The sequence below is a fragment of the Coloeus monedula genome (genome assembly GCF_965178545.1).
Source record: "Coloeus monedula genome assembly, chromosome: 24".
NCBI classification, from domain to species: Eukaryota; Metazoa; Chordata; class Aves; order Passeriformes; family Corvidae; genus Coloeus; species Coloeus monedula.
The window spans coordinates 6280905-6538715 of NC_138804.1; the positions used below are offsets into that span (position 1 = coordinate 6280905).

Consider the following 257811-nt stretch of genomic DNA (forward strand, 5'->3'; position numbering starts at 1 on the left):
ACGAGCTCCAGGGGAAGGGGCGGGATGGACGCCTTGGTCCAGGTGCCATCAGCAGGGAGAAGAGCTCGGCCAGAGCCAGGAATTTGGGAATTCCTGGGGGGAGCAGCGTCCCCGTGCAGGGATGGGGAGCAGGGACCCCGTCCCCCACGGGGGTCCCTCCCAAAAGCACAGCCCGCTCCCCCAGCCCTGGGCACAGCCCCTGCAGGACCAGGAGGGACAGTTTGGAGCCTCTCACCAGCCCCACACGGTTTCCCGGTTGCGGGGGCGCCGATGGAAGCCTTGGGAGGTGGTTACTGCTCCTGTGTGGAATTCCAGGCGATTCTAATTCCCCCTCTGCCTCCCCAGCTCGCTGCCCTGACCCAGCTCAGGGTGGGGGTGGGAACCCCCATCTCACACCCTCGGCGTTGGCCGTGTCCCCCCCTGAAGGTGACACCGGTGCCAGGCCAGGAGCAGCCGGTGGCATCCGCTCCGCGCCCGGGCTGTGCCCGGTGTCCTCCGGCGGGGACAGTCCCCGTGCAGGGCACAGCGCGGGGCTGTGCCGCGATCCGCTGGATTCGCCAGCCGCGTTCAGGGTCTCCCAGCCCCCCGCCCCCTCCCCCATCCACCACATCCCACGCAGGTGCAGCCACAGATTTTTTAATTCTCTTTTCCCCCCCCCCCCCAAAGATTTGGAGCCCGACATTGGTTTTGGCTGCACTAAATGGAGCTGTGCGGGCTGGGGGCAAATTGTCCTGGTGGGCGAGCAGAGCCCCCTCAGCCCACCCCCCCTGGGGGCCCGTGGGGCTCCTGCAGCCGGGGAGCGGAATCCAGAGGAAATTTGAGGGAAAATTCCCCATTTCCCCGAGCAGGGCTGGTGGCCACGCCGAGCCGGGAGCCCCCGCCCGGGCTGGGGGGTCCAAGCGGGGCAGAGTCACACAGAGCCGGGGGGAGATGGGACCGGGGGGACGTCGCAGCCCCCTCCTTGTGTCAGCGCGGGGGGAAGCGGGGACACAGAAGCCCGGGGGGGACCGAGGGGCGGCCCCTGCGGCGGGGGGAGCGGGGGGGCGGCGGGCGGGGCCGGCGCTGGGTCCCCCCCGCGCCGAGCGGGGGCCGGGCCGGGCGGGAGCGGCGGCGCTGGGCGGGCGGCGGCGGCGGCGGCTCGGCCCCGGGTGCCCCAGGGCCGCCTGGAGCCGGAGGCTTCCCCGCGGCTCCTGCCGAGCGCGGAGCATCCTTCCCTCCCCCGGCAGCCGGGCTGGGACCGGCACCGGCACCGGCAACACCATCGGCATCGGCACTGACAACGGAATCAGCATCGGCACCGGCATCACCCCCGGCACCGACATCTCCATCACCCCCGGCACCGACATCCCCACCACCCCCGGCACCGGCAGCAACGCCGGCATCGGCATCGGCTTCACCTTCGGTGTCACCATCACCACCGGCCTCGGCACCGGCACCGGGATCGCCGCTGGCACCAGGTGAGCGGCTGGCGGCTGCTGGGTGCGGGTGACGTGGTGGCACCGAGGCCCTGGGCCACCGCGGAGGGTGCCCTGCGCTCACCGGGGCGGGGGACCAGGTGCCCATCCCGCGGACTGGGTGCCCTGGGCACCTCCCTGGGAAGGCGGAGAGGCCGAGGGTCGGGGGCTGGCGGTGGCCTCGGGGGCAGATGGGGGGATGAAAGTTGGCAGCAGCTGCCGTGGGGTCTCTCTTGAGGGCTTGGGGTGTCTGTGCCCACCCCCCCAGGAGCAGGGGGCTGCGGGGAGGATTTGGGGGAGCAGCGCTCAGGCACCGAGCGAGGCTCGTCTGTCTCAGGGTGGGCACTTCAGATCAACCCCCGTGGTGGCACCTCTGTCACACCCCGGCACCCACCCCCTGCCTGTCCCGGGTCACCAGTGCCCCCTCCACCTTTCCCCCTGCCCTGTCCTCCTCTCAGCTACCACGACACTTCTCCCCCACCCCCAGCTCCAGCCCTCAGCTTCCCGGATTGGAGCTTCCCGGATGATTTGGGCCCGGGGAGCTGCGGGGGTCTCCAGGCACGGAGAGCCCGCCAGGGCTGAGCACCCCCCGGGCAGGGGACACTCCTCTGGTGCTCCCTCCCGGGACGAAAGGGCTTCCCCCAGGGACAGCCCCTCCTCCCCGCCTTCAGGGCATCATTTTGGCAGGTTGCCCCTGCAGATGCTTGGATCGGGTCCCTTTGGTCCCCGGAGCTGGCTGCTGTCCCCTGGCTGGGTGGCAGTGCCACCGAGGAGGTGGCAGAGGCAGGACGGCCCGTGCTCACCCCGAATGCTCCCAGCCCATGACCTTGGGGTGTCCACCAAGGGACACCTCAGTCCTCGCTGTCACAGACGGGCACGGCCCTGCCGCTGTCCCCCTGTCCCCACCCTTCACCTGCTCAGCGCCATCTCCCCCCAAAAAGCGGGAGGTCGGGAAGGGGGAAGGTGGTGGCACAGCCAGATTCTCACTTCTTTCAATTGAGGGAATCCCAGCATTTCTGCCCGGACTGGGATGCTGGGAGGCAGAGTGGGGGTGCTCTGGGGGTGCTCTGAGGGTTTGGCTGTAGGAGGAGTCCTTGGGGTTCAGCTCCTTGGGCAGCTGAGGAGCTCTGACACCCATTCCTGACCTGGCCAGGGTGCTCTGGGCCCTGGGGAGACCTGGCACCATGAACAGGATGGGGACCCAGCCCTGCTCTGCCCTTGGCCCCTGGGCCAGGCAATTCCAGCCTCTGGCTCAGCCCTGGGCTGTTGGATCTGCTTCTGCTCCATCACGGATTTCCAGCCGTGCCTCTGATCCCAGGGTGCCTGCCCAGATTTCTTCCCTCCTTGGCTTTTGGTCCCTTCCCTGCCAGCTTCCCCGGGGCCGGGGGTTTTGTCACAGGGAGGTGGTGACAGCCACCACGCTGGACAATCCTGCTGGTGCTCCCATCCTTGGTGCAGGGACGGAGGAAAACATCTGTATCACCTCCGTGCAAGGCCTCGCCGCAGGGTGGGGGGGTTCTGCCTCAGAGCTGGGTGTCCTGGAAGTTTTCCACCTCCCTCCTTGGCTGAGCTGAGTGGGAAGGAGGGGAGCCGCCGGCACCCAGGGGCCCGGGGGAGCACATTCCCAGGGCTCCCCGGGGAGCTGCCTCTGCTCCCTGGAATTCTAGGTGCCTGCACTCATCCCAGTGCTCTGGCAGGGCTGGCAGCCTCCTCCATTCCCAGCTGGACCAGGGTCCTCTCCAGGTGCCACCAGTGGCTGGTGGAGGAGAAGGACGCTGTGCTGGGAGGTGAGGGTCCCGCGGCGCACGAGCTGCGGTGTCCCCCAGCCCGTGGCATCCCGGCGTGGCACAGCCTGGGAAGGGCTTGGTGGCACCCAGCTGGCACCCTGTGACAGCCCACAGCCCTCACCGCGGCTCCCTGGGTTTCCCCTGGCACCAATCCCTGTGCCACCCACGGCTCCACAGCCGGGAGAACCGAGGGTGTCCCCGGCCCCATCCCCGGCTGGTGCCCGCCGGCTCCACCCGGGATGCTCCGGCTGGAGCAGAGGATGAAAACCCTTTGGGGAGGAGGGAGCCTGAACCTGGCGAGGAATGGAAGCGCTGTGGGTGTGGGTGACACGTTTATTATGCAAAATTACCCGGTTTTATTATGCGAAATTACAGTTTGTGGTGTGTCGGAGCGGGGAACTGAGGGTTCTGCTGGGAGCTCCATTACCCGGGGCTCGATCACCCTAATTACCCTCATTAGATCCCCTCCTTCCCCACGGAGACGTGGAGCTCCTGTTGCCTCCGCTGGCTCCCGGAGCAGGGCTGGGTTCTCCTGGTCCCTCTCCGAGGGTTGCGGGCGGTTTCCATCCCCCTCATCCCAAAGCGGCCGCTGCGTTTCCCCCTTGGATTCCAAAAGCACCCGGATACAGCCAATGGGATTGAGGAGCGTGGGGAAGTGGGGCTCACCCAGCACCTTTGTAGAGTCCCTGATGGGCACCCAAACCCCCCCAGGAGAAATTCCTGTGCTCCTCCCACCACAACTGATTGCCTTTAATTGGTTAATTAAAGGGAATGAACTGATGGGGGTGGGGGCTGGAATAGGAATAGCTCTGGAATAGGTCACAGCCCACAGGCTGGCAAAGGCCTGGGAGTGGCTGGAGCAGCTTCCAGCGCTTCCTGGGATGTGGTGGGGTCCATCCGTCCGTCCGTCCGTCCATCCATCCTTCCTTCCTTCCTTCCTTCCTTCCTTCCTTCCTTCCTTCCTTCCTTCCTTCCTTCCTTCCTTCCTTCCTTCCTTCCTTCCCTTCCTTCCTTCCCTTCCTTCCTTCCTTCCTTCCGTCCTTCCTTCCTTCCTTCCTTCCTTCCTTCCTCCCTTCCTCTCTTCCTTCCTCCCTTCCTCTCCTCCTTCCTTCCTCTCTTCCTTCCCCCTGCTGGTGCTGAGCTGGGTCCCGGGGCTGTCCCCTCCCCTGGCACTGGGAAGAACAGAGCTGCCACCTCTGCCAACCCTTGGGATTTGCCATGTTCCCACAGGGAATAGCCATGGCTGGAATACTGCTGGTGGTTTCTGGGTGCTTTTCATGTCCCTGGTGCTGCAGAGGGGCCCTTCCTGATGTCCCGGAGCTGCTCCCACTCCCGTGCTTTGCCCAGCCAGGGAACTGTTCCCTTCCCCAGGGATGCCCTCCTGCCAAGCAGCTCCACCCCTGCCAGCAGCAGCATTCCCAGAGCCCCGAGTGCCTCCTGTCAGAGGGATCTCTCCCCTCCCAGCCTCCAGGGAGCAGGAATCCTGCTCCACGCGATGGGAAAAGCCAGAAACCCTTGTTATGAGCACAAAGTGATGGAAACATTCCCCAGGGGAGAACTGGGATCCCAGGGGAGAGCAGGAGGGATGGGAAGCAGTGACATGTGCTGGGCTGGGAGCCCCAGAGGATGGGGAAGAGGAGCTGGCATTTGGCCCTTCCCTCTCTGGGCACCACGGGCGGCACAGCTGAGGTTATCCAGGTTTTCCGTGCCCTCTCCTGGAGGTTTGGGATGCAGGACGAAGCCCTGCAGTGTCAGCCCATGTCCTTGTGCCTCTGCCCGCTGAGCCTTTGGGGCTTTGCTCTCTAATTAGAGCAGCTCAGGCTTGTCCAGGGCTGGAATCCGGGTGGCCCAGAGGGAATCGCATCCCGATTTGCCCGGTGCTCCCGGCATCTTTCCAGGATGCCCCGTGTGCTGCTCCCAGAGGAAAAACGCCTCCGTTTTATCCCGGTGTGGACTCGGAGGAGATGCTGAGCTCAGCAGGGCTGTGCCAGGATTAAACTGCTGAGTCCTCGGGAGCGCTTTTTCCTGGCCCAATCCAGGCCTGTGGGATCCAGAGGGGATTTTCTCTGGGGTCACCACCCTTTGGGGGAGCCAAGTCCTGGTGTGGGATGTGGTGTGAGCAGCTGCAGGGCTGGAAGCACCTGGATTTGCGTTGGCAGAATTTGGGTTTGCTCAGGAAAATTTAGGATTGGGATGTCAGGGAGCACAAGAGCCGGATTCACTCCCAGCCCAGAGCAGGACTCGCTCTGGTTTGTGTTCCCAGCGTTAGAAACCAAAGGGCCAGTTCGTACGAACAGCCTGAAATGCCTTCTGGAGAGACTCAGGTTGGATTTCAGGATTTTTCCTGGGTTTTGTGGGATATCAAACACGGCTGAACTCTGCCATCATCCCCCCGACTGCCGGAGAAATACCAGAGCCTCTGCTTCTCCCGGCGGCTCCATTCCGTGGATGTCAGCAGCAAACCCCTCCTCCCGCGCTTGTCTCCCAGCTGGAAGCCGGGAATTACAGGGAATGGAGATTACCAGTGTCCCATTTCAGAGCCCTTCCTTCTCCTGGCCTTGAACAGAAATTTAGGTCCCTGTATCCCACAAGCCCAGCTGAGCCCGTGAAGGGAAGGGTTTGTGCTCCGCCTAGGCCGGTCTTAGCTGGGACACAGCTCAGGTTTTGTGTGGGAAAAAAAATCCAAGTCCTACAGCTGGAGGAAAAAAAAATCCTAAAAAAAAACCCCAAGTCATAAAATTCCAGACTGGTTTGGGTTGGAAAGGACCTTAAATCCCACCCAGCTCCACCCCTGCCATGGCAGGGACACCTCCCACTGTGCCAGGCTGCTCCAGCCCCAATGTCCAGCCTGGCCTTGGGCACTGCCAGGGATCCAGGGGCAGCCACGGCTGCTCCAGGCAGTGAGACCCTGAAGTGTGTGAGAGGAAGCAGAGGATGAAGGCTGATCTTTAAAAGGATCCCTGGAATCCAGGGAGAGGTCTGGGTGGGATAATTCAGGATCGGGGTACGAGCAGGGGTGGGACTGAGCCTAAAGCTGGTCCTGCCCATGTGAAGGGCAGCGATGGGGACCAGGCAGGGAGAAGGGAAAGGGGTGGGAGGATGGTGGAGGGGATGAAGAGACACTTCAGCATTCCCCAAATCCATGGATGAGGCAATCCAGGCACAAGCGGGAGCAGTGGAGAAGAGGGAACGTTGGTCTGGCTGTGAGGATGAGTGTGCAGGAGCAGGAGGAAGTCAGAGCTCAAGGCAGGACACAACGGGAAGGGGCTCAGAGAGCGACGGGAATTCCTCTGGAAGTGCGTTATCCTAACGAGGAGCATCTGCTGCTCCACGGAGAGGGAAGGAGTGGGAGCCACGTGTCCGATGCCTTTGGGATATGGGGTTTGCTGGGAAGGGAATCACAAGGAAGAGCCAATCCTGCAGCTCCCGGGGTGTGCTGGAGCTTCTCAGGCTGGGCCCGAGCTTTGGGGAGCTGCCAGTGCCACCTCAGCTTCGAAATCCCACCAGGACAATTCCTCAGAGTTTTGGGAAAGAGCTGAGGCCACGCAGGAGGAGGAGCCAGGGGAAAATTGGGGAAAAACCAGTGCGAGACTTTGCTGGTGCTCCCAGAAGGATCCAGGATCCCTGCACCGCTTCACTCCACACCATCACTCCAAAGGTGCCCGGCAGGATCCGAGCCGGCCCGAATTCCTGCCTGGCCCACCTGGAATCCTGGGGATTTAGGGATAAAAGTGCCAGGCCATGGTTGGAGAGGTTCTGCTGCTGAGGGCAGGCAAGGGGAAGTGCTGGAATCCCACGGGAATGGGTTCTGGAATCTGCATCCCTGCCAGGAGGGATCATCCTCTCCAGACACCTCCTCGTGCGCAGCAAAACCTGTTCCCAAAGTCATTCTGCACTTCCACGTTCAATATTCCTGCACCAGCCACACCCCTGCGGCCTTCTCCCCCTTTCCCAGGCAGCGATGAGTTCGGGATAATGTTTATCCCCATCCTTCCCTCTCACCGGGATCCTGGAGCCGTCCCGGGGCAGGTGGCAGAGCCCATCCCCACCCGGCTCAGCATTCCCAGGGCTCCAGCACGGGAGTGCTGCTGCCTGCAGCCGCTTCCCTGGAGAGGAACCTGCCGGGACCGAACCTGCCGGGATCGAACCTGCCGGGACCGAACCTGCCGGGATCAAACCTCCTGGGACCGAACCTGCCGGGATCAAACCTGCCGGGACCGAACCTGCCGGGATCGAACCTGCCGGGACCGAACCTGCTGCCTCCCCGGAGAGCTCCCCGCTCTCCGGATTCCATCCTGTGTTTAATTATTGCCATCTGCCGTTCCCGGCTCCAGGGGCTGCTCGGGCTGTCTGGTGGCTGTCGGGCTCTGGTTAACCCAGCCCCGCTGGATTTCGCTCCCCTGTGGGGTCCTGGCTCATTTTCCGGGATGATGCTCCCGTTCCCTTCTGATCTGGGGCAGCTCTTTCCTTCCCATTTCACTCAATTTTACAGTTTCATCTCGCTAAGTCCTTCCCGTTTTTCAGCGTGTTCATCAGCGTTGAGGGGTTGCTGGGGGATTTTCAGGGCGTTTGTTGCGGGCTGCAGCATTCCCAGCACAGATCCCATAAAATGTTGAATTAAACAAGCAGGAGGAACCCCCAAAATGGAGAAAGCCAAGAGCATCAAATGCCCCAAAACCCCTTTGAGAGGAGCTCGTGACCACCAACCACTCAGAAGCTGAAGAATGTGGTTAAATGGGATCCTCAGCATCCCTGTAAACACCACCTGGGTCCTGAATTCCTGCAGCATTCCTGGTTTGTTGGCCCTGGCAGGGGGAATGTGTTTGGCAAAGCTGTGGTGTGGCCGTGGTGGTCCCCAGGCTCCAGGTGCTCTTTGGGGTCCCTGCCACCCCCAGCACCCCAAAGAGTTGTGCTAGAGGGGCCATCCCAGTGCTGAGGGGATTCATGGATGTGCCCACGGATGTGTTTGACCCTGAGCTGGGTTTCTTGGACTGCTTCATGCCCAGGGTGGGTCACACCCCCTGTTCACACCTTCCTTCCCTCCTTCAGGGCTCTGCTGCTCCCGGGGAGCCTGACCAAGGAGCACATCCCTGTCCATCTCCTCCCTCCGCCTCTCCCAGCACCTTCCCTGCCGCCCATCTCCAGCAGGATTAAGGTTTATTTCTGCCCTTCCCTCCTCTATCCCATTAGGGGCATTAAGGCAGGAGCCAGGGGCCCTGAGGACCTTCCATGTGACTCCAGGAGCTTTTTTAGGCTGCGACCAGGTTAAGCCACAGAAACTGTCCCTGCTTACAGGGGGAAATCCCCGCTCACCGCGTTTATCCAGCGGGATTTGTCCCGTTCGGGTTGGATTTGCCTGTGGGACCGGGAGGACGTGGCACGGAGCAGGTGTTGGTGGCTTGGCCATTGTCCCCGGGGCGCAGGGACAGCCCGATGGGCTCCTGGGACAGCGACGGGACAGCTCAGGGTGCTGACAACCCCCAGGTTTGGGTCCCCAGCCAGCAGCAGGGTCCTGATCCCTGATGTGGCAGGATCCAAGCCCATCCCCGCATCCCTGGGAGCGTTTTGCTGTGGGAAGGACACGGGCAGGATCCAGCAGGTCCTGGAGGATGATTTTTCCTGGTTCTCCAGCGCTGGAGGCAGCGGGAGCCGCTGGGGCTGTCAGGAAGGAGCTTTGATCCGGCCTGCGGGGCTCTGGCTCCGCTGGGATGTGCAGGGAATCTGTGTGTGAGTGTGTGTGTGTGTGAGCGTGGGATCAGGGATCCACAGGGATCCACAGGGATCCACAGAATCCTTTCGCTTGGAAAAACCATCCGAGATCAGAGCCCAACCATTCCCTCAGCCACCAACCCACGTCCCCAAGCGCCACATCCCCATGGCTGTGAAATCCCCCAGGACTGGTGGCTCCGAGGGCTGGAGAGCCCTTTCCATGCGGGATTTCTGCCTGAAATCCGCGGAACCCCCTGGCACGCGTGTGCTCACAGCATCACACACAGGTGCGTGTTCCCGAGCAGCCCCGGGGACGCGGTGGGACACCCAGAGGGTGCCACGCGTGTCCCTGTGCCAGGCTCGGGGCTCCCCCGGGTGCTGCCGTGGCACAGGCGGTGCCAGGTGAGGGACGGGACCGTGAGCGGAGTGAGGACAAACTCTGGGACAAGGAGGTGACACGGCCGCGGCAGCGGGAGTCGGGAAGAGCCACTGGTGCAGACACGGTGCCAGGGGGTGTCACACGGTGCCAGGGGGTGTCACACGGTGCCAGGGGGTGTCACACGGTGACAGGGGGTGTCACACAGGTGTGTCAGGGAATGTCACACGTGCACACACGCAGAGACGGGGGTGTCACACAGGCACACAGGTGTGGCAGGGAGTGTCACAAATGCACGCACATGTGGCACTCAGGGAGTGTCACACACCCACACCTGTACAGTCAAGTGGAACGGCCCAACCAGAGGTGACACACACAAACACACACGTGACAATGCACACGTGTGACAATGACAGTGCACACACACCCGTGTGACAGTGACAATGCACACACAGATGTGACAATGCACACCCGTGTGACAGTGACAATGCACACACACAGATGTGACAATGCACACCCGTGTGACAGTGACAATGCACACACAGATGTGACAATGCACACCCGTGTGACAGTGACAATGCACACACACAGATGTGACAGTGACAATGCACACACACACAGATGTGACAGTGACAATGCACACACGTCTGACAGTGACAATGCACACACCCGTGTGACAGTGACAATGCACACACACCCGTGTGACAGTGACAATGCACACACACACCTGTGACAATGACAATGCACACACACAGATGTCAGTGACAATGAACACACACCCGTGTGACAGTGACAATGCACACACAGAAGTGACAATGCACACACATGTGACAGTGACAATGCACACCCGTGTGACAGTGACAATGCACACACACAGATGTGACAGTGACAATGCACACACCCGTGTGACAGTGACAATGCACACCCGTGTGACAGTGACAATGCACACACACAGATGTGACAGTGACAATGCACACACCCGTGTGACAGTGACAATGCACACACACAGATGTGACAGTGACAATGCACACACCCGTGTGACAGTGACAATGCACACCCGTGTGACAGTGACAATGCACACACACAGATGTGACAGTGACAATGCACACACCCGTGTGACAGTGACAATGCACACCCGTGTGACAGTGACAATGCACACACACAGATGTGACAGTGACAATGCACACACCCGTGTGACAGTGACAATGCACACACCCGTGTGACAGTGACAATGCACACACACAGATGTGACAGTGACAATGCACACCCGTGTGACAGTGACAATGCACACACACCTGTGCCGGAGCAGTGCCGGCGGCTCCAGAGGGCCGCGGCCGTGCAGGTGTGCAGGGAACCTTTGTCACCGTCCCCGCCCTTGTCACCCCCGGCCCCGCCCATGCCTCAGTTTCCCCCCGAGCAGCCCCCGGGTCCTGCCCCTCACGGCACAGCCACCCCAGCACTGATCACTAATTAACTAATCACTGATCACCTCCCGGTTAATCATTTATTTCTCCCCCTCCCCGCAGCCGCGGTCACCCCTCCCATGCACACGGCACCTGCGCCCAAGGACCTTGGCTCGTCCTCCCTGCAGTGATTCCCAGCAGGAATTCCCAGTGACTGCCAGCAGCCATTCCCAGCAGGGATTCCCAGTGGGACACCGGTGAGTTCACACCCCCACTGTCACCAGCTTGGGACACTGGTCCCAGCACTGCCACCGGCATCTGGCCTGGAGGGGACGGGGCTGCTGGGGTGGTGCTGTGGGGTCCCTGCGCCCTGTGAGGGGGTGGAGGGCATTTGGGAGGGTGGAGGGCACCTCTGTCCCTGGCAGGTCCTGTGCCACCCCTGTGCCACCCCTGTGCCACTCCCACCTCCCACGGCAAAAGCCTGAAGTGTTTCCAGAGCTGAGCAAACACCTCGGGAAGGTCCCAGCAGCGCCAGCACCAGGATGGCCCCGCGCCGGTGGGATTTTCCTGATTCCAGAGCTTTCCCAGAAGAGCCCCCACACCCACCCAGGGCACCCCAGCATTGCTGCTGCGTGCCTGGCACAGCAAGAGCCAAGGGACACGGCGATGTCCCCCGGCTGGGCACTCCACGCCCTTGTTCTCTGGCACTGCTGGCTAAGGCTCCCTCCCTGTCACCTCTGCACCCCATCCCTGCTCTCCATCCATCCATCCATCCATCCATCCATCCATCCATCCACTGTCCATCCATCCATCCATCCATCCCTCCACTGTCCATCCATCCATCCATCCACTGTCCATCCATCCCTCCCTCCTCCCCTCCATCCATCCGTCCATCCCTCCATCCATCCATCCCTCCATCCATCCATCCCTCCCTCCCTCCATCCATCCCTCCATCCATCCCTCCCTCCATCCATCCATCCCTCCCTCCCTCCATCCATCCATCCCTCCATCCATCCATCCCTCCCTCCATCCATCCATCCCTCCATCCATCCCTCCCTCCATCCATCCATCCCTCCCTCCATCCATCCATCCATCCATCCATCCATCCATCCCTCCATCCATCCCTCCCTCCCTCCATCCATCCATCCCTCCCTCCATCCATCCATCCATCCCTCCATCCATCCATCCCTCCATCCATCCATCCATCCATCCATCCATCCATCCCTCCATCCATCCATCCGTCCATCCATCCATCCATCCATCCCTCCATCCCTCCCTCCATCCATCCATCCATCCATCCCTCCATCCATCCCTCCCTCCATCATCCATCCCTCCATCCATCCATCCCTCCCTCCCTCCATCCATCCCTCCCTCCATCCATCCATCCCTCCCTCCATCCATCCATCCATCCCTCCATCCATCCATCCCTCCATCCATCCATCCATCCGTCCATCCATCCATCCCTCCATCCATCCATCCATCCATCCATCCATCCCTCCATCCATCCCTCCCTCCATCATCCCTCCCTCCATCCATCCATCCCTCCATCCATCCCTCCATCCATCCCTCCATCCATCCCTCCATCCATCCATCCATCCATCCATCCATCCATCCATCCCTCCATCCGTCCATCCACTGTCCATCCCTCCATCCATCCATCCATCCATCCATCCATCCATCCATCCATCCATCCATCCCTGCTCCCCCTCCTGCATCCCACCAGGAACGAGGGATCCCCGCCTGTCCCAGCCCGGCTCAGAGCAGCCCCCAGGGTGGGGGTGCTGTGGGTGCTCCCATGGGGACACAGCTCTGTCCCCCGCTCCCAGACTCGTTCCCTGCTCCCTTTTCCCCTCCTTGCCCCCTGCCCCACTGGTGACCCCCTGCTCTGCTTCCCTCAGGTCAGAGCCAGAGGGGACCCAGCCGGGACTGATCCCTGTCCCCCGTGGTGCCCACCCGGGCACGGGGCAGACGCGGTGCCAGGCCAGGCTGGAGGGTGCCCGGTAAGGCTGCCCGGGGTGGGGGTGCTGGTGGGACCCCCGGGGACCCCCTTCCTCCACGCTGCAGTGACCGACGGAGATCAGAGCACCCAAAGGTGCCAGGGTGGGGGTGGCGAGTGAGCAGGGTGGCCTCGCCTTTGCCCCCGAGGGAGCAGAGGGGGTGCGGGGGGGAGCAGAGGGCACCAGAGCGCCCAGCCCAGAGCAGAGCCGGGTCCCGTCCGCTCCCTGTGCCCCGGGGCTGACAGAGGGGACATCTCTCCCCAGGGTTAGCATGACCGAGGTGGAACCCGTGCTGGACTTCGCATCCTCGGGCAGGACGGGCCGGCGCAATGCCCTGCCCGACATCCTGGGCTCGCCCGCCGGCGTCAGCCCCGCGGACCTGCCCCTCAAACTGGCCGAGATGTCCCTGAGCGCAGGTGGGTGACCAGGAGGAGGAGGAGGATGTGGGGTGGGCAGGGACGGCGATTCCCGTGTTCATCCCATGCTTTGGGCCCCTCAGGATGAGAAGGACATGGAGAGGCTGGAGCAAGTCCAGGGAAGGGAACGGAGCTGGGAAGGGGCTGGAGAATTCCTGAGGGAGCTGGGAAAGGGGCTCAGGCTGGAGCAAAGGAGGCTCAGGGGGGCCCTTGTGGCTCTGCACAAGTCCCTGACAGGAGGGGGCAGCCGGGGGGGTCGGGCTCTGCTGGCAGGGAACAGGGACAGGAGGAGAGGGAACGGCCTCAGGCTGGGCCAGGGGAGGGGCAGGATGGATATTGGGGAACAGTTCTCCATGGAAAGGGTGCTCAGGGATTGGAATTGCCCAGGGAGGTTTGGAGTGCCCAGCCCTGGAGGTGTCCAAGGGAGGCCTGGACGTGGCACTCAGGGCTCTGGGCTGGGGACAACGCGGACATCGGGCACAGGTTGGCCGCAATGCTCTCGGAGCTCTTTTCCAACCTCAACGATTCCGTGATTCCATGCTCTGACCCCATCCCATGACCCTCTCCCCTCTCTCTCCCGGCAGGCAGTGCCCAGGACATGCAGTCGCCCTCAGCGGAGGTGCCCCCTCCGCAGCCCCCCAGCCCCGAGCTGAAGGACACGTCCTAACCCCGCCCGGGGGGGACATTTGTGACCGGCGGAGGAAGGGGGAGGCTGTGGAGCACCAGCCCAGCTTTCCTGGCCCAGCCGGAGTCCGCTGGGATTTCCTCGGTGCTGCCGCAGCGAGACCCTGGAGCGTCCCCCCGGCCATGGGGGAGCAGCGCGTGGCGGGGACGTGGCGGGGACATGGAGGGGACCTGCCGTGACCCAGGGGCGATTCCCACCCACGCCCTGGGCCAGGACTCGGGGGGGGTGGGAATATTTTTGCCTCCCCGGGGGGAGGAATATTTTTCTTCTGGGGCATTTGGCGGAGCCGAGCGCGGGGGGGGCCCGGGGGGACCCTCCTGGCCGCAGGAGCAGCCACGGGTGTTTCTTGCTGAGTGTGGTGTTCACTGTGATGTTTTTGGGTACCACCTCGTCTCCTGGCCTTTCTTCTGCGCGACGCAGGAGCCATTCCCAAGTTTTGGGGCGGTGGGGAAACACAATCCGAGAGCCTCCCAGCCCTTAAGCAAAGTCCCCGGGTTGCCAGGGGATCCCACTGAGGAGCAGAGCACCCCAGGGTGGTCCCCGCTCCGGGAGATGGGGGATGCTGGTGGTTTTGGGGAGTGGTGTGCGATGCTGTTCGGGGCACCCCCAGCCCCCGAGCCAGGTCACCCTTGTCCCCACGCCGGATCCTCTCCCGCGGCCCCGGGGTCTGGGGTAGCAACGGGGCCAGCCGGGTCCTGCGGCGCTTGGGGACGCGGGCGGCACGGAGTGGGGCTTTCCCAGGCTCTGGCCGTGCTCCCCAAATCCTCCGCTTCTGCCAGAGGGCGGGATGGGACCCTCCCGGCCGGGCACTGAGGGGCTGAGGGAGGACTCGTCTGCCCGCTCTGGGGGTCGCTGGCCGGAGCCGGGCAGGGTGGTTGGACGTGGAGCTGGAGCCACCCCATCCCTCCATCCATCCCATCCCGGATGGTCACCTATAGCCGTCGCTGCGGGACCAGCAAAGGAATCCCGCAGGCCAGCTCCCCTCTGGCCACCGCCCGCGGACCGCGAGAGCCGTGCGGGGCCACAAGCGGGGCCACCGTGGCCAGCAGCCCCCGCCCCCAGCACCCCAGGCTACCGTGGCCGCCCTCGGGCTCCCAGGCACCGCGTCCGTCCCTTGGCGTGGAGGTCAGTCCTGGATGGAAGGGAGGGTTGCGTGTGAGTGGGCGTGCGCAGGGCCATCCGTGCGCGTGGGTATCGGCGGGCGTGGGCATCCCTGGGCGTGGGCACACCTTTACACGGGCATTCGTGGGCATGGGAATCCCTGGGCGTGTGCACCCGTGTGCAGGGGCGCGCATTTCCACGGGCACCCGTGTGCACGCGCGCACCCGCGTGTAGGGTCGCGGGCACCCACGTGCGTGGGAATTCGCGTGTGTGGGCACCTCTGTGGTCGTGGGCACTCATTTATATGGGCGTCCGTGGGCATGGAGTCGCGTGTGCACGCACATCCGTGTGTGTGCGGGCATCTGTGTGCACGGGCACCCACGTGCGTGGTTATCCATGGCCATGGGCATCTGTGCGTTTGGACATCCCTATGTGTGGGCACGGACATCCGAATGTGTGGGCATCCGTGTGCGTGGGCATCTGTGCGCGTGGGCAGGGGCATCTGTGTTTGTGTGCACGTGTTCATGGGCACCCATGCGCATCCGTGCGTGTGGCAGGGGCACCCACGATCATCCACGGGCATCCGTGTGCGTGGGTGTCTGCGTGGGCACGGGCACTGGTGCCCATGTGCGTCCATCCACGTGTGTGGGCATCCAGGGGCACGGGCGCCCATTTCATGGGCACTCGAGGGCACGGACACGTGTGTGCGTTTGTGTAGCCACGCGTATCCCTGTGTGTGCACCCGTGGGCACGTGAATCCAGGGGTGTGGGCACAGCCATCCATGGGTGTGGGCATCCAGGGGTTTCTGTGTGCACGGAGCACCCACACGTCTGCGGGTGTCTGTGGGTGTCCGTGTGAGTGGGTGCTCCTGAGGGTGGGTGTGCAGGGGCAGCCGTGTGGGTGTCCCTGTGGGTGGGTGACCCTGTGGATTGGTGTCCCTGTGGGTGTCCCTGCCCGCAGGTGCTCCCTGTGGATTGCTGTCCCTGTGGATTGCTGTCCCTGTGCCTGGGCAGCTGCTCCTGTCAATGTCCCCATCTCACGGTCCTGTTGGTGCAGGAGCACCCATGGGGGCACGGCTGTGCAGGTTTGGGACACTGACACCCGGGAGAGGGGACAGAGGACAGTCCTCGCCCTCTGTGTCTCCCCCCAGGCCATGGGGGCTCTGTGTCTCTGGGGAGTAAATTGTCCTTGTGACCCTGGGGAGCTGAGCCGTGCCCGGTGTCCCAGCTGGGACAGGGGACACCCATCCCACAGGGACGGGTCCTGTCCACCCAGGGCACGAGGTGAGGGGTCCTGCTCGGTGGCAGTGCCAGCAGGAGGAAGCTGAACACGAGCTCCGGCTATTTTTGGGTGTCTGCGATGTCACGCAGGGGCCAGAGACAGGGAGAAAATGTCCTCAAGTCCCTCATGGGGTCCCTTTGACGCCGAGGTCCCCAAGACAAGGGGACGCGCTGCAGCCACGGGGCTCAGGGACACCCGATCCCCCAGCTGGGCCCGTCCACGAGCCGGGGGTGGGGGCAGGAGTGGGCACCGCCCCCTGGGGTCCGGGCGGCACCGAATCCCACGGCCAGGGGTCACCCCACCCACGCTGGGAAGGGGCCGGGATTGCGCTGGCCCCAAAGCAAGGGGAGATGGGGCACCGGCTGTGGGTCCCAGAGCCCCGTGCCTGTCCCTGTCCCCAGCGTCCCCCCGGCACCCAGAGCATCCCTGGTGGCACGCACGCGCTGGGCGGGGACAGGGTCACACAGGCACAGCGAGCAGGGCAGCGTCACGCGTCCCCCCACACGGGGAGGCGGGGGATGTCACACACGTCCCCACCCTCCCCTGGAGTCCCCCCATGGGTCCCCGCACCCCCCGGCGCTCGCTGCTCCCCGTGCCTCAGCTCCCCCGCCCCCGAAGGGCATCGCCACTGTCGCCGTCCCCCCGCCCTGACGGCGCCCACGGGCAGCCCCCACGTTCCCATGGGACCACCTGGGCTGGGCACACAGCCCCCGTGCCCACCTCAGCGCGCCCTTACCCCGCACCCGCCGCCCCGCAGAGCCCGGGCACGGCTCAGGACACGAGTGCCCCTCCGCGCTGTCCCCGTCCCTGCCCAGCCCGGGGGTCGGGGCGGGGGGCGGGGGCCGGGGGCGGGTGGCCGGGCCGGGCTGGCCGCTGGCAGCGCTGCCGGGGAGTATTTCTGGAGCGCGCCGCGCTCTTTCCAATCATGTGATGAGGACATTATTTAAGGCGGCTGCGGGGCCGGAGCAGCTGCAGGCGGTGCCACGCTCGCAGCCGGCCGGACCCCCGCGCCCCCCCGCGCCCTCTCGCCATGGTCGACGCCTTCGTGGGCACCTGGAAGCTGGTGGACACCAACAATTTCGATGAGTACATGAAAGCTTTGGGTGAGTGGGCGCGGCTCAGAGCGGGCTTGGAGTAGCATCACTCCCTTTTTTTTTTTTTACTACGCCCCCCCAATTTTCTTGGTGAACCCCCGCTCCCCCCCACGGGGTCTGGCTGGGGGGGTGCAGGCGGTGGGGGGGTCGCTGCTGCCTGCGTGGGTGGCTTAGGGCGGCTCTGGGGTTTTGTGCACGTGGGGTTGGGCTGGGTGAGGGGGTCTCGGGCTGGGTGAGGGGGTCTCGGGCTGGGTGAGAGGGTCTCGTTCTTGCCATGCGCCCCCCCCGAGCAGCCTCTGCAGACGGTGGAGGGATGAGATGCCCACTCTGGTTGCTGGGGGCCGCCCAGGACCCCCCCCCCCGCCTTCCCTAGCCCCCCACAGCCAGCCCCAGCACGGCCAGAGGGAGCCCCCACCCCAGAGCAGTGTGGGGAGGGGGGTCAGACACCAGTGCCCCCCCTCACCCAGCTTAGGGGCTGGTGGGTGCTGGTCCCGGATCCATCCCTCAGCAAGGACAGCATTCCCTGGCCCCCCTTCTCTGTTCCTGCCCCGGGGGCGCACGGAACCCCCCAGGACCATGAGCGGGGAGCAGTTTTGGGGTTGCGGGGAGCAGTTTTGGGGCTCACCCTCCACCAGCACGGGGAGGAAGAACTCGGGGGTGATGCCGGGGCTGCGTGGCTGCATCGTGCCCCTCCTCGCCCCCCCAGGCGTGGGCTTCGCCACGCGGCAGGTGGCCGGCTTCACCAAGCCCACCACCATCATCGAGCTGGATGGCGACAAGGTCACCGTGAAGACCCAGAGCACCTTCAAGAACACCGAGATCACCTTCAAGCTGGGTGAGGAGTTCGACGAGACCACGGCTGACGACAGGCACGTCAAGGTGAGCCCCCAACCCTGCCCCGCCCCGGGGCACCCCCGACGGGCTCTGCGGGCTCCGGGGGATCGCTCCATCCACCCGCGGCTCCAGGGCTCCAGCCCGGCTGCCCGTGGGAGGGGAACACCTCTCTGCCCGCCGGGGCTGCTGCTCAAGCCTGGTCCCGTCCGGGCGGCCCCTCCCGAGCCCGTTTCGCCGCCGGGTTCCCCTGGGAGCAGGACGGAGCTGCCGGGAAGGTTGTGCAAGAGCCAGGCTGGCGAGTGCCAGCTTGCTCAAGAGGAGGCCGCCGTGGGGTGGGGAAGAGGGGCACCAAACCTCTTTGTTGAGCCCCCTCTGTGGCTGCAGGCAGGGACAGGGATGGAGCACCGGGACCAATCCCGGCTGGTCGGTGCCTCTCCCCAGGGCTGGGGGGGTACCTGGGGAGCTCAGAACTTCCCAGGCCAGGCTGCTCCTCCCTTTAAGAGCAAGGGAAAAAACCACCTGAGCGAGAGCAGTGTCGTTCCCGGCCTCTCGCACCCTGCAGGGACATTTTCCCTTGAAGGAGCGGCCCAGCTCCTGATTTTTCCTAGATTTCCGCTGCTGCTGCCATGCCCCACTAAACACTCCATGCACGGAGCAGCTAGCAGCTCTGTGCCCCACACCCAGCCCGGGGGCACTTCAGGAGGGATCCGGGGGCTCTTTGGGCACAAAACCCTTTCCTGGCCCCAGAGCAGGAAGCACAAAGGGCTGGGCTCGGAGTGAGGTTGGGGGAAGGGGCTGAGTGCGAGGTCCGTCGCTGCCGGGCTCCCTCCCAGCCCGGCTCCTGGAAGCCGTTCCAGCAGCAGGGACGTGTGACCGGCGCGGAGCCGCTGCCACAGCCCGGGACGTGCCCTTGGGGTGCCCCTCGGCCGGGGGCCAGAGGGCACATGATGGGTCAGCGGGGCCAGGACGGCTGACCGGGGCACGGGGCTGGACAGGACAGGGCAGGGGGGGTCAGCCATGGGGTGCAGGGAGTTGTGGGGCACCCAGCATTGCGTGGAATGATTTGGGTTGGAGGGATCTTAAATCCCATCCCACCTCTGCCCTGGCAGGGACACCTCCCACTGTGCCAGGCTGCTCCAGCCCCAATGTCCAGCCTGGCCTTGGGCACTGCCAGGGATCCAGGGGCAGCCCCAGCTGCTCTGGCAATTCCATGCCAGCCCCTGCCCACCCTGCCAGGGAACAATTCCTTCCCCAGATCCCATCCAGCCCTGCCCTCTGGCACTGGGTTCCAGGCCAGTGGGGCACCCAAACCCTGCGGGTACCCAAACTTTTGGACACTTGAGCCGTGGGGGGACCCAGCTCTGGGGATCTGAGGGAGGACACAGAGCCTTGTGGGGACCTGAGGCTGGGGGACACCTGAGCTCTGGACAGCCCCAAGCCAGGGGGGCACCCGAGGGGCAGCCCCCGGCTCTGGAGGGGCTGGGTGGGAGCACAGGGCCGGATGGGGACAGGCGGGCGGTGCCAGTGCTGGTGCCAGTGCCTGTCCCGGCACAGCCCTGGCCTGGCGCTGTCACAGCAGCCTTGGCACGGGCCGGGCTCTCGGGGCTGAGTCAGCAGCGGCGCTGTGCAAACAGCAGCGCGGCGAGCAGGGGCGTGTTGGCTGCACCAGCCCCTCCAAAAACCCTCGCCGGGCCCTGCAGGGCAGGGAAGGGTCGGTTCCAAGCCCCGATCCCTGCCCCGCCTCTCTGGTCCCCGCCGGAGCCGGCGAGCCGCGCTTGGGAGCGGCCGGGACAGGTCCCGGTGGCCCCGGAGCGGGACGTGGCCCCGGGCAGCGCTCCCTGTGCTGGCCCCGGGCACGGAGGGCAGGGTGACCGTGCCGGTGGCACTGCGGGGTCACGGGGGGGCAGCCGAGGCCGTGACCCAGCGCAGGATCCGGGCTGGGCTGAGCAGCACTGACCGAGCCAGGCGGGGATGGTGCCAGGTGGGCATCCCCGCAGTGGCACCCGCAGGCTGATCCCGAGCCCTGCCGGACTCCAGGGTCTCCTCTGAGGGATAAACTCCCCCCAGAGCCCAGAAAGCCCGGGGAGGAGGGTAACCGTGGGTCTCAATGCCTCCCTGCAGTCCGTGGTCACGCTGGACGGAGGCAAACTCGTCCACGTGCAGAAGTGGGACGGGAAGGAGACATCGCTGGTTCGGGAGCTGAAGGATGGGAAGTTAATCCTGGTAAGGAAATGGTTTTGTTCTGAGGTTCCCACCTCAGGAATGGTTTGAAGTGGGAAGAGCTGAGCTCGAGACAGGGCTGGGGGCCGGGCAAGGCAGCACTAACCCCCCCCACCCCTCTGTCCCCAGACTCTCACCATGGGCAACGTCGTCTGCACCCGCACCTACGAGAAGGCGACATAGACGCTGTCCCAGGTCCCCTGCCTGTCACCCGGTGCCACATCGTCCCCACCTCCTGGCCCCGTGCCAGGCGCGGCTTCCCGTGGGCTCCGAGCCTCTGCCCTGCCAGGGCCACTCGTGCCCCTGTCCGGCGCCTGCAGGGGCTCGAGGGACTCGGGTGGTGGTCTCGTGGTTTGTTGTTGGGTTCTTTTTTAATTAACAGTGGGAAAAGTCACATGGAAAAACAATAAAGGTGTTGTTACAGCTCCGTGCGCGGTTTGCTTGGGAAAAGGCGCTTTTGGCACGGGCCCACCCACAGGGCTGAGCCAGGCCGGGCTCTGCCGAGCTGCACCCGCGTTCAGCCAGCCCGGGCGCGTTGGCAGGGATGGGGTTAATGGCCAGTGATCCCAGATCCCATCTCAGCCTCTTCTCCAGGCTGTGGGAATCGGTTCTGGTTAGAAATGAGCTCTCCCGCCCAGCTCAGGATGCGGGGATGCCCCTCCCATGCCAGAGGCCGATCCAGCAGGGAGCCGCAGCCTCAGCCAGAGGTGCAGGCTCAGCTGGAGTAAAGGTTCCCAGCACTTGGATTTGGGACGGGAAATGGTCCCAAAGGGCGCTGCAGCCGTGGGGAGCTGCGGTGGGAAGTCCAGGGAAGGAAAAGGGATAAGGGGGAGGCTCCACCAGCAACCCCAACTCCTCCTGTGAGGCCAGGTTGCCAACTGCACTCAGCCGCAGCTCCCTGCAGAGCCACAGGCCACAGCGGCGACTCCTTCCCCGCGCTCACATCTGTCCCGGCAGGGCCGAGCTGCTCCTGGCACTCTGCCCCTGCCATCCCCGCCCGACCTTCAGCTCCAGTTACAACATTTATGCTCCTTCCAGCAGCCTTCTCCTATGGGTTACCTCACCACACACCCCCTTCCCACCCACGGGAGCCTCGAGAAGCAGCCAGAACTTCCCAAAAAATCCCTTTCCCGTCCCCTCCACGCGGCCAACGCTGTTCTCCCCCTGCCCAAGATGAAGTGTGGAGGGTACAGAAGAAAGGAGCCAGTCCAAAGTCCAGCTGGAGAGGGCAGAGAATTCTTTTCCATCCCTGTCCAAGGCAGCAAACACTCCACAGTTCATGTTTACTCCCCCTATCTCCGCTCCCCCATTTGCTCCTTGCTCCTGCACTCCCAGTGTTTGCAGAAACACCGAGGGAGCTGGGGCAGGTTTGCAGCCCCGAGCTCTGTGCCAGGGGCTTGTGGTCCCATCACAGGGCCCAGCACCATCAAACCCTGTCCCCAGCACGGCGTGGGCCTGGCTGTGCCACCCCAGCCCCATGGGCAGCGCTGGTGTCACCCGGAGCTGGCAGCAGCTCTGGCAGAGCACGAGGCTGTGGGACAGCAGAGCTGCCCTGCAGGGCGTCACGAGCCCGGGCTGGCAGCAGCTGTGGCAGAAAGGGGCAGCCGTGCCTAAGGTGGCAGAGGACAGCTCGTAGCAAGGTCGGCACCTGCACCACCACGGGCCCGCGTGACTTCCAGAGGGAAACTCCGTGTCCCCGGAGCAGGAGAGGTGCTGAGCCCTGCTGGCTGCTCGAGCTGTGCACCAGGGAGCCCGGCCTGCCCTGCTCAGCCCAGGGCTACTTCCTGTGCTTCTTGTGCTTCTTCTTCTTGGGAGCCTTGCTGGGCTTCCCGCAGTGCTTGGGCCTCTTGCTGCAGGGCTCAGCTCCGTCGCTGTCCGAGGCCGAGCTCTCCGAGTCCGACTCTGAGGACTGCTTGGCCTTGTGCTTCTTCTTCTTCTTCTTCTTCTCCTAGGAAAACACAGGAAAAGCCCGGGAATGTGGGAACGCTGTCCCTGGTGCTCAGCAGGGCAGCAAGAGCCTCTCTGGGCCTGTTCCTGCATGGAAAGGGCGCTGTGCCCGGGGGCCAGGAGATACCAGCACTGCCAGCCCCCAGCTGCAGGGGCAGGGCACAGGGCATGGCAGAAACCAGAGCACAGGGGCAGCACCATGGAAATCCAAGGCTGGAAGATGTTGGATTTTCCATGGAACGAGAGTCCTTGCCCTCACTCCATTATTTCATTGTTCTTTATTAACACAAGTTGGAAGGATGAAGTTTTTTTTTGCCCCCCCACAAAATGTGTTTCTAAAATAGCCATGAGCAGCATCCCTGCAGCCCCAGCCCACCAGCAGCCCCCAGCCTGCCAGGACGAGAGCCCTGGAGCATCCAAACACTCCCTGCTCCTGCAGGAGAGCCCAGTGGAGCTTCCTGCACCAGGACGAGGTCAGTGCTCTTCTGCAAGATGTGGTTCTTTGCACAACCTCACAAAGATTTCACCACGTGCCATCCTGTTTCCCAACTTCCTCTGCACTCCCTCCACTGCCCGACCTCCCACTGCACCCCAATTTCCCCTGCACCCCTTCCAGCTCCCCAACTTCCCACTGCACCCCTTCCAGCTCCCCAATTTCCCCTGCACCCCTTCCTGCTCCCCAACCTCCCTCGCACCCCCTCCTGCTCCCTCCCCCTTCAGAGCCCCCCATCCCGTGCTCCAGACCCGACCTTTGGATGCAGCACGAGAGCGGGTGGTGCTGGAATGAAGCTCGGAAGGAACTTTGAAACGGCTCTGAAGGCTCCAGTTTGAGGCGTGTGATGAAGCAGCGAGCAGAGACTGCCCTGAAACCAGGCCTGGGGGCACTGGGATCACCCCGAGGCAGAGGAGCACTATTTAATGGTGCAGGATGGCAATTTGGGGATGTTCAATCAGATCACGGGCCTGGGGAGGGGATCTGATGGATCCCGTGCTGCTGCATCCCCTTCCAGCAGGGAGCAGGAGCAGGAATGCTGCCAGCAGCGCCCGAGGGCCTGGCAAAGCCCATCCTGCAAAAGCTCAGGTGCTCCCTCGAACCCCCCCAGCTCTGGGAAGTGAAGGCACAGCGGGGAATGGGCCTCCAAAACCACTGCAGCACCTCGCACACGGGGAATGCAGAGCTCCAGCTCTGCCCAAGCACAGCAGCACCGGCCCTCAACGAGGATCCACCAATTCCATCCCTGGACACATCCACACCTGAGAGACTTTCCTGGCAAAAGGCTCTCAGAGGACCAGGGAATGGATTGGGCTGGAAGGGACCTTAAATCCCACCCAGTGCCACCCCAGGGACACCTCCCACTGTGCCAGGCTGCTCCAGCCCCAATGCCCAGCCTGGCCTTGGGCACTGCCAGGGATCCAGGGGCAGCCCCAGCTGCTCTGGCAATTCCATGCCAGCCCCTGCCCACCCTGCCAGGGAACAATTCCTGCCCAAGATCCCATCCAACCCTGCCCTCTGGCACTGGGAAGCCATTCCCTGGCTCCTGGCCCTGAATCCCTTGTCCCCAGTCCCTCTGCAGCTCTCCTGGAGCCCCTTTAGGCCCTGCCAGGGGCTCGCAGCTCTCCCTGGAGCCTTCTCCTCTCCAGCTGAGCACCCCCAGCTCTCCCAGCCTGGCTCCAGAGGGGCTGACCAGGAATTTTTGCTCTATTTGAGGACACAAGGAAAGAAGCCAAGGAAGGTTTCAGGGAGCAGAGATGTCCAGTGAGGCAACCAAAGCCCTGGAACAGGCTTGGACAGCCCCAGTGAGGAATGTGGCCCAGCAAGCTCAGCTCAGGGCTCTGACTAACCCAGCTTTTAAGCTCCTGTGCCCAAACTGGATTGGGTGTCCAAGCACCAGGCCCAGGCTGTCAGCTGGGGAAGAAGGAAAGGAGCTGGCAGCTTATTTTTAATCAAACAGAACAATTCCAGGGAGCTGCAAGAGCCAAGACAACACCTGGAGCTGAGAATCAGAGTCCTCTGGGATCCCAGGGAAGGGAGCAGCGGATGGAGTCGCACCCACCACACCCCTGGCACTTTTTAGCTCCACAACAGCGCTGCAAACACCCAAAAGGGGGTCTGTTCTCCTGTGGGGTAACAACAGCCTCACCATGAAGGCCCTGACCCACAGAGGAGAGGCAGAAGCAAATCCTCCCGGTCCTGAGAAGAGGATGGGAAGGAGTTAAATCTTCCCGAGAAGGGGATGCAGCAAGGAGAATTTTCTCAAGCTTTTCCAGCCCGTGCACATGGTGAGAAAGTCTGACAAGACCTTCACAAGCAACAGAGTTTCATTCCAGAGCTTGGGAAACTTTCTCAGGATGTGAGGGCTGCAGGCAGGACAGGATGTCACACACGCTCCTGGGGATGGAACAGGGGACATGAAAGCACACGAGGGCATTGTGCTGGCTGGAAAAAATCAACAAACCCTCTCTCTCCCCTTTTTGGGGGCTTCTAACAGCCAAGATCACTCCAAGAGAGACAAATTCCAGTTCTGGCACACAGTGGGGTTCTTGGGGTGTCCTGTGCAGGGCCAGGAGCTGGACTCAGAGATCCCTGTGCCTCTTCCAACCCTGGATGGTCCATGATTCTCTGATTCTCTCCGTGCAGCAGTGCAGGCACCTCAGCAAGCGAGCACAGCCTGGGCTGGAAATGCCGCGGGAAGCAAGGAGAGCTGAGCATTCCCAGAGCAGCTGGGGCTGCCCCTGGATCCCTGGCAGTGCCCAAGGCCAGGCTGGACATTGGGGCTGGAGCAGCCTGGCACAGTGGGAGGTGTCCCTGGGGTGGCACTGGGTGGGTTTAAGGTGCTTCCACCCCAAAGCATTCCACGTTTTTTTTCGGTAGCAGGAGGCGGCGCTGCTCCAAAATCCTCCTGCAGAAGCAGCATCCTGCTGCCAGAGCACAGCTCTCGCTGGATGCAGCATCCCAGCCCGGGCAGATCAGCACTCTGCAGGTCACCAGGGCACTCAGTGCACAGGGGGAGCGTTTCCAGCTCAGGCACTGCCCAGCAGAGCCCAGGTTTGTGCCTGCAGGGACACAGCCCAGCCCTGACACAACCCTGAGCTGCCAAGTGCCCTCCAGCAGTGCTGGCTGGGGCTCAGCTCAGCTCTGGGCACACCCAGCACTCCAAACACGGCATTTTGGGGGAATATTTGGAGAGGATTTGGCTCAAGCAGCTCTCAGCGCCGAGAGGGCTCACAGCACACAGAGCTGCGCTTTACAGTTCCCTGCACATCCTGCCCCACCTAGGCAGCAAACACACCAGAACCCAACAAAAGTGCCCCAAAATCTCTCTCCCAAGCCCCTGCCAGAGCTGCCAGCAGGACAGCAACAGGCTCCAGTGCCGATTTTCATGGAATTCCTTCCCTACTGCTCCAAAACCTGCTTCAAGAGGGGCCCCCCCAGCACTCCAGGCTCCCTCCTGCCCTTGGTGAGGAAACTGCTCCAGGCTGGGCTCTGAGAATGCTACAACAGCTCATTCCTCCTAAAGGGATTCGGGCTTGAGAAAAGAGGGGAGTGCCCAGAACTCTCCAAGAAGCTGAAATATCTTTCACCAGACCCTTCTGAGGAGTTACGATCCCATTCCCAAAGATTTTGTGTCTGTCCTTGTGGAAAGCCAGAATGGAGTTCTAATGTGTGTCTGCATCTCCAAGGGTGTGCCAAGAATCCTTCCAGGCTTCTTAATTTTATTCTTTATCCTTATTCCACCACCCAATTTCATCCCAAACCAGATGCATTACATAAATCTAGAGGTATTTTTGCATCCTTTGTTGGAGGAGCAGGCAGGATGAAGCTGAGGAGAAGCACCCAGCCTGTAGCCAGTAAATAAAGACAGCCAGATTCGGAAAAATTCGGATGAAGACAATGTGTGAAGGGCTGCGCCCTCTTAATGCCACGGAAGAACCAGTAAAACCAGTAAAAGTGAGGATGGACCAAGGCTGGATGAGCCACAGGTCACAGAACAAACACCCTTAGGCGTGGTTTGCACATGAAGATCTGCAGGAAGATCTGGAAATCTCCCACAAGGTGGGGAAAAGAGCAGCAAAGCCTTAAAAAAAGCCCCAATCCCAAAGGCCACCCAAAACCACCTCAGGGATGAGCTGTTCCACGTGGAATAAAGCCTGCAAGGAACTTAGAAATGGATCTAACCCCTCAAATTGGAGGTTGTGTGAGCAGAAGATGGGATAAACTTGGAGAATTTCACTCCCAGGGGTTACCCCTCGGTCAGCACTGCAGGTTTTTTCTTGGAAGGCAAAGACAGCAGGATGAGAAGGGCTCAGCCATTCCCAGCCTGCTGCCTCCCACACAAGCCCAGCAGGGACACGGCTGTTCCCACAGGAGCTCCCTCACCCCGTGGCCCCAGGAGGGAAAGGGACACAGAGCCTGTGCCTGCCCAGCTGTCCCAGACAGGCTCCGGGGCTCACGGCTGCCACGGAGCTGTGGAATTGCTCAGGTCGGAAAAGCCCTCCAAGATCAGCCAGTCCAAGCCAGCCCGGCCCCAAGTGCCACATCCACGTGGTTTAGGAGCACTCCCAGGGATGGGGACTCCACCCCTGCCCTGGACAGGTTTAGCAATTCTTTCCGTGAAGGATTTTTCCCGATATCCAGTCTAAACCTCTCTCAGCACAATTTGAGGCCGTTCCCTCTCCTCCTGTCCCTGTTCCCTGCCAGCAGAGCCCGACCCCCCCGGCTGCCCCCTCCTGTCAGGGACTTGTGCAGAGCCACAAGGGCCCCCCTGAGCCTCCTTTGCTCCAGGCTGAGCCCCTTTCCCAGCTCCCTCAGGAATTCTCCAGCCCCTTCCCAGCTCCCTCAGGATTCCCCAGCCCCATTCCCTTCCCTGGACTCGCTCCAGCATCTCCTCCTCCCTCCCAAGTCCCCCATTTTCTCAGGGATTCCAGGAGGCAGGAGAGGCCTCACACACCCAGTGCTGCCAGGGAGATCTGCCACCCCAGAGATGGGCACTGACACACCAGTGCCACCCCCGTGCAAGGACCTGAATCCAGCTCCACCCTGTAAATGCTGTGGGGCTCAGGCAAGAGGGAAAAGAGAAGCTGGGAACCACTGGGAAGGCAAGGTGAGAAAAAAAGGGGTGAGGACCCCGGAGTACCTCAGGAGAGGAATCTCTGGGAAGAGGAAAAAAACCCCAGAAACTGCAAGGAAACATCAGATCCAGGAAAGCACAAAATGCTGATCCTGAACAAGCACAAATGTCATTCTCATTGCTGTGACACTCAGTGGAAACGGGATCCCTTGGGGGCTGGCAGCTCCCTCCCCTCATTTCAAAATCCCAGCCCCACAGTGGTGTCACACAGATGGGATGGGACAGGTCACAAGGAGGCTGGCACTGAGGACACGGAGCCACTTCCACGTGCTGTAAATCCCCGAGCTCCAGGGAAGCACATGGCAGCTCCCAGACAAGATCCCCGCAGGCACTCGAGACTACAAGGGAACTATTCATCTCCAGGATCCCACATCCTGCCTCCAAAAAAGCTCCCAGTTTTATTATTCCAGCTCTGGAAAACATCTGAAAACTTTTGATGTCATCCCTGAGAAGGGAAGGAGATCAAAGGGACAAGGGAGATTTCAAGGAAAGCTGTTAATCCAGCAACCCCCCAAAAAAATCAGGGACAAATTCAGGACAGTGACCCACATTTCCTGCAGTGTCAGCAGGGCAAAACCCCACTGGGAATCCCCATCCTGGTGGATGGGCAGGGGTAGGATAACGAGCTCTCTGTGCACCTCTAAGTGCAATTTCTCCCCACAACATTGAAATAATTTGAGCCTTTTCTGCCTGGTGCCACTCTCCAGGGATACAGAGAGGCCACAGAGCTGGAAAGAGGGGGGGGAAAAAAAAGGAAAAGGGCTTTGGAAGTGTAATTAAAAGTGGGACTGTGAAGGGGCTGATGGAAGAGTTGATTTATTGAAGCCTTGAACTGGATTGTGGCTGCCCCTGGATGTGTCCCAGGCCAGGCTGGATGGGGCTTGGAGCAACCTGGGATAGGGGAAGGTGTCCCTGCCCATGGCAGGGCTGGGATGGGATTTAAGGGCCTCTCCACCCCAAACCACTCTGGGATTCTGTGAATACTCATCACTGAATAAACCTGACCACCAAAAGCTCCTGGTTTGGGTTCAGGCCTCCTCTGTGTTTTATTTTAACCCATCCTGCTCTGAGGCAGAGGGCAAACACTGCCTGGAAAATGTCTCTTATCTGGTGCCACTTTCCCAGGGACAGGAATTGCTCTGGAGCCTGGGAATGCTCCCTGTGCAAACACAGCCAGGGGTTTTCCCCCAGAGCGTGCAGATAAAGCCCATTCCCACAGCTCTGGCTGGGTCAGGATACCCCTGGAGCCAGCAGGGCACTGAGTTCAGATCAAAGAAAGGTGTGAGGGCAGGAAAAGGGAGGAAAACAGGTCATTGGCAGCAATCACAGAAATTCAGGGCACTGAAGCAATTCCTGTAGAGCCTCCCAAAAACCAGGAAAAACAGTAATCATCTTCTCACTGCCAGAAATCTCTTCTGAGAGCTGGGTGCTGTAGCACAAAACCAGCTTAAAGACAGCTTGACAAGGATAAAAGGAGAAAAGCTAAGAATTAGTAAGAAATCTGCAGAGGACGTTCCTGTTTTGCTACAGAATCTGCCCAAAACTGAGGCAGCTCCTCAGGCCAGACCTGGCTACTCACACCCACGCTGCTGTAGTAACTCAGTTGTAACCACAGAGCAAATCCCCATCCCCCTCGTCCTTTTCCAGGCCAGCCTGAGCCCACCTTGTACCTTCTTCCTCTTTTTTGAAGACTCCTCAGCCTTGCTGATCTTTTTATCTCCTTCACGTCCTGCTGCTGCCACCTCCTCCTCCTCCTCCTCTGGAATGAGGCTGTATTTGGTACCTCCAGGCTGCATGAAACACTCCTTGGCAAAGTGACCTGGAAAAAAGGTGTTTGAAGGAACAACCCATCCCCTTTTCCTTTAGTTTTATTCTCTTTTTAACAATTCACACACCCCGAAGTGCTGCCAAGGCTCTTTTTGATTATTTTTAGTGACAAGGAGACAATCTCCACCGGACCATTTTTGATCCTGAAATTTCAGCTGGTTGAACATGCCCTGATTAAACAGGACAGGGAACAAACATAACCCAGGTCAGCCTGGAGGCGAAGAAGAAAATAAGTCTTGTCTCAACAAGCAAAAATGTGTCTCTGCAGGGGCTTAATCAGCCCAGAAGAGAGTGGGGCAAAGGTAAATTGGTGTGATTGGCACCCGGAAAATGAGCTAAAGCCACAAAGGAAGAGAAATTCAGCTCATCTGGTTCTTCCCTTTCTCCTCTGGAGACATCAAAGTTGACCTACTAAGAGCTGCAGTGGAAATTTGGAGAGCTGGCACCTGCTGTTAGGAGGAGACACCATCATTAAAAAGCAGGTTGGAAATAGGCATAATCCTGGGTTTTGGGGTTCTTTCAAATACTGTTTTATATAGAACAGTCCTTCAAATAGCAATAATTCTTTAAAATAGTATTTTAAGGATACTTATGTACCACTACAGAGCCCACACTGATCATTAACCTCCTCCAGAATAGCAGGAGCTCCGTTAACCATTCACTCCACATAACACAAGTAGGGCCACAGCAAAAACTCCTGCACAAAAAAAAAACTACTTTATGCCTCAGCAACTTGAATAAACCTGCTGGAAGGCACCTCAAAATCCATCTTCACGCTGCTGAACCAGGCAGGACGCCCTTTCAGCAGGTCACAGACTTGGTTTTAGCTCTAAGACACAGCTCCAGCATCCCAGCAGCTGAGCTGGAATTCTCAGTGGTGGTTGTTGGCAGTGAGGTGATCGGCTCAAGGCTGGTTTGCTTCTCAAAAACCAAAATCAGAATAAGATCTCAGCTACGAGACACAGGAAGCAAAGAGGGCAGGAAGGGAACTTGTCCTGAGCTGTGCCCAGCTGGAGGCACAGAAGGGCTGGGGTTGAAGGGAGCCCTGGAGATCACCTGGAGCAGGTGACAACACAGGGACAGCTCCAGGGCGGTTTGGGATGTCCCCACAGAGGGAGGCTCCAACCCTCCCTGGGCAGCAGCTCCAGAGCTCTGCCACCCTCATGGCCAGGAGTTCTTCCTCAGGGTGACGTGGAGCTCGCTGGGTTTTGTTTCTGGCCATCACCCCAGGTGCTGTCCCTGAGCAGAGCCTGGCACCATCCCCGGGCACCCCTGGGGGTATTTGTGTGGGTGATGGGATTCCCCCTCCGTGTTTTCTTCTCCACAACAACCAAGCCCAGCTCCCTCAGTCTCTCCTCATCTCTCCAGGCCTTCATCATCTTTGTGGCCCCTCACCAGGAGCCCAAGGGGGTGTGATTTTAAGGAATAAACTCTTTTTTTTTTTTTTTTTAAAGGACTCGAACTAAGTCTTCTGTTTTTGCAGCAAGTGATAAAAAAATGCCTCCTCTAAAGGAGAAACATGGCACAAAAATTCATTCCCTTTGCACAACCATGTGTAACCATGTCAGCAGGCTGCCCAGAGCAGCTGGGGCTGCCCCTGGATCCCTGGCAGTGTCCAAGGCCAGGCTGGACATTGGGGCTGGGAGCAGCCTGGGATGGCAGAAGGTGTCCCTGGGGACTGGAATCTGATGAGGTTTGAGGTCCCTTCCAACCCAAACCATTTTGGGATTCTAACCATGATACAAGCCCACCAAGGGTCACTGCCTGCCTGGGACAGGGCAATGAGGAAGCAGCAGAACCCACCTTTGCAGCCACATTTCTTGCACACCGTGTTCAGGACGGCCTCCAGGGTGATCTTCTGGCTCGTGTAGTCCCTGAAGGTGCGTTTCTTCCTCTCATCCTGGCTGGGAGGAGAAGGACAGCGCCTTTTTCAATCCATTCTCATCTTTAACCTTTCGTTTTTACACCAACACAACCTGAGCACAAGGTTTAAAGGCTGCTCTCAAAGTAAAATGTTGTAAAAGCAAAGAGCAGAGCTGATCTGGCCTTGGGCACTGCCAGGGATGCAGGGGCAGCCCCAGCTGCTCTGGCAATTCCATGCCAGCCCCTGCCCACCCTGCCAGGGAACAATTCCTGCCCCAGATCCCATCCAGCCCTGCCCTCTGGCACTGGGAAGCCATTGCCTGGCTCCTGGCCCTGAATCCCTTGTCCCCAGTCCCTCTGCAGCTCTCCTGGAGCCCCTTTAGGCCCTGCCAGGGGCTCGCAGCTCTCCCTGGAGCCTTCTCCTCTCCAGCTGAGCACCCCCAGCTCTCCCAGCCCGGCTCCAGAGGGGCTCCAGGTGAAGCCATTCCCCTGGAGCTGCTCTGCTCAGCACATTCACCTACTCAAGGCAAACATTGTTGGGATCCAGGTCTTTCCCTGTGCCTTGGTGAACGACCTTCATGGACAGGGAGAGCTTCAGTTTGTCCTCCTTCATCTGCAAAGCAGGCAATTAGCAGAGAGTAAACGAGCACGGGGTTAATGAACAGGCAGGAGATGCTCCTGGAGCTGAGGTTACCTCTTTGCCAATGAGCTTCACCCAGACCTTGTCCCCAACATCCACAATCTCCGAGGGCTTGTCCACACGGCAGGAGGACATGTGAGTCCTGTGCACGAGGCCTGCAGTGGGTTTGGGAGAGAAGAGAGAGAAGAAAATCCTCAGCAGTTCCTGAAGTGGATGCAGATAATCCCTCGGGCTGTGGAAAGAATGTACCCTTCTACCATAATAAATTCAATTTTAAAATTAACAGCGTTTATTTCATCCTTAGCTCGTCCTTTTTTTCACTTCTATCCAGACAATTCTCCACTGAACCTCGGATTTGTAGCTTCCAAAATGGTTTGGAGCAGATAGTCCTTTGTGGTGTGAGGAAAATGTATTTTTATACCACTAACAGGTAAAATATAATAAATTAAAATATATATAATTAATTAGTAAAATATGCATTAAAATATAAAAATATTTATGTAGTAGAAATAAACTTATTTATATATCTATATAATAGGAACAAAAATAAAATAAATATTAACAATGCATTCTATATAAATATATATATAAGTAATAAAAGTAGAAACAAACAAAAACACATAATAAATAAAATATAACAAAACCTAGCCATTTAAAAACCAGCAGAGTTTATTTCATCTTCAACTCATTCTTTTTTAATTTCTATTTTTTGATTGCTGTTTATAACGTAGGTGCCACTACTAAAGCTGCTCATGGAAACAATAAACATGAACAATACACACAATTCTAAATAAATACAGCTGTCCTTTGGAGAGGGCTCTCATTTTTTTACCTCCTCAATCAGGTCCCACTGCCCCAAATGAGATTTGAATTTGGGTGCCTGACAAGTGAGCAGCAGGGGAGCAGAAATCCAGGAGCATTTTGCTGTTCCAGCTCCCATTCCAAGGGCACTTTCTGCCTCCAGGTGAGAGCCCCCAGCAGCCAAATTCCTGCCCAGGGTCCTGCAGGGAGCAGGAACCTCAGCAGGGCAGCAGAGAAGGGGCTCCTTGGGGTTTGCAGCTCTCCCTCAAACACAGACACAGCTTTCAGTTGGATTTCCCAGTGTTTTTTATTTGAGCTTCCATTCAGTCTTTTCTTTTTTTGGTTTTTTGCTAATTTACGTTGGCCACAAAAAGAAGGGAATTGGGCAAACTTGCTAATGGCAGATTTTCTATAGTTCTGCCATTATCTTCAAATGATTCTCTAAAAGAGCCTGAGGTTATCAAAACTTCCACTAAAATATCCTGAAGGTACCAAAAAAACACCCAAAATATCCTGAATTTACAAAAAACCCACCCCAAATATCCCAAAGTTACCAAAAACCCACCCAAAATATACTGAAGTTACCAAAAAACCACCCAAAATATACTGAATTTACAAAAAACCCACCCAAAATACCCCAGTTACCAAAAACCCACCCAAATATCCCAAAGTTACCAAAAACCCATCCCAAATATCCCAGTTACCAAAAAACATCCCCAAAATATCCCAAAGTTACCAAAAACACCCCAAAAATATCCCAAATTTACCAAAAACCCACCCAAAATATTCAGTTTTCCAAAAACATCCCCAAAATGTCCTGAAGTTACCAAAAACCCACCCAAAATGTCCTGAATTTTCCAAAAACCCATCTCAAAATATTCAGACTTTTCCAAAAACACCCCCAAAATGTCCTGAATTTTCCAAAAACACCCCCAAAATATCCCGAATTTAACAAAAACACCCCCAAAATATCCCGAATTTAACAAAAACCCACCCAAAATGTCCCGAATTTACAAAAAACCCACCCCAAATATCCCCAAAGTTACCAAAAACCCACCCCAAAATATCCCAAAGTTACCAAAAACCCACCCCAAAATATCCCAAAGTTACCAAAAACCCACCCCAAAATATCCCAAAGTTACCAAAAACCCATCCCAAAATACCCCAGTTACCAAAAACCCACCCAAAAATGTCCCAAATTTACCAAAAACCCACCCAAAATGTCCCAAATTTTCCAAAAACCCACCCAAAATGTCCCAAATTTTCCAAAAACCCACCCAAAACATTCAGAATTTTCCAAAAACCCACCCCAAAATATCCCAAAGTTACCAAAACCCGCCCACAATATCCTGAAGTTACTAAAAACCCATCCCAAAATACCCCAAAGTTACCAAAAACCCACCCAAAAATGTCCCAAATTTACCAAAAACCCACCCAAAATATACTGAATTTTCCAAAAACACCCCCAAAATATCCTGAATTTAACAAAAACCCACCCAAAATGTCCCGAATTTTCCAAAAACCCACCCAAAATGTCCCGAATTTTCCAAAAACCCACGCAAAATGTCCCGAATTTTCCAAAAACCCACCCAAAATGTCCCGAATTTTCCAAAAACCCACCCAAAATGTCCCGAATTTTCCAAAAACCCACCCCAAACATCCCAAAGTTACCAAAAACCCACCCCAAATATCCTGAATTTTCCAAAAGCCCCTCCGAGTCTTTTTTTTTCAAGCAGGCAATAATCCATCACCTTCTAAACACCCCTCAAGAACTCAAATTCCTTCCTCATTTCGCAAGCGTTTATTTCACCTTTAGCTCGTTCTCTCTCACTTCCTACTTTCTGCTCGCTGCTTTTCGGAGCTTTTTCCAAAACCCTCGAATTCGGAGCGGCTGCAGCAGCTTGGAGCTGCACCCGCAGCGAGCAGAGACACCAACCTTGCTTCCTGCAGCCCGGGATTGCAACAAACGCCCCGAAATCCGTCACTGCAGCGACCTGGCGAGGAAACCCACACGGGAGCTGAGGGAAAGGCCTCAGGGCACAGGGGAGAAAATGCACAACAAACCCACCGAGCTCGTCTGATATGGGGAGAATCTGGGAATGGTTGGGGTTGGAAGGGACCTTAAATCCCACCCAGTGCCACCCCCAGGGACACCTCCCACTGTGCCAGGCTGCTCCAGCCCCAATGTCCAGCCTGGCCTTGGGCACTGCCAGGGATCCAGGGGCAGCCCCAGCTGCTCTGGCAATTCCATGCCAGCCCCTGCCCACCCTGCCAGGGAACAATTCCTGCCCAAGATCCCATCCAGCCCTGCCCTCTGGCACTGGGAAGCCATTGCCTGGCTCCTGGCCCTGAATCCCTTGTCCCCAGTCCCTCTGCAGCTCTCCTGGAGCCCCTTTAGGCCCTGCCAGGGGCTCGCAGCTCTCTCTGGAGCCTTTTCCTCTCCAGCTGAGCACCCCCAGCTCTCCCAGCCCGGCTCCAGAGGGGCTCCAGCCCTGCAGCAGCTCCGTGGATTCCTCTGGACTCTCCCCAGCAGCTCCAGGTCCTGCTGATGTTGGATCCCAGCTCTGCAAGTGGGGAATCACCTGAGGGCGGAGGGGCACCATCCCCCCATCTGCTCACCCAGCTGTGCAGCTGCCACAGAGCTGCTGGTGATGCCGAGAAGATTTTTTGCCTTTTCTTTTATACCCCTGTTACACCTTTTTACAGCTCCTGTATTCTCAGTGCTTTTTGCCTCCATTCTTGGCCTTGTTTGTCAAGCTGAGAGACTCAACATTTTAGAAGCTTCGTAGCCAGGGATCAGTGTGCCCCAGAGCCCGAGGTCCTCTCCAGAACACATTCTGTAAACCAAGATAGAACCATGCAGGGGAAGGCTCCTTGGGGAGGGGGGCTCACTCGAGCCTCTCCTGGGGGAATCTTTGATAGATCTGCTAATTAGTAACACCTCTAATGATATACCCGATCCATCGGGGTGGGCATTGCGGGGGGCACTGAGGTGCATTCGACCTGGACGTGTGCACCTGAGGATCCTTAAAATAAATCCCGAGGTAAAATCCCTTTTCCCTTCTAACCGTGTTTGACTCTTGAATTTAAGACCAGGAAAAGGCATCATCAGCCCCCCCCGAGCCTCGCTGCGCTAAACCCGGACCAAACCAACAGAACGAATTCACGAAGCGCACGGGCCAGGCCCGCACCTCGCCCTGGAAGATCGAGTACAGCTCTGGCAGCGGCTCCATCGCCTCCAACGCTCCCGTGGCAGCCAGCAGGATTCAGCCCGCGCTACCGCATCTCCCCTGGGGGTGCTGCGGAAAGGAACATTTAATGAACGCCTGAAAACCCGCCCGCGGAGAACCCTCAGGGTTCAGCGGCTTGGGGATGGACCCGAGAGGAACCCGCGGTGCCCCGGTGCAGGACTGACCCGGACGGGCGCGGTGGGACAAGACAGCTCTTCCCGAAGCCCGCGGGGCGGTGAGGGCTCGTCAGTGCCCGCGACAGCAACACCAACGCGCCGCCATCGCCTCAAGCACTCCCGCCGCCCGCCGCCATGCCTCCCTCACCCTGAGAGGCCGCCCTGCGCGCCAATCACAGCGCGCAATGTTGCCGGGTGGCCACCCACAGCCAATCAGTATTACTCATGCTAGCCAGTGCCCTCTCTCTACCAATCAGAGCGAGGCGCGCCAGAAGGCGCCGCGCTCCCCGCTCAGTCCCCGGCGCGCCGGTAGCGTGTCGGGGGGCGGGACATCCAGGGCGCTCCGCCAATCAGCGCGGCGGGCGCGGCGGCGGCAGCCAATGGGGCGCGGGGGGCGGGGCCCGGCGGCCCGCCATGATCGAGCAGCAGAAGCGGAAGGTGCCGGGCCCCGGCCCCGCTCCCGGCCCCGCTCCCGGGCCCCCCCCGAGCCCCGCCGCCCCCGGCGCCGCCCCCGCGCCCGGCCCCGACCTCCCGCTCGTCCCCGTGCCTGCCAAGCGGCCCCGCCATGATCTGCCGGGGGCGCCGGGCACGGGCGGTGCAGGGGGGCAGCCTCCGGCCGGAGCTCTGCTGCAGGCGGTAATGGGGGGAACGTGAGGGATGGGGTGGGAAGAGACCTGGGATGGGATGGAAGGGTGAGGGAAGAAGCCCGGGGGTGGTTCCGGTGGGAGGGAAGCGCCACGAGGGTGTTGGGGCTGGGCACTGCTGAGGCATCTCCAGTGCTGCGTTCGGTTCTGGGCCCCTCAGAGGGACCCTGAGGGGCTGGAGCGAGTCCAGGGAAGGGAAAGGGGCTGGGGAATCCTGAGGGAGCTGGGAAAGGGGCTCAGGCTGGAGCAAAGGAGGCTCAGGGGGGCCCTTGTGGCTCTGCACAAGTCCCTGACAGGAGGGGGCAGCCGGGGGGGTCGGGCTCTGCTGGCAGGGAACAGGGACAGGAGGAGAGGGAACGGCCTCAGGCTGGGCCAGGGCAGGCTCAGGGTGGGCAGCAGCAGGAATTTCCCCATGGAAAGGGTGCTCAGGGATTGGCAGGGGCTGCCCAGGGAGGTTTGGAGTGCCCATCCATGGAGGTGTCCAGGGAATTCCTGGAGGTGGCACTGAGTGCTCTGGGCTGGGGACAAGGTGGGGATGGGGCACGGGGTGGGCTCGATGCTCTGGGAGCTCTTTTCCCACCTCGGTGATCCTGGGGTTCTTTAATTCTGGTGAGATGTGGTGTGGGAAGGCCGGGATGCCGGGCAGGGCTGGCCACGCCCTGGGCTCATCCCTCGTCCCCTCACCGTGTCCGTGTGTCCCTCAGGGCCCCCCGCGCTGCTCCTCGCTGCAGGCCCCCATCATGCTGCTGTCGGGACACGAGGGGGAGGTTTATTGCTGCAAGTTCCATCCCAATGGCAACACCCTGGCCTCGGCTGGCTTCGACAGGCTCATCTGTGAGTGTCCCTGCTGCCCCCCAGGCTGGGCTCACACGGGCTCAGGCCCTGCTGCTGAGGGGTTCAGCTCAGCCCTGGCTGGGTCCTGAGCGTGAAGGGTTTCTCCAGGAGGGTGCAGGAAGCTTTTCCCAGCTCCTCTGCAGGTCCCATCCTGATGGTGCTGGGAGCGTGTCTTGCTGGGCACAGCGCTGTGTCCCCCTCACACAGGCTGCAGAAGTGTGCAGAAATGCACTTTTTAATACTTAGAGTTGCTGAAGCAAAGATGCTCTTTTTCCTAATAAAATCACCTTAATCAAGACCCCTAAATCATCTCTGCCCTGGAGCTCACACAGTGCTTCGTTACTGCTGTTAATTAGCCCACACTGCACACAGCAGGGGGGTGTTCCCGTGTTTGTCCTGCGCTCACCCTCCCCTGCTGTCCCCCAGTGCTCTGGAACGTCTACGGGGACTGCGACAACTTCGCCACGCTGAAGGGACACAGTGGGGCCGTCATGGAGCTGCACTACAACACGGATGGCAGGTGAGGGCAGGGGCCGTCTGCTGCTCAGGGTCCCCCAGGGACTCACTGAGCCTCAGGGAATGGGGCTGGGAAAGGGCTGGAGCCCCAGGAGAGCCTGAGGGAGCTGGGAAAGGGCCTGGAGAATTCCTGAGGGAGCTGGGAAAGGGGCTGGAGAATTCCTGAGGGAGCTGGGAAAGGGGCTGGAGAATTCCTGAGGGAGCTGGGAAAGGGGCTGGAGAATTCCTGAGGGAGCTGGGAAAGGGGCTGGAGAATTCCTGAGGGAGCTGGGAAAGGCGCTCAGCCTGGAGCAAAGGGGGATCCAGAAGGGAAAAGCTCTGCAGCAGAGCCTTCCCCAAACTTCCCTCACTTTCTTTTCCCCTCACGTTTTCTCCCACTTTTTATTTTCCCCTCACAGTGAGGGAGACCCTGAGGGGCTGGAGCGAGTCCAGGGAAGGGAGCGGAGCTGGGAAGGGGCTGGAGAATTCCTGAGGGAGCTGGGAAAGGGGCTCAGCCTGGAGCAAGGGAGGCTCAGGGGGGCCCTTGTGGCTCTGCACAAGTCCCTGACAGGAGGGGGCAGCCGGGGGGGTCGGGCTCTGCTGGCAGGGAACAGGGACAGGAGGAGAGGGAACGGCCTCAGGCTGGGCCAGGGCAGGCTCAGGGTGGGCAGCAGCAGGAATTTCCCCATGGAAAGGGTGCTCAGGGATTGGCAGGGGCTGCCCAGGGAGGTTTGGAGTGCCCAGCCTTGGAGATGCCCAAGGAGTTCCTGGAGGTGGCACTGAGGTGGGGATGGGGCACAGCTCGGATTTGATGATCCTGGAGAGCTTTTCCAACCTCAGTGATCCTGGGATTGTTGCCCTTGCTCAGTCCATGGACACCCAGTCCCTGAAGTGTGGCTTTTCCAGCGTGCCCAAAGGATCTGGGGGCACCTGTGACCCACCAGTGCCATTGATGCAGTTCTGGGGAACAGAGGGAAGCTTGTGTTGGGTGTCTGGGGGATGCTGGCGAGGGAGAGAGAGAACAAGTGAGATACTGGTTAATTTAAGAGGCTGTTCCACCATTCCTGCTGAGCTTTTCTGCCTGTCTTCATCCCAGAGAACATTTGAGGAGGCAGAAAAACAACTGATAACCGGGATTAGAGGGAGTTTGTGCCGCTCCAGTGTCAGTCAGGCTCCTCTGAAACACCAAATGGGGGGAGATTCTTCCCTTGCTGGCTATTCCTGAAGGAGAGCTGGGGAGGGAACGGAGCCCTCACGGTGGCTGTTGCCTGCAGCATGCTCTTCTCAGCATCCACGGACAAAACCGTGGCTGTGTGGGACAGCGAGACCGGCGAGAGGGTGAAGAGGCTCAAGGGCCACACGTCCTTCGTCAACTCCTGTTACCCGGCCCGGAGGGGACCCCAGCTCGTCTGCACGGGCAGCGACGATGGCACCGTCAAGGTCGGTGTGTTCCCAGGGGAAAAGGCTGGGGAGGAAAGGTGGAAGAGTTTTTGGGATCTGAATTGAGCCTTTTGTTGCTCGTTCCGTTATCTCAGCGCTGCGAGTTCAAAATCAAAAATGCGACACTGAATTTCGCTGCTCCTTCTTTTTTCTGCGGTTCTCAGGGGGTTGTGAAGGTCGAGCTGCTCAGTTGGATTTTTTTTCTGCTGCTCTGGATTAGCAAAGCATGAGAAAACTATTCCTGAAATATGTGCTGGTCCCTTTTTCCTTCTCCTGAAATCTGTGCTGGCCCCTTCTTCTCTTTCCTGGACTCTCCTGTGCTGGCCCCTTCTTCCCTCCCTCCATTCCTGTGCTCCAAACACACCAGGTTTAATGTTTTTTATGAGGATCTCTAGATTGAATCTTTTTTATCATGATCTCCCGAGACCTGAAGAGGGATTTTAGGAGAGCAGTCTGAGTCTCTGCCAATATCTGCAGCTCCCTGGGATTTTGGTGTTAAATATCCATGTCCACCTCTTACAACCGCCACGTTTCTTCCCAGCTGTGGGATATCAGGAAAAAAGCTGCTGTCCAGACATTCCAGAACACCTACCAGGTCCTGGCTGTCACCTTCAATGACACCAGTGACCAGATCATCTCTGGAGGCATCGACAATGACATCAAGGTAGGACCCTGCGTGTCCCCGTGCCCCTTTCCCACTGTGCCCCCCTTTTCCATCCTGTCGCTCCCCGCGTTGCTCAAGGGCACCCATGGGAGTCACCTGCTGAATTTTACATCCCAACCCCCCCTGGACCCGCTGTGTCCATCCCTGCTGGTGGCTGAAGAGGCAGGGAGCCGCTCCAGGCTGGCACATGACAGCCTGGCATTCCCAGTGTCCCAGCTCTGCTGTCACCCAGTGAGGAATGCTGGCTGTGCTGGCAGCCTGTGACAGGGCAAATGTGAGCTCAGCTGAAGAAAATGTGGTGCCACGTCCCCTCTGTGCCCTCTGTGCCCTTTGCTCCAGTTTGCAGCTCACTCTGGCACCTGCTGGTGTGGAAAGTTCTTATTTAAGAGTGAGCTCAGCGTTTCATTCAGCTGATTTCCCTGGTGGCTGCAGGGCTCAGGCTGTGGCCCTGTGCCCTCAGCCCCTGCTCCAGCCTGTCCCCAGCGTGGCACAGCCAGGGCTCGGTGTGGCACTGCCCCCAGAGCTGTCCCCAGCCTGGCACTGCCCCCAGAGCTGTTCCCACTGCCCCTCGTTGGGAAGAACAGCCTGAAACTGTGGGAATTGGGCTGCTCTGTGCCACCCAGCAGTTGGATTTGGGGATTTTGTAGCCACTTCAGGAGTTCTGACATTGAACTCTTTGGAGGTTGAACATCTTCACTTAGAAATCTTCTAAAAGGCAAATTCTGTCTTCCTCCAACACACACAGAGTTCCAGCCTCATATTTTCATAGAATCATGCAATGGTTTGGGTGGGAAACACCTGAAAGCCCAGCTCACTCCAAACCCCTCCATGGGCAGGGACACCTCCCACTGTGCCAGGCTGCTCCAGCCCCAATGTCCAGCCTGGCCTTGGGCACTGCCAGGGATGCAGGGGCAGCCCCAGCTGCTCTGGCAATTCCATGCCAGCCCCTGCCCACCCTGCCAGGGAACAATTCCTGCCCAAGATCCCATCCAGCCCTGCCCTCTGGCACTGGGAAGCCATTCCCTGGGTCCTGCACGTGTGGGGCTGCTGCCGTGTGACTCCTTGGGGGTTGAATACGTTCAGTCAGGAATCTCCTAAGGCACAAATCCCCTTTTCCTACAACACCCCTCAAGCTCCAGCCCCCAGCAGCTAGAACCCAGAGCTGATTTGGCAGTACCTGTGTGGGATGCTCTGGGAGCTGCAGCTCCAGCGTTCCTGGCTGTGTTTGCTGTGCCAGGTGTGGGACCTGCGGCAGAACAAGCTCACCTACACCATGCGGGGCCACGCCGACTCCGTGACGGGCCTGAGCCTCAGCTCCGAGGGCTCCTACCTGCTCTCCAACGCCATGGACAACACAGGTACACCCTGCTGAGGCTTCTGGGACACCTCTGGGTGTTCATCCCGGGAAAAAAGCACCCAGAGGTGGGGTGGGCTGCAGGGAGCTCGGCTCCGGAGTTAAACCGTGGATTCACGTCCTTGGCGGGGGGAGCAGCTCCCTCAGGGGGGTTTGTGCCCGCCCCTGCAGGGCTCTGGGGACTCGAGCCATGGCACAGCTTATCTGTGACCTCAGGGCCTGGCTCATGGCAGGGTGGTTTGGCTGTGTCCCCTGAGCAGCAGTGGCAGCCCAGCTCCTGCAGGGCACTGGGATCACAGGACATGGCACAGGTTTGTCCCCTCATGGCAGTGACAGCCCAGCTCCTGCAGGGCACTGGGGACACAGGACATGGCACAGGTTTGTCCCCTCATGGCAGTGACAGCCCAGCTCCTGCAGGGCACTGGGGACACAGGACATGGCACAGGTTTGTCCCCTCATGGCAGTGACAGCCCAGCTCCTGCAGGGCACTGGGGACACAGGACATGGCACAGGTTTGTCCCCTCATGGCAGTGACAGCCCAGCTCCTGCAGGGCACTGGGATCACAGGACATGGCACAGGTTTGTCCCCTCATGGCAGTGACAGCCCAGCTGCCACCCTGCCTGTCCCATCGAGGTGCCCAGTGAGGCTGAGCCCATCAGGACCGTGCCCATGGGATGTGTCAGGATAAAGCAAATCCTCCTGTAAGGAGGTGGTGGCTGAATTCTGGGGTAGCTGGTTTGGATTTTCCCGCTCTGGGTGTAATTACACGTTGCTGCTTTTGTCCTGCCAGAGCAAAGCTTCCTGCAGGGAAAGCTGCTGGTTCCCTTTGGCTTTTGGGGACATGAAGGGGACAGGGAGCACATCCTGGGCATGGGGAAGGGTTTTCCAGGGCTGCCCTTTCCCTGGCACCCTCAGCTGCTGGCTCTGACTCTGTTGCAGTTCGGATCTGGGATGTGAGGCCCTTCGCCCCCAAGGAGAGATGTGTGAAGATTTTCCAGGGGAATGTCCATAATTTTGAGAAGGTTAGTGTGCTCCACTCCTTGTTCAATTCCCCCTGCTATTAACTTTTCTCTAAATTGTTTTTTTCACTTCAAGTTTAGGCCAGAAAGGGCCTTAATAAGAACTCAAAGAAAGATGAATACACAAAGTGGGATTCCAATTAAAGCCTCAGTAACAAGATTTCTTTGCTCAGTTCAGCTGTAATTAGCTGTAAATTAAGTATTTTCTACACTTACCATCTACTTTGTGTGAAATAACAAGGCACTGGCTGTTTGCAGCAATAAAATAAAATCTGTAATTACCACCTCCTCTTCCAAGGGAGATCATTAAAGTGGTGCTGGTTAAAGTCTCCTGGCGATTTTAATTCAAGGAGAAGGGGAAAACTGAACAGATCTGTGCATGTTCTTTTATTTTAGAACCTTCTGAGGTGCTCCTGGTCCCCAGATGGCAGCAAAATTGCAGGGGGGTCGGCTGACAGGTGAGTTGCCACTGCATCCCTCTGTCCCCATGGATTTGCAGCATTCCTGGATCCAACTCTGAAGGCTCAGGGTTGGGTGTGGGGGTGTGAGATCCCAAACAACCCTCAGGAGTTTTCCTGATTTCCTCAGGGATGCGTTTCTGTTGCTTTGGTGTCTGTGGAGGAGCTTCTGACTGTTGTAAAATCTGATTATTAGTGTTAAAAACTGGCTGGGCATCTGCTCAGGATCCCCCAGCAGGGCCAGCAGGTGACAGTGACATCTTTGCCACTGAGTTGGACCCCTGGGTGTCCTGGCAGAAGCTTGGGAGGGTCTTTGAGAGCAGGGTCTGCGTGTGGGGTTAGAGGATGAGGAGCACAAATCCCAGTTACATCCCTGCATGCTGGGATTCCAGGGATCATTAGTGATCCCTCCTTTAACTGAGGAGAAATAAAGATCAATTAGCACACGTCAGACTCGTGAATGAGAGATTCTGTAAAGACAACTGAGGAGCAAAAGGGGCAGAGGGAGAAGCAGCACGGGGGCTGAAGGTCCCTGTGAAGGACACCAACGGCCCCTGGAGCAAATCCAGGCCCAAATGCAGAGCCAGGGAGACAGGAATTCCTGCAGGCTGGGGGCCAGGGCATGGAGCAGCAGTAATCAGCAGATTAATGAGTTTCTGCTAGCAGAGAGGCAGAACTCGAGCTCTCCCTGCCCACTTTTAGTGGGGCAGCTGTCCCAGCATAAACCTGAGCCGGGACTCTGCCCCCAGCCCTGCTGGGCAGTGACAGGGAGAGGAATTCCTGCCTGGGAGAGGAATTCCTGCCTGGATCCCTGCGTCAGGGGCAGGCTGAGCCCTGCTCTGGGCAGCTGTGCCAGGAGTTTGGGTCAGTGGGTTCATTCTGCAGGTGCTGATGGAGCTCCTGGGGCAGGTCAGACCAGGCCACTCCAATCTTTCTGCTATCAGAGAGCTTTCAGTTTATTTTAATTATTATTTTATTTTCATTTTTGTTATTTTTTAATTAGTTGGTTTTTAATTATTTTTTTGTTGTTGTTGTTGTTTTTACTGTTATTTTAATTTTTTTAGGACTATTTTCAGGAAAAGCAAAGCAAGGTTAAACAAACATTTTGTTTTGAGTACAAAACAGTCCCCCAGTGATTTCTCTCTCCTTCTGCACTGTGCCTGTGTTGGAGGGACAATCACCTGAATGTTTTTTGGGGTTGAGCCCTTCAGAAGTGTTGTAGTAAAATCAGCCACTTTGCCTGCCTTGCAACACCAAATTAAAAACCACAACAGCAGAGTGCTTTGAGAAAGCAACAGGGACAATTCCTGCCTGCTGGATAAGGGCTGGGCTTGAAATCATCCTCATTCAAGGCTTGCATTGCAGGCCTGGGGGCTTCCCTCAAGAAAATAAATCACAGAATGGCACCAGCCTGAAAAGTTCCTAAGGAGGAGGAGTACCTGGTGCTGGTACCCAGTGTCCTGTCTGGGCAGCCAGCAGGGGTTACAAATCATTCAGGGCTTTTTCTGGGGGTGAAAAGCAGCATTTCAGTGAAAATCCAGGCTGATTGTACAAACAAATCATCTTTTTTTTTTGTCTGGTTTGCAAAGCCCTGCCGTGGAAAGGAAGGGGGAAACTGAGGAGCCCCAAAGAAGCCTGGAAGGGTCCAGCCTTGGTGTTGAGGGCTGAGGGAGGGGCCACCCATGCCCAGCAGGTCTGAATCCCTGCGGGAGAGCCCTGGGATGCACGGTGACCTTCCCTGGGAGCAGGGGATTGCTTTTCCAAGTGTCCAGGGGCTGTCCCCTTCCCTCAGCCTCTGGAAGCCCAGGGATGCCCTGGGGGGCGACTGAAGAGCTGCTCTTCCCACCAAACCCAACTGCTGCCCTTTCCTGCTCCAGGAATTCCGACTGAGCTGTCCATCACCTCCCCAAGCAGCGGGGTGGGAGGGCAGGGTGAGCATCACCCAGCTGCAGCTCTCCCCAGCCACTGATTTCTCTTCTGTTGTTGCAGAGCTGAGAGCCTCGTGCCAAATTCCCTTCCCTGGTGCTGGGGAGGGAGGGAGGGAGGGAGGGGTGTGGGATACCTGTGCAGGTGAGCTGCAGCACCACCTCCCCTGGGCCTGCAGGGTGTTCATCTTGTTGTGCTGCATCCAAATCTCCCTGGCCAGGCCAGGGCACGGCTCTGCTTCCCTGTGGAGCTCCCCACAGCACACCCAGGGATTTGGGGCTCTGTTTCCCTGGCTCTGAGGCCGTTTGTAGGAGCAGTGGGAAAGCTGAGCTGGGCCTGGTGCCAGCCATTCCTTCCTGAGCTCCCAGGGAAGGATCCTGGCGGGTTCTGCCCCTCAGCTCAGGTGGGGGCTCAGGCCTGAGGGAGGGTGGTGAGGGTGATCCCGTCACTCCCTAGTGACTGCTGGGAAGTGGATCATGTGGCACAGCCAGAGGAAATCCATCTCTGGAGCTGCTGGCTGTGAGGGATTGCACTGCAGCAGGGGCTGGGGGGCTCTGGGTCCCTCCTCACTGCCAGCCCAAGGTGATGCCTGGACGTGCAGAGAGTGTTTGGGGGTGTTTGTGAGGTGAGACCCCCTCCTCCCCATTCCCAGTGCTGATTTTCTCCCTGTGCCTGCACTATCAGGGATTCCTTTGGCCTCACAGCTTTCAAATCCAAATCCCCTGTGCCCTGAGGGATGAAACGCAGCGCTGGCAGTGAGGTTTTTGCCTCTTGACCTTTTGATTCCTACCTGCTCAGGCCTCTGCTCTCCTGAATCAGTCAGGGCAGCATTTTTCTCCCGAGAAGTTCCTGTTTATCCGCACTCTGAGCTGTTCCAGCCAGCTCAGAACCACCTGGGGGTGCTTTCTTTCCCCGCTTGCTGCCCTCACCGGGCCTCTGTTGCAGGTTTGTGTACGTGTGGGACACCACCTCCAGGAGGATCCTCTACAAGCTGCCCGGCCACGCCGGCTCCGTGAACGAACTGGCTTTCCACCCCGAGGAACCCATCAGTAAGTGCTCCCCTCCTCCCCAGGAGGCAGCTCCAGGGCTCACTGAACTGCTGATCCTCTGGGAAGCAGCCCCCAAAATTGCCAGAGTGGCTCAGAGCCCCATTATCAGATTTAGGGGTGGCAGGGTCTTGTTTGCTCATCTCCAGTTGGGTGGGGGCAGCCTGGGCTGAGCACAGGGACTCTGGGACTGAGGTGGGGACATCCAGAGGGCAGCAGGGTGGCTCTGGGGGTGGCTGCCACTGCCCAGGGCTCGTCCAGCCTTCCCAGGGGCCACGAGGAAAGGGTTTGGGATGTCTGGGACACAGGGATAGAACCGTGTTTGGGGATTCTGTGAGGACGTGGATCACCTGCGGTGTCCTGATTTCCCCAAAAGCTGTAGGAAGCAAATCAGAGAATCACAAAATCACAGAATCATGGAATGGGTTGGGTTGGAAGGGACCTTAAAGCCCACCCAGTGCCAGCCCTGCCATGGCAGGGACACCTCCCACTGTGCCAGGCTGCTCCAGCCCCAATGTCCAGCCTGGCCTTGGGCACTGCCAGGGATCCAGGGGCAGCCCCAGCTGCTCTGGCAATTCCATGCCAGCCCCTGCCCACCCTGCCAGGGAACAATTCCTGCCCAAGATCCCACCCAAAGGAAGCTCTTGGTGCAGTGGAGGTGTCTCACACATGGTGCCAGTCAGAGCTGGGTGATGCAGAGCTTGTGGTGGCTTTTCAGAGCCATTTTTACCACTCAGCAGGAGCTGGGACCAGGTTCCATCCCCATTTCTTGGTCCAGCATGGGCTGGGCAGGGCTGCAGGGTGCTGTGTTTCCATGGAAATGCTCACCTTGGCCAGGTCAGCAGCCAAAAATTGCCAGCAGTCCACCCCAAAGCCAAGCTAAGAGCTCAGTCATGCCAAGGGGCAGGGAGGGAGTTCTGGATTCATTCCTGGTTCTTCATGGCTCTCCTGAGGCTGGGGCCGTGCTGGGGGAACAGAGCCAGCTCCTCTCTGGGTGTGGGATCATGTGCCGAGCTCCTCTTGGGTCATCAATCACTGGGCTTCAGATAAAAATTAAAAAGCTGTTGTTAAGAACCTGTGGAGTCATGCAGCTGCTGGCTGTGAAGGCCTGGGAATGCTAATCCTGTAAACCAGTGTGGGATGCTGAGCTGCACGGGCAGCCAGGCTGTGGCAGGGTGCCACACACCGGGCTGCAGCTGGGGGTGAAGCCCCAGAGCTCTCCTAGACAGGGATTAAACCACAGCTGGTGTCAAACCCGGCTCTTCTGGGTCATTCCTGTGGCTCTGTGCCTTGAATTCCCTGAAGGGGGGAAGGGCTGGAGAGGGAATCCTGTGAGGAGAGGCTGAGGGAGCTGGGATGGGGCTGGAGAGGGAATCCTGTGAGGAGAGGCTGAGGGAGCTGGGATGGGGCTGGAGAGGGAATCCTGTGAGGAGAGGCTGAGGGAGCTGGGATGGGGCTGGAGAGGGAATCCTGTGAGGAGAGGCTGAAGGAGCTGGGAAGGGGCTGGAGCCCCAGGAGTGGCTGAGGGAGCTGGGAAAGGGGCTGGAGAATTCCTGAGGGAGCTGGGAAAGGCGCTCAGCCTGGAGCAAAGGGGGATCCAGAAGGGAAAAGCTCTGCAGCAGAGCCTTCCCCAAACTTCCCTCACTTTCTTTTCCCCTCACGTTTTCTCCCACTTTTTTATTTTCCCCTCACAGTGAGGGAGACCCTGAGGGGCTGGAGCGAGTCCAGGGAAGGGAGCAGAGCTGGAAAGGGGCTGGAGAATTCCTGAGGGAGCTGGGAAAGGGGCTGGAGAATTCCTGAGGGAGCTGGGAAGGGGCTGGGGAATCCTGAGGGAGCTGGGAAAGGGGCTGAGCCTGGAGCAAAGGAGGCTCAGGCGGGACCTTGTGGCTCTGCACAAGTCCCTGACAGGAGGGGGCAGCCGGGGGGGTCGGGCTCTGCTGGCAGGGAACAGGGACAGGAGGAGAGGGAACGGCCTCAGGCTGGGCCAGGGCAGGCTCAGGGTGGATTTTGGGAACATTTCCTCATGGAAAGGGCTGTCCAGCCCTGGTGGTGGAGTGCCCGTCCCTGGAGATGCTCCACAGACCTGTGGGTGTTGGTGGCCCTGGCGCTGGGCTCGGCGGGGCTCCCCAGCCTCACGGGTCCCGTGGCTGCGGGCAGGGCGGCTCCGGGCTGTGGGAGCCCGGGGGGTTTTCCCGGTTCCCAGGGCATGGAATGTCCTGGGGCCGCTTTCCTGGCCGGATGGGCCCTCTAGCGGCACTCGGCGCTCCCGGGGTGGAGCTCGGGAGCCTTTCCAGAGGTGTTTATCCCCCTCTCCCTCCACTTCCCGGCTCAGCCGTTCCCGCCTGCACTGTGGGACACTCGGGACAGGGGATGGCAGCGGCAGCACGGCCTGGGATCGGTGTCACTCGTTCCATGGCTTTCTTTGGGAAGCAACTGAAATTTGGCTTCCAGCAAAATGAGGAGTTCAGTGCTGTGGCCTTCGGGAGGTCTCAGACCACTGGGAGAATTGTTATGTTCTATTCTAATTGTTATGTTCTAATTTTTATATTCTAATTGTTATGTTCTATTCTAATTTTTGTTTTCTATTCTAATTGTTATGTTCTAATTTTTATATTCTAATTGTTATGTTCTATTCTCATTTTTATATTCTAATTGTTATGTCCTATTCTCATTTTTATATTCTATTCTAATTGTTATGTTCTATTCTCATTTTTATATTCTATTTATGTTCTATTCTCATTTTTATATTCTATTCTAATTGTTATGTTCTATTCTCATTTTTATATTCTATTCTGTTATGTTCTATTCTCATTTTTATATTCTATTCTCATTGTTATGTTCTATTCTCATTGTTATGTTCTATTCTAATTGCTATGTTCTATTCTCATTTTTATATTCTATTCTAATTGTTATGTTCTATTCTCATTTTTATATTCTATTTGTTCTATTCTCATTTTTATATTCTATTCTAATTGTTATGTTCTATTCTCATTTTTATATTCTATTTGTTCTATTCTCATTTTTATATTCTATTCTAATTGTTATGTTCTATTCTCATTGTTATGTTCTATTCTAATTGTTATGTTCTATTCTCATTTTTATATTCTATTTGTTATATTCTATTCTCATTTTTACATTCTATTCTAATTGCTATGTTCTATTTTCATTTTTATATTCTAATTGCTATGTTCTATTTTCATTTTTATATTCTAATTGTTATGTTCTATTCTCATTTTTATATTCCATTCCCATTTTTATGTTTACTTTGTTGTCTTCCTTTCTTCCTCCCCCCCCTCAGTTCTCTCCGCATCCAGTGACAAAAGGCTCTACATGGGGGAGATCCAGTGAGGCCCACGAGGAGCTGGTGGGATCCACGCCCTCGGGATCCCGGATCTGCGGGAGCTGGATGGATTCTCTCCAGTGGAGAAGGTCACAGCAGCTCGGTGTGGCAGCCCAGCCCACCCTGCTGCAGCCTGTCCCCTCTCCACATCTCACTGTGCAGCTTTTTCCCCCTCCCCTTTTCTTTGGGGAGGCAGGAAAATTTGGGATTGAAAGGAATTCCGTTTTGGCCGTGCCACTGACAATGAAACCCTTCTCCAGATCCCTTGAAATTGAGGAGTTTTGTTTCAGTTCCACCCGTGGCCTGTAAATTCCCTGTCCTGTTTCTCTTGGGTTTTTTTGATACAGTTAAAACTGCAATAAATGGCTTTTTACACAGCTCAGTGCCTGGCCTTTATTGCTCTGGTTCCTTTTCTGTTCTCCAATATTAAATCCAAGTCCTCACCTGTGGATAACCAGGGAAATCATCGAGGTTGAACTCAGGGAATGGTTCCCATCCCATCCCACCCCTTCCCTGGCAGGGACACCTCCCACTGTGCCAGGCTGCTCCAGCCCCAATGTCCAGCCTGGCCTTGGGCACTGCCAGGGATCCAGGGGCAGCCCCAGCTGCTCTGGCAATTCCATGCCAGCCCCTGCCCACCCTGCCAGGGAACAATTCCTGCCCCAGATCCCACCCAGCCCTGCCCTCTGGCACTGGGAAGCCATTGCCTGGCTCCCAAATCCAGGGAGCATCAGCTTCAGCAAGGTCCTGTCAGCTGCTCACATCCACCTCCCGTCATTACCGTGACTCCCAGTGGGAATGGCAGGCGGGATCCCATGGGAATGGCTGCTGCAGCCCTGGGCTTGTCCCTGGGCTTGTCCCTGCTCCCCTGGGCTGTCCCAGTGTCCCTGCCCTCAGTGGGTGAGTGACAGGAGCCCTCGGGGTGCTGCTGCTCAGGCCCGGGCAGATCCATCTCCGGATCCCGATGGATGAACGGCTCTGAGCGGACAAACCTCCCTGGAGAGGAGCAGGCAGGGCTGGAGGCACCGGAGGTTTCTTCTTAACTGCAGAGGGTTAAAGAACCCTGAAACACACGGGAAGAGGGGCTGGGACTGCCAGGAGGGACCCAGATATTCCGGAGTGAGAGCCTCGTGCCCAGGGATGAGCCCCTTCCTCCTGGCTGAGGAGGGGCTGCCACGTGGATTTAGGGCTTAATTAGAGCCTGTTGTAATCCCAAGGGTTTAGGGGTTTATTTGGATCCATACCCCAGTGTCAGAGGGGAGGGAGACCCTTGGGGCTGAGCCAGGACAGCAAGCCTGAGCTTTGCCAAGTCCTGCTTGGTTAAAGGAACAAAGAAAGGGTTTTGTTTTCCTAATTCCCATCCCAAGAACCTGCAGGGGAGGGAGGGAGGGGCGTCATTCTGCCCCTGCCCTGAGGTCTGGGGAGTCCTGGGGCTCCTGAAGCCTCTGGGTGCCCCCTCCCAGGGTGGGGCAGTGGGGGCTGGGTGGACCCAGAGCCCACCCTGGGGTCTGTGGGTGTCACCCCCTGTGCCCCCGGACACCCCTCCATGGCCTGGGCACGATGGACACGGAGCCATGACCCAGATCGGGGAAATGATCCGGATTAAGGGCAAATCCTTGGGCTGAGGGAGCAGCAGGATGGACAGAGCCAGGCCTGGATGGACAGAGCCAGGCCTGGATGGACAGAGCAGGCCCAGGATGGACAGAGCCAGGCCTGGATGGACAGAGCCAGACCCAGGATGGACAGAGCAGGCCCTGGATGGACAGAGCCAGACCCAGGATGGACAGAGCAGGCCCAGGATGGACAGAGCCAGGCCTGGATGGACAGAGCCAGACCCAGGATGGACAGAGCAGGCCCTGGATGGACAGAGCCAGACCCAGGATGGACAGAGCAGGCCCTGGATGGACAGAGCCAGGCCTGGATGGACAGAGCCAGACCCAGGATGGACAGAGCAGGCCCTGGATGGACAGAGCCAGACCCGGATGGACGGAGCCAGACCTGGATGGACAAAGCCAGACCTGGATGGACAGAGCAGGCCCTGGATGGACAAAGCCAGGCCTGGATGGACAGAGCCAGGCCTGGATGGACAGAGCCAGACCTGGATGGACAAAGCCAGACCTGGATGGACAGAGCCAGGCCTGGATGGACAGAGCCAGACCCAGGATGGACAGAGCCAGGCCTGGATGGACAGAGCAGGCCCTGGATGGACGGAGCCGAATAAACCTTTGATCCCAATGGACAGTGGGGAGGGAGACATGGATGGGGCAGCTCGAGGTTTCACTGCTCATTGCGATTAGGGCTGGGCAATGCCCACCCCTCGGACCATGTGTCCATGTCCCAGCTCCTGGGAGAGAGGGAAGTTGGTTTGGGAGAAGCTGGAACCCACCGTGGAGGGCTGGCACTGACCACCCCAGAGGTGCCAGGGCCAGCAGTGCCACCACCCCTTGGGGACAGGACAATGCCCTGTGCTGAGCAGCCGAGAATCCAGGGGGATTTGGGGTCAGTGCCTCTCATTCCCACTGGTTCCCAACATCACCCAGGGGGATTTGGGATCAGTCCCTCTCATTCCCACTGGTTCCCAGCAGCACCCAGGGGGATTTGGGGCCGGTCCCCCCTGTTCCCACTGGTTCCCAACATCACCCAGGGGGATTTGGGGTGAGTCCCTCTCATTCCCACTGGTTCCCAGCAGCATCCAGGGGTATTTGGGGTCAGTCCCTCTCATTCCTGCTGGTTCCCAAAAGCATCCAGGGGGATTTAGGGTCAGTTCCCCCCTGTTCCCACTGGTTCCCAGCAGCACCCAGGGGGATTTGGGGTCAGTCCCTCTCATTCCTACTGGTTCCCAGCAGCATCCAGGGGGATTTGGGGCCAGGCCCCCATGGTCCCCCTGGTTCCCAGCTTCCCCCAGGGCAGCCCAGGCCTCTCCTGGCTCCCATCCCACGCCGGATCTGTGCCAGCCCTGGGCCATGGCAGCAGCAAAGCGTTCACGGCTTCATCTGAGCGCAGAGAAAATTGTTTCCTTAAACAGGTTTATTCCTCCAAGGGAGGTATTTGCTTGAGAGATTTCCACTGGAAATTAAATCTTTCTTGGGATGCGGATAAACAGGCCCTGTTCCATGGAGCTGTGCTGGAGGCGGGGCTGATTCCCAGCTCCAGTGGGGACTGGGGGGCTGGAAGTGACCCCAGCATGGCCCTGGGGGGCTGTCCCCATCCCTGTCCCCATCCCCATCCCGGTCCTTGCCCCCTTTGTAATGCCAGCATCCGCAAGAGATCCCGGATGGAGGCGGAGGCAGCGCCCGGCGCTCCTGGGGTGCAGCGGGATGGATCCAGCACCCCCACGCTGGCATCGGTGGGGACATCCCGGCCCATCCCAGCTCAGCCAAAGGCAGCTCCAGCCCCTCTCAGCCCCTTCCTGTCCTTCCTGCAGCTTTGCCCTTCCTTTCCCCACCTTTTCCCACTGCTGCTCCGAGGCTCCCTCAGGAATCCGGAGGGTTCCAAGGAGCGGGTGACGATTTCTGGAAGAACGGAAAACAATTATTTACTCTGCTGGGGAATGGATGCTGTTCAGTCTGTGTTTAATGGAAAGCTAATTAAATTACATCGGTAAGTGAATAGAAATTTTTTGTTAATTGTGAATTTTGAGAGCTACAAAGGCGAAATGAGGATGGATCCTGTGATGTGCTGCCCCTCTCCCCAGCACAGAGACGATGACAACGGAGAAGGAACGGTGGGGACGCATTTTAATTCCTCCATCGATTCTCCAAGAGCCGCCCGAGCCCGATCCATTACCTGGGATCCACGGAGCTGACGGTGCCTGGCAGCTGGGGGCTCATTATGTTCAAACTGGGGAAAGGCTTGTTCAATAAATGTGTGTTTCTTCCTGGAGGTGGCTGGGGAAGTCACAGAATCATGGAATTCTGGAGTGGTTTGGTTGTAGGGATGTAAAGCTCACCCCATTCCACACCTTCCACCATCCCAGGGTGCTCCAAGCCCCAGTGTCCAGCCTGGGGCTGGGCTGAACCTGAGCCCAGGGATGGGGCAGCCCTGATCCCGGGTCTGGGACATCCCTGGAGTCAGGGCTGGAGCATCCTTGCCCCAAGGATGGAATGTCCTTGGCCCCAAGGCCGGGGTGTCCGTGACCCCATGGCTGGAGCATCCCTTACCCCAGGGCATCTGTGACCCCACAACCAGGGCGTCTGTGACCCCAGGGATGGGGCATTCCTGACCTGACCCTTGGTCTGGAACATCCCTGAACTCAGGGCTGGAGCATTTTTGACCCCAGGGCTGGCACATCCTTCATGGCAGGTGTGGAACATCCCTGGTATCCATGGCTGGAGTGCCACTGACCCCAGGGATGGAGCAGCCTTGACCCCGGGGATGGAATATCCTTGACCCCATAACCAGGGCCGCTATGACCCCAGGGATGGAGCATTCCTGATCCCAAGTCTGGGACATCCCTGGTCCCAAAGCCGGAGCACCCCTGGCCCTGGGACTGGGATGTCCCTGTCCCCAGGCTGCTCCAGCCCAGCCCAAATAGACAAAACCCAGATTTTTGGGATAAAAATATCAGTTCAATGAGAAAACCTGCTTTCCCTGTGTTCTCTTTATGCACCTGGCAGGGAGAGCTCTCTCTGGCATAAGGATACAGATGGGTTTTGGCTTCAAACACCCTGGTTCAGTGGAAGGAGAGGATTCTGGGGGAGAGATCCCATCTGGTTCCTCCTGCCCTGGGGATGGAGATCTCAGCTGGGTCGGATCCAGCCCCACTGCCGGTCCTGTGGCCCTGGGGGGACAGGGGACATCCCTGTCACCCCACCAGGGCATGTGGGGTGGCAGACAAGCGGAGTCTTGAGGAAAGGGTGGTTCCTCTCCCTTCTCCATCCCTCAAGAGATTTGGGATGACACCACCAGGGGAAACTGAGGCACAACAGGGCTGGGTGGGAGCACAGATCCTCACGGCTCCCTCCCATTTCTCATCCTCCCAATTAATTTCATGACCCTTTTTTTGATTTCCTCCTGATATTTGCTCTGTAATTTTGGCCATTGGGGGTTTTTCTCACACATAAACCCCAGGGTGGGGGGTCTGGCATGGCAGGTTCTGAGCAAAGGACAAAGGCCTGGGCTCCTTTCCCACCCTCTCCCAGATGAAGTTGTCTCCTCTCCTTCCAGGGGAGCTCCATGACGGGCTTTATTGACCTTTTTTTAATCTAAAATTGATTCTTTGCAAAACTCCACCTGGTCGGGAGCCAGGCGGGATCTCGGCGCCATTGGACGGGGATTTATGGTTTTCCATCAGAGCATTTCGCCTTTCCCTGGCGCTTAGGGCGCTGCAGGAGGCTTGAGCTGAGCAGATTTGCCCGGCCATGGCCAAGGAGATGCTGTGGGGTGCTTTGCTCCTTATCTTTTTTGGGCCTGTGGGGCGATCCCAGTCCCTCTGCTCCAGGTTTCTGCTGTGTTTGAATCCCAGAGGAGCCCACAGGCTCCATCCTGGAATTGTATCTGCACCTGGATAACCGTCACAAGGCTGGGACACCACTGGGATGAAGGTGATGGGACCTTTCTTGGGTGAAAACCTGGGGATTCCGGAGCCAGGAGAGCTGGAGGGACGGAGCCCAGCCCACAGTGGGGGTGTCCCAGCTCCACAGCTGGGATGGGATCCTCCCTGCAGAGCGAGGCGTGGGAGTGCTCAGGGCTGGTGGAGGTCACTCAGCCAGGCCAGGGCGGAATAAACACGGAGGTGTCCACGCTTCGAACACCACGTCTCAGTCTGCTCCTGCTCCCAGGAGCCCGGTTCAGAGCCCCCCTCGAGGAACCCGCTGCATCCTTGCACTGCGCGTTCCTGAATGCACAAAAGCCAAGCGTTTCCTGCAGAGCCCCGTCCTTCAGCCGCGCACGAGCCTCCCCAAATGCTCCTGGGAGCACAGAGCAGCCGCGGGAGGCAGAGAAATCCCCAGCGGGGAGGATGAAGGAGCTCCAGCCGTGGAAGGTGCTGCAGGCTGGTCCCAGCAGCGCACGGGGATGAGGATGAGCCCTGGCAAGCTTGGGTGAGCTTCGACCACACACACAAATGCAGCTTCATCCCTCGGATGCTGCGTGGGGCCGGTGCAGGAGATGCTTCCTTGTGAACATCGGCGCTGAGGATTAAGAAACCATGGAAATTAAAAGCAGCAAACTGTTTCCAAGTGTTTCTGCCAGGCGGCATTTCAGCCAGAGGTTTCTAAAGAGCTGGGAAAGCGACATCCCGGTGATTCCTCGCGCTCTGCGATGTCCCCGAAGGTGTTCAGTGAAAACAGAACAAAGGCGAGCGGGTGGGTGGCGGTGAGGGGCCGTGTCAGCCCTGTCTGCACCCACCTCCCTGCCCAGGGCACCTGCCCCCGGCCAGCGCTCGCCCCCGGCCCCAGCCGCGTGTGCCGAGCGGGGCTCTGCGGAGCGGGGCTCTGCGGGGGGACCTGGCGGCTCCCGCCGGGCTCGGCCATCTGTCCTCCCCGCAAGCCCAGCTGCTGCCCTGGCATGGCCACCCCAGGGGAGGTGGCGGGGTCCCTGTGCTGCGGGTCCAGGCGCCGCCCAAGGGCCGCAGGGCCAGGAGATGCGGGGGGATGTGGGGGGGATACGGGGGGAGCATCTAGGAGCCCTTCTCCAGGGTCTCAGCCGGCCGCACCTGGCTCCGGAGGGGAAAAAAGAATAATAATAAAAATCTGCGATTTAAAAGACAAACGCTGATGATTAAGGATGAGGATAAAGCCAGGCGGGAGCCGCGGTGCGGCGGAGGGGCCGCGCTTCCCTCGCCCCCGGAGGCCGCCAAGGGCTCGGCGCGGCGCGGCGTGCCCGGCCCCCCCCCGCCCCGCCCGGCCGCGCCGCCCGCCGCGCCCCGCCGGCTGCCGCGTCCCGCCTTGTTCCGGCCCCGCCGCCCGGCCCCGCCCGCGCCCCCCGCCCGCCCGCCCGGGGCGCGGAGCGCGGCTGTGCGGGAGACAATAGCGGAGCGGGCGGCTCCGCGCCGGGCCGGGCCGGGGATGGGCGGCCAGGGCTGCGCGGCCCCGCGGCCCCCGCGCCGCCCGAGCGGGCTGTAGCGGGGCGGGGGGCGGAGGGAGAAGGGGGCGATGCCCCGCGCCGAGCTCAGCCCGCCGCTGTGCTGAGCCGGCGGGGCTGGCCGGAGGCTGGAGAGCAGAACATGGTGCTGGAGCCCCCCCTGACGCTCCCCGGGTGGCCAAGGGGCGGCTGGTGAGGAGCCTGGAGCGCGGCGGAGAAGCGAGGCCACGGTGAGGGAGCCCCGAGGATCCGGCTGGGGAGCCATGGGGAGATGCAACGGGCGATGCACGCTGGTGGGATTCTGCTGCCTGCAGCTGGTAAGGCTCATCGGCATGCCGGGGGTGCTTTGTGCGAGATGCTGCCTGTCACCGCTCCCCACGCCGCCTCGGCGGTGACCTTGTGTTGGGACCAGCTCGGGGATGGCTCACCATCACCCAAAAAAAACCCACAGAAAAGGAAAAATGCTGATCTAAAAGATAGGCAATGCCACCCTCGTCTCCTGCCTCAAGCCAGCGCTGGCCGGGGAGATGGATGGGGACCGGTTCCCTGCGCTGTCAGTGCCCGAGGTTGTGTCTCCAGCAGGTGTGAGCTTTGTTCCCAACTGCAATCTCTTCCCTCCGAGTTCACTCCCGCCCGCGGTTTCCCATTCTGGTGACTCCACGGATGTGTCTCGGGGTGCGCTGGTCCCCTGAGTCGGGGCGAGAGGGAAACTTGGAGCCGCTGCCAGCACTTTGGAAACTCTCCCGCTCCTGAGCGGGACCCACCTGCCCGCGGCGTGGGGGACACCGGCAAGGAGAAAGGAGAGGGTTGATTTTAACGGGGTTGTCGGGTTTCGTGACGATTCGGTGCCGCGCTTGCCGCCGCCCGCGAATCAATCTTCATCAGGCTCTGCCAGAGGAGCCGGCGAAGGGAGCGCGGGGGGGATCCGGGGGGTTTCTGCTCAAACCAGCGCCGGCGAGGTTGCGATTAATTATCCCGGCAGGGTGGTGCGTTAATGGAGAATCAGCAGCCTCCAACTTGCCCCCGCTGCCGTGCCGGGCTCGTCACGGCGAGGAGAGCAGGGACGGACTGCTGAAATCTGTGGGGTCAGCTCGTGGTGTCCCCGGGGACAGGGGGTGATGGATGGATGGACGCAGCGCTGGAAACGGGCTCCAGAGCCCTCTGGAGATGATGGTGGCATCCTGCTGACAGGCACTTTCTTCCCAGCTCTTGCTCATTCTTCATCCCTCACAAGGCAGCGGGTGGGGAGGGGTCCCCACTTGTGGATGGGAGGGACACGAGGGGGGTGGGGGAGCTTTGAAGGCAGTGCTCAGCCCTGGGCAGCAGAGGCACAGTGGAATCATTCCTGGGCTGAGGTCCCTCCATTCCCGGGAGTGGCCTCTGTGTCCCCAGCTGTCCCCTGGGTTGGGGCTGTGAAGTCCCGCTTGGCGTTTTGTTCCCCTGATTCAGGATCAATCCAACGAGGTTCTCCAGGTGTGCAGGAGTTTCCTGGCTTTTGGTCACATCCCTTTTTAGCACTCAGCTCCCAGCCAGGTGTGTTGGTGATTATTCCCCGAGATATCCCAGATCCGGGAGATTTTAATCTGTTCATTTCGGGGGAACGCTGAATTGGTGCGAGCTCCCGGGCTGGGAGAGCAGCTCCTGCTCACACCTAACGAAACTTTGTGCTGCTAATCGGGGTCAGGCTGTCCCCTGCACCCTCACCCCGTGTCCTGCTTCTGTTGGCATCCCCAAAGGCTCAGCTCCAGTCCCTTAGCAGGGACCTTTCCACCCCAGGCTCATCCCCTCTCACCCTTTGGGAGGTTCTCCAAAGCTCCTTCCTGGTTTTGGAGGCAGCAGCTTCCACCCCACCAGCCGTGGGGAGATGCCCCCGACCCTCAGCTCCTCATCCCGGGGTGAGGGGTCTGGGTGCCCACCCACGGCCCTGTGCTGAGCCAGCCCCTGGAGACTGGAGGTGGCAGTGCCACCCAGGTGTCCCCTGGGGTGACCAAGGCCACCCTGAGGTGACACGGCACCTGGACCAGGCAGAGCTGAGGTTTGGGATGGATCCATAGGGAGCGGGGATGATTCCTGACCCCATCCCGGCTCCCCTCCTCTGCTTCACCCCGACATGGGGATGGCACGGGGTGCACCCAGTCACGGGGCTGGGGTTGTACTGGTGTGTGTGGGGCTGCCTGGAAGGCCGTGCCCTGCAGCTGCAGGACCAGCTCGTGCCAAGATGAGGCTGCCCAGGGGTGGCATCGGTTTGCCGAGCCCCCCTCCCGGCCAGCCTGGGCCTCGGTGTCCCTTAAACAGCAGCGTGATGACATCCAGCCCTCCCTGGGGTGATGCCACCGCCCCTCTCTGGTCCTCACTGCCCAGCCCAGGCACCTTCCCGTGGCTCCCCGTGTGTCACCATCACCCCACAGACACCTTCCCGTGGCTCCCCGTGTGTCACCGTCACCCCACAGACACCTTCCCATGGCTCCTGGTGTGTCACTGTCACCCCACAGACACCTTCCCGTGGCTCCCCATGTGTCACCATCACCCCACAGACACCTTCCCGTGGCTCCTGGTGTGTCACTGTCACCCCACAGACACCTTCCCGTGGCTCCCCGTGTGTCACTGTCACCCCACAGACACCTTCCCGTGGCTCCCTGTGTGTCACCGTCACCCCCGGTCACCTTTCACACTCCAGTTGCTTTCCCAGTATTTGTAACCTGGTCCTTTGACCCCCTGGTCCCAGGGATGCTCTGGAGGCTCCAGGTCCCGGGTGCTGCTGGCACCCACTGAGCACAAGGTCCCTGATCAGAGGGGCCCTGCAGAGCCCTGCCCGCTCCACGCCACACCTGAACCAGCTCGGCAAACTGGGTTTTGGGCCATGGCACCACGGGGAGCTGCTTTGGAGCTCCAAATCCTCCAAGCTCCTTCACCCCTGGTGAGGCCACACTGCGAGTGCTGGGTGACCCCAGTCCTGGGAACAAGCAGCACCCACTGGATTTTGCCTCCATTTATGGTTTTTCCCTGGAAAACTCCTCTTACCAAACACCCACCGGCCCTGCCCCGCCTCGGGAGGGGCCACCAGCAGATATTCATGATAACAAGGTGGGATGAAATCAAAACTCCCGGGTTTTGCTGGTTGTTCCCACCACCTGGGAGACCCAAACCTGTCCCTGTGAGCCGGTGTTGTCGGATTCACCTTTTCTTTATGGGAAGTGGGAGCTGCTGAGGGGCTTGGGTGGAACAGGGACCCGAGGTGACACTGACGGGCACGGGGGTGTGGGAGCCACAAGGCACAACATTTGTAAACTCTGCAGCCCGGTGGCGTTGGGACTGCTGTGGGACTGTGCTGCTGCCCGGGGCTGTGCCAGCCTTGGTGGCAGTGATAGGGGACATCGGGACATCGGGATATCAGGAAATCATCGGGACATGCGCTGCTGGCAGCCGGGGTCAGGCCGGATCGGCCCAGCTGCTGTCACACGTCCCGTGGCCACCCCGCTCTGTGCCCCGGGGCCGCGCTCAGGCGCTGGTGCAGGATGGTTTCCCTCGAGCTGGCTCCTTCTCCATCCGCAGCCGGCGATCCCACTGCCCCTCCCGTGGGGCGGCTGGGGACGCGAGGCCGCTCAGCCTGGCTGGGGACAGGGACGCTCCGCGCTCCCGCCTCCGCCTGGCACGGCCGGGAGCCGCTTCCAACCGGGCTCCCGTTTCCTTCTTTGTTTCTCTCGTTCTCCTTTAATTGGCTGGAGAAGCAGAGCTGGGTTGGCACCTCCCGCCTGCTGGAGCCTGCCAGGCTGGCGGGGTGCGGTGCGGGGCCGTGCGGGGCCGTGCGGGGCCGTGCGGCGCCACGCGGTGCCATTCGGTGCCACGCGGTGCCACGCGGTGCCATGCAGTGCCATTCGGTGCCACGCGGTGCCATTCGGTGCCATGCAGTGCCACGCGGTGCCATTCGGTGCCACGCGGTGCCATTCGGTGCCATGCAGTGCCACGCGGTGCCATTCGGTGCCACGCGGTGCCATGCGGTGCCATTCGGTGCCATGCGGTGCCACGCGGTGCCACTCGGTGCCATTCGGTGCCACGCGGTGCCATTCGGTGCCATGCAGTGCCATGCGGTGCCACGCGGTGCCATTCGGTGCCACGCGGTGCCACGCGGTGCTATTCGGTGCCATTCGGTGCCACGCGGTGCCATTCGGTGCCATTCGGTGCCATTCGGTGCCACGCGGTGCCATTCGGTGCCACGCGGTGCCATTCGGTGCCATGCGGTGCCACGCGGTGCCATTCGGTGCCATGCGGTGCCATTCGGTGCCATTCGGTGCCATGCGGTGCCATGCGGTGCCATTCGGTGCCACTCCAAGCCGGCAGCGGCAGCCCCACTCCCTGCAGGGCCGGGGCGCAGCAGAGCGGCCGCGGGTCCATCCCAGCTTCTCCCCGGGCCGTGGGGTCTGCACGGGGCACCGGGACCCTCTGGAATGTGACCCCCGGCTCCAGTCCTGGAGAAGGAGCTCAGGAGTTCGGCTTAAGGAGGGATGAAGGGAGGGGATGGTCCTTCATCCCCAGCCCTGTGCGACATCCCTGTGCGACAGCGCGACCCCTCGGGGCTCCGTGGCCCTCCCGTCCCCTTCTGTTCTCCCTTCCTGCTCTGATTTCCCTGGATTTGGCCACCACCGGCAGCACCGGTGGGAGCCACCCGCCTCCTCCCTGCCGGCATCTTTTGTCCTCGCACGGCTCCGGATGCTCAGCGCGGGGATGGCCCGGGGACCGCGGGGCCGGGGCTGCCCCCGGGCACATCCCCCCCCTCCGGGAGAGGGGAAAGGAGCCCGGGCTGAACTCGGGATGGAGGTTTTCAATTACACAATTAAATGCACAATTAGGTGTAATTACCAGCGCTCGGAAGGTGCGACTGTTCATAATGGGCTTGTAATCTACTGCCGCCGCTGTTTGTACTGCTCCGCTCCGCTCCCTAATGATTATGGAAAGCTTTCCCATTTGCATGGTTGCCATGGAAATGGGGGGCTGGCAGGAGCGCGGGGAGGGCGAGGGGAGCCCCTCACTGCCCTGAGCCCCCCCCGCTCCCCCACATCCCTTCCCCGTGGGGTGGGAGTGATGGGTGTGGTGGCACCTGGGGTTCTGTGGGGTCATGGAGGGATGAGGATCCTCCAGGGATGACCAGTGACGAGGATCCAGAGCCGGCCCCAAGGTGGGAGCTGCGTTTTAAAAGCCTGAAAAGCCCCACTCCACCTCATCACCTCCCCGGGCGATCCCTCCGAGAGCCCAGCAGGGACCGAGGCCGTGGGTGGCCGTGGGTGGCCGTGGGTGGCCGTGGAGAAGCATCGGCCAGCCCAGACCTCCGCGCGGATGAGCATCCTCCGGCACATCCACATTCCAGGCAGGGCTGTAAAGGTTTATTGACGCGTGTTTGGGAAGGCAGAGCCTCGCAGCTCGCAATTAAAACCGCGATTAAAGTGCCGTACGTCTAAATTTGCAGGACCAGCTAATGTGCACCCAGGAGGATTAACGAGGCCGCCTGAAGAACTCCCTAAATCATTCATGGCGGTTCTTAACAGAGCTGGGAGCGAGGGGGGCCGGAAAATAAATGTCTCAGGGGGCTGGGTTGTAGAGAAGATAAAGAGGATGAGGCTGAAACCAGGCTGGCCCGAGAGCGGAGCCGTCAGAGCCCGGGAAGCAAAGGTTGATGTGAGCAGCAAAGCCTGAAGCAGGTGGGCTCATGGAGAGCTCGGGAAATGAGTCTTGTCCAGCCAAACCTGGCTCTTGTTTCTTGCTGAGCTCACAGGGTTGGCTGCTGGAAGGGGCTGAGCTGCCCCAGCAATGTCTGGATGCTGATAAGGAATTTGATTTAATCCCAGGTGGCTTCTGCTGGGAAAAAAATTAGCGCTATAAAAAATCAATGGTGCTTGTTTCAGGACTAGGCAGAAAGAGAAGGAATGAAATCATCGCTGGAGGAAAGGTGTGAGATGAGGGGATGGTGGTGAGCAGAGCCCCCCTGGAAGTGCATCCCTGCCAGCCCATGGGGCAGGTGCGTGGCCCTTCCCAAAATCCATTGGCAAGCCATTGGGAGGGGGCTGGGAAGAGGAATCTGAGGATGGGAGATGTGGCAAAAGAGCCTCTTGAGAGGCTGATCTGAGGGAAGATCACAGAACCCTGCAATGGTTTGGGTGGGAAGGACCTTCAGATTATCCAGTGCCACCCCAGGGACACCTCCCACTGTGCCAGGCTGCTCCAGCCCCAATGTCCAGCCTGGCCTTGGGCACTGCCAGGGATCCAGGGGCAGCCCCAGCTGCTCTGGCAATTCCATGCCAGCCCCTGCCCACCCTGCCAGGGAACAATTCCTTCCCAAGATCCCATCGAATCCTTCCTCTTTTAATTTAAAGCCTTCCCCCCCCTTGAAGATGGGGAGGTGGAAGAGATTCCCGGCACCAACAGCCCTTAATGCAGGAGAAATAAGGCAAAACGAGTGAGTTTGGGGGAGGAAAGTGGCTTTTCAGCCCTGAAGGTGATTAACCACAGCCAGAAATTAACTCTGGGCGTGGTGGCCTCTCCCTGCTGCCTTTGGCCAGCGCTTCCCCCAGGCCTGGGGCCGTGTTTGGAAGCTGAGGACCTCAGGGGCATCCCCACCGCGGTGCCAGTGGCGGCGTTCAGGGGGTGCTGAGTGCCCTGGGCTGTGTATCCCGGCAAAGAGGTTGGGTTTGCTGAGGGAATTCGCTGCTGGAGGATCCGTGAACACCTCGGGAAGTCCTCATGGTGGTGTTTATCGGCAGGCTCCGAGCCTGGGGAATGCTCTCCCTGCCCGAGGCACCGACGGCTCCCAGCACTTCTTCCCTTTGCAGCGCCTCTCTTGGCTCCTCTCTCTTCGGTTCCTCCGGAGGGAAACCCCAGGGAAGGCCTGGAGGGGCTGAATAATTGAGCAGGGAGGGTTTGGGGCTCAACCAGTTCAAAACTCGCTGTGGAGGGATTCAGTTCCCAAAGGGAAACCCACATCCCTCCCTGGGACTGGGACCCGGCTTTGGGCTCCCAGCCCTGCCCCCACAGATGTTGGCACAGCTGGGGTGTGGGAGGATGCTGGGAGCGGCTTCCAGGACACCCTCCCCGGCTCGTGCCCATTCCCAGGGCTGGCAAAGGCTTTGTGTCCCACTGCCCCTCACCCTGGGAATGCGATCCTGCTGGCATCGCCTCTCCCGCCGGGCTGGGGAGCCCTCGGGGTGCTGCAGCCATCGCCTGGGGCTGTCACATGCTCAAGGAAAGGGGCAGGGATAGAAAACCCACAAATCCCTCACGTCCTGGATGTCCTAACAGCCCCTCCAGCGCCGGCTGCGGGATGCAGGTGATTGTGAATCCATCCCTGCAGCGCCTGGACGAGCCGAGTGCCGGCGGGTGGGAACATTCCCACCCCTCACCCCGCTGCTCCAGGCTCTATCCCCATCCCTCATCCTCCTGGGATGCCCCGGGATATCCCTGGAATGCCCTGGGATGTCCCTGTCCCCCTCGCAGTGTGGAACTGGGGGCAGTTTGGCTGGAACTGATGAAGCGTTGGGGTTGAGTGGGGAGGGAACACCGTTCCCAGACCCTGGGGGATGCTTGGAGCAGCTCGGGATGGTTCCCTTGGCACTGATTTTTTTCTCCCCTCCCTTCTGAAAGCAGCTGTTTATTTCAATTTCCAAAGTATGGACGTAAGGAGCTGGAAAACTGGGAAGGCAAAGCAGGCAGAGAGCGGCCCCGGCTGTGTTTAAACAGGACATAAAACCCCGAGAGGTTTTTAATAAGATTAATAAGAGCTCCCATGTGCTTGGGGGGAAATTTCCCCCTCCGTTGGCTCTCACTGCAGCAGAAGGAGATTTGGGGGGGTAAAACGATGGCCCAAGTGCTGCTTGGGAGCAGTGGGACAGGATGTGTCCCCCTCTGTCCCCACGGGGTCACATTATTTAATAGGCTTTTTTCCAGCTGGGATGGAGGTGCTGTGGGGTCCCGCCTTGGGGTGGTGGTTCCCCGTTCACCATCAGGGATCCCGCAGGGAGCAGGGGGCTCAGCACATCCCAGGAATTCCAGAGGTTCAGGAAGCAGGAACTGGGAAGGAGGGAGGGAGGGATGCAGGAGGGCACGGGATGGGTTTGGGGTATCCAGGGGGATCCCTGAGCTGGGGACTGCCTGCAGGACGTGGGGGGCTCAGGCTGGGAATCACCCAAAGGGGATTTCCCACCTTCCCACAGGGGGTGACATCCCGGTGCCACGTCCTGGCGCTGTCCTGGGGACCGGAGGGAGGTGGTGCTGACTGTCCCCGGGTACCCAGGGGCTGGCGGTGACAATGACACTGCAAAGCCACCGGCGCTGGCTGTGTCCTGTCAGCCTGGTCATCCTCACTGCCCACGCCCGGTCCCTAAGCAGGGCCTGGCCGTGCCTGGCCGGGGTCACAGCTGTGTTGTCACACTCGGGGTCACAGCTGTGCTGTCACATTTGGGGACACAGCCACACTCGGGGTCACAGCTGTGCTGTCACACTCGGGGTCACAGCCACACTCGGGGTCACAGCTGTGCTGTCACATTTGGGGTCACAGCCACATTCGGGGTCACAGCTGTGCTGTCACATTTGGGGACACAGCCACACTCGGGGTCACAGCTGTGCTGTCACACTCGGGGTCACAGCCACACTCAGGGTCACAGCTGTGCTGTCACATTTGGGGACACAGCCACACTCGGGGTCACAGCTGTGCTGTCACATTTGGGGACACAGCCACACTCGGGGTCACAGCTGTGCTGTCACACTCAGGGCTCACAGCCACACTCGGGGTCACAGCTGTGCTGTCACACTCGGGGTCACAGCCACACTCGGGGTCACAGCTGTGCTGTCACACTCGGGGTCACAGCCACACTCAGGGTCACAGCTGTGCTGTCACACTCGGGGTCACAGCCACACTCAGGGTCACAGCTGTGCTGTCACATTTGGGGACACAGCCACACTCGGGGTCACAGCTGTGCTGTCACACTCGGGGTCACAGCCACACTCGGGGTCACAGCTGTGCTGTCACACTCAGGGGACACAGCCACACTCGGGGCTGCTCTGTTGCTGGCCTCTCAGGCTAATTATCTTGATTAGGGCTAATTAGCACTCTGGGGCACTCCGGTCTCTTCCCGTGGCCGGATCGATAGCGAGGCCCTTTCCCAGGATGTGTGTCCTGGGAACACCGGGAATGCGGCACCTGGGGACGGAGAGCAGCCGGAGCAGGGCGGCTTTGCTTGCCCGGGCCTCGTGCCGGGGCAGGAAAACGTGGAACCTTTGGTGGCTGGGATTCGGGAAGCCGAAGGACTGCGGGTGGCCTCGGTGACTGCCCCAGTTCGGGAACTGGGGCTGCAGGGAGCTGTGGGAATGTCCCTGGAACGGTGCCACTCCCCCGGGCACACTCGTGCCACCCCGCAGGGACTCCCAGGTACAGACCGCGAGTGGGAAATGGCCCAGGGGGAGGAGGAAGCTCAGGGTGGGAATCGGGGATGCTCAGGGCGCTTGGGCGGGGTGCTTGAGGTGGTTGGGGTGGGAACGGAGGGTGCTCGGGGTCAGAGGGAAGGGTTCTTGGGGTGGGAAAGGAGGGTGCTCGGGGAGTGGAGGGTGCTTGAGGTGGTTGAGGGGGAGTCGGGGGCGTTCCGGCTGAGCACGGGGGATGCTCGGAGTGGGACTGGAGGGTTCTTGGGATGCTGAAACTGCCGGGAGCACCAGGGACAACCTGTCCGTGCTCTAATTCCGTGCGGGAACGGCTCGGATTAATGGTGGTGCTCAGCCACCGCCGGCAAGTGTCACGCTGGGGGTCCTTGTCCCGTCCTCCCGGGCTCTGTCCCCTCCTTTCCACCCCACTGGATCTCAGGAGAGGTGACAGCCGTGGCTGTGGCTTCCAGCCGGGTCCTCCCCGCCTTGATTTGTGTCCCCCAGCCCCGGGAAGGGTCCCGGGTCCCACCCCGTGGTTGCAGCAGCCGGGCCCGGGGTCACAGCTTTGCACAAACACTTTGCGGGCTCAGGTTTGGGTTTTCTCTGCTTTTCGCTGCCCTGTTTTGGATCAGGAACGAGCCCTGTCCCTCTCACCCACCCTGGGGACACCTGGCGTCTCCATCTGTGCCTGCGGGACCCCCTCAGCTCCTGTCCCCTGCTGTCCCCTCCTCTGCTGCCACTTCCAGCCCGTCTCCGGCCGCTTGCCAATTCCCCTCGGCAGCTGCCGGCACTCTCAGGCGAATCCGTCCTTCCCTGGCCCTTTTCCGCAGCATCTGGCACCGTTTTCCCTCGGCTCGGGGAGTGGCGACACAGCCAGAGCCCTGTGACGGGCGTGGGGTGGCACCGGGCTGGCACCGAGTCCCCGTGGCCGTGTGGGGACCGCTGGCGCGGTGGCTGCGGGGGTGGTCACGGAGCAGCTGGGGGGGGTCTGAGGTGGCACTGGGGGGTGGCACTGGGGGATGGCACCGGAGGGTGGCACCTGTGTGTGGGCGGTGGCATCCCAGGGCCATTGAGTGGGCAATGGGCAACCCCCGGGCCGTGGGTGGCACAGCCAGGCTGGGGTGGGGACAGCCTGGGGACGATGCTGCGGGGTTGGGACCAGGCGTGGGGGGGTTCCCCAGGGGCTGGGGGTCCCCGTGCCCAGCCTGGCTGGGCCTCAGTCCCCTTCAGCTCCCGGCTCTGCCGCTGCCTGTGGTCACCCTGTGCTCCTGGGGGACACCCGGGTTGTCCCCCATCCCCCCGGGAGGGACCAGGGCAGAGTCTGGAGCAATGGGAATTTCAGGATCAGTGTTTTATTCCCTGTTTTGTTCCCTCCTGGGAATTTGCCTCGTGGCTCCCCCAAGAATCCCATTCAGCAGCACAGCCTGGTGCTGCTGTGACCAATAAACACCACTGGTTATAAAAATTTTATTTCTATATTTTTAATCTCTTTTTTTCCCCCGGAGCTCCGCAGTTGTGTGCTGGTGGCCTGTGGAGGGGTTTAGGGCCCCCAGTCCCTTCCAGTGTGGGGGTGAGGACATCCCTGTCCCATTCCCAACTGCTCCTTGGGCTGCATCTCACCCGGATTTCAGCCCCTCCCAGAGCTGCTGCCCCCGAGCCCAGCCTGGGTCTGATCCTGGGTCTGATCCTGGTCCAGCACCACCGGGAGCTGAGGGTCTCCGGAGAATTTGGGGTGAATTTGGGGTGTCTGTGTGGGGCTCTTTGGTGTCAGGAGCCATATTTAGGGATACCCTCACCCATTTGGGGCTGGTTTGTGCCCCATTAGGTGCAGGTCCTCTCCATCACCCATCCAGGACACGGGTGCTGCCCCCCAGCTTTGGCACCCACAGACCCCAAACCCTGCCCTCTTTTGGGTGCACCCACAGCGGGAATGAGGATTTCCACCTCAAAATGTGGGGGGAAGTCCCAGCCCAGCAGCACCCACAGCCTGGGCACATTTGGGGGTCCCCAGCATTTTGGGGTTCTCCTGTGGGTCCTGCCATGGGAAATGGTGCTCTGGGCTCTCCCCATGTCCCCCTGCCCCATCTTCTCCTCCATGAGGGGGATGCCGACCCCACTAATGACCCCAACCTCGCTAACGACCCCATCCCCCACCTCGCAGCAGCCCCAGGCCCTAATTATTTTCAATCCAACGCCCTCCCCCGCAGAAGGAGCTGCGCGGCGGCGGGGTCGGGGTCCCGCGGGGAGGTGGCACTTCCCAGACAAAGCAAACCCGGCCCTAACAAAGGGCCTTGAATTATACATGGGCCGAGGGCTCGGGGCAATTAGCGGCGCCCTCGTTAGCGGGGTCGCGGGTGGGGTCGGTGTCCCCCACCCTGCAGGGCAGGGGAGGGAGCAGGGAACACGTGGGGAGCTCCAGAGCCCCATTTCCCATGGCTGGGGACCCCACAGAGGGACCCCAAGGAGTGGTGGGAGCATCACTGCCGTGTCCTCGGCACAGCGGGTCCCACACGGGGAGCGTCCCCAGCCCTTGGCGCTTCTGGGTTGGGTTTTCCCTAAATATTTTCGTGAGGAAAACCTCATCCCTCCCGTGGGTGCATCCGTAGGGGGGATGGGGTGGGGCAGCACCCGACACCCAGCAGGCGCAGCCTTCCCGCCTGCTTACACTGGAAAAAGCAATTTGGGGGGGGGAAATCCCAGTTTCCCCGGTGTGGGGCTGGCCCTGATGGCAGGGGGACGGGCTCACAGCCCTGCTGGATGTAGGGGATTGCTGCAGGGTTCGGGATGTCGCCTGTCGCGACACCCCGGTGTCGCATCTTGTCATTAAGGGATCCATCGGAGCGGAGCGGGAGGGCCCTGGGTGGATCCAGCCCTGGGAGCTGCTCGTCCACCGCCCCCACCCCACAAAGGGGCTGGAAACCCCCATCCCAAAAACCCCTCCTGCAGGCGGGGGGGATGAGGGGAGGGTGAAGCAATTAATAAAAGCAATTTTTACGGCTGGTTAAGGAGTCTCTAATGAGCTCCCGAGCGCGGCGGCTGCCGGGGGCTGCGGTTAATGATGCACCGGGGGGCACGGCACGCGGCCGGCATGTCCTGCCCGGGATAAACGGGAAAGGGATCGGTGGGATCTGCAGCAAAGGGATCAGTGGGATCGATAGCAGAGGGATCATTGGGATTGATAGGAGAGGGATCATTGGTATCAGCAGCAGAGGGATCATCGGGATCGATAGCAGCGGGATCATTGGGATCGATAGCAGAGGGATCATTGGGATTGATAGCAGAGGGATCAGTGGGATCCACAGCAGAGGGATCATCGGGATCGATAGCAGCGGGATCATCGGGTCGATAGCAGAGGGATCATCGGGATCGATAGCAGCGGGATCATTGGGATCGATAGCAGAGGGATCATCGGGATCGATAGCAGAGGGATCATTGGGATCGATAGCAGAGGGATCATCGGGATCGATAGCAGAGGGATCATCGGGATCGATAGCAGAGGGATCATTGGGATTGATAGGAGAGGGATCATTGGTATCAGCAGCAGAGGGATCATCGGGATCGATAGCAGAGGGATCATTGGGATCCACAGCAGCGGGATCAGTGGGATCGATAGCAGAGGGATCATTGGGATTGATAGCAGAGGGATCATCGGGATCGATAGCAGAGGGATCATCGGGTCGATAGCAGAGGGATCATTGGGATCGATAGCAGAGGGATCAGTGGGATCGATAGCAGCGGGATCATCGGGATCGATAGCAGAGGGATCATTGGGATCCACAGCAGAGGGATCAGTGGGATCGATAGCAGAGGGATCATCGGGATCGACAGCAGAGGGATCATCGGGATCGATAGCAGAGGGATCAGTGGGATCGATAGCAGAGGGATCATCGGGTCGATAGCAGAGGGATCATCGGGATCGATAGCAGAGGGATCATCGGGTCGATAGCAGAGGGATCATTGGGATCGATAGCAGAGGGATCAGTGGGATCGATAGCAGCGGGATCATCGGGATCGATAGCAGAGGGATCATTGGGATCCACAGCAGAGGGATCAGTGGGATCGATAGCAGAGGGATCATCGGGATCGACAGCAGAGGGATCATCGGGATCGATAGCAGAGGGATCATTGGGATCGATAGCAGAGGGATCATCGGGTCGATAGCAGAGGGATCATCGGGATCGATAGCAGAGGGATCATCGGGATCGACAGCAGAGGGATCATCGGGATCGATAGCAGAGGGATCATTGGGATCGATAGCAGAGGGATCATCGGGTCGATAGCAGAGGGATCATCGGGATCGATAGCAGAGGGATCATTGGGATCCACAGCAGAGGGATCATCGGGTCGATAGCAGCGGGATCATCGGGATCGACAGCAGAGGGATCATCGGGATCGATAGCAGCGGGATCATCGGGATCAGCAGCAGCGGCTCCTTCGCTGGAGGAGTCTCTCAGACATTCCGGGTTTACCGGATCCCTCCGGCGCCTCTGCAGCTCCCGCAGTCGGGCCGTGCCGGGCTGCGGGTGGATGGGTGATGGGAATCCTTGGGTGCTCTGCTCCCGCGGGATCCTGCCGGGATCGCAGCCCCATTGCCGGGGCAGAGCGGCTCCACTCGCACCCCTGGAGGCGGTGACGGGGATGGGGACGGCGGATTTTAGGGAAAAGGTTGGTGGGATTGTCATTGAATTCCTCAATGGATACTGAGCAGCACAAATGATGTCCTGGACCCCAAAATGTTGCAGCCCAAAAAGCGTCTCGAGGGCTCGGGAAGCATCCGAGCCCCTTCCGTGCCCCTCGCCGCTCCCAGCCCCCGATCCTTTAATGTTCCGCCTGGGAATTTCTATCCCTGCCTCGCACACCCTTGGATGCACCCAGCATCTTCCCCTCGCAGGCTGCTCGTCCAGCCGGGGGGAGACTCCCAAGCCCTCCAGGTTGGAGAAATAAGAACAAATCTCCAATTCTCCAAGAAATTCTCACCCTTGGGGTGTTGCTCCCAAATTTAAGCCCAAGATCCCCCCCCATTTAAGACCCAAATCCTCCAAATTTAAACCAAAGATCTCCCATATTTAAGCCCTACATCACTCAAATTTAAGCCCAAGATTTCCCAAATTTAAGCCCAAGATCCAAGATTTAGGCACAAAATCCACCAGATCCAAGACCAAGATCCCCAAATTCCAGCCCCGAACGCCCCAAGATTTAAGCACCAGGGATGGGAGCGGGCAGTGGGGGCTGGTGCCCCTCACCCGGATCCGTGGGTTCCCGTGGGTTGTGGAATTACCCCGAGGAGAGGGAAATCCACCGGGGTTATCCCACAAATCCCTTTTGTGCCGGCAGCTCCATCCTCGCGGGACGGCCGAATCCCTCAGTCCTGCGTGCTTTTATCCCGGGTTTTAACGCTTAAAAACGGGATAAATGGGAAGAAAACACCCCCACCCGCCGGGCCGGGTGGGTGCACATGGGGACCACCTCCAGACATCCCCTTCATCCCTCCAGGATGTGGGAGCGTCCCTTCCTCCTCCAAAACAATCCCAGGAAAATCAATATTTTGGGAGCCGTTTCGCCTCCCCACCGGCTGCCGCCGGCTGCTCCTTTCGCAGGGATTATTTTTGCTCCCCGGCTCATTAACGGGGTTGTTACCAGGCAGATTTCCTCACCCGAGCTTCTCCTTCCCAGCCCGCGGGCCGTGGGAGGAGGGAATGCCGGTTTCCATAGCGATGCGCTTGGCTTTAATCAGGGTTTCTTCCCTGGGAGAATTGATTACGGAAAGTGTCACTAAATAAGTCGGTAAATTGGATTTTTTTTGGTGTGTATATATATATATATATATATAATATATTCATTTTTTACCTCCCTTCTATCGGATTGTATTAACGGGGTCTTTGAGGCGTCGGTTGAGGTTTGGGGAAAAATACCTCTGGCTTCTCCCGGATGTCGGGATAAAGGAGGGAACCGGGAGAATTAGCATGGAAATTGCCTGCGGCTTAATCCTTGTGCTCCGCGGGCTGCTGGGGGCAACCCCTCCGGGATCCCTCCTGTCCCATCCTGGTGGGCTTTGGCAAATTTTTGGAGCAGGTTGTCCCATTCCTTTGCTTTTCCGCGCCCGTTCCCCTTCCATGGCCAGCCCCAGGCTTTGCCTGTGTCTCATTCCCAGGATTTGGGATTTAGGGAGTCAGGCTCCCCACATCTCTTCTGGTTTCCCACCTTGTTCCCTCTGTCTGTGCACTACCCCAAATCTAAACCCAAAATTCCCCCAAATTTAGACTCAAGATCCCCGAAATTTAAGCCCAAGATCTCCCAAATTTAAGGACAAAATCTCCCCAATTTAAGCCCAATGTCTCCCAAATTTAAGCCCCAAATCCCCCAAATTTAAAGCCAAGATCTCCCAAATTTAAGCACTGAATGCCCCCAAATCTAAGCCCCAAATCCACCAGATCTAAGACCAAGATCCCCAAATTCAAGCCCTAACCCCTCCAGATTTCAGCACAAGCTCTCCCAAATCTTAGAAGAAGATCCCAAAATTAAGCCCCAGCTCCCCCAGACCTAAGCCAACCATTCCGCAAATTTAAGCCCAAAACCTCCCAGATTTAAGGCCAAGTTTCCTCAGACCTAGGCCCAAGATATCCCAGGTTTAAGCCCACATTTCATCCCCAAACCTACAGATTAAAGCCCAAAACCCCCCAGGTTTAAGCCCTGAGCAATTCCCCATTTGCTTGTGGGGTTTTTTGGGGATCTTCATTTTAATGAAGGCTGCACCTCTCAGTGGCTTCTGCTGGGAGTCTCCAACGGGATGAGTGACTGAGGTCCTGGATGAATCCCGATTTTCCTTAGCTGGCTGTTGGTTTGGAGGCGGATCTCCCCGGGAATGACAAACACTTCCGAGGGATCCGTGTTGGAGCGGGACAGGGATTTGTTTGCTGTGGGGTGGGGTGGGATGGGATGGGATGGGATGGGATGGGATGGGGTGGGATGGGATGGGATTGGGATGGGATGGGATTGGGATGGGATGGGATGGGATGGGATTGGGATGGGATTGGATGGATTGGGAATGGATGGATGGGGTGGGATACAGTGGGACAGGATGGGTGGGATGGGATCAAGTGGGATGGGATGGGATGGGATGGGATGGGATGGGATGGGATGGATTGGATGGGATGGGATGGATGGATGGGATGGGATGGGACAGGATGGGATGGATGGATGGATGGGATGGGATGGGATGGGATGGGATGGGATGGGATGGGATGGGATGGGATGGGATGGGATGGGATGGGATGGGATGGGATGGGATGGGATGAGGTGGGATGGGATGGGATGGGGTGGGATGGGATGGGATGGGATGGGATGGGATGGGATGGGATGGGATGGGATGGGATGGGATGGATGGATGGGATGGATGGATGGGATGGGATGGGATGGGATGGATGGGATGGATGGGATGGATGGATGGATGGATGGATGGATGGATGGATGGATGGATGGATGGATGGGATGGATGGATGGGATGGATGGATGGGGTGGGATGGATGGCTCCCATAGGACAGCAGGCTCTCTGGCCACCCCAGAGGTCCTGGCCCCGCTCCCACGGGTCCGGAGCAGCTCCCAGCCCGGTGTCCTCGAGACCCGGCCTTTCCCCAGGGCTGGAGCTTCCCCCCACCCTGCCGTGCCTCAGTTTCCCTGTCAGACCTGCTCCGATGGAGCTGCTGCCCCTGGCCAGGAGAGCAGATGCTCCTGGTGCTGCATGGAGCAGGAATCAGCCCGTTTTCCAGGGAAACTGAGGCACAGCAGGGCAGCATCACCACCTCAGCCTCACTGGAATGCCGGCTCCCGCTGCGGTCACGGCCCCGTGCCTCAGTTTCCCCTCTGGGCTGTTCCCGGTGCACATTCCCCTCTCCGGGGACACTCCCGGCCCCCTCTCACCCCGTCCCACAAGTGCCACCACCCCGTGTCCCCCCAGCAGCGCATCCAAGGTCGCTGCAAGGTGACGCCGGGGGGATCTGAGCACGAGGCCGGCATTAGCGGGATCCTCCCTCCTGCTCCATCCCGAGGGGACGGAGGATTCCCCGCGGGAACATCAAGCCTGGCGGGCGGGAGGGCATCGCTGTGCCGGCCAGGCGGGGAATTGAGCTGCTTCGATCGCCTCGGCTTTCCCTCGGCGTGGAAAAGTTTCCTGGCTGGGAGGCAGGAGGGGGAAAGGGATGCCAGGGCAGCGTTTATGGGATGGTGCCAACAAGGGCTGGGGGCTGTGTCAGAGCCCGGTCAATGCAGAGTTGCATCAGAGTTGAGGGGATGTGGTGTTTGGTCAGAGATCGATCGGTTGGACTCCTGGGGAAATGGGGAATTTGTGGTGTTTTCAGGGAAAAAAATTCCTATTAAGATTCCCGGGGGTCTTTATGGGGGCGCCAGAACTGTCAGGAGCCAAATGCACCCAAACCCCACAGTCTGCGAGCTGACAGAGCTCAGGGCCTTGTTTTCGAGGTGGAAATGAGGAGGAGCTTCCTCCTGGGGTGAGAATCTTCGGGAGGTGGTGATGGAGCGTCCCCTCTCCTTGTGGGAACACCAAATTCCCTGGATTTCAGCGTGCCCAGCATGTCAGGGCACCGGGAAGGTTTGGGGGGAGTGTCTCAATGCTGTGCCTCAGTTTCCCTTCCCTGTGATGGAGCCAGAATGGGAGGGGCCAGGTTTGATCTGCTCCATTTAGGGGAAATTAAAATAGAATAGAATAGAGTAGAATAGAATAGAATAGAATAGAATAGAATAGAATAGAATAAAATAAAATAAAGTAGAATAGAATAGAATAGAATAGAATAAAATAAAAATAATAAAAATTAAATTAAATTAAATTAAATTAAAATAATAAAGTTTATTGCCATTAGCCACCTCAAGGCTGCATTTCCCAGCCCTCCCTGATGGGATGGATGGAGCCGGGAGCACGGATGTGGGATCAGGGCTTGGAGGGCACCCAAGGCTGACACCCGGGTGGGGCCGCCCCCAGGGCTGCATCCCATGGAGCAGATTTCCATCGGGATCCCGGGGTGCAGCGTCCGGATAGGCGCATCCAGCCGGGGCTGCGTTCCCATGGCAACGCCGCCGGATGCGGGGAAATTAAATAAATAAAACTGGGAAAGGGGTGGGGGGATAAAATGAGAGAGGGGAGGGAAAGCCGTGGGACGGGCGGGGGGTGCTGGGGCCGAGGGACCCCGCACACCCCAGTGCCACATCCCGGCCCCAGGGAGCTGGGATGCTCCAGCCACGCCGTGGGAGCTCCGGTCTGGGGGGGTCAAAGGGACCGTGCAGCCACCGGGAGCCCCCCAAAACCGGCGGCGTCCACAAGGGATGGCCCCAGCTGGGGAAGGACCCCATTTGTGCCTCTTTCACCCCAATTTTTGCTCCTGCCGCGGTTTTGCTCCTGCACTGGGGCCTCTTCCCAGCTTGGGGCCGCATCCTGCTCATCCCCGCGCGATGCTGGAGAGGGATTGAGGCCCCGGCGCCTTTAATTTCTCTCCGTCTGCGATTTTGTGGAGGTTTTTGCAGATGGAAGTAGGTCAGGAACTTGTTTCCAAGTCATTAAATGAAGTCCCTGGGTTCGCAGCGCTGTTTGCGCCTCCTCAGCAGCCGCGCTCTCCTCTCCTTGAAATCGCGGCCGATTCCCCTTCCCGGGCGGGGGCTGCGCGACGGAGCCGCTTCCCGCGGTTCCCGGGCCTCCCCCTGAGCAAGGGAGGGCGTTGGCAGAGCCCAAACCAGCCAAAATACCTTAAACTGCCTCAAAAAGAGAGGTTGGGGGAGGGAGGGGGCCTGCAAGGGGGTCGGGGTGGGGATGTGGGATCCTGGAGCGCCTTCGGGGTGCGGCCGTCCCTGGGGCTGGGCCGGGATGTGGCCGGAGCTCCAGGGATGCTCCATCACCCCGCGGCTTTGGAGAACATTCCTTATGGATCGGGCATCCTGCTGCCCAGCCGGACACTGCCCTGGGGGTTTTCTCCCTCAACACAAACATTTTTTTGGGGCCAAAACTCCCAGAAATGGGAGGGGGGGAGGTCAGGGACGGGGCGAGCGATGCTCTCGCAGCACCCTCGGATGCGGCCCGCGGGGAATCAAAGCGGCCAAATCTCTTCAAAACGCAGCGAAATGAGAAGTTAAATCCCCGGCGAGCCTCGGGCATATGGTGTGCGGGAGGAAATCAGCCGGCTGCAGAATAATGACCCATCGGGGGGTCAGGGAGCCCTGCCCGGAGGGGAGGGAGGGCGGGGGTGAGCTCAGAGCTCAGCCCGAGGTGCAGATGCTGCTGCGGGGATGAAGAGCAGCGGGTAGCCGGGAGCGGCATCCTGCCTGTCCCAGGATCCTGTCCGGTGCCAGCTCCAGGATCCTGACTGTCCCAGGAAGAGAGAGAAGGCTCCAGGGAGAGCTGCGAGCCCCTGGCAGGGCCTAAAGGGGCTCCAGGAGAGCTGCAGAGGGACTGGGGACAAGGGATTCAGGGCCAGGAGCCAGGCAATGGCTTCCCAGTGCCAGAGGGCAGGGCTGGATGGGATCTTGGGCAGGAATTGTTCCCTGGCAGGGTGGGCAGGGGCTGGCATGGAATTGCCAGAGCAGCTGGGGCTGCCCCTGGATCCCTGGCAGTGCCCAAGGCCAGGCTGGACATTGGGGCTGGAGCAGCCTGGCACAGTGGGAGGTGTCCCTGCCCATGGGATGGGATGGGCATCTTTAAGGTCCCTCCAACCCAAACCATCCTGGGATTCTCTGGTTCCAGGAGAAGAAGTGGGAGCTGCTGGGCAGGAAGGTTCCTGGTTTCCAATGGTGCTGGCTCTGGGATGTCCATCCAGCGCTCCCCACCTCGGCTGCAGTAGGATTTCTGACCTCAGTTTGTCCGCTGTGCTGGGGAAGGTGCTCCCCGGTGTCCGTGAGATCCTCCCGGCACAGCCAGAGTGGGATCCAGTTCTCCTCATGGGGATTAAGGACTGGGAAAACTTGGAGTGATGGGATGGGTCTGAAAGGTGAAGGTGCCATAATCAATTCAGGGACAGGAGAGCTCCTCCCCACTTGAGTTTGGTGCCAGCACCCTGGAAAAATCCCATTTTCCTCCAGCTCTGCCTTCCTGGTGCCGCCTCCCCGAGCCCGGGCTGAGCCCCCAGCTCCTGTCCCCAAAAGTGTCCCCTCCTGGCACTGTCCTCCCCTCAGCCAGCGCTGCAGCCCGGCCTCTCCTGCTTCGCTTTCCCGGGGAAAACACAATCCTGGCAGGCAGCGCGCGGGGACGAGCGGGACCCGCCCCCAGCTGATGGATGCGAACTTTCGGGCCCGATCGATGAACTCGAGAGTGCTTAATTAAGAGGGAGCCCTAAAACTCGTTGTATTGATCAGCCGCGGGTTCATCTTAATTAGCAGCGGGACGGCCTTTGCATCCCGGCTCCAGAGCCCCGGCAGCAGCGGGCGGAGCAGCCGCTGGAGCTGGGAGGGGACGGCGGGCTGGGAATGGGGCTGGGGGTGCTGTGAGCAGCGGGAATTCACATTCCAGGAGCAGGGCAGCCCGGGAAGGATGCTCTGAGCTCCACAAAACAATTTCGGGGTGTTGGATGCTGCTGGGAAGTTTCCTGGGAAGTTTTCCGTGCTCGGGGTGAGCCCCGCAGCCAGGGCCGCTGCCACCGAAGGGCCGGGGGGGGCCGCTCACTGAGCTGGAGCTCCTGAGGGTCCCTCCCAGGGATATTTTATCCCCGCAGGATCGGGGGCGATGCTCCCAGGGTTGGAGCAGCCTGAGGAGCAGCGCTGAGCTGACAGCGCTCGCTCGGCCCCGCAATTCCCTGTGCAGGATCACCAAACCTGGACCCTCCCGCTGGAGGTCGTGCCTCAGTTTCCCCCCTCGTGAAACACGCGGGGCTGGCCTTGGGATGCCCTTGGGGTGCCCTTGGCAGGCGGTGAGAGCCGGGCAGCTGCAGCCACGCTGCCTTTGTGCCGTCTCTGTTTGTCCCTTATCCATGAGGACGGGAAAACCGAGATCTGCTCTTCCCACGGAGGGAAAAAGCTGGAATAACGCACCCGCGGAGCAGTGCTGGACCTGCCGGCGGGGCTCCAGCAGAGCTCTCCGGGGTAATTAGCAGCCTCTGCTCATCCATGGGTGCTTATCCCTAATTTTGCCTCTCTTTGGGATGAAGAAGGGTTAGGGTTTGGGTTTGGTTCAAGCAGGCTCTTCCCAGCTCCTCCTTTTTCACTCTGTCCCGGCTGGACGGGCTGGAATTAAGGAGCCACCCGGATGCAATCCTATCACTCCAGCTCCACGGGATGCCCTCAGAGGCTCTCCCCAGCCCCATCCCTCAGCTTGGAGCAGCCCTGGTCCCCACAACTCCCATCCAGCTCCCGCTAAGCAGCGCTGCCGACAGCCCCCAGATGGATGGGTGGCCATAAAACCCCGAGCGCCGCGCTCCCTGTATCATTTATTATTTACATCCCTCAATTCGGGAGATTTACAGCCCGGCTGTGAGTATTTCCAGGGGCTGTTTCCTCGGAGAGTTTAAATAGCAGGGAAGTGAATTAAGTTTCGGTGCAAACTCGTCCCGGCCCCACAGATCCGGGGGCTGCTGCTCCATGGATTTGCATCTCCGTTGATTGAAATCAGGGTCCCGCTGGCACCGATCCAGCGGATCCCATCCCAGGGAGAGGGTGGGGAATGGGATATCGCAGTGGTGGGGTGGAGCTGGGCTGAAGTAGGTGTGGATTAGAGCCCTCAGGAGGGAAATTCGATGAGTATTTGGGGTTTCATGGGTGGGGAAACGGCTGGTGGGAAAAGCTCAGGCAAGGCCTTTCCCCACCTCATTAATCCCCCCCTGTAATTAGGACTCATTAAATCCGACTGGGACACTGCCTGGGACCCCCACGGGTGCTCCCCTGATTCCAGATCCCTCTGGGAGCTGCTGCTGAATGGAGGGGGGGTGCAAAGCCCATTTTTCCTGTGGTTTTCAGGATAAACTCCCCTTTTTTAGGCAGGAAACTGAGGAACGGCGCTCTGGGGAGCACTGGGGACCCTGCAGCTCTCAGGGTGAATCTGGGGCACCTCAAAGAGTGGCAGGACAGGGCTAGGTAAGGCAAATGGGAAGAAATTTGGGGTTTCCAGGCTGCTGCCAGCCTGTCCCTGCACCTTGTGGTGTCCCAGCACCCTCGAGTTCCCTAAAACTTCCTTAAAAATTCTCTAGAAAACCACGGCCTCATCCAAAATCTCAGTTTTTTTAACTTAAACCCATCACTGAAGGTTCCGGCGCTCCCACCTCGCCTTTGCTCTCCCCTTCCTTGGAGCTAATCCCGTAATTAAGAGTAATCGAGCCCGAGCCGGCAGCGAGCGGAGCCATCAATAGGTTCTGGGATCAGGGATGGATCCCATCCCTGCCGGCCCTGCCGGGGTGATTTATCCGGCCGCAGCACGGCCTCGTTTATGGATTACAAATGATAACGGCGGTCAGAGCCCGACGGATCCGCGGAGCCGGCGAGGAAGGGCAGGAAATCAAAATACCGGGAGCTGGAGGCTCTTGCCGTGGTGAATCATCCTCCGGGATGGGTTTTCAGCCGCGCCTGAGCCCCGAGTGACGGGGAAACTGAGGCACGGAGGGTGATAAGCCGACATCTCCTTGCGTTCCCCTTTTAGCTCCGAATGTCCCGAGCAGCGCCTCGCCCGCCGGCCGATGCATCCCACGGACATTCCAGCCTGTTGCAACTCATTATCCATGGAATTCCCAGGAATTTCCAGCTGCTCCTTGCCTTCAGCGCCCCGGGAGCCGCCGCGGTGCCCGGCCCTGATCGCTGCTCCCCTCCCTTGCTCTGTTCCAGGTCGCGGCGCTGGAGAGGCAGATCTTTGATTTCCTGGGGTACCAGTGGGCCCCCATCCTGGCGAACTTTTTACACATCATGGCCGTGATTTTGGGAATTTTTGGGACGATCCAGTACAGATCCAGATACCTCATGATGGTAGGTAGCGCCCTGCGGGTGCAGCAGCGTCACTGGCGGGGGTGGCTCAGCCCCAGGTCCCCTCCTGTATCCCCGGGAACAGAGCAGCCGTGGCTGCCCCTGGATCCCTGGCAGTGCCCAAGGCCAGGCTGGACATTGGGGCTGGAGCAGCCTGGCACAGTGGGAGGTGTCCCTGCCAGGGCAGGGGTGGCACTGGGTCATCTTTAAGGTCCCTTTCTCCCCAAACCATGCTGTGAGCTTGTGATTCCATGATCCAACCCCGGATCCCAGCGGGATGCAGAGGGCGGGGCGGGGCCGGAGCGGGGCCGGAGCGGGGCCGGAGCGGGGCCGGAGCGGGCTGTCCGTGCCTGACCGGTCTCCTCTCGCAGTACGCGGTGTGGTTGGTGCTGTGGGTCGGCTGGAACGCCTTCATCATCTGCTTCTACCTGGAGGTCGGGCGCTTGTCACAGGTAACGCCCCCTCCTCCCTCCTCTTCCTCCCCGCATCCTCTTCCTCCTCCATCTTTCCATCCTTCCTGTCCCGTCCTTGCCCTCCTCCTCCTTCCCTGCTCCACAGCTCTTCCCCAAAAGTGCCCCCCCAAGCCCGTGGGTGCCCCCAGCCCCGCAGCAAAGCGCCCACCCGGGTGCCGGGGGTGCCTCCTCGGAGCGCTGAATTCCCATGGGATGGGATGGGATGGACACAGGGACAGTTCAGGTCGGAGTGACAAGGGGCGGCCGTTTCCTAACCCCAAATTAATTCCCTTTATCTCCAGCGAGGGGATAAAAGAAAGGAGGAACACCGGGAACAGGGATGAGCAACGAGAGGAAAGTTTGGGGCAGAGTTTCTGGCAGGGATGGGGAGGGCTGTGGGTGGGAGGAGGAGACCCCCTGCTGCATATTCCCAATTTTCCGGGGGTTTCTGGGGCTCCCAGCCGCGGCTGGACAGCACTCCTGGCTTTGGGAAGTCACCCTGTGGCGATGGGGTGAGGGTGGGAGCGGGGCTGTGCCTCCACCACACCCTGGGCTGTTAAATTACAGCTTTTACACAAAAAAAGAGCAAAACTTCCCGCAGGGATGGGGCAGCAGCGGGTGATTTGAGCACCCTCAGCCCGGGTCAGGGTCCCTGTGCCGAGCTGTGCACCCCAGCCCCGCTCTGAGGCTGCCGGGACACCCCAGAGGGCTGGGACAGCCAGCTCCGCTCCCTGCGCTGCCCCAGGCAGGGAACAGCCCTCGGGGGAGGGGGCTCCATGGCCGGGAACACTTCCCGAGTTGCTCCAGGTCATTTGAGGCTCTCCCGAAGCGCAGCAGGATGAGGAGAGAGGGAGGATTCGCTCCCACCGCGGGTTTTTGGTGGAAATCCCCGCTCCCCGTCACGCCGCGGTGGCACAGCTCCCCCTCGTCCGCTTCCCTGCTCCTCACCCACGTCCTCCGGCTCCACAAACCCAAACCCACTCATTCCCTTTCGGGGTTTTTGCCGCCCCCAGCAGCAAAAATCTTTTAATCCCAGATTGGCGATTTCCTGCGGAGGATGCTCAGCACCGGCAGGGCCGGGGGGGCACCGAGGGGCCGGGAGGGTCCTGCGTGGGCGGGGGGCTCACCAGGGGGACCCTCCATGGGTTGGGGGCTCGCCAGGGGGACCAGGGGGGACCCTCCATGGGCTGGGGGCTCGCCAGGGGGACCAGAGGGGGTGGAAAGGGGCAGACAGGGGCTGAAGATTACCTCCTCCCCCTTCCAGGGCGCTGCAGCCAGCCCATGGCCGCCCCACAGCTGCTGCAGAGGACACAGGGAGATCCCAAAGCTTGTGAGGGGCTAACAAGGAGGGGACATGCATCAGGAGGGACCCTGCAAGGCTCCCTGGGGATGGGATGAGGGGATGGCAGCCCAAAACCCCAGGGGAAGCAGCAGGGGCTGCCCTGCATCCCTGGAACGTGGGGAGGTCCCGTGGTCCCAGCTCTGGGGTGGCTGGGTGCAGGACCAGCAGCCGCTGCTTCCCTGCCGCTCTGGTGACCCCTCTGTGCCACCCATCCTGTCACCTGGGCATCGCCTGGACGCTGCTTGACCACATGCCCACAGCACCAGCACGGGAGGAAGCCCCAGACCGCGGGGCTGCTGGCTGGGGGTCAGGGAGATGCCCTGCTCTGATCTCACGGAGCGCCCTTGGCTTGGAAAAACCCATTTTCTACCCGACCCTGCTGCAAAGAGCCTCGGATCCAAAACCTGTGCCCCCTTCCTCCTCCTCCTGCAGGACCGGGACTTCATCATGACCTTCAATACCTCACTGCACCGCTCGTGGTGGATGGAGAACGGCCCTGGCTGCCTGGTGACGCCGGTGCTCAACTCCAACCTGGCGCCCGAGGACCACCACGTCATCACGGTCAGCGGCTGCCTGCTCGACTACCAGTACATCGAGGTGGTGAGCAGCGCCACGCAGATCTTCCTGGCGGTAAGGGCCCCTCTCCTCAGCCTGCACCCCGAAGCGGGGCTGGGAGACGGGGGGTGATGGGGCTGGGGGCAGCAGAGGCGCCGCGGTCCAGCTGGAGGTGCCCCCATCATCCAGGGAGCAGCAGACAGAGCCCTGCCAGCACCCCAGGGGTGCTGCCCACCCCAAAATTTGTCAGGTTTAGGGCTGGATGCTGCAGGGATTGAGGAATCACTCCCTGGGAATGAGCCGCTGGAATGTGCTGCCCGCTGGGAGGGAGGGTCCCCCTGGCCGGTGGCTGTCCCTCCCTGTGGGGAGGTGGGAACGGGACACGCCCGGGGGCAGAGCTCCCTAAAACAGAGCTTATGGGGGAATGGGGGTCCCCAAAGGGGCTCCCGGCCCCCTCTGTGGGGTGCCAGCCTGGCCCCCTTCGGGCCCCACCACCCTCGTGCAGCTGAGTCCATCCAACCCTGCTGCACCCCAAACCAGCACCGGGATGGGCTCTGGCTGCTCCCGGCGCCCCCAGCTCACTCCCAGTGATCCCAGTTCATTGCCAGTGCGCCCCCAGCTCACTCCCAGTGCACCCCCAGCTCACTCCCAGTGCACCCCCAGCTCACTCCCAGTGCCCCCAGCTCTCTCCCAGTGCGCCCCCAGCTCACTCCCAGTGATCCCAGTTCATTCCCAGTGCGCCCCCAGCTCACTCCCAGTGATCCCAGTTCATTCCCAGTGCCCCCAGCTCACTCCCAGGCTCCCCATCACCCCATAACCAACCTCTCCCTGTTTTTCCCCAGCTCTTCGGCTTCGTCTACGCCTGCTACGTCAGCAAAGTGTTCCTGGAGGAGGAGGACAGCTGTAAGTGCCTCGGCTGGGGGTGGCAGGGGGCACAAGGTCCTCTGCTGATGCCACCCTGAGCAGGGTGGCAGCTCCCAGCAGGGTCTGGGAAAGCAATGCATGGGTCCCAGAAAGTTGAAGGAATCCCTTTAGTTGGGTTTTTTGCCCCAGTTTTCCATCCCTGGTGGGGCAGAGGTGCTGGGGTGTGATGGGGCAGCCGTCAGCTCCCTCCCCCCTTGACAGCCGCAGGGGCTTGGGGACACGGTGTCCCCCGGGCTGTGTCCCCACAGCCTCCCCACCACCAGGTTTTCACCCCAAAACCACGGGAAAATGGCATTTTAGGCAAAGCGGAGTCTAACTTTTATCCCACCTGGATTACCTTGCCTGATCCAAGCCCGATCCCTTACAAACGCCCCTCGGGAAGCGCCCCGGCCCCAATTAACCAGGTGGTCGAAGCTGTGCATTAAAAGCTCATCTGCTATTAATTAATTCCCACCAGCTGGCAGATGCTGGCAGCCCAGGCGGGCAGGGCTGTGCCACAGCCACCCGGATGCGCTCCTTCCCCGGGATCAGCACCGGGATCAGCACCGGGATCAGCATCCCACCCATGCCACGGCCCCACAGGTGGTCCCAGCCCAGCCCGGGGGTGCAGCATCCCATGTTTTCCCTCCTTTCCGATGGAAAGAAACATCTCCGTGTGGAATTGGCCGCTGCCTGCGGGAATATCTCGTTTCCAGAAGGGTTTATCCAGCGCCGGCGGCTCGGGAGCGTGTTTGCATTCCCACAAACTCCCGCATCCAACACACTTTTAATATTAATGCTACCTCCGCCCGGGATGCAAATGCATCTTTTTAATGGAATATCTTATTAGAGTTGGAAATGGATGGAAATGGCGTCAAAACCGAGAGCTGGCGGAATATTAAACCAGGAAGGGAAATATTCCGGGAGAGGGGGGCTCTCCCCTGGAGCTCTCAGCTCTCGGACACGCACGGATAACCCACCCCAGAGTGGGATCCTGTTGGGTTTGGGGACTTGGGTGGTGCTGGAGATCCTGGAAAGGGTGGATTTCCCATCTTGGCCGCACCTGGAGCCCATCCCTGTGCCGGCGGTGCCGGGGAGCGTGGTCAGCTCTGGGGAAACACGGGATGATCTGGGAGAAGTTGGGTGCCCGCAGAACCCCCAGGGCACCCCCAGGGCACCCGCAGCCACCCAGAGCTGCCCCGGCACCGCTCGGGATGAAGGGCCGGGCTCCGACACCGGGATCCTCCCGGGAATGGGCTGGGAGCGGGATGAGCCTCCAGGCTGGAAATCTCGGCAGTGAGAGCTGATCCACCGCGCCTGCAATCCCCGGCGGTGACAGCCCCAAACGAGCGCTGATTCCCCCATAATTCTCCTTAAGTGCCCGCTCCGCGAACAGCCGGAGGGAATTTCTCCCTCTCTGTCCAGCGGCAGCGCCGGGGCTGTGCTGGGAAGGAGAAGGAACCGCCGGGATCTCGGGAATTGCTCCGGCTCCTTTCCTGCCTTTCTCAGCCGTGTTTTCCCGGGATGCTGCCGCGATCCCGGCTGCTGTTCCCTGGATGCAGCCCCGGCCGGGAAGCTGCTGTGCCTCCCTGGGTGCTCCATTGGAGGCTGCCCAGAGAGGCTGCGGAGTCTCCTTCCCTGGGGGTATCCCAGAGCCGGCGGGATAGAATTCCAAGTGCGCTGGGGGACCCTGCTTGAGCGGGGGCGTTGGACTGGGTGACCACCAGTGGTCACTTCCGACCTGCTGCGGTTTGTGATTCTGATTCATTCCCCTGGGCGGTGCCACCACCCGGGATGCGCCGCTGCCCCGGGATGCTGCGGGCACTCAGGGTCACAGAATCCTGGAATGGTTTGGGTTGGAAGGGACCTTAAATCCCACCCAGTGCCACCCCCAGGGACACCTCCCACTGTGCCAGGCTGCTCCAGCCCCAATGTCCAGCCTGGCCTTGGGCACTGCCAGGGATCCAGGGGCAGCCCCAGCTGCTCTGGCAATTCCATGCCAGCCCCTGCCCACCCTGCCAGGGAACAATTCCTGCCCAAGATCCCATCCAGCCCTGCCCTCTGGCACTGGGAAGCCATTGCCTGGCTCCTGGCCCTGAATCCCTTGTCCCCAGTCCCTCTGCAGCTCTCCTGGAGCCCCTTTAGGCCCTGCCAGGGGCTTGCAGCTCTCCCAGCTCCACTCTGGGATGTTGGATTTTCCTGGGATGCTGAGTTTTGCTGTTCCCCGTCCCACGGCTGCCACGGAGTGCAAGGAATGTCCCCGCTGCCCTTCCCAGCTCACCCCACTCCTCTCCCGGCTCTTCCCAGTTGACTTCATCGGCGGCTTTGACTCCTACGGGTACCAGGCACCACAGAAGACGTCGCACCTGCAGCTACAGCCGCTCTACACGTGAGTCCCGGGGGGCTCGGGGGGTGCTCAGGGGCTGCTCAGGGGTGCGGCACCCCCTCAAGGTGCCCCACGGCGCTGTCACGGCTCAGATTCGGGGCTGTGCATCCTCACCACAAAGCCCGAGGCTCCATCCGGGCAGGGCCGGGCACCTCCTGCCCGCGGTTTGTGTTTTGCTGGGTTTTGTTTGCTGAGCTTCACCCGGGGGAGAAGCCGCTCCCCAGATAAGCGCAGCCGACTCTTCCTCCCTCTCCCTGCCCGATAAACACTCCAGCGAGATAAGGCTCGGGATCTAAAGGGATTAACCTCATGCAGGCTCTGCCCGCTGCCAAAAATTAATTACATTTTCAGCCTCGTATGCAAATTCAAGGGCAGGCGGTGCCATTAGGGAGGCAAAGAGGGGCTGGGGGGGGCACAAACCCATCGGTGACAGTGCTGGGCCCGCCCTGGGGACGCTGACAGGTCCCGTGGGTGGCGGCGAGCACCCAGGGGTGCTGTGCACAGAGCTGGGCCCGCCCCGGGACTCCCCAGCCCCGCGGTCCGGACGGGGACAGGGACGGTGGCATTGGCACTGCCGGTGCCAGCAGCCACAGCCTGGGGGCCACTGAGGTGTCCTTCCCCCCACGCCCAGCTGGGTGCCACCCTCGGGGGACCCCGGAGCGCTGTCCCACGGAGGGGACGCGGCCCCCGTGTCCCTTCAGCCCCGCCTGGGTGGGACGGGGCAAAGCCACCGTGGGCAGAGGGGCGAGGGGACCCCATCCTGACCCCCCGTGTCACCCTCCAGGGGCACAGGGGGTGCCAGGGGGTGCTGCGGGCCCGGCACTCCCCGATGGCTGCGGGACGGGTGCTGAAAGCAGCAGGATTTGGAGAAAGCAGCTGAAAACTCGATTTTAAGTGGTGGGAACAGCAAATCTGGGTACCCAGGGGACACAACAGCTGATGGCAGAGAAAGCTGGGGCTGTGTCACCAGGCTGGGGACACCTCGGGCCCTGGGCGGGTCCCTGTCCCTGATTCTGGGAGGTTGCACCCTCCCCGCACCCTCTGCCACCCCCGGTGCCCCCCGGCAGTCCCCCAGCTGCCCGGGGCGGGGACAGCAGGACACTGTCACCGCTCTGCCACCCCCGCAGCTCGGGAACGGCCCAGCGTCTAATCAGTGTCTAATTAATGCAGCTGTCACTTCCGGCCCAGGTCGGGAACTCGGGGACACCCCTGTCCCCAAAGTGGGGTCCTGTGGTGGCTCACGGGGGGCACGGGGGTCCCGCTGCCCCTGTCACCAGCGAGGGGACAAACCAGGGGCTGGCCTGGCTCTGGGGGGTGCCTGAGGTCACCCGTGCCCCCAGGGCCAGCAGGGCTGCGGCCCCGGCAATTAAAGCTCGTTCCACAGTTTCTAATTAGCCATGACTGAATTAACGGCGGCGCGGGGAGGTGCGGGAATAATTACGAGAACAATAGAAGTAGTTATAGCATCGTTATTATTATTATTATTATCATTATTATTATCATTATCAACGACAACAATAATAAGGAAAACCCGTGATATAACAACGGTTTAATAATTGAAATTAAGACAAATACAATAACAAGAATCATAGTAACAGTAGTGGGAATAGTTGTAGTAGCAGCTGTATTATTATTACTAATAATAACAATAATAACGGTAATAATAGGGGAAACCTGTGGGGTAACAACGGTTTGATGGTTGCAATGAAATAAAATAAAATAAAATAAAATAAAATAAAAAGAATAATAGTAATAGCAATCGTAGTAGTAATAGCAGTAGGAGGAGTTGTGCTGTTATTATCAATAGAAGTAATAATACCAAATAACAATACCAATAATAGGGAGAACTCGTGGGGTAACAACGGTTTATTCATTGAAATTAAAAAATATCATGACAGGAATAATAGTGGTAGTGGTAGTAATAGCAACAACTGCATTATCGCTAATAATAACAGCAACAATAAAATAATTAGTAATAATGGTAACAACGACAATAATGATAATGATGATGATGATGATAATAATAATAATAATAATAAAAATAATAGTAACAGACACAACGAGAAGAGGGAGGAATAAACCCAAGCAAACCGCGTCCCCATGTGAGGGGACACCAGCCCTGCTCCCCAGCCTGGCCCCAGCCGCTCTCTGACATTTTTGGGATTGGAAGGAGAGCGATGGCCCCGTGAGAGCCCCCCCGGCAGGTCCCTGTCCCCCCTGAGCCCCCCGGCAGGTCCCTGTCCCCCCCGAACCCCCCCGGCCGTGACTCCTCGTCCCCCCGTGGGGACCGTGCTGGGCTCGGTCCCACCCGCTCCTCTCCCGTCTTTTTCCAGCTCCGGATAACCGGGATCCAGCGGCGCCAGGACCCCCCCGGAGCCACCCCCCCGGCGCGGGGGGAGCACCACGGCGAGCCCCCCGTCCCCTCCTGCCTCCTGCAGCCCGAAACGCCCCAAAACCGGCGCCGGGAGCTGCGCAGCCACCCCCACGGAGCCCGAGCCACGCCGGATGCGGGGCTGGACGCGGGGACACGCGGGGGGGAGGCGGCCGCGCTCGCAGGACTCCGCCTCTTTCTGTGTCTCCCAGCCTGGATTGTCCCCGGAGCAGCGGGGCCCTGCCAGGAGGGGAGCGGGACTGGTTTGGAGCCGGCTGGGACTGGGACAGGGACTGGGACTGGGACTGGGACAGCCGGGCACAGAGAGCAGCGCCGCGCCCCGCGGGGCTGGGACGATTCCCCGGAACTCTGGATCTGGGGCTCAGACTGCCTCCAAAAAAACGGGGATTTGGCTCCCAGCAGGAATTTTCCAGCCCCCCACGCTTGGATGAAGCAGCGTTGGAGGGGCTCGGTCTGGGATGCTCCGAGGAGTTGGATCCGTCCATCAGCATCGCCTCGACCCCCAAATTTGGGGACATTGGGGGACCCACAGGACCCCGAAATCCCCCTGTACCCCCCCCTCCTTCCACATTTTGGGGGCCTTGCTCCGACCTGGGAATAGCGACGCTGCTTCCTGGCTGTTTGAACGGATCTGATGAATGTTTGGGGTTGCTTTGGGATTTTTTTTTTTAATCATCTCTTCGGGTTTTTATTTAATTTAAAGTGCCTGAGTAGACTCTGGCTGAGCCGGGCCCCCCCAAGGCCGACACCGTGCCTTCAGCATCGCTGGGAACCCCCCAGAGCCCCCCAAAACCTCGCCCAGGGCTGGGGGGAGCCTCCCCTGGTCCCTTCATCCGTGGGGGACTCAGTGCCAAATCAGCTCCAGCGGCACAGGGACATCGGCACGAGGGGAAGGATTTTTTGGGGGGTGCAGGGGATGTGTGGGGTGGGCTGGGCAGGGGTTCTTTGCAGAAGGAAGATCAGCTGGGAAGGAAAAGCCTTGGAAGAAACTGGAAGGAGAAAAAGGAGTTCCCTGCAGCGTCCCAGCTCGCCGCAACCTCCTCGGTCTCCTTTCTGCAGGATGTGGCTCCCCCAGGATCCCTGGATCTGGCCCAAAGCCCACCCTGCGCCCCTGGGAGCTGCGATTCCCCATGGATTTCACCTCCCAGCTGTGTCTCCTCCAGTCCCGAGGGAATTTTTTACCCTAGAAAGGATTTTTGGCCCTTCCCAATGAGGAGCTGTGGAAGCGCCACCGCCCGCAGCTGGGATGGGCTGAGCCCCCCACAGCCCCCCAACACCTGCAGCCAAGCTGTGAACTCTACAGGCAATAATTTTTCCACCTTTCCCCCCTCTTTTTTCCAAGGAAAATCCTGTTTCTCCAGGCAGTGCATCCCCCTCGTCCCCCAGAACATATCCCCATCCCCAAGCCCCAGGGCCAGCAGTATCTTTGGGGTTTATTTTCCTCTCCAGGACCAAGGATGCTCCGATGGGATGGGATGGGATGGGATGGGATGGGATGGGATGGGATGGGATGGGAAGGCAGCCACTCCCCTTTCCCCAACCTTTCCCAAACCCAGCAGGAAGAGCTCCCTGGCATTAAAACTCTCGGGAAGAGCCTCCCTCCGCAGGGCTCCACAGGAGCCGGGCACGGCGCTCCGGGACCTTGGGTGTTTCTGTTCCGTTGGCTTGGTTTTCTATGAGCCCGTCTTTGTAACGTGAACCGAGGATTTCTTTTCTATTCTGTAATTATAAAAGTCAAAGGAAAGTTTCAGCGGGTGCTGTTCTGCTTCCGGGCACTTCCCTTCCCTGCACACCTCGCGTGATTGAAAGCCTGGGGTGGGGTTTTTCTAAATTTTTTTAAATTTTGCTCTTTTTCCTGGCAAAAACTCCCTCCTTAGGGCTCTGAATTGCCCAGATTTCCCTATTTTTTATCATGGAATGGTTTGGGTGGGAAGAGGCCTTAAAGTTCATCCCATCCCACCCAGTGCCACCCCTGCCATGGGCAGGGACACCTCCCACTGTGCCAGGCTGCTCCAGCCCCAATGTCCAGCCTGGCCTTGGGCACTGCCAGGGATGCAGGGGCAGCCCCAGCTGCTCTGGCAATTCCATGCCAGCCCCTGCCCACCCTGCCAGGGAACAATTCCTGCCCAAGATCCCATCCAGCCCTGCCCTCTGGCACTGGGAAGCCATTGCCTGGCTCCTGGCCCTGAATCCCTTGTCCCCAGTCCCTCTGCAGCTCTCCTGGAGCCCCTTTAGGCCCTGCCAGGGGCTCGCAGCTCTCCCTGGAGCCTTCTCCTCTCCAGCTGAGCACCCCCAGCTCTCCCAGCCCGGCTCCAGAGGGGCTCCAGCCCTGCAGCAGCTCCGTGGATTCCTCTGGACTCTCTCCAGCAGCTCCAGGTCCTTGATTTTGGGGGCTCCAGGGCTGGGGCAGCTCTGCAGGTGGGGTCATTCCATGGCCACAGCGCTCCAGCATCCCCTGGACACCCAGCCGGGAGGGAGGAGCGAACCCGTTCTCCAGCCCACACCCCCGGATCTGCCTCTTCCCGAACATCCTCCCGCTGCCCAGCCCGGGCACGCCAGGAATTCCTGCAGCAGCAGCGGAGCCGCAGCCTTCGGCCTCGCTGTGCCCGTGCTCCGCCTCCTGTGTCCCGGGAAGGGCAGGAGGGCACCAAGCTGGAGGCTGGAATAGGCTCCCTGAAGTGGTTTCCCTTTAAAAGCTTTAATTGTGGGAGACAACTTTGGGGTTTATAACCGCTGGGTTGGTTTTACAGCCGGAATCGTCTTTTGAGAGCAGCAGGGGGAATTCTGTAAAATAAACGCGGGGCAAAAGGTGTCCCAGATGCCACCTGTGCCGTGTGATGTCCCCACCCTGCTCCCGTCTGAGCCGCGACACGGCTGCGGCATCCCAAAAGACCATCAGGGCACCCCAAATTTAAAAATCCGGTGAGTGTGGGCATTGTAATGACACGCACAGGAGGGTCTGGGGGTCTCACTCTGAGCCGATCCCTCCCCACAGCCCCTGTCCCCTCCCCACAGCCCTGTCCCCTGTCCACAGCCCTGTCCCCTCCCTGCCGGGGCTGAGCTGTAATTACCGAGTCCGAGCAGCGCCCAAGAACCCCCAGCGTGGCCGTAAACAGGAAGGGCAGGAAGAAAACCGAGCTGATTTGAAGAAAAACGAGCTGATTTTCTTCCATCCCAACCCCGGCAAAGAAACGGCGGAGGAGCAACAAAGGATGAATTTTCCCTCCCGCAGCCGCCGGAGCCCGGCGAGGCACAGATGTTAAGGAGGAAAAAAGCCGCTTTCACAGCTGCCAACAAAGGCATAGAGACGCTTTTCAGGGGCTCGGGGATGTGCGGATCCAGCTGGGGCGCTCCTAGGTGTGCTGAGTTCCAGGGAAACGGGAGCCGAGGGGAGCGAGGCCGGGGGATGCAGAGGGGGAATGGGACAGCGATGGGTCCGCCTTGGCTCCCGGTGCTCAGTCGAGTAAGGGACACGTTCGGGGTTTTGTTCTTCCCTCTTTGGCTCCATAGCAAGGAGGGATGGTTCTCCAGGGGTCCCTGCCGGGTGGGAGATGTGACAACCCCAAGGACACCCTCCTGAAAGCACATCACCCATGACACGGCGTGGGGGGGAGGCCCCGGAATCCCCAGCCCTTCGTCCCTAGAGGAATGCTCTGGGCAGGGCTCCCGTCACCTCCGGCCCCCGCTGGAAGGTGACAGCGGACGGGCGTTCACGCAGGCGAGCCCAGGAGCTGGCAGGGCGATGGCCTCAGAAACGTGACCGTTCTGGGGCTGTTGTTTTCTCTCTTAGCTGGGGACACAGCAGGAAGGTGCAGGGAGCAGATAGCTGTGCCCCGGGAAGGGCAGCTCCTTGTCACCCTCTGCAGAGTGACGAGGGCGATTTGGAGAGATTAAACACCAGTAAATAAAGTCTGGGGAAGCTGGAAGTGAAGAGTGGGGCTGGGAAGCCTTCTGGCTGTCAGACCAATACTGCAAAATTAGAGAGTCACGGAGCATCCTGAGCTGAAGGGACCCCAAGGACCATCCAGGCCATCCCCAGGCCCTGCCCAGACACCCCAAATCCCAGCCTGGGCATCCCTGGCAGCGCTATCCCAACGCTCCTGGAGCTCTGGCAGCCTCAGGGCCGTGCCCATTCCCTGGGGAGCCTGGGCAGTGCCCGGCACCCTCGTGAGCCCCCACTCACCCCTTGCTCCTGTGTGAGCTCTGCTGCCCTGTGACTCTGCTCCAGTAATGGTAAATATTTTCCAGTACACACAGATATCCCAGTAAATAGCTCTGTCTGCAGGGGAAGGATCCTCTGGTCTCGATGGCATGCTCCAGCCCAGCTTGGCTCTGGAGATGGTGATAAAAAAGAGGAAAAGCGACTTTTTGCAAGGAGAGAGTGGAAGGAAAAGGGGAAAGGTTTTAAACTAAAAGAGATTTAGATGAGATGTTAGGAGGAAATTCCTCCCTGGCAGGGTGGGCAGGGGCTGGCATGGAATTGCCAGAGCAGCTGGGGCTGCCCCTGGATCCCTGGCAGTGTCCAAGGCCAGGCTGGACATTGCTGGAGCAGCCTGGCACAGTGGGAGGTGTCCCTGCCAGGGCAGGGGTGGCACTGGGTGGGGTTTAAGTTCCCTTCCAATCCAAACCATTCCGTGACTCCATGATCCTGTTAGAGCAGCAGGAGGAAGCCGGAGCATCCCTCTCCCATCTGCAGCCCGAGGAAAGGCTGATGCAATGCAAATGAGGAGCAGGGAGCTGGCAGAAGGAAATCACTCCCCAGAAACGCAATCAGGCCGTGGGGCTGTGAGGAGAAGTCATGCGGACAGGAGGGCAGGAGGCTTCCAGAGGGCTGAGTCACGTAATTGCTGCTGAGAAAATCCAGCCCCGATGTCTTCAATGATAACAAACAAGCTGGAAAGCTTAATCAGCCTCCTGCTTCGGAGCGCTAATGACGGAATTTGGGACAAGGAACGGACCGGGGTGGGGGATGACCCCAAAGAGGGGAGTCTCACATCCCACTGAGGAGGCAGCATTTGGGGACAAGGTGGCACCGGTGGGTGGGAAGTGTCCCCAGGCAGCGTCTGCCTCCCTCACCGAGCGGGCACCAGCAGTGGAGGGGCCCCTGTGTCCCACCCACCCCTCCTGGGGCCCACAGAGCAGCTGTAGGGCTGTAGGCATCCAGCTCGGATTTTGGGGTGACCTAGCGAGGCCTCACACAGGGACAGCCCTGGCTGGGGCTGGCCTGGGGTGTTTGGAGGCACAGACGGGGCAGGTGAGCTGCCCTGAGCAGGGACAAGGCTCTGCCAGGACCTGGCCATGGGTCCTGCAGCTCCTTCCCAGCTGGATCTCCACCACGGGGACAGCGGTCACTCAGCGGGGACACCACAGCCACCTCCCCACCGGGACGAAGGTGCCACCACCTGAACCCTCCTCTGTGAAGCCACAGGAACGTTCAGATCCCAGCAGCTCCCGGCTCTGAGCTCCATCCAGCTGCTGTCCCCACAGCTCAACCCTCGCCCGTCTGCAAGGGAAGCGGCTCTCGCACCCCAGCTGCACCTTTTAACCCTTCGGGATCTCTCCCCGCTCCTGTTTTCTCTCCCCACGATCCCTGCAGGGTTTGGCAGCCGGCTCAAAGGGCTGCTGGAAGGGTAGGAATGCGAGCAGAGCTGTGACACGTCTCGGCAGCGAGGACAGGGGGAAAACCCCAGCGGTTTTCAAACCGAACATGAATTTCCTTTTTCCTGGTTTACAGCTCTGGTGGGTGTTTGTGTGGCTGCTGCTCCTGCAGGTTCCTCAGCTCCATCCTCATTTTTACTGTGGCAGAGGGGCACTCACGGATCCTTCCCAATGACACTCGACCCCCTGTGCCTGCCAAAACCAAAAATCATTTGTCTGCCAAACGTTTTCCCCCAAAAAACCCATTCCTTGCTGCCTGGGCCCTGGGGAAAACATCTTCTTGACCCCACAGAGTGAGAAGAAGTCCCGTGTGTCTCTTATCCTGGATTCAGCCTATTATGGATCCCATAAATCCATCCTGGGGTTATCTTCACTTCTCCAGGGCTGTTTCTCAGCCTCTGGCTGTCTCCTGCTGTGGCACAGGGGAGGAGGGACAGCAGAGCACATCACCGGGATCACAGAACCGGGGAAAGGTTTGGGTTGGGAGGGGCCTTAAAATCACCTGAATCCAACCCCCCTGCCATGGCAGGGACACCTCCCACTGTCCCAGGCTGCTCCAGCCTGGCCTTGGGCACTGCCAGGGATCCAGGGGCAGCCCCAGCTGCTCTGGCAATTCCATGCCAGCCCCTGCCCACCCTGCCAGGGAACAATTCCTGCCCAAGATCCCATCCAGCCCTGCCCTCTGGCACTGGGAAGCCATTCCCTGGCTCCTGGCCCTGAATCCCTTGTCCCCAGTCCCTCTGCACCTTTCTTGTAGCTCCTTCAGGTACGGGAAGGTCACAATTTGGTCACCCCAAATCTTCTCTTCCAGGCCGGACAATCCCAGCTCTCCCAGCCTTTCCCCACAGCAGAGCTGCTCCATCCCTCTGATCATCCTGGTGCCTCCTCTGGACTCTCTCCAGCAGCTCCAGGCCCACCCTGTGCTGGAAGCCCATTCCCTGGGATGCAGAGGCAGGCATTGGCACGGCTCTTTCCCAGCCATGGGATGTGGCACGGCTTTCCCAGCAGCCTCCCTGAACACGGAGAGGAAACTGGGATTTGAGCACCCTCGGGACAATCCCCCCGCGGAGCTTTGTCCTGGCACCCCATGTCGGGGACTCCACGTCCAGCTCAGCGCAGCCCTAAGCCCAACTGGTGGGTGGGAGCTGCTTAAAAACTTTCAAAATTTTTGGGAGCTGTATTTTCAGAAGCAAAAGCAGCTCTGCAGCCAAAACGCAGCTTTCAGACCCCGCTGCTGCCAGGTGGGTCCGCAGCCAGGAGTCCCTGCAGCTTCCCACAACCACAACATTTCAGCAGCCACTTTTAGACACTTGGCTGGGACTCCTGAAAAGAAAAAACTCTGCTCTGGGTGTCTCAACACAAGCATGGCAAGAAACCCTTGGGCAAAAGGTGTCAGTGGAAACCAGGGCTTTATCCGATGGCTCGGGGCTGCTGCAGAACCTGGGGACCTTCCCCGGCCGCTGCTGGCAACAGGTCCAGCTCAGGAAGCGTTTCCATGAAGGTGGCACTGGGAATGTCCCTGATTTGGGGTGTCTGGAGCAGTGGATGTGCTCAGGAGCAGCACTAGAGCTGCCCAGCTCAGGGCTGGTCATCGTTTTGCATCTCACGGCGCCGGGGTTTGACGAAACGCTGCCCCAGTGATGCAAATCAGTGATGCACTTGGCTCTTCAAGGAGTTTTTGGTCAAGCCAGCACACTCTGAAAATATTCTGCATAAAGACCTCAGCAGTTTTTTGGCTTGGTTTGGGAAAAATTGAGTCAGTCAGTGGATTTTTTAATTTTATTTTTGTTTCTGATGGCCAAGAAAATGCTGGTGCCCTACACAGAGCGGGATCCTCTTTCCTCCAATTTAGCTTTTAACTGCAGGCACTGAATTGTCATCGGAATAAAAGTGCTGGGTCCCAAGGCTGGGGACAGCCAGGGCTGCCTGGGACAGCACTGAAGCCACTTTTAGGAGACTCCCCCAATGTGTTTTCTCTCCCAGGTGAAGCCCCTGTCCCGTGCAGGTGTCTCCCTTGCGGAGCTGTGGGAAGCTCTGCTCCCAGGAGGATGAATCACGGCAGCAGAGCTGGGTTGGTTCACTCTTCAAAGAGAAGATTCCGCGGTGTTGGGCACCGTGCCACCAGGAACAGCGCCTGGGCAGAGCACGGAGGGAGGGTCTGGATTTGGGCATTGTGTCTGGAAGTGGAATTTTGATGTTCAGTGAAGAGCACCGCGGATTGGAGCCCCTTCCGTGGGGAACAGAGGGAGAAAGGCCCTTCTAGGGAGTCATTCGGAGGTGGGAGGACATCAATCGCCTTCTGGAGGTGCCTCTTTCCCTTTGCAGGTGAAGATGTATCCCAGGATAACTTCTGCCAGGACTGGCGTGGGGTCAGCCGGGGCCAGGCAGCTGGGGCAGCTCTGGGCGGCCAACGGTGCAATGAAGATCAGAAGGACCTTTCCACCCCCAGAAGGTTTTTCCTGTGGAGGTGGAAGTTATTTCACTGCCTGTTCCTCCCACACTGGCTCTGAAGTTTTTGGAGCAGCATGTTCTCCCAGTGGGAGACTTTTCCATGGATTGCAACAAGCTGGGAGCTCGGGCAAGGTCTGAGGCAGCAGAGAGGATGGCAGCGGTGGGAGGCAGGAGAGGCTGTGGGAGGGATGGAAGTGCTGGAGATGAGACCCAAACACCCCCTCAGCCTCACAGCCACAGGACTGTGTGTCCCCACACGCCATTTCTCCCTAAATCCAGCCTAAATCTCCCTAAATCCAGCAAACTTCACTGGCAAATGCGGGTTCGAACTGCTCACGCTTCATCCCCAGCAGGACTCCTTCCCTCCCCCTCTCATTACACCGGCATAAATGCAATTATCCCAGGTGTAATTAACAGAAAGCACGTTTCCAGTGTCAGCAAGCAGCCTGGGTGTGTGCCGAACCCGCCGTGGCACAGCTCTTATCTCTGCCTCGCAGCCGAGGGTCAGCGCTGCTCGGGGACCTCTGGGCCACCGCCAGCAGGACAGCTCAGGGACAGCCTGGTGGGGTGCCAGGGACCGCAGCTTGCAGGCACAGCACCCCAAAAATGGCCAGGGACAGCCCAGACCTTTGTCCCCATTGAGGACAAAGGGCTCCTGACCTCTCAGGCTTTGCAGCCCAAATCTTTGTCACCCAGGAGCCATCGCTGGTGCCTTGTATCAGCCCATGGTGCCCAGGAGATGGGTGGAACCAGAGGAGCAGGGTGTGCAGACAGATTTAGTTGGTCCAGTGCCCAGAGGACACAGCTCCACCATTCACATTTCCACCGCAGCGAGAGGCTGGCCCTGCTCGCACCGTTGGCATTTTGGGGACACGGCACGGGCCGCCACCGGATCATGGAATTACTGAGGTTGGAAAAGACCTCTAAGGTCATCCAGTCCAACCATTAACCCAGCACCGCCGTGCTCACCACTAAACCACGTCCTCAAGTGCCACATCCACACGTTTTTTGAACACTTCCAGGGGTTGTGACTTCACCACCTGTGCCAATGCCTGATATCCAAACTTTGCCTGATATCCAACTCAAACCTCCCCTGGCCCAGCCTGAGGCCGTTCCCTCTCCTCCTGTCCCTGTTCCCTGCCAGCAGAGCCCGACCCCCCCGGCTGCCCCCTCCTGTCAGGGACTTGTGCAGAGCCACAAGGGCCCCCCTGAGCCTCCTTTGCTCCAGGCTCAGCCCCTTTCCCAGCTCCCTCAGGAATTCTCCAGCCCCTTTCCAGCTCCCTCAGCCGCTCCTGGGGCTCCAGCCCCTTTCCCAGCTCCCTCAGGAATTCTCCAGCCCCTTTCCAGCTCCCTCAGCCTCTCCTGGGGCTCCAGCCCCTTTCCCAGCTCCCTCAGCCGCTCCCCACAGGATTCCCTCTCCAGCCCCTTCCCCTCTTCAGGGAATTCAAGACACGGGAGCCACAGGAATGACCCAGAATCCACATCTCGGCCACTCGTGGGGTGCTCAGAGGGGTCCACGCTGAGCGTCACAGCAGAGCTGAGCCCAGCAGAGCCGAGTTTATCCAGCAGGGCTTTGCCAGGTCACACAAGCCAGGCTGCTGCTGGCCAAAGACACCTCTGGGTGTCTGTACAAGGCTCGGCTCCAAACCCACCCTCAGCAGGGAAAACCTTTGCTCGCTGTTTATCTCGTCCGTCCCCTGTCACGCCCGGCCGGGGGCACTCAGCACCGAACCCTTCAAGCCGTACTTCCCCAGGTTTTTGGGGGTCGGGGTGAGGTCCCGCGGCCCCTCAAGGGGGTGCACGCTGGAAGAGGCAGCGTGGTGGTGGGAACGCGCATCAATCACCCCAGCAGCCCACCGAGCAGAAAATGGATGCAAGGCAGGGCTGGGTCCAGCTTCGCTCGTGTTTTAATGACCGAGAACCCGGGCTCGAAGTGACTTCTTGTACGCACATAACCCACACAAGCTGCGGCTGCAGGGACCCTTCTGGAGCGGGCTCTGTGCCCCATGGCCGGCCGGAGCCCTCGCAAACAGCTGCCGCTTCTCTCTCCGTGCAAGTGAGGGCATGTCCCGAGCTCTTCCCAGCGCCGGCGCTTCCCTCCTGTTTCCCTGCGCGCCTGGCCAGGAGGGAGGGAAAATATCCCATGGGCGCAGCAAGCGCTCAGCCTCCCGCAAAGCCCGCAGGAGCGCGGCTCGGCGGGGCAGGACGGGCAGGAGGGGCACAAAGGCGCTGCCCCCCGAGCTGCCCCTTTAACATGGAGGAGCCGGGGCAGAACTACCGCTCCCAGCGTCCAGCGCCGCCTGCCCTGCCCGGGCTCCGCGCCCAGCGCCGCACGCCGGGGGCTGTAGTTCCCCCGCAGCCCCGGCTTTGTGGGCAGGGGACGTGCTGGGGGGGAGGCAGGAAGGGAGAACCAGCCCAGAATTGTGTTTGGCTGTTGGTGGAGGGCGAGGAGGCGCCGCTCGGCAGCCGGCGCTCGGTGCCCCCGGGGCGGTTCTGGGGCAGGAGGGGGATCCCCGCTGTTGGGGGCTCGGGGGGACCAGGCTGGGGGTGCCCAGCCTGGGGGGGCTCAGGGTGTCCCGGCTTGGAGGGGCTGGGTGTGCACACGCTGGGAGTGCCAAGGCTGGGCGGACTCGGGGGGCACAGACTGGGGGGGGACTCGGGCTGGGAGCACTCGGGGTGCGCAGGTTCGGGGTGCTCAGGGTGCACAGTCTGGGAGGCTGAGGGTGTCCAGGCAGGGGGTGCGGGGGGTTCAGGGTGCCCAGCCTTGGGGGGGCTCAGGCTGTCCCGGCTTGGAGGGGCTGGGTGTGCACAAGCTGGGAGTGCCAAGGCTGGGCGGACTCGGGGGGCACAGACTGGGGGGCCTCGGGCTGGGAGGCTTGGGGTGTCCGGGCAGCGGGGTGCGGAGGGTTCAGGCTGCCCGGACAAGAGGGGAAATCAGGATGCCCAGGCTGGAGGGGCTCCGCCACATCCCCGCCATCCCCGCGAGCGCTGGTGGCGGTGCCAGCGGCAGCGCGGGGCAGAACGCGGGGCTGGGCCCGCAGCCCCGGCCGGGGCAGGGGCCACACGGGGCAGGCGCTGCGGGCTGACCCCAGCGTGGGCAGCGGGGCAGCGTCGGGGTACAGCTCGGGCACGTCCCGGTGCGGTCCATCCCGATGCACCCCACCCCATCCCACCCCATCCCACCGAGTCCCTCCCGGTCCCTCCCCGCTCCCTCACGGTCCCTCCCGGGCCCTCCCGCCCCGTCCCGGCGGCGCTGGAGCGGCCTCGCCTTCCCGTGGTGCAGCGCGGCCGCGGCCCCGCCGCGCCGCCATGTTGTCGGAGTGAGCGGCCGGGGAGAGGCAGCGGCGAGCGGCCGGGGGGGGCCCGGCATCCGTCTGCATCCGAGCGCTCCGCCCGTGAGTACCGGCCCGGGGCCGGCCCCGCAGCGCCGCGGACCCCCGCGGACCCGCCCGTGGGCGCATATTGGCGGGGGGCGCGGGAGGAGCGGCCCCAGGCCGCCCCGAAGGCGAGCGGCGGCGGGGGCGCTGCGCCGGCGCTCCCGCCCGGCTCCGTGTCGGGGCCGCGGCCTGGGCCCATTGTTAGCGGGGAGGGGGCGCGGGGGGACCCCCGGGCCCCGAGCGCGGCCCCGCGGGCGCTCCGGTAACGGGGACGGGGGTCATTGTTGGGGGGGCGCGGGCCCATCCCGGCCCCCGCCCGCCTCCCCCCGGGCCCGGCCCGCCGGGGGCTCCCCCTTCGCCTGGGGGGCTCCCCCTCTCCTGGGGAGGGTCTCCCCGTTCTCCGGGAGGGGTTTAACCCCGGGGGGCCTCCCCCTGCTCCCGGGGCTTCAGTCCCAGGCGGCTCTGTCGCTCCGGCCGAGGCCTCGCTTTGTTGCCCCGGGGGCTCCAAGGGGGTGGTTGGGTTCCTTCTCTCCAGGTTTTGGGGGGGGGGGTTCGGCGGCTCTGGGGGTCCCTGGAAGAGAAGGGGGTCGGGGCTGGCAGCGGGAGGGAGGAAAAAAGCGGACAATCCTTTCGGATGTGCTGGGTGACCCTGGGGGTTTTGTGTTTGTGTGGGTTTTTTTTTTTTCCCCCCCCTTGTTTTTATCTCGTGCTCACATAACAACAGCCTCGGCCCCTGTGAGCTGCAAACTTGGAATTTTAAGAGCCTCTCGCCCCAACCTGAGAAATGCTCTGATTTTTTGTTTGTTGTTGTTGTTGTTTGCTTTGGTCAATGTTTAATAACTTTGTTCGGAGCAGAGATTTTATTAGGCAGATCATGAGTAAGGAATTTCCTTTCTTAAGAGGGATGGAGGTGTGGAGTAAGGGGGACCGTGGGTCCTCCAGGGTTTTAATGCTGCTTTTGGGAATCCGATGGGTCAGGAATTCAGTGCTGCGTCCCCCCAGGTTTTCAGGAAAACACAGGGATAACGCTAAAAGTTCTGCTAGGCCACACAGCTCTCAAACAATGGCTCTGCTTTCATTTCCAGTGGAACTTTCCAAAAAAAACCCACCCAGCCCAAACTCCTCTGCTCTGGGGTTGAACTTTTTTGGAACGGGCGTTTTACACCGTGTTAATTTTGTAATAATCTGCGATTTTGGGGGGAATGTAGAACCAGAGCCGTGAGGATCCGGCTGTGGAGCCGGGCTCTGCGTGGATTAGAGCTCCTTTATTCAGTGTTGTCACCACCGGTGCTTCAAACTTGCAGGGAGATTTCTCCCAAGTTTTTTGCCGTTTGTGGAATGTCCCATAATCGGAAGCGTTCTGCCTGCAGTGATAACACGGAGCTCTTCATTTCCACGCTGTGTTTTCATCCAGGGAAAAGCAGAACCGCCTGCCCTGAGCGCGGTGTAGCAGCGTGGAAGCCTTTGTTTGCAAATCCGGGATTCTGCCCAGCGAACGCTTTCACCTGGGAAAAGTTGATCCTCTATTTTTAGGAGGAGTTTGGGAATGAAAAGAGGCTCTGGAGGCCCTGCGGGTTTGCGAGTGCCCGTGTAGGTGACCGCGCGTATTCCCGGGGCTCCGGGAGCTTTGAATGACAGGATTCAGCTGTCCCGCTGCCTCGAACGCGGCATTCCCATAAAAACACGGCTTGGAACTCAACTTGAGCTGCCCACAGTGCTCCCTTCCCCTTTGCTCCCTTTCAAAATGTCGCCTTTGCCAAGTTTTCCGCTCGTGTTCGGAGCAGCCCAAAGGGGAAGCGTCTGGGAGCAGCCTCTCCTTGAATCCATTGACTGAGATTTTCTGGACCCTCCCCGATTTTTATGAGAACACCTTTATTAACGCAGAAATTAATTGGTGCCTGTGGACAGAGGGACCCGCAGCCTTTTGAGGGAGCAAAGGCTGTGGCAGTGCAACTTTGTACCTTGTTTTCCCCTGGAAATGGGCTTGTCACAATCTTACAGATACTGGACATTTTTTTGGTGGGGATTCATAGTATCTTCCTTTGTTTCTTTTTTTTTAAAGTCTGCCCTGAGATAACTTGTAACTTCCTTTCAAGAGGCCGCTCAGATTTCGTTGCTTCACTTAATACGCACCTCAGTTTGATGATAAATGAATTTCTTACCGTTAATTACTTCTTTTTGTTGTTCCTATTGCATAGAGGAGCTTGAGTGCTTCATGTGATGTCGCTGAAGGATTTTGATACTGTTTGCTAAAGTGAAACTAAGAGGAAAATGCCATTAATTTGAGCTGTAGTCTTAAAATCACTCAAGATTTAGTCATATCGTGTCTTCAGTGTTTTTTTCAAGTATTTGGGGAAGGTGGTGATTTCCAGACTCTTTGAAAGCCGAAGGAGTGAGTCCTGTTGGGTGTCCCTGGTATTTAAGTTGTGAGTGTATAAAAAGCCCTGCAGAGTGGCCGTGGGGGCTGTGTGTGTGTGCAGCAACAAATTACGTTGGAGGTGCAATTAAAAAACCCTGATCTCTGCAGTTTTTAGAGTCATTTTCCTCTGAATATTAACCCTGTGCTCAGTTTGTGGGGCAAACCTGGCAAAGTTTGGTCAAAGATAGGGCCGGGCTTTCTTATTTTGGTGTCCCCAGTGTTAGTAAATTGTTCTTGGAAGTTGTTTGTAGTAGTTGAGTGTTGTTCAGGGCTACTACGAGGAGCAGGGAGGGAACAGAGCCGCCTTTCATGCCCCTGGAGCTGCTGGCAGGAGCAGGGCCAAGGTCTGCAGCCACCAAGGTACAACAGTAAAACATCCTGGGGCTGCTCTGCAGCTGTGCCAGGAGGTTCTCAGGGCTCCACCACCCCAATTTCATCCTCAGAACTCTCGGTGGGGCTGCATTTGGGTACCTGAAGTCATAAACTATTGATCTTTTTAACAAAGATTAATTCAGACTATCCCATGCCTTTAAAAATGAGTTTGACTTGTGTGTGAGCGTTATATAGCAGGGGGAAACACTTTGCTGTTCACACCTGTAGTGTCTTTATTGCTCTGATAGTCCTGCCTTAAAATAGCAAACAGACTTCTGTGGTTTTGTGCTGCTGGAATGTTATCAAAATATTTGGGGAATGGGATGTTAGTGAGTCGCTTCAGCTTAATCTGCAGGTTTCCCTCCTGCACGCAGATCTTTGGGATGTATGCAAAACGTTTGGGGTGTTTCATTTATTGGGGTATTTCATTTATTGGGGTGTTCAGTGAAAATGTGTTGGGAGTTACTCAATTTCCCCCAGTGCCATTGACAGCAGGACCAGCAGTGCTGGCTGTGCCTGCTCTGGAAAGTTCTGCCGAGGTCCCAGGTTAGCTGCTCTTTCTCCAGGGAATTTCATAAAGCTTGTCCATGGGTTTTACTGCCTTCTGAGTTAGCAGGGAGAGTGCACGTCGTGCTTGGGACTTCATGAACTGTACGAGCAGAAATCCAGGATTTTAAGTTTGCATTGCAAAAAAAAACCAACCCAAAACCAAACTGTTGCTTTGCATGACTGAGGGAATACTTTGGGATAGAATGGGATACAGGGGGCCTCGAGTGTCTGTATGGATGGGGGGCCTGGCCTCTTTTGCCAGGTGTAAATGGGCACGGCAGGTTCTGCTGGTGTCACTGCTTTCCGTGGGGATTTTTGGGGGCTTTGTCCCAGCAGTTTTCCGGTCAGTGTGTTGTCCGTCGCAGAAGCTGCCATTCCGCTGCTCCCTCATGGGCATCCCGTGTACCCTGCTAGCCCCGTGCAGCACAGAATGGGGGATTTCTGTGCGTTTTTAGTGGTATTTTAGCTGCTGGGCTCACGGAGTGAGGGAGTGTTGAAGGAGGCACGTTTGCCACAGCGATGTTCCCCTGCCAGTCACAAGATGGGTGTGTTACTAAACACGCAAAGCCGCAGCTGGGAGGATTTCATGTCTCTTTTCCCTCTCTTTCCCCATCTCCCCCCTGCAGGTGTTGGTGGAATGAGCGTAGCGTGCGTTTTGAAGAGAAAAGCAGTTCTGTGGCAGGACTCGTTCAGCCCCCACCTGAAGCAGCACGCCCAAGACACAGCCAACCCCACCATGCCTGTGGTACTGACATCTGGCACAGGCTCGCAGGCTCAGCCACAGCCAGCTGCAAACCAGGCCCTTGCAGCAGGGACACACTCCAGCCCCGTGCCGGGATCCATAGGAGTGGCGGGGCGCTCCCAGGACGACGCCATGGTGGATTATTTCTTCCAGAGGCAGCACGGGGAGCAGCTCGGGGGAGGAGGCAGCGGCGGCGGTGGCTACAACAACAGCAAACACCGCTGGCCCACCGGGGACAACATCCACGCAGAGCATCAGGTAGAAAACCGCTCCCAGCTTTCCAAAGGCAGCCCTTCAGGCTTCTCAGAGATGCTTTTCGTGGTGCTCTTCTAAAGCCGGAGCTGGTTCTGGTGGAGTTGGAATGGCAACAGTGGTGCTGTTTGTTTTCTCTCGTCAGGGTGGCGGTGCCCTGGTAGCTCTGAGCTGAAAGGTTTCTGCTCTTGAGGGTGTTGAAATCCCAAATCCCAGTCCACTCTCTGTGACAGTCAAATGCATGTTTACAAAATTCATGGCTCCCTTTATTGATTTTTTTTTTTCCTGATGTGTGAACCAGCATAGCTGTGACTGCTGCTGCTGCTTTTCGAATCTGTTGCTGTAGTTAAATAGTTCTTATGTAATGGTATTACAAAACTGCCAATGCATGTAGGCTGGGCTTTTACCATCCCCAGTATTGGAAAACACAGTAGTGGAAGTTGCTGGTGATGTGTTTGACTGGGTTTCTTTGCTTTGGGGTTGGGTTTTTCTGGTTATCTTTTAGAGGGGGAGGTGGTGACGATGTGCTTAGCTGAACTGAGAAGAGCAGCTTTAAGAGTGTCACCAACCAGTGGTTTTAGGAACTTCTTAGAGCCACTCAGAGTCTCTGAAGGGGTAGTGGGCCGGGCTGTGTCAGTAGTGGTGTTTACTAGAAGTCCTTTCAGCAGTTGCATTGTGACTTGTGCTGGAGTTGAAGGAGCGGCTGACTCACTCCACTCTGTCTGTGACCTGTAACTCACTCATCAAAGACACACAAGTGCTTCCTCTCCGAGGCAGCAGAACCCGAGTGTAAGCACATTTTAAAGCACAATGATCCCCACAAATATTGCCAGGGCAGCAGACACAAAGCTTTTGCAACCTTTATGAACATCTCCTGCCTCCAGTTTCTGGAATCAAAGCGGCCAAGCCCTCGCTCCTCTGCTGTGCCTCCCCAGGGGATGTGTTGCCAACCAGACCATTTAAAAGCAAACATTGCAGAGAATTTTGCAACCTCACTGAACGCAGTGTGTACATCAACAAAGAAATAAAACCGAGTGCCCTGTTAATTTGTTCTGGAAGAAAAATCATGTAAAATACTGCAATATGAGCTGAGGAGCTAGAAGAATATTGATGGAGAAACACAGTATTTAGGTATCACTTCAGAAGGAATAACTGCATTGAAACAGATGTGATTTTTCTGTTTATTATCCAAGTTTTCGGTCACTGACTGTAAAACTTGTTTCAAGAGACATCAAAGCCAGAGATCTTAATGTTTTAAGTTGTGTAAGAGACAGTAAGCAAGAATTTCTTACTGCAAACTTGTAGGTTTTTCAAATCAAAGCAGCCACGCAGTCTTGGGGTGGAGATGGCTGGGCAGGGACTGCTATTGTTTGGGCATTTTGTGGCAAGATGACTTCATGAATTAAAATGATGTCATAAATTCTCAATCCTCTTTTCCTCCAGCTCACACTTTCATCTTCCTTTCACTGCAAATCCCTGAAAGCAAAGACAACAAAACTCACTGGAGATAAGGGGGGTGGGGACAGGGCACTCCAAGCTTGCAGTCATTAAAAACTCTGCTGGTATTTGAACTTTTATTTATTTAATAATGGAAAGACATAAACTTTCACTGAAACAAAAGAATCCTGCCTGTTCCAGAGGCTTGCCCTGTTGTCAGCAGAAGTGTTGCTCAGCTTGATTTTCTTCAGTAATATAATAATAAACCACTAATAAATAAACCACTTAATGAAAGGAAAGCTCATTAACTTAGGCTAGTTTAAACGAACTTCTCAAATGCAGTTCCTGTGTTGTCTGGAGGCAGGACAGTGGTGAGAAGGTTGTGTGGACAGAGCACACCTGCAGGATGGAGCTCACAGGGTGCTGCGTGATGCTCTCGCCGCTTCCCCTGCGACTTCTGGCAGCTGAGGCTCAGGAAATGCCCACCAGAGCAGAATTAACCTCGGGGTTTTTATCTGTTCTGCTTCCTGCTGCCTTTTACGTTGGCTGTCACATATTTATCACACAGTCCCCATGGTTTTGCATTCAGTGCTCATCTCTAAACCAATCTTTGTGTTTAATTTCTTCCAAGTCAGCTCTGAGGTGGGGCACTAACCCTGTTCTCCTCTGTCTCCTTTGGTACCAGGTGCTCCAGTGAGTGCTGGGCACTTTTACCAGTGTTTATTGCTCCATCCCTCTTTTTCCGTGGTTCTCCGCCTCAGGGTTTTACTCCTGGTTTTTCAGAATGTGGGATCTGTGTAATCCTAACACTGCCATTCTTTCTGACTTCTTGGCCACCTCCACATCTGCTTCTTAAATTATAAATTCCTTGGAGCAAGGACTAATCTTATGCGTGCAAAATGATTTAATTCAGTTTGGGCTTAGCTGGGGTAGAATTGAATTTGGCCTGCAAGAGCAGAAGTGGAAGGAAATTCTGGGACATGCAGGGAGGTGGGGAATCATGATGGATGTCTCCCGACTCTCAGTTTCTTATGGATACACTTTTATTACTGTACTTCTCATTTTAGACTTCCAAAGATCGTGCAGTGAGGGCCCAGCCTTGAAGACTGGTTAGGAAACTCAGTAGCTGAAAGATAATGGGAAGGCAGAAAAAAACCCAATTATAGGCTAATATAGGTTAATGTCTGCCTAGAGCTTGGGAGGTCATAATTAAAGGTTTTATTAAAATTAAAAAGGATTTTAATTGTTGAATCCCAGAGTCTTTTTGTTGCGTGTGTCTGTTGGTGATAATGCTCCGGTGGCTTTTACCAAATGATGGCATTTCGTGGTGGTGTTAAACAGCCAGGAGGGCTGTGAGTCACAGCTGAGCTCAGTATCCTGGTTTTCCGTGGGTTTTACTGTGCTGTTCTTCCTGGTCACTTTTCCTACTGGCAGCTCTGGGAATTGAGCTGAGAGTGGCTTTAGCAGGGGTGGCTTAAGGAAAAGTTTCACTCCTCCCGAGGAAGGGAGGAGAGAAGCTCCTTCCTGGTGGTGTCCTCTCCTTGTGAGCAACAGGAAAATGCTGGGTCTTGTTTGTATTTTGCTTCGATACTTTCTTTTCCTGTTGCATTTTCCCCTTCTCCTTTGGCAGGTGTGTGTGTGGTCAAGTTTCTGTATAAAATAAACAATTAAAGATGCCCCAGTCATTTCACATACTCAGGTATCAAAGGTTCACTGTCCACACAAAAATCTTGTGCTACAAGGTCTTCTTTGTCCCTCCAGACACTGAAGTAGTGGTGGAATCAGACTTCTGATTCCCTCAGATCTCCTGAGCAAACTCCCAGCTGTTTGCAGCTTCAAATCCTTAATCACCAGACTTCCACGGAAGACACTTAACTGCAAATTTTTCTCTTTCTATCCACAAAAAGCAGCAGGATGAGGTTGAGTGTCAGGGTCCCCCAGTAATTTTAATATTCCAGTGAGCAGGTCTGGGCTGTCTGATGCCCGGTTGCTGTTGGGCAGAGAGTTACCCTGGCTGCAGTGGAGTGTCTGTGGGCTGTTCATCCAGCAAAAGCCATGGACAGGGGTCAGGACATCACGTAGGTAGGGTACAGGATGGTTCCAGGTGAGGAATGGCCTGGGTTGCATCTGTCTTGGTTATGAAAGGCTGCACAGATCTCCTCACAAACCCAAACAGCCTCTGCTGCTGCTGGGCCGAGTGAAAAGACACTCGGGATATTCAGCTGGGACAAGTTATCAACACTGAGCAGGTTTTTAGGAAAATTGGCCGGGTTTTCTTGGCTGGGGTCTCCTGTGGCTCGTGCGTGCGTGTGCTTGAACTGGAGTGAAGGGAGAGTTCCTGTGGTGGTGGTCCCTCTGGAATTGCAGTCCGTGGATATACTTAGACTGTCTGAATTGCACTGGGGTAGTGTGGGAGTTGCTTAGTAGAAGCAAATGATTTTAGGCATTTGCTTTCTCTCAGAGCATGTTTAATTAATAATTGGAGACAATAGAACTCTGCAGGGATGGTCTTGGTGAATGTGGGGAATTTTTCACATGGAGTTAGTGAAGAATAGTGAGCACAACAGGGCTGGGACTGGGGTTTCTGCTCAGTTTTGCCTTTTGGCAGTGTGACCGTGCGAGTTCTTCACTGGGAGCTGGGATTCGAGAGGAGACAGAAGGTAATTCTGGCAGCTGCCCTTCTGGAGCACGGCTCCTCCAGCCAGGCTGCTCCCTGCCCTGGGAGCAGCTGGATCTGAGCGTGTTTGACAGTGTTGGTGCTGCTGGCAGGCACCACGACCAGAACTTGCCTGAGAGTTGTGGTGAAGTCCTCTGAAAAGAAACTGGAAGCAAAGGAAGCCCTGGTGTTCGTTCTTCCAAAGGGAAATACTGTTTAAGTGATGCTTAACTCTTAGGACAGAGATTTTGCCCCATCCCTGGCAGTGTCCAAGGCCAGGTTGGACGGGTCTTGGAGCAACCTGGGATAGTGGAAGGTGTCCTTGCCCATGGCAGGGGGTGGAATGAGCTGGGATTTTAGGTCTCTTCCATCCCAAACCATTCCAGGATTTCTGATGTGCCTGTGGAAGTGTGCTCCAAATAATTGGATGTGTTGTCTGTGCTGGGGTTGAAGGTATGGAGTGCGTCCCTTGTCACACAAATTGTGTGACAGCACACGTGGCTCAGCTCTTGAAGGTGGTTTCTGACCTCTTGTTTCATTAAACCCGTTGAGTTTTCATGGGAACTTCCTGTATCCCGGTGGACTGGTCAGAGCTTTCCTTCCCTGACACCGAAAAGGGCTGTGCTAATTTGATACCCAGATAATTTGAAACATTATTCCTTGCTGAAATGAAATGTCTGGTTTGGCTGATCTGTTTCACAGAGATTTCTCTATAGTGAAGGGGAAGCTTGGGAGGGGAACTGGAGCATTTACTTTGGTTTTCTGCTTTGTGATGCCCTCTGAAAACTTCTCCTGAGGTAGAAGGAGCACGAGTAGATTGGCTTAGTTGGTTATTTCAGGTTGGAAAATCCTTGTGATATACGAGGGAGAGAAAACACTCTGAAACGTTCAGAAAGTTACTTTGAGACTCTATTTCCTCCAAATCCATCATGGACTTTACTATTCTGATGGGCAGCTGCAGATAAGATTGTCCAGTTGGGATTGCCCAGGTGACCTCATGTGCTGCTGTTGGGATTTCTCCGTGGGTGTTGCTCTTGTGCTCTGCTTCCTTGTCATGGTGCTCACTCAGGAGGAGCAAAGCCACTTTCACACTACTGAATTTACAAGTTTCAGTGCTTCCAGAAGACTTCAGGTATTTCAGTGAATATCTTGTACAGGTGTGCTTTGAAAAGAGGTTTATTACAGAACTTGTCCTGCTTGTTTTCTCCTCCCCTCTCCCCAGCTTTGCTCTCCCCTTAGCAGCTCGTTTGTGGTTTGCTGAGTTGCTGTGACCTCCCTGTGCTTCTGCAGAGCAGGTTGTGATCCTGGGAGCATTTTGGTGAACGGGTGAAGCTTTGCAGTCCATCCCCAGCCACCCAGTCCCATGCCCAGCTGCCTCTTCCTCACAAATCATTTTGGCCACTGATCAGAAATCTCCTCTGTTCCAGAGCATTGCACTAAAGAGCTGTTGCAGAGCATTGTCTCTGGCTTGCCTGGCTCTGAGAACTCCCTCTTAGGTGTATCAGGGACGATTCCCAAGCTGTGTTCCCTGGGTGCTGATGTCAGGCTGAACAGCCACTCCTTTGTGCGGCTGCCATGTGATGCTGCTCCCTCCCGGCAAGGAGCTGCTCTCAGCTCTCCTGTTACCCCTGCCTTTGTTAGGGATAACTTCTGTGCCAGGGCAGTTGTTTTTATTTGGAACATCTGGCTGTGGTTCTTGTCCTGTTCAGACTTTGATTCTGGGGTGAAACTCGGCCCTTGCGGAGCTCTCGGTGTGGCACGAGGCCGCTCACATCTGTTCTGACAGAGGTGCCTTGGCACCTTAAACATTAAACATTGCTGCCTCCCTTTCCCACATCTTTTCCCTCTGCATTTAAACCTGGGAAGGGTCAGAGTAGGGCTGGGAGTGGAAGGAAAAGCCCCCTGTGGTCACATCTTAGCGTGGCCCCGAGCGCTTGCACAAACCTGCTGATCCAGGCACGCACCTGGGATGCAGAAGATGCTTTTCCCGAAGTATTGCCAGCTCCAGCAGTACAAAATGAAGGTTGTTTCTTAGCTAATCCCGTGGTTTTGAATCCTGCTCCCCAATATGTGCCTGAGACATGGCAGGGTAACCTAAATTCCGCGTTAATGAAGCGCTTCCCTGGGTGGATAAAATGGGAGGAAAAACATAATTAGCTAACGAAGGAGAGCCCCTCTGCAAGGCTGCCTTTCCTGCAGTTATTTCTGTCCCCTGAATCATTAATCAGCCTGGCCCAGTGCCAGGGATAGCATTAGCCAATCTGCAATTTCAGTGGCTTTTTGCTTCCAGAGCTAATGGTAGTAGCAATTCTAACCATGAATCCTTTACTACAAAAATAGTAGTTAAACCACCTAATCCTGTCTAATACTTGTGACTTCACATTCTTTCTTTACCCACTATTGTTATGGGAGAAGACTAAAAATAGTGCAGTAATCAGTTGATGGAACAACATATTTTAACCCTGGGTCTGGCTGGTAGTGGCAGACCTGTTGTGGAGCGTGTGATGCTTTCCTTGCTGTCAGCTGGGGAATGCATTTCCCCTCTCCTGGATGCTATAAATGTGTCTGTGAATGCACTCAGAGCTGGTATTTTTTGAAGTAACCTTCTGTGTGAGCTGTTCAAACAAGGCAAACTCAAGCAGCCTCCCCCAGCTGAAGGAGGATTTGTTTCCATCTGAAATTTGTAAACCTTTAGTTCATTTCAAGAGCTTTTAACAATTGTGAGTATGTGAATCAAAGTATTCAGCTGTAGTTTTTGGTTTTCTCCTCTCCATTCTAGGGATGTTTCTTGGTTTTGGTTCTTCCTGTCTCAATTCTGGTGTTTTTGTAGTCATGTTGACTTTTTTTTTTTTTGAGGGATGTTTTACTAGAGAAATGTTTGGTTTGAGTTTTTTGTTGCTTTTTTTTTTTTTTTTGCAAATTGAGCAAGACTTAAAGCATGGAGGGCAAATGGATGGAAATGCGGCGTTCACACTTGCAGAGTACCCAGGAGTTAAAAATAAATATCCAAGGAATAATCCCCCTTTGGAGGTGCTCTGGATAAGCACCTGGAGTGTACAAACAGGGAGAACTTGGAATCTTTCCTCTCCTGTTCTGTCACAGAAACAAAACAAGTGCTGTTGGATCTTCAAGGCCAGGGTGGAAAGAGCTTGGAGCAACCTGGCTTAGTGGAAGGTGTCCCTGCAACGAGATGGGCTTTTAGGGTCCTTTCCACCCCAAACCAGTCTGGAATTCTGGCATCTTAGAGCTGAGGAATCAGGACATTTCTCTGTCCTGAGACATGTAACAGTAATATAATTTCCCACATTTCTCTACAGCAGTGGAGGAGCAAAACAAGCCTTGTGCAGAGCTGAGATCCTGTGAGCTCCTCCAGGCTCTCCAAGAGCTCAGCCAGCAGCGGGAATGAGCCCTTCCCGTGGATCTGTGGTCTCAGCACCCATCCCTTGCCGTGCTTTTGCTTGCCAGGATGGCAAAGGCGAGCTCAGGGTGCTTGGCCCAGAATTCCTTGTGGAGGTTTCTGTGGGATTCCCTGGAGTTGGTTTGCAGGGCTGAGGGCAGCACTGGGCCCTGTCATTTACTGGAAATCAAAGGAATATTGAAATTATCCATTTATGTGTTCCAGCTTCAGGAATTGCTGGCTTTGCAGGGCCCGTCCTGTGTCCTGCCTCGGTGGGAGCAGATCCCTCCTGGCCTGGAGGGGAACTGGGGGAGAACAAATGCTCCAGTGTGAGGGAGGGAAATGGATCCTGGGGTGAGGAAGGGCTGGGAAAAGGGAAAGGCAGCCTTGGAAATGGGGCCACGTGAGGAGCAGGGAATGAGGGAGTGGGAACCTGGAGAGCTGGGGCTGGCAGGGGTTTGGTTTGGTTCCCCTCTAACAGAATTTGCTAAAGAAGCAGAGAATTTAACCCCTCTTCAGTCACTGTTACCCCCACTAAATGCAGGCATTTGATCTATTTTATGTTCAACATCAGAAAATAAAAAATCATAAATCTGGCTTCATGGTGCACGTTTAGAGACAATTTAGTTTAGACCATCACTGCAATATTTCTTAGCTGGTTATTTTTTAGCTTCTGTTAATCCAAAGGAATTTCTGGATAGTTTTCTGGGGTTTTTTTTCCCCTCCTGTATGCCTGATTGTTTTATTTCTTTGTTTAATTCCACTTGCCTTTTGCTTCCTGGGAAACATCACTTGTATAAGGAGGAAGAAAAAGAATCCTTTGGGGTTGAGAGTGAAATTTAGCCTTGGATAGTTTTGCTGCTTGTATGTGCAGGTGAATGTAAATTCTACATAAATGAGGATTCCTTAATATATAAAAGACCGGTGTACAATCCCCTGGGATACCTGAAATGTGGTACAGCCTTGCACTTGGAATTTATATGTAAAGGTCATTTTAGCAACCATATTTGCTTATTATAAGGTGCAGTATTACCACAGATTGTTGACATTAATATTTACCTAAAATTACAATTCAGCTGCTTCGCTGGTGGCTCTCAGGGCATGAAAAACCCCCTTGGATTATTCTAGAATAAAAAATACGGTCCTGGAAATCTGCAAGGTAAATTCCCTGTTGTTCTCGTGCTAATTTGTCAGGCCTTCAGCTCCCTGTTTAGCAATCAGAAGGACAGTTTGGGGCCCTGGTTGCAGTTAATTTCACTGAGTGCACAATCCCTTCTGACAGGTGCCATTCCCCCTGGGCCTGGCTGTTTGCTGGCATCAAATGAACCAGCAGGGCCCTGGCTGCTGTCAGGAGCTGCGCCTTGGTGCTGCTTCCCCTGGGCCTTGGTGCTGCTTCCCCTGGGCCTTGGTGCTGCTGCAGCTTTGGGGGGATCGTGGAATCCTGGAGTTCTGTGCTTTTGTGGGATCTCAGGTGGTTTGGGTTGGAAGGGAACTTAAAGCTCATCCCATCCCACCCCTGCCATGGTCAGGGACACCTCCCACTGTGCCAGGCTGCTCCAGCCCCAATGTCCAGCCTGGCCTTGGGCACTGCCAGGGATCCAGGGGCAGCCCCAGCTGCTCTGGCAATTCCATGCCAGCCCCTGCCCACCCTGCCAGGGAACAATTCCTGCCCAAGATCCCATCCAGCCCTGCCCTCTGGCACTGGGAAGCCATTGCCTGGCTCCTGGCCCTGAATCCCTTGTCCCCAGTCCCTCTGCAGCTCTCCTGGAGCCCCTTTAGGCCCTGCCAGGGGCTCGCAGCTCTCCCTGGAGCCTTCTCCTCTCCAGCTGAGCACCCCCAGCTCTCCCAGCCCGGCTCCAGAGGGGCTCCAGCCCCGCAGCAGCTCCTTAGGCCCTTTGGTGCTCATCCTTTGCTGTGTTGCACCAGAGCCTGTTTTGGGGTGCTGTGTTAGAGCTGGAGCAGGAGGGGGTTGGTCCCAGTCCCTGTGTGGGGGTTGTTCCCTCCACTGTCACTCTCCAGGGTGATCCAGACCTTGGACCTTTGGTGGTGTCTGTGATGAGCATCTGAGTCTTTGCTCTTCTTTGTGAGACAGCTTGGAAAACTTAAATCTGTGTCAGGGTGCGTTATGGGGGGCTCACAGGCAGGGAAAAGTGTCTTGCCTGGGTTTGTGGGGTGAGCAGAAGGCCCAGTGCCACATGGTGCCAGCACACAGAACATCCTCACCTGCTGCAGTTGTGCTCTGTCCCTGTCTGGTACAGCTGTATCTGTTCAGAAGTGTTCCAGACAGGGACAAGGACTGGTGTCTGGGTAGCTTTGGGACAATGAAGGCATTTGCTTCTGAGTTGTTATCACTGAGTTTTGTGGTGCTGAGGCTGTCTGATCTTATTTAAAAAGAGATAAAGTGCAGTTGTCCTGTGTAGGGTGGCTGCCTGACGAATGAGCTGCTTGAGGGGCTGGAAAATCCCTGTGAACGTGTTTGGGTCAGAGCTGCTGAGAGGCTCCTCTGCCGTGTGTGAGAAACAGGTTTGCAGTTTCTGCAGTACAGAAAGAGCTGAAAGTACAGGAGAGCTGAAAGCATTCCATGATTTTTGTCCTCCTGGAATAGGATTGGGTGTCTGCCGTTGGAATTGGGAAAGGCCTCTGGAGCCGCAGTGTGAGGCCAAGGGGGTTGGGAGGATCCACAGGGTGAAATGCCGGGTCCTGCCGTCACCACAACCCCAGCAGCTCCAGGCTGGGGCAGAGCCTGGAAAGCTGGGAAAGGGTCAGGGGGTGCTGGTCACAGTCTGAACATGAGCCCAGGTGTGCCCAGGTGTGCCCAGGTGTGCCAGAGGCCGCTGGCACCTGGGCTGTGTCAGCAGCAGTGTGACCAACAGGAGCAGGGCAGTGACTGTCCCTGTGCTGGCACTGCTGGGGCACCTCGTGACAAGAGAGACACAGAGGGGCTGGAGCGAGTCCAGGGAAGGGGCTGGAGCCCCAGGAGCGGCTGAGGGAGCTGGGAAGGGGCTGGAGAATTCCTGAGGGAGCTGGGAAAGGGGCTGAGCCTGGAGCAAAGGAGGCTCAGGGGGGCCCTTGTGGCTCTGCACAAGTCCCTGACAGGAGGGGGCAGCCGGGGGGGTCGGGCTCTGCTGGCAGGGAACAGGGACAGGAGGAGAGGGAACGGCCTCAGGCTGGGCCAGGGCAGGCTCAGGGTGGGCAGCAGCAGGAATTTCCCCATGGAAAGGGTGCTCAGGGATTGGCAGGGGCTGCCCAGGGAGGTTTGGAGTGCCCAGCCCTGGAGGTGCCCAAGGAAGGGCTGGGCATGGCACTCAGGGTTCTGGGCTGGGGACAAGGTGAGGATGGGGCACAGCTTGGATTTGATGCTCTGGGAAGTTTTTTCCAACCTCAGTGATTCCATGATTTGGGAGAATGAATGAGATTTAGAGGTCTGACATAGAAGAATGTGCAGTGAGGAATCCAGCTGTGCCTCAGGGGTGTGAATGAGGAATCCAGCTGTGTCTGTTGGGTGTGCAGTGGGAATCCAGCTGTGTCTGGCTTTCTCCCATGTTTTTCAGCACAGGTGAGAACTGTTGAAGAGCAGAGGCTGAATCCTCCCCAGCCTCAGGCAGTGCAGTGATCCGGTGGTTTTGCTCCAGTTTCTCGCTGGTAGCGAATCCCACTTTGGGATGTGCGCTCCCACCGGGGAGGCAGGGAATGATTTCTGAGTCAGTGGAGTGGCTGGAGCTGCAGTGTGTTACAGTGACACACATTCCTGTATTAGTGTGTGGAAATTGCTCTTCTTGAATGAGATTTACATAATTCCTGAGTGCATCCACGCGTTTCATGGCAAGGGGAGGGATGTTCTTGTGCAATGAAGCTGCTTTGGAGCTTGGTCAGGAGCGTGGTGCTCGTGTCCAGAGCCTTCGTTTGGTGAGGTGGGGTTTCAGAGGGAGCTGGCTGGAGTTCTGTGTGATCAGAAATGAGGAATTCCCGTCCAGGAAGGCAGGAGTTGGTTCCTGTGAGGATGTGCACCGTGCATCCCTTTCCAGAGGCGCGGCCTGCCTGGAATAGGCTGGAACGGGGGTGCAGCCTCGGGGTGCTGCTGGCTGAGCGCAGGAGTCAGCTTTGGTTGGATCACTTCTGAAGCCATTGGGACTCCAGCTGCCCTCTCTTTGTGCCATTCCTGATTGCTGAGGTTTGTGGAGCTCCCGTCTCCCTCCAAGGAGCCAGGTTGCCGCGTCGTAGCCGGGTGTCAGGGCATCGCTTCCCCGTGCAGCTCATTGATTTTGGCGTTGTCTTCTGGATTTCTTTCAAATCTCTGGTTCAGTGGTGAACCACATTCTCTGGTGATCAAATCTCATTGGCGTCAGTGCTCATCTGGGGAGAAGTTCTCTCTCTGTGGAGCTCCTTGTTTCTTGTGTTTACACCATCCTGACTCTGCTCTGTGCTCCTCAGAGCTCGGGGATCCTTAACAAGAACAGATCCTGATGAGGTGGAACATCATCTTCCATTGTTTAGGAATCCCTGACTTCTGGAATCCAGAGGTGTTGGAGTCATGGCTTTGGCTTTGTGTTCTGTTGTTTCAGACCCTTTGTCCTTCCTGAAGGGGAAATGCAGGAGCCCTGGGATGTTTGTGTGCAGTAAGGTGAAAATGTGTTGCTATTTGTTTCAGGAGTTGAGAAATGGGAAAAGAATCTTTTGGGTGCAGTCTTTGAAAATCAAATAAATAAATCCAATCATCAGTGAAGATAAAGGAACTGTGTGACTGAGAGTGTTTGTATGTTTGAGCACAGAGTGCCCAAAATCAGGCACAAGGACCTGATGTAGAAAATACTTTTATCCATATTTGTTAGGGTTGTTGAAAGAGAGATGATGAGCGATGTGACTGAATTATGTGTCAATTAGTAATTTCTTCCATTACCTCACCTCTGATAGCTGATAGAGAAGGCAGTTTTTCTTTTCTGCTTTTCTCAGTGGCTGGAGTAAAGGATCTTTGGGAAGGGGATGGAGGCAGCGTGTTGCTCCTCTGTGTCATTGTCCTGTTGGAGCGAGTCCGGAGGAGCCACCAAGTCACCTGCAGGGCTGGAGCACCTCTGCTTAGAGAACTGGGATTGTTCAGCCTGCAAAAGAGAAGGCTCTGGGGTGATCTCATTGTGGCCTTGCAGTGCCTGAAGGGAAGGATGGAGAGGGACTGTTCACAGGAGCCTGGGGTGACGGGAGGAGATGGCTTCCAGCTGACAGAGAATGGGTTACACTGGATATACGGGGGCAGTTGTTCCCTGGGAGGGTGGGCAGGCCCTGGCACAGGGTGCCCACGGAAGCTGGATGTCTGTCCAAGGCCAGGCTGGACATTGGGGCTTGGAGCAGCCTGGGACAGTGGGAGGTGTCCCTGGATGAGCTTTAAGGTCCCTTCCCACCCAAACTGTTCTGTGATTCCATGTGGACCAAACCGAATACAAACGTCACTTAATGTCCTTTCGGATTTTGCTGGGAATGCACTGCTTGGATCCTTGTAGCAGCTTTGTTTTGAGGTTTCCATGGCTCAGCACCCACCCCCGGGAGATGATCTGTTTTGGGGAAGCTGCTGGACACACTCTGAGCAGCCTTTGCGGTGGCTTTTGTGGTTTGCTGGGCCATCACTTCAGCAGCGATGGATTTGCATCACCTACTGAATCTCTCTCTGCAACTTCTCCATTCCACAGATGTCTCATGGAAATAATAATTTGCTCTCTGCCAGCTTTTGTGGTTTGGCACATCTGGGGGTTGCAGCGCTTTCCATGAGTTCAGCTCAAAGTGCTCCATGGAAGAATTTGGTCTCGGTGACATTTGTGTGGCACCAGGCAGCTGAGCTGTGCCAGCTGCGAGCAGGGATGGAGCTGGCAGGGCAGGAAAGTCCATGGGGCTGCAAATTTGGGAAGTGCAGCCCTGTTTTCACTCGGTGTCGGTGGCCCGTGTGACAAATGTCACTGCAAAAGGTGGCAAGGTGGAAGCAGAACTGAAAATAACTGAGCTGAGATACAGTAACAAGAGGACACCTGATTTTTAAGCTGGGATTCTGGGTGAATTTTAAACTGGGATTCTGGTGACCCCACAGTATTTGAAAATTACGTAAATATCTATTAAATAGTTCAATAATGTATTACTAATCTTTGCAAAGTATGATGGCCACAGAATAGTAGAGGAGTTAAACTGGAGGGGATTTCTGGAGGTTAATGTGGTGCTTTCCTCCATCTCATTCTTAGATGAGATCCCCAGAACATTGTCTCAGTTGAGATCTATAGAATACTGGTTTAGAATAGAAATAAAAGGTAATCCCAAGGTCTTGGTCCTGCTGGAAGTGGTGCTGGAGCATCAGAAGCCAGGGTTAAGGTCAGTGATGGTGGTGTAGCATTACAGTGCTGGTCAGCAGTGGGCCATGGGCATCTAAAGCAGTTTTTGGGGTATTTTTGTCGTGTAAATCACCCATCAGGCATTGCTGAGCTCCTTCCCTCGGCCTGGCAAGGCTCTGTGCAGAGCCAGGACTAAACCCTGCGTGCAGACCTGCAGCATCCTGCAAGGAGCCTGCACCAGTGTGGGCATTACTCACTTAAAAGTGCTTTATCAACTCCTCCCTGCTCAGCAGAGAGGTGCTCGGCCCTGCTGGGCTGCAGGGAGTGCGTAAACACTGAGTAGGAGCGGAGTAGTTCCTGCCTTGTGCAGGGTGTTTGTGGCTGCTGGGACACCGGTGTGGGGCTGGGGAGGGCAGTCAGCTGCTCCCAGCACGTGGCTCAGCTGCTGGGCTTTGGCCTCAAGGCCACAGTTGGGCTTTCTTTTCTAATTTGCTTCCTCTTGTGTGCTCAGCAGCTGAGATATGGGAGTGAAAAGCAGAAGGGTTTTCCTGCATTCTCAGCGTATCCAATCCATGTCAGGCACCCATCTCTGCTCCTGGGACAGGGACAGCGCCCAGGGAGCGGCTGGAGCTGGGCCAGGGCAGGCTCAGGCTGAGAGCAGGGAAAGGTTCTTCCCCCAGAGGCTGCTGGGCACTGCCCAGGCTCCCCAGGGAATGGGCACGGCCCCGAGGCTGCCAGAGCTCCAGGAGCGTTTGGGCAGCGCTGCCAGGGATGCCCAGGGTGGGATTTGGGGTGTCTGTGCAGGGCCTGGGGCTGGAATCCATGATCCTGGTGGATCCCTCCCAGCTCAGAATGTCCTATGGTTTTATCTACTTATTTGTCCAACAGTTTCAAGTTCCTGCTTTATTTTTCTGCTCTAAATAACTCAATTTTCATCAAATCAAACCGTTGTGTTTTTCTCCTTCGTGTCGGTGTAACCTGAATGTAAATCTGCCAGGTTTGTCCAGGAGACTTTCCTTGATTCCCACCTCAAATGGTGCTGGCTCCTCGTGCCTTGACTCCCTCACCTGAAACCTCTGTGAAATACAAGCAGAGACAGTTGTGTTAGGCTTTGTGTGTCTTAAAAGTAATTGCCGGTTGTTCTTTCTTGTGCATGTGTAAATCTAACACATCTAAATAAATCTGGGGATAATAATATGTGTGTGTAGATAATAATAAAAGTATATAAATGTTGTAACTGCTGGGAGTGTTAAAGGTAAGTCATCCTCTGGAGCTCCATAACCCTGTTACAGGCTGTAATGTGGAATGTAGCTCTGAGTCTGGATCAGAAAAATGGCTATAAACTCTGATTGTAATAAAAATAACAGCAGATAAAAGCATTTCCTCACAGCTTTTTCTCCCCCATCTATAAATAGGTGCGTTCCATGGATGAACTGAATCACGATTTCCAAGCGCTGGCTCTGGAGGGACGGGCTATGGGAGAGGTAAGTGAGAGGCCTGGAGGAAAAAAAAAAAAAATCCATATTTTGGGAGGGGGAGGAAGTGAAATACCCGTTTTTTGAGGCTGCTGGGCTGACTGTGATGCTGAGGGTTCTCCGTTCTGCCTGGGAAGTGTGGCTGTGTGTGTGTGTGTGTGTGTGTGGTGGATCAAACCCCAAACCTGCCCGGCTGGAATCCATCTCAGTGGGAGGAGCAGCCAAACCCCCACCTGTCGGCTCATCCAACAGGAGAGAGTGGCTGCACAGCAGCAGCTCGAAATGGGGCTGGGGACAAGTGTTCCAATCCCTGGAGCAGGTTTATTTTGGGATTCACGGAGCTCAGAGCCCCTGACGCTGTGGGGCTGCGTGGCTGGCGTTGCCTGCTGCCCTGGTTCCTCTCCTGGCCGCCTCTCTTGGCTCCTGCGGGAGGGCCAGGGCCGTGAGTAACGTTTGGGTAGCGGGGCTCTGTGAGCCAGGGCTGCAGCACTGATGAGGGTGGGGCAGAGGCTGGAGCTTCACAGAGCCCCAGGCAGAGCTGGTTAATCTCTCAGCACAGCAAGGAGGTGGCAGGTCTGGGGGAAATGCCCACTGGTTTTCTTGGGAAAAAAGAGAATTCTTGTATTCTTAGAGAGACTTGAAAGAATAGCTTGTTCCTGTAGGTTCCTGGAATGGCTTCTTTGCCTTGCCTGGTTCCTTTTGGCTTTAGTGAGTGCCTTGTGGAAGGACAGAGGAGAAAATCCTGTCTGGTAGGAGGATGTTAATGTGTGGCAGCTCAGCTTGGTGCAGGTGTGGAGTTGCGGAGAGCCTTCCTTGCTGTGTTCCTCTCAGGTTCAGACCAGTTTATTTCCCCTGTGTTTAGTCCATCCTGTCTGGTACCCAGTGCAAAAATAAAAATCCCTGGAACCCTGAAGTTGCTGTTCTGGAGAGAAGAGCAGACCAGGACTGTGGCGTGGTGGGATTCATAGGGAGGGGCCCTCTCTCAGGTCAAAGACCTCCTTCCTTCCCCTATTCCTTCCCTCTTTTCCTTCTCCCCCTTTCTTTCCCCCTTCCTTTCGTGGAAAACCATAATCCAGGGTTGGATTTTGATTTGACTCGAGAGGAAAATCTGTTTCTCCGGGTTGGATTAATTTACCCCAAGACTAAGAGGAGGTGAGAACGATTTTCAGAGGAGCAAACCCGACATTAACAACCTGCCTGAAGCTGCTGCAAAGCAGCTGCTGTGCCTCCATGTGCAGCTTGCCTGTGGAATGCTGGGGGTGGGAATGTTCTGAGGAGATGATTTTGTGACACCTCATTTGGGCAGGAGGCTCACTCTGGGATGGAGGGAGCACAGGTTGACAGCGAGCACAGCGTCACTGTGCTGATCGTGACATGAGGGCACGCAGCTGAAATGCCTGAAGGAATTCCTAAAAATGCTGAGTTCTCCCAGCTTTTGGTTTATTTAGGCATTTCAGAGAGGAGTGAGTTTGGGTGGTGTTTTGGAGCTTTGCCTTCCACTGATGACTCATTTTTTTCCCCTCTTCTTGTAACCGTGATGCAGAAAGTTTTAGCAATGGCATCTTTTTGTCACTGGGCTTTTCCACATGCTGGAATGAGTGTGTTTTTCCAGGAAAGGTTGCATTTCACCCTTCTCTTTCAGCTAAACCACTATTTCTTATTTCTCTTGGGGTTTTTCTCCCTCAGCCTCACAGTTTCCATTCTTTATCCATTGAATTTTCTCTCTCTCCAAGGCTGATTTCAGGAGATCCCACAGGATCTGTGTTGGCTTTCAGGACCATGTTCCTCACGTGGATTTTGTGCAGTTTAGATGCCCTAACAAGGCACTGGTGGTTTCCTCCCCTTCTCCTGCTCCTGGAATAAGAAGGAAATTCATGGAGAAAATCAGAAAGTCTGAAATAAAGGAGGAAGATGAAGTAAATGAGGAAAAGAGCAAATCTGATTTGTATTTCTATACCTGCAGGGAGTGTCAGTAGTCTTGTTCTTGGAGTTGATAGTGAAAAACCTGGAGGAGAAAGATGAGGAAGAGCATTTCTGCATTTGTTGTGTCTTTTGTCTTCTTGTTTTCTTGCTTCTTGTTAAGCACCATTGTAATTTCAGTGATTGAAGGAGTTTGTGAAGACATCAGAGCAGTTTTTAAAGGGCACTGTCAAACAGTTACATCTCTTATCTGTTGCGCCTCAGAATGCAGATAACACTTGGAGATCAGCAGATATCCTTAACTGGGAAAACAAAGAATACTTAAAAAACCTCCACAACTTTCATCTCCCCTATGGCTGTTTCCATCCTCAGACACCCAGCTGCGTATTCCTGAATTTCCAGCGAGTGGAAGTGCTGGAAGTGTGGTATTTTCTCGAGTGGGAGCTTGAAAAGAGCCCCAGAGCCCCTTTTTCTCCACTTGAAACTGTGCAAGCTTCGTGCTGTTGGTAGTGGCCGTGGTCAGCAGTGCAGCTCTGAGGGCAGGCAGTGTTGTCCCTCTGTTCCAGCACCTTGTCCAGGCTGTTCTCTGGGATGCAGGAGCTCACCTTGGAGCTTTGTCCAGCAGTTCCATGTGGGATTTTGGTGCCGGAGCTGAGCCCAGCACGTGTGGCCCTGCTGCTTGTGCCTCCTTAAGGCCTTGATCCCCCAGCCCTGACCCTTACCTTTGGTTTAACACAAGCCCTGGGAGCTCCCTTTCCCCCCCAGCCTCAGGATGGGGAGCTGGGTGTCTGCTTTTCCATGCTGCAATCCCTTGGATCCGTAGCTTCGCAGCAGGGAGCGTCTGTGCGGTGTCTTTGGGGATGATGGGCAGCACAGGGGGGCTGGGAGGTGCGCTTGGGTCTGTCCCCAGCCCCTCAGAGGCCTTTGGGACTCTGGATTTAGCGTAGGTTGTGCTCAGACTGTGTCTGGAGTCAGAGCAGTTGGGCGAGTTGCTGCCTGAAACTTAATCCAGGGGGTGGGAGGAGGATGGGGACACAGAGCCATGAGGCAACTGGAGGTGCTTAACTTCAAACATGGAATATTGGGGGTAGTAGGGAGTGGCACCCTGCTCTGGGAAAGAAAAGCTGGTAAGAAATATTATGCATTTAACTGAAAGTGTTTAATTGCTGCTGGGCTGCTGCCCTTGCAGGTGGCAGTGCTGGGGTCACTGAGTGTGGGCAGTGAAATTCCTGCAGCCCCTGGGGATCGTTGTAGGGGAACTCTGGGACCTGGAGAGGCAGCTCCAATCTCTGCTCCTGGGACAGGGACAGCACCCAGGGAGCGGCTGGAGCTGGGCCAGGGCAGGCTCAGGCTGGAGAGCAGGGAAAGGTTCTTCCCCCAGAGGCTGCTGGGCACTGCCCAGGCTCCCCAGGGAATGGGCACGGCCCCGAGGCTGCCAGAGCTCCAGGAGCGTTTGGGCAGCGCTGCCAGGGATGCCCAGGGTGGGATTTGGGGTGTCTGTGCAGGGCCTGGGGCTGGAATTGATGATCCCGGTGGGTCCTTCCAGCTCAGGATATTCCATGGTTCTGTGCCCATGTCCATGGTTATGCCCCATTGTCCTGGAGAAGCCGCTGCAGAGGGACAGCTCAGAGTGGTTGTGACATCGGGGCTGGGCACTTTTGTACCTGGTTTAAAGAAAACAACCACAAACCAGACAAAAATGAAGAAAAAAACCACCCCATACGAAACCCCTGTGCCTCTGCTTTCCGTGCCACTGGTGCCTGTGCCGTGTTCCCATAAATTCATGACTCACTGGCAGCTGAGGAGTGTTGGCAGTTGGGAATAATGTTTGGGTCGAGTTTTTCAGTTTCCCAGGTGCTGGCAGGGTTGGAGATGGGAGGGAGAGGGGCCAGGATGGAGATGGGAGCAGTGGGGTCGGGATGGGAGGGAGAGGGGCCAGGATGGAGATGGGAGCAGTGGGGTCGGGATGGGAGGGAGAGGGGCCAGGATGGAGATGGGAGCAGTGGGGTCGGGATGGGAGGGAGAGGGACCAGGATGGAGATGGGAGCAGTGGGGCCAGGATGGAGGTGGGAGCAGTGGGGCCAGGATGGAGATGGGAGCAGTGGGGCCAGGATGGAGGTGGGAGCAGTGGGGCCAGGATGGAGGTGGGAGCAGTGGGGCCGGGGTGGTGATGCTGCCCAGCAGCTCCCCTGGCACATCAGGAAGGCTCAGGGGCGGGGAGCAGACCTGAAGGGGAGCACAGGGAATGGTCAGCCATTGCCAGTGCTCTCCTCCCTTTGTTCTGTGCCGGAGCTGTGAGCAGTGTGACCCCCGGGGCTGGGCAGGGCTGGGCAGGGCTGGCCGTGCTCCCCTCCCTGCCCTGCTTGCTCCGGAGGGCCGATAACATCTCCAGCCTTGTAAAGCTGAGCCCGACCTGTAAATACCCGCTCTGCCTTCCCTACCTGTTGCTGCAGAGAAACCCAGTTCTGCACTGCACAGATGGCTGCTTTTATCTTAATATTTGCCTTGTCTGAGGGCGATCAGTTTTCTTAATTTGTCTAATTCATAATCCCATCTCAGTGGGTTCTCTGTGCCCTGGCTGCTGGAAGAACTGCTTTTGTTGATGATGTGCAAGTCCTCCCCTCCTCCCTGCTCTGCTAAATTGAATATTGGCCTAACTCGTAAGTCCTCTGTAAGAGGGCTTAGCAGGATTATTTTCATACTGGATAGGGTCAATTTTAATAAAAACCAGGGAATGAATAAACGATTCTCGTTCTAAACTGCTGCTTATTCTTTTTAAATTTCCAACCTGCAGAACTGGATGAGAGTCACTTAAAGCACCTTTTTTTTCCTCTCCATTGCAACTGACAACTTTCCCTGAGGAAAAATCCATTGTCTTGGCAGCCTGTTGCATAATTCAGTGCAGATGCTTGCTGCCTGCTAACCCTCTGTACTGCTTGGAGCAGCACTTGACAGAACAAAGCCCCCCGTTAGCCTCTGTTAATATTGGCTCTGGGGTTTCCCTGATAGCTGTGAATAGATCTGGAATCTCCATGTGAGGTAAACATCTCTCTTCTGTTTGTTTCTGCTGTTGGGACAGAACTTCCAGGTGGAAATTTGATGCTTCTGGTGGGGAAAGATTAAACAGGAGGGGGAAGATGAAACTGGAGGGGACAGAGCTGGGGTGGTTTGTGCGGGAGCAGGAGGGTGTGCAGGAGACAGTGAGACTGAAAATGTTTTGTGACACTTGGCTGTGATTCACTGCAAAATCCAGAAGGTTTTGGGGTGCAGTTCTGCAGGATCCTGTTGGTAAAGGTTTGGTTTTCCTTAGGAAAGGGGTAGAGCAGGAGAAAACAGGGAAGGGCTGAAGAGCTTCAGATCCCCCTCGAGCAGGGAAATGCTGTAACAGAGCCGGGTGTGCTGCAGCTGCTGCAGGTCTGAGAGAACCCCAGAGTGGTTTGGGTGGGAAGGGACCCCAAAGCTCATCCAGTGCCACCCCAGGGACACCTCCCACTGTGCCAGGCTGCTCCAGCCCCAATGTCCAGCCTGGCCTTGGGCACTGCCAGGGATCCAGGGGCAGCCCCAGCTGCTCTGGCAATTCCATGCCAGCCCCTGCCCACCCTGCCAGGGAACAATTCCTGCCCAAGATCCCACCCAGCCCTGCCCTCTGGCACTGGGAAGCCATTCCCTGGCTCCTGGCCCTGAATCCCTTGTAAGAATCCCTCTCCTTTATCCTTGAAAAGAAAATTTTGGAATTTTTAATGTTCTATTCTGCTCCATCTTTCCTGTCTCTGTCCTGCAAGCCCATACCCCTCCCATCCTTTATTTCTACTGTGAGGGTGGGCAGGCCCTGGCACAGGGTGCCCAGAGCAGCTGGGGCTGCCCCTGGATCCCTGGCAGTGCCCAAGGCCAGGCTGGACATTGGGGCTGGAGCAGCCTGGCACAGTGGGAGGTGTCCCTGGGGGTGGCACTGGGTGGGATTTAAGGTCCCTTCCAACCCAAGCCATTCCAGGATTCTGTGGTTGGAGCTGTGGCTGCAGAACACTTTGTGTCCTGCGTTTTGAGGTGTTGTCAGAGGAAATGGGAAGTGTTTAATTGCAGCTAGAATTCAGTTTAATCAGTTTGTGCTGCTTTCTGTTCAAAACTCCTTGCAGTGCCACGAGGAGAGTTGTTATTTCTGCACTGTGGCAGCAGCAGCAGGAAAAAAATCTGCATTTGAAGAAATATGGGAATGACAGAAGCTTAAAAAAAAAATTGCAAGACACCTGATGTGTGTTTATGTTTATAAATCCTGGAGAGGGGTGGCTTGGCTTTCACCTCCCTGCCGGTGCAGATGGAGGAACAGGTTCATCTGCATTTGGAAATGATTGTTGCTCATGGGAGTCTCCTGTCCTTCCATTTGGAGTTATTTTGGGATTGCATAAAGGGGAGCACGGTGCAAGGTCCCTGCTTTCATCCTGCAGTGGGAGAATCTCGAGCAGCCTACGCCGTGTTGAGGGTGCGAGGAGAAATCCTGTCTGAAATCAGCCTGAAAAGTGATTGATTTTGTAAACAAACAGATCTTTGTAGAGTTGGGGAGGAAATGGAGAGCACAACTGTTCTGATTGTGCTTTAAAGCAGCCCTGAGAGCTGTGAAATCAGTTACTCCTGCTTCCCCAGCAGCTGATTGACTCCTCAGGTTCAGCCTTAAATTCGCACATCTGCTGCTGGAGTTACAGCAGGAGTTGGTATCAGCCAGGATATTGAATTTGATCTCAATCAGGGTATTGAAGTTGATATCAAATCAAGATATTGAAGTTGGTATCAGGGTGTTGAAGCTGATATTGATCAGGACTTAGCCCCACTGCTGACAGCGAGGAGGGATCCCCGGATCTGATGATTCCCGTTTGTTCCATGGTAATTCCAGGCAGATTTGAGTACTTTTCCTCTTCAGTTCCTTGAGTGTTATCCCAACGTGAGGCAAGGCTCATTTCTGGGTTAATTTGCTGTGGATGTGCTGTGGCTCCCCCTGTGAATTCCATCCATCCCACCCAGAGGATTTACTGGAGTATTATCCCCTTGGAGATGCCCCTGGCAGGTGTTTCCTGCTGAAGCTGTTCCCAAAACCCCCAAATGAACGGGAATTGTTCTCTCTGCCATCTCAGCCTCCAGAGCAGTCACCCCTGGGCTCTCCCAGCCCCAGGCTGGCTCCGTCCCATTCCCAGGGAGCCTCTCCCGCTCCCCGCACGTGGCCGCTGCTGGCCCAGAGCCGCTCCCTCCCATCAGTTCCCAAGCAGCCCCTGGAGCAGGAGAGCTGGGAGCTGCTGCCATCCCTCCATCCATCCATCCATCCATCCATCCATCCATCCATCCATCCATCCGTCCGTCCGTCCATCCATCCATCCATCCATCCATCCATCCATCCATCCATCCATCCATCCATCCATCCCTCTCCTGAGCTTCTCTGTCCCTCCAGCAGCAGCTGGGATGGGGAGGCAGGAGTTGGTGCTGGGAGCTCCCAGGTGGGCTCAGGAGAACGTTTGGATCACGATCTTTGCCTCCTCCTTTCCCTTCCCTGGCGAGTGCAGAGAGGCTGGAGGGTGTCAGCTGTGTGAGTGCCTGATGTGTGTGGGGTTCCTGGAGCTGGGAGGAAAATCAGGAGTGGGGAGATGGAATTGTTCCCATAGCCTCCACCCCGAAGTATATCAATATTTGGATTACATCAGTTGTGTTTAATGATTGATGCCTGATAGAAGGGAGATGCTTATGGTTTCTGTTTGCATTTTATACTTATTTTAATCATGCTTTGCTTTGTTTTGTTCTTTTTTTCTTTCTTTTCTGTTTTGTTGTTTGTTATTTTTTAATTGCAGCAGCTGTTGCCGGGTAAAAAGTTTTGGGAATCTGATGATTCCAGCAAAGATGGACCAAAAGGGATATTTCTGGGAGATCAGTGGAGAGACAGTGCTTGGGGAACATCAGGTAGCTCAATTATTTCCTTAATTTAGTTGGGGTTGAATACAGAAATGTGCAATTTATTTACTCAAAGTCGCTGGCCAGTCTGGATGACACAGCTTTGAAAAGATTTAAAAACCCACCTGGATTCTATAATAAAAAAAAAAGCCAAACAGAAAACCTCACATTGCTGTGTGATAAAATTAAGATATCCATAGGTGTCTGAACACTGTCCAATGGGAATATGTGTAAATTTGTGTTTATGTGCTTAAAAATCTTAAATTGCCCTTAAAATTTCAGTTTCTGATGTGTTTTCTGTCTTGGGATGGATTAACTGAAAGTTTGCACAAAGATATTGGAGAACAAGGTGAATAAAAAAAGAAATCCCTTCATTTTTTCAGTACTAAACCAACCAACCAAAAGCCAGCATTAGTTAAAAACAAATAAAATAATGTTCTGAATGAGTGTTGAGTTAAATCTGCCAAGGATTTTGTTCTTGCATCAGAGACTGTCCCTGCTTTTGGACTCGAGGGGAGAGCAACATTCAATTTAAAAGACAAAAACCCGAGGTTTTGAATTAGTATTGAATTTTATCTGCCAAGGATTTTGTTCTTGGCTCAGAGACTGTCCCTAATTTTGAACTTTGGGGGAAAATATTCAGGTTGGTTTTAGGTAAACGGCAAAAAATCCCCTGCAAGTGCTGGGATTGAAATGCTGATCTTTGATTTGTTCTGTCCTTGGCTTCTGCGTGTAATGAATCTGCTCCTGAAGCACTCCCGGGTGTCTGCTGCAGGTCCCAAAACCTCCAGCTCCCAGGAAATGGGATTTACAGCTCCCAGGAAATGGGATTTACAGCAGCCCCTCTGTTGGGCGGCGTTTTTCCTGCTGAGAATACCCATTTTTAAATTGAAGTCTTTCAGACAGTGATAAGGCCTTTTTTTATTACTCCCATTGAAAAATGGCCATGAAAAGGGGACAGAGCTTCTCCAAATGTGCCTGGGTGGGTCAGTCTGGGCCCTGGGGGGATTTTGGGGAGCTCCTGGCCTGTCCCAGCCCTCAGGAGCACCTTGTGCCTGGCTTTGTTAGTCCAGCCTGGAGCTGAGGGGGATTAAGGCTGAGCCAGGCTTTGGGAACAGCTGAGGGTGGGACTTTCTCCTCGCGGTGACACCCCCGGCCAGGCTCATCCCACACCTCCAGGAGTCCCAGCCCTTCCCAGCCCTCCCTTTGCTGATTCCCGCTGATCCCACCGCTCACAGTGGCCCTGAGTGTCTGGGAAGTTTCCCTTGGCTCACCCAAAATAAGGGAGCAGCACCCGAGGTCTCTGCTCCCCAAAATCCCCGCAGCGCCCACCCGGCCTCCGTGGGATGCTGGAGCCTGGGTCGTGCCTTGGCTCCGTCCGTGCCCACAGGATGCCCTGCAGGCCTCCCACGCGGGTTTGGGGTTTTCCTCTGTCTCGAAGCTGTGGCTGTAGAACCTTTACAGCCAGCCCAGCTCCAAGCTGCAGGCCTGCCCTTCCTTCCCTCCCGGGGACACGGAGCTGGGCAGCAGTGCTGCGGTAAACCTGCCTTTTCCCTGGTTTTGGAAGCTGTTTCCCTCCAAAATCCCCCCAGTCCACGTCCCTCTGTGGCCACACTGGTGGGAAAGGAGGGAAGTTTAGCCAGGGAATGGAATTACTTTCGCCTGCTTTGTGAGGAAGCTCCAGTGTCAGTATCCTTGGATATTGATGTCCCTTCTGTGTCCCATCATCCCCTGGCAATTCCCAGACCTTCTGCCTGTTATTTTTGATTCCCTGGCTGTTGTCAGGAGCAGAGAATTCCTTCCCTTCCCTCCTTGGGGTCACTCCCTCCTGCCCAGCCAGGGGTTTTTGCAGGGCCCAGAAGGATTTGGAGACTCCCGAGTCTGTCCTGGTTGGACCTCGCAGCCTCAGGGATGGCAGAGGGCTGGGGCTGGTGCAGGAGGACTGGGGGATGAGGAGGAAGAAATGAACTCCTCAGAAACCTTTTCCTGAGGCAAGAGCAGCCAAAACAACTCTCTGATCATGACATGAACACAACAACTGATGGGACAGAGGACGCAGGGAGAGGCCATAGGATCACGTTTTACATGACAACCCAAAACTTGTTTATCACTGTACTAATGCAAGAGTTTTACTAAAACTAAAAACTAAAACCTTGGTTTTTTTAATTGCAACCTTTAATTAGTCTTAAATTTCTGAAATTCTATGATTTTAGATTTTAAACATAGCTCTCACTTGTAAATTTGCACATTGTAGTATTTAAAAAATGAGAAAGCCATCCTGGTTTTACTAATGGACATCACCAGAGTGACAAAGTTGACACTTTTTAGTGCAAGCAAGCCCCTGGGGAGTACATATTGAATGATTTAATTTGCCTCCTTTGAATAGTTGGATCTGCTTGTGAGAATTTCCATGTTTCTGTTCCAGATCACTCTGTTTCCCAGCCAATTATGGTTCAGAGAAGACCTGGGCAGGGCTTCCATGTGAACAGCGAAGTCAACTCAGTGCTGTCACCACGGTCAGAGAGCGGAGGACTCGGAGTTAGCATGGTGGAGTATGTGCTGAGCTCATCTCCTGGAGATTCCTGCCTAAGGAAAGGAGGATTTGTAAGTGCCTGATCCCCACATTTCTGTTCCCCTGCTGTTCTTTTCTCCCTTTGCTGCTCGGTTTGTTCGTTTGTTGATCATTCCTACAGCAGAGCTTTCTTGCTTTGCTCTCGGTGTAGCTCTTCCCCCAAGCAGGGCAGGTTTTGGCCTTGACTTGGAGGATGGAAGATGGGAGATGGGAAGGTGCTGGCATTGCCTGATTCCCTGGATAAGCCCCCCAGCAGTAACACCCCATCCAGGCTAATCCTTGGAGAAGGTTGCACAAACACCTCCCCTGAGCCTGTGGCTGCCTTGGTGCTGCCTCAGAACAAAAACTCCGTGTGATGGTGCCAGAAGCAGGACACAGCTCCAGACCTGCCCCTCACCTGATGAGAACTGTCATGGCACAGTGGTTATCCTTGTCCTGTGGCTTTTCCTTACGCTATTTTTTTGGGATAACCCCCCCCCTCCAATAAATGTATTGCTCTCACACCCCCTTCCCTGGCATTGCTGCTTGCTGGATGGATGTGTTTTACAGCTGGCATTGCTTTCCACACAGGTCGTTTCCCACGTGTTTTGTGGGGTGGGGAAGGAGCACAGCCTCGAATTTCAGACTGTGGGGAGAGGTGGCATCGAGCCCAGCCCTGTAGCAGGGAAAAGGGCTCCAGAAATGGTGGAAAACCATCCTTTGGATGCTCTCCAGGGAGCTGCTTTGCAGCTTCCCTCATCCCTCCTGGGATTGCTGGCCCTCATTAGGCGGTACCTGAGAACCTGGGGGAGCCCTGAGCTGAGCAGAGAGGATTTTTGGGATGTGAGAACTCAGGGCAAGGAGCCCATTTATCCACGTTGGGGGTCAGGGAGGGGTTTGCTCCTCAGCACAGTCAGGGTGACAGTGGTGACCCCACTGTCACTGCTGAACACACCCCCCTGCTTGGGGGAGTGTCGCTCCAAATCTGCATTTACAGGTGGCATTCCCAGGTAATGTTCAGGAAGCACAATTTTATTCTCTTTCAGAAGCAGCATCAAAAGACTTTTGCTTTCAGAACAGTTCTGTTTTCTCTAAATATGAGGGGGAAAAATCCCTCCCTCCAGTTAGAGAGAGTGGGAAAAGGGTTCAGTGCCAGAGGCACAAACGTTGTGTGCAGAGCGCTTCTGCCTCCAGCAGGGAGGAGGGCAGGGTTTGGGTGTCTGTCCCTGTGACAGCACCAAAGCTGCCTCTGATAAATATGTTTATATGCCCCTTGCTGGTTTTTATCATAAATTATGTTGTTTTTCCTCTCCCTTTTGTTGTTCAAAACACTGCCCCAGGCATCATGGCCCTTTATTCTCCTCCCAAGTGAAATAAAATGCAGACATGAAGGGCAGGAACGCTGCAGCTGTAACGCCACTCATGGAATGCTCCACACAACAGAAATCCTTTTCTTCCTCCTTTTTTTCCCCCCCCTTTTCTCCCAAAGAAATTCGCTCCAGGATTACAGGAGCCAGTGACTGAGGCATGATTTATTTGAGTGTTTTTAAATGAGCTGTGAAGTTTTGGAATTCACTGTTGATGCCCCCAAAACTGAGGTGATTTTCAAACACTTGTCCAGTCAAGAGCTGTCTCTGACACTGAGCCAGGCACTTCAGAGAGGCTCTAATTCAGTTTATGCCCCTGCAGCATTTGCTGGTGTTGATTTGGAAGTGCTTAAGTCCCATCTAGAAAGAGAATTCTTTTCAATTATTTTCGGGTGGGATTTTTAGAGCCTATAAAAACAAACCTTGAGTTACTAAATGGAGGAAACCTGAATAGATGAAAGCCCTCTTGGAAGAGTGAGAACGAATTCCCTTATTTCTTTGATTATTATTGAATATTTTGCATTTTTACCTACTTTTTGGTAGGAATTAATGTTTGCAAGTGACTTCTTTTGTTGTGACGTGTGTCTTTGATTTGTTACCATCTCGGGGTAACGGGAAAATTGATCTGAAAACTCAGCTTATTAAAACAATGTCTCTTTTGCCCAGGGGCCAAGGGATGCAGAGAGTGACGAGAATGACAAAGGGGATAAGAAAAACAAGGGCACGTTTGATGGAGATAAATTGGGAGATCTGAAGGAGGAGGGGGATGTGATGGATAAATCCAATGGTTTGCCTGTTCAGAATGGGATCGACGCCGATGTCAAAGACTTCAGGTACGTTCATAATTAATCAGTTAATAATTAATCAGCATTGGGGTCTAACCTCAGCCCCCCCCAGGCTCTCACTCCCTCCCCTGCAGTGCCATGGTAGGAGAGAATCTGAGGGGGAAAAGTGAGAACTCGTGGGTTGAGGTGGAAACATTTTCACGGGGAAGGGAAAACTGTGCACGGAAGCAAAGCAGGAATTACCCAGCACTGGCCAAGGGAAGGTGCTCAGGCATCCCATTGCCAGGACAGCTGGGCTCCCCTGGAGTCACTGGAGCCTCTCCATGGCCAGGGCAGGCTGAGGGAGCTTCTCCTTTATTGCACCACCTCCAGGCAGTGCTGCTGGGTCTGGGTGTGTGGTGCTGCTCTGATGCTGGGCTGGAGCGTTCCTGGTTTTACTTTTTGTTCAGATTTTTTAAATACATCCATTTCTCCCTAGAATTAACTCAGGGAACTATTTCAGACCATCTTTTTTATTTACCCCACTCTACTCCAACACCTCCAGGCTGTTCTGGTGGGCCTGATGCTGGGCTGGAGCGTTCCTGGTTTTATTTATTTTGAATTTTTTAAAATACATCAATTTCTCCTTAGAATTAACTCAGGGAACTCTTTCAGACCCTCTCATTATTTTTCTCTCTTTTGTTGCACCACCTCCAGGCAGTGCTGCTGGGTCTGGGTGTGTGGTGCTGCTCTTGATGCTGGGCTGGAGCGTTCCTGGTTTTACTTTTTATTTATTTTTTTAAACACATCCATTTCTCCCTAGAATTAACTCAGGGAGATATTTCAGACCATCTCTTTATTTCTTTACCCCTCTTTTACCCCCCCTCCAGGCAGTTCTGGTGGGTCTGGGGGTGGGCTGGAGCGTTCCTGGTGCTGCTTCCTGACGTGGTTTTCCCTCCCCGCGCAGCCGCACGCCCGGGAACTGCCAGAACTCCGCCAGCGAGGTGGATCTGCTGGGCCCCAACCAGAACGGCTCCGAGGGCCTGGCCCAGCTGGCCAGCACCAACGGGGCCAAGCCCGTGGAGGACTTCTCCAACATGGAGTCTCAGAGCGTGCCCCTGGATGCCATGGAGCACGTGGGCATGGAGCCGCTGCAGTTCGATTATTCCGGCACTCAGGTCCCCGTGGACTCGGCTGCGGCCACCGTGGGGCTCTTCGACTACAATTCCCAGCAGCAGGTGAGGAGCTGCTCCCTGACCCACCCCTGTGGCTCCAAAGGAATCCACGTGGGATGGGATGAGCTCGGGATCCTGTCCTGGGAGAAGGGGTGGAGGAAGATTTGAAGCGTTTTCATCGTCTTCGTGCTGTGTGGGTCCTCAGAGGGGATTGGAGCAGATCTGCTTCCCATGGCAGCAATTCCCACTGCAAGTCCCACTGCAATTCCCACAGCACTGCCCTCTCAGTGATCCTGGGTGTCATTGAAAAAGAGCTTTAAAGTAGTAAAAAGTGTTAAAAAACCCAAACACCACCCACCCTGGAGCCCTGAAAGTGACTGAGAGATCCAGGAAGTGCTCAGCCCAGGTGTGAGCCCCACATTGGGTTTTGCTGAGCCTCACATTTGGCCCTGCTGGAGCCCCACGTTGGGCTGGGCTGAGCCCTGTGCTGAGCTGGGCTTTGCTGAGCCCCACGTTGGGCTGGGCTGAGCCCCACATTGGGCTGGGCTGAGCCCTGTGCTGAGCTGGGCTTTGCTGAGCCCCACGTTGGGCTGGGCTGAGCCCCATGTTGGGTTTTACTGGGTCCCACACTGGGCTCTGCTGCCCCAACCAGAGCAGCCTGAGGCAATTACGAGTTCAAACCTTCTCCTGCCTGAGCCTGGTTTAAACCCTGAGGGCAGAGTCCGCCACTACAAACCTTTATCTGAGCCTGCTTTAGGTTTGTTTGACCTTTCTCCCACACAAGCCCAGAGTCCCTGATCCAAAGCCTCCCTTGGCTCCTGCTGAATGCTGGGCCTGGCTCCAGCAATCGACTCCTGTTCTGCTCCTGTTCCTGCTCGTTTGGGTAATGATCGTAAACTTTATTGTATTGTAAACCTTCCCTTTGCAAGTTTGATATCCCTCCGAGAAGAACGGAGCCCTTTGTTGTAGCTGACTGCAGGGATGTGTAGCTCTCCCTGGCTTCCCTAAAATATCTGATTTTTTTAGCAGAAGAGCCTCTGGCACTCTGGAGTGAGGGGAGCCATTGCCAAGTTTGTGCTGAGTTATCACAGCCTTAAAAGCAATGTAAATAATCTGTGTTGGAGCTCAACTGGCTGCTCTGTTCTGCAGCATCTTGGGGAGGTTAATGATGGAAAATTTAATGATTAAACTAAATAGCTGCTGTAGAGTTCAAAAAGGAAAAAAAGCAGATAGTTCCAAGTCTTTGTCTTGCTCTGGTGTAAGGCCTGGGATGCCAGAATTACTTTTAAACCATGAAATTGTGTGGTTTTTAAAACATTAGGGCTACACAAGTGAGCTGCTTCTGGAGAAGCATTAGGGATGGGACTGGAACGGCAGGAGTGGGAAGCCTGGAATTTGCATTTTGTCAGGGTTTTCTATTTCAGTGAAGGCTGATTTACAAGCTCAAGGAGTTTTTATTTGTTTCTTTCAGCCTTTAAAAATTAAGATTTAAAATTTGGCACATCTGGCACCCACTGGTGGAAATAAACCCTCGCACAGGAAGGCAGAGCAGGGAAGGGTCCCCGTTTTGGGAGCGATGCAGTGCGGATTTCTGGCTGGGTTTGGGATTTTTGTTTCATACCAAGTGGATGGGCAGTGTCCGTGTGCAGCTGATGTCACCTCTGTCATCAGCTGTCTGGGAATCACGGGATCACTGAGGGTGGAAAAGCCCTCCCAGATCAAATCCGAGCTGTGCCCCATCCCCACCTTTTCCCCAGCCCAGAGCACTCAGTGCCACCTCCAGGAATTCCTTGGGCACCTCCATGGATGGGCACTCCAAACCTCCCTGGGCAATTCCAATCCCTGAGCACCCTTTCCATGGGGAAATTCCTGCTGCTGCCCACCCTGAGCCTGCCCTGGCCCAGCCTGAGGCCGTTCCCTCTCCTCCTGTCCCTGTTCCCTGCCAGCAGAGCCCGACCCCCCCGGCTGCCCCCTCCTGTCAGGGACTTGTGCAGAGCCACAAGGGCCCCCCTGAGCCTCCTTTGCTCCAGGCTGAGCCCCTTCCCAGCTCCCTCAGGAATTCTCCAGCCCCTTCCCAGCTCCATTTCCCTGTTGTGGAGCCCAGGTCCCCTCTTGGCTCTGCCTGATTTTGGGGGAGCAGTGGGGACACAGCTGCTGCCCCTCAGTCCCACCCAGGCCCTGCTGAGCTGCCGAACAAGATCTGTTACTGTCAGTTTTTGCAGCTTCCACCTCCCGTGAAAGCAAACAGGAGCCTTTGTGAGCCTGAAGTGCTGTAGTGAAGATAAGGAATCACTCCCCAGCCAAGTGTGCCCTCTCAGGGCAGGTTTGTGGAAATCCAGGGATCTTGGCTCCCACTTGTGCCCATTTCCTCAATACCTGATGCCCAAAGCCGGGGTTTGTCCACTGCCAGTCTCGGCCTGGATGAAAGGAATCTTCTGTTGTCAGCAGGAAATCTGTCCTGAACAAGGGATCTGATCCCTAAAAGTGCCCTTTGGGGCTGTGGGGAAGCATCCCATCCTTGGAAGGGATTAGGAGCCAGCACAGCTGGGAGCAGGATAAGGAAGGGGAAGGTTTTACCCCCGTGTCATCTGATTAGAGCTGTCAGATGTTGGCATCGCAGGAGAAACTGGCTCAGGGAGGTCTGATCTCCCAGCATTCCCACAACGTGGGGTTCTGCTTCCTTGGAATTCCCTCAGTGAGCTCCTCCACGTGCTGGAAATCATCCCTCATTTGTCCTGGAGGAGAGGGGAGCAGCCTCACTGAAGTGCTGGATGGTCTCCCTGAGCTCCTGCAGAGCCGTGTCAGGCCTTGCAGCTTTTCATTCCAAATGCATTTTCCTGCAGCCTGAAGTGCTCCAGGTGCACTTTCCTGGTACCTTTGTAAATTCAGGTTAACATTCCTGTTGCAGAGGTTCCTCGTCCTTTTCCCCTCCCTCAATCCCCCCATTTCACGCTGATTTGTGGGGTTTGGGGTGTGGGGCTGGGCTGTCAGCAGATGGAGGCAGCGCAGCGAGGCTTCAACAGCTCTTCCTAAATACCCTGAGGTGATGATTCCCAGAGCTCCCGTGGCTTATCTGGCTGCGGAAAGCCTGGAATTGGGATGGTTTTCCTTGGCTCTGCCTCCTTGGACAGGCTGCAGGATGAAATCTGCAGCTGCAGGGTTGGAGCTGTGCTGACTTTCTTCTGAGCAAGGCTGTGAATTAAAGTGGGAGGAGGGAGAGGTCACAAAATCCTGGAAGGGACCTCAAAGCCCACCCAGTGCCAGCCCTGCCCTGGCAGGGACACCTCCCACTGTGCCAGGCTGCTCCAGCCCCAATGTCCAGCCTGGCCTTGGGCACTGCCAGGGATCCAGGGGCAGCCCCAGCTGCTCTGGCAATTCCATGCCAGCCCCTGCCCACCCTGCCAGGGAACAATTCCTGCCCAATCTCCCATTTAAATCCTTCCTCTCATAGTTTAAGGCCATTCCCTCTTGTCCTGTCCTGGAAAAAGTCCCTCTCCAGCTTCCTTGCAGTCCTTTTATATCTGGAAGTCAAATTTTGCAGGGATCAGCTGAGCCCCCAGAGCAGGCAGACAACGAAAAGAAGAGCCAAGAGCAGCAGGTGAAATACTGGTGGTGAAATACTGGTGCTCTGAGTAGGTGTGGGTTCCTTTTTGCCAGCTCTTCTGATTTCCACATGGATCAGTGAGTTGCATTTGGGAGGTGTGGGAATCCTCACACGTGTAAAATGAGCACAAGAAGTGTTTTCAGAGAGAGGAATGCTTTTTTTGCCCTCAAGACAAGGCAGTAATAACCCAGCCATTTCCTCTGGGCTTCACTGCGTGGAATCCACATCCACAGGCTGGAAAAGCAGATCCCAGGGATGCAAAAGCATGTGAATCCTCGGGGGTTTGGTGAAAGTTTGCAGCTGAAGAGAGCTAAAAAGCTAAAATTGCTGAACCAACACAAAAGCAAACCCAGATGCTGGGGTGCTGCAGAGGAGCCCCAGTTCAGGGGGTTTAGATGGGGTTTCCCCGTGTTTGCCCGCAGGGAAGGAGAGGCCGCTGGTCGCTCCCTCGGAGCCCTCCTTGCACCTTGCAGCTCCTCTTACCCACGGCACCCGTGGGGTTTTTGCCCCAAAGGGTGCCAGGGCAGCTTTGCCCCAGCTCCTGGTGGCACCTGAGCAGAGGTGCCCCCCGCTCTGTGTGGGCAGGAGCTGCTGAACGGCTCCTCAGGGCTGCCCAAGGGGCGACAAGAAAAGGGCTGTTGTGCACACAGACTGCTCAGGGCGTTTTATGGCCGGGGAGGCCATAAAGTAACTGTAGATCTGATATTTTTCTCCACAAGGAACACTGTGATGTTTTTAGAAGCCCCAACGTCGAGAGGGATGAGCAAACAAAGCCCTTGTGAGGGTTTGGCACACAGCAGGAAATTCTGGCTCCCCTAAATGCTGCATTTCCACCTCATAAACCTGGTGCTGATCCCTCAGATGAGTTTTCTCCATCTGAACTTGTAAAAAGACAAAAATAAAGGTGGATTTTTCTCACCCAGGTTTGCTCACCTTGCTCTCAGGAGAGCCAACGCCAATTTTTTGCCTTAAAAAAAAAAAAAAAAAAATCAGATTTTCTTAATGTTTCTGGGCTTCTTCTTGAGTGCTGCGGGTTCCTGCCAAAAATTTGGGCAGAATTATTGCTGCTTCTGCCAGCAGTTCACTTTTCTGAAAGGAGGGCAGGGTAATGGGTGTGAAAATCGTGGCCATTTGGACATCCAAGTCTTTTCTGAGGGAGCAGAGGGAGAAACCATTTCTCACCATGGTTTGTGAAGTCATTCCCACCTCGGAAGTGATCCCTGGAAGGGCGGGGGAAGGACACGCTGGGTAATTTCAGAGGAGATACTCAGCTGGTGTGTCCTTAAATGTTTTAATTAGAGCTGAAATGGGTGGATTCAGGGACTTCCTTCAGGTAGAGGCGTAGGAAGGGGGGAAAGGAACTTTTAGTAAGGACCTGATGAAAGAAAAAAAATCCCCAAACCCTCAGCAAAGATACTTTAAGGGAATCCTCTTTTTTTTTGTTCCTTAGTGAGGAAAAAATTCTCAATAACCTTGAGAACTGAGCTGGGGCCTGCAGGCAAAGGAAGAGTTTGGGGTTTGTGATCCTGAGGCTGAATCCCCTCTGGGGGCTCTGAAGGCATCGTGGGTGTCTCACATCTGGCTCTGCATCCCACTGCCATCCCATTCCCATTCCATGTCTCACATCTGGCTCTGCATCCCACTGCCATCCCATTCCCGTTCCATTTCCCGCTTCAGGCCAGCTGGGAGGGCTCACTGGTGTCACTGGTGTCACCTGGGAGTGGGCACTGTTGCTGTTTCTGTGCCCAGTTTAAGGGCACTGTTTGTGCCCAGTTTAAGGGGTGTTTGTGCCCAGTTCAAGGGCACTGTTGCTGTTCCTGTGCCCCCTTTAAGGACACTGTTTGTGCCCAGTTTAAGGGCACTGTTGCTGTTTCTTTGCCCGGTTCAAGGGCACTGTTTGTGCCTGGTTTAAGGGGTGTTTGTGCCCGGTTTAAGGGCACTGTTGCTGTTCCTGTGCCCCCTTTAAGGACACTGTTTGTGCCCAGTTTAAGGGCAGTGTTGCTGTTCCTGTGCCCCCTTTAAGGACACTGTTTGTGCCTGGTTTAAGGGCACTGTTTGTGCCCAGTTTAAGGGCACTGTTGCTGTTTCTGTGCCCAGTTTAGGGGCACTGTTTGTGCCCAGTTTAAGGGGTGTTTGTGCCCAGTTTAAGGGCACTGTTGCTGTTCCTGTGCCCCCTTTAAGGGCACTGTTTGTGCCCAGTTTAAGGGGTGTTTGTGCCCAGTTTAAGGGCACTGTTGCTGTTCCTGTGCCCCCTTTAAGGACACTGTTTGTGCCCGGTTTAAGGGGTGTTTGTGCCCGGTTTAAGGGCACTGTTGCTGTTCCTGTGCCCCCTTTAAGGACACTGTTTGTGCCCAGTTTAAGGGGTGTTTGTGCCCGGTTTAAGGGCACTGTTGCTGTTCCTGTGCCCCCTTTAAGGACACTGTTTGTGCCCAGTTTAAGGGGTGTTTGTGCCCGGTTTAAGGGCACTGTTGCTGTTCCTGTGCCCCCTTTAAGGGCACTGTTTGTGCCCAGTTTAAGGGGTGTTTGTGCCCGGTTTAAGGGCACTGTTGCTGTTCCTGTGCCCAGTTTAAGGACACTGTTTGTGCCCAGTTCAAGGGCACTGTTGCTGTTTCTTTGCCCGGTTTAAGGACACTGTTTGTGCCCAGTTTAAGGACACTGTTGCTGTTCCTGTGCCCCCTTTAAGGACACTGTTTGTGCCCAGTTTAAGGGCAGTGTTGCTGTTCCTGTGCCCAGTTTAAGGGCACTGTTTGTGCCTGGTTTAAGGGGTGTTTGTGCCCGGTTTAAGGGCACTGTTGCTGTTCCTGTGCCCCCTTTAAGGACACTGTTTGTGCCCAGTTTAAGGGCAGTGTTGCTGTTCCTGTGCCCCCTTTAAGGACACTGTTTGTGCCTGGTTTAAGGGCAGTGTTTGTGCCCAGTTTAAGGGCACTGTTGCTGTTTCTGTGCCCAGTTTAGGGGCACTGTTTGTGCCCAGTTTAAGGGGTGTTTGTGCCCAGTTTAAGGGCACTGTTGCTGTTTCTTTGCCCGGTTCAAGGGCACTGTTTGTGCCCAGTTTAAGGGGTGTTTGTGCCCAGTTTAAGGGCACTGTTGCTGTTCCTGTGCCCCCTTTAAGGACACTGTTTGTGCCCGGTTTAAGGGGTGTTTGTGCCCGGCTTAAGGGCACTGTTGCTGTTCCTGTGCCCCCTTTAAGGCCACTCTTTGTGCTCTGTGCCCGCAGCTGTTCCAGAGGCCCAACGCGCTGGCGGTGCAGCAGCTGACGGCAGCGCAGCAGCAGCAGTACGCCCTGGCTGCTGCCCACCAGCCACACATAGGTGAGTCTGCCCTCTCCTGCAGCCCATTCCACTGCCCCTCTCTTAATCCATGGGGAAAACAGCAGGGGAGAAAGGACTGGGAGGGGTTAAAGTGTGTTTTCACAGGCGCTAATGCACGAGCAGAAGCGTGCTGTTAAAGATTTGCTTGAGGGTGTCTCTTGCACACATGAAAAGCCTTTTAAAGGACTTCCCTGTCTGGCAGGACTGACAGTCCCACCCTCCTGAGGGTGCTGGTCAGTCAGGAGAGTTTGGAAATCTCAAAGTGAGGCATAAATCAGGGTGGCAGCACAGTGAAGTGAGGAGAAAATGCACAATTTAATATCAGCTGAATGTGCTGCCTGGGGGTCTGATGAGTTAAAGGTGTAATTTATGCAAACACATGATTGATATTAATAAAAACATTCATAAAATAGATCATGTTTATGAACTGGGAATAAAGCACTTCATCCTGTGTGTAGAAAACCAGGAAAACTATAGGAGGGCTGCTCCAGGTTTAATAAACTCCAATGTTCTCAGCACAGTAGGCAATTTGGGGTGGTTCTTCCTGCCCAAAATCCCAGTATAAGCATGTTGGGACTCTCCCAGCTCTGTGCAGTGGCCTTGTGTGCTCAGTGGAGTTCAGGGATTGAAATTATTCAGCTTTTTAACTTCCTCCCCTTCGCCTCCCCTCCCCACCCCTCTCCCGCCCACCTGGGCTCTCTCTAATGTTTAAACTGTCCCCTTGCACAGGGAGGGAATGCTTTTCCACTCCTGAACCCGTTCCACACTAACCAGTTGGGATGCTGGGATCCTGTGGTGGGCATGGAGGTCTGAATTGGGTGGTCTGGGTCCTGATTCATTCACTGTAGGAAATACAGAGGAGTAACAATTGGCTTATGTTGCTGCCCAGTCTCCTGACCAGGGTCTGTCTGCCCTGCACGGGTACCTGAGCTGTTGGATAGAAAGGATTTTGCCACTTAAGGAGCATTGAATCCTTGGAATTGGTTTTTTTCTTTTATTCCAGCTCTCTCCTCTGCCTCTCAGCCCTCACTGCTTGTTCCCTCGCTGTAGAAAACCACCTGTAAAAAGCTTAAAAGCATGAAAGCACCCTGAGTTTGGTGTTGCCCAGCAGCAGCAGCGGGGTTGTGGTGGGGCTGCAGTCCCATGGAGTTTGTTTTCACTGACAGGAATGTTTTCAGCAGGTTTAGCTCCTGCTGCCTTTGTTCCCAATCCCTACATCATCAGCGCGGCGCCTCCGGGGACGGATCCCTACGCGGCCGGACTGGCGGCAGCTGCCACGTTAGGTGAGAAATTCCAGCTCTCTCTGCATTCCCTGCATCATTCCTGCTCTCAGTCTGTGTCTGGGGAAGTGGGACACCACTGCAGCACCGTGTCTGTGGGGGGAGAGTTGATACAATGCCGTGTCTGGGAGTAAAACCAGAATTTGTCGTGGGACTGTGTTTGCTGGAGATGAAATGGGATCATTTTTGTTCAACGCTGGCTGGGGGCTTGGGCTCCCAGAGCAAATGGGAAGGGAACCACTCACAGACAGAAATACTGCTCCATTTTTGGGGTGTTCTGGTGACTGCCAGTAGCAAGGAAAACCTCTGAAAGCAAACTTAGTAAGGGCTGGAAAAATGCAGGATGTGTTTCCTGCCAGGACAGTTGTCTCTCCTTTCTGTTCAGCTCGTGGTGCATCCTGCAAACCCTTAAGTTCTGTTAGGAATTTACACTTCCAGGCTCTCTAGGTAAACACACCCATATCTGCCAAGGCTCACGCTGGGAATGTGCCCTTGACCAGATGGCAGCAAAGGTGGAGCCTCTTGTCTTCCTGCAGCATCTTCCTGCAAACGCTCCTGCATCAGTTCCCAAACTCTGCCAGCTGTCACAGCCACAATTGGTGTGTCTGGAGGTGGCAGCTCCGAGCCACAGCTCATCAGGCACTGGGGGACTCGGTGAGCGTTGCACTTCTGCTCTGGGTGCCATAAAGTTCTTGCCCAAGCACTGGGGACAAAGCAAGAATGAGCTTTTAGGAGAGGGTTTTAAAGGAAGAACGAGCTTTTGGGAGAGGATTTTAAAGGAAGAATGTACTTTTAGGAGAGGGTTTTTAAAGGCAGAATGTACTTTTAGGAGAGGGTTTTTAAAGGCAGAATGTGCTTTTAGGAGAGGGTTTTTAAAGGCAGAATGTACTTTTAGGAGAGGGTTTTTAAAGGAAGAATGTGCTTTTAGGAGAGGGTTTTTAAAGAAAGAATGTGCTTTTAGGAGAGGGTTTTTAAAGGAAGAATGTGCTTTTAGAGGAGTATTTTTCTAACCATGCCTGGCTTTCCTTGAGCAAGGCAGAGGAAGGGTTCTGTGCTGCAGATGAACCCTGCTCTGTTTGGAGTGGGGATGTTTGTGGAGGCTCTCGCTGCTGCCACGTTCCACTTAGAGCTTGTAAACTCCCAAATCAAACTCCTGGACCATGGGATGTGTGTGGATGTGACACTCTGTGGTTTGGGACACGACTTTGGCCCCTTCTCCAGCTCTTACATAACCCCTGCTGAGCTTTTAAGCTTTGAGGCCACCGTCAGGTCAGTGGGGAAATGGGATTTCAGGCACTGCTGCCCACTTGGGCAGAGTTTTTAGTGCATCACACAGATGGATGTAAAGAATTTGGGTTAGAATTTGGGATTTGGCCTGGGCTGCTGGGAATTCTGTGTGAGGATTGTGCAATGCCGTGGGGAGCTCAGCTGTAGGCAACACCAGGGTGTTGGCAAACAAGTGACGCTGTGATTCCATGGGAGAGAGCCAAGAGCAGGAGTAAAGGAGATTTCTGCTGGTCCAGGACCTGATAAACCCTGGTGTGGTGGTGAATGGAGCAGGGAGTGAATGAGCTGAGCTGCTCCTGGCAAATCCAAGAGGGAAGTTCAGTCAGGGCTCAGCAGGGAGGAGGTCCCAGCCCACGGCAGTCCCGGTTCCCGGCAGAAGGGGAGGTTTGTGAAGGATTCCTTACAAGGAGGTTTTTCCTCGGCCTTTCTGCATCACCTCAGGGCTCCCAGTGCTCATTTCTGGGTAACACCAGCGTGCAGAGGAGCAGCAGGGCAGCATCTTGATTTCCTAGAAAGACCGCGTGGAACTGGGCCACGTTTCCAGGAAACACCAAGTGTTGGCCACAGCTTTTTTTATTTCTCTCAGCTCTGCTGAAGCTGCAGCTGCCTGAGCTCTTGCAGCCTCTGACTAGGAGAAAGGCCCAGCTAGGCTGTGCCTAACTGGAGTTTCAGACATTTGAACTGCAAATAACACCCCAGGGATACCTAAAGCATCCCCAAACTTGGCATCGGCATCTCTACTTGAATAATTCTAAATTTATGACTCCTGAAAGACACAAAACCATGTGTGATGTGCTGGGTGTATTTATAGTGTTAATAGGAGAAATAGGGGTTATTTTAATCCTCTCATCAAGCTTTGGACCCTAGAAATGACAAGATAAACTTAAGGGTGATGTTTATTTTTGAAAAGCATTTTTTCTGTCTGGACCTGAGCAGTTTTGAGACCCCTTTTTTTTCTGTCGTGACTGAGAGTAGCACTGGAGGGACATGGGACAATTTAAATGTTTATATAAAGCCAAAAATCCTCCTTGATGTGCCTGGGGGTGTTAAATTGGGAGGACTTGGAGAAGCTCCCGAGATGGAAGAAACGAGTTTGGAGTTGTTGGGGAGTTGATTGCTCACTCTCAGAGCAGAGAGGAAACTTCTGTGTGTGTTTTATGGCAGAGATCATCTGTCAGTTAAGGTTTGCCATTATGGCAGGTTTGTCATGATTGTGAGAGTGGCAGCTCTGGGATAATGCTCTTCTCTTCCCAACAATAGCAGCGTTTTAAAGAACAAATTTGAATGCAGGGGGAAGAACTTCCTAGAAAAAAAACCTCGTTTAGATTTTAAACTGTGGGGAAGATACTGCTGCCTTTGAATTGCCTTCCATCATTTGAGGAAGATGTCACTCAAAAAACTGAAATCTTGTCTTTTTTAAGGCCAGTTGGGAAATGATTCCCTCTGAGCTGGAGTGTGACAGGTAGAGGAGTGTTCCTGTTCTTTGTGGGGAAGTGCTGGGATAACCTGGATGCAGGAAGAGCAGAGGCTCCCACAGCAGGGTCTGGGATTTTTTCAGCCTTTGGAGTCCTGGAATCCTGGGGCCCTTGGTGCTGAGCTGGTGCACACACCTCCCAGGACTGGGGTTTGGCAGCACCTGGATTTACCCCAGGTACCTCAGCAGTGTCAGGCAGGGCCTGGGTCAGGGGCAGCACTTCTGAGCTCAGTGTTCCGCTGCCATCCCTAAAAAGCAGCGCCCCGTGGACACCTGTGGGTGCCGTGCTGGCAGTTCCCAAGGGATCACCCCACAGATGGCTGGTGATTGCTGAGCTGCTGATTGCAGCCTCTGTCTGAGCCCCTTGAGGCCCTTGGAGCTGGTGCCACTGCTCCTCATCCCTGGCTGTCCCTGCAGGGAGCGGCGACGGCTCCTGCTCGGAGAGCTCGCAGTGGGCAGGCTGGGATGGAAGCAGAGCCCCTGCTCTGAGCACACTCACAGCTGCATTTGCTCGTGTTTGCTGAAAGGAGGAGCTGTGGGCGTCCAGCAGTGGCTGACGTGTGAGAGTCCCTGCGAACATTTGCTTCCAAAGGCTCTGGAATGGCTTTTATTTTCTCAGGAATGCACAGCTCTGATGAGTGCAGCAGCAGGTGCAGCGGCTCCTGGAGAGGCAGCTCTGGGTGTTGCTGGAGTCTGGCAGTGATGCCACACTTGCCCTCACTGAGAACTGTTCAGTGATGAGCCTCTGTCTCCGTGTGCTTGGAGCAGCTGAGCCAGACTTGCAGCCCTTTTAAGCCCAGCTGCCTGCGAACTTCAAAGCTTTCGTGTCTCCTCCAAGGCTTTGGCAGCGACCTCTGACAAGGAGAAAAACCCATCCAGCCTGGGCTTGGTTGATAATTAGAGCTGAGACTGAAATATCCCAGAGAGGTGCCCAAATTTTGCCCAGATAAAGGGGATTGCAGCAACTTCCAGCAGCCCGAGGGCAAATGCAGGTTAATGACTTGCATTAAAATGGAGCAGTTGCAGCTCCTTCCCTGTTGGGTGCAGAAGAACCCCAGGAGTCGGGGTTTGATGTGCATTCAGTGATTATAAACAGGTTAAAGTCACTCACTGGGTACCCATCCGTGCCTGCCGAGGCACCACAGGCACCACCTGCACGGCACTGATTCGTTTGCCACAGGTTTTTTCCCATTTTAGCCACCACTGCTCATGAATTTACGGGTTGGAAGGTAAGAAATGAGTGGTTGCTGCTTCACATTTGAGTAAGAGAAGCAGGTCAGCCTCTCTGATCCTGTAAATCCAGCGAGGATGGGCTTTGGGGTGAGGTACAAATCCAGGCCTTCAGCAGCTCCCTGGAACTGGGCAGCACCTCCCTGCTGTGCACAGAGCTGGGCACCTAAATCCTAAATTTGGACAAAGCACAGTGGTTAAAACCAGAATTAATATAAGGAGAGTAACTCTTACATGTTTGAAATACAAATTTAATATTTGGCATGAAACATGGAATGAGTATCCTGAAGTGTGGATGTGGGAGCAGGAGCTCATCCAGACCCTTGGCATCTGCAGGAGTGCAGTTGAGCTGTTACTGTAAAAGAAAATGTTACTGTAAAAAGAACAGAGAAGAAAGGAACAAAAAGCAAAAGTTTCTTCCAGGGTTTTCCCCCTTTGTCACAGCCAGGCTAACACCGAACACTCAGCAGTGTCTGCACCTCCCTTTTTGTGTCATCCCTCATTTTCCATGGAATCACGGATTTGGTCAGAACCCAAGTGCTGAGTGTCTCTCTTTAAAAAAAAAAATCCCTATTTTTACTCCAGACATGACCAAGATTCTCTCTAAAGATTTGTTTATTCCAGTGTCACACCTGCCTCTGGCTCGGCCTGGTGTGCCCTGAGCTATTCCCGCTGTGGGGAAGGAGCCCTTGGGATTGGGGATGCATTTGGGAATCCAAGGAAGCACTTCTGCTTCTCTGCTGGCCTTTCCTAAAGACCTCAAACACTCACAGTACGAAACAGCACTGGATTCCCACCGTGGTGTTTGGTGGGAAGGGCTCCTCCCTCCAGCACCGAGAGCTTCCTCAGCATCATTCCAGCTGGGATCATTTCAGGATAGAGGCTGCCATTCTGCTATCTCCAAATTTCTGTGGTGTCCTGAGAGCTGATAAACACAAGGAATCTTCAGGAGTCAGTGAGGCTTTTTCTGCTGCTCTCCAAGATGATGATGATGATGATTATTATCATTTTTAAGCCTCTTAGGTTTGAGGAGGGGATGTGAAGTTTGAGGAGGGGATGTGGGAAGGGACAGGATCATGCAGCCTCTTTTAGGGGGGGGGTTGAAAATGCAAGACAGGGCAGGAAAGAGAACATTTTAACACTTGAGAGTTGATGCAGTCCAGCTGTGAAGAGGGTTTGTGCTTTGCTGAGGAGCTGAGTGCGGATGGATGGCAGTGAGCTGCGCACGTCAGCTGGGATGAGAAGCTGATCTCTGGGCTTGAACAAGGTTCCTCTGTAGGGGTTACAATTTTGTTCCTTCCCTGTAAAACCAGGGCACACCAATAAAAGCATGGAATCACTGCTGGCAGAGTCTGACCTCATGCAGTGATGGAATTCCAGGTCTGACTCGGGAGCTTTTATAAAACGTGTGACACAAATGCCGAATCCCTGTGTGTTTACAAAGGATTTCCTGCAGATCACCTTAAACCAGCCACGCTGAGCGGTGCTTTTGGGGTGCTGTGTGCCACTTGCCCCCTGCGGGAGCTCAGCCCGCCCTCGCTGTGTTCCAGGTCCGGCCGTGGTCCCTCACCAGTACTATGGGGTCACTCCCTGGGGAGTTTATCCCGCCAGCCTCTTCCAGCAGCAAGCGGCCGCCGCCGCCGCCGCCACCAACTCGGCCAACCAGCAAACCACGCAGCAGGGCCAGCAGGGCCAGCAGCAGGTAAGGCCCGGGGGCTTCCAGGGCCAGGGAACACCTGGGCGTTGGATAGGGAGCATCCTGAGCTGGAAATGACCCCCCAAGGATCGTGGATTCCAGCCCCAGGCCCTGCACAGACCCCCCCAAAAATCCCAGCCTGGGCATCCCTGGCAGCGCTGTCCAAACGCTCCTGGAGTTCTGGCAGCCCTGGGGCCATGCCCATTCCCATGCCCATTCCCTCTGGGGGAAGAAGATCAGGGAGAATTTCTTCCCAGGAAGGGTGTCTGGTCAGTGTAATGGTTGCCCACTGCAGTGGAGCCCCCAGCCCTGGAGGTGTTGAAGGAGAGCCTGTCTGTGTCCCTCTGTCACTCGGTGCCATAGTCTGCGTGACAAGGTGGTGTCAGCTCATAGGTTGGGCTTGATGATCTCAAAGGTCTTTTCCAGCCCAGCTGATTCTGTGTAAAACCCGACCTAACCCTCCCCTGACACAGCTCCAGCCGTTCTAAACCCTGATTTTTCCCTGACTCCTCCTGGCCTCAGCTCTGTGAGGAGAAAACCCTTTGGCCTCTTCTAAAAAAAAAGGGACAAGAGCCATGTAATTTGATGTATCTGTGGTGCACGTGGAGAGTGGCACCTGTACATTGGTGGGGGTGAACTGCTGGGGAATTGTTACTTGGAAAACATCAATGGATCGGGTTGGGAATGGCCTGAGCTGTGCAGCAGCAAAGCCGTGGTGCTGTTGGTGTGGGAGGGGAAATCACCAGGAACCAGAACTGGGCTTCAGTCCCCTCAGCAGCTCTCCAGTCTGGTGCTTGGGTGATGGAGGTGACAGAATAAAGAGCAGCTGGCAGCTGAGTTTTTCAGCTCAGAAGCTGAAAACCCTTTGAAAACCAAACCCCGGTGTCAGGAGGTGTTACAAGGCCTTTCAAGATGCAGCAGGCGTGAGCTGAGAGAGCTTCTGCAAAGGCTCAGGCTATTAAAATAAAATATCTCCGTGCCAGTGGCCTTTATGGGATTTTTCATTACTTTTACGGCCGTGGAGCAGGCGTGAGTGGGGTCGGGAGCAGGTTTTGATGCAAACCTCTGTCCGTGAGGGGCTGCACTGGGGATTGTTTGCAGTAAAAGTGCTGAGGCAAAGGGTTTGGGCACCTGGAGTTCTGAGTGTGGACACTTGATTTGTGACCCTTGGGACTCATTAATGGTGTTTTAATAAAGCCCACCAACATTCCAGTGCTGCAGCCTGCACCCCCTGGAATTCCTGGCTCCCAGACATTCCCTGGGCTGGGGGGTTCCTGTGCAGGCTCTGGCAGCTCTGCAGACTCGGGGGGCACGTCCAGATCAGTGAACCTCGGGATCCTTCCCAGCCTCTCAGTGCACAAAGTCAGTTTTTCCTGTTAAGAAAGGTGACAGGTGACACCCACGATGTGCTGAGGACACGGGGGTGGCTCATTCAGTAAGCTGAGCTTGCAGATTCCTGCAGCAGCTCTGAGCGAGGCTTTGGCAAACCAGGCCTGTCCCAGGAATTGCAGGAGAGCCACTTTGCCATTGTCCTTCTGAGGGACTCAGCCCACAGCAGCTCCTCCATGCAAAGCCCACTGTGGGCTCTTCAGTCGTGATTTCCTGTGATTTGAGTCTCTGCTCTCTGCAGGGGCTGCTGGCTTGGAGAGCCCCAGGTCACCCCCCGTAGTCAGCCCCAGCTCCTGAACTGGGCTTTGTAAGGTTCTGCTCAAGGGGCTTTTAGTGGTGACAGGCACAAAACGTCAGCTGATGGCTCCTAAACACTTGTGACAGAGGATGAGTGTTGGAGGTGGGATCAGGGAATTAGAAAGGTTGGAAAAGCTCTCTAAAGATTGTGGAGTCCAAGCATTAACCTAGCCCTGACCCCCCGTGTGTGTTTTGAACATTTCTGGGGATGGGGACTCCACCCCTGTCCTGGGCAGCCTGTTCCAACCCTGACCACCCTTTCAGTGAAGGAATTTTCCCCAAAATCCACCCTGAGCCTCCCCTGGCCCAGCCTGAGGCCGTTCCCTCTCCTCCTGTCCCTGTTCCCTGGGAGCAGAGCCCGACCCCCCCGGCTGCCCCCTCCTGTCAGGGACTTGTGCAGAGCCACAAGGGCCCCCCTGAGCCTCCTTTGCTCCAGGCTCAGCCCCTTTCCCAGCTCCCTCAGCCGCTCCTGGGGCTCCGTTCCCTTCCCTGGACTCGCTCCAGCCCCTCAGTGTCATTTTTGAGTGTCAGGAAAAGCCAATTAAGAGCAAAGGAGAGAGGTGCCCCTATTGCCGGTGCTGCTCCTGCTCCTGCCTGATGATGGTGGCTCGCCCCTGCATCCCAGAATGACCCCGTGGCTGTTCTGTCCTCTCCAGGTTCTCCGTGGAGGAGCCAGCCAGCGTCCCCTGACTCCCAACCAGAACCAGCAGGGCCAGCAGACGGATCCTCTGGTGGCCGCCGCTGCCGTCAACTCCGCGCTCGCCTTCGGCCAGGGGCTGGCAGCGGGAATGCCAGGTACCAGCACCTCCCAGGGCCAGGGAGGGCCTGGGAAATGGGATCTCCTGGGGCTGCCTTAGCCTGGCATGGGCAGTGCCTGCTTGTGTTGGTTGGGGGGTTAATCCAGGGGTTAACTCGAGGGTTGGGTGTGTCCCCCCGGCAGCACTGAGGGGTCACCGGTGACCTTGTGGCACAGGTGACAGCAGTGTTGGCCCCCTGTGGCACTCCCAGAATTGATGGCTCCTATGGAAAATGACCTCCAGATTTTTCTGTGGACCCTTCAAGCTTATGGGATCTGCATTTTAAACCTCAGAGGTTTCTTAGCCCCGTTCATTCACCTCAGCTCTCCATCCCCGCCCGGTGCTCGACTTAGCAGTGGCTTCCCCTCCTCTTCACAGAGGCTTAAAAACAGGGAAAGAAAAGGGATAAAAGGGAGCAGGGTTTAGCTCTCATTTCTAGCTCTTCGTGTAGGAATTCTGCCTCTGATCCGTGAGGCTTTGGGGTAAAACTGCTGACGTTCGGTTATTCAGGGCATTACTGTGATGGCAGAGGCCACACCTGAGCTCATCAGAATAATGTGCAGATGTGTCCTGCTGGTCAAATGTAAGGAAAAAGGGATTATTTGGATTTATTATTTGGATCCTTGCTGGCAGTGTCACATGGTTGTTAATGGGGTTTTTTATTGTTTGAGAAGAACGTTGCAGTATTAAATTGCAGAGTGAACTGTGCCGATTTCCTTTAATCTGGGTTGTTTGGGTTGTATTTGCAAAGCAAATGCACGCATATATACAATTACAGATACATGTTTGTGCCTATATTTGCAAAGCAAATATTCACAGGGAGCGTTCTCTTAGTGACCCCCCACCTTTGAGAGTCGCTGCATTTAATTTTAAACGTTTTCATTTAATGTAGAATTCCATAATGAGGTGCCTAAATCGCTGTGTTCTGCTGTCAGTCTGCTGCTCTGTGTGTCACCAGCATTTAGGAGGGTTTATTTACATACATTAAAGGATATTTTATGGTACCAGCCTTCCAAAATACCCAACTGGAAGTTCCCTGTGGGTGCACCCTGGACGTGCAGGGTGTTCCCAGCTCTGAGAGATCCCAGCACACGTACTTAAAATGGAACAGAAATGGTGCTTTTGTATTCTAAACCCTTTTTTTAGCTGAATTTGCACTGGGGACAATGTAATACAAAAGGTTCAGGGAGGGAAGAAGCCTTTTCTACCTGGAAATCTTACCTGGTGTAAAGTTGGGGATTTTTTGGGGGTTGTTGTGCTTTTTTTTCCCCATTCAGATTTTCTTTTAAAAACCCTGCAGTCACCTGGAGATGACTGAGCTGTTTGTCACCTGCCCTGTCACCTGTGTTTGCCCCTGCAGGGTACCCAGTGCTGGCTCCTGCTGCCTACTACGACCAAACCGGAGCCCTCGTGGTCAACGCCGGGGCCAGGAACGGCCTGGGGGCCCCTGTGCGCCTGGTGGCCCCTGCCCCTGTCATCATCAGCTCTTCTGCAGCCCAGGCAGGTGAGTCCTGTCCCCTCCCTGGTCAGGCAGGTGAGTCCTGTCCCCTCCCAGGTCAGACAGGTGAGTCCCTGTCCCCTCCCAGGTCAGACAGGTGAGTCCCTGTCCCCTCCTGGTCAGGCAGGTGAGTCCCTGTCCCCTCCTGGTCAGGCAGGTGAGTCCTGTCCCCTCCTGCTCAGGCAGGTGAGTCCTGTCCCCTCCCAGGTGACCTCTGGTCCCTCCAAGTGACTGCTCTGTCCCCGGTGTCCCCACCCCTCCGTGCTCCACTGGCAATGATGACAAACTTGCCCTCACTGAGATCCATCCAGGGATTGTTGTTGAGAAACCTTCTCTGTGCTCAACTTTCCTGAGCCTCTGGAGCAGCCACGGAGAGGGGGAGGAGCAGGAACTTGAATTATTTTGTAGAGTTTCACAGCAGTTGTTTAAATTTATCTGCTGGCACTTGCTTTCCCAGCTACTTGAGCCTTCAGAATTCCCAGACGGCTCCAGGGAGAGCTGCGAGCCCCTGGCAGGGCCTAAAGGGGCTCCAGGAGAGCTGCAGAGGGACTGGGGACAAGGGATTCAGGGCCAGGAGCCAGGGAATGGCTTCCCAGTGCCAGAGGGCAGGGCTGGATGGGATCTTGGGCAGGAATTGTTCCCTGGCAGGGTGGGCAGGGGCTGGCATGGAATTGCCAGAGCAGCTGGGGCTGCCCCTGGATCCCTGGCAGTGCCCAAGGCCAGGCTGGACATTGGGGCTGGAGCAGCCTGGCACAGTGGGAGGTGTCCCTGGGGTGGCACTGGGTGAGTTTTGAGGTCCTTTCCACCCAAACCGTTCCAGGATTTGCACTTTATGGTATCATCAGTGTGCCTTTGGTGTGAGTTGCTTTGGCGTTTATTTGGGTTCCTTGGCAGTTCAAGGCTGGGGAAGGGTTTTTCAGCCAGAATCCATCGGTGTGAGCAGCCCCTGCCAGCGCTGGGCTCAGATTCTGAAATGGGCCTTTTAATTGTTTTCTCGTAGCTCTTGTTTATTTTGCTTTTTCTTTAACTTTGGAACTGGCTGAAAACCAAAAGTCCTCGGGTTTGATGTTCTTGGCACCGCAGGTTCACATTTCATCTGCTGAAGGATCATTTCAATTCTTTCAAAACCTGGGTTTCTTAATTGGCCCTTGCGAGTGCGGGTCTGCAATCTGGGGTCTTTGGAGAGAGAACCAGTCCTGCTTTTGATCAGTGCAGCTCCAGCATCACGAGAGCAGCAGTAACAGCTGGCCATGGCTGGAGTCTGGGGGCGGTGGGCACGGTTGGGGCAGCTCAGAACAAACAGAGCTTTATGCAGAGTTTGCTGCAAAAGGGAGATTTTCATCCTGAAAGAAAAACCTGTAGCAATTCAAAGCAACCTGCTAACTTTTAACTTCCAGAAGTGTGACAAAAATGGATTTCCTCCGTGATTTTCAGTGCCTTTTCCCAACGTTTTCCCCATTTTCGTGTCCCGCAGCGGTGGCGGCGGCCGCGGCGTCGGCCAACGGAGCGGCAGGAGGGCTGGCAGGGACCACCAACGGCCCCTTCCGACCCCTGGGCACGCAGCAGCCGCAGCCCCAGCCCCAGCAGCAGCCCACCAGCAACCTGGCCTCCAGCTCCTTCTACGGCAACAACTCCCTGAGCAGCAACTCGCAGAGCAGCTCGCTGTTCTCGCAGGGCTCGGCCCAGCCCGCCAACACCTCGCTGGGCTTCGGCAGCAGCAGCTCCCTGGGAGCCACGCTGGGCTCGGCGCTGGGCGGCTTCGGCACAGCGGGTGAGGACTGCGGCTCTTCCCGGGAAAAGGAGGGCGAGGAGAGGCCCAGGGTTAAGGATCTGCTGGGGTTTGTGCTCGGAGCAGATGGGCGATGATGTTAAAGGTCTTTTTCCACCTGAAGGGTTCCGTGATCCTGCACAAATCCTGCCTCAGCATTGGGAATGAGGGTGGGAAAAGATCTTTGGTATCATCTTGCCCCTTGCTGTAGGCAGCCTGTCGTTGAAAGGGCAGGATTGGTGTGAGGAAAAGGGTACAGGGAAAGGAAGGATTTTTGGAGCCAAGTGGCTGTGCAGTCGATGAGCAGTGAGCTGGACTGACTGGCAGGGGGACAGCAGCAGGTCCTCAGGGTGTCCCCCAGGTGCTCAGGGTGTCCCCAAAGAGCCCAGGATGTCCCCAAAGTGCTCAGGGTGTCCCCAGAGTGCTCAGGGTGTCCCCAAAGAGCCCAGGGTGTCCCTAAAGTGTTCAGGGTGTCCCCAAAGAGCCCAGGGTGTCCCCAAAGTGTTCAGGGTGTCCCCAAAGAGCCCAGGGTGTCCCTAAAGTGTTCAGGGTGTCCCCAAAGAGCCCAGGGTGTCCCCAAAGTGTTCAGGGTGTCCCCAAAGATCCCAGGGTGTCCCCAGTTGATGAGCAGTGAGCGGGACTGACTGGCAGGGGGACAGCAGCAGGGCTGGCTGTCCCCTCCTCATCCATCCCAGCCTCACTGGAAATTCTCCTTTAGGGACTGCTTCAGGCTTTTTAAATCTGCAGCAGTTCTTGGCAAAAATGCTTTTAGGAGGTGATAATTAGCAGTCCCAGAGTAATGAACTTGGTTTGTTACACACACCGTCAGTCAGCCCTTGGTGAGGATTTTTCCCCTGCATGTGGAATACTGGGCTGCCAGGAGTTGGCTCCAAGTGTGTCCACCCCTCTCACCTCGGAGTAAAGCCTGAGGAGCTCTTGGTGACTTTGGAAAGGCTGATCCGAGGTGGTTTCCCTGCTTTATTCTGGGAGTTGTTCCCATCACACACCAAAAGAATCGCTGTGCTTGTGAGACAGCTCCCTCCCAGGGTGGTTGGATGTTGCTGGGCAGCTGGAGACCAAGGTTCTTTCACAATCAAACCCACCCAGAGATGTCTGTGGTTTTTTAGGGTTTTTTTTCTCCTTAGGTTTGTGGTTCTTCAAAGTGAAACAATTGTTTTAATTACTGCTCAGTCTCAGGGCAGTAATTAATTCCTGAACTTTGCTGCTTTCATCAGCGTGAGGGGCAGGTTCCAGCCTGGCTCCATCAGAACAGGCTCAGGGAGGTGCTGTCACCTCACAGAATAACAGTTTGGAATAAAAAGTTATTCTAAATATTTCTCTTCAGCCCAGCTGGAGAATTTGAACCCTCTTGGTTCCAGGTAAACCCAGCATTTGCTTCTCTGGCCTCAGTTTCTTTAACTAATTGAATTCCAGGAGTGCTGTGCTCAGTGCCAAGATGCACAGAGTTGCGTTCCCTCAGTCAGCGAACAGAGCTCGGATCCTGCTGTTCCTGCAGCCCCTGTGCACTCATGGGAAATGATTCCTTCAGTGCAGTTCACAATTCCACTGTTTATTAAACAAGAGTTTAATGCAAGATTGATTTCTTCTCCCTCAAGTTGACCGTGCATTTAAAGAGTTTGTATTTGCCCATCGAGACAGCTCGTAAAAACCATGGGGGCTGTGAGTGCAATTGAATTCTGATTTCCAGCCCCATAAAGCTGAGGGCAAACAGGAGCTCTTTTCTCATCTGAGGAAAGGTGAGCACAAGGATTTCGGGTGAATGTGCACCAGGCTGAACACACTGCTGAGCAAACACAGAGAGAGAAAATCTCCTGCTGCTTTGCTTTGGCTCCGATGCCGGCAACAAACAGGAGCAGGAGTTAAAGTCTGCTGTTCTCCCCGGGAGCCTGGGGGAGAGGAGCTCTGGGGAGCTCAAACCTTCTCCTGAAGGGCCTCAGCAAAGTGCTCAGGGTGTCCCCAAAGTGCCCAGGGTGTCCCTCAGGTGCTCAGGGTGTCCCCAAAGTGCTCAGGGTGTCCCCCAAGTGCTCAGGGTATCCCCAAAGTGCTCAGGGTGTCCCCCAAAGTGCTCAGGGTGTCCCCAAAGTGCCCAGGATGTCCCCAGGTGCTCAGGGTGTCTCCAAAGTGCTCAGGGTGTCCCCCAGAGTGCTCAGGGTGTCCCCAAAGTGCTCAGGGTATCCCCAAAGTGCTCAGGGTGTCCCCAAAGTGCTCAGGGGGTCCCCAGAGTGCTCAGGGTGTCCCCAAAGTGCTCAGGGGGTCCCCAGAGTGCTCAGGGTGTCCCCAACGTGCTCAGGGTGTCCCCCAAGTGCTCAGGGTGTCCCCAGAGTGCTCAGGGTGTCCCCAAAGTGCTCAGGGTGTCCCCTGGTGCTCAGGGTATCCCCAAAGTCCTCAGGGTGTCCCCCAGAGTGCCCAGGGTGTCCCCAAAGTGCTCAGGGTGTTCCCAAAGTGCTCAGGGTGTCCCCAAAGTGCTCAGGGGGTCCCCCAGAGTGCTCAGGGTGTCCCCAAAGTGCTCAGGGGGTCCCCCAGAGTGCTCAGGGTGTCCCCAAAGTGCTCAGGGTGTCCCCAGAGTGCTCAGGGTGTCCCCCAGAGTGCTCAGGGTGTCCCCAGAGTGCTCAGGGTGTCCCCAACGTGCTCAGGGTGTCCCCAAAGTGCTCAGGGTATCCCCAAAGTGCTCAGGGTGTCCCTCAGGTGCTCAGGGTGTCCCCAAAGTGCTCAGGGTGTCCCTCAGGTGCTCAGGGTGTCCCCAGGTGCTCAAGGTGTCCCCAAAGTGCTCAGGGTGTCCCTCAGTTGCTCAGGGTGTCCCCAGAGTGCTCAGGGTGTCCCTCAGGTGCTCAGGGTGTCCCCAGAGTGCTCAGGGTGTCCCTCAAGTGCTCAGGGTGTCCCCAAAGTGCTCAGGGTGTCCCCAGAGTGCTCAGGGTGTCCCTCAAGTGCTCAGGGTGTCCCCCAGAGTGCTCAGGGTGTCCCCAAAGTGCTCAAGGTGTCCCCAGAGTGCTCAGGGTGTCCCCAGAGTGCTCAGGGTGTCCCGAACCAACGTGGTCCCTTCCTTTAGGGCGATTTTCATCCTTTGACCTTCCTCCTTGTGGGTTTTAGGAGCTGTTTCTCCATGTGCTCTGTCACAATAAAACCTCCCAACGCTCTGAAGTCAAAGCCAAGATCCCCGATAATTTTTTAAGCTGATTGATCGTTCCCAAGGTGGCTTTAATGCCTGATTCCATCACTTCATCCCACAGTGGCCCGCTGCACTGCAGCCGTGGCTCTCCAGTGCTCTGGGCTGGTTGGCATCTCCCAGTTTTCCTGTTTTTCCAGTGGCAAACTCCACCACGGGCAGCGGCTCGCGCCGGGACTCGCTGACGGGCAGCAGCGACCTGTACAAGAGGACCTCGAGCAGCCTGACCCCCATCGGGCACAGCTTCTACAACGGCCTCGGCTTCTCCTCGTCCCCCGGGCCCGTGGGGATGCCCCTGCCCAGCCAGGGGCCCGGCCACTCGCAGACTCCTCCTCCTTCCTTGTCCTCGCACGGATCCTCCTCCAGCCTGAACCTGGGTAAGGGCCCTGCTCTGCTCTCGCTGCTCCTGCAGCACAGAGCTGTGTGGGATCACACGGAGGTGGCTGTGCCAGCACACAGGGAACGGCTTCCCAGTGCCAGAGGGCAGGGCTGGGCGGGATCTGGGGAAGGAATTGTTCCCTGGCAGGGTGGGCAGGGGCTGGCATGGAATTGCCAGAGCAGCTGGGGCTGCCCCTGGATCCCTGGCAGTGCCCAAGGCCAGGCTGGACATTGGGGCTGGAGCAGCCTGGGACAGTGGGAGGTGTTCCTGGATGAGCTTTGAGGTCTTTTCCATCCCAAACCATTCCCTGATTTCCCTGCAGTCCCCCTGCAGCACTGAGGCAGGAGTTGTGTGGGATCACAGAATCATTTAGGTGGAGAGAAATCTCCAATATCATCAAGGGCAGCCCTCACGGTGTGTGTTGGGAACGGGAGGTTTCTGTCTTTCCTCCCAGTTCCTCAGCTCCGAGTTAGGGATAATATTCCCAAGTGTTTAAAATCCAGGGTTTTCTTGTACAGATCTTGGTAACAGCAGCAATGGTTTGTGGAATAAAACAGATAAGGAGGGCAGATCTTCAATTTAAATGGTTTTAAAGGGGATGTTTTAAAGTACCCGTTAAATTAAGAATAATGAGCTTGGAATACAATTCCTCCTTTTGACCAATATTCTCTGGAGCAGTGCTCAGCTTTGAGCTGGGGATTTGGTGAGTTTGCCCTGGAAAATTTCCCATCACTGTGGCCTTATCAAAAGCACAGGAGAAATAATTTTGGGAAGATCCATGACTTTGTGCAGCTGAATCTTCTCAAAGAGCTTCTGCCTGGCCCACAATCAAGTAAATCTTGAAAATAAATAAAGCAAATATTAAATAATAAAGCAGTGCTCACCTGAGCCTCCTGAAATGTTCATTCCCTCATAAACAAACCAAAGAGATTATTTGTTGCACCTGCAGCAGGTAATTTAATATTTCCTCCCCAAAATTCACTTGGTTTAGGTCGTGTCATGAATCTGCTGGGTTTAACAAAACTTCTGCTCCTCAGAGCAGTTCTCCCCCTCAGCAGACACGGTATTGATCACATTTATTCCATGCATGTGGGATAAATTCCCTGCTGGCTCGAGGTTAGCTGGAATAGCCATCAATCTGAGCTCGGGAGGTCGGCTTTGGATTTAGCCTTGCTCAGAGCTTTCACAGAACTGGAAGGATTTGAGCTTTGTTTATGCAGCTGTGCAGTCCTTGGCTGGCAGGTAAATGGCCACAGTGAATTCGTGCTGGGCAGGAGGCAGAGCCCAAAGCTGGCAGCAGGAAAAACTTGGTTGCCCCTGCAGCAAAGAGAAGAATCTTAAAAATTCTTCGGAATCAAAGACTCTTTAAGAGTTCCTGTGGCCCAGAGGAAGGAGGATCTGTTTGGGAACGAGCTCTGGAAAGAAATTGGAGTCAGCAGCCCCAGAAATGGGTTGTGCTCCAGAGGATCAGTGTGGGGCTTCCCAACTTCCCAGAATATTCCTGTCCTTGTAGCCAGGTCCCCTCCATGGCTGGCCCATGCTGGGTGATGCTGTAGGTCAGATCTCACCTGGGACAGCTCTGATTTGTGTGGCTTTGACCTTGAAATCCATGAAAGGTCATTTTATTTTTGTTAAGTTTCTCTTTCACCGGTAGTGGAGGGCAGTGGGAGGGGGAGCTCTGGTTTCCTTTGGTTATGAGATAAATTTTAATGGCTCTGAAGGCTCCAGGGAGATCCTAGGGCCCCTTCCAGGGCCTAAGGGGGCTCCAGGAGAGCTGCAGAGGGACAAGGGATGGAGGGACAGGACAAGAGAGGATGGGTTTAAGCTGAAGGAGAGTAGATTTTTATGAGGTGCTGGGCAGGAATTGTTCCCTGGCAGGGTGGGCAGGGGCTGGCATGGAATTGCCAGAGCAGCTGGGGCTGCCCCTGGATCCCTGGCAGTGCCCAAGGCCAGGCTGGACATTGGGGCTGGAGCAGCCTGGCACAGTGGGAGGTGTCCCTGCCATGGGATGGGATGGGATGAGCTTTGAGGTCGCTTCCCACCCAAACCATTCCATGGCAGACAGCACAGACATTGCTCCGTGTAAGAAGCTCAAGGCTGACTCCTTTTCCCTCGGGAGTGATCCCAGGAGCAGTTTGTGATACCGAGGCCCGGAGCTGTTCCTGAATATCTGAAAATGAAGGGATAGATGGGAAAACGAATGGAAATTCCTGGGGTTTGGAACGTCCGCCCTGGGCTCCTCCTGAGGGGGCACAGCCTGAGGGGGTCACTGCCAGCAGCTGATTCCAGGGCTCCCCAGTGACCAAAGCTGGCTTTAAACCCGAGCTGCGATCAGCAAAGCTGTGCCTAAAGCAGGCTGAGGTGTGGCTTTGCCTTTGCCACGTCCCTGGGGCGGGAGGCAATCCCTGCTTGGCTCGCTGGGCTCTGCAGACATCCGGCTCTGGCTCCCTGGGAGCTCCGAGCGCTGAAAAATGAGGGGGATTTATCAAGCTGGGATTTGGCTGGTGCTGTAAAGTGACCTTGTGAAGTGTCTGGGCAGTGCTGAGTGCCTGAAATAACCACACCCAGCCCCTGTGGAAAGAGCCCCTGGAGGACCAAGGCTGAGCTAGAACCGAGCCTGATACTCCAAGGTGTAAGGAATGAGCAGCTGTGAGCCAATCCACACCTCTGGGTGCTGGCAGGGGCTCTCTGCGCCCGGGGTTGATCAGAATTAGAGATGTGTAAGTTACTGAGTGGAGTCAGGGGTCTGAGCAGTGCCCATTCCCAACCACAGCGTGGCACAGAGCAGCTGCAGGCACCCCAGGGCCACAGGTCAGGGTCAGAACTGGGGTTTAGGAAGTTTGTCCCCCACAGGATCTCTGTGTTCCCAGGATGACATTGAGCATCGTGGGGAGATGTGCAGGCAGCATTTCCATGAGGAGAGAGAGAGGTGGGGGAAAAGTGGAGTCATTCCTGGTTTATTTTGGATCTCCAAGTGGTGGGGGTTTTCTCAGCAAACCTCTGACAGATTTTCTGTGCTGATGGTGCTCTGAGCTCAGAGAGAACAGCCAGACCCTCCCCTTTCCCACCAGGAACTGTTTTCCACTTCAGTCCCAACTCTTTACTTTGCTCCAGGCATTGAAACAAAACGTTGGGATTCTGAGAATTTCGGATGTGTGGGAAGCATCAGCTTGTCCCTTCCTTCACCTGCAAGGTGCTTTACTGGGCTGTGGCAATCCCGGTGCTCCCAGGAGACAGGAATATCAGGAATATCCAGCAATAGATGGGGGCTTTTGGGAGTCAGGAGGGTGCAGGAGGTGATGGATCTCATTGTGAGGCAGCACAAGGAGTTCTCAGCTCTCCTTTTCCTTGGGAAAAAAGGGAGAAAAGGATTCCTCCTGTTTCTTGGGAAGGGGGAGTTTTGGCACCAGCTCCAGAGAAATTTGCCCAGCTCAGAGGTGTAGAATCACAGAATATCCTGGGCTGGGAGTGAGCCACAGAGGTCATAATTAATAATTAATTAGGCTGTTACCAGATACAGAATTCTCCAGCAGCGTTTCCTGCCCTGGAGCTCCCTCCAGGTGTCGATGGCTCTGTTTTCATGGAATATTTTCATTCCAGCCCAGCTGCCAGGAGCTGGTTCTCTGCAGCCAGCCCTGCCAAGGTTTCCTTGGAGCTCTCCTCTCCGTAGCACAGATTGCTGCAGCTTCATTTCCCTGTGATTCCCCCCTGCCTCACCTTGGCCTCTGTAGCTGAGGCCTTTGTTCCAGCCGGGAGGATCCGTGCGGGCTCTTCCTGCGCTCCGTGACCAGCAGAGGGATCCCGAGCCCTGCAGGAAAGGCAGGAACCAAATCCTCTGCCACAGAGCTGAGCCAAATCCTGGAGAAGTGCAGGCAGGGAAGCAGCATTGCAAGGTTTAGGTTTGTTCCTGTGAAGTCTTCCCTCTGCTCCCTGTGTGGTGAACCATCACCTGTCTCCGGATTCCTGGTTTTGGGAATATTTTTTGGGAGTGTTTTGGGAAACAGCATCTTTTTAATGTGGGTGCAGATATTTCAGCCATTTGTGAAAGCACAGGGTTTTAAAAATTTTGTTGGTTTTAATTCATTGGTATTCACCCAAATTTAACAGTGATTTCAGGTTTTATCTGTCCCCCACCCCCAGGCTTCTTTCAGCTCAGTGCTTGCCAGGGCAGCAGGAGAGGTGGGAAAGATGGAGGCAAAGGCAGTGGAAACAGCAAAAAAGCTCCAATTTGGGAGGGTTGGGATTGCCACTGGTCTGGTTCAGGACGCAGAGGGAGGAGCAGAAGTTGTTCTGTGTGTCAGAGAATCGCAGCCACAGATCTGACATCACTGAGAAGAGTCAGAATCACGGAATGTCCTGGTGCAGGAGGGGTCCCCAGGGCCCTCTGCTGGAGCTCAGCCCTTCCCACCCTGCTCCAGCAGCGCCGCGGCTGCTTGGACACGTCCCCATCCAAATGCCTTGGAGGGCAGCTCGCTCAGCTTGGTCAGGAGTGACAGGATGGGATCCCTGAGGCTGGAAAAGCCCTTGAGGGCCAGCGAGGCCAAGCTGTGCCTGATCAGCCAGCCCGGAGTGCCACATCCAGGGATTCCTGGCACACCTCCCGGGATGGGCACTCCTGACCTCCCTGGGCACTTCCAATGCCTGAGCACCCTTTCAGTGGGGAAATCCCACCTAGAAATTCTTCCTAGAAATCCCACCTAGGAATCCTGCCCAGCTGAATGCCAGACCCCCCTGTTGTGGAGCACAGCTCGGGGATCCAAAGTCCCATCCCTGTGTCCCATCAATCCCATCCCTGCCTGTTCCCATATCCCATCAATCCCATCCCTGCCTGTTCCCATATCCCATCGATCCCATCCCTGTTCCCATATCCCATCAATCCCATCCCTGCCTGTTCCCATATCCCATCAATCCCATCCCTGTTCCTGTTCCCATCTCCCATCAATCCCATCCCTGCCTGTTCCCCTATCCCATCAATCCCATCCCTGTTCCCCTATCCCATCAATCCCATCCCTGTTCCCATATCCCATCGATCCCATCCCATCCCTGTTCCCATATCCCATCAATCCCATCCCTGTTCCTGTTCCCATATTCCATCAATCCCATCCCTGCCTGTTCCCATATCCCATCGATCCCATCCCATCCCTGTTCCCATCTCCCATCAATCCCATCCCTGTTCCTGTTCCCATATCCCATCAATCCCATCCCTGTTCCTGTTCCCATATCCCATCAATCCCATCCCATCCCTGTTCCTGTGTCCCATCAATCCCATCCCTGTTCCTGTGTCCCATCAATCCCATCCCTGCCTGTTCCCATATCCCATCAATCCCATCCCTGCCTGTTCCCATCTCCCATCAATCCCATCCCTGCCTGTTCCCCTATCCCATCAATCCCATCCCTGTTCCCGTATCCCATCAATCCCATCCCTGCCTGTTCCTGTATCCCATCAATCCCATCCCATCCCTGTTCCCGTATCCCATCAATCCCATCCCTGCCTGTTCCCATATCCCATCAATCCCATCCCATCCCTGTTCCCGTATCCCATCAATCCCATCCCTGCCTGTTCCCATATCCCATCAATCCCATCCCATCCCTGTTCCCGTATCCCATCAATCCCATCCCTGCCTGTTCCCATATCCCATCAATCCCATCCCATCCCTGTTCCCCTATCCCATCAATCCCATCCCATCCCTGTTCCCCTATCCCATCAATCCCATCCCTGTTCCTGTTCCCTCCAGGGGGGCTGACGAACGGCAGCGGCCGCTACATCTCGGCGGCACCGGGGGCGGAGGCCAAGTACCGCAGCGCGAGCAGCGCCTCGAGCCTGTTCAGCCCCAGCAGCACGCTGTTCCCCTCGTCCCGCCTGCGCTACGGCATGTCCGACGTGATGCCCTCGGGCCGCAGCCGCCTGCTCGAGGACTTCCGCAACAACCGCTACCCCAACCTGCAGCTGCGCGAGATCGCCGGCCACATCATGGAGTTCTCGCAGGACCAGCACGGATCCAGGTGGGAGCGGGGCCGGGCCCGGCTGCTCCTCGAGGGAGCGGCCCTTGTGTTTCGCCGCCGGGCTGAGCTTTGGGGTTGCTTTCCGCAGTTGTTCGGTGTTGTCTTCATCCTGCCCGCCACCCCCAGAAGGCTTCTGTGAACTCAGGCCTTGCCAGGGCAGCAGGAGAGGTGGGAGGAAGCTGAGGATGGAGGCAAAGGCAGTGGAAACAGTAAAAAAGCTCAAATTTGTCACCTCCCAAAGCTGAGGCAGAGCAAAGAATAAGTGGGGAAAGTCAAGCACACAGGTCACACTCCTGCCCTTCCTAGGCTGGGGACAAGTGCTGGTAGCAGGAACTCCTCCTCTAAAAGGAGCTTCCCTGCTCTGTGGTTTGCTCACTCATCCCACTGGCACAGCTTGATTCATTTTAAAAGCCAGCTGGACACGAGATTTGCTGCATTATTCCATTGAGATCTGCTTTGCTTGGAATGAGGATTCCAACATGTGGCCGTGGACCTCATGGCTGTGCCCACCCCGAGCTTTCAGATGGCTGGATAAACTGTTTGCAAGAGCTTTGCAGGTTGTGGGTCATTAAGAGGTCTTTAATTTGGGTATTTAACTTGTAATAGGACGCTCAGGTTAATGGAAATGCTTCATGCCTAATGGGATCTTTCACGGTGGTTTCTGGAACACGCGGGTGGGGCTTTGGAGAGGGTTTGAATGAGCAGATGTGCCCGTGGCATCACACCAGGCCTTGTTCTCCAGGTTTATTCAGCTGAAGCTGGAGCGTGCCACCCCGGCAGAGCGGCAGCTGGTGTTCAACGAGATCCTGCAGGCGGCCTATCAGCTCATGGTGGATGTGTTCGGGAATTACGTCATCCAGAAGTTCTTTGAGGTAAGGCTGCCTTCCCCCGCAGCTCTTCCTGGGGTTCCTGCTGTCCCGAGGTGCTGGATGGGCCTGGAAAACCCTGCCTTGAGGCTAAAACCACGGAGAGCTGTCAGCACTGGCACCAGCTCCTCCCCACAGGCTGTGGGATCTTTCCTGCTGGGGTGGCTGAGGGTGGGACTCAGATTCATCTGGAAAGTAACACCTTGAGATGCAAAAGTGTGGGGATAAACAGCAACATATCCAGGAGATGTCAGTGTCCAGTGGAAAGGGGAGAGGGCTTGGAATGAGCTGAGCCTTAAGGTCCCTTCCAGCCCAGCCCTGGGACTCTCTGAGATGCAGATCCAGCAGAACTTGCCCAGGGTGAGCTGTTGGTGCTCCTGGATTGAGGAACACAGGAGAAGCTTCTGCAGTAGCAGCAGCTGCTGGCTCAGTGGTGTGTCCCACCCCCGTCCCTCTCTCTCGACACTGGTCTGGTCCTTCTCCACCAGCTGTTCCTGGTGCTTCTGCCCAGTAACTGAGAATCAGAATCACAGAATCTCCTGAGCTGGAAGGGACCCCCAAGGCTCAAGTCCAGCTCCTGGCCCTGCACAGACACCCCAACAATCCCACCCTGTGCCTGGCCGTGTTGTCCCAGTGCTCCTGGAGCTCTGGCAGCCTCGGGGCTGTGACCTGTCCAGCCTTAGTGACCTGGCAGGGTTCACCTGGCAGGGTTCACCTGGCAGGGTTCACCTGGTGGCTCCAGCCCCTTTGGGGTGTGCCAGGCAGACACAGAACACGTCCGGCTGTGCCCATTCACCCACCCCTTCCCATGGGGTTGACCCTCCTCAGTGGGCAGCTCCTGTCTCCAGGCTGGGAGGGCAGTGCCAGTGGCCAGGGGAGGCGTTTGTCCTGGCAGTGACCGTGTTTCCTGTGGCAGTTTGGCAGCCTGGAGCAGAAGCTGGCGCTGGCAGAGCGCATCCGTGGCCACGTGCTGTCCCTGGCCCTGCAGATGTACGGCTGCAGGGTGATCCAGAAGGCCCTGGAGTTCATCCCCCCAGACCAGCAGGTAATTGTAAGTTTCAATTTTAACTTTCTTCTTGATGTTTGACGTTCCTGAGCTGTCCCCTCCTGTCCTTCTCGTGCCTGGTGTTCCCTTGGTTTGGTTCCTGGCATGTTTGTGGTGTTTCTTGTGCGTGAGGAGTCCGTGCCACCGTCCTTGGGTGTCGTTGTCATCTCCTTGTCCCCTTCCCTGGCCGTGGGGCTGCTTCTCTGTTAATTGCCTGGAAACAGGGAAAACTGAGAATGAGAGTGAATCAAAAGGGATTCTTAAATCCCTTGAAGGAAGAGTTTTGTCTTTAATATTCACCGAGTTATTGCTATGTGGGTCAGCATCCTGCGCTCCTGCAGGGAGATGGATGAGGAGCTCCTCGTTCTGGCTTTGGAGAGATGTGGCTGATAGCCCCACTCAGAGCTCATTAATAAAGCTCTTCCTCAAGGGTTTCAGGAACAATGAATCGAGAGGAAAAAGACGCTGGGAGGGCTGGCTCGGGAAGGGTTGGGAACGGTTGTAACAGGAATCTCAGTGTAGGTTATGAAATTAAAAATCTGAAAGAGGCTTTAGGAGTGTCCTTCCCTCTAGGCTGAGCCTGAGCCAAGTGTGTCAGTGGGGCAGTGCCAGGCTCCAGCACTGCTGCTCCAAGGATTTGCTGTCTCCTCCAGAATGGCATTTTTGAGTACTCAGCTCTCCCGAAATTCCTGGGTTTGATTCAGCTACAAAACTGAACTCACCCAGATTTTGTCAGAGCATTAAAATGCCCCCAAGTGTCATTTCTGTTCATGGGTGCAGCTTCCAGCCTGCACGTGGGGTACCTCAGTCATGTCTGAACTTCATTAATTCCTTAATTATCATCTCTGTAAAATCCCAGCAAGTTCTGAACCCAGAGCTGACCCTGTTCTGGAGACAGGTGACCCTGATGCACAAAGACTTCATGAACTTTGGGCATTTTAGATTTGTTTCTCTTTGAGGGGAGCAGAGAGGAAATTGGGGGATGCACAGGAACGCTGTGGATCAGTTGGGATTTCTTTAATTTGGATACATGGAAGAGGATGCTCATCAAGAAGGGCTTCATCTTCCTGCAATCCCAGGATGGGTTGGGTTGGAATGGAGCTCCAAGCTCCCGTTCCAGGGACCCTCCCAGCAGGCCAGGTTCTAATGGGATGGCAGAGCAGGATTTTCCCTGCTGGTTGCTGTAGCCCAGCAAAGCTTCATCTCGTGGCCACTGGAGCATTCCTGTGCCATTCCTGCCCAGGCCAGCAGTGCCAGCTGTGCCCTCCTGAGCTGGGGATGCTGGTGGTGCTTTCTGTTTGTGCTCTCTCCTCCCGTAGAACGAGATGGTTCGGGAGCTGGACGGGCACGTGCTCAAGTGCGTCAAGGACCAGAACGGGAACCACGTGGTGCAGAAGTGCATCGAGTGTGTGCAGCCTCAGTCCCTGCAGTTCATCATCGACGCCTTCAAGGGACAGGTGAGGCCCTGCCCAGCTCCTGGCCCTGCTTGGAGCAGCCTCGGAGTGGCTGCGGCTTCAGCTCTTGGGAGTTGTCAGTTTGAGCGACCATCGCCTGCGAGGTTGATGCAGCCACATGAGGGAGGCCTTGGTCACATCCCTGTTACCATTTCTGGGCAGGTCTGTGAGAGCAGAGCAGGGTGGGTTTGGGGAGCAGAGCAGGGCGGGTTTGGGGAGCAGAGCAGGATGGGTTTGGGGAGCAGAGCAGGGCGGGTTTGGGGAGCAGAGCAGGATGGGTTTGGGGAGCAGAGCAGGGCGGGTTTGGGGAGCAGAGCAGGATGGGTTTAGAGGGCAGAGCAGGGCGGGTTTGGAGGGCAGAGCAGGATGGGTTTGGGGAGCAGAGCAGGGCGGGTTTGGGGAGCAGAGCAGGGCGGGTTTGGGGAGCAGAGCAGGATGGGTTTGGGGAGCAGAGCAGGGCGGGTTTGGGGAGCAGAGCAGGATGGGTTTGGGGAGCAGAGCAGGGCGGGTTTGGGGAGCAGAGCAGGATGGGTTTGGGGAGCAGAGCAGGGCGGGTTTGGGGAGCAGAGCAGGATGGGTTTGGGGAGCAGAGCAGGGCGGGTTTGGGGAGCAGAGCAGGATGGGTTTGGGGAGCAGAGCAGGATGGGTTTGGGGAGCAGAGCAGGATGGGTTTGGGGAGCAGAGCAGGACGGGTTTGGGGAGCAGAGCAGGGTGGGTTTGGGGAGCAGAGCAGGGCGGGTTTGGGGAGCAGAGCAGGATGGGTTTGGGGAGCAGAGCAGGGTGGGTTTGGGGAGCAGAGCAGGGCGGGTTTGGGGAGCAGAGCAGGATGGGTTTGGGGAGCAGAGCAGGGCGGGTTTGGGGAGCAGAGCAGGATGGGTTTGGGGAGCAGAGCAGGACGGGTTTGGGGAGCAGAGCAGGATGGGTTTGGAGGGCAGAGCAGGATGGGTTTGGGGAGCAGAGCAGGGTGGGTTTGGAGGGCAGATCTGTCAGAGTAAAGCCTCCTTGCATGAGGCTGCTCCCCTGGAATATTGAGTATTTTTGATGAGGGAAAACAAGGCTGTCCCTAATCCCTCTTCCCAGAGAAGGTGGCGAGCAGAGTTTTGTGCTGCTGGGGTACCTCAGTCATGTCTAAACTTCATGAATTCCCTAATTATCGCTTGACTTGTGTAAAATCCCAGCAGGTTCTGAGCCCAGAGCTGATCCCCTTTTAGGGACAGGTGACCCTGATAGCCAAAGAGTTCGTGAACTTTGTGCATTTTAGATTTGCTTCTCTCTGAGGGCAGCAGAGAGGAAAGTGGGGGATGCACAGGAGAGCAAAGTTCCATTGTGATCCCTGCCTGTGCAGGTGGCTCAGAGGAATGCTGAGTGCTGATTCCCAAGGGCCTCAGAGCAGGGGAAAACCAGGAGTTTCATCTAGAAAAGGGCAATTGTCCTTGATTCTCCTGGTTTTTTGGTTTTTTATTGGTGTCCTCTCCTGAGTTGATGTCCTGGGTATCAGTTGTGTCTGGCTTTACTCTGCCTGCCTCAGCTCCCAGTACAGAAGTGCTGCTCTGGGTGTTCCCAACCTCCATTGAATTGGCTTTGCAGGGGCACTTGGGCAGTTTTGAGGATTTGCTGCAGGGATGTGAGGACAGCCTGGGGCTGCTACAGCAGGAGCCAGGAGCTGGAATCCTGGGAAAGTGGGGATTTGCTTGGCTGGCTCAAAACAAGCAGGATTCTGGCTGGAAAGCTGCTCCTGGTTAGAGTTTAGGCTTGGATTTTCTGCCTTTGGGAAGGCAGAAACATCTCTGGGAGCTCGGCACTGACATTTCCTTACCCAGTCATCCCAGTTCCGTCTGCGCCTTCACACGGCAGATTAAACTTCTCACCTGCCGACGATTGCCCTGCTGTTAATTGCACTCCAAGCCCTCTTTCCCTGCAGGGTTTACTCACCAGTTATTAAAAATGTGTGACTGTTGATTTAAACTTCAGTGCTCGGATTTGCTGCTGTTGTTAAATCAAAGCAACCAAACGGGACTTTGTGCTTCAGACAGAAAAGGGAGCTGCAGTAATAAAACGTGTCATGTTCTCACCCACAGATCTGCTAATCCATTAGAAATGAGAAAGATTCTTTGTTGTCACTTCTCCTAAGCACTCTTAAGGCTTTTAAACAAATCCAAACAGTTGAGGAAAATCCTTTCCTGGGCGTTTTTAACTTTTCTGGCTCGTAGCATTTCTTAAAGAGCTCAAAATTCGTGCTGGCAAACAACGTGCTGGAATTATTTGGGGAAAATAACCAAGCTTCCAGCAGTGCTTGGTTGTTCCAGGGTTTTTTTTTTTATGAATCAAGAGGTTTTGCCACTTGTTCTTCATCGATGGGGAAGCTGAGGCTTCCCCAGGTAGGGGTGGGATGTGCCTGGGATCCCAGGGGGTGTTCCCAGTTGCAGCTGGTGCTGCCTGGAGCTGGCGTTCCCTGCAGGAATGCTGGAAGGTTTCTGGGATCCCCAAGGACTGACGGGGTGTTGCTGCCTGTGCTTTGTCCTTGTGCCCAGGTGTTCGCTCTGTCCACGCACCCGTACGGCTGCCGGGTGATCCAGAGGATCCTGGAGCACTGTCTTCCCGAGCAGACCCTTCCCATCCTGGAGGAGCTCCACCAGCACACGGAGCAGCTGGTGCAGGTCAGTGTGGGAGGGGCTGGGGGTGGCCCCAGGTCACTGCTGGCTGCTGGGACAGCTCCTGCAGAGCCCTGTGGGAGCATCACCGGCATTCCCGCCTGGAAAAGGAATGGGAATGAGCAGGGATTGCATCAGCACCGCCTGCTGTGGCCACAGGGACAAGGTCAGGGCGTGCCAGGGGTGGTGTCACCTCCCTGTCTGAGGGGGCCCCGTGTCCTGGTGCCTCGCTCCAGTGCAAGGAGGAGCAGAAGGGATGCCAGGAGCCGATGGCTCCAAGGAAAAGGAGGTGCTGAGCCATTGGAATTCTCAAAAAGAGTTGGTTCTGTGCTCACCCCCCTCCTGGCTGCCTTCCCTCCTCCCTGCAGCCCTTGGGAGAACCTGGTGGGCCAGGGTTTTACACGGATTCTGCTCTCAGGGCACGTGGATAAAGCAGCAAAGCAAGTCCTGGTCCGGTTCCCAAATTCCCACTCAGATGCCAGGGCACAAATTGGGGTGAAATGGGAGCTGGGCCATAGCCCAAATTCCCACTGAGCTGGTGCATATCCCACATCCTGTGTGCTCAGCGTTGGGAAGTGGGAAGAGGTTGGGCATGGACATGAGGCCATGCCTCTGGTACCCTGAACTGGAAAGTTAATATCCTGTGCTCTGAATATTCCCAAATTCAGAACTTGAATGTGCTTAAGGACAGTGTCCCACAGGCACAACCACGGCACAGCCCTCCAGGACGTGGGGTTTGGTAGGTTTGAACCTGGGGAGAGGGAAAACAACCCGGGAATAGGCAGGATATTGACATTTCCTGTGCAAGGACATCATTTTAAGTTTTATAAATAATTCAACTGCTACAAAAACGCATCATTTTACCACCTGCTACCACTCCAGAATGCAGAGTTTTGCAGAAATAAAAAGTGTTGAGGTGATTTGTACAGCAAATATTCTAATTAATCTTTAGCTGAACTTTTCACTCTGAATGCACTTTGGGAATCAGTTTGCTGGGAATTCTTCCTGTCCACTTCTCCACCTTTCGTGACCCTCTCGTGCTGTCTCACAACCAGGATCAGTATGGGAATTACGTTATCCAGCACGTCCTGGAGCACGGCCGGCCCGAGGACAAGAGCAAGATCGTAGCAGAAATCAGAGGCAACGTGCTCGTGTTGAGTCAACATAAATTTGCCAGGTAGGAATTCCTGCCTTAAATTGTCCCTCTGGGAGCGTGGGCACATCCCAGAGCTGCACAAGAGTTAGGGGTGGGTGAAAGGAGGTGAAAATTCCTTTGGCTTAATTAAAAAACTGTTATTTATAACATTAATAAATATAAACTGGGGTGTGTCAGCCAGGGGAGTCTGTCACGGAGGAGGATGGAGGTGTGGAAGAGCAGCCCCGATCCAAGCTCCTGATTTAACCAGGAGTTCTCGTGTGGTCTGTTTTACCTGGTTTATTTTCATGGGGTTGAAGCTGTCACTTATTAGCCCTTGGATAATAAGAACATTCACTGCCCTGGGGTGCTGTGTCCAGCCACGAGGCCGTCGGGAAGTCAGTGCAGCACCAGCCCATCCCGCTTCTCGCAGAGGAATCCCCGCTGGCTGCAGCATCTCCCAGCTTTTTGCTGTGTCCCTTTTGGGTCCCACACGAGCACCCCTCCGAGGGAAGCTGCAGCATTCCCAGCTGCTGCAGAGCCTCACGTGGCTGAAGGAAAAGCCAGGTTTTTGTGGATGTCAGGACACAGCAACGCTTCCCACCTGCGTGAATCCCTGCTGGATGTGCTTCCAGCCCTTTGAACATGAAGGCTGAGCTCTTCAAAGGCTCAGAATTCCCCCTTCCTCTGATGAGAATACTCAGGGACACGAGGGAGGTGTAACATTAATGAGGATTAGGAGAGCGTGGTGGTGTTCACGTCGTTATTTCGGGTTCTCCCTCCCTGCCTTGCCTGGCTCTTTTTTCCCAAACTTCTTTCCAGCTGGAGCATTAATTAGTGGAGGGTCCCCTGAGCTGAGCAAACCCGCAGGGTGATCCCGTGAGTCAGGCAGGGATGTGGAGATGAGGCCAGCGTAGCCCTCGGTCCCCTTTCATGTACCCTACTTCTGGCTCTCCAGAGAGCTCAGGCTGCTTGTTGATGTATTCAGGAATTTCAGAAATCCTCTGCTTGGCTGAGATTCTTCATTCCTGAATGAGCATTTCCCTGTTGTTTTAACCTTGGATCTGCATTCCCATCGTGTTCCAGTGGGGAGAAAACCAAAACAACAACTTGGCTTCTGTGCTGTGAGGGTGGGCACTGACCTCACCCAGCAGCACTGGACACGGGCCTGACCTGGTCCGGTTCCTGAATTCCCACTCCGATCCCAAGGCACAGATCGGGCTGAAATGAAACCTGAACTGCTCCATTCCCCAGATTCCCACTCAGATCCCAAGGCACAAACTGGGATGCAATGGGAGCTGCTCCATACCCCACATCCCCGCTGAGGTCCCACGTCCTGTGTGACACCGCTGAGCTCTGCCAGCACCCGTCACCTGCCCCTGTAGCAGCACAGGACGTGTCCGTGGGGTGGGATGGAAAGCTCTGAGGAGACATTCCCTGCCTGGTTCCCTGCTCCATTCCCATTCCCTGCTCCATTCCCAGCTCCCTGCTCCATTCCCAGCTCCATTCCCAGTTCCCTGCTCCATTCCCAGCTCCCTGCTCCATTCCCAGCTCCCAGCTCCATTCCCAGCTCCCTGCTCCATTCCCAGCTCCCTGCTCCATTCCCAGTTCCCTGCTCCATTCCCAGCTCCCTGCTCCATTCCCATCTCCCTGCTCCATTCCCATCTCCCTGCCCGGTTCCCTGCTCCATTCCAGCTCCCAGCTCCCAGCTCCATTCCCAGCTCCCAGCTCCATTCCCATCTCCCAGCTCCATTCCCATCTCCCTGCTCCACTCCCATCTCCATTCCCATCTCCCTGCTCCATTCCCAGTTCCCTGTTCCATTCCCAGTTCCCTGCTTCATTCCCATCTCCCAGCTCCGTTCCCAGCTCCCTGCTCCGTTCCCAGCTCCATTCCCATCTCCCTGCTCCATTCCCATCTCCCTGCTCCATTCCCAGCTCCCTGCTCCATTCCCATCTCCCTGTTCCAGCTCCATTCCCATCTCCCTGCTCCATTCCCAGTTCCCTGCTCCATTCCCATCTCCCAGCTCCGTTCCCAGCTCCCTGCTCCGTTCCCAGCTCCATTCCCATCTCCCTGCTCCATTCCCAGTTCCCTGCTCCATTCCCATCTCCCAGCTCCATTCCCAGCTCCCTGCTCCATTCCCATCTCCCTGTTCCAGCTCCATTCCCATCTCCCTGCTCCACTCCCATCTCCATTCCCAGCTCCCTGCTCCATTCCCATCTCCCTGCTCCGTTCCCAGCTCCCAGCTCCATTCCCAGCTCCCTGCTCCACTCCCAGCTCCATTCCCATCTCCCTGCTCCATTCCCAGTTCCCTGCTCCATTCCCAGCTCCCTGCTCCATTCCCATCTCCCTGTTCCAGCTCCATTCCCAGCTCCCAGCTCCATTCCCATCTCCCAGCTCCATTCCCATCTCCCTGCTCCATTCCCAGTTCCCTGCTCCATTCCCAGTTCCCTGCTCCGTTCCCATCTCCCTGCTCCGCTCCCTGCTGATGGCTCCCCGTGCCCTTGCAGCAACGTGGTGGAGAAGTGTGTGACGCACGCGTCGCGCACGGAGCGGGCCATGCTCATCGACGAGGTGTGCACCATGAACGACGGCCCCCACAGTGCCTTATACACCATGATGAAGGACCAGTACGCCAACTACGTGGTGCAGAAGATGATCGACGTGGCAGAGCCGGCCCAGAGGAAGATTGTCATGCACAAGGTGAGCAGCTGGGGGCTGAGCAGGGACAGCCAGGCACCGTCACCCACGTGTGGAGGGAAACGAGGCTGAGGGTTGAGTGCTGGCAGAGGGCTTGGGGTGTTTCAGTAGCTGCAAGATGGGAGTTACAGAATGGTTTGAGGTGGGAAAAACTCAGCCAGTTCCACCCCAGGGACACCTCCCACTGTGCCAGGCTGCTCCAGCCCCAATGTCCAGCCTGGCCTTGGGCACTGCCAGGGATGCAGGGGCAGCCCCAGCTGCTCTGGCAATTCCATGCCAGCCCCTGCCCACCCTGCCAGGGAACAATTCCTGCCCAAGATCCCATCCAGCCCTGCCCTCTGGCACTGGGAAGCCATTGCCTGGCTCCTGGCCCTGAATCCCTTGTCCCCAGTCCCTCTGCAGCTCTCCTGGAGCCCCTTTAGGCCCTGCCAGGGGCTCGCAGCTCTCCCTGGAGCCTTCTCCTCTCCAGCTGAGCACCCCCAGCTCTCCCAGCCCGGCTCCAGAGGGGCTCCAGCCCTGCAGCAGCTCCGTGGATTCCTCTGGACTCTCCCCAGCAGCTCCAGGTCCTGCTGATGTTGGGGGCCGGGGAAGAATTTCTCCCCATATCCCATCTGGCCCTGCCCTGTGTCCGAGTGAAGCCGTTCCCCCGTGTCCTGTCCTTCCATTCCCATGTCACAAATCCCCCTCCAGCTTTCTGGAGGAGCGTGGAGCTGCGCTGGGGTTTAGCTGCAGCTGCCTGCTGGCAGCAGTGCCCGCGTCCCAGTGACCCACTTCTGCACGGAGCAGGCGCCGCTCTCGTGCCAGCGCTGGCGGCGCTGGGCCCCCACGGTGCCCGGAGCTGGGGACATCCGGGATGGGAGCAGGGAGATGGGAATGGAGCAGGGAGATGGCCCCAGGCTGTCCCCCCCCTCTGTCCCTCTGTGTCCCTGCAGCTGTGTCCCTGCTGGTTGTGTCCCTGTGAGCTGTGCCCCTCTGCCCGTGTCCTTGTGTGTCCCCCTGCCTGTGTCCCCCTGCCTGTGTCCTTGTGTGTTCCTGCAGGCTCTGTGCCCCTGTGTCCTCCTGCCTGTGTCCCTCTGTTCCCCTGTGACTCTGTCCTTGTGTCCCTCTGCCTGTAGCTCTGTCCCTGCAGGCTCTGTCCCCCTGTCTGTGTCCCCGTGTGTCCCTGCAGGCTCTGTCCCTCTGCTCTGCTGTGTCCCCGTGCCTGCCAGCCCCACCTGTCCCTCCGTGTCCCTCCCAGGGCAGTGCCCTTGCCTGGTGCCCCCTCCGAGCCTGCAGCCGTTGATCAAACGCTCCGTGTCTCACTTTTCAATGAGTTCTGATGTGACACTTCCCAGAATCCCAGGATCCCTGAAAAGCCCTCCAAGGCCACCCAGGCTGTCCTGTGCCCCATCCCCACCTTGTCCCCAGAGCGCTCAGTGCCACCTCCAGAATTCCTTGGGCATCTCCAAGGATGGGCACTCCAAACCTCCCTGGGCAGTTCCAAGGCCTGAGCAGCCTTTCCATGGGGAAATTCCTGCTGATGTCCTAAACTTCCCTGCTTTAGCATTACCCTGCAGTGTTTGAATGCACAACCATGCCAGGAGTTCATATTTGTCCCAAATTAAGACATTTGGAATGAAATCTGCCTTGCTGCCATCCCCAGGGCCCTGTGCCTGCTGCTCCAAGGGCAGGAGCTCTGGAAACTGGGAATGTCTTCATTTTCCTGCTTTGAAAGGTCACATTTGCAGGGCTTTGGAATGGCAGTGAATGGAGAGTAACAGGCTTTAGGTGGGGGGTGGACCTGGGATGCTTTTCATTTCCTCAGTGGCATTTCTTGGGGTTACTCAATGAAAAATCCCAGGGTACAGCCAGAGAAATGAAATCCTGACTGACCCAGGCATGGAAAACCTGAGGTTTATTTACTGTGAAGAGGAACTGTGAATAAATTCAGGCATTCAAATGCTAATGAAGTGGTTTTATTATTACATTTAAGCATCCTTGACTAAGCCAGACTGATTTCTCTATAAAAAGCAGGAATTTGTGTGGAGCTGCTTTGACCTCCACATTCATGGAATCCACACAAGCAGCTGGCATAATCCTCAGGGATGGCGATTCTTAGGCTTAGGAGTCACTCAGAGTCGTTCTTTTAACCCCAAATCTGTTTTAGTGCACAAGAAATGCTAAAAATAACTAAAGAAAGATAATTAAATAAAGATACCTGGCAAGGGACACACCCAATTTATCTGTGGCAGAGGGGCCCTGGCTTTGCTAATCTCTAACACTAATCTATAATTTTTTTTTGTGTTAAAAAGAAAAAAGTACAAATGATTGCTCCTGACATTCCATAGTTTCTTGTTCCTGTCGAGCAAAGCCTTTGGAATAAAATGCAAATTAGATTATCAGTGGGGCTGTCAGAAATAGCTGCGGGTTGACAGCTAAATGGGCCCGAGTGATGGGAGTTGAGCTGCGATCCCAGGCTGCAGCAAAGCCGGGGAAGGCGGACTCGGGGGCTCTGGGAATGGCTGGGATGGTGGAAAACAGCAGGCTGGGATGGGGCCAAAAATGGGATTTCAGTTAAGTTTTGATCTTGAAAAATTAAATTGAAAGAGGGATTTTAGCAGTTGTGGCAGTAAAGGGGGAGAAGTGGAAGGAATTGTTGGAATTGGAGCTTCACTGCTCCTTTTCCTGGGCACAGGTGGCATTCCTGCTGGGAATGGGGGGCCAGGCTTGGATTTGTGGTGCTTGGAATGGGGGTCCTGGGAGTGGAGCGGGAATTGGAGGGGCTGGGGCTGAGCTGGGATGAGGAGTTTGGGGTGGGTTCCCTGCTCATGTTCAGTGATGGGATGTGGCCACCCTTGGAGCAGGGAATGCTGGACATCAGGCCAGGCTGTTGCCACTTGGAGAAAATGGTAAAATCATGGAATCCTGGAATGGTTTGGGTTGGAAGAGACCTTAAATCCCACCCAGTGCCAGCCCTGCCATGGCAGGGACACCTCCCACTGTGCCAGGCTGCTCCAGCCCCAATGTCCAGCCTGGCCTTGGGCACTGCCAGGGATCCAGGGGCAGCCCCAGCTGCTCTGGCAATTCCATGCCAGCCCCTGCCCACCCTGCCAGGGAACAATTCCTTCCCCAGATCCCACCCAGCCCTGCCCTCTGGCACTGGGAATCCCTTTCATTCAAAGCCCTGGCGCTTCCCCTCTGCAGAATCCCCCGGGGAGTTCGGGATCGAAGCTCACCAGGGTGGGCGTAACCCCCCTCCATGATCCTCAGTCCCGGTTTCCCTCAATCCCGGGTTTCCCCAATCCCGGTTTTCCCTCAATCCCAGTTTCCCTCAATCCCGGTTTTCCCTCAGTCCCGGTTTTCCCTCAATCCCGGTTTTCCCCAATCCCGGTTTTCCTCAGTCCCGGTTTTCCCCAATCCCAGTTTCCCTCAATCCCGGTTTCCCTCAGTCCCGGTTTCCCTCAATCCCGGTTTTCCTCAATCCCGGTTTTCCTCAATCCCGGTTTTCCCCAATCCCGGTTTTCCTCAATCCCGGTTTTCCTCAATCCCGGTTTTCCCCAATCCCGGTTTCCCTCAATCCCGGCTTTCCCCAATCCCGGTTTTCCCTCAGTCCCGGTTTTCCCTCAATCCCGGTTTTCCTCAATCCCGGTTTCCCTCAATCCCGGTTTCCCTCAGTCCCGGTTTTCCTCAATCCCGGTTTTCCCTCAGTCCCGGTTTCCCTCAATCCCGGTTTCCCTCAATCCCGGTTTTCCCCAGTCCCGGTTTTCCCTCAGTCCCGGTTTTCCTCAATCCCGGTTTCCCTGCTCTCCCCGCAGATCCGGCCTCACATCGCCACCCTGCGCAAGTACACCTACGGCAAGCACATCCTGGCCAAGCTGGAGAAATACTACATGAAAAACGGCGTGGATTTGGGGCCCATCTGCGGCCCCCCCAACGGCATCATCTGAGGAGGGGACACCCCCAGAGCCACTCCAGGATCCAGGAATCCATCCCAGGAATCCATCCCAGAATCCATCCCAGAACCCACCCACACCACCCGCGACGGTTCTAAAAAAACAACAAAACAACAAAAACAAACCCACAAAAAACAAACCAAGAAAAGCAGAAAAAAACAACAAAAAAAAAACAACAACAGAAAAAAGAGAAGCCTTTGTAAATTTCTTTAATTTTATTATGCATAACATGTACTAATTATTTTTTTTAATTAACTAATTGCCCTGCTGTTTTACTGGTGTATAGAATTCTTGTACATAGGTCTCAGATGTACATGGAAGGCCACATTTTTGTTCACTGTTGTATCTATAATTCCAAATGTGGAGACTTTCAGGGTGGTTGGTTTGAAAACAACAAACAAACAATACAAAAAAAAAAAAACCCGTTTTTAATTCATCATTTTTTGCAAATACCTTTTTTTGGGGTTGGTTTTTTTTCCTCCTTTTAAGCCCAAAAATGAGCGAGAAGTTGGGATTTTAGTTCAGTGGTAGAAATGCTGAAAAGAGAAAAATTCAGCTTGCTAAAGTTTGGTTTTAAAGACAGCAAAATACAATTTTTGGGACTTTTTAATGGCTTTATTTCTATTTTATTTGTGACTCTGACATGCTGGAGGAGGGAGCTTGGCTGGCGTTTCGAGAAAACACCCAGAGATGATTTTAAAGGGGAGGATTTGGGGGGGACTTTTTTACTGCCCCGCTCCTCTGTTCACCTGGAGAGACACAATTTGATTATTTAGCATGAGGAAAAACAAAAAAAAAAAAATTCCAACTCGGCTTTGGTCTTGCTTCTATAAATATATAGTGTATACTTGGTGTAGACTTTACATATATAAAAATTTGTAGTATTTTCTTGTTTTGATGTCTGATCTGTATCTATAATGTACCCTAGTAGTGGAACATACTTCTGACTGTACAATTGTACATTTGTAAACCTCTGTAATGTAAATGTGGAGAAGTTTGAATCGACATAAAAACCCGTTTTTTGGTAAGAAAACAGGAAAAAAAAAAGAATTAGCAAAAACCTGTGCATTTCAGTGTATATTCACACCTTTTATGGTCGTAGCATATAGTGTTGTATATTGTAAATTGTAATTTCAACCAGAAGTAAATTTTTTCTTTTGAAGGAAATGTTCTCTTTATACAGCCTAGTTAATGTTTAAAAACAAAAAAGGAAGAAAAATAACTGCTTGGTTTTATTTGTCACCTAGTTGGACGGTAGAGATCCTTTCTAAATGTTCTACAGACCTGATTCAGTTCCAAATAGTGGTTTTTTTGAATCTTACAAAGTAATGTTTTGCTTCTTTTGTGACAGTAAGAAACAAAAAAGTGCAGAAGTACAGCCCCCCCCTAGTTTTCCTTACAATCAGAGTCCCTTTTCACCTTGTAAAGTGTGAATCACCTCCCCCTTTTTTGTACAGAAGATGAACTGTATTTTGCATTTTGTCTACTTGTAAGTGAATGTAACATACTGTCAATTTTCCTCGTTTGAATATAGAATTGTAACACTACACGGTGTACATTTACAGAGCCTTGTGTATATTTCCAATGAACTTTTTTGCAAGCACACTTGTAACCATATGTGTATAATTAACAAACCTGTGTATGCTTATGCCTGGGCGACTATTTTTTGTAACTCTTGTGTAGATTGTCTCTAAACAACGTGTGATCTTTATTTTGAAAAATACAGAACTTTGGAATCTGGCCCTGGGCTCCGTGGAGTGCTCAGTTGGGAATTTGGGGGTGGTCCGGGGGCAGGGAAGGGCTGGAGCCGTGATTCTCATGGAATGTTGGAGTTCGGAGCTTCCATCCAGGAGCAGGGCACCGGGAAGGGCTGGAGCTGTGCCGGAGGGTTGGGATGGAGAGCAGGGAAAGGTTCCTCATCCTGAACGGGTTCCCCTGGGCACAGGGATGGGGGGATTCTCCTGAGACCCCACCTGCAGAGCTGCCCCAGCCCTGGAGCCTCCAAAATCAACGATTTGGAGCTGCTGGAGAGAGTCCAGAGGAATCCACGGAGCTGCTGCAGGGCTGGAGCCCCTCTGGAGCCAGGCTGGGAGAGCTGGGGGTGCTCAGCTGGAGAGGAGAAGGCTCCAGGGAGAGCTGTGAGCCCCTGGCAGGGCCTAAAGGGGCTCCAGGAGAGCTGCAGAGGGACTGGGGACAAGGGATTCAGGGCCAGGAGCCAGGGAATGGCTTCCCAGTGCCAGAGGGCAGGGCTGGATGGGATCTTGGGCAGGAATTGTTCCCTGGTGCTTCTCATCTCGTGACTGCTTTTTGTCCTCCCCTCCCTCCAGGCTGGTCCTGGTTCCACCCCCCCTCACCTGCTGCCCCCATGATGTCCCGGTGTCCTTTTCTCCCCCAATCCCCTCTTTAGGGAAGCTCCAGCTCCCCGCTTTGTCCCCTGCCTGAGCAGAACCCCAAAATCGGCCTCTCCTTCCCTCCAGCTTTCCCCCGTTTGCAGCATCCAGGACCTTCCCTGTCCCCGTGCTGCACTTTGGTGCATTTAAAAACCCTTTCCCAGAGGGACATTTGGGGAATCCTGATGAATCCGGGAACTTGTGCAAGATGTGGCAAAGTGATGGAGGGGAAGAAAATCCCCATTTTACAGGAAATTACTTATTTTGGCTGAGCACTTGGAAAGGGTCAGGTTTTGTAGCCTGGACTCTTCCCACGCCCCATTCCTGACCCTCAGTAGGGCCCAGCACCCCTGGGACCCCACACTGGGATTGATCTGGGATCTCAGACTGGTGTTGGTCTGGGATCTCAGACTGGGATTGATGTGGGACCCCGCACTGGGATTGATCTGGGATCTCAGACTGGGATTGATGTGGGACCCCACACTGAGATTGATCTGGGATCTCAGACTGGGATTGATGTGGGACCCTGCACTGGGGTTGGTCTGGGACCCTGCACTGGGATTGATCTGGGATCTCAGACTGGGATTGATGTGGGACTCCACACTGGGATTGATGTGGGACCCCACACTGGGGCTGGTCTGGTAGCCCAGGCTGGGGTTGATCTCTTCCCCCCCCGTCGATGTTAAATTCCCCAGGAGCTGATTTGGGCTTTGGCCCCGTTTCTGCCCCGGGTCTGAAGCCACCCTGTGCCCCCGCATCGCCCCGAGCCACCGAGGGCACGGGCACTCGTCCTTTGGGGTTTTAGAGCTCTCAGAACTCTTTGGGGGTCTCATTTATCTGGTGGTGCTCGTGGAGCTCAGCCAGCAGCACCTGGCTGCAGGTCTGGGGACAAACACGGTGAAAAGAAGGGATAGAAATCTAATTTTAATGTTTAATTTAGCACTGAGCGTTTAATTCGGGCTAGAGAGGAAGGGGAGCGTGCCCAGGCTCGGTTTGTTCCCCCAGACTGCTGCGGGTCCGGGCTCAGCCCTGGGCACCCTTCTCACCCCGAGGTGCCGGGAGTGGGATCGGCTCTCAGCCGGGGGACAGAGGGGACACGGGAAGGACGCGGGTGCTCCGTGCTGGCCCTGCTTCGGCCCCTCCCGAGCACCGCTGCGGGTTGGAGATGTGGAGGGAACTCCGTCAGCTCAGCCGGGATCCGCTGTGCCACCCCTGTCCCATCGCACCGCCCAGGGCCCGAGGGGACACGGGGGGACACGGGGGGACACGGGGGGACAGAGGGGACACGGGGGGACACGGGGGGACACGGGGGGACACGGGGGGACACGAGGGGACACCAGGGGACACGGGGGGACACGGGGGGACATGGGGGGACACGGGGGGACACGAGGGGACACGAGGGGACACGGGGGGACACGGGGGGACAGAGGGGACACCAGGGGACACCAGGGGACAAGAGGGGACACGGGGGGACACCAGGGGACACCAGGGGACACCAGGGGACAGAGGGGACACCAGAGGACACGGGGGGACACGAGGGGACACCAGGGGACAGAGGGGACACGGGGGGACACCAGAGGACACCAGGGGACCGCAGCTGCCGCCGCCACCGCGGCCGCAGCCGGGACAAGGACCCGCTGGCAGCGCCCTCCGCCCCCTCAGCCCCTCCTGTGGGCCCCCACAAGCCCCCGCCACCCTTCAGGGGCCACCCCTGGGGTGCCACCCCTGGCTGGGGACACGAGGGGACCCTGCGGGCCCGGCCCGGTCCCTGCAGGGGTGGCGGCGGCCACGGCGGGGCGGTGCAGCCCCAGCAACGCGCCGGGCCCGGGCTGCGACCTGGGGACACCCCTGCATGGGGAACGGACCCTGCTTGGGGACCGGACCCTGCCTGGGGTGGCCCCGATGTCCCTGGGACCCCCCACTGCACCGGGACACCCCCCTCGGCCCGAGTACCGCCCCTGCCCCAAAGGCACCTCCTGTCCCCGGAGCCGCCTTTTCCCGGCCCCAGGGACACCCCCGGCCCCCCCTGCACGGGACCCCCGCTGCTCCGGGGCCACCCCACTGTCCCGGAGATCCCCCCCCCCTCTCTGGGACCACCCCAGGGATCCTCCCCAGCCCCCGGACCCCCCTCTTCACCCCGGGGACTCCCCCCTCCCCCCCTTTCCCCGGATTCTGCCCCCCCCCCCAACTTCTCGCTCCTTCTATTAATGCACTTTAAAAAAAAATTAATTAATTTGGATTCGGCCAATTACAGCACCATTAAAACCGAATGACGCCACTCAGGCGGGGCCCCCCGGAGCCCCCCGCATGTTTCCCACCCCCTCAGGGCTTCCCTGAGTTTCCAGTCCCGGGGGCAGCGGGAGGACCCTCAGTGCGGGATTTGTGGGGCGCCGTGTCCCTGCTCCCCCCAGCCGCGGGTTCAGCTCCAGTTTTGGCTGAATTCGGCTGATTTTCCCTCCTTTGTCCCAGTAACCCCCCCTGCCCCCCCGGGCCCCTCCCGGGGTGTATTTTGAGGGTAAATGAGCGGGTTTATAGAATCCCAGTCTGGTTTTAGGCCCTTCACAGGAAAGGAGGAATTCCCCGCGTGTGGAAGTGGCTCATTCCCTCCCCGTCCCTCTGCTCCCGGCTCACCCACAGCCGCACCACCCCCAGGGCCCCTCGGCGTGACCAAGCCCCCAAATCCCGAGCGGAGCCACCCCAGGGTCACCTGGCAGGTGTGTGGAAGTCACTGGGATGGCCCCGCCCTCTGATCCCACCGTTATCCCGCGTTTTTTGAACGGGGAAACTGAGGCACGGTGCTGGGGCTGGTTCGGCTGTCGGTCCGGGAGGGATTCCCGGAACGGCCGAAGGTTTTCCCCTCCCACCCATCCCTGGTTACCCCCCAGGTGTCCCAAAAGCCACCTTGGGCTCCCCCCATCTACTCCTGGGCGCCCCCAGCTGCCCCCAGACCCTCCCATCTCCCCCTGGATCTCCCCAGTCTGTCCCAGTTCCCCCCCTACGTACCCCAGGCTGCCCCCAGTTCGTCCCAGTGACCTCCTTTACCTGTTCTAGCCCCCTCCATCTGTCCCAGATCCCTCCCCATGCGAACCTGGTCGCCCCCCAGCTCCCGAGGGCTGGAGGAGCTGCTGCCTCCACCTGGTCGCCTCCCTCTATGTCCCCCATCCGTCCCAGGTTCCCCCCATCTACCCCAGGACCCCCCAGTTTGTCCTAGACCCCCCTCAAATGTCCCCCAAGCTCCCCCCCCATCTACCCCAGGGTCCTCCCAATTTTCCCAGAGCCCCCCTGTGTCCCCCCCCATCTACCCCGCATCCCCTCGCCATCCAACCCAGGTCCCCCCCACTCTGTCCCAGGTCCCCCTCATCCACCCCAGGATCCCCCAACCCGCCCCAGCCCCCCTCGATCCCCCCCAGGCTCCTCCCCCGTCCCCCCCCCGTCCCCTGCTCGCCCCCTCCCGCTGTCCCCGGGCCGTGGCCGTGCGGGGCGGGGGCGGGGCGGTGGCGGCGGCGCGGGGGGGGCGCGGCGGGGCCGGGAGGGCGGCGCGGCGGCGGCGGCCCCGCACCCAGCGCCCGCACCCACCGCCCGCCTCCCGCGGGCGGCGGCAACAAAGGCCCTTCCCCGCCCCCGCCGCCGCCTCCCGCCGCCTCCCGCCGCCGCCGGCAGCGTCCTTGCGGCAGGAAGATGCCCGGGGAGGTGCCGCCGCCGGCGCCCCGGGGGCTGCGGAGCCTCCCGCTGCTGCTGCTGCTGCTGCTCAGCGCCCGCGCCGCGCTGGTGAGTGCGGGGGCACCGGCGGGGGGCACCGGCGGGGGGGCCGAGGGACACCGGCACCGCCAGGGGGGCGGCGGGGACCGGCACCGAGAGGGGGGTGAGGGGAGGGATCGGCATCGGCACCGGGAGGGGGGCGCAGGGAGGGGGCAGCGGGGACAGGCACCGGCACCGGGAGGGGTCAGCGGGGACCGGCACCGGGAGGGGTCAGCGGGGACCGGCAGCGGCCCCGCGGAGGAGCTGCCGCGGGCAGGGGGGTGGGACCGGCCCCGGCACCGCGCGTGGATCGGTACCGCGGGGGCCGGGGATGTGTGGGGTGGCACCGGCGTCGTGCACGGGCTGGCCCCGGGCAGCGGCACGGGTCTGGAACGGCCTCGGTACCGCGCGTGGATGGGCAGCGGGCGGGGGGCACCCGCAGCGGGCGGGGGGCGTGGGGCCGGCAGCGGAACCGGGGCGGGACCGGCACCGTGCGGGGTCTGGCAGCTGCAGCCGGCGGGGATCGGGACCGGGACCCGCCCGGGGCGCTCCGGGACCCGCAGTCCGCTGTGGGGGTCCCCCAGCTCCCGAGGGGCTCCGCTCCCCCCTCCGTGCCCGCAGAGCCCCCCCGAGCCCCGCAGCCGCTGTCCCCGCGGGTGTCCCCTCCCCTGCCACCCCCCGGGCGGTGCCGGGCACGGTGGCGGGCGTGGGGAGGGGGCTGCGGGCAGCCGCCGCTTGAAGGTCGCAGGGAAACGCGCCTTGAAAAGCACCCCGAGGGGCGGAGAGGGAGGAATCCCCCTGCTGCTGCTGCTGCTGCTGCTGCTCGGGGGCAGCAGAAACTCGCCCCCCATCCGCCCCCCGCCTCCCCGTCCCCGCTCCCCTCCTGCATCCCCAGCCCCCGGTGGGGCGGAGGGCGCAGATGCAGCCCGGGCAGCGCCCGCTGCTCCCGTTCCGTGGGGCCGGAGGAGAAGGGGCTGGGCGGCCTCTGGCACCTCCAAAACTGCTGCTCCCCACCGGCAGCTCCGCCTGGGAGAGCAGCCGTGGGTTCCTGGGGTCCGTGGGAGCCTCCCAGCCCTGCCTGCACCCTGCCCCGAGCCGGGCGTTGGAGCTTTGCAGGACCGGGGCGCTGCTTTTTGGGGGATGCTCTCCGGGAAGGAGCCGGAAGATGCTTTTCCCCCCAGCCCAGGAGCAGTGGGAGAGCGCGGTGGGGAGGAAGGCTGCCCCTGCTCCTCCTCCTCCTCTCTTCAAGAGGGGAAGAAGCCCCAGGGCCTGGCTGCTGCAGTGAATCACCCGGAGCTCCTGCCGGGCTCTGTTTGGGGGTGCCCCAGGCTGGCCCCCCATTCTCGCACGAGGGGCGGCTCCCAGCTCTCCCAGCCCCTCTGGATTAGAGACCCAACTTCAGCGTCCCTGAGGGGACACGAGGCGCTCCTCCAACGCCTCTGGTGAACCTGCACGGCCGCCGGATCCAAGGGCACTTCGTTCAGCCCGAAATTCCCTTTGCCACGGATCCCGGGGAGTCTCTGCTCCGCTGGGAGCTCCCCTCCGTCCCCGCGGTGAGGGGTGAGTGCGGCTGTGCCGGTGTCCGCAGCCCCCGCGGCAGTGTGGGGTCGGCCCTGGGCGTGCTCATCCCCCCCGGATGAGCTTTTCCCCTTCCTTTCGGGGAACTGGCGTTGCTGGTTGCTGGATTAGGTTGGCGGCGTTTCCTGAGGGTGTTTAGGCCGTTTGGGAGAGGCTGTGGGGTTGTTCAGGGCCGGGCGGGGAGAGGATGGGATGTGGGATGCGGGATGCGGGATGCGGGATGTGGGATGTGGGATGTGGGATGCGGGATGTGGGATGTGGGATGTGGGATGTGGGATGCGGGATGTGGGATGTGGGATGTGGGATGTGGGATGCGGGATGTGGGATGTGGGATGCGGGATGTGGGATGCGGGATGCTCCCGAGGGTTGGAGGAGCTGCTGCCTCCACCTGGATGGGATCGAGGCCTCTCCTCTCCCCCTCTCTTCCCTGAAGATTTAAATTTGGGCAGACCCAGCTCCTCCCTTGGGTCGCCGGGGTGGGAAGCGGTGACTCGGCACAGCTCGGGCACATCCGTGATGATGGGATGGGGGTGGATTTGGGGGGTCCTGTCCCCCCAGTGCCGGATCCTGGGCCCTGCCAGGGAGCTTTTCCCTGGAGCAGCACCAGGAGAGTTCCTGGCTGCTCCGAGGATGAGAAACTCCAGCCCCGATGGGGTCCCTGGGATGAGTCCCTGGAATGAGTCCCTGTCCCCATCCCGGGGAGCACAGAGGGACAGGGATGGGGACAGGGATGGGCCCTGGCGTGGCTGGAGCATTGCTGGGACACCTCTCGGTGTCACTCGGGGCTTCCCTTTGATCTCCTGCTCTCCGTGACCCCTCTCGGCCCCGGCTTCGGGGAAGCTGGGATGGACCCCCTTGGAATCGGTCCCTGTAACCCTTTGTGTGCCGCCGTGGGAGTGCTGAGGGGCAGGAGCTGCTTCTCCCGGCGGGACCCCTCCCTGGCAGAGGGCTTTTCCCAGCAGTGCCGTGGGCAGGTTTGGGGTTGGCTGCGATTCCCCGAGGCCCATCCCTGGTCCTGCCTCATCCCTTTGGAGCTGGGTAGGGACCACGTGGAGAGAGGACGAGGGAGACCCAGGCTCCTGCACCAGCCCTTCCCGGGGCAGGGATGCGCTCCTGCCCTGCTGGACACCCGGGATTCCCAGGGCAGGCTCCTTTCTGTGCTGCTGGGAATGCTGGCGGCTGCTCCCCCCCCCCCCGGACCACACACACGGGCTGGGGAATCGCCGCTTCCTCCTCCTCCGGGCAGGCAGAGCGGGGCGCTGGCAGCCGAGCGGCATCCGGGGGCCGCTGGGGAGAGGGGGCAGGACAGGCACGGTAATTAGTGGGGTTGATGAGCTTTAATCAGGCCGTGGGTTGTGCAGGGGGTGGGCGCAGCCGGCCCTGAGTGCCACCCCCGGCTCTGGGGTCCCCAGGTGTGGGCTCAGGACGCTTCGTTGTGGCTCCGGCTGCTGGCGGAGCCCAGCTTAGGGATCAACTCATCACCTTAATTACCGAGAGCGTTGATTGACCCTGACCTTTCACAGCTCCCCGGCCCTGGGGCGCTGCTCCGGGGCCGGTTCCCGGATCCCCGTGCGGGACGTGGGGAGGTGCTCTGGGTTTAGTCCCGGGCTGTGTTTCACTGTGGAAGGGCATCCCTTGCTCCCTGCACCCCGTCCGGAGCCTCCCTCGGCTCAGCCCAGAGGGATAATGAGGAACACAGAGATTCCTCCAGGCCCTGCAGAGGTTTGGGGTGAAGCACCCGCTGCCCTGCAGGGATTTGGGAAGTTCAGCATCCCCGCGGCTCTGGGGCCCACCGGGCCTGGCACTTCCAGGGCCGCCTCATTCCCGTGATGTTTTCCAGTGTTTCCTCGGCAGCTCCCTGGTTTCCAGCCTGGCATCGGGGCCGTGTGGGGCTGGGGGCTCCCCTGAGGTTTGGGGGTGCTCTGGGGTTTGGTGTAATGAGTTTGCAGGGCTCAGCCCGGCCCCCAGGGGTGGATTGGAGCTCCCTGGTGTGAGCTGGGGTCACAGGGGGCTCAGCCCAGCCCCGTTTGTAGGGACAGCCCAGCTCTCCCATCCAGCCGTGCTCAACCCCAGCTCCTTCCTCTTTCATGGAGAAACCGAGGGGGGGAAAAAAAAAATCCATCAATAAATAAAGGAATGGATCCCCAAGGGGCTCAGGGTTCTCTGGCCACTGTCACCTCGTACCCCGGCCCAGCGGCATGGGAGCAGTGGCAGCGAAGTCCCCGAGTGTCGCCAGGGCTCCTTTTCCCTCGGGAGACGCGCGGCAGCCCCGGGAGACGGCGCCGGGGGCTGGGGAATGCCGGTCCCGGGGACGTGAGCCGGGTACCAAACCCTGCCGGGCCCGGCGGGGCTCTGGGAACCGGGAACCGTTCCCGTCCCGAGCCTCCAGAGGCTCTAACAGAGCTCCGCTTAATCCTGGCCCCGTGTCCCTGTCCCTCCCGGCTTCCCAGGAGCTGGGGCCGGGCACACCCTCACCTCCTGCCCGGCTCTGGGTGGGCTTTTGCTGCTGGAGGCTCAGCCCCGGCGCCCCTCGGTGCTCGGGAGATGGGGAGCAGGGATTTGGGGGCAGAAACCCCCTTCGGACGTGGCTGGGCCTCTCCTCGGAGCAGCCTTTGCCCGAGATGCGGTCCTGGCATCCTCCAGGATCTCCCTTCCCTGCTCATCCTCCCCGCCCAGCCCGAGGCTCCTTTGGCTCGGGAGCTGCTGGAGAAGGATTTCTGCTCCGGGGCCGGGGGTGGCACCGAGCCCCTGGCGGGCAGGAGGGGCCGAGCCCCTGCTCGGTGTCACCTCGGCCCCCGCTCGGTGTCACCTCGGCCCCCGCTCGGTGTCACCTCGGCCCCGGCAGCGGCCGCTGCTCCCTGCCCGGCTCCGGGGCCGCCGCTCGGCTGTGGAGGGAGGAGCGGAGCCTTTCCCGGCTTTTCCCTCCTTGTTTTGTGCCATTCCCAGAGTTTTGTGCCATTCCCAGCTTTCCACTCCTGTTTTGTGCCATTCCCAGAGTTTTGTGCCATTCCCAGTTTTCCCCCCTTGTTTTGTGCCATTCCCAGAGTTTTGTGCCATTCCCAGTTTTCCCCCCTTGTTTTGTGCCATTCCCAGAGTTTTGTGCCATTCCCAGTTTTCCACTCCTGTTTTGTGCCATTCCCAGAGTTTTGTGCCATTCCCAGCTTTTCCCCCCTCGCTTTGTGCCGTTCCCTGCTCCCCCCATGCCGTGGGCTGGGAATATTTTCCATGGGGAGTGTCCAGCGGTCCCTCCCGGCTCCGGGGGGCACGGAGGTGGAACGCGGAGCTTTTCGTGGCCTCTCCTCCCCCTCTGCTCATTAATTAATTTGACATTTACGCCGAGATCCTCGTGCAGAGCTCCCGAGCGTCTCGGTGACCCCCGGAGCAGCTGCAGGACTGGAGCTGCTGGAATTCCAGGTGGGAGGGAAGGACGTGGCCAGATCCCGGCAGAGGCGGCCCCTGTCCCCCAAACCCTGTTTTGGGGCCTTCCTGTGGTCGGGAAGGAATGGGGTTGGACTTGGCATCCCGCGGGATGCTCCTTGCAGCTGTGCGAAGGTGACAGCGTTTCCAGGGCTGGTTATTCCAAGTTTTTTTGTTAAAATTGACTCCAAAAAAGTGAATTCTGGTGCTGGCTCAGTGCTGAACCCAAGCGTGGCTCTGCTTGGAGGGGACAGCACGGAGCTGGGGGGACCCAAACCTCCTTTCCCACCTCAGCATCCCAGAGCAGGCGATCCCAGCGCTCCCCAGGCTGGATTGGGATGGGCTGGGACGTTCCCTCTGCCCTGCCCACGCCACGAGACGGAGGCCGGGTGTGTTGACATCCCGGTGGCCTCTCCCTCCCTCGGCGCAGCTTGGCCATGGCTCAAACTCTTTATTTCGAGATAAAAATAACAGCAGCAACCTCGGGGCTGCCGTTCCTGCCCCGGCTGGGGGAGAAACAGGGATTGTTTTAGGAAAAAAAGGGGGGAAACCTCGATGTGGGGGAGCCCGGGCACAAATCCCCCCAGGCTGCAGCCCCAAAGTGGGACCTGGAGTGGGGAGGAGGAGGCTGGAGCCGGGGAATAGCCGGGAAAAACCGGGAAAAACCTCATCTTCCAGGCAGCACAGAGCACAGCTTGTTGGCAAAACAGTTTGTTAGCCAAAAAATGCAGTTTTCTGGAGGAGGAGGAGGGGATGGAGCTGCTTCAGGAGCTGCCGAGGGAAGGGGGGGGCCTGGTGAGGGTTTGGGGGGGTTGGAGGGGATGCTCCGGCAGCAAATGTCAAAAATCCGACGCAGGGCTGCATTTTGGGGGAAGGGAGTGGGAGTTTGGGGCCAAAGCGGGCATTTAAAAGAGAAAAAATCTTCTTTATTTCTCGTTTTTGCAAGTCAAGCTGGAAGGGAACACAGAGCCCCTGTGTTCGCGGCCCTCCCCGAGCAGTTTTCCCGCAGAGGCAGCAGCTCTGGGAGCACACAGGGAGCTTTGCTTGCCCACCCTTGACGTCACTCCACCATTCCCAGCTTTTTAAAGGCCAGTTTGGGCTCCTCACAACTTTTCCAGGTGCTGGGAGCGGCCGTTGTGTCCCTGGGGAGCCTCTCCATGCACCCCATGAAGATCACCCAGAAAAAGCCGGGATGATGCCATTTCCCCCCGCTTTTTGGGGGGTTTTTGGGGAACGGCGTCATCCGGATTTTCCTTTCCCCTCTCCCTCGGGCACGGGCTCCGGGGGAGGGAGATGTGGGAATCTCCAGCAGCCGGGATTGGGGCGCTGGAGCTGGGACAGCACCAGGGGAGCCTGGGCCGCTCCAAAGCCCGGGCTCCATCACCGTGGAAAATCCCGGAGCTGCCAGGGATTTGCGGAGGGAATGGGGGATTTTTGGCAGCTGGGACCCCCCTGGAGGCGGCTCCGAGGTCGAGGGTCCCTTTTTGGGTGAGATCCCCGGGACTTCGGGGCCCCGTCTTGTCACCGCTGCCTTTGTCACCTCCTCCTCCTCCTCCTGAATGAATCCAGGATTTAATAATTCCAATTTAATAATAATTAAAATTTAATCATTCCGATTTATTAATCCCAATTTCCTGCCCAGCTCGGTGTCCCCCAGCCCGGGCTGTGTCTGGGGGCTCTGATGAGCGCTAATTAAGCTCTAATTAGCCCCCGGTGGCCGCAGGTCGGTGCCCTCTGTGTCGCCTCTGTCAGAGGATCGTTACCAACACCCCGTGCAAAGCTGGGGGGTCCCGGCGTTAATTACCCGTTAATTACCCCGGGGTTAATTAGGAAGAGTGCTGATGGGGATGTTGGGGGTCTGGGCATCCAGCAGGGACTCCAGGGCGGGGAACTGGGATGAAATGGGATCCTGGGCGAGGTTTATCGGTCACGGGGCCTCTTCATCGCCCCCAGCCTCCTCTGTGATGTGGGACCGCATCCCGCTGGGACAGCCAGGCTCCAAAATCCCAGATCCGCGGAATTCCTTGGCTTTGTTTTCCCTGGAGCTGGGAGGAGCCGTTTGTCCCCGTACACCAGTAATGAACTGGTTTGGGCGGGACTGGGATGGGTCCCCCGGATCCCCCGTGGCCCTGGGACATTTCCGGAGCGCTGGGGGGCTCAGGGCTGGGCAGAACTCCCTGGAATTTGGGGGTGTTACCAGGGCTGGAATTGGGGTGGCCCAGCCTCTTCTCCCTCTTTGCCCTCCTGCCTTTAATTGGGATTAATTAATCCCTGCTCCTCCATCCCGGGGCCTGGGCCCGGCAGTGTGTCCCCAAATGTCCCACGGATGTCCCCAAAGCCACCAGGAGTGGGGGTGGGGAGATGTTGGCAGGATCTGAGGGTGGGATGCCGGGATGAGAGCAGCTCCTGGATTTGGAGCATCCTGAATCCCTTTGTTTCCCATGGCGAGAGCTCCTCAGCGCCGAGGAAGGAGAGAGGGAATCCACTGGATGTGGCACGGCTGGGTGGGCAGGGATGGACAGTGTCACACCCCTGTGTCCGCGGGGACACCAGCCCTGATCCGAGAGGAAATGGGAATTCTGCAGCAGGGAGTGGCTGGGGCTGCAGGGAGCAGCAGCTCCGGGTCCTGGCCCCCACCCACCACAGGAGTTTGGGGCTAAACAGTGACTTTTTGGGGTTGCTCAGGGAGCTCCTTCCAGCCCTGGAGCTCTTGGGAACTGTGCTGGGAAGGGGATTGGGAAGAGCATTCCCATGGGCTCTCTGTGCAGGCTCGGACCAAGATTTGGTAAAAATCCCTTATTTCTGGGGGGTTTTGTGATTTTTTCTTCCAAGGACGTTTTTTGGCTGCTGGTGCCACCGGCCTGGGGTGAGGCTGAGGGTCTGGCTGGGATCATCCCGGCTGCAACAGAGTCCCAAGAACCCAAATGAGGGGATTTTCCTGCTGATTGTCCTTCTGATCCAACTCCAACATTCCCGAATGCTCTCGCCAGCTCCAGCTTTAAAGGCTGAGTTTGGGATCCCAGCGCTAGAGCCCCTGGATGACAGCACTCCCAAACCCATCCCAGGCAGCTGCTGGTGATGCCAGGGATTCCAGGACAGGGATTGGGATTGGGATGCAGAGCCAGCTCCCAGCCTGCTCCCATCCCTGCCTGCATCCCTGGATTGGGAAGCGGCTGCTGCCCCTGGGCCTCCCCATCCTCTCCCCCCTTGTTCCCTCCCTCCAGCCGGAGTTTTCCCTGGTGGACTGGGTTAAATCGAGATGTGAGGAGCAGGGATGGGAGAGGAGCCGGGCTGGACACCGAGGATCGGGAAGGAGAGACCATTTCATCCCAAATCTGCCCCCAGACCCCGCCACAGGTGAGGTTCCACACGCAGGGACCAGCGGGATCGGGGCTGACCCGGGCCGGGGGTGTCAGCCCAAAACCCCATCCCTGCTGCTGGATCCCCCCTCGGCGCAATTCCAGCTGCTCCCAGCGCTGCAGCCGGAGTTTGCCTGAAGCTAAAAATACCTCGGAGCGCAGCAAAGCCCCCGGAGGGTTTAGGCTCTATATTTAGGTTCCTGCAGCACAAAGCCATATTGCACGGGGGCCGGGCAGTGGGATCTCCTTCTAGGAACGGGGGGAGCAGGGGACAGGAGCAGAGGGGTGCGATGGGGCCTTTCCATGTGGATGCAGGGCTGGATCCTCCCCCTGCAGCCGCTGTCCCACCCGGCTGCTCCAATCCGGGCCTTTCTTCCCCCAAACCCCAGCAGAAGTTGCTGCCTGAGTGCAGAGGGGAAGGGACATCAAACATTTATAGGCCTCGCAAATCGTCAAGGAAATGTCTGGCTCTGCTAAAATAGCAGCAGCAATTAGAGGAGAGGAAAAAAACCCCAAACCCAGCAGCCACGGCTCGTGTGTTATCCCAGCGTTCTCCCAGCGCTTCCCGTCCTCAGCCGGGGTCACAGCTTTGGGGTTGGGCTCCCCAAGCCCATCTGGGGGATGGGACAAGCTCTGAGCCCCCCCCAACCAGTCTGAAACCCGACCTCGTGGCTCTCCAAACACATCCCAACCTCAGTTCTGACTTAAACTGAAAGGGCAGCGAGAAGTTAATTGGGTTCCTTCTTCTTTCGGGGCCGGAGCGGGGTCGGTGCTTCCTGCCCGCCTCTGGTCGCTCCTAATTAGGAAAACCCCGAATTTGAGCTTCCCCGGTGCCTCAGTGGGGTTTGTCCTGCAGGATTGGGTCCTTCCCCCCACCCAGGGTGAGGATGGGGCAGCAGGTGAAGGAAAACAGCCAAATCCCGAGGGTCAGGGGAATTTTGCTGCTGCTTTGTTTGACCTGGGGCGCTCCTGAGGAAAACTCCGCTGTTCCTCCAGCAGGGCACGAGGGTCACGCTCGCCTGCTCAGGCTTTGCACTTCCCTGCATAAAAATCAGGTATTTGGTGATTTTTTTTCATTATTTTCTTCCCTTTGGCAAAGGTTAAACCTGAGTGAGGAGCAGAGCAAGCTCTGGGGTGAGGAGGAGGTTCAGGATCCAGGACCCGGCATGGATTTGGGCTCTCCCTGCGCCGAGTTTTTGGGAACCAGGGCTTGTCTGGCACAGCTCAGAGCTGGTGTGAGAAAGAGGAAAGAAAACACCAGGAGGGGAAATCCAGGGGGGAAGAGCAGGGCTGGGTGAAGGTGCTGGGGGTGGCAGCCACAGGGACCTGCAGGGACCTGCATCTTCCTGGTGTAGGGAAGTGTTTGCCAAGGAAGAGGAGAACTCAGCTGGGAACAGGCCCTGGATTTGGAGCATCCTGAATCCCTTTGGTTTCCATGGCAAGAGCTCCTCAACACCCGGCCAGGAGGAGGAGGAGGAAGGAGAGAGGGAATCCACTGGATGTGGCACTGCTGGGTGGGCAGGGACGGACACGTCCCTCGCAGGGACATCCCTGTGTCCATGAAGGTGGAGCTGGTTGGACTTGGAAAAGACGAATCGGCTTTGCGTGCTTTTGGGACAACGCTCCTTCCCGATGGGATCAGCCATTCACTCCCTTCCCAACGGGATCACGCCAGCCACGGACATCAGTGAAATTGGGAAATCAGAGCTCTGGGGGTGTTTCCTTCACCCCCGGGCTGTGAGAGCTGCCGTGGTTTCTGTTCCGAAGCCTCCCCTGCCGGTTGCAGAGCTGGCCGTGCTTTCCCAAGCACAAGGTGGATCCTGCAGCTCCTGGAGCGGAGAATTTGGGGAATGAGGGATGCTCACTGCGGGGAGAGGATCTTCCCTGCCCTTCACAGAGGCCTGGAACATCTCCCTGGAGGAGCGAGCTGAGGATGGGGGGAAAGGAGCAGCTTCTCCTGCTGGCGGCTGCCGAGGGATCCCGGTGCCCTGGGATCGCATTCCCTTGGGATGGAGTTGTCCCTGCTCCCGTTTTCCTCCTGCTCTGTTGGGTTGTGGGTGGGAAGAGTTGTGGCATTTGAGGTGGTGGGGCTGGAGGCCAGGCCTGGCTGGGTGGGGTCTGCCTGGGATGCTGGGACCCATTCCCGTATGGAACTGCTGGGACCTGTCCCTGGGTGGGAATGCTGGGACCCACTCCCATGTGGAGACGGTGGGAGCTGTGTGGGGATTTTGGGACCCACTCCTGTATGGAAATGCTGGTCCCTGTCCCTGTATGGGGATCCTGGGACCCGTTCCCATGTAGGGATTGTGGGACCCACTCCTGTGTGGAGATGCTGGTACCTGTATGGAAATGCTGGGACCCATTCCCATGTGGGAATGCTGGGACCTCTGTGGGAATTCTGGTGCCCATTCCCATATGGGGATGCTGGCACCCATTCCCACGGAAGGATCTGGGTCCATGTGACATTCCCACCGTTGGGATTCTGGTCCCTGTGCCCCCCGGGGACGCTGCAGTGTTGGGCACTGCCCTGAGCACGCCCCTCAGCAGAACGAGGTTTCTCCCGCTTCTTCCCCTCCCAGAACATTTCCGTCCCTCTTTTTGTCACTTCCCGTGGTGCTTTCAGCCCCCTGGCACTGACCCAAACTGCTCTGGCTGGGGAAAGAGGCCTCAGGTGCAGCAAAACCCCCTCATAATTTATTTGTTCCTCACCAGCTTCCGGGCAGGATCCCAGAGCTGCTGGAGCTGGGTTTGATTTCCCCTCTCCCACAGTAAATTTGAATTCCCCCGTTTCTTGGTTTTGGAGATGAATTTCGGGAGAAAACGCCTTGGGATGAGCGTAATCACCCCAAAGGAGCCAGCGAGCCCGGGAGCGCTGAACAGCTCGGGACGGGTGACACCAAATGTGTCAGGAAGGGACATTTCCTTCGGGCTCAGGCTTGAAATCCTTGCTGCTGTGGAAAGAGCAGGAACCTCCTTCCCGCCTGGTATTTGCTGAGGGAAACAACAGATTGGGGACTCAATATTGGCATTTCTCCCCTCGGGGATTCCCGGTGCCGTCCCCAATCCAGCCCCGCGGGTGGACGCTGCCTGTGGGAGGGAAGACGCTCAGCAGCGGGGGATTAGGGTTGGATCTTCCTGGGTTTTTTTTTCCCTTAATGGAAAAAGCCGTGTTCGCACAGAAACCAATCGGTTTGTGCGGCCCTGAAAGGCAGGAGCATCCCAGAAAAGCTCCTGGCTCCCCGCTCGGCGTCGCAAAAAGGTTTAGAAAATTAAAAATAGAGCGTGGAGGGCGCGCCTGTGGAGCGCGAGGCTCTTTGTGGAGGAGCTGGAGGGCTCTGGAATGGCAGCGGGAGCCGCGGGATGAATCCCGATGGATGCTCCGAGCCCACCGCCCCTTCCCGGCGGGATCCAGGAGCCGGGGCCTCGGGGTGAATCCCGATGGATGCTCCGAGCCCACCGCCCCTTCCCGGCGGGATCCAGGAGCCGGGGCCTCGGGGTGAATCCCGATGGATGCTCCGAGCCCACCGCCCCTTCCCGGCGGGATCCGAGCGGCCGCGCCTCCCCCGGGAGCTGCGGGATGGGGGTGCAGCCGCGGGGATGCGGCCATCGCGGGGCTCCCACCGCGGTTCTGCGCCCGGGGGTGGCTCGGGGGGGCCCCGCGGAGCCGCCGCAGCCCCGGGCGAGCGCAGGGCCCCGCGGGCCGCTGGAAAGTAGGTCGTGGCTGTGCTGGCGCGGCCGCCCCGTCCTACATATGGAAATCGGGGCTATTTCTGGCCGCTCCGGACGGGCTCGGCGTTGTCCCCGCTCCGGCCTCCCCGCGGGGCCCCGCCCCGAGCGCAGCCCCGCTCCCACCCCGCTGGGTGCTTTGGGATGGAGCTGCGGGGTTGTTCCCGGTGATTCCTGTGCCCCTCCTCTCCTGGCATGGGTGACTCCATCCCAGCCTGCGGATCCCACCCCGCTTCCCAGTGTTCGGGGGGTTAATTCCGCATGGAAAAACCCTTTTCCGGCTGCACGAGCGGAGCCGGGGGCTTGTCCAGGCTCCTCAGCCCACCCCCATCCCGGGGCTGGGTCTCCCTCCACGGCTTCCCCCCGAGCCCACCCCCGGATTGCTCCCATCCCCTCCCTCCAGGCTGGAGTCCAGCTGGGAATTGTGGATTTGGCAGCATCTTAATCAACCCCGCTTTCCATTTCCATGGCAACGCCGAGGAAGGTGGGCAGGAGCTCCTTCCTGTTGCACACGCAAACACCGGGTCCTGCTGCTGGGGCAAAGAAAGCTCCTCCCCGGACGGGATGATCCTGACGGAGCGCCTGGAGCAGAGGGAAAAGGGCTGCTTGGGGTTTTCCCCAGTTTCGAGTCCTGCCTGCGTGGAGGGGGAGCGGGTGTTGATCTGGATGTGCCTGCAAGAGTCTCTAATTTTATTCCTGATTAATCATTATTAATTAGGTTCCTTAGCTGTGCTCAGCACCAGAAGGGATTTTCGGGGGTCTCCGGTAACGGGACCGTTTTAGGGGCAGGAGGGTGAGGGTTGGTTTTAGGGCAGCGACAGCTCTGGCCTCTCCCTGCTGCTTAAACGTGGCCTGGACGTGTCACCCCCACATTCCCGGGGTTTAATGAGTTTGTGGGGAGCTGGGAAAGGGAGCAAAGGAGGCTCAGGGGGGCCCTTGTGGCTCTGCACAAGTCCCTGACGGGAGGGGGCAGCCGGGGGGGTCGGGCTCTGCTGGCAGGGAACAGGGACAGGAGGAGAGGGAACGGCCTCAAGCGGCACCCTGGGAGGGTAAGTTGGATATCAGGGAAAATTTCCTCATGGAAAAGTTTGTCAGGCCCTGGCAGAGCTGCCCAGGGAGGTTTGGAAGAATTTAAGGAATGTGGCACCTGGGGACAAAGGTGAGCAGTGACCACCCAGCGCTGGGTTAATGTTGGACACCACGGGCTGAGGGGGATTTTCCAACATCGATGATTCCAGGAGCCCGTTGCTGTGTGACCTGGATGGGCCTGGATGCTTCCTGCATCCCTCAAAATGAGAGAAAAACCCTTTTTGTGCAAATTTTGCAAGTCTTCCAGGTGGATTCGGGGCTGGGACGATGCCTTTGGGGTCCCCGAATCCGAGGATGTGATGGGGGCAGCCAGGGGGGATTTCCAGGCTGCTCCATCAGGAGCAGTTCAGGAAGCAGATTCCCACTCCTAGGATTGGTGGGGTTTGTCCAAAACACCCCAAAATCTGCTAAAGCAGAGGGGAGCCCCAGCTCTGTGGGCCCTGCTGCCCCACCCTCCCTGCAGGGACAGGACGTGGCCCCTCCGTCTGCTCCAGAGCCCCTTTTCCATGTGGAAAAATCCCCAAATCGTGACAATCCCTTTGTTCCTGGGGCTCGGGGCTGGGGGACGTCTCGGGTCCCCCCAGACTGCAGCCCCGGGAGAGGCTGGGGAAACTGAGGCAGCGGCTGTGGGGGGAGAGGAGCCGTCGGGGAGGAAGGATTTGGGGGAAAGGGAACCATTTGTAGGGCTGCAGGATGTTCCCTTCAGGAAATCTGCCCCTGGATCCCCCCCTCTCCTTTCCCAGCCCATCCCTGGGGGGCTCAGCCTTCCCCCGCCACCTTAATGACCGCAATTAACGATCCCAGCAAATGAAGTGGCGTTTAAGGGGGGAAATAAAACGGGGGAAAGCCCAGGATTGCTTTCTGAGCTCGTTAAGAGGCTTTTTACTCCCGCAGCTGCCTCTGCTGCGGTGCCGGGGGAGCGTCCCCTGGCACGGTGACAGCGCCCTGGCTCTCCAAAGCCACCCCCAGCTCCCACGGGGATTCCTTTGGGAGTGATCCCGGTTTTTCCTGAGTCTCCTTAGGGGGGAAAAGCGGTGCCGGTGCATCCAAGGCGGCGCGTAGCGGGACAGCTCAGCCCGAGCTGGTGTCGCCGTGCGGGGAGGTGGCACCGTGGTGTCACCCCCGGAGCCGGGGGATTTCTGCTCCCGAGTCACCGCGGCTGCTCCGGCCCCGACGGAAAAGCAGGAGAGGTTCGGGGCCAGCTCGTGGTCCCCGGGCTGTGTCCCCCTGTCCCGAATCACCCCGTGGCGCTCATCCCGTCCCCGCCGGGCCCTGGGGGGCTCAGCCCTGGCTGTTCCCATGGGAAAACCCATGGAAAAGGGATTGGAGGAGGTTTCCCCGTCCCGGCTCCACCGCGGCTGATTTCCCCGGGCCCAGAGGCGTTTCCAGCTGAAACCTTTCCCTCCACAAACACCATGAGATCATTTTCCTCTCCCCGCCGCACAATGCGGCATTGTCCTGCCCATTCCGCTGGAAATCAAACCGGGAATGTGAGCCGAGGCACCCTGACCCCCTCCCCAGGCCCGAGGAGCCGGGATGGGGCTCCCCAAACATCCCAAAGCCTTTTTGGGAAGGGTTTTGCACTGGGAGAGGCCGGGATCCGTGGCGTCACAGCGATCCAAGGGCTGAGAATTCCTGCTGGAATCTCAGCGCCGGGATCGGCTGAGCCTGGGAGGGCTGGGAGGGCTGGGGCTGTGCTCGGCTGGCTGTGAAAAACGGGAATTGCGCTTTTCCTCGCCCTTTCATTGTTCGGCACGGGGCTCTCATCGGAGCGGGCAGGAACAGCCGGGATCGGCTCTGGGGGAGATTTGGAAGCGGCTGGAATGAGGCGTCGGGTCCGAGGGGGGGGACACGAAAGTCCCGTGTTTTTGTGGATCCCTGGCAGTGCCCAAGGCCAGGCTGGACATTGGGGCTGGAGCAGCCTGGCACAGTGGGAGGTGTCCCTGCCATGGCAGGGGTGGCACTGGGTGGGATTTAAGGTCCCTTCCAACCCCAACCATTCCAGGATTCCACGATCCCAAGGTGCAGGTTGGTGGGATACTCCTGGGCTGGTGGGATTTAAACCTAGACTGGACCATGCTGAGGGTTTTATGCGGCTCCTTCAGGCGTGGAGCTGCTTTTCCTGCTTTTCCTTGGAATTTCGTGGCCCTGGCTCCCAGCCTCGTGCCAGCAGCCCCCGACCAGCTCTGCAAATGCATCCGGGGCGGCGGCCTGGGGGTGTTCCTGTGCTTCCTGTGGATCTTTCCTTTGGTTTTCTTGTGCCATTCCACAGGGAGGGGAGGATAAAACCCCCAGGAGCATCCAGGGCTGTCACAGGCCCCACCCCACTCCGTCCCCCTCCAAAGCTCCGGGTTTCTGTCCCCTGGTGTGGGACTCCTCCCCCTGTGGATTTCCCCATCCCCAGCTGCCTTCCCGGAGGCTCCAGCTCCTCCTCGCCCACACGGGCGGGATTAGGGTCCCCGGAGCCATCTGGACCCTGCAGGAGCAGCCCCTGCTCTGCCCCGGGAGCCCGGAGAGGATCCTGCAGTGGGAACTGCATCCATGCGGGAATGTCCCCCCACAGGGAGAATCCCCCTCAGAGGCTCCCCGTGTCCCCAGACGGGCTGGCTTGGGGGACACTCCTTGTTTTGGGGTCGCTGGGGTGGCAGAGGTGGGTTGCAGCTTCAAGGGCTGAGTTTGGAGCCAGGTGCGTCCATATTTGTGGGAACAGAGGGAAAATATCCCAAGGGCATCCCCCAGCCGTGTTTTGGGAAGGTTTGGGCTGGACCCACCTGTTGTGGTTGGGATTAGGATGAAGGATCCCAGAATGTCTTGGCTGGGAAGGGGATTTAGGGATCATCCAGTTCCAACCCTGACACCTCCCACTGTGCCAGGCTGCTCCAGCCCCAATGTCCAGCCTGGCCTTGGGCACTGCCAGGGATCCAGGGGCAGCCCCAGCTGCTCTGGCAATTCCATGCCAGCCCCTGCCCACCCTGCCAGGGAACAATTCCTGCCCAAGATCCCATCCATCCTTGGCACTGGGAAGCCATCCCATGAGAACAGGGGGAGCGCTCCCTGCTCTCGGTTGGGATCCCGGGGAAGATTCCCTTTGCTGGGAACCTCTCCCAGGTGCCACCTCGGCTCCTGGTGGCTCCGCGTCGCTGCCGTCACCGTCTGAGCGGTGCCGTAATTCCCTGTAATCCCTGGAAGCGGCTCCTGCCTCACCTGGTGTCCGGCACTCACCGGAGGGTCAGCGCCAGCGCCGGGCCCACAATCGGATTAGGGGATAAACGGAGGGGACAGGAGGGACAGAGGGACAGAAGAGAGAGAGGGACAGGAGGGAGAGAGGGACAGAGGGACAGGAGGGACAGAGGGACAGGAGAGGGACAGGAGGGACAGGGTGCACAGAGGGACAGGAGGGAGAGAGGGACAGGAGGGACAGAGGGACAGGAGAGGGACAGGAGGGACAGGAGGGACAGAGGGACAGGAGGGAGAGAGGGACAGGAGGGAGGGAGGGACAGAGGGACAGGATGGACAGAGGGACAGAGGGGATGGAGGGGACAGGGGGACAGAGGGGACAGAGGGGACAGAAGGACAGAGGGACAGAGGGACAGAAGGACAGGATGGACAGAGGGGACAGAGGGACAGAGGGACTGAGGGAGCGAGGGAGCTGCTGGTGCCTGGCGCTGGCGAGCTGAGCCGTGGCGGTTTGGCCGTCAGAGGCCGGGGTGCCCTGGGGCCAGCGGTGTCACCCCGGGGGCCGGGGCGGCCTTTGCCCGCCGGGGACGTTCCCGGTGCTCCGGGGCTGGTGACGGATGGCACTGGAGATGCTTTTTGTGGTGGGGGGAGTTCGCTCCTGGCATCCAGAGGGAGGATTGTCCTGGAGGATTGTCCTGGAGGGTTCTCCTGGAGGGTTCTCCTGGGGGGTTCTCCTGGGGGGTTTCAGAACGATCACCCCGTGGATGTTGTACGGACAGGGAGCGTCACCCCAAACGGGATGTGACACCAGGGGGCTGCTCCCTGCGTCTGCAGCCAGATCCCGATGGGGTTTTGGGGCCGGGGAGAGCAGATCCATGAGCCCTTTTCAGACATTCCCACTCCCAGGCTGGGCTGGGACCCCAAATCCACATTTTGAGTGCAGCCCGGTATGGAAAACGCTTTATTTTGGGATAATTGTAGGGGAGTGCAGGGGACAAAAAAAGCCTTTTATTTTGGGTAGTTTTAGGACAGTGCAGGGCACAGCTTTGCCTCCACCCCAAAAAGAGACGGATCTGTGCCCTGGGGTTTGTCCTGCCTGGTGTTCCCGCACCTCCCCCATCCCGGGATTGATGCTGCCTCCAAAACCCGGGAATGCCACGTGTGGGAACGAGTCCCAGAGGTCCGTGATAGGAGCTGCTAAAAATAGGGGATTTATCCACAGGCACGTGGATTGTGCTTTTTGGGAATTGGGCGGGACGGAGCTGGGGTGGGCACGAGCTCTGGGTGCAACAGGGGGGTTTTTGGCGGGGGTTTGAGGTTTTCGAGGCTTTTGGGGGGTTTTGGCGTTTTTGGGGGGTTTTGAGGTTTTGGGGGGTTTTGGGTTTTTTGGGGTTTTTGGGGGTTTTGAGGTTTTCGGGGGTTTTGGGGTGCTGATGTTTGTAGGGAAGAGCCGAGGAGATTCCCGCTCGTTCCACAGGTGATTCCTGGTGAAGGTGGTGCAGAGGTGACACGGCCCAGCCGGGATTTGCTCCGTGACTCAGTTTCCCCTGGGTGACAAGCGGGTGCTGCCGAGGGTTAGAAATTCCTGGGAAAGCCCTGCTGGTCCGACAGGGATTGCTCAGCCCCTCCAGCTGATCCCGCTGCCTCCCACCCCGGCCTGTGGGGATTTTGGCATTTCAGCCTCCCCAGGTTTTCTTACACCCTAAAATTCCATGAAATCCGGAGCCCCGAGGTTTCCTGCGCCCTCCCCCCGGCCTGCCGGGAGCCGGGCAGGGCTCTGGGTAATCCCTCCCGGTCACATCCCTAATCCTCGCCCTGTCCCTCGCTGAACTGGCACCGGCAGCTCGGGATGAGCCTGGCAGGGGCTGCTGCGGGATGAGAAGCGGTGCCAGCCCGGCTGCCAGGGCTGGAAGCGCCACCAGGACGAGAAAATGATCCTGGATTCAGAGAATCTGGGAGCCTGGACTGCTGGAGCATCCCCGGGCTCCAGGAAGGGCTTTGTCCCTGTGGGGTGACAGAGCCCTGGGGCAGCGGAGTCGCCTTCCCTGGAGACATCCAGGGGCTGCAGGGACACAGTCCCGGGGGATGTCCCCAGGAGGGTGGGACTGGGGGACCTCCGGCTCCCTCCCAGCCTGTCCCAGTTTGTGTTTCCCACCTGGAATTTGGGCGCTCAGGTCCGTGGGACCTCAGTCCCTTCCCCATCCCAACGTTTTGATCTCCATCCCCAGGCGATGGTGCCATTCCCGAGGCTGCCAGAGCTCCAGCAGCATTTGGGATGCACAGGGTGGGATTTTGGGGTGTCTGTGTGGGGCCAGGGGTTGGGATTGGTGATCCTTAGGGTCCTTCCCAGCTCAGGATATTCTGTGATTCCATGAGTCTGAGCATCCCAAAAGCTTCCCTGGGTGTCCCACTGTCCCCACAGGCAGGAAAAGGCCCGAGGTGACCCGGACAGCCAAGGCGGGGCTGTTCCCTCTGCTCACCGACCACATCCCACGGCATTCCCGGCCTCATTCCCGGTGCCGGCTGGGCTCCACGATTTGTGGGAATATTTTAGGGCGAAACCACCACCACCCCTGCCAACGCCCCAGGAGAAAGGGGCAGGTTTTTTAAGCCGAAATTCTCGCTTTTAATTAATTTCCTTTTCCGTGCTGCTGGGGGTGGTTTTTCCGTGCGGAGCCGCGGCAGCCGGAGGATTTGAGGGGAGGCCGTGGGGAGAGGCCGGATCTTTTATTGGAGCAACGGCTGCGCTTGGGGGAAAAAAGCTCCAAAGCAGATAAAGCTTTTGGGCTCCTTATTCAGGTCCTAAATAGCAACAGCTCAGGCGGATCCCTGGGTTTATTTGAATCAATTTTAGATCTGAAAGCAGCAACAACAACAAAAAAAAGGAAACCAGCTGGTGAGCTGGAGGGGTTTTGGTTTTTTCTCTTTCTTGGGTTTTTTTTCCCTTTTTTTCCTTTTTTTTTTTGGTTTTGTTTGGATTTGTTTTCCCGGGAGCCCCGTGTGGGGCTGGGTGGGCTGGACACCCCGAATTTGGGGTTTTCTCACCCGTCCAGGTGAGGCTGCGTGAGGTGGAGGCCAGCACGGCTGGATCCTCTCCCGGATTATTCCAGGCTCTGGGAAAACGCTGCCCAGCTGCTTTCCAGACTCAGTTTCCCCCCACCCCTCCCCCGGATGTCAGGGATGCTCCCATTCCTGCATGGACACGAACATGGGACTGTCCTGCTATTGTGGGATTTTTTTGGGGTTTTGAGGTTTTTTTGTGGGGTTTTTTGGGGGTCTTTTGTGGTTTTTTGTGGTTTTTTTTTGTTTTATTTGGTTTGGGGTTTTTTTTGCTTTTGTTTTGGTTTTGTGGTTTTTTTTGTTTGTTTGTTTGTTTCTTTTTTTGTTTGTTTCTTTTTTGTTTGTTTCTTTTTTTTTGTTGTTCTCTTGAGTATTTTTGGTATTGTTTTGGCTTTTTATAATTTTTTTGTCTGTCTCTTTGTTTCTTTGGGGTTTGTTTTGGTTTGTTTTGCTTTTTCTTTGGCTGGCTGGGTTGTTGTTTTTTTTTTTTTTTTTTTTAAATCCCTGGCAGCAGCAAACTCGGAGAGAGCTCCATAAATATTCCATCAACTCCTTCCAGCGCCGCCACCTTCCCACACCCCCCCGGCCACCGAGGGAAAACCTGGAAACGCTTCCCACTCACCCCAAACCCCTCCAAATCCCCCATTCCTCTCCCAGGATCAGCGGCACCAAGGGATGGGATCGCTCTTCCCTCATTTTAGGGTTGGGGGCCTCGAGCGCTTTTATTTCCCGGGTAAGCCGAGCTCTGCAGGGCCGGGCTTTGTAACCGGAGCTGGGCCAGGCTCAGGTCAGCGCTCCGAGCTGAGCCCGGACTTTTCCTTTCATCTGGAAACCTGAGCGCTTCCAGGCTGGGATCCCTCGGGAATCAGAGCTGGAATGACCCCGGGGCTGGGGGCTGCAATAAATAACACCGAAAAATCGAGATTTTTCCCTTCCCTGAATGAAATTTAAGGAAATAAAAAAAATTAAAAAAAAAAGAGGGAAAAGGATGGAAAAATATGGATGGAGACATGGCTGGGATCTGTGGAGAAACAGATGGAGAGGCCTGGAGTGGATTTTTTGGGGAAGTTTTGCGGCAAAAAGCGGCAGCTCGTGGCCCAAAAAACCAATTGTCAAGGAAAATTCACCTTTAAAATCAAAATATTGAGGGGCTGCAACCACCAGGAATCTGTTTTGAGAGCTCTCCAAGCCCAGGGAAAGAATTCCAATAAAAATGGAGAATTATTTCTGAGAAAGGAATATTTGGGTGTTAACTGAGAAATGGGAACGGAAATGTGGGATTTTAATGGGCAAATTCCTTGTCGTGGCCTCAACTCACACGGGATAAAAAGAAAAAATGGGCTCCTCTTGGTGAAAAAGGGTGGGAAAGGGGCAAAAAGGGTGGGAAAGGGGCAAAAAAGGTGGGAAAGGGGCAAAAAAGGGGAAAAGGAGGATAAAGAGAGACCCTGTGTCCTGCACAGAGGAAGAATTCCTGGTTTTCAGTACTTCGAATTATGGTGGGAAGTTTATTCCAGACAATTCCAGCTGTCCCAGCACTCCCAGGACATCAAAAACCTCCGGAATTTTCACAAATTCTGGAGCCACGCCGTGCAAGGAAAAGGGTTTTGGGTTTGGGTTTTATTTGGTTTTTATTTTGGTGGTATTTTTTAGGGGGTTTTGTGGGGTTTTTTTGTGGGGTTTTTTGGGTTGTTTTGGTTTGGTTTTTGGGGTTTTTTGGGTTTTTTTAAGGTTTCTTGGGATTTTTTTGGGTGGGGTGTTTGGTGGGTATTACTTTGGTTTTTTGGGGCATGTTTTTTTGGCTGTGTTTGTTTTGGTTTGACGGGGGCTTTTTTTGTTGTTGTTTTTTTAGTTTGTTTTGTGGTTTTTCATGGTTTTAGTTTTCTTTTAATTTCACTTTTATTTGCCTTTATCCCCCATCAGCTCGGAGTCCTGAACACCCCACGGCGAGATGGGGCCGCGTTTGTTTTCAAATTTAATTTTAATTTGCATTTACGCCCAGCTTTGTGCTGAGCCCCTCTGGGCAGGCTGGAGCCGTGGGAGTTTTTTATTTCAATTTTCATGTTTATTTGCCTTTATCCCGCTTTTTGTGCTGAGGGCGAGGTGGGGCTGCCAAAGGAGGACTGATTCCATTTCCAGCTGAATAATTCCAGCTGAGGGCAGATAAATCCAGGTTTGGATCTCTTTGTGCACGGACCAGGAAGAGAAAATTCCATTTTTTTCCCTTAATTTGAGCTCCAGGGGGAGTGGGAATCCCCGACCTGCTCCCAAGCACCTCTGAGGGTGGATTTTCCAGCTGGAAAATGCAGGTTAAAGGAATTTTGTGCTGCTGGAACACGGAGAACCCGGGAATTCCAAGCGGGGAGGGAGTGGGATTGGGTTTCCCCCACTCCGGCGGAGAACAAGGGCACCACTGTCCAGGGCATCCAACCATCCCTGCTCCGGTTTTTCCTTCCTTTTTCCTGCTGCTGGGGTTGGAAGGGAAAACTGAGCCCAGAGAGAGGATTTTTCCATGGAGTTCCTTGGCATCGGTGTTTCCCTGGCTGTAGGAGGGGAAAAAATGGGATCCTCTTGGCAAAAATGGTGGAAAATGGGCAAAAAAGTGGTGGAAAGGAGCAAAAAGTGGTGGGAAATGGGCAAAAAGCAGTGGAAAAGGGGCAAAAAGTGGTGGAGAATGGGGGGAAATGGTGGAGAGGGGGGGAAATGGTGGAAAGGAGCAAAAAGTGGTGGGAAATGGGCAAAAAACAGTGGAAAAGGGGCAAAAAGTGGCGGTGAATGGGGGAAATGGTGGAGAGGGGGGGAAATGGTGGAAAGGAGGGAAAATGGTGGAAAAGGGCAAAAAATGGTGGAAAATGGACAAATAGTGCTGGAGAATGGGATAAAATGGTGGAAAATGGACAAATAACGGTGGAAAGGGGCAAAAAGTGGTGGAAAATGGGCAAAAATGGTGTAAAATGGGCAAAAGTGGTGGAAAGTGGGCAAAAAATGATGGAAAATGGGCAAAAAGTGGTGGAAAATGGGCAAAAATGGTGGAGAATAGGCAAAAATGGTGGAAAGGGGCAAAACCTGGTGGAAAATGGGCAAATAATGGTGGAGAATGGGCAAAAATGGTGGAGAATGGGGGGAAATGGTGGAATAGGGGGAAAATGGTGGAAAAGGGCAAAAATTGGTGGAAAATGGACAAATAATGGTGGAAAATGGGCAAAAATGGTGGCAAGTGGGCCAAAAATGATGGGAAATGGGCAAAAAGTGGTGGAAAATGGGCAAATAATGGTGGAGAATGGGCAAAAATGATGGAAAGGGGCAAAAAATGGAGGAAAAAATGGTGGAAAGGGGGCAAAAATGGTGGAAAAGGGGCTAAAAATGCTCCTTCCCGACGCGAGGCTGGGAGAGGGAATATTTCCCGTCCCTCGGGAGCTGCTGGAAGCGCAGGGTGCTCTTGGGTGACCCGAGCTGTGCCATCAGCCCAACCATCTGTCCGGAGATTTGGGCGCTCCCAAGAGCTCCAGCTGTCACCAAAACCCTCCCGGATCTCAGCGGGGCTGGGTTTGGGAGGCTGCAATTCCCAGGATCCATCCCGAGGGATCGGCCGCTCCTCGGGGATGGAGGAAAAACCCTCAGGAGGGCAAAGGTTCATTTTCACCTTCCTGTGATGGGCAGCGGGCAGGGGGGTGTCTGAAAATGCCCTGAAAAATGGGAATAATTCGTTCAGATCCCAGAAAAATCCTCTCAGAGCTAATTTTGGGATTAATCAGCATGCAGGAGGCTGCTCCCCAGCAAGTTCTTCCCCACAGCTCCTCCTCCTCAGGTTCATTTTATGGGATAATAAATTTTTCTGGGTGTCCAAAACTTCCCATGGAGCCCCTCAGGTGGGGCTTAAAAGCTCTGGGATTTGGGGGATTTTTGTTTCTGGTTTCGAGGCTTTCAGGTGCAAATTTCAGGGTTTTTTTTCCCACTCAGGAGGGCTGGGAATGAGGTTTTTTTCCTCTGTCTCTTTGCTGGGAAGAGCCAAGAGATTCTGGAATTGAGGGGATGCAAGAAAAATGAGAAAAAAAGATTTAAAAAAAGGGGAGAATCGGGAAAAAACCAATTGAAAAAGGGAAACAGGGGCACATCCAACCCCAGGAATATCTGGGGGAAAGGGAGAGCAGGGAAACGTGGAGGAGACGTGGATGTCCCTGGGAAAACTGTCCCCAGCACTTCTGGGAGAGGAGCCGCTCCCTGTTCCCGGATTATTTGCGGATCTTTTACGGGTAAACCGAGGCACGGGGTGATTTCTTTCCCCCCCAGCCGTGTCCAGAGCTCCCTCTGAACTCTGAATTCCAAAAAATTCAATTAAAAAACCACTCAAAAGATGTTTTTCTTGGCCAAACTCCTTCTCCACGGCCCAGGTAGGGAGCACGGGACGGGATTCCCTCGGCGGGGTGGGGTGAGCGCTCCTGGAGGAGCTGGAAGCAAAACAGGGAATGTGGGAATCCCAAAATCCCAACCAGCAGCGGCCTGGAGCTGTCGGAAGGTGTTCAGCAGTCAGCGCCATCCCTGCGCCAAGCGCTCCCGGAAAACAAGTGGATCTATAGAAAAAAATTCCAGTTTTGGAGTTCTTTGGGAAGCGGAGTCGGGGGGAGCTGAGGGAGCTCTGGGATGAGCCTGGTGGAAGGTGAGAAAAGCCCGGGCTGGTTTTTCGTGTTAAACTGCAATAGGATTATGGAGCAGAGCAAATTAAATCAATTCCTTAATGAGGGAGGGGTGGAATTCCAGCTGGGATGGCGGCTGAGAGGGCCGGCAAGGAGGGAGTGGATGGAACAGAGGCAGGAGCGGGTGGAGCCGCCCGTGGATGGGGTCTGGGGGCTGCGGGCAGCCTACGGGCAGGGCTGGATTCTCCGGGATCGGCTGCGGCGTCGTGGCAACGAGCAATCCCACAGGAATTAACGAGCAATCCCACGGGAATTAACGAGCAATCCCACGGGAATTAACGGGCATGGAGCTGGGAATCCTCGGGGTGGGGAAGGATGGGCCTGGCCAGAGCGGGGGCAGAGCTGGGGGTGCCTTTGCCCAAGATCTGCCCATCCCGGCCTGGGATCCAGCTGGGTTTGTCCATCCCTGTCTCCAGATTCCCCCGTGGATTAGCAGGATGCTCTCCATAGGGGGATCAAGGATTCCAAAGGTTTGGCGTGTCCTGGCCAGGTAGAGCAGGGACTGGAGTGGGGCAGAGCTGGGGGTGCCCCATCCCAAACTCTGCCCGTCCCTGCCTGGGACCAGGCTGGATTTGTCCATCCCGTCCATTGTCCCCATGGATCAGCGGGATGCTCTCCACAGGAGAGGAGCTTTGGGATGTCGTGAGCAGGTAGAGGAGCGGGGTAGAGGTGAGGGGCCGGATACGATTCATGCCGGGAAATTCCTGATTTTTCTTGCCAGCCCCAGCTCAGGGATATTTACTGTGGAGTGGGGTGGGATCTGGCACTGATCCATGGGAGAGCTGGGATGAAAAATGGCAATCCAGGGAGAAGGAGGAGGAAGAGATGGAGCTTGATCCGGAGCACCCGGAGCTGGAGTTTCGCTCTGTTCCCTGAGGGATGATGACGCTCGGGAGCGTCCATGTCCCTTCCTGGGATGTGCCTGGCTCCTCTCGCTGGCAGTGGAGAATCCATAGGAATCCGGGATAATTGCAGCTCCTCCGTCAACGTTAATGATTATTTTCCTTGCAGAGAATAAGTGGCCAATTAAATCCAAACGCGCCGGGCTTTGGGCAGCTCTTAACTGGGAGTTTAATTAAAGCAAGGAACAAAGAAGGGACACAAACCAAGGGGCTGGTGCTGGCTGAGCTCGTGTCACATTTTGGGAGTGGGATCTCCACTGGGATGAGCATCCACGCCCCTTTTCCAGCATCCTGCATCCCAAATTCCAGCTCATCCTCTGGGCTTTGCCTTGGGAATCTCCATCCCAAGCAGCTCTGGTGGTCCTGGATCCCACGGTGGTCTGTTCCCAGATTCCTGCCCGGAGCAGCTTTCCAGCAGATTTATTTTTAACTCCCAGCCTTGGATCAGGGAGTGGAAATTCAGCGATGTTTTGGAGTGGCAAAAGAATCGTGGAGTCTTTTAAGGTCCAGAAATGTTTTTGTTCCAGCTTTTTGTGCAGGGCCTTGTTATTCCAGCTGTTTATAGGATCCCTAAGCCATATGCTGGGATGAGTTATTGAGGTTTTCCATAAAAAGCACCAGAAAAGGACTTCTGAAGGGTGAACAATTGAAAATATCCCATGGAAAATATGGAAAGAATCAACATTTCCCTGTGATGTATTCTCAGTGTGGAAGTGTCTTCCTGGAGAAAGAATCTTTGTGCTCCTGATGCATTCCTGCCCTGGCTGTGTCATTCCAAGCTTTCCAACGTGCCCAGACCCAGCATTTCCCTGGCAGGAGCAGCCTGGGATGCTGTTGATCCATTGGCTCCATCCTGGCTGGGTCGCTCTCCTTCCACCCCATCCTCTCCCGGTGGCGCTTGGAGTTGCTGGAATGGGATTTGGGCTTCCCAGAGTTCCTCTGGATTTGGGCTTCCCAGAGTTCCTCTGGATCTGGACTTCCCAGAGCTCTCTGGGGCTGGAATCCAAACAGATTTTGGCTTTTTGGTTTTGCTGTTCATTTTGGAAGCGGGATGGGCAGGGAATGGGATGCGGAGATGGGAACCTGGACCCGGCACCACGGGATGGGGATCTGTGGGATGGGAAATGGGTCCTTGTGTCCCGTGCACAGCCCCGTCCCGCTCTCCAGGCGCTTTCACCCTGATTCCATCTCCCTTCCCCTCTTTCCCTGTTGGGATGTGGAGCTGGCTGCTTCCCTGTGTCCCTGCTGACCCCCCCTTTCCCTGTCTTGGCCCCAGCCCACATCCCAGATATTCCAGAGGCTGCTGGATGGGCACAGACCTGCCTATCACGGGACAAAATCGCCTCCATCCCCAGCTCGCCCTTCCAGGTCTTCTCCCAGCAGGAAGTTCCTCATCTCCAACCCCTGGTGGTTCCAGGGGCTGTGGGATGAGTGGGCTCCTCAGGATGCCAGGCTGGGCTTGGAATGGGATCGTGGAATTCCGTTTTTTCCTGGGATTCATCACCCTGGAGGTGCTCGTGGATGCTGCCCGTGAACCTGGCACGCGCCAAGGAAAGGACTTGGCCACCTGGATTTGTCACCTCAGCTGGATCTCCGGGCACAACCCAAACCTGGCTCCCAGCTGTCTCAGGAACCGCCACATTCCAGAGCCGAATCCTGATTTCCTTTCTGATTCCCTCAAGGAAAAAACTGCCGAGCTTCTGCTGGCAGCCAGGAGGGCTGGAACAGCCCCGGGCTGGGGTGTCCCTGTCACCTCCCGCCTGGAGCAGATCCCTCCCGGTCAGGGCTGCTGGAGCTGGGGGTGCTGCTCCCACCCTCTTCAAAATCCGTGGATGGATGCCTGGAACTGACTTGGGATTCTCCCCCAGCCTGGATTCTCCCGCAGGAGCTGGAGCTGCCTCCTCTCCCCTGTCCCCCACCTTATCCCGCCCCACGGCCGCACTGCGCTGTCCCCACCCTGGGAACGAGCCCCATCCCTGGACTGGAGCTGGAGGAGATGGAAGGAGCCCCCATCCCCGGATTTGAGCTGCAGGACACCACCCGTGGCTCCAGCGGGATGCGTCGCCATGGAGGAGGCGTTGCCATGGCGATCGTTGCCGTGGCGATGGCGACCGGGCGCAGCAGGGCCTGAGAGCATCCCGGGGAGGTTCCCGGCCTCTCCCGGTGCTCCAAGATGGATTGATTTCCCATGCTTCCCTCCCCCCGAGGCGAAACACTCAGCACTGAGAGCTTTTACCACGGCAGCGCGTTTTGGGTTCTGGTTTGGGGCAGATTTAGGGAATTTTAATTCTGTGGAGTGGAAATGCCCTCAATAAATGAAACACCCTGATCCTCCCCGCCTGGGGAAGGAGGGATGGACAGGGAATTTGGGAAGCCCCGAACCAGCCAGTCCCTGTCCCCCAGGGTGTGTTCAGAGATGCAGAGGCGTCTGTAGGAACATCCCGGTGCCACACGCGGCACTTCCATTGCCATTCCCTGCTCCAGGCCTGGAGCCGGGAGTCTGGAATGGCCTCATCTGGTTCCAATTTCAGGAGGAGCAGAGGGAGCGGGGCCATGTGGCTCCCATCAGGGAGAGGCTCTGCAGGTCACACAGGGAGAATCCCACCCTCGGGAATGGGGATGGGCTGGGGAGCCCCGGGCTCTCCTCATTTCCTGGGGAGCCTCGATGTTTTTGGTGTGAAAACATCAAAGGGCAAATGAGAGTGATTCCAAGTATTTCTTCCTGCATCCCCTCAATCCTTGGGTTTTTTCCTTGCCTTCCCATTACTTTTGGTGGCCTGCCTCATACCAGAGGGCCGTGCAGTTCCCAAATCCCTGCGGATTTATTCTGGGGGATCACCAACTCCAGCGAGCTGCTGGTGAGTGGCTGCTGGGAATCCAGGACGGTGCCTCAGCTGGGGGGCAAAGGCTGAGTATTCCCAGAGATTTGGGCAGCGCGTGGGGTGTTGGAGACCAGCAGGATACATCCAGCGGCTGCTGGGAAGAGCTGGAGCAGCTCCAGCCAGACACAGCTCAGACACTCAAAAACCCAACTCCCCCTGCCCTTCCCAAGCCGATGGATTCTCTCCCCTGATGGGAGAAGGGACGTGAGGACAAAACACAAGTTAAATCCCCAATTTCTCTGTCTGACTGTCCAAAACTCTTTCCTGCTCCAAGCTGCAGTGAAAACAAAGAAACCCCGAGCTGTTTTCGGGAGGTAAAACGCGACGGGGACCCTTCAAGGCCTTGATTTGAAACTGAAGCTCGAACCCGGCTCGTTACATCTCGAAACATCCGCTGCGATCTCGCCGATCAAAGCCGCCTTGTTTGCCTTGTAATGAGGTGCCAAAGCGTTTCCTTGCAACACCGACAGGAGACACTTTGATCTGAAAACGAGATGTTTAAGAGCCGTGCTAGCGAGGGCTCCCCGCGATTTCGCAGCTCTGGGAAGCAGGGGAATATTTGAAGTCTGGCGTTGTTTCCTCTCGAGGCTTCCCAGGCTGTGGCAGCTGATGAGGTGTTGCTGTCACACCGGAGCCAGGAAAAACAGCAGGGAAATCATCCCCAGCCAGCTGGAGAACCAAACTGAGCCTTGTTCTGACAGCTTGCAGAGGGAGTTGTTGGGTTTTCCCAAAAAAGAGGGCTTTTTGCCTGTGGGAAATATTGGAGTCGATGTGAGCTCGCTCTGAGCTGTTTTGGGGGAAAACACCGTGATTCTGGGTGGTTCAGCTGGAGGTTGTTGGTGCTGCCGCTGCCTTGGTCTGGCTTTTCCTGTGCCTCGTCCCATGAGGGGGGTCTGGGGTGTCACCTCAGTGGGGCTGGAGCCGCTCACGTGTCCCTTCGGTCGCAGGCTCAGCGCTGGCGCAATGAGAACTACGAGCGGCCCGTGGACCTGGAGGGCTCCGGGGACGACGATCCCTTCGGAGAAGATGAGCTGGACGACGTCTACTCCGGCTCTGGCTCGGGCTGTGAGTAACTGGGGGGGCTGGGGAGGGTCCCTGGCTGACTGTGGGGTTTCGGGGTTCCTGGGAAGGGTTGCTGGATGGGTGTGGGGTTGGGGGGCTGCAGAGGGGATGTGAGGGAGGGAATTGCCCTTTATCCATCTCTGGAGTTGTCCTCTGAGACAAAAGCACCGGGAGCTGTCCCAAAGGTTGGGCTCCAGTGCATCCATGTCCCAGTTCAGCCTCTGGCCCTACTGGGCAGGACCAGCCCTTCCACAGACCCCAGAGAGGGCTTTGGCCACCACACGGGGCCAGCCCTTGGTTTCTGCCAAGCCTGGAGCCATCCATGCTCCCGGATTTTGGGCTGATGTCAGGGAAATTCAGCAGCAGCGGTTTCACTTCTCCCTTGCCTCCCCATTTCAGATTTCGAGCCGGAGCTGGGGCTGGACACGGCCGTGAGCCTGACCACGGACACGCTGGTGACGCTGCCCACCACAGCGGCCGTGCTGCCCGTCACGGCCGCCCAGCCTGTGGCAACGCCGCTGGAGCCGTCCCCCACGCCCCAGGACACCACCCCCGGGCAGGCAACCAGCGCCTTCCTCATCCCCAGGACCACGGAGGCACCAGTGGTGCCCAGCTGGAAAGTGACCACCACCAGCACCACAGCCAGCGAGTCCCCGACCACCACGGCCACCACCACCACCACCACCTCGGCCACCACCACCATTGCTACCACCACCACCACCTCGGCCACCACGACCTCCAGCAGCACCACGGTGGCCACAGCTAAACCCACCACCATCCGGAGGTTCCTGCCCCCCTTGGCCACCAAGGCGGCCACCACCCGGGCCACCACCCTGGAGACACCCACCACGCCTGTCCCCGATAGCAGCACCCCGACAGAGGTGGCCACGTCACGCCTTGTCCCCAGCAGCACGGCCAGGCCCAGGGCCCTGCCAAAGCCCAGCACCTCGAGGACTGCAGAGCTCCCCGAGCAAAGCACGGCCCTGCCGCCCGCTGCCACCACGCTGCCGCCCACAGAGGCCCCCCAGGTAGGAGCCGGAGCCCTTCTCACCTGCAGGGGCTCCTGGGCTCCGTGGGAAGCCAAGTGGAGGCCACGGGAAGCTTTTGGTGTCCATCCATCCTTGGCCACGGGAAGCCTTTGGCGTCCATCCGTCCTTGGCCACGGGAAGCCTTTGGTGTCCATCCGTCTTGGCCAGTGGCTCTGAGGGACGTTGAGGCAGGCTGGGCTCTTCCAGAGTGGAAATGTGGGAGCTGGGAAGGAGATGGAAGTGGGGGTTTAGCCGGGGCATGGGGACGAGCTCATGGGGACACAAATGCCACAAACGCCGGTGACACCGGCACTGCCTTCTCCAGAGCGGCTTCCCCTGGCAGGAGGGGAGCGGTGTCGCATCCCACGGGGACACCGCGGCTTTCCTCAGGGTTTGGTGTCATTCCTCGGGGTTTGGTGTCATTCCTCAGGGTTTGGTGTCATTCCTCGGGGTTTGGTGTCATTCCTCAGGGTTTGGTGTCATTCCTCGGGGTTTGGTGTCATTCCTCTGCTTTTGGTGTCATTTCCGAGCTCCCAGCCCTGGCCGGGAGTCCCAAACTCTCCTCAATTATGGCTTGATGGTGCATTTCCAGCCCATCAGGTGTTCTGAGCAGGGATTTCATCTCCATCTCGAGCTCAGAGCCCCTCGGGGGCCCTTTGCAGCCGCTTTGAGTGAAAGGTGGAGTGATTTGTCTAAACTGCTCCCTCTCTTCCGCCTGCAAATGCACGCTCCGAGCGCTCGGGGCTCTCGCTGACCTCCAATTAATCCCTGTCACAAACGCGGCTGCTGTGGGAAGCGCTGAGCCGTGTGCTGGCCCCGGGGCAGCGGGACATGGAGAGGGCTCCCACCCCCACCCCAGCTCCTGGCTCATCCCGAACCCCGGCTCATCCCCAACCCTTGCCCATCCTGAACCCTGGCTCATCCCAAACCCTGGCTCATCCCCAACCCTCGCCCATCCTGAACCCCGGCTCATCCCCAACCCTTGCCCATCCTGAACCCCGGCTCATCCCAAACCCTGGCTCATCCTGAATCCTGGCTCATCCCAAACCCTCGCCCATCCCAAACCCCGGCTCATCCCAAATCCCGGCCCATCCTGAACCCCGGCTCATCCCGAACCCCGGCTCATCCCAAACCCTCGCCCATCCTGAACCCTGGCTCATCCCAAACCCTGGCTCATCCTGAATCCTGGCTCATCCCAAACCCTGGCTCATCCCAAACCCTTGCCCATCCTGAATCCTGGCTCATCCCAAACCCTGGCTCATCCCAAACCCTGGCTCATCCCAAACCCTCGCCCATCCTGAATCCTGGCTCATCCCAAACCCTGGCTCATCCCAAACCCTGGCTCATCCCCAACCCTGGCCCATCCCAAACCCTGGCTCATCCCCAACCCTGGCCCATCCTGAACCCCCGCCCATCCTGAACCCTGGCTCATCCCGAATCCCGGCCTATCCTGAATCCCAGCTCATCCCAAACCCTCACCCATCCCGAACCCTGGCTCATCCCGAACCCTCACCCATCCTGAATCCTGGCTCATCCCAAACCCTGGCTCATCCCAAACCCTTGCCCATCCTGAACCCCGGCTCATCCCCAACCCCGGCTCATCCCCAACCCTCGCCCATCCCGAACCCTCGCCCATCCTGAACCCTGGCTCATCCCGAACCCTGGCCCATCCTGAACCCCGGCTCATCCCAAACCCTGGCCCATCCTGAACCCCGGCTCATCCCCAACCCTGGCCCATCCTGAACCCCCGCCCATCCTGAACCCTGGCTCATCCCGAATCCCAGCCTATCCTGAATCCCAGCTCATCCCGAACCCTCACCCATCCTGAACCCAGGGACAGCAAGGACAGCAGGGAGCGGGGCTGGCTCCGTGTCCTGGGTGACAAGGACACATCCTCCTGCTCCTGCCCTGTGCAGCTGGGAGGGAGGAAAGGAACAGGGAAGGACCCCCTGGAGCTCATCCAGAGGCACCAACCCTTCCTGCTGCTGTGCTGGTGTGACACCAGCGTTGTGTCACCTCCACAAGGACGTTGTGTCACTTGGTGTTAGGAGGGAGCTGTGACATCCAACCTGCGCTCTGGGGACACAGAGCCCAAAAAAGGGTCTGGGATGGGATGTTGGGAAGAAATTCTTCCCTGTGAGCGTGGAGGGTCTGGGGTGGGATCTCTTTGGGAGAAGCTACTGGGAACAGGTCCTGGGATGGGGACAGAGAATGGCCCAGCTCAGCCGTGGTGGCCTCAGCCATTTGGTGACCATCAAGCTGCGGGGCTGTGTTGTCACTGCAGTACAACCTCAGTGGCACAGGGAAGGGACACCCCAATGTTACCCCCACGTCCCCCACCCTGTCCTTGGTCCTGTGATGTCCTCCCTGAGGACACCCTTTGGTCCTTGTCCCCTTCTCCATCTTGTCCTTTCTCCCAGATGGAGCCGGGGGAGGTGACGACAGTCCCCGACAACGAGCTGGAGGTCCCGGCCAGCAGCGGCCCCAGTGGGGACTTTGAGATCCGGGAGGAGGAGGAGACGACTCGTCCCAGCCTCAGGAACGAGGTGGTGGCCGTGGTGACGCCGCCGGCGGGGCCGGGGCCCGGCAGGAACGTGGAGACAGGGCTGATGGACAACACGATAGACTCGGGGAACTCAGCTGCTCAGCTGCCCCAGAAAAACATCCTGGAGAGGAAAGAGGTGTTGATAGGTGAGATATGGGGCCGGGGTTTGGGGGGGAGGGTTTGGGGCCACGGGGAGCTGGGCTGTGCCAGGAGAGGGGACAGTCCTGGGAAGGGCATTGGGATACCCCACACCCACCTCCCAGAATTGCTCCGTGGGGTATCCCAGGGCTCTCCATGCCTTTGCCAGGAATGCTGTGCACAATTTGCTTCCTCTCAGATGGATTTCCAGGAAAAAAATTAAGGATTTTAGTGCAATGATGTGCTGTGGTCATGGCTCAACTTCCAGCACTTCTTCCAAACTTCCAAAGCCCGAAACCAGGCTGGAATCCCAAATGAATGATCTCCCCAAAGTGGAGTAGTGCCAAGCCTGGGATAACCCACACCCACCTCCCAAAATTGCTCCCTGGCTGTGCCGGGGGCCCCAGGGTCTCCATGCCTTTGCTGGGAATGTTGTGCACAATTTGCTTGTGCTGGGCTGGATTTCCAGGATAAAAATGGGATTTTTTTCCTGGAAATCCAAAGCTGTGCTGCGGTGACCCAGCCACCGCTGAGAGGCTGCTCCCAAACTTCCAAAGCACAAAGCCCGGCTGGAATCCAAAATGATCCCCCCAGGCTCTGTGCTGGAAGCTGGGGGTGGCACTGAGGGGCGGGGGTGACACTGAGGGCAGGGGGTGACACTGAGGGCTGGGGGTGACACTGAGGGTAGGGGGTGGCACTGAGGGACTGGGTGACACTGAGGGACGGGGTGGCACTGAGGGACTGGGTGGCACTGAGGGCAGGGGGTGGCACTGAGGGTTGGAGGTGACACTGAGGGACGGGGGTGACACTGAGGGCAGGGGGTGGCACTGAGGGTTGCAGGTAGCACTGGGGGATGGGGGTGGCACTGAGGGACGGGGTGGCACTGAAGGTTGCAGGTGACACTGAGGGTTGTGGGTGACACTGAGGGTTGGGGGTGGCACTGAGGGTTGGGGGTGGCACTGAGGGTTGGGGGTGGCACTGAGGGCAGGGCTGGAGGTGGCACTGGCAGCTGGGGGTGCCACTGATGGCCGCGGGTGGCACTGAGGGCCGTGCCCCCTGTGCCGTTGTTGCAGCGGTCATCGTGGGCGGCGTGGTGGGCGCCCTCTTCGCCGCCTTCCTGGTCATGCTGCTCATCTACCGCATGAAGAAGAAGGACGAGGGCAGCTACACCCTGGAGGAGCCCAAGCAGGCCAACGTGACCTACCAGAAACCCGACAAGCAGGAGGAGTTCTACGCGTAGACCGAGAGCCCGGAGTGCCTCACGCTCCCTCCCTTGCTCCCTCCCTGCTCCAAACCCTCCCCTCCTCTCCTCCATCCGGTCTCTCTCTTTCCTTGCCCCCCCCCCCACCCCTCTTTTTTTGGGATCAGACTGTGAATTTACAAAGCAAAACCCTCAGCAGCTGAAGGAGGAAATGCGTCCTTGGCATGGGGGGCACGGGGTGCCCGGAGCAGCGCTGAGGTGGCACCGAGCAGCGCTGGGGTCACACCGAGCAGCGCTGAGGTGGCACCGAGCAGCTCTGAGGTGGCACCGAGCAGCGCTGGGGTCACACCGAGCAGCGCTGGGGTCACACCGAGCACCGCTGGCCTTTCTGCTGGCGGGAGGGACGGGACACGGGGCCGATGCCAAGGAGCCGATGCCAGGGCGGCCGTGCCCGGGAATGCCCTGGAGAACACGGGATGGGCTGCCCACGGTGCCTGGAGCTCAACTGGACTTTTCCCACCACCACCACCACAAACTCTGGGATGCGGACATCTCCTGCCAGCCCTGGGGCGCAGCGGGGCTGCTTTGGATTTATCTCCCGGTTTTTTTCCATCCATAAAGGAGGGAGATTTCCTTCCCTCTGTCTTGTCTTTACTTTTTGGGTTTCTTTGGGAATGGGGTCGGTCGCTCTGCAGGAATCCCCTTCTGCTGGAAGACAGAACACAGCTCTCCAATGCTCCGGGAAGCTCAGGAAAAGCACGAGGGGCTGGAACACCTGGCGCCCCGGGCTTTGCTCTTGGAGTGGGGAAAAAGGAAATAAACACAAACGCTGGGAATGATCCCTTTGGATGGACGTTCTGGAGAGCTTGGGGAGCTGCACTGGGGCATCCCAGGCTGCCGCCATCCCGCCGCCCCTGGAATCCGTTGGATCCACGCCTGAAGGGTTTGGCAGGAACGGGGCTTGGCTTGGGCTGGGTTTTCACTGTGACCACTAAGGCTCGGCTTTGCGGGACGTTCCTTGGGGAGGAGCTGGGAATGGAGGAGCTGAATCCTTCCCTGGCTCTTCCAGAGGGGATAACAGAGCTCTGCACGGCCTGGGATGCAGCCTAAGGACTGAAACCCAAGCAGGGATGAGCCCTGTCCCCTCAGGGTCCGGCAGGGATCCCGCCGGCTCCAGCGGTGAGGAAGAGGAGGCAGAACCATGGCTCAGCCCCAGGGTTGATTGGATCATTGGGAAGATCCCAAAGTCGTTGGAAAGACCCAGGACTGATGGTTTTCCTTTGTTGTCTGAATCCCCAGGACTGACGGTTTTCCTTCGTTGGTGTTTAAATCCCAGCACAACCCACGGCGCCGGAGAGAACCCGACCCTGGCACCCCCAGGGCTCCCCTCTGAGGCTGCCCAGGGTGCAGATCCCGACCCTCCGGTGCCTTCGGGAAAGGCCGGATTTTCCAGAGCAAGCTCTGCAAGGAGATTCAATTAAGATATTTCAATTAAGATATTTCAATTGAGGTATTTCAATTAAGATATTTCAATTAAGATATTTCAATTGAGGTATTTCAATTAAGATATTTCAATGAGGTGGCTCTTAATTAGCCGGAGCCCTGTTTGTGGAGTTTTGTTGTCACCATGGTTGTGATCTCGATGGGGTCCCATGGACACTTTGGATTTGCTCTTGGAGCAATTTAAATGGGAGAATTTGGGGAAAAAAAATGGTTGTTTTGACTCTGTTGCTTTGGGAATTAACCTTCCCAGAGCCAGGGACGCTTTGGCCCCTGAGGGGGTTGGGGGATTTAGGGTTTTGTAGCCCTGGTGGGGGTTACAAGACGGCAGAAAGGATTTGAGAGGGCAAATGAATATTTAAAATAACGATAAATATTTATCTCCACTCCCACACCCCCACAGTTACAGAGGTATGGAAGGAAATGAAAGCCCTGGGATTTCTCATTGCACTGGGATGCTCGGGTGGGATTTGAGGTTGGGAACATGGCAGGTTTGGGCTGCCTTTCCCTGGGGTACAACCCAGAATGATGAGCTGGCTTCACTGTGGGGTAGGGAACAGAGCCCCGTGCGTGGATCAAATCCTCGAAATCCTAAATCCTCATTTTTGAGCTGTCAGCCTCAAAATCCTCATGGTTTAGGTTCTTGGAGCTTGGAGAAGGCCCTGTTGGGTGTTTGGGGTGGTGGTGCTGGGAGGGACCATTTCCATGTTCATCCCAGAGGGAGGATGAGGGTGAAGATGAAGGATGAGGGTGAGGATGAAGGACGAGGGTGAGGATGAAGGATGAGGATGCTCCAAAAGATGGAACACACTCAGAAGGAGCCTGGCGCCAACCCAGAGCCCCTTTGTGCTGCTCCAGAAGGGGTTTGGACTCCTGGGTTTGGTGATTTAGAGGTTTTTGGCCCTGTTGGGATCACAGGCACAAATCAAGGCCACCCCAAATCCCCATCTTTTGGAACAACCTGGATTTAATCTTTGGAGCTTGCTTTAAAAAAAAAACCCCTCCCAGCTTAATCTTTTTAATGCTGCCTTTCAGAGCTGCCTCCTTAATCTTCTTCATTCCATTTTTCCCCCTATTTAATAGTCTGAACTTCCATAATGCAATTTTTTTCTTCACTCAAGCTTAACCTCGTCCCTCTCAGCTGGTGTTAAGTTGTAATCCCGGCACTTAAATCCGTCACAGCTTCGGGAGCGAGGAAAGCTGGAGGTGGGAGGGCGAGAGGAGCCTGGGCAGGACTTTGGCAGTAATTAAAACATGAGATAAACACACGGAAAAAAATAGGTGAAAGTAATTAAACTGCTAATCAGAAGCGATTGAATAATCAAAAATATCTCCTGCTTCCATGTGTTTGTGCTCCGCCTGGAAAGGGATGAGAGCTCCAGGAGAATGTCTTGGGGCCTGGAGCCGCCTTTTGTGGTGTTAATGATGTCACAGCCCTCGTGTCACCTCAGCTCCACGGGGGCTGTTGGAGTTGGTTCTTGGAGGGAAAAAGGCTTCGTGCTGGAGGAAATGATCCTGTGCCTCCCCCCACGGAGCTGGGATGGAGCAGAACTTGGGCAGGGTTTTTTGGGACAGCCCATCTCACAAAACAATTGGTGGAAAATATCATTTCTCCGTGAGCAGAGCCACGGGCACGGGGGAAACCCTGAGGGGCTGCCTGGTGCAGGTGGAGGCAGCTCCTCCCTCCAGCAGCTCCTGCTCCGGGGCTTTTCAGGGATTCCTGGTGGGGAAGAGGCGAGGAAGCTCCATGGGGAGGGACACGGAAGGAGCCATCCCCCGGCTGCTGGTCTGGCTGCAGAGCAGATTTTTGGGAAAATTAACTCTGGCGCGAGCGGAAGCGTCTCCAGCATCTTCCCTTCCCCAAGCCAAGTCTGGCCTCGTCCCCGCTGCCCAAATTCCGATCAGATTCCGATCCCTCGTGGTGATCCCAGCCAGGAACAACTGGAGCAGTGCCCAGATGTGCTGCTCCTTCCAGCTGTGCTCCCCGAGGGATTTTCCACGGCTTTTCCGTTTCTTTTCCGCGCGTTCCCACGTGCGTGTGACGCACCGGAGCTGCGGGGAGACTCCGGCCTGTTCCAGCTGGATAATTTTAGGAGATTCTGGAATTGCGGGGTGGTGTGGGCTGCTCTGCCAGCTGTGCTGGCCTCGGGGCTCTCCCTGCTGAGAGAATATCCACCAGGAGAATATCCACGGATTCCTGGGCCACATCCATCAGGAGAAGGCAGGAGGAGGGGATCAAAGGGAAGGGGAGAGCGGAGAGCCCAGAGCAGGGCTGGAATGGGGAGTTTGGGAAGGGATGGGAAGGGCAGGATGTGGAAGGGGCCCAGCAGCAGCAGGACCAGCCCTGGGTGGGTTTTGCAGGGCTGGGAGTTGTCTAAAAACCTCTCTGATTTCGGATCTTTCCCCAGAAAGCACCAGGTCCCTGTGTGGGATGGGAATTGCCCCTTTCCAGCAAAAATCTCTCTGGGTTTGGATTTTTCCAAACCAAGCCGTGCTGGGGGATCTGGCTGCAGGGAAGGGGATGGCTCTGGGCTGGGTGAGTGCCAGGATGGGCTGGTTTGCCTGGAATTTCCCCATTCCCTCCCCAGTTTCCCTGACAATCCCTGTCTGGGAGCTCCTTTGCCTCACCTCCACCTCCAGCTCCAGAATTCCGAGCTCTCCCTGCCATGAATCCCCAGCTTGGAGGCTTCCACAGGGACAAACCCCTCAGCTGAGAACAGGAATGGAATCTTTAATTCCCTTTTCCCCCCCCTCAACCACCCTTGCCATGATTTTTCCCGGACTCCAAGGTTTTCTTCCAGGCTCTGAAGTGACGCTGAGCTTTCAGCCCTGGAAGGTTTGATGGGAATGAGCTCCTCGGGTTCCTCGGGAGCGGGGATGGGGCTGTGGGAGCAGGGATGGGCTGTGGGGTGTCTGGGTGTGTATATAGGTGTCTGTAATTAATGTATAGGCAGAGATGTACAGACGGGCACGGGGCCGGGGCAGCTCCGCTCCTGAGGAGGAGGGGGAGGGGGAAGAGGAAAAAGAGAGAAAGGAAGAGGAAAAAGAGAGAAAGGAAGAGGAAAAAGAGGAAAAGGAGGAGGAAAAGGAGGAGGATTTATCCTCCAGCACCACGTGTTGGGCTCTACAACCCTCAGCCCCTGTCCCAGGGGATGTGGGATTCAGCCTCATTCCCTGTCCTAAAGGATGTGCGGTTTGGCCTCATTTCCCATCCCAAGGGATGTGGGATTAGTCCTTGGCCCCGCTCCCAAGGTATGTGGGATTCCCCCTCATTCCCTGTCCCGAGGGATGCGGGATTCCCCCTCAGCTGTTGTCCCAAGGGATGTGGGATTCAGCCTTGGCCCTTGTCCCAAAGGATGTGGGATTCCTTGTCCCAAAGGATGTGGGATTCCCCGTCCCAAGGTATTTGGGATTCAGCCTCCTTCCCTGTCCCAAAGGATGCGGGATTCCACCTCGCAAATTCCCGCAGCTCCTCCCTCCCCTCCCTGCCCTTCACATCCACCCGATCCCGATCCCGGTCCCGATCCCGATCCCGATCCCGATCCCGGTCCCGGTGGGTTGGGATGAGCCGGGGTGGGGATCAGGAGCCTTTTGCCGCTGCCGGGCCCGGAGCAGATCCCGGGATGGGATCCTGGGAAGGGATCCCGGGATGGATCCAAATCCCCGCGAGCTCCGGAGCAGCCCCCAGCGCTGGTGCCTGCAGCCCCCCCGTGGCTGCGCAGGAGCCTCAGTCCGGAGCCCCCAAACTTTTTATTCCTATTTTTATTTTCCCCATTATTTCCATTTTTGGGTTAAAAAAAGGAAAAAGCCGATTTTTCTTTCACACCCCACATTCCAGCGCTTCTCCTAAAGCCTCCAGGGCGCCAGGGATTTTTCCTGCAGGAATTCCTCCTGCTGTGGGTCCCCCCTGGCCGGAGTCACCCCAGCCCTGCTGACAATCAACCCAGACTCCCAAAAACAGGAATCCATTGCAGTTTGATAGGAAAACTTTTTAAAATCCCCCCCTTCCCTCTCACCACCGCATCTCCAGGATGAACCCTCACCCTGTAAATAAACATCCAACCTTCTTGTATAAATTAAAAATAAAAATAATTTTAAAAAAAGACAAAAAAAATTCCAGCGATAAACATCCAAAAATAATTTAAAAAATAAAAATAAAAATCTCCCTTTCCAGAAGATTGAAATAATTCCAACTTCAGTTTGGTTTTTTTTTTTTTTTTTGGAGCTGATTTCCAATCCCAATAGGAGAACAAAAAAAAAAAAAAAAGTAAAAATCTGGAATACTTCAAGTGTTGGACTTTTCAATGGATCCGGGAGGGAAGAAAAATGCATGTAAATATTTTTAATAGGAGACATATCTTAAACAGAACATTTTTTTGTACATAACTCTCCTAGAGTTTAGTACTGAAATGGCTTCATAGTGTCTGTTCCAAGAAAGGAAAATCGAAAATGTTTGTTAATTGTTTTTGTTCTTACTCAATGGCCAAAACTTTAAAAACAGTGACAAAAAAAAAAAAACAAAAAAAAGACAAAAAAAAGACTCTAAAAAATAATCTTTGCCAATGGATCTAGCACTGTAATGGTACTGTCTATTTTTTTTAATTCTTTCTGTGCTGTGCCCATTTATAAAATGAGGAAAAGATAAAAAATAAAGTCATTTAAACATTGTCTGCCCAGGGCCTGGCCTGAGTTCTTGGTGCCGACAGCTCCGGGGTCTGGAATGGAGGGAGAAAGTTCCGCCTGGTCCTGGTCCCATCAGGGTGGGGGTTAAGGAATGGTTTCCATGGCAACGGCAGCAATGCTGAGGAGCCTGAATGATCCCAGTGCAGCCATGGACCATCCCAGTACAGCCATGGACCATCCCAGTACAGCCTGGATGATCCCAGTGCAGCCATGGACCATCCCAGTACAGCCATGGACCATCCCAGTACAGCCTGGATGATCCCAGTGCAGCCTGGGAATGTTCACCTGGAGAGGAGAAGGCTCCAGGGAGAGCTGCGAGCCCCTGGCAGGGCCTAAAGGGGCTCCAGGAGAGCTGCAGAGGGACTGGGGACAAGGGATTCAGGGCCAGGAGCCAGGCAATGGCTTCCCAGTGCCAGAGGGCAGGGCTGGATGGGATCTTGGGCAGGAATTGTTCCCTGGCAGGGTGGGCAGGGGCTGGCATGGAATTGCCAGAGCAGCTGGGGCTGCCCCTGGATCCCTGGCAGTGCCCAAGGCCAGGCTGGACATTGGGGCTGGAGCAGCCTGGCACAGTGGGAGGTGTCCCTGCCCATGGCAGGGGTGGCACTGGATGGGATTTAAGGTCCCTTCCAGCCCAAACCATTCCATGATTTTGGCCAAGCCGCTGTCACCCCACATCCCCCCAGTGTCCCCAGCGAGTGGGAGCCGCTGTTCCAGCTGTGGGATCCATCCCCTCCCACACTGGGAAGTGGGAGCATCCCAGACCCTTGGCTCGGGGTCCCTCCCTCCCAGCTACTTCCCAGATGGATTCCTGGAAGTGCCTGGAGGGACAGATTTGGCAGGGCTGCTGCCAAAGGAGATCTGGATGTTTTTATCCGGAGGCCGGGCCTTCATGGATCCATCCCTGGAGCAGCAGGCAGGGTTTGGATGTCCCCACACTGTCCTTGGAGCCATCCCCAGCCACAGAAAAATTCCAAAGCCCAGGAGGCTCCCAGAAAAATTCCCCAGCCCCACGAGCTGGATGTGCTCCAGGTTTTGTGCCAGCAAACCCAGAGATGTCCTGCTGGCCCGAATTCCAGGGAATATCCCTCTCTTTGGGTTTGGGATGTGTGTTTAAGACCCTGCTTCCCTCAGAAACCTCTGCTCCAAGGGCTTCATCCCCTGGGGAATTGAGCAGCTGGATGGATATCCCAGCCCTCAGCCTTCAGCAGGGACAAACCCCATCCTGCTGGGAGCAGCTCGGGAATCCTTCCCTGGATGGCGACAGCACCGGAGCCCCAAATCCCTCCCTTTCCCCGTTTCCAGAGCTGGGCAATTCCCATCCCCCTCCCTGCAGCCGCAATCCCTGCCTGCAGCGGGGGCTCGGCATTCCAGGTGGGAAGGGGCTCCCATCCCGGTTTCCTGCCCATCCCAGCCCCAGTAACGACCCCACTGTGCCGTGGTGCCGTGTTTGGCAGAGCAGGAATGAGCAACCGCCGTCCCGAGGTGTTGGAATTCGGGCTGAAGGCTGGAAACAGCCTCCAGTCCTTTCCCAATCCCTATTTTTTATTTATTCCCCCCCCCCCCCCCCCCCAATGGCTCTTACAGGAATTTTCCATTCCCGTGGCGCCGTTGCAGAGCCCAGGATTTAATGGGACAACCCCAAATGGGGTTTATTTGGGATTTTTTCGCACCCTGTGAATCAGCCTCTGTAAAGCTCCGGGATGTGAGCAAAGCCTCCAAAAATAACACCAGGATTGGGATTTCACCTGGAAAATGAGCGGCCCAGAGGCACCGTGGTGGCTGACGGGGATTTTAGGGAATGGCACGGGAACGGCCACACCTGAGGGTCCAGGGGACATCCTTGGGGACACACAGCCGGGAAGGGGCTTCAGGCTCCCAAATCCTCCCTGAGCTTTTCTGGATACCCCAAATGAAGAGGATTTATCCCTTGGGAGCTGCTCCTAAGGCTCAGCCCAGAAACTGCTGCTCTGCTCCCACCTCGCTCCACAGGCACCCCGAGTCCCCTCCTGCCTCCCTGACCCCCAGCTCCGGCACAATCTAACTCCTATTTCGGGATTCTCCACATTCCCGGACATAAACAACCCCTCCCCATCCCCATTCCCACCTCTTCCCATTCCTCCCGCCCTCCCTCCCCGAGGCTCCACAGATCCTCCTCACCCGAGCCTCCTCCACGTGTTTCTTCCCACCTTTTTTAGCTCCTGGCCTCTTTCCCTCACTTTCCAAGGACAGGAAGCCCTTTAGGACAAAGAGCGCTGAAATCCCAGCGGGAATGGCCGGATCCAACTCCCTGTCCTGCTCCGGAGGCCTGCTGGGAGCGATGGATATCTGGGCATGGCGGACGCTCCAAGGATTTTCAGGCCATTGTGTGGGACTGGAGGCAAAGAGCAGAATTCCCACTCCGGGAATTCCAGCATTTCCTGAGCAGCCGAGCCAACATTCCCTGTTATTCACCTGCTCCACGACAATGGGCAGCGGGAACATTCGGGAATTGTTTCCCTCCTATTCCCGCCTATTTCCTGCCCTCCAGTTGTTTTTCCCGAGGCTGGATCCATCCCTGTGCCAGGACAGGACAGCTCGCCCCGTGTCCCACATCCCAAAAGCACAGAGAATTCCCTAACGGAATATTTCCCGCTATAGAAACGCTCCGTGTTTTTCCAGAACTGCTGGAGCCTGGACGTTCGGTGCCTGGATCTGCCTTCCGTGAGGAATTGTGCCCACTGATGAATCCGTGCTGGATCTAACGAGGAACAAAGGCAATTAAAAATAATGGGGAGCCTGTGCCTGGAACACAACAATGATAATTAATTCTAATTAGAATTCTAATAAAGGCCAGACCCATCCCAGAATTCCCACTCAGATCAAATCCAAACCTTCCGAGCAGATCCTGCCTCCCTCGCTTTTTGTCGCCCTCTCCCATCACCACGGAGTCACTGGGAATGGGGAACGGGAGCAGCTGCTCCTGATAAAGCTCCCGCCCAATTTCCTCGCTGGCGATGAATTCCAGAGCAAAACACGAGCGCTGCTCCCGCCGTGGATGGGGATTCCTGGCATTGCCATGGGATTTCTCCCTGGATTTGGCCCACTGAGCCCCAGGGAGGCTTCAAACAAAGAGCAGGGTGGGATCTTGGGCAGGAATTGTTCCCTGGCAGGGTGGGCAGGGGCTGGCATGGAATTGCCAGAGCAGCTGGGGCTGCCCCTGGATCCCTGGCAGTGCCCAAGTGTCCCTGGAAATGCTCGGAGCAGCCTGGCACAGTGGGAGGTGTCCCTGGGGGTGGCACTGGGTGGGATTTAAGGTCCTTCCCAACCCAAACCATTCCGGGATTCCGGGATTCATTGAATTTTGGGGAAAGCATTGTGACAGAGGCAGGAGATGTCCCCCTTCTGCCACAGCCCGGGGATCTCTGCAGCACCGATCCCAACCCACCTGGCAGGAGCAGCTGCTGGGTGATCCCTGCATCCCACCCCAGAAATCCTCAGCATTCCCTTTAAAAACCACCCCTGGAGAAGTTTGGAATTGCTTGAGACGCCAGCCAGACCCCGGGCCCACCCCGCTGCGTCCGGCTGGATCCCATCCCCTCCCACAACCTTTAAATGGGGCAGGAGCTCATTTGGGAACGTCAGATGAGGTCTCCCTGTAGAGAAGTTCCCTCCAGCCGCCAATCCTGGCATTAAACAATCCGTGGGATCTTCCTCACGCAGGGCAGGAGGGATTTCTGCCGGGAATGTCGCAGCTTTGCAGCTCAAGGTCAATAAATCAGGGATTTGATCCCTTTCCCTGCAAAACCGGGATGTTTGAAGGTGGCATTCCCTGGGAAGAGGCAGAATTCCTGCCAGGACAGGGAATTTGAGAGGCAGCAGGAGAGGGGATCGGGAATCCTCCCCACCGCCCTGTCTGGAGCATCCTGGAGGAATTCCAGAGGGAATCAGCTGGGATTTGAATGGCTGAACCTGTGTGAAATGGGCTTTATTCCCTCACCTGTGCCTCCCCCAAACATCCCTGGCTATTTTTAGATGCCGGGAATTAACACCTGGATTTGCATTTTCCCTCATTTGGCCGCGGTCCAAAGCGATTCCGGGATAATTGGATCATGCCAGGGCTCTCATCAGCGGGGGCTGTGAGGAATTGTCACACCTGGGTCACGGCAGTGGCTGGGAAGGACCTGGAAAAGCAGCTGGAAGAGCGGGAGAGAAAGAATTTGGGGCAGAGAGGGAATTTTTAGGGGCAAAATCCTAAAATCCTGGTGGAAGCAGGAGTTCTTCTGAGTTTTTGGGCTGAGCTGCTCCTCTGGGAACCTGAGGCCCAGACAGGGATTTCTCTCCAATCCCCCTAATCCAATATTTTCCCTCCTGGCAGCGGCTGAGGATGCAGCTGGGGAGGGAAACGATTCCTTCTGCTGCTGCTGAGCTGGAGCCGGAGGTTTCCTCTTGGCAGGGAGGGTTTGGAGCCGATCCCTGCTCAGGAACCCGAGGCCTTGTGCCCAGTGGGGCTCAGGTTTCCATCCAAATCCACACTATCGTCCCCCAGGGAATTCCCGTGGTTCTGGCCCAACCCTTGGAATACAAAACAAGGCAGGAGCAGCCAAAATCTGTGGAAAAGCTCAAAAACCGAGCTGGTTTTCGGGGATTTCTGTCCTGCGCATCTTGGAATCACGGAATCCTTCAGCTTGGGAAAGATCAGGGAATCCAAACTTCAACCCGGCCCTGCCAAGGCCACCCCTGACCTTGTCCCCAAGTGCCACATCCACAGGGATTTAAATCCCTCCAGGAATGGGGACTCCACCCCTGCCCTGGGCAGCTGTGCCAGGGCTGGGCAGCCCTTTCCAGGAAGAATTGTTCCCAGATATCCAATATCCAGGTAAAACCTGGATTTATCCCCCTGCAATGCCAGGGATGGCTCAAGGCTCTGGCAGGGTAATCCTGGATTTATCCCCCAGCACCAGGAGACTCTGGAACCCTTTGGAATAAGGATGCTCACAGGGAGATGCCCCTTCCCAGACTTTTGGCTCCTGGCCCTGCCACATTCCTGCCACCCACGTGGAATTCCTGTCATTCCCGGCCAGGATCCTGCGGAAAACAGTTTTGAAGATGAGGCCCCAAAGTGCCACTTTTGGAGAGGGATCTGTTTGGAGTCTGTTCCTGTGATCCCGAAGGAGCTGCCGGCCATTCCTCGATCACTTCCTGCTTCCACACATCTCGGAGTGGCGGATGAGTGCACAGATCCGGGAGCTGCGGGCTGATCCCATTGGATTCCCGGCACAAAGGGAGCTCTGTGGGGCCAGGAAAGCCCCAGGAAGGGCTCCCCATGGAGCTGGAGGGATCCCCATGGAATGGGAGGGATCCCCATGGAGCGGGAAGGATCCCCATGGAGCGGGAAGGGTCCCCATGGAGCAGGAAGGGTCCCCATGGAGCAGGAAGGGTCCCCATGGAGCGGGAAGGGTCCCCATGGAGCAGGAAGGGTCCCCATGGAGCAGGAAGGGTCCCCATGGAGCGGGAGTCACGCAAGGGCGGCGATGGCTGCATTCAAAGCCCCGGCGCTGCCGCAGGATGGGCCGGGGGTGTTCCCGGGAAGGGCGCTCGCTGTTTCCCAGGGATTTTGCCTTCCAAGTGCAGCCAGCGCTGTTCCGCCTTTGATGCCGGCATTCCCAGCTGGAGCTCAGCGTTGGCGATGGAAGAAGGAAGGGATTCACCCCAGGGCAGCGGGATGGTGGCACGGACAGCGCTGCGAGCTCCCATTCCCGTTCCCATTCCCGGGTTTCTGCTGCTGTGTTTTCCCACGTGGGAAAAGGGATGAGCTCTGTTTGCTGAATCCCTGCCAGGCAGAGCCCGGGCGGTGCCACCCGATGGCTTCAGCAGTGCCAAGGGGATGGAAAACTCCTGCCAGCCCCATCCCTGCTCCCGCCGACACTTCCCAGCCGTCCTTCCACACGCAAATCCCTGCGGCGCGATTCCAGCTGCTCCCAGCATCCGCTCCCGGAGGGCTCTGCCGGGAATCCGTGCTCCTGTAATTGGGAGCAGGGCTTGGCTCGCTGTCAGAGCATCCCGGGCTGCTGGAGGATGGCACGCGGCGTTCCCGTGGCTGCCGCGTTCGGAACAACCCAGGATTTTCCCACTCAGATGTGGTTCCTGAGCGCCAGCGCTGCTCACAGAGAAATCCATGGGAACGGAGATTTTATGGGGTGGGCAGAGGTGCCACCCCCTTTGGAGGACCCGAATCCACCTGGTGAAGCCGCTGTTTCCATAATTTCTCATTTTTCCAAGTGTTTCCTCCTTGGATTGAGGCTTCCTGGGTTGAGAGCTGCGGGAAGAGTTTGGGAAAAGCAGCTCAGCTTCTGTGGGGTGAAGATTCAAAGGGGTCAGACTGAAACCCCGCCCGGAAAAGCAGCGAGAGCCCCGCTTATCCAGGGCCATGGATCTGAGGATTTATGGGAATCTCCTGCTTCCCAGGCTGAAATCCCCCCCTGGAAAGACGATGGGATCCCCACTTACCCAGGGCCGTGGATCTGAACAAAAAGAGAGGTTCCAGCTCAACTCTGAGCTCCTCCAAGCCAGCCACGCACCTGCCCCGAACCTTTTGGCTCTGAAAACTGGAATTCACCTCAGGAATTCGCTGGGCTGGAACCCAGGACTGAGCAAAAGGGGTCTGTGCAGCTCCAGACGTGAGGAAGATGAGGATGCTCCTCCCTCAGAGCAGGCACCAGGAGCTCTCCCACTTCCCTGATCCCTCTTGGATCCAAACCTCCCGAAAATCCCGTGGCAGGCCGTATCCAGAGGGAAATCCCGTGGGATGCGTGCTCAGGGAGCGTGCAGGCAGCGCTGTCAGCCCTGCTTTGTCACTGCCCCGAGCTCCAACCCTTCCTGCTGCTCTTCCGTGTCCCCTTCCGCGTGAATTCATCCCGGTGGGAGCTCCAGGCCGGATTTCCACGGGGAGCACGGCCCTCGGTGTGTCCAGAGGATGATCCCGGATTTCAGTGTCGCTCTGTGGGAATGGAATCGTGCTGGAATTATTCTGGGATAATCTCCTCCCCGGCCTCACCTGGCTCTTCCCTGCCTGCTGCCATCTTTTATTTAGGATGTGGATTTCCTGCTCTGTTTTTACCCAGTGCTGTCACTCAGCCCCAAACCATCCCTGCAACTTCCTCCAGTGGGATTCAGGATTTTCCATCCTTGTCCCGATATTTCTGCAGTTCATCCCCAGGATTTCCTTGGAACAAGGATGAGGAGTTGGATTTTCAGGGTTTTCTCTAATTGACATTTTCTCAGGTACTTTCAGGATGTTTCCAAGTGTCACTGATGGGAATTTTGGGAGCTGCCAGGTCACATCCAGGGAGAGAACAGCAAAAATCCCTCTTAGAGCAAACTCAGGAAGGAGATCTGGCTGGGAATGTTATCCCAGGGAATGGGTTGGGTTGGAAGGGACCTTAAACCCCATCCCCTTCCTTTCCTGGAGGGTTTTCCAAACCAAACCCACATTTTCCCGGCTTTTTGGAGGCTTTTCCAAACCAAACCCACATTTTCCTGCTCCCAGCTCTGCCCAGCTTCTCAAAGATTTCCTGGGAATCAGCCCCAGGAAGCGCTTCCCGGGCATTCAGCAACGATGGAATATTCCAGCAATATTCCTGCATCCAAAATGCCAGAACTTCCATTCCAGGGAAATCCTCCGAAGCCCATCCCAAGAGGTTTTTGCCCTTTCCCTCCCTCACTCAGGAGCCGCCGTTTCCGGGCTGGGGGCGGTGATTTATTCCCGGCCTTTGAGGGTGACCTAAATCCAGTCTCGCTCCTCACCAGCCGCCTTTGTTCTTGGGCCGGGTTTAATCGCTCGTCTCGCTAATCCAGGCTGATGGTCCGCTGCCTTTCGCACACGCGGCTTCTTCCGAGCAAGGCAAAACAAAAGAATCCAGGAAAAGCCGTTTCCCTGGAATTTCTCTGCTCGTGCGGCACCGATGTTTTGTGGGATGATTCCGGCGCCTCCGGGTTGGTTCAGGTGTTGTGAAACCGAGATCGGGAGCCTTTTTTTTTTTTGTCCCTTTTAATTTCTGGATGATCTGAACTCCACCAGGACTCGGCAGCAGCGCTGGGCAGGGCTCATCCTTCCCCTCGGCCCAACAAAGCCGGGCTTATCCCGGCGCTCTGGCTGAAGGAAGAGCTGGATCCTGCTGGGGATTTCAGAGCTGGGGTTTGGGATGGGGAAGCGCCTCTGGAGGGCTCCAGAGCCACCTCAAAGCCCTCAGTGTCTCAGGGATGTGAAGTTCAGGGAATATTTCCACCTCTGAAAGCCTCCAGAGCCAACTCAACCCTCAGGGATTTGAATTTAAGGGAATATTTCCACCTCTGGAGGGTTCCAGAGCCTCCTCAAAGCCCTCAATATCTCAGGGATGGGAATTTTAGGGAATATTTCCACCTCTGAAGCATTCCAGAGCCAGCTCAGCCAGCCCTGAGCTGACCCAGAGCTCATTTCCTCCAAATCCCAGAACTCCTTTCCACTTCCCCCTCCGATCCTTTCCCTATTTCTCCTCCCTTTCCCAGCCCATTTCTTCTCCTCCCTGCCCTTTCTTTCCTCCCTCAAGAATGAGCTCAGGATGGAAATCCCTGTTTTCCCTTTGCTCCGGGACTGTTTCCTTGCCGCTCCCGTGCCGGTGCTGTCGGAATTCCGGAATTCCGGAGCCAGGCCACGGTAAATGGGATCTTCCATCTCCCTGGCAGGGCCATCCATCATTCCCAGGGCTCCTTCTGAGCCAACCAAAGCTGCTCCACGGACAAGGAATGAAGAATGAGACAGGAGGGACGATGGGAGCGTTGTGAGGACAGGGAAAATCCTGAATCCATTTCCTGTTCGTTTTCCTGCAGCCAGGAAGGCTCTGGATCCACCCCACCAGCTCCGGGTGGGAATCGGGGTCGGCTTCTCCCAGAAAACCATGGACAGGATAAAAGGAAGGGCCTTAGGCTGGGCCAGGGGAGGCTCAGCTGGAATTCAGGAGGAATTTCCCCGTGGAAAGGGTGCTCAGGCCTTGGAACTGCCCAGGGAGGCTTGGAATCCCCAGCCCTGGAGCAGTCCAAGGAATTCCTGGAGGTGGCACGCGGAGCCCTGGTGGGGATCGGGCACAGCCTGGACTCGATGACCTTGGAGGGCTTTTCCAGCCCCAGGGATCCTGGGATCCCGGGATTCAAATCCAGGCTGGGATGTGCCCGCGGCTGAGCCCGGGCAGGTCCTGAGCACGGAGCGGTCCCGAAATTCCATTTCCCAGCTTCCCGCAATCCCAGATCCCGGCACGGCTCCCAGGTGAAGAGCACCACCTGCTGACATTCCTGCCGGCATTCCCGGGATTCGGGATTCGGGCACGGCCGCAGATCCAGGGCGGGCTCAGAGCCGCGCTCCCCACGGGTGGCTTGGTTTGTTTGCCGGATTTTTGGGAATCCGCGGAGTCCAGAGGAAGGAGCCGCTCGGTGCCAGGCACCGGGACCGCCCTCAGCTCCTGGGAATTGCGCAAATCCCTTTCCATCCCTGTCTGAGCAGGGTGTGGCGGCCCAAGGCTCGCTGGAGCATCAGTGATTTGGGGATTCAAACATCCCGCGCTACCCCTCAGCATTTTAATGAGAAACCGTTCGAAAGGCCGCAGGAAAGGGGGGAATTCTGGCTGCCTGGATGTGAAGCCAGCCATGGAATTTTGTCCCGGTGTCAGATCCTTTGTCCCCGTGCTGGACAAGCGTGGCTTTTCCAGGCGGGAGCTCTCCCGCAGCTCCGGATCCGGGATATTTCCGTATGGATGAGCCGATGGAAAGGAGCCGCGAGAGGAAGAGCCGGAGTGGGAATTTGCTGCTCCTGAATTAATCGCGGCAGGAGATGAGGCAGCCGCAGGAATCGCCTCCCTCCCTCCTTCCCTCCCGGAGCACTTCAATGGAAAATGCTCCAAGATTCCCTCGGGGCCCTCCCTGCCCTGCCCTGGCTCTGCGGGGCTCTCCCTGTGCCTGCTTTTCCTCTTCCCAGACACGTTTTGGGATTTCTTGTGCTCTTATTCCATAACTTTCCCTCAGTATTCCCACTCCAATCCCTTTAATCCGCCTGGAGCTCTGGGGTTGTTCCAGCACCCCCCAGATGTTTTGGAAACCAGGTTTGGGACATTCCCACAGCATCCTGCTGATTATGCGGGACATCCTGAAAATCCAGGAGAACCAGTTCCTCCTCTCCCAGCTCCTCCTGGATGGATGGAGCACATGGAAAATCTCCCCATCCCCCAGCTCTGCCCCACTCCTGCTTCCCCAGGGATCAGGGAGCCCTTCCCAGTACAAGCACTGGTCCCAGTTCAGGGCTGCCAGGGGTTGGTGGCACCTGAAATCCACGGAAAAGGTGGTTCCTGCCTGGAATGGGGAGCACTGGGAAGGCGGGATGGGCATCAGCCAAGCTGGAATCAGCTTCCCAAGGGTGGGATGTGACCTGGAAAAGAGAGGGGCACGTGAAGAAAGGGTTGTTCCAGCTGCCAGCAGGCACTGGGATGAACTGGGACGCACTGGGACGCACTGGGACAGCTGTTCTGCCATTCCTGGAGCTGTGACAATCACGGATTCAGACTCCAACCTTCCTCCCCTCCCAGTTAAACACGTGAAGGAAAATCCCGCTGTTCCCTTTCCAGCTTCACCTTGACCTTTCCCGACGGGGCTTTTCTCCAGTTCGTGTTCCAGGAGTTTAAAGGAACGCTTCAAATCCCAGCGAAATCCATTCCTTTTTCATTTGCCTGGTGGGTTTTTTTTTTTCCCTGATTGACCCAAATTCCGTTTCCTCCTCACCTCTTGCCCCAGTTTTTGGTTTGGCTTTTTTTTTTTTCCTTTGCGTGGCAAGAAGCCAAAAAAGAGAGGAAAAGAAGGAAGTGGAGGGAAAAAGAAAGAACGAGGAGAGATCTTCACAAAGCTCTGTTGTTGAATTTCCTGGAGGAGCCTGATCCGAGCTCCAATCATAAAACCGTGGAATATCCCAAAGCGGAAGGGATCCACAGGGATCATCGATTCCAACTCCTTCCCTGCACAGGCACCCCAGAATTTGGGTCAGCAGAGCCATCGGGAGCGTGGGTGGGAGGGGGGAAATGGTTTAAAAATCCGACTGTAAAATCATGGAATATCCTGAGATGGACTGAATCCACAGGGATCATTGAGTCCAACTCCTGGCCCTGCACGGAACACCCCAAAATTTGGGTCAGCCGAGCAGCAGAGCCATGAGGGTCGTGGATGGAAGGTGGGAAATGGCTTTAAAGTCCGATCATAAAATGGTGGAATATCCCGAGGTGAAAGGGATCCACAAGGATCATCGAGTCCAACTCCTTCCCTGCACTCCCTCCCTTTCTCCTTCCCGGCCCCCGGGGGCTCCGCGGCTCCCGGCAGGATGGGAATGGGGACATGGATGGACGGAGAGCCGGGAATCCCCCAGCCCTGCCGCATCCAAGGGCGGGTGACAGCCCGGAGGTCACGGAAGGACGGGGCTGTGAAGCCCCGCAGCCCCTGCCCTGGATTTGTGAGGATTTTCCCGGTGTGAACCACATCCCACTCCCGGGAATTCTCCTTTTCCAGGCCGCGTTTCCATCTCCATCCCGTGACCTTTCAGCCGAGCGAGCTCCACTGCTCGCCCACCCCGGGCGGGGCTCCCGGCGCTGCTGCGGATCCAACGCCAGCGCTGGGAGAGGGAATTCCCTCTGGAAGGGCCGGGAGGCTGCGCTGGGAGCTCTCCATAAATCAGGGAAAATTGGAAAACGCCTGGCAGGATCCCCGGGCTCGGGGACAGCGCGTTTGGGCTGAATAAACATCGCTGTCCCCATGGAAAAGGACACGCCGCGCTCGTGAAACGTCTGGGGAAGCTCTGCCGCTGGGGAGGGGGAGCTCGGCTTATTCCAATAGAATTTAAATGTTATGGTAATGATAAACGGATTGTCCGCTTCCTCCCCCGGAATTTCTCTCCAGGAAGGAGAGGATGGAGAGGCCGCGGCCGATTCCCTGCGTTAAGGAATGGAAAAATGCGTGGATGCGGCGATTTTTGAGGGATTTTCCAGCCTTAAGGGCCCCGATTCTTTGCGCCTCAGTTTCCTCAGGCGAGGCGAAGGGAGCATCGAGAACCCGAGGAGGATCAGAGAGGATCCACGGGATCGCTGTAAAAGGGAAAAGATCCCTTTTCCAGTAGTCCCGGTGGTGGGAATCGCTCTCGGATCATCCTGGATGGGTTTGGGCTCTGGAAGCTGCAGGGAGGGATCCCCTCAGCAGGGAGGGGAGCAAAGAAGAGGCAGCAGGGGCTCAGCCAAGATTCCCTCAGGGTTTTCCAAGGATCTGCCGGCCCCGGTGGGCACTAATTACCCGCCTGCTTCCAAACAAACCCGCAATTAGCGCTCGGCGGAGCAGCGGAGCCGTTTCCACTCCAGCACCGCTTTTCCTCTTCCCGCTTCCCTCTTCCCTCCCCTCCAATTACGGAATTAGAGGAGAGAAAAGCAGGGGTGGCCCTTGGGCTGATTGCTGCTGGAGGTGCCCGCGCGGGGGAGGGGGGGTAATTAATGCTAATTAATGCCTAACGACCTGCCTGTCGTTCCCAGCGCGCTTCATCTCCCACGTGGAGCGGGAGCATCGCTCCCTGCATCCCCGAGCCTGGGAAAATCCACCTGTTGGCAGCAGAACTCTTCACGTTTCACCCCAAAATCTGCCCGGAGCCGCGGCGAGGTGAGAGAATTTCAGCCTCTGAAGGGCTCCGGGCTGCCCGAAAATGAGGAATCCCAAATACCTTCATCCCAATGCTCACAGGGAGGAATTAATCCCAAATATCGTTATTCTAATTCCCGAACACTCCAACCCATCCCTGATCTGCCTCCTCGTTGTGTCTCTGCGTCCCTGCTCCTCACCCTTCCCTGCTGCCCATCCAGCTCCCTGCCACTGGCTCAAAGGGATGCTCATCCTTTAAACCCTACTTTTTGGAGATTTGGGGTCTTCCTGGGATTATTTTGGACACCTCCAGTGAGGAAAAACTCTGAAGAGGAGCAGGACTGAGAGGTGTGAGCCCCTCTGGGGGTTGGTCAGGGGCTGCATCCCCACCCTAAATCCTTCCCTCCTGCCAATCCAACTCCCTTCCATCAGCTCGAGCTGCTTCCAAAGGGATGCTCATCCTTTAATTCCTATTTTTTGGAGGTTTGGGATATCCCTTTTAGCGCTGCTCAGGATCCCTGAGCCCTGTACGAGGCCGGGATTCTTTGGAACAGCTCTGGAGAGGAGCAGGAATGAGAGGTGGGAGGTTGGTCGGGGGCTGCATCCCTGCTCCTCACCCTTCCCTGCTGCCCATCCAACTCCCTGCCATTGTCTCAAGCTGCCTCCAAAGGGATGCTTATCCTTTAAATCCTATTTTTTGGAGGTTTGGGATCTTCCTTTTAGCGCTCCTCGGAGCCCCTGAGCCCTGTACGAGGCTGGGATTAGCGAAGGCACCGCGGGGCTCTGCGGGTTCGTCCTGCCAGGTCTGGCTGAGGTTTGATTGTTTCGGGCACTCCAGAGAGCAGCAGAGGAGCGGGGCTGTCACAGCTCTGTAGCAGTAATGGGGCCTGGACAGCACCTCAGTAACGGCCCCCAAATCCCAGGGAATGGGGACAGGGGAGGCTGGAACGAGGTGGGATTTAGGGAATATCGTGCATCCAAATAGGGCTGAAAGCTCAGAGGGAAAAGCTTCCACTGTGGGTGGAGAGGTGGGGATGAACCTCCGAGGAAACTGGGATTTACTGGAGATGCTGGGATGAGCAGCCCTTGTGTGGTTGAGCCTGACTTTAAAGAGCCCAGCGTCTCTAGGATTTGGTTTAGGGAACCCACAGCTCTTCCCTTGACCAGCCCCAGGTGTAAACCCGGCTGGCTTGGAGTTGGAATATTCCATTCCTTGGAGCTGCGTTTCTCTGGGGCTCTTGGACGCCTTTGCAGCCTGGATTTGCTCTCTCGATATGTGAGAAAAAGATCCTTGTATACAGAAATGTTTCTGTAAAGGCTGGTTTGGGGGTTGTTTTGGGAATAGAGGTGGTGAAAGGACCTGGAATTCTCGGTTTAAGCACAGGACATCACTCCCCACCAAGCCCAGCCAAAATCCCAGCTCAGCACAAGCTGCCCTTGGGTTTGCAGCTCCGGTGTCCTTGCAGGAACAGCTCCGCCTTTCACCCCATAAACAAACCCCAAATTTGCCCCACCCCGAATTCCCGCTGCTGCCATTCCCTCAGGGAACAAAGCCACCCCCTGCCAGCTGGGCTTGGGTGCCACCACCCAGCACTTGACCTTTTCCTGCTCTTCCATCCCTGTGGGACAAACGCGGCTGGAGACAGAGCTGGGACCTCAGGGGAAGCGGAAACCTTGGCAGCTGTGGCGGCTCCGGGAGGGCTGCAGGGCCGGGACGTTGGGATTTCACCTCCTCTCCCTTTCCTGTCAATAATTCCTTGTCCTGGGTGGGTTTTGCTCCGGGGAGGGGATGTTGGGATGTTGGCAGAGGACTTTGTGACCCTTTTTTCTGCAGAGTGGGCATTGAGAGGGGCTGGGCTTGGGGCTGGGAGCTGAACAAGGGGCTGTTGTTCCCAGGCCATTCCCAGCACAGGAACGAGGTTCAGACAAACAACAGGAGACTGTTCCCGGCCCGGGATGGGGCAGGGCTGGAAATTCCTAACGGTTCCAAAGCCATCCCAAAAGGTGCTGGGAAAACCTCGAGGGCTCAAGCACGCAAGAGCCAGAGCTGCCTCAAAGCTTCTCACTGGTGTGGGGGGTTGGAATTTTAGAGTTGGAGAATCCTGGAATGGTTTGAGTTGGAAAGGACCTTAAAGGTGGGGTCCTGCTCCGTCACCCCAAGGGGATTCCTGCTCCATCACCCCAAGGGGTTCCTGCTCCGTCACCCCAAGGGATTCCTGCTCCATCATCCCAAGGGGATTCCTGCTCCATCATTCCAAAGGGATTCCTGCTCCATCACCCCAAGGGGATTCCTGCTCCATCATCCCAAGGGGATTCCTGCTCCATCATCCCAAAGGGATTCCTGCTCCGTCACCCCAAGGGATTCCTGCTCCATCACCCCAAGGGGATTCCTGCTCCATCACCCCAAGGGATTCCTGCTCCATCATCCCAAAGGGATTCCTGCTCCATCATCCCAGGGGGATTCCTGCTCCATCATCCCAAAGGGATCCTGCTCCATCATCCCAAGGGGATTCCTGCTCCATCATTCCAAAGGGATCCTGCTCCATCATCCCAAGGGGATTCCTGCTCCATCATTCCAAAGGGATTCCTGTGCCATCACCCCAAGGGGATTCCTGTGCCATCACCCCAAGGGGATTCCTGCTCCATCACCCCAGGGGGATCCTGTTCCGTCACCCCAGGGGGATCCTGTTCCGTCATCCCAAGGGGATTCCTGCTCCATCACCCCAAGGGGATTCCTGCTCCATCACCCCAAAGGGATTCCTGCTCCATCATCCCAGGGGGATCCTGCTCCATCATCCCAAGGGGTTCCTGCTGGGGTTCTGTCCATCCTGCTTGGTCCTGCTCCCACACCCCAGGGGTTCCTGCGCCATCATCCCCGAGATCCTGCTGGGTTCCTGCTCCATCAGCCCAGGGGGTCTTGCTGGGTCCTGCTCCCCCATCCCCTCCATGAAAAGCAGCCCCTGCACTGCTCCCGCTGCTGGCACAGGATGGGTTTGTGCTGCTTCCAGAGGCTTTGGAAGCGCTTGGCACCCCTGGAGAGGCAGGTGCTGATAATGAGAGATAAAGAGCGATGAGCAGGGTTTGTGTTGGGGTGGGAGCAGCGTTCCCGGCAGGCAGGGCAGGAGTTCCAGGAGCTTTAGTGCTCTAAAAGAGGCTCCATGTGCTGCCCATGGAGACGGAACATCTGCAGAGGCTCCTGCAGCTCCGCGCTGCCAAATCCCTGGATCTGAACCGTGTTTGGAGCTGCCTTCCCATTATTTATCTGTTCGCTGGAGAAATGGAGCTGAGCTCGCTGGAAATGCCTTAAAAATGGGAATTTTTTTCCAAGGAGGCCATAAATAAACTCCATTATGGGAGGGGCTGTAGGTGGGGCTGCGATAAGCCTGGCACACAGGTGGTGTTTCTGGGGAGATTTGCAGAGATCAATCCCACTCCAATTTCCCTAAAAAAAACCCAGGAATTGTGGCCTGGGGGGTGTTTTGGCTCTGGGCCTGCAACTTTTCATATCTGAGGACTCCAGAGGCTCCTCAGGATGGAACAGCTGGAATTGTGAGGCTGCAGGTCTGCTCCTGGCAGCTGTGGGGTCACTCTGGGGGTGCTCAAGGATGTGTGGGGTGCAGGGGACAGCAGCAGCTCCCAGAGTGTCACTCCAGGGACACCAGGACATCCTAAATCCCATTAAACCCTGGGCACCGGTGGCGCTGGGATATTCCTCATGGATTTGCTGCTTGGTGCCTCCCAAAAGGCGCTCAACGCCTGGAAATTTGGTGGAATGAGGGCTCAGAGAATGGATCCCTCTGTGCCAGGGGTTCCTGTGTGGGACTTCTCTGCCTCCCAAAGGTCTGGAGAAGCTGGGATGGGGAAAGGCCTTTGAGGAACTTCGAGGGGTGGGTGCTCCCAAGGAAAGGAGAGGCTTTGCTGAGCCCGGCCCAGTGCCCTGAGCCCAGCACGGCCACAGGGGAGGGGTGGGAACGAGCTGAGGACATGGAAAATTCCCCCAGGGCTTTCCTGGAGAAAAGGCAGGAGCTGAGTGGGGCGTCCTGCAGGATGAGTGGGAGATTCCTGAAGTGGAGCAGGGAGGAATTTCTCCTTGAGTCGGACAGGGCTCGGTTTTCCAGCCCATCCCTATTCCCAAGCAAAGCGCTGGATACGGATAATGCCCCCCAACCCAAATCACCTCTTTGTTCCCACTCTTATGCTCCCATGGGTGCTCAGCACCTATATTTTCCCTGAATCCCTCTTCCCAGAGTTCCCATAATCCCCAAATCCTGGTGCTGGAGAGCAGGGTGTAAATCCAGAGGAGGCAGAGCTTGGGAACCGGTGACAATGCCCCGAATTCCCGGTGGGAGCCGTGCTGGCACCGGTGCCCGCGGCCCCATCCCGGGTGGCAGCTGCGCTATTTTCATCCCGATTTTATTTGTTTTATCCTCCTTTGGATCCTAACCCAGTTCCCCGCTGTGGATAACAACTCCCGATCCCGATGGCCCCCGCTGCTTCCAGGAGCAAATGGAATGGGATGAAGGGGGAAGGAGGCGTGAGGAGCCGGGATTTGTGTTAATGGGTTTCTATAAATAGCTCGGCTGGCTGGGAGCGAACACCAGCGACGATTCCCAAAATCCCGCCCCAGCTGGCCCCTTCCAGCGGGGATGCTCATGGATGGATCCTGCTGGCATTCCCTGGCAATGTCGGAGGGTGTTGCTGTGCTGTTTGGTGACTTGGGTGACAAATTGTGTGCGGACACTTTGGAACACGGAGGAATCCAGGGATTTGGGTGGTTCCCTGAGGATGTGGTGCTTCCCCAAGGATTTCCCGGGCTTTTCCATTTTGCTCCACAATTCCATCCTCGGGATGGAGCTCGTGTTGCTGCCAGAGCAGCTCAGAGCATCATTCCCATTTTTCCAGGTTGGTTCTCCCAGCAGGGAGGTGGGATGGGATTGGATCGGGTGCTGGATTTGGGATGAGCCCCTCGGGAAGGCAGGAATGGCTCTCCCCTGGAGACAAATCCCAGGAAACCCTGTCCTGACCTGGAATCAGGAACTCATTAGGAATTAATTAACTCGGATGAGGAAGAAGTCCCGGAGCAGGAGGTCCAATACCCCAGTGTTGCCTCTGGAATGTGTTTTCCTTCTCCTTGACATTTCTCTCCTCCTCCCGGAGCATGAAATGACTGATTAAATTCCCTTTGAAATGATTAATAAGATCCCGACCCTAATTCCATCCCGGGATTGGGATGACGGGATCAGAGCCGATGTTCTCCCTGCTTCCTTTCTTCTCCTTCAAAGCGAGAGGCCAAAAATAAAGAAAAAAGGGGAAAGGGAAAAAAAAAAAAAAAAAGAGCTAAAGAGAAAAGCAGGATACTTTTGGATTCGAACCCCACGGAAGTTGTTGTGCGCGGGACTGAAATCTCCTCTCCTGCTCCAGAGCGTGGAAATGCTCCTGACATCCCAACTCCAGCGGGAGCTGAACGTTCTCCACGGATTCAGGCTGGGAGTTCTCACTCCCCTGGAATGTTGATGGCTCTGGGGCCCGTCATTCTCTGGGATCTGTAAATCCTGGCCGGAATTTGGAGGTGCTGGGTGGGTTTCAGTGTTTCCTTGCCCTGCAGCAGCCCAGGGAATGGGGTGGGAATGATGGGAGAACTTCGGGAATGCCGCCGCTCGCTGTGCCCAGGGCAGGGAATCATCTCCCTGTTCCCTCCACAGGTTGAGCCTCGGTGTCCCCTGCAAGGAGGAAAAAAGCTGTTAAAAACTGTAGGATTTCTGGTTTTGATGGGGTTTTTCTTGAGGTTTTTTGTTTGGTTTGGTTTGGGAATCCTGCTCCCACAGCAGCTCATCCCCTCCTTCCTTCCCTGCCAGGATTGCAGGATTGGCAGCTGGAATTCTGCTCCCAAGGTCTGGAAGAGCTTTCCCTGCTCAGGAGCTCAGCCCCCAGCCCTGCTCCTGCCCCTGCCCCAGCCCAAGGCAGGCTCAGCTCTCCCCAGATTCTCAGCATCTTCCCTGATCCAGAGCCCCCTCAGCCCTGGCCCCTCCTCCCCATCCCTGTCGGAATTACCCTGCAGAAAATCTCCTCACTCTTTTTTTTGGCGTCGCTTTTTGGCTTCCAGGATTGCCCCCTGGATTTTCTTTGTTCTTCTGTTGGTTTTCTGTTTGGGTTTTTTTTTCACCTTCCACCTTCTCGGGGAGCTAAAAATAACCCGAATATCCCATTTCCTCCTCATTAGCAGCCAGCAGCTCTGCCCTCACTGCTCCTGGAGGTCTCCCTGCGTTTCTCGGCTGTTTCCATAACTCCTGCGCCGGAGCCGAGCGCTGCTCGTTCTCGCCCTAATTGGGAAGCAGCGAGGAGCCGCAGCTCTGCCAGAAGGTTTTATGAAGGAATAAAAGCAGCCAGGCAGGCATCCACAGAGCCAGCGAGGCGTCCCCCGTGTCCCCACGCCAGCGGCACCCGGAGCACGCCGAAACCGATTTGGGAAAGAAATCAGCCGTGCCCCGCCACAGCCCAGGAAAGGAAGGGGGCACGAGGTGCGGATTTGCCACCTCTGCAGGGCAGGGGCTGAGGGAAAGGCTTCGAAATTGGCCCTGAACCCCCCAGAAGAGCAGCGGGACACAGCCCAGGGCACGTCCCAGCCCACGGCGCTGCCCTGGCACCGGCACAGCTCAGCACAGCCACCAGCGTGCCAGGGCTGGGCCACTGCCAGCTCTGATGTCCCCTCTGGCCCAGGCTGGGGTAACTGGGACATGCTGGGAGCAGGACAGCCCCGGGGCACAGCCCCAGAGCTGGGGACAGGGACAGGGACAAGGGACGTGCTGGAGACGCCACCCACCCTTTCCTGCTCCACCTTCCCGTGCCAGCCTGGATTTGGCTCCTTCCCTGATTCCCCTGGGCCACCTCGCGGGGGGCTGGGGGGGTGGAATCAGCCTAAATGTCCCTTTGAGAGGTGTCACACGAGCTGTGGCTTTCCCGATCCATCCCTCGGCGAGAGCTGCTGTGTCTGGAAGCGCGGCCAGCTCTGGGGTCAGCACTGGATGCCAGCAGGGTGACCAATCCCTGTCCCCGAGGGTGGCAGGGCACCCGCACACCCCGCTCCCAGCTCCAGGGCTCGTGTCAGCGCCGCGGGTGGGATTTCATCCTTCCGACACCGGCAGTTTCCAGGGAGCGGGAAGAGATGGAAGTTGCCAGCGTGAGGAATGATTTGGGATATCGGCCCGGGCGCAGCCGAGGATGAAAACGAGGAGCGGCAGCGCCTGTCAGCGTGAGGCGGCTCAGCCGGTCCCGGCTGTCACAAACCGCTCCTCGCGAGGCATCATCCGGCCACTGACACCTCCCGGCCTTTCATTTCCTCTTTTCCTGAGGATTTCCCAGCTCTTCATCAGCCTTATCCCTCTGGGGACGCGCCGCAGCTCGATCCGAGCCGTGCGGGTGCCGCTCCCAGACGCGTCCTGCCCGCTGGGGACACTGCCGTGGCCCTCAGGGGCAGCGAGTGGCCACAGAGAGGTGTCCCTGTCCCCGCCCCGCAGCCCCGGGGCGGGTGGGAAGGGCTGGCAGGGAAGGGAATCCATGGGAAATCTGTGGGAATCCCGGGAACATCGGGAGCGGGACGGGTCCTTCCCTCCCGCCGCCAGAGGAGGGACAGCGATGAAAATAATCGAGCAGGAAGTTGACGTTAATGAGCAGCTAATTCCTTCAGCGTAATTGCCATCTTTATGGCCTCATTTGCATGATTTTGCATATCGGAAGGTAATCAGCTGCCGGGAGGGGGAGGGCTGGGGAGGGGACGGTGCCAGGGGACACTTTGGGGACGGCCACCAGGAACCGGCCCTTCCCTGCCCCCGGGGCTGACAGGGACAGGGACAGCCCGGGGTGCCACGTCCTGCTCCCCACTCGGGTCCTGCTCGGGTTAGAAGATGGGCCGAGTTTCCAGCTCAGTCCCGGGGCAGGTTGGAGTCCCCGGGATTTCTCTGGAGGCAGGAGATCCTCGGCCCTGCTCCCCAGATTCCCGGAGGGATGGGGAGGGTGAAGCTTCTCCAGGGAGTTTTATGGATAGTGAGGTCAGGCTGTTCCTCACAGGCTGCCTTCCGCCAGACAAAGTGTTTATTCCTGCAGAAATCAGTGAAATTGGGATAAATTCCTGGTATTCCCAGCCCTTCCCGATGCGTCTCCAGGGTCTGGATTCTCCCTGAGTCTCCTCCACGTTTCCCAGGAGCCGAGGAGGGCTGGGGCTGGAATGCATTGCTATTCCAGCCTCCTCCGCTGCCATTTTTACCGTTTTTATTTGACTTCTTCTCTTTATTTCCCCTTTTCACGCCTCTTTTCCCAGCCAGCTGCCGGGGACTGCTCTTTCCCTGGATCCAGGCCTCCCACTCCGGGGTTTATGGAGCGTCGCTGATCCGTGGGGCACTCTGTGGGTAACCGCAAACGCTGCGGAGCAAAAGCAGAGCCAGCCCTGATGTTTTCACTCCTCAGGACACCCAGGGCTTAGCAGGAATTGATTCCTCTCATTACCAGACCGAATTCCAAAGAAAACAAAGGAAAAGGAGAAAACCAGCAAAAATTATTGGCGGGTTAATCCCGACCTCAGCGTCCTCCTGCGAGTCCTTCCCCAGTCATCATGGAGGGACCAGGACAGAGCGGAGTGAGCAGCGAAATCCGGGTCAGAGATGCCCCTTTGGGATCTGCCACACCTCTGGGATCCATCCCATGTCCTGCAGCTCTCCCAGGAATCCGAGAGGATGAAAAAACAGTGGGGCTAGGCCAGGGCTGGAGGGCTCCTGGGTGAAAATCAGCTTGGAAAGCTTCCCACGTGGAACGGTTCCTGCGAGGAGCTGGGGATGGCTGAAACGACTGAATTCCAAGGAAAAAAAAAATAAAAGGGAGACTTGGAGTGGGCTGGGAATGGTGCTGCAGCCCCAGCCAGGGGAGAACAAAGAGCCCTTTCAGCCAATCTGCGGGGTTGGTCTCTTTGTGTCCCTGCAGTGGAGACGTTTCCAGTGGGATACCCGAAGATGAAGGGCAGGGATGCCCTCCCTGGGATGCAGGAATTGTCCCAGAGGGAAGAGTTGTGGTGGCAGGGAAAGCAGGGCTGAGGGAACAGCACCCACGAAACGCCGGGGATGTTTTATGGGGCCTGACTCCAAAATATCAGCGGGGGGGGGCGATTGTTCGAAACCAGCAGCATTTCTGAGGGAAAAAAGGGAAAATCCATGGAGAAAACTCCACTGGGAGGATCTCCCCTCTGCCAGGGTGGGTGGGATGAGCGGAGGGCAGGTTTCCTGCCACAAACCATCCCTGAATCCAGCAGTAAGTGGTGCCTGATGCCCAAAACCTGAGGGTGAGCAGGGGGAGGATTCAGGATGGATCCAAAGCAGAAATCAGCAGGAGAAGCCGGAATTATTCCCCTTTCTGACACCTTCCCCTGCTGGGGGAGCGTGAGGGCTCCCACCTCCCAGTTCCAGGCTCTTCATCCCTGCTCCAGCTCCTGCGCCAGGATACGGGAGGAGGAGCAGGGCTCTGAGAGCCCCTCAGCTTCCCCGTCTGGATTTGGGCGCTCCTGGAGCTGAGGAACCTTTTCCCGTGCCGGAGGAGCCCCTGAGCAGCAGCGAGCGCCTCTGGAGCGATTTCCCCTTCCACCCCCTGAGTATTCTGACAGTGGAAAGGCAAAGGGGCTCAATTTAAATGAAGGGAAGGAGAATTATCCCCTGAGTCCGCCCAGCCCCCCCGGCTGCGGCTCCCCATCCCCCCGAGCCGCCCGAACAACAGGTGCCCAATTCGGAAAATCGCAGCAGCTCCAACAAAACCAAATCCAGCAGGGACGAGGAGAGCTCTCGTGCAGCTCTGCTGCAATTCCCGACGCAGCCACGGGCAGCAGCAGGAGGAAAAATCCATTTTCCAGCTCCTGGTGTGTATTCCTGAGCCTGGGAAGAGCTCGATTGCAGAGCCAGGGTGAGTTGGTGCCTTCCCTCTGAGCCTTATCTGGCTGGCTCCGATAATCTCTGCAGACAAAGCGACAATTCTCCTCTCTCTGAGGCGCGGAGGGGCTGAGCACCCGTTAGGAGTGACAATAATTCTTTAATTTTAACCTCCAGCAGTTCCTGGCGTTCCCAGGGAGGGCTCCAGGGGCAGATAACTCCGTGGATATTCAATTATCAGCACGGAAAGCTGGTAGGGAATATTTATTTCTCAGGGAGAGGTTCTCCATCAAAAGGTGATTACTGGGGAAAGGAGGGGGAGTTCTGACCCTGAGAAAATCCAGCCCTGGAGGCGGAAACCGATTCCTTTTCTCCATTTAAACGAAGCAGGAAGAGTCCCAGCGTTCGGAAGTTTGGGGTGGAAAATTGCTGGGAATCGTTTGGGGAATCCTTCCTTATCTGAGGAGAGGAACCTGCAGCTCCAGCTTCAGTAGAAATTAAACCTCGGATCCAAGCCGGGTGTTGTCACAGCAGGAAAAATCCCATCCTTGGGAGGGATGGGCCTCGTGCCCCACCTGAGCCCCTTCCCGCCCTCAGGAAAGGCGGAACCTGTCCGTGGGTGCCGAGTTCTCCACGGGCTGGAAAAGGATCCCAGAGGGAATTTGGAGAGTTCTTTGGGAACTTCATTAATGTAAAAGCCTGGTAAAAATCATGGAATCATCAAATGATTGAGGTGGGAAAAGCTCTCCAGGGTCATCGAGTCCGAGCTGTGCCCGATGCCCACCTTGTCCCCACCTGGGTGCCACGTCCAGGAATTCCTTGGGCACCTCCAGGGCTGGGCACTCCAAACCTCCCTGGGCAATTCCAATCCCTGAGCACCCTTTCCATGGGGAAATTCCTGCTGCTGCCCACCCTGAGCCTCCCCTGGCCCAGCCTGAGGCCGTTCCCTCTCCTCCTGTCCCTGTTCCCTGCCAGCAGAGCCCGACCCCCCCGGCTGCCCCCTCCTGTCAGGGACTTGTGCAGAGCCACAAGGGCCCCCCTGAGCCTCCTTTGCTCCAGGCAGGGAAGTCTCGGCCAGGAAATCCAAGGAACTGAGAATTCCCGAGCTCTCTGGGATGGATCTCGGGTTCTCCCACCGGCTCTGCCCCGTGTCCCAGCCCGCCCCACATCCCTGAAGCGCCCGCATCCCACCCCGGGCTCCTCATCCCCCGATCCCCCTTTCCCGCCGCTCCCTCGGCTCCAAGGAAAGCTCCGCGAGCCGTTTTGGGGTGAGATTCCAAGGGTTCGGCGTTTCCAGCCGGTGGGATCGCTCCCTCTGCCGCCTCCTTCCCTTTCCCCGCGGCTCCTTCTCCCTCTGCTGGTGACGGGGCTGCGGACACCACCACACCCTCCCGGCAGGAATATTCCCCTGGAAAAGGGGGGGAAGCTGGTCTGAGAGCGGAGCTTTAGGGCAGGGACCCATCCCAAAGGAATCCCCGCAGCGGAAATCCCGGGGGAGCAGCTTTAGGGCAAAATCCGAGCAAGCACAAAACCAAAGGAAGTGGAAAACCTGGATTCGGCTGGAGCCAGGCAGGGATGGAACCTGAGGAATCTCTTCCCATCAGGATTGGTAACGGTGCCGTTAATTACCCATCGATTTAATGAGCTCGTGGTGTCACCACTTGACTCGCACCGATTGTGTCGCTGCCATTCCCGGGATCGGTGACACCAGAGCTGCTCCGTGAGGGGATTTGGCCTTGTCGGGGGCGGCTCCAGGCTGGAATTCCTCACGACTCCATGCAAACACAGGGCCCTGCGGCATTGCCAAGGCTCATTAGGGCCCTGGATAATGGGATATTTTTATCCGAGATAATTCAGTAATTATGGCGTGTAATAGAGAGAGCGGTCAGCTGGACCCAGGCCGCTCCAGTGTGGCAGGAGAAAGGAATATTTCCATGGATTTTCCCTTTCCTTTCCTTTCCTTTCCTTTCCTTTCCTTTCCTTTCCTTTCCTTTCCTTTCCTTTCCTTTCCTTTCCTTTCCTTTCCTTTCCTTTCCTTTCCTTTCCTTTCCTTTCCTTTCCTTTCCTTTCCTTTCCTTTCCTTTCCTTTCCTTTCCTTCCCTTCCCTTCCCTTCCCTTCCCTTCCCTTCCCTTCCCTTCCCTTCCCTTCCCTTCCCTTCCCTTCCCTTCCCTTCCCTTCCCTTCCCTTCCCTTCCCTTCCCTTCCCTTCCCTTCCCTTCCCTTCCCTTCCCTTCCCTTCCCTTCCCTTCCCTTCCCTTCCCTTCCCTTCCCTTCCCTTCCCTTCCCTTCCCTTCCCTTCCCTTCCCTTCCCTTCCCTTCCCTTCCCTTCCCTTCCCTTCCCTTCCCTTCCCTTCCCTTCCCTTCCCTTCCCTTCCCTTCCCTTCCCTTTTTTTTATTTTTAATTTTTTTCCTTATTTTTCCTTTCCCCCCCCCCCCCTTTTTTTGCCCCCCTTTTCCCCTTTTCCCTTCCCATTCAAATTTCATTTATTAATTATCGGCCTCTGCCAATTTGGTGCCCAATTAACCTCAACAACACCAAAATCTCACCGAAATAAAAGAAGGCAAAACCCCCTGAATTGGGATTTTCTTCCCGGGCTGACACAAACTCTCTCCCCGCACCGGGAATGTCGCATCCACCTCCAGCCTTTCCCGGAGCGCGGAGGGATCCTCGGGATATTCCCGAGTGTCCCGGGACGGGGAGGAGGCTCAGCCGCAGCTCCCGCTCCCAGCCAGCCCTCGGGAGCCTCCCGGGTGCTTTCCAGGCCTTGGATCTCCCTCTTGTGGCGGCAGCTCGCGGATTCGGGATCAACATTCCGGGCTGGGAATCTCGGGGCTTTGGGGGAAGAGGGGCGGGAGCTTCCCGGGCTGCCCCCGGCAGCTGCGTGCACCCAAATCCATGGAAAAGGGGCTTTGAACTCTTTTAATTCAATTTAATTTGAATTCAAATAGAAATTTTATTTTTATTTTTGGTTTTGGTTTTGGGTTTTGGTTTTATTTTTATTTTATTTTTATTTTTGCTTTTATTATTTAAATTATTTTTTAGATTTTTAGTTTTTATTTTAAAAAATTCTTTAATTTTAATTCTTTTAATTCTTTTAATTATTTCTTTTGATTCTTTTAATTTGTTTATCCTTGAATTCTTTGAGTTCTGGCTTTTTTCCCACTGGAATTCTGCTTGGTCTCTGTCCTGCTGGATCCAGCCCCTGGCACCACCAGGGACCCCAAATGGGGCCTTTTCTGCACCACCCCCATTCCCAAAGCCATTCCCTGCAGGAGAAAGGTCTTTTTGGGATCATCAAAGAGCAGAGCTGGGAGGGAGCATTCCCACTGAGGAGAAATCCAGGACATTCCCAAGAGAAGGGAAAAAAGGGGGATAAAAGGCAACAAACAAACCCAAAGAATGGAAAAGAGTTGGAAATCCGAAGAATTCAAACAGAAATCCTGGCCCAGGGTGCCCAGAGCAGCCGTGGCTGCCCCTGGATCCCTGGAAGTGTCCAAGGCCAGCTTGGAATGGGATGATCCATAAATTCCCTCCCAGCCTAAACCTCCCTGGGGCCTCTCAGGGATTTCCAGGCCGGTCCCTCGCGGCCCCTCTGGCATTGGTGGGATTCCGCTGCTTCCCAGGAGCATCACCCATCCCCCCCTCTCTGATTCCCACTGAAATTCCCACATTTCCTTCGCACCTCGAGCCGTTCCCTCAGAGCCGTTCCCGGCACCGCTTTTCCCACTCCGGTTCTGAGCTGGGACCGGCTCCAGAACGTGCCGGACACGGAAATTCCTTTATTTGGGAGCGGGGACCTGCCCGGTGACACCCCCGGCCCTCGGCTGCCCTTCCCAGCTCCGGTGGGAGCCGGGATCGGGAAGGGGCCGGGACTGGGGAAGGAGCCGGGATCGGGAAGGAGCCGGGATGAGGAAGGGGCCGGGATTGGGGAAGGAGCCGGGATGGGGAAGGAGCCGGGATGTGAGGAAGGAGCCGGGATGGGGAAGGCACCGGGATGAGGAAGGAGCCGGGATGGGGAAGGAGCCGGGATCGGGAAGGAGCCGGGATCGGGAAGGAGCCGGGATGGGGAAGGGGCCGGGATCGGGAAGGGCCGGGATCGGGAAGGGCCGGGATCGGGATCGATCACTGAGCACCGTTACGGAGCTCCGGGATGAGCCGGGATCGGGAAGGGGCCGGGATGGGGAAGGGGCCGGGATCGGGAAGGAGCCGGGATCGGGAAGGAGCCGGGATGGGGAAGGAGCCGGGACTGGGGAAGGAGCCGGGATCGGGAAGGGCCGGGATCGGGAAGGAGCCGGGATGGGGAAGGGGCCGGGACTGGGGAAGGAGCCGGGATGGGGAAGGAGCCGGGATGGGGAAGGGGCCGGGATGGGGAAGGGGCCGGGATCGGGAAGGGCCGGGATCGGGAAGGAGCCGGGATGGGGAAGGGGCCGGGACTGGGGAAGGAGCCGGGACCGGGATCCATCACTGAGCGCCGTTACGGAGCTCCGGGATGAGCCGGGATCGGGAAGGAGCCGGGATCGGGAAGGAGCCGGGACCGGGATCCATCACTGAGCGCCGTTACGGAGCTCCGGGATGAGCCGGGATCGGGAAGGAGCCGGGATCGGGAAGGGCCGGGATCGGGATCCATCACTGAGCGCCGTTACGGAGCTCCGGGATGAGCCGGGAGCGTTGCCAGGGTGACGCTCCTCGTTGCCATGGCTCTGCCACTGTCACCCCCTCCCGAACCCCCTTCGGTGAGCGGGGACATCCGTGGGGCGATGGAATTCCGGCCCCGGCTGGGATCTCTGGGACACGAATCAGGAATTCCCGTTTCCTGCGGGGTTTTCCCTCCCGGGGTCCCCCTGCCTGGGGCTCGCTGCTGGCACCAGGGATGGGTTTGGCCCCGGACACCTCCAGTTCCTTCCAGGCACTTCCAGAATGGAGAAGTTTGGGATAATCTTGGATATTCTTGGCTAAAAACTTGGTTTGGTGGACGATGGCCCTGCTCAGAGAATGAGAGAATCAGAGAATCATGGAATGATAGAAAAATAAAATGATAGAATAAGAGAATCATAAAATTATAGAATCAAAATCACGGAACCATAGAATTGTAGAATCATAGAATTATGGAATTAATTAGAGAATCATGGAATTATAGAATCATAAAATTACTAAAGTTACATAATAATAAAATTATAGAATTATAGAATCAGACAATTCCAGAATCATAGAATTAGAGAATCATGGAATTAAAGAATCATGGAATTATAGAATCATGGAATTATAGAATCATGGAGTTACAGAATTACAGAATCATATAGAATCACAGAATCACAGAATTATAGAATCAGAGAATTACAGAATCAGAGAATTACAGAATTACAGAATGAAAGAATTACAGAATTACAGAATTAAAGAATGAAACGATTACAGAATTACAGAATGAAAGAATGAAAGAATTATAGAATTACAGAATCATGGAATCACAGAATCCTAGAGTTATAGAATACCAGAATTACCCAATCACAGAATTACAGACTTGACAGAAGAACTGAACCTTTTTTTGCTCCATGGGCAAATCCCATTCATTTTCAAAAATCCAAATCCCAATTCCAGCCGTTTCAGCGCATTACAAGACTGAACAGAACAAGGAATCTCCTCGGCAACACCGAACAGAAACCTTTCATTAAGGATAAGCCTTTTAATCCCTATAAAATGATTATGTTAATAATACCCTTAAAAAGGGCTTGTGGGGTGCTTTTGAGAGGACCCAAAGTCTGATCGGAACCGAACGAGCACTTCCCATCCCCCTGCAGGTTACTGAAAACAAAATAAACAGAAATTCAGCATTTTTTAGGTTTAAAAGAAGGCTCAGGTTGGACATCAGCAGGAATTTCTCCATGGAAAGGGTGGTCAGGCCTTGGAACTGCCCAGGGAGGTTTGGAGTGCCCATCCCCAGAGGCATCCAAGGAATTCCTGGACGTGGCACTCAGGTGGGGACAAAGTGGGGATGGGGCACAGCTCGGACTCGATGACCTTGGAGCTCTTTTCCAACCTCATTTCTGGGATTCTGAGCACCAGAATATTCCCCACAGGACTATCAATCCAATCCAATCCAATCCAATCCAATCCATCCAATCCATCCCATCCCATCCCACCCCATCCATCCCATCCCATCCATCCCATCCCATCCATCCCATCCCATCCCATCCCATCCCATCCCATCCCATCCCATCCATCCCATCCCATCCCATCCCATCCCATCCCATCCCATCCATCCAATCCATCCCATCCCATCCATCCCATCCCATCCCATCCCATCCATCCCATCCCATCCCATCCCATCCCATCCCATCCCATCCCATCCATCCCATCCCATCCCATCCCATCCATCCCATCCCATCCATCCCATCCCATCCCATCCCATCCCATCCCATCCCATCCCATCCCATCCCATCCCATCCCATCCCATCCATCCCATCCCATCCCATCCCATCCATCCCATCCCATCCCATCCCATCCCATCCCATCCCATCCCATCCCATCCCATCCCATCCCATCCCCCTCCAGCAGAGGTGTTCCCACCCCAGCCCTTCCTGGCAGGGAACGTTTCCTGTTCCCCCTCGGCTCCAAACCCCTCATACCAACGAAAGGAGCCCTGAAAGTCCTTAAAATCCCCTTTCCATTTTGGAACAATTAACGTCACCTGATTTAAATAAATCCCTTAATTAGGAATTATCCTTTTTCCCATCGGCCTGGGCACGGCCTGGGGTTGGAGGTTGAGCGAGCGCTGCACATTTTTCATCTCCAAGCGCGTCTGGAGGACGCTGGGTGAGCTCGTGTCCTCCCTGATTATGCACAGGGCTGGGATTTGCATAGAGAAGTCAAATTTAATTCCTTTTTTCTTTTTTTGGGAAGGTTTCCTGGCAGAATGGAATTGCACAGACAGCACTGAAGGACTTGGGAAGGAGAGAAGAGAAAGGGAAACAGGACTGGGAGAGGCGGGGCTGCCTCAGGCCATCCCGGCAGCGTAGAGCGAGCGCCCCACCACACCCAGAATTTTGGGGGATGTGGGATTTGAAGGGAATGTTAAGAAGGGATGAAGGCTCAGGAAATGAAGTGCGAATGTGCAGTTCCTGCCTTGCCGTTGGACAGGAGCTGGGCTGAGCCTGCAGCTCTGGATGTGGATTCTGGATCCGAGTTTGAGATGTTCTGGACCCGAGTTTGAGATGTTCTGGACCCGAATTTGAGATGTTCTGGAGCCGAATTTGAGATGTTCTGGAGCTGAATCTGGATTTGAGGGCTTGGCCCTGTGAGGAAACTCCATCTGAACTCCTTCAGAACCCCATAAAAAAGGTGGGAATGTTCTATCCAGTTCTCCAAAGGTTTATCCCAACCAGTTCTCTCCACATGAGCCATCAGACAGCACAGCTGACAGGTAAAATCCCATTTTTTCCCCTGTGGAGCCAAGGACGGAGCTGTTCCTACAGGAATGGTTGGGCTGTTCCACAGAGGGCAAACCCACAGCATGATCAGCCAAATTTTAGGGATCAAATAATTTCATTGGAGCTGAAATGAATCCTAAAGAGGCACAGCCGCTCCTGCCAAGCAGCTGGATAATCCATTCCCTCTGGAATTCTGCTCTCCTGCTCACCCAGCACAGGGGGCATCACTTCAGTCCTCAAATTTTGGGTGCTGGAGGAATAAATCTTGAAAATCTCACCCAAAACAGCCATGAAAAATTCCCTCCTCCTCCCAAAACCTGAAGGTTTTTGCAGTAGGGGGGAAATCAGCTGTTTATTACATCAATTCTTCCGGAATTTGGGCAAAATAAATGTGGAGATAACGAGTGCAGGCTGGACAACTGGGAATCCTAAAGAAACCAGGAACTAGGAGGGAAATTGATGGGGTATTTGGAGCATTCCTGAGCTCTGGCAGAGCACCCGTGTTGTTTTATTTCCTCAAAAATGAATATCCAGGGTTTTCCGCACTCCTCAAACACAGCCTGGAGGAATTCCGAGCTCCTAAACTCCTTCAGCAGAACGCGATTGAGAGCTGGGAATTTTCCATGAGGAAAAACTCATCCTAAACTTTATTTAAATAAATTGGCTTTGGGGCATTTTCCTGCAGGTTTAGGAAATGATTCTTTCTCATCTTCCCCCCCAAAATGATGATTTTGTTGTGTCCGTGCCGAGTTCCTCGCTCCAGTCAGCAGAGGGAATACTTCCCTCAGCAGAGAGGCCACCGGCACCAGGGCTCATGGAAAAGGCTGGAATTATCTCTGCTCTTGGAATTTTGGGAGCTTTCTCATTGGCTCCCTGCTCCATCCATGCTGGAGACCCCCAGGGTTCAAAGGTTGTGGCATTTCCAAGATTCCCAGCTCCTAAATGGGTCTAGAAAATTCCTGCTCCCTCTGGAATGATGCTGGGCTGTGGCCTTCAGGAATCAGGCTGAAAGATTGGGGGGATTGAATTGATTTTAATTTACTTCAATTTAATTTCATTTAGTTTAATTTAATTTAATTTTAACATCGATTTCTCCTGGATTTTCCAAACTCAGCCCCACTGAGTGGACACAAGTTTGAGAGCTCCAGCTCCAAAGGCAGACATTGGGAACAGGAATGGGAACGGGAATGGGAATGGGAACAGGAATGGGAATGGGAACGGGAACAGGAATGGGAATGGGAACGGGAATGGGAACGGGAACGGGAATGGGAACAGGAACGGGAATGGGAATGGGAATGGGAACGGGAATGGGAATGGGAATGGGAGAGGGATTGACTGGCACCAAAATTTGCAGATCCTGAGGGTTTTTCATGGATTGAAGGGTGCCTGGAATAACAGAGAGAGTCCTGGATGCAGGAAACGTTTCCTGCAGAAAACAGGGATTTTGGAACTGTCGTTCCCGTCACTTTTTACGGAGGGTTCCCATTTTTGTCCACAACAGCAAACACACAAAAAGGAAAATGGGGCTTTTGATGAAATGTTCCTTCTTCTGGTGAGGCCCTGGTCGAAGCTGTGGCTCCTTCTGGATCCCTGGAAGTGTCCAAGGCCAGGCTGGAATGCCCTGGGATAGTGGGAGGTGTCCCTGGTGGAACTGGGTGCGTTTTAAGGTCCTTCCAACCCAAACCATTCCAGGATTCTGGGATCCCAGTGTGCTCGCTCCAGTACAACTCAGCTTCCCGAAGGGATCTCCGGGGCCTCCCGATGTCGCTCCAGAGAAGAGCTGTTCTCTGACGCACTCTCCCACATTGCCCAGGCACGGCCCTCAGGGTGCTCCCAATGACATAAATTCCCAAGGGATTAAATTGATCCCTGGGGATTCTGTGGGAAGTTGGGCACTCGTGGGACCTTTCCGCAGGTCAGGAACCTTTCCCTGGAAAAGGAGGGGATTGAACCCTGGCTTTGACCTTTCCCAGCTCAGGAACCTTCCTCAGGGATTTAATCCAGCCGCAAATCCCCGTGAGGTGACAAATTCCACCCCTCCTTCATCATCCCAGCCCCCCGCACGGCCCCCAGCCCCAAACTGGGGGATTTGGGCTCTCCAGATCCCGAATCCAGAGGCAGCTGGATCCAAACCCTCGGTGTGGGTTCGGTGCTGAGCAAGAGGCTCCTTTTTCCATCCAAACCCGGACGAGCTTTGCCTTCATTCCCAGGGATTTGTTTTCCCTGCGTCGGGAAGAGCAGACGTGTCCCGTATCCATCCACACTTCATTCCCAAGGAAGGGCTGGAATGAGAGCCCAGGCTCCAGGAACGAGGTGGGACCCAGCCAGAGCTCGTCCTCCTGCAGATTCCCAAAAAAACATCCCGGGGACAGCTCGTCCTCCTGAGCGGGATCCGTGTTGACATTTTGTCTGGAATTAATTCAGTCCCGCCTTTCAAATGCAAATATCCAGGGAAGAAATAACCCCGGATTTTTGGGGAATGTGTATAAATAACAGATAGAAATTTTATTATTTCCATATATTTATATATATTCATATATTTATGTATTTATATATTTATATATTTATATGTTTATATATTTTATATATTATGGATTTTTATATATTATATTATATATTTTAGATCTTTATATATTTTAGATCTTTATATATTTTAGATCTTTATATATTTGATATATTGATACATTTGATATATTTATATAGATATTTATATTTTTTAATTAATGAATTAAATTTTTTTCCCCCCTTAAGGAACGGGTTGTGCTGGAGCTGGAGCCCTTTGCAATCCCTCAGTCCCACGACATTCCCGGGTGAACAGGACATGGAAATGTTCCTTTTCCTCATCTTCAATAAATATAAATAATTAAAGCCTGGCTTTGGCTGAAGCTCGTTCTGCTTTAAAAGCTGCTCTTTGCTCCCATTTTGGTTTTTCCTGGTGAGCTTCCCAAAAACCAGCAAAGCTGAGACAGGAGGATTTGGGAATCAGCAGAGTGTTTGGAGAACATTCCAGAAGTAAGGCAGAATCTGCTAATTAGTGCTGTATGCACAGGGAGTTGGATGCTCTTGGCTCTTCCCACTGGAGCACACCTGGAATTTTCGGAGGCTCAGCAGCGTTTCCTTTCCACTGGATGTGATAATTCCCATCCCGATTCTGCCTGAGGACGTTCGTATCCACGAGAAAACCTCTCCTTTGCTCCCCGCAGTGGGGTTTACGTGGATTTCTCATGCCTGAACTCATTCACCTTTCCCTACAACCTCATGGCAGGAGTTTCACATCCTGCTTCTGTCCAGGGATGTTCATATCCATGGACAAATCTCTCCTTTGCTCCCCTGAAGTGGTTTTGATGTGGATTTCTCCTCCCTGAACTCATCCACCCTTCCCAACGAACTCAAGGAGAAACCTTTTCTCCCCTAATGTGGATTTTATGAGGATTTATCTTCTCTGAACTTGTCCATCCTTCCCTACAAACTCCCGGCATCCTCTGGAAGGAGTTTCCCATCCCGATTCTGCCTGAGGACGTTCATATCCATGAGAAAACCTCTCCTTTGCTCCCCACAGTGGGTTTTACGTGGATTTCTCATGCCTGAACTCATCCATCCTTCCCTGAAAGCTCATGGCAGGAGTTTCACATCCCGGTTCTGTCCAAGGACGTTCATATCCATGAGAAAACCTCTCCTTTACTCCTTCCTCCCGTACTTTGATGACCTCTGGCTCTGCCTTTGGATCAGGCACTGAATTACCAATTCCTGGGCGGTTTTCCCATGTTTTTCCCAGTCCTTGCTGGGCAGCAGGGCAGATGTCCTTGGTGTGAAGGGGGCTCAGGGGTGGGAATGATGGGATCAAGGCCTGTCCCTGGGCAAAGCCCGATCATTCTATGAGGGTTCATCAGAAATTCCACAAGAATCAGGGCTGGAATTGTCCCCGAGACATCCCGGAATGGCCAGAGCAGCAGGAATGAGCTCCTGCCCCGCGGGCAGCCGGAGGAGGTGTTAATTCCCTCCTCAAACAGGTTTATTATGGAACAAGATGTCCCAAAGCCCCTTCCAGGCATCCACAGGGACCGGCACAAATCCCGACACACATCCCGACACAAATCCCGACACAAATCCCTCTTTGTGTGACCAGGAGCTGCTTTTCCAAAATATCCCCCCCAGGAGCCCCTATCCCTGGGAATGTGTTCTTGGACCTCTCTTTGCATTTCTAGGAGCTTTTCCTGGTGCCACAAATCCCTCTGGGAGCACAGCTGGGATCTGCCGGGATCAGAGTCGGAGGCACCATGGAGGAAAAGCCACACTGAGGTTCCATTCATCCCGCTCCAGAGGCCTGGGAACATGCAGGATTTTAGGGAAAGGACGTTGTTTTCCTTCCAGAGGCTGCTGATAAACACTGGCAGCTCATTGCCAGGGCTGAGCCAGCAAAGAGCTGGCACCTCTGGATGTGCGGCAGGAAAGCTTTGGGATCTGAGGGAAAAGGCTTGGGGGAAAGCTGGGAAAGCCGGAGTGTCTGGGGAAGGGCTGGAATTACATCCCAGACAGGGATGGGACACGGGGAGAAGCCACTCAAGGGTTTGTGGTGGCCACGAAGGTTTGGCTGGTACAGTCAGAGCACAAATAAAATCGGAACATTCCTGGATCGGCCTTTTTATCCTGTTTGGATCCATGGAGCTGATGAAGGAATTGTGCTATGAGGAAAGGGGGTGAGAAGAGAAGGAAAAATCGAAATCCCAAACCCTGGAGTGAGTTCAGGACCCTCAGCCTCATTGCTGGCCATGTTTATCCACAAACAAACTCCTGTAAATCAGTTTTCACCCAGTTTGTCCCCACCCTATGTGTCCTTGCTGAATTCTGGGAATGCCAGGTGAATTCCCAGCCTGAGATGAGAACCAAGAAAAGCTGTGAGAATTCCTGGAGAGGCCAAGAGCTCATTCCCAATCCAAACCTCGCTGCTCTGAGCCTGGTCCTGCAGACAAGGCTCTCACCTCGCCTCCGTGAAAAGCTGAATTTAGGGATGAGAATCAGGGGGTTTTGGTGAAATGTCTGAGTGGGCTGGGAATTCAATTGTTTGCTGTGTCCTTCCCATGTTTTTCCTGCCATAGGGGTGCTGCATTCCCATGGGATGCCACAGGGGCAGAGGAAATGCAGGAAAAACCCCCAAAACCGTGAGAATTCCTGTGCAGGTTGTTCTGAGCGTGGGTGCAGCCTCTCCCCCCCTACCTGAGACCTCAAGTGCAGCTGCTTGGGAACCCAAAAACCCCGTGGCTGCCAGGCCTGGATGTGGGACTCAGCCTGGAGCCGCAGCGGTGCAGCTGGGATGGAATTCCATGGAAACAGCGGGGTGCTGGGCTGAAGCCCCGGGGCTGTCACACAAACACAGCCACGCTGTGGTCCCAGACAGCTGAACCCTGAATTCCCTCCTCCTCCACTTCCAATTCCAGACATCTGAACCCTGTATCCCGTCCTTCTCCACTTCCAATCCCAGATATTTGGCCCCCGTATCCCATCTTTCTCCCCTTCTCCATGCCCTGGTGGAACTGGGAATGAACACAAAGCGTGTCTGGCCCAGATAGAGCTGCTCCATCATCCTCTGGCACCTCGCTCCCAAAATCCAGAGCCTTGGAAGTGGCCAGGATTGTGCTCTGGAAACCAGAGCAGAGCCTGCCACCGGTGCCACCTCCACCTCCCTGAAATCCCCTAAATCCCAGCACGGATCCTGCATTAATGGTGGGATTCCCATAAAGGAATTAGTTTGGACGAAGCCTTTCCCAAACAAAACCAGCAGCACCATCGGCATCAGCCAGGGAATCCTGACCTCTCCAAAGCTGAAATTCCCAAACGGCCCCTCTGGAACAAAAATCCGTATTTTATGTTTGCTTAAATGAACATCGTGGAGCAATGGAAGGAATTCATCCGGAATCGTAGGAGCCAGGGAATGGAGAGGGTGCAGAGAGGAGATAATTCCAAATTTTCCTTAGGAGCCGCCAGCGGAGCAAGACTGGGACGGATCCATGGATTTGGGACAAGTTTGGGATTTCTGAGATGATGCTTTGGGTGGTCCTGGTGTTCCTGCCATGGTCGAGGTAGTCCCAGGGGGATCTGGAGCAGGGAATGAGGGCTCCGGGCGCACCCGCGGGATGCAAGAGTGCCCAGGTGGGAAATGAGATGGAAACTGGGGGAGCTGGAGGAGACAAAAGGGGATTTGGGGGGGTGCTCGGAGCTGTGCTCCCAGGATAAGGCCACAGAGCTGCCAAAGTGGCCTGGAACAGGAGTTACCCAAGATTTTCTTCTCCCAGAACATTCCTGTGG

The 257811-nt window shown here is 56.8% G+C and overlaps 7 protein-coding genes across 14 annotated transcripts; 6 read left to right on the top strand and 1 right to left on the bottom strand.

Moving 5' to 3' along the window:
- Window positions 1-1285: 1285 nt before the first annotated feature.
- LOC309581679 (cAMP-dependent protein kinase inhibitor beta-like) lies at window positions 1286-13978 on the top strand. Its single transcript, XM_082296405.1, has 5 exons — window positions 1286-1457; window positions 10853-10986; window positions 12628-12729; window positions 12991-13142; window positions 13727-13978. The coding sequence occupies exons 4-5, from the start codon at window positions 12998-13000 to the stop codon at window positions 13807-13809; spliced, it is 228 nt and encodes a 75-aa protein (XP_082152531.1). The 5' UTR covers window positions 1286-1457; window positions 10853-10986; window positions 12628-12729; window positions 12991-12997; the 3' UTR covers window positions 13810-13978.
- Window positions 13979-17152: 3174 nt separating this feature from the next.
- FABP3 (fatty acid binding protein 3) lies at window positions 17153-20785 on the top strand. Its single transcript, XM_082296504.1, has 4 exons — window positions 17153-17313; window positions 18011-18183; window positions 20260-20361; window positions 20488-20785. Exons 1-4 carry the CDS (start codon window positions 17241-17243, stop codon window positions 20539-20541), a joined length of 402 nt encoding a protein of 133 aa, XP_082152630.1. The 5' UTR covers window positions 17153-17240; the 3' UTR covers window positions 20542-20785.
- Window positions 20786-21509: 724 nt separating this feature from the next.
- On the bottom strand, window positions 21510-36115 carry ZCCHC17 (zinc finger CCHC-type containing 17). Of its 3 annotated transcripts, none has more exons than XM_082296729.1 (8): window positions 35981-36115; window positions 35757-35864; window positions 34502-34559; window positions 31819-31919; window positions 31646-31737; window positions 31065-31165; window positions 29105-29253; window positions 21510-22303 (listed from the first exon to the last, which is right to left on the bottom strand). In XM_082296729.1, the coding sequence occupies exons 2-8, from the start codon at window positions 35796-35798 to the stop codon at window positions 22136-22138; spliced, it is 711 nt and encodes a 236-aa protein (XP_082152855.1). In that variant the 5' UTR covers window positions 35799-35864; window positions 35981-36115; the 3' UTR covers window positions 21510-22135. The 3 variants fall into 3 exon arrangements, with proteins under 3 accessions (XP_082152855.1, XP_082152854.1, XP_082152856.1); XM_082296728.1 differs by having other exon boundaries at window positions 21510-22306; XM_082296730.1 differs by lacking the exon at window positions 21510-22303 and adding an exon at window positions 28474-28891.
- Window positions 36116-36379: 264 nt separating this feature from the next.
- On the top strand, window positions 36380-49563 carry SNRNP40 (small nuclear ribonucleoprotein U5 subunit 40). The gene is made up of 10 exons (XM_082296618.1): window positions 36380-36607; window positions 37320-37449; window positions 37876-37969; window positions 39219-39384; window positions 39926-40048; window positions 41286-41406; window positions 42343-42425; window positions 42819-42880; window positions 45752-45855; window positions 49151-49563. Exons 1-10 carry the CDS (start codon window positions 36386-36388, stop codon window positions 49198-49200), a joined length of 1155 nt encoding a protein of 384 aa, XP_082152744.1. The 5' UTR covers window positions 36380-36385; the 3' UTR covers window positions 49201-49563.
- A 6915-nt stretch (window positions 49564-56478) lies between these two features.
- NKAIN1 (sodium/potassium transporting ATPase interacting 1) lies at window positions 56479-85197 on the top strand (the record flags this gene model as incomplete). The annotated part of the gene is made up of 6 exons (XM_082296512.1): window positions 56479-56532; window positions 79418-79555; window positions 79924-80004; window positions 81779-81976; window positions 82744-82804; window positions 85112-85197. The coding sequence occupies 6 exons, from the start codon at window positions 56479-56481 to the stop codon at window positions 85195-85197; spliced, it is 618 nt and encodes a 205-aa protein (XP_082152638.1).
- A 13781-nt stretch (window positions 85198-98978) lies between these two features.
- PUM1 (pumilio RNA binding family member 1) lies at window positions 98979-177100 on the top strand. Of its 6 annotated transcripts, none has more exons than XM_082296801.1 (22): window positions 98979-99086; window positions 103035-103408; window positions 118613-118681; window positions 126421-126529; window positions 128946-129124; window positions 131105-131271; window positions 132170-132440; window positions 139196-139289; window positions 140456-140572; window positions 146111-146262; window positions 148599-148737; window positions 150100-150243; window positions 151712-152008; window positions 155330-155566; window positions 161304-161571; window positions 162314-162443; window positions 163354-163488; window positions 164802-164939; window positions 167468-167593; window positions 168643-168764; window positions 171231-171423; window positions 175215-177100. In XM_082296801.1, the coding sequence occupies exons 2-22, from the start codon at window positions 103046-103048 to the stop codon at window positions 175344-175346; spliced, it is 3582 nt and encodes a 1193-aa protein (XP_082152927.1). In that variant the 5' UTR covers window positions 98979-99086; window positions 103035-103045; the 3' UTR covers window positions 175347-177100. The 6 variants fall into 6 exon arrangements, with proteins under 6 accessions (XP_082152927.1, XP_082152929.1, XP_082152930.1 ...); XM_082296803.1 differs by having other exon boundaries at window positions 163354-163482; XM_082296804.1 differs by having other exon boundaries at window positions 140468-140572.
- Window positions 177101-181391: 4291 nt separating this feature from the next.
- On the top strand, window positions 181392-219709 carry SDC3 (syndecan 3). Its single transcript, XM_082296442.1, has 5 exons — window positions 181392-181510; window positions 210309-210426; window positions 210823-211451; window positions 213872-214142; window positions 215208-219709. Exons 1-5 carry the CDS (start codon window positions 181421-181423, stop codon window positions 215372-215374), a joined length of 1275 nt encoding a protein of 424 aa, XP_082152568.1. The 5' UTR covers window positions 181392-181420; the 3' UTR covers window positions 215375-219709.
- The last annotated feature ends 38102 nt before the right edge of the window (window positions 219710-257811 follow it).

Excerpts from the sequence above, each read along its gene's own strand:
- PUM1 (XM_082296801.1), top strand. The coding sequence starts at position 103,046 with ATGAGCGTAGCGTGCGTTTTGAAGAGAAAAGCAGTTCTGTGGCAGGAC. Across the intron at positions 148,738-150,099 it reads GCTGGCAGCGGGAATGCCAG|GGTACCCAGTGCTGGCTCCT; the intron begins GTACCAGCACCT and ends TTGCCCCTGCAG. Across the intron at positions 167,594-168,642 it reads ACACGGAGCAGCTGGTGCAG|GATCAGTATGGGAATTACGT; the intron begins GTCAGTGTGGGA and ends TCTCACAACCAG.
- ZCCHC17 (XM_082296728.1), bottom strand. The coding sequence starts at position 35,798 with ATGGAGCCGCTGCCAGAGCTGTACTCGATCTTCCAGGGCGAG. Across the intron at positions 31,738-31,818 it reads TGAAGCTCATTGGCAAAGAG|ATGAAGGAGGACAAACTGAA; the intron begins GTAACCTCAGCT and ends CCTGCTTTGCAG. Across the intron at positions 22,307-29,104 it reads CTTCAAAAAAGAGGAAGAAG|GAGAAGAAGAAGAAGAAGAA; the intron begins GTACAAGGTGGG and ends GTGTTTTCCTAG.
- SDC3 (XM_082296442.1), top strand. The coding sequence starts at position 181,421 with ATGCCCGGGGAGGTGCCGCCGCCGGCGCCCCGGGGGCTGCGGAGCCTC. Across the intron at positions 210,427-210,822 it reads CTCCGGCTCTGGCTCGGGCT|ATTTCGAGCCGGAGCTGGGG; the intron begins GTGAGTAACTGG and ends TCCCCATTTCAG. Across the intron at positions 211,452-213,871 it reads CGCCCACAGAGGCCCCCCAG|ATGGAGCCGGGGGAGGTGAC; the intron begins GTAGGAGCCGGA and ends CCTTTCTCCCAG.
- LOC309581679 (XM_082296405.1), top strand. The coding sequence starts at position 12,998 with ATGACCGAGGTGGAACCCGTGCTGGACTTCGCATCCTCGGGCAGGACG. Across the intron at positions 13,143-13,726 it reads CGAGATGTCCCTGAGCGCAG|GCAGTGCCCAGGACATGCAG; the intron begins GTGGGTGACCAG and ends CTCTCCCGGCAG.
- FABP3 (XM_082296504.1), top strand. The coding sequence starts at position 17,241 with ATGGTCGACGCCTTCGTGGGCACCTGGAAGCTGGTGGACACCAACAAT. Across the intron at positions 17,314-18,010 it reads TGAGTACATGAAAGCTTTGG|GCGTGGGCTTCGCCACGCGG; the intron begins GTGAGTGGGCGC and ends TCGCCCCCCCAG. Across the intron at positions 20,362-20,487 it reads AGGATGGGAAGTTAATCCTG|ACTCTCACCATGGGCAACGT; the intron begins GTAAGGAAATGG and ends CTCTGTCCCCAG.
- SNRNP40 (XM_082296618.1), top strand. The coding sequence starts at position 36,386 with ATGATCGAGCAGCAGAAGCGGAAGGTGCCGGGCCCCGGCCCCGCTCCC. Across the intron at positions 37,450-37,875 it reads TGGCTTCGACAGGCTCATCT|TGCTCTGGAACGTCTACGGG; the intron begins GTGAGTGTCCCT and ends GCTGTCCCCCAG. Across the intron at positions 41,407-42,342 it reads CAACGCCATGGACAACACAG|TTCGGATCTGGGATGTGAGG; the intron begins GTACACCCTGCT and ends ACTCTGTTGCAG.